Source organism: Staurois parvus, unplaced genomic scaffold (assembly GCF_062004578.1).
Source record: "Staurois parvus isolate SC_StPar_1 unplaced genomic scaffold, SC_StPar_1.0 ptg000299l, whole genome shotgun sequence".
Classification (NCBI taxonomy): Eukaryota; Metazoa; Chordata; class Amphibia; order Anura; family Ranidae; genus Staurois; species Staurois parvus.
In genome coordinates, this window is record NW_028318095.1 from 16,899,003 (window position 1) to 17,108,253 (window position 209,251).

The following is a 209,251-nucleotide window of genomic DNA, read 5'->3' on the forward strand; positions in this document are numbered from 1 at the left end:
ACAGAGAACATGGAAGTGCAATTATTTTAGTAACTATAAACTGCTAAATACCTTTTCTCATCAGCAGTTAGAGCAGTCTTGTGACTGAAGCAGAGCACTAGTTAAAGCTTGCAGGAGTAGTTTTCTTTCTGCTCCAGGAGATTGCAAAACCCCTGACCCTCTGTCTGGACAGTGTTTATTGGCCCTGTGCTGATCACATGCACTCTCCCAATAAAAAAAAACCTCTCTAGCAATGCACACCAAACTGAGCATGTGCATGTGGCTACGGGTTTAGTCTGTTTTATCAGGTGGACATTTGAACAAGAGGAGGGGCAGAGAAAACAGGATCAGATGGCATTTTCACACAATGCAGAGGATCAACCCCTTAGGTTCCATAGTAAGTATAATAAGCATGCTTTACTACATATGCAGACTGATTTTTCTGTTGTGGGTTTAGTAACAATTTAAGAGTTGAAACTTGTGGCTAAAGAAGACCCATTGGAAGAATATGACATTCTCTCACTAGAGTTAGCACAGCATTGTTTGTTTTTCCAACATCTCCCTGTAAATATAGTTTTATTACATGTTGATCCACTAATTTTCAGTTTTAACAGTGTGACTTTTTGTTCTGCAGTGAATTGCAGTGCAGTGTTGTCACCCTGTGGCCCAGGTAGTCTTACATTGTAGTTTTTAAATGGACTTTAAAGTGGAACTGCACTGCATTTGAGCTCCACAAACCAATAATGCTATTTAATTCATTTTTAATATTCAAAGATAACTCACCCATCCATCCATGTCTCCATGCTTTATTTTACTGAGAAATCATTTTGAAAAGCACCCCCTGGCATTTCTGATAGTGGCCAACTTGAGTAAGGGCAGATGATTCCTATATAATTTACTTCCTGGAATCCATCTGCCCTTAGTTTAGGCATGGGCTGAGCTGAGAACCCTCCCTCATCTCCGGAAGACTCCTGGGATGTATGACATATTTTGCCTAGGCATGGAAACCAGGAAGTAACTGAAGAAATGTAAAAACAGTTTAAAACAAGTAAATATGATGTGTCCCTATCTATTTACTAATGCTAGCAACATAAGTTTTAAAAGTAGTCCAGTAAGCAACACACAAATTAAAGCCCAAGTCCAACTAATACGGTATAATTTAAGGTAGTTACAGCAATATATTTTTTCTTTCAGTAAAGTGTTTAAATCATATGAATAAAAGTTGACTGTGGCCATGTTATATGGTTTGTGCCAACTGTTATTTTTACTGGACAGCTTGTTCCGCCTTAGGGATGCACCGATACCGAGTATTTTCATGAGCAGGGGTGGACTGACCATTTGGGTACTCGGGCACTGCCTGAGGGCCCGGGGTTGGAAGGGGGCCCCATGAGATGCCCCTGGTACCTTTCATAGGCTTTTTGGGTGTGGTTTGAGTGTGGGCGAGGACATAGGGGCCTCATGATCCCCAATAGCCCAGGGCCCCATGAGTTGTCAGTCCACCCTGTTCATGAGTACTCACACTCGTGAAAATACTCGGGATATCGTAACCAATACTTCGCAGTGCGGTTTGTGTTAATGGATGGAAATTGCACAGCAAAGAATAGCATGCGATTTGAACAGGAATGCGATTCCTGTCAGATCACATGTGGTTTCCCCACTGCTTCTGCGTGAACCCCAGCTTGTCATAGTCCGAGTTCACACAGGAGTGGTGCGGGAAGCCTTCCTGCAGGCATCCCATGTTCAGTCTCAGTGGTAGGAGAGGAAAGAAAGTGGCGGGGATGTAAAATCCCCGCCGCTTGCTTTCCTCCCCTTGCAGAAATGACAGTTCGGGCTCAAGGACTTCTGATTGGTCAGCACTGTCACATGGATTACTGTGGTGACAAGGACAAACCCTATTCTTAGTCCACCAAGGGACTGTTTCAATTTCTGCTCCAGGACCCAGGTGCCATATTTTCTTCATTTTGTATTGCTCCATCAGAGAAATGCAGTATCTTCACTCTTACCAAAGACATCACTTCTTATACATACTAAGCTAAGACTGTGAAACTCCCAAAGCATTCAGCAGCTTGAGCTGATCATTCTGACACAGTTTCAGACTGTTTCATTTGGGCTCTGTTCTCATATAATGAGATCTACCAGTATACAGCCAAGTACCTGCATATAACTTCTTACCGAGCCTAAATCCAGGTCATCTAGCCTGGTGTGAGCAACTAGATGTCTGGGGAATGTTTCCTTCAGTATAATAACATTACCTGAGATTTGCACTATTAACCTTCATGTCTTCTCACACCTAATAGGTTTTAAATTTGAGTGTCTCCTCGCGATAGATGCCTCGACTCTGATTTCAGGTCACGCATACAAGAACTGAGTCATGCACCAATTGCTCCCACCTGCTATGCTATTTCATCAAAGAGAACACGGCACAAATACTTGGCATTCTGCTGTCCATTTACTCAGCTGTTATTGGTATAGGTATTAGAACTTCTTATGGTGTAGACACAAGGGCAGGATACTGCTGATAACTCAACCATGCCATGCGTTACACAAGAATTTTTTCATGGCAGTTTTCCCCTATTAGAGTATGACATAAATACTGTATATATGTAGAACAAACACTGTACAATAGTGTTGGAATATTCTATTAGAGTATAAAACGTTTCATACGCAGCAAATACTTTACTCCTGTGCTGGGAAAGGACTCAGCAGAGGCTAGGATGACAATGTAAATGTTCTGGAATATGCACTGCTTGCTGCCCTCAACGGACCGGGGTAGTCCAAAGTCACTGAATGCAAAAGAAAAACAAAAAGAGGGTGCACCGGCCTAGTGCATTATTATTATTATTATTATTATTATACAGTATTTATAAAGCGCCAATAGTTCGCTCAGCGCTGTACATTACAAAGGGGGACAGAACATGTGACAGAACAATACCAATACAATGTGATACACGAGGGGTTCGAGGGCCCTGCTCTTTCGAGCTTACAATCTAGGAGTCATTTAAAATATTTGTTGAAAGAATAAAAAATTAGGTATCATACTCATAATGGACATATAAATCACAGGCACATCACAATGAACAAAGGTGTTCAATCCATAAAAAACTTTTCATATCTGTAAAATATTGCAACTTTTCAGACTAAAATACCTAATCACCAGCACAAACCTGGAGTCAAAACCAAACTTAACAGGAAACAACAATAGTCTTTGGTCCATTTTATTTAAACGTTTTAAAGTTTAACCCATATGGAAGAAAAATATATTTGAAATATATTTCAAAAATATTTCAAAAATATTCTTCCGAAATATATTGACATATATTTGAAATGCTACAATTTTGGCCATATTCAGTATATTTAAAAAAAAAAAAAAAAATTAATATATATATATATATCATAAAAAGTAGTGCAGCGCTGAGGGTAGTGTTTATAAAACAAATATGAGTCCACTGCAAGTCCAGTTCATGAAAACGTGTCAAGTGACAAGTGGGAATTCAATGTTGGTGATCCGTGAGGAAGTGGCTGAAAAATGCACTCACCAGAAAGAAGACATATAAATGCAGTATATATCCAAAGCTCATGGATCCTCAATCCGGAAGGAAATAAAGCTGGTCCGGTCACAGAAAAGTGGGTTCCTCCTTTATGAAGTCACAAGACTGCTCTAACTGCTGATGAGAAAAGGAGCACTTTGCTTACAGAACCGTGACTTTGGAATCCTACACCTAACTGGGAGGAGGAGGATCTGTTGCTGCATTCATAAAGGAGGAACCTTTGACACGTTTTCATGAACTGTTCTTTTCCTTTTTATATATATACACACACACACTGTATGCTGAAATATTTTTATTACAAAATATATGAAAAATATTTTTAAAAATGCATTTCAAATATACTGTATGTCTTAAAAAATATAGATCTACATTTTTTGTAATACATTTACAAATATATGTAAAAATATATGTTAAAATGACTTTTTTATATGTTAAAAAAAATCTGAGGAATATATTTAGAAAATATATATATTTAAAATGTATTTTAAAAAATATTTTGTAATAAAAATGCATTTAAACATACAGTGTGTGTGTGTGTGTGTGTGTGTATATATATATATCTATATACATCGCTATCTATCTTTCTATCTATCTATCTATCTATCTATCTATCTATCTATCTATCTATCTATCTTTCTATGATGAAATATATTTTGAAATATATTGAATATAGCCGAAATTGTAGCATTTCAAATATATGTCAATATATTTGTGAAGAATATTTTTAAAATATATTTCAAATATATTTTTCTTCCATGTGGGAAATTAAGTTACAATTTTATCTTTAATGTGTTTTTGTATCAATACTTGTATAAAATGTATTTTACTAGTAAACATTTATTACAAGCTGCTTCTATAATATGGTGATTGTAGAGCTGAGCTCTAAACTGGGTTTTCTAGTATGAAAGGCCAGCAGTTGCTTTCTTTCAGACTCTCTCTCTAACTGAAACTCCCTACAGACATATGAACTGGCAAGGAAGGGAATATTTCTCTCTTCTCAGCTGTGTATATTCTAAATAGCAGATTAAATGACGGATTATTCACAGCAAAGTAGAGGATTGATTTGGCAAACATGATAAGAGAACTGAATTAATTTTAGCACCTGCTAACTGCAGGTGGTAAATGTGAAATATTCAAATACAGTACTAAATATTTACCTGACTAAAATTAAACCTTAATTAACCTAGTATAAACTAGTTATTTTTATTCCTAAAACATAAAGAAAAAAAAATCTATACAAACAATGCTAAATGATAATTAAACTACATTAAAATAAGCATACAAGATAAATAAATTACATAGAAATAAACCTAAGCAATACATAAAATATTTAAAAAAATAAACCTAAAATATACATACAGACAAATAAAAATATATCAATATAAGAAAACATCATCTTTAAAATTCTTGTATTACAACCATATATTGTTAGTGATGCTTCTTTATACCAATCAGACAGATAATCCTCCTAATTCATCCTTTTTTACAATTGGTATAAATATAAAAAAAAAAACCTAAAAAACAAAAAAAAAACCCCACTAGAAACACATTAATCAAAGTGAACAGATCTGCACAGCGTTGCATTGGGGAAGGGGTGGTGGTGGTGGTGGTGGTGGTGGTGGGGGTGGGGGGGGTCAACAAGAAGCCTGACCTCATTATCTGTAATGTTTCAGTTAGTGTCTTTAGTAGTTAGCCTTGTTGGTAACCTTGTACCACTGAATATGTCTGGATGCACTATTAGCAAAGACCACAAGTGGTGCCCCCTTTCTTTATTATTCACAACCTGTTTCTGGTTTATAGAAGGCTATTTATCAACCCTTCCCAACCATTTTAGAATTCTATATTGAAATAAGAAATGTCTGTAGACCTTCCTGGACTCCCCAATGGTCAAGATGTCTGGAAGATAGAATCAGTTGGATGGTGGATACACAAATGCTATTGTTTTCCCTTGCAGTGCCCCATTTTCAAGGCAGAAACTTGTTTGTCTAATGTTTGTATGGTTGTTCATAATACTCATTGTTCAGTGGCCAGGTCTGGTCAATGTTTAATGTCTGTAGGCATCAACTAGGCACTTTATTATTATTATTCAACAACTTCAACAAACAACTGTCTGTGCTCTGGCTTCTTGTGGATTCTAGTATTATCTAACCCAGCCTTGATTCCAGCCTCATCTTGCCCATAGCCTTACCTTTATCCTTTAGATTTGCCTTGTATATAGTTAATTTCTAGACTGTGCTTTTAGTATGTACTGCTGGATTTTTGTCCAGCATCATTATACATTTACAAAGAGTGCATTGTAGTTTTTAAACTTTCAGCCTCTCATATGTTTCCTGTGTTATTTTCCATTTGTGTACAATACATAAAAAACAATGGATTTCATTTATTGCAATGCTTTAATGTCTTCTTTGAGTAGCCTTCACTTGATTTAATTTCCCTCAAAAGGAATTTTTTTGTGGTGCCTGCTACTGGAAAATAATGGTTATGGTAAAGACAGTGATATATTTCTTCAACATATATTCATGGCTGTGTTCATTGGCTGAATAATTTTTTTTATAATGTTCAATGTATATAATATGACTTTATCTTTAAAAAGTTTCTTAAATTAAAAGCAGGAGAAGTCAAGCGGAAAAGCTAACAGCTTGGACTTGCAGCCAGTGGAAAGTGCCATTCAAATGCTTTCACACCTAAAAGCTTTGATGCTTGATAATGCATAGCACTTGGGAACTGGCAAGGAAGCATCAACAAAAAAAATACAGAATATCATTTAATGCAAGCAAAAAGCAAATAATGAAATAAATGTAAGGCTGGTTAAAGTGGAAGATTGGTCAAAACATTATTTTGGATACAGTTATGAAAAGTTACAGCCCATATCAGATTTTTACCGGCATCTGCATCCCCCTTGGGGCATGTTTTCTTACTTGCTGTCTCAGGGACAGTGGTGACTGAGACTTGATATAAGAGAAAATATTTCCCATGAGGAAAAAATATCAATAAAAAGAAAAAAAATATTTTAGAGGCTATGTCAAATACAGTACACCAGTGGTTAAGAGTCTAAATATTTCTATGTTATCATATTGAACAAAAGAGACAAGCCAATCCTTTTTGGGAGTTTTAAGAAACCCCCTTCATCGTCATCAAAACTGGACTGGAGTGATGCCAGACTGAAAACGTTAAAGCAGTAGTAAACTATCTAGGTTTATTTTTACCTACAGGTATGTTTATAATAAATCTTACCTGTAGGTAAAATAAATCTCTTCTAAGCGTGCAGTATTTAGGAGATATTCCAGTGAGCAGCAACCGGAGACTTCACCAATGCATGTGCTCTAATGGTACGGTATACCCATAGCGTTCCTTCATAGCGCTCTGCTGTGCCCAGGGCTCCTGCATGCATGTTCGAGAGTGACATCATCGCAGCTCAGCCAATCAGATGGCTGGAGCCTGCAAAAGAAGACTTGGTGAAGATGGAAGCCCTATCAGTGGTGGCAGCGTGCTGCTGGAGGGCTTCACTTTAAGGTAAGACTTTCCTAATGTGCTAGTATGAGATGCATACTAGGACATTATGATATTACCTTGCTGGGGAATTTTTTTTTTAACCAGTTCCGTGCTGCCGTATAGCAGAAATATTGCTACATGGAGGCACGGGTGCGCAAAAATTTGCGTCCTCAGCTGTCATTCACCAGGTCCCGGCCAGTGATTACTCGCTGGCACCCAATGATCTCTAAGTATCTCCAATGGGGGAGAGGCCTGTGTGTAAACAACACAGATCTCTCCCCTGTCAGCTACTGCACACTGCTTTGTATGGCTCTGCATAGCGGACCCATACAAAGCAGTGTGCTTGCAGTGTAAAGCACACACACAGCCAGCATAGTGAAACAGCACACAGTTAACCCTTTGATCACCCCAGATGTTAACTCCTTCCTGCTCAGTGCCATTAGTACAGTGTTAGTGCTTTTTATTAGCACTGATCACTGTATTGGTGTCATTGAGGATGTCAGTGACACCAAGTCAGTTCCCCCCAGTGTCAGAATTCCTGCTGCAGTCCCGTTATAAGTCGCCACCATTACTAGTAACAAAATAAAAGAATTCCAGTATCTATAACCCCATTTGTAAAGCTATAACTTTCACGTAAACCAATTAATTTACATGTATTGGGATTTTTTTTTAGCAAAGACATGTAGCAGAATACATTTTGGCCTAAATTTATGATGAAATTAGATTTTTTAAATTTTTTTACTGGACATGTTTAATAGCAAAAAGTCAAAAATATTGTTTTTTTCTCAAAATTGCCAGTCTTTTTTTGTTTATAGTGCAAAAAATAAAAAATGCAGAGGCAATAAAATACCACTGAAAGAAAGCTCTATTTGTGGAAAAATATGTAAATATGTAAAGGATGTAAATTTCATTTGGGTGTAGCATTGCATGACTGTGCAATTGTCAGTTAAAGTAACGCAGCGCTGTATTGGCCTGGTCAGGGGGGTAAATCCTCTGGAGGGCAAGTGGTTAAGAAACTTCAAGCTTACCACTTTAAAAAATAGAGCATGTTAAGACACTCAAAGATGATCTTTGCCGTTGGGCGGACTATTCCTTATCATGGTTTGGCAGAGTCAACTCAATCAAAATTATGTTTTTGCCCCGATTGCCATACTATTTCCTTACTATATCCTTACCTGTGTTGATTCCAAGACGAGAATTACAACATCTACATATATATAATAGCTGGCCTCCGATGAACAAGAAGACATTGTATGCTTCCAGACCGCAAGGGGGTATTAGCCTTCTTAATCTCCATGCGTACTTCCAGGCTGCACAAATCACCCAGTTGGCTTACACCACTTCTGGGGGAAATACTCCCCTCTGGGTTTCTATCGAAGCTCTCTCCTGTCACCCTCTAGCTATTGGGGCCTTACTTTGGCTTCCAAATCAATTGCGCCCCCCTATATTGTGCCACACTCTGTCATTTCTTTGGCAGTTTGGGACAGGGTACACCATCGTAAGTCGTTGGCATCTCCACATACACCTGTAGCTCTGTTTTTTTTCAACCTTGAATTTGTGCCTGGATTAACACTGGCCCCTTTTGCGATGGTGGATCAATAAAGGCTTGCTGCAGATAGGAGACTCTCTAAATGGTGCTTGCATACATCCTTTACAATATTTTAACCACTAGCCTACAGGGCACTTATACCCTCTTCCTGCCCAGGCCAATTTCCAGCTTTCAGCGCTGTCACACTTTGAATGACAATTGCACGGTCATGCAACACTGTACCCATATGACATTTTTATCATTTTTTTTGTGACAGATAGAGCTTTATTTTGGTGGTATGTAATCACCTCTGGGATTTTTATTATTTCTTAATCAAAACAGTTTTTTCTTAGTTTTGTGTTAGAAAATTTTGTAAATAAGTGATTTTTATCGTTCACTGATGTGCACTAATGAGGCTGCAGTGATGGGCACTGATAGGCTGCACTGATGGACACTGATAGGTGGCACTGATGGGCACTGATTGATGAGGAAGCACTGGTAGGTGGCACTGATGGGCATTGACAGGCATCACTGACGAGCACTGATAGGCGGCACTGATAGGCGGCACTGACTGGCACTGATAGGCGGCACTGATATGCAGCACTGACGGGCACTGATATGCGGCACTGACTGGCACTGATAGGCGGCACTGATAGGTGGCACTGATTGGCAGCACTGATAGGTGGCACTGATTGTAATTGATAGGTGGCACTGACTGGCACTGATGGGTGACACTGAAAGGCAGCTCAGATGGGCACTGATATGTGGCATTGATGTACACTGGTAGGCACTGGTATGTGGCATTGATGTGGCACTGATGGGCACTGGCTGGTGGCATGGATGAGCACTGACAGCTGGCATTGATGGACACTGACAGGTGGCACTGCTGGGGCTATACTGATCATCAGGGCACACTGATTATCAGTACCCTGATTATCAGTGCACATGTCCCCTTCGAAGAATGACGATTACCGGCTCTCCTCTCCTCACGAGCTGTCACCATGACAGCTCGTGAGGAGAGAAATGCCGATAACCGGCATTTCCCTGTTTACATGCGATCAGCTGTGATTGGACACAGCTGATCACATGACCAAGCCAACATCTTTGGCTCTTTCCGTGGGTCGGTGATCCGCTGTGTCCGAGGGACACAGCACACCGCCGATTGCCGTGCTGCAAGCTCCCGGAGCCGTGTATGCGCGGTGAGAATGGGAGGACGTCATATGACGTCCTCCCAGAACGAGAGAACCGCCTTGCATCCGTCATTGGACTCTATGGCGAGCGGGAGGCGGTTAAAGACAAACTGCATATGCCTACCTCTGAAATTTTCAGATATAACCAGATTGTCTTATTTCTCTGCTCGAATCTTACTTTATTGGATGAGTCACCTTTGCTCACTATGTATCACATCTTGTGGCAATGTCCGATCACAAATAGATTTTGGATTCGCATGTTTAATTTTGTAAATTCAATGAAGGGAGTAAATATTCGCAGATCCCCGGAGAAGGCGCTCTTTCATAAATTTCCAGATAATGTCCTTAAGAAATCTCTTAAGTTGATCACCTACAGTTGTATTCAAAATAATAGCAGTGTGTTGAAAAAAGTGAATAAAGCTCAAAATCCTTCTAATAGCTTTTATTTCCATACACACAAATGCATTGGGAACACTACACATTCTATTCCAAATCAAAATATGAAGAATATGTCAAATTTGTGTTGTTCCTCTAAAAAAATTGAAGAAAAGTGAATATTAGACTGTTCAAAAAATAGCAGTGTTTGTATTCTTCTTTACAAACTCAAACATTCACTATATAAACTGAAAAATGTTTGAAGATTTTGCTTTCCTTTGAATCACTTAATGAATATTTAGTTGTATAAGCACTGTTTCTGAGAACTGCTGGACATCTGTGTTGCATGGAGCCAACCAACTTCTGGCACCTGTGAACAGGTATTCCAGCCCAGGATGATTGGACTGCATTCCACAGTTCTTTTCTATTTCTTGGTTTTGCCTCAGAAACTGCATTTTTGATGTCACCCCACAAGTTTCCTATTGGATTAAGATCCGGGGATTGGGCTGGCCACTCCAGAACGTCAATCTTGTTGGTCTGGAACCAAGATGTTGCACGTTTACTGGTGTGTTTGGGGTCGATGTCTTGTTGGAACACCCATTTCAAGGGTATTTCCTCTTCAGCATAAGGCAGCATGACCTCTTCAAGTATTCTGATGCATTCAAACTGATCCATGATCCCTGGTATGCGATAAATAGGCCCAACACCGTAGTATGAGAAACATCCCCATATCATGATGCTTGCGCAACCATGCTTCACTGTCTTCACAGTGTACTGTGGCTTGAATTCAGTGTTTGGGGGTCGTCTGACAAACTGTCTCCGGCCACTAGACTCAAAAAGAACAATCTTGCTTTCATCAGTCCACTAAATGTTTCATTTCTCTTTAGGCCAGTCAATGTGCTCTTTGGCAAATTGCAACCTCTTCAGCACATGTCTTTTTTTCAACAGTGGGACTTTGCGGGGGCTTCTTGCAGATAGCTTGGCTTCACATAGGCGTCTTCTAATTGTAACAGTACTCACAGGTAACTTTACACCTTCTTTGATCTTCCTGGAGCTGATTGTTGGCTAAGTCCTTGCCATTTTGGCTATTCTTCTATCCATTTGAATGGTAGTTTTTCGCTTTCTTCCACGTCTTTCAGGTTTTGGTTGCTATTTTAAAGCATTTGCTATCATTTTAGCTGAGCAGCCTATCATTTTCTGCACGTCTTTATATGTTTTCCCCTCTCCAATCAACTTTTTAATCAAAGTACGCTGTTCTTCTGAACAATGTCTGGAATGACCCATTTTCCTCAGAATTTCAGAGAGAAATGCACTGTAACCAGCATGCACAACATTTGCTGCCTTCCTTCCTTAAATAAGGGCAATAATTGCCACCTGTTTTTCAAAAAATGAATGACCTCACTAATAGAACTTCACACTGCTATTATTTTGAACATGCCCCTTTCAATTAGTGATTCAATTACACAGAATCAGCAGCATGCATGTCATGACTGTTGGGTCTATTGGATTTCTATTACTCTACTACACCTGCTAGTAAATTATTTGCTATGTAGAAATATCATTTCTACCAAAAACAGTGATTGATCAGGTTAGTGATGTCTGACTGCTATTATTTTGAACACAACTGTACATGTTTCTGGCAGCGAGAATTACTATAGCTATACATTGGAAGCAATCGGCCATTCCACTTGAGTATGTTAAAAAGAAACTAAACTGTATTATGGTTAATGACAAGCTCACCTGTATCCTGCACAATAATTCGATGCAGTTCAGAAGCTGCATTTGACCTGCTTTGGGTTGAACTGCACTTCATTGGAGGCATCATGTTCTCTTGACGTACATTTGAAGTGCAGGGAAAGCATGTCCAATGTATGCTCTACCTGTCAAATGCTGTGTTTTACTTTCAAATGTAGCTGGAATGGAAAACACAGCATTTGACAAGCGTGCCTATTGACATGGACTCTATGAGCATCTGTAATGAGGCAGGCTTTACTAGCTGCTAAATCATTCCCAGAGATGCTCATACTCATTTTTTTGCTATTTTAGATAGTTTTTGTTAGTATAATAAAAACAAATCATATGCATTTCTAGGTAAATACCTTTCTCTCTATTTTGCCTTTAAAAGCTGCGATCCAGGCATTGCTCAAATTAGAATTAAAACATGTTTTTTGCATATCCTTTTATTTTATGTTTCCGCCACTTAGGCGCATGCAAGCTGCCCAGTAAAAGTTGTGGGTGATGGTGCTTGGTACAATAAATTACACTGTGAGAGCTTTTGTTTTGAAACCCCAGGCTTCAACCTTTTACTAAGAAAAAAAAAAGCTGTTGCTGAAATTACCAGAGTCTTTGATTAATTAAAATACCTGCATGGCACCATTATAATAGGCTTATAATTAGTCTTTGTAATGTCTTACAGGCTGTTTAATATTATCATGAGTTTCACATCTCTACATGCACCTTCTGCAGCCTGCTGACATAATTCTACCGCCATAGGTCAGTGTCTCTCACCTCCTTAGGAAGAAGAGCTGCGGTGATCCATAAATACCTGACACTTTGCGGCCTTCAGCACCAGCCCTCATGCCTCGCTAAACAGAAAGTACTGAGAGCAGATTAGATTTAATTTAATCCACAACCAGTTATGAACAGTCCATTTATAGCTGAAGATACACACACTCATTCACTGGAACTCATTCAACGGATTCTGCTCTCAGTGAAGTACAATTACAAGCAAATAAGGAACATACATTCTTAAAAGATTAATTCACCTTTTCAGAAAACATGAAAAAGTGAACTAACACCTCCCTCCGGTCTTCACTGCACTTACCCCCAGTGGTGAGTGGTAGAGTTTCACTACTTGTGCAGCCGGGTGCAATGGTCCTGGGGTTTGAAACCTGTGCTGTTCTTCCTCTTCTTTCCCTAGGAACAGATTAGAGCGGTTTTGATTAGTCAGCGCCAATCAAAGGCACTTCAGATACCGCTGCAGTCGAAAGGAGGCAGTATTTATTTGTTTAATACCATAAGTTTCAGATACCAGTAGAGTATTTAAACAAAAAAAAATATATATAAAAAAACCTTTAAAATTTTTGTTCATTTATTAGTATTTTATAAACAAGCAAAACAGGGTTTATTTTTGTTAAAACAGTGCACCAAATAAAAGGCTTATATATCTGTAAAATTATACTAAACTAATTTTTTTTAGGTAAGCAGATTAGTTATAGAATTACTTTCAATTTAACTGACACATGTCTGGGCATCTAGGCACCAATGGCCTTGGGCCAAAATATTGTAGGTTAAGCTTCACATTTAATATTCTGCCAGTTTCCAGGTTGTTGGAATACAGTGTTTGTATATTTTTGCACAACTACATCAGTTAGGGTAACTTGTTTATCTATCTATTAGATAAACAAGTTACCCTTTGAAGAATGCTATTTACCATAAGCCATTAATATACTCAATAAATACTTAAAATTATATTAGACCTTACTTTTTTTTTTTTTTTTATTAAAATACCTAACATATGTGTACTTGGGCAATGCTTTTGCACAGAGCAGCTCCGACCTTCCTCCTCTGGGGCCCCCTGCCAGAGCCCCTTCTCTTTTGGTGGGTGTCCCCATCGAGAGCAACTTTCCATGGGGGCACCCATATGGGCTCGTTGCTGAGCTGCACTGTCTGCATCCATTAAAACAGAGTGGGTGGCTCCTCTCCGCTCCCGCTCCTGTGTCACGGTATTTGATTGACACCAGTGGGAGCCAGTGGCTCTCGCTGCTGTCAATCTGCCCAATGAGGAGGGAGACAGACGCTAGAACCGCTGCTCTTGTGCACATCACTGGATTGGATCAAGCTCAGGTAAGAAAAAGGGGGAGGCTGGGGGGGGGGGCGGGGGAGGTGCAGCACAAAAGGTATATATATAGCTATATCAGGGGCGGACTGACAACTCATAGGGCCCCTGTGTCCTTGCCCAAACTCAAACAAGTCTGTGAAAAAGGTACCTGTCAGGATGGACTCGCCAATGGTGGTGGGACTCACCTGCCTTGTGGGCTGCAATACCAAGGCTGGCCAGCGGGTGCTCTCAGCAGCCAGAATCTCACTCCTGCAATCAGGCCATCACCTGAGGCTGATTGCAGGAGGTGTATTTAAGCAGGACCAGGCCTGTGATCAGTGCCTTGGTGTTGTTTCCCATGAGCCCCTGTACCTTGTATCCTGTGTTCCTGTTCCTCTGCCTATCTGATTTGTTGCCGACCCTGCCTGATCCTGACCTCTGCTGACTTCTCCTGCTCTGACTCCTGGCTCGTCCCTGACTATTCTTCTGCCTACTCCTATGCTGTTTGACCTCCTGTTGCTGTACCTTGGCTTGTGACCCGTTTACTCTTTGCCTGCTGCTTTGTACTGATCTGCCTCCACCGTTACTGACCCGGCTTGTCTGACTACGCTACACTCCATACTGTCATCCATCCATCCCGCACGGATCCAGTCACTACTGTCCGAACCTGCCAGCCCCTTCACATCAGGTTTTCCGCCGGTACATATCCTCAGCGGACCCCTCTACCACAGTTGGGTGCACTCAGGGGCCGTGACCTGGTCTCAGTCCTGCGCCAAGTCCATACCCACCATCAGGGGCTCTGGTGAAAAGGCAAACTGGGGATTAGACTCCGCACCCTGTGGAATCCCGTTCTGTGGGTCACTAGAGATCCCGCCGGGCGGTGCCTGACAGTGTCTTACACCCTGCCTGACCATTCCACCTGTCAGGAATCTAGGAATGACCAGAAAGGTGTGGACTGACACAGGGAAACGCAGGTTTCAGGTATAGTATAATAATACAGTTTATTATTAGCCACCCAGATACATATATATATATATATATATATATATATGCAGTTGCAAGAAAAAGTATGTGAACCCCTTGGGATTACGTGGAGTTTTGCATGAATTGGGCATACAATGAGCTCTGAACGTCATCTAAGTCACAACAATAGAAGAACACAGTCTGCTGAACATAATACTACACAAACATTAGATGTTGCCATGGTTTAATTGCACATAACATGTAAACATTCACAGTGCAGGGAGGAAAAAGTATGTGAACCTTTGGACTTCATAACTGGTTGACCCTCCTTTGGCAGCAATAACCTCAACCAAACATTTCCTGTAGTTGCAGATCAGACCTGCACAATGATCTGGAGTAATTTTGGATCACTCCTCTTCACAAAATTGTTTCAGTGTAGCAATATTCTTGGGGTGTCTGGTGTGAATCGCTCTCTTAAGGTCATGCCACAGCATTTCAATCAGGTTGAGGTCAGGACTCTGACTGGGCCACTCCAGAAGGCGTATTCTGTGCTGTTGCAGCCATTGTTTTGTTGAATTACTGGTATGCTTTGGGTCATTGTCCTGTTGCATCACCCATCCTCTGCGGAGCTTCAGTTGGCGGACAGATGGTCGTACGTTTTCCTGCAAAATGTCTTGATAAACTCTGGAATTCATTTTCCCATCAATGACAACAATCCGTCCAGGCCCTGAGGCAGCAAAGCAGCCCCAAACCATGATGCTCCCTCCACCATGTTTTACAGTGGGGATGAGGTTTTGATGTTGCTGTACTGTGCCTTTTTTTCCACACATAGTGTTGTGTGTTCTTCCCAAACAACTCAATCTTGGTTTCATCTGTCCACAGTATATTTTGCCAGTAGTGCTGTGGAACATCCAGGTGCTCTTTTGCAAACTTCAAACGTGATGCAATATTCTTTTTGGACAGCAATGGCTTCCTCTGTGGTGTCCTCCCATGTACTCCATTCTTGTTTAATGTTTTCCTTATTGTAGATGTGTCAACAAAAATGTTAGCATGTGCCAGAGATTTCTGTAGGTCTTTAGCTGACACTCTGGGATTCTTCTTTACCTCGTGCAGCATTCTGCGCTGTGCTCTTGCAGTCATTTTTACAGGACGACCACGCCTAGGGAGAGTAGCAACAGTGCTAAACTTTCTCCATTTGTAGACAGTCTGTCTTACCGTGGACACATGAACATCAAGGCCTTTGGAGATACTTTTGCAACCCTTTCCAGCTTCATGCAAGTCAACAATTCTTGATCGTAGGTCTTCTGAGAGCTCTTTTCTGCGAGGCATGGTTCACATCAGACAGTGCTTCTTGAAACCAGTAAACCCAAAACAGGTGTGTGTTTTTTAAGGGCAGGACAGCTGTCAGCAACACATCCAATATCATCACACTGATTGGAGTCAAGGTTGGCTCACTCCTGACTCCAATTAGCTCTGGGAGAAGTCATTAAGCTAGGGCCTCACATACTTTTTCCTCCCTGCACTGTGAATGTTTACATGTTATGTGCAATTAAACCATGGCAACATCTAATGTTTGTGTAGTATTATGTTCAGCAGACTGTGTTCTTCTATTGTTGTGACTTAGATGACGTTCAGAGCACATTTTATGCCCAATTCATGCAAAACTCCACGTAATCCCAAGGGGTTCACATACTTTTTCTTGCAACTGTATATAAACGCACAGTGAACAAACCAACCTACCACTAATCTTAGTAGGTGCAGGAACACAGGCGTAGTCAGGGCTGGAGAGTTGGAATGGTCAGGCCGGCCGTAGGGTTCTGTAATGACCGTTTGGTGGTACCTCTAGCGGTCCTCAGGACAGGATTCCCCAGGGCGCGGAGTCTAAGTCCCAGTCTGCTTATTCACCAGGGCCCCTGATGGTGGGGATGGACTTGGAGCAGACAGGAACCAGGTTGCGGCCCCTGAGTACACCTGCTAGTGGTAGAAGGATCCGCCAGAGGTATGTGCAGGTAGAAAGCCTGATGTGAAGAGGCAGAAGGTGTGAGCAGGGACGGCTGGATCCGTGCAGGATGGATGGATGGCAGAGTAGTTAGCGTGGTCAGACGGGCCAGGTCAGCAACGTGCGGGCAGCAAGGTACCAAAGGAGCAGGCAGAGAATGGTCAGGGTCACAAGCTGGGTTCAGTAACTCATGGGCAGCGTGGTACAGGGGATCAGGCGGAAGGATGGTCAGGCAAGCCAGGGGTTCAACAGGAGACGGTCAGCAGAGGTCAGGATCAAGCAGGGACAGCAATGAAGCAGGAACACAGGATACCAGGTACAGGGGCTCATGGGAAAACATACACCAAGGCCCAGATCACAGGCCTGGTCATGCCTTAAATACACCTTCTGCAATCAGCCCCAGGTTTGGCTGATTGCAGGAGTTATCTTCTGGCTGCTGAGAGGACCCGCTGGTCAGCCCTGGTACTGCAGCCCACACGGCAGTTGAGTCCCACCACCAGTGCTGAGTCCATTCCTGACACCACCTCTCCAGCCTGACTACATTTAGTGTTGTATGTATGGTTGTTTGTTGAAGGTTTGGTTTGTTACACTGTGTTATGTTTTGCACTGCGTTTATGTATTGTTAGGCTTTAATAAATTGTATTGTTATACTATACCTGAAGCCTGCATTTCCCTGTGTCAGTCCACACACTTCTGGTCATACCAAGATTCCTGACAGTACCAGGGGCATCTCATGGGGCCCCCTACTGGCCCCCTATATATATGTTACACTTACAATACCCTAAAACTGGAGGGGAGGCAATTATCTCCAAAATTGACTACCAGGAAAATCAGCTGAGAGAACTCTGTATGAACTGTGGAATGCAAAAACCCTGAATTTAAACCAACTAATAAATTTTGGAAGCAAAGGCAGTGCTTGTGCAAATGAAAGTGTACTTGTGGGTCACAGTGAATCTCAAAACGAATACAAAATTTTACACAAATATGGTAACCAGCAGTAGAAATGTAACCAACCATGATACTTCAGTGTGTTCAAAATTTCATGAACCAACACAAAGTCATTTTCACATAAAGATATGCAACACAGTGACACAGAGATAGAAATTAACGTAGATGGTCCAAATACTATAAAAGAAGAAACCAGGCCACAAGAGGCTTTAATCAAGAAATCCACCAGAAGAAATAAAGGCATCCCAGTCAAACGTCTTTTCTATTTGGCTCGTGTAGCATTAAAACCATAGCCAGATTCATGAGATGAGATGCAAAGACATCCATCCCATGTGAAACGAAAGTGGATTTGAACTGCCTACAAGAAACATATTTATAGAACTGGATCTGAAATGGGACTAATATATGGGGGGTGTTGGAATACACTGTTCATATATTTCTGTACCACAACTATATCAGTATAAGTATTCAGTAGAGATATATTCTTCAACCAGTAGATGGCAGTGTTTATAATTTTGTAGCTGCATCTATGGTTAAACACTATGGTTTTCTCTATAATAAAGTTCATGTTTCCTGTCTGCAGAGATGCAGCAGATAAACAAATGTGGACTGTGCACTGTCAGTTCTCTAGGGCTTTATACAGAATCTCTAACACAGGTCCTGCCAGTTTCCGGGGGCAGGAGGTTTATATGAAGATATAATAAATCTGTTTTTCTTTACATTAAACTGGAACTACACTTTGAATGGAAAAATTCACATTTGTGGTTCCATTCTTTGAAAATGATTTTGTTTCACAGAAATGGTGAAATAATTTTTACAGGAATATGGAACATGCCACACTTCTTTTCTTAATAAGAATAAATACACAAAAGTTCCAGCTGAAAGCATAACTTGAGCTTAATGAGTCTCAGCGGTGTACAAATACAGGCTCACCAGGAACAGCAACCATAAGTAAGAAAATTGTCCGCTGCTCACTTGCTATTCATTGTCTTCAAAGACACGCTCCCGGACATCAGCACATACACTGCAACATCAATACTTTTTACAACATAATTAAAAGATACAAGCTCTACATCTAAATATGTATATTTATGTTAAATCAAAATAAAAAAGTTGAGTAATCTGTTATATTATCTTGTGAGTTACTCTACAAAATAATTCACTATATGAATGTAATGTCAGCCTTGTTAAAAGCACACATTCAGAATCCGTCTACAGCACATGTGTCAAACACAAGGCCTGTGGGCCGAATCCATCCCTCCAGGCCATTTCACGTGGCCCTTGCACCCCTCCTGCAGCGCAGCACCCCCCTTGTTTCTGTCCCACCTTGTTTCATCAGTCAACAGCACAGAAGGGAACAGAACTCCTCTTACAGTATCCTCTCTGGATACCTTCAACACCCCCGCAACTCCTCTTCACCTATCTAAGCATTGATCAGACTCCAGCAGCTGTCTCCAGCCTTCTTTTGGTCCTCCTCCAGACTATGCACTTTCTGCTAACCAGCTTCTTCCCGGCAGCAGCACAAGGTAAGGGGCGTACACATGTATAGGAGGAGGGGGATAATTGACTTCTGATGGTGGGGGGGCTCTTGACGATGTAATTGTGGGTGGGGTGTTCTGGACATTTGGTCTTGTCTACAATTGGCCGTTTGAGGGAAACTATAACGCTGATGCAGCTTGTGATGTAATTGAGTTTGACACCCCTGTTCTACAATTTGGTTTTTCACATAGGCCATGGGTGGTAGAATTTTTGTAGTAAGTTTACCAATAGATAAAACAAATTTTAAAAAGGCCCAGCTGAAGTATTTTCTGCATCTGACAATTTCACTCTGTGGTTCCTTCTACTGGCCCATAATGCTAAATACACACGATGAGAAAATTGAATGAAAAATACTGCTTTCAAAGCTTTCATCCAAAAATCTGATTGTTAGAACACAGCTTTCAAGAGCCGATCAGGCCAGTTTATGGGAAATTATCCAAAGGGACAAGCAAGAAAAACATTTTTGTACAATAACAGAACGAACAATTTTTGTTTAATCAGCACAGTATTCATCCATAAAAAATTAAGTGACAAAGACCATGCATGCTCAAAAATGAAAGAGTTCATTACAATTCAATACATTATATTACATCACTTCTGAAGTTGTGTTGTAACTTTAGTAACTTCTTCATTTTCAATATGAGTCTGGCATGCAACAAAAAAAAAATGGACAATCATTCGTTCGATATTATCATTGTGTATACTAGGCTTAAATCAGGATAGGACACAGTAATGAGGACACAGTAATGAGACCACTGGGAGGAGCCACAGTATGCAGCAGAGGAAAAGTCATTTGACACTACCAGAAGTGTGTCTGATACAGATTGTTTAAGCAAACATAGCTTTTTAAAAGAACAAAAATTGGTAGAGCACATTGACTACCTACAAAAGCTGAACTCCAGTTGTGTTACACTATTTGATTTATTATTATTTCTCTGTGACCATCACTTGTTTATTATTGCTCTGTGTCTTTAAGCTGTCTCCTCCTGTCTAAGCTGAGCTCTTTCTCTCACCATACTTGTGTATACCCCTCCCCCCTGCCTCTCTCTGATAGTCATTCCACAGTATCCAGTCTTCCTGTTTGCATCTTTCTATGAGGCTAGCAAAAGTAACGTTTTTCTACCTATGATTATCCTCCATTAAACAGAACAGTCGAATGGTTTTGTTTTCCTCATCTGACATCCTCAACATGTAAGTTTATTCATTGAGTTAAACTGTCTGACCCGATGCAAGAGATAGATTCAACACCACATCCTATAGCTGTATACATCGCTGGAGATAAAGTTTATGGTCTTGTAGTTGAGTCAGAACAGAAGAAAAAACTAAGTTTACAGCCTAATTACAAGATTAATAAAAGGAGAAAGATAGGTGCAGCGCTTGAATCAGAGTGCAAAAGGAATGCTCTGTAAAGGTATATATGCATATGAATATAAATGCTCAAGAAAGTAGGTACAATGGTAAACAGTGCGCTAATCAATAAGAAATCTTAAAGCACACACACAGTCCACATCCCAAGTCAATGGTTGTAGGAGGGGTGAAAAAATCCTAGGAGCGAATAGAGTGCGCACTCACCTGAAGTGCGTATAAAATACGCATGTAGAGAGGTATACTCTTCAGAATGTCTCTGGCATCAAAGCTCTGGTCAGATCGCACTCCACACCATCCTCTGTCTCACCACGGAGAGCAGTAACCAGGATTCATCAAACAGTATGGGCGTCAAAGGTACTCCTTAGTCCAGATAGGCACTGTGGGAGATGGTGCTCTCAAGGAGAGCCCAATAAAGGACGCCACATAGTGTAATGCTGTTTGACTTAGGTTTATTAGTCAAAGCAAATAAAACACAAAAAATTACTGACCATAGAATGTTGGCCACATGTAGTGGCTAGATGTCCATGTGCTGTAGCCCCCACTGACGCGTTTCGTGTGATGCACGTTCTCAAAGGGCGCAGTCCATGTGCTGTAGCCCCCACTGACGCGTTTCGTGCGATGCATGTTCTCAAAGGGCGCAGGGCTGCCCTGCGCCCTTTGAGAACGTGCATCGCATGAAACGCGTCAGAGGGGGCTACAGCACATGGACATCTAGCCACTACATGTGGCCGTCATTCTATGGTCAGTAATTTTTTGTGTTTTATTTGCTTTGACTAATAAACCTAAGTCAAACAGCATTACACTATGTGGCGTCCTTTATTGGGCTCTCCTTGAGAGCACCATCTCCCACAGTGCCTATCTGGACTAAGGAGTACCTTTGACGCCCATACTGTTTGATGAATCCTGGTTACTGCTCTCCGTGGTGAGACAGAGGATGGTGTGGAGTGCGATCTGACCAGAGCTTTGATGCCAGAGACATTCTGAAGAGTATACCTCTCTACATGCGTATTTTATACGCACTTCTGGTGAGTGCGCACTCTATTCGCTCCTAGGATTTTTTTCACCCCTCCTACAACCATTGACTTGGGATGTGGACTGTGTGTGTGCTTTAAGATTTCTTATTGATTAGCGCACTGTTTACCATTGTACCTACTTCTTGAGCATTTATATTCATATGCATATATACCTTTACAGAGCATTCCTTTTGCACTCTGATTCAAGCGCTGCACCTATCTTTCTCCTTTTATTGATTATTGTAAGGTTGTTTGGTTACCTTTTTTGGTGTTCTAGCTGCTTACACAAACCTGTTTGTAGCGCTCGCTATACCTTTGTTACACCTAATTACAAGATTCCTGGGTGACAGTACTAATACAGACAAGATTTATCACACTCATTGCAAAGGAAGAACATGGCAGGAACACGTGTAAGCCTCCATAACTAAGGCCAGGCCGTCTGGTTTCATATTACAGCACACAGGAACACTGCACAACTTTCCTGCTTGCTTATCTCTCAGTCATTATCTGCTTGTGTCAACATGAGTTACAAGGTCTCTGTCTGTGAAGAGATGCCCCAAACAGCAGACCAAGCACAAGACCCTGATCCAGCTGTGTTACCCAAACGCTCAGCTAGACCAACTTGGAAAATGATAGAAAATGATGAAACTTTAAGAACTGAACTAACAACGGGCCTGAAGTTATTATGGGAAAAGGTTGTTACTCAATCTAACACACTGTCTGTTGAACACGAGGTATGGCCACTAGAGGGCGACATCCAACATCAGTTTACCAGCAACAAGTGCAATAATGTTTGTAGTGCCTTTTGAGATTTATCAAAAACATAACTTCATCCCGACAGCAAACCAGCCTATCCATCTGTTAAGGGTTAATTTTTCTTGGTTGAAATTCAAAGGACCCTCTAGTGAAGACATGCAGATAATGGGTGAAGGGAGCTTTTTCCAGAGACAATAGACTGTTTGACTATCTACAGGTGGCCTAAGACTGACAATTCTGAGAAGTTTAAATTGGCGACTATGAGACTAGCTAAAATGTGTATATGTCAACAAATACTGTTTGTATATTGGGGTTGAGGAGAGTACATCTACAAAAGTTAATCAGACAGTCAAATAAGACGTTGGACCTCTAAACATTGAGTCACCACACCAACAAGTGAACAATATATGAGACATACTTGCAAGTCTGAGAAGAGTAAACAAAGCCTTGAAAAGAGTGATGAGTCAACAGTCTTTTCAAACAGTTTTTCTTTAAACTACAAGGACAACTGGGGGTTTCCCTATTATCATTACAATGGACATAAACATCAGTATTGTGTCATTCTTAAGACTAAAAGTTAAAGCTTGGAACTTATATTTTTACTCACAAAGACATTAACAGAAAGATACATTATTCCCACTCTTTCTAAAACAAAAATACATCCAGCAATGGGGATTGTATATCACTAACTTGAGTATTGAAATGATGAAAAGTAAGATATATTGTGAATTAGTATCAGTTGTATGTTTTATCAGAAAACAAATGCTTTCACACAAGTTTGTATCTCAGGGAAATGAATAACTGAATACACATGTATCTTCTATAGTTCCTATCCAGGACATTATAGGTATAATCAAATACATATATCTGGATGAGACATATATTTAATACCTAAAATCACCTTGAATTCCACCGGAGGTGTGAGTCATCATCAATACTCAAATTGTTCTATGGTACCTGACTGCCACCTGGAGGACAGGTGAGAGATAGCTTAGGTACATACACTTCTCGACCGGCCAATCAAAAGCCTGTTGGGAGGATCTCTTAGAACAATAGTTTAGATGGTATAAAAAGCCATGCACCGCATTTAGAAAAAAAAACCCTGGAGAAAAAAAAAAAACCTGAAGGACTCACTGAAAAATCTTACTGGAGCCAAAGGAAGAAGCTGAAGAAATCTGAAGAGGCTGAAATCCATCCCTGCTAAATAACCACTCTTTCATCCTTTCAAACTTTTAAAAACTTTTTACTAAACCTCTAAACTCTCTGAGTCTATACCATACTACATTTTCCAACCCTACCTATCTATCACTTGCCCTGTGGCCATTATTCTGAAGGTGTTTCCATTGCCAGCTGAATCCACTGGGAAGGTGTCATAGTCCAAGTTCTGGGTGTGGTGAGACTGTCTATCTAATGTTGTATTGCATATTTCCTCTGTTGTTTAGTATGATAAGAATTACCTTAGAGTGATAACAACTGCATTGGGTGTTCATATATACAGTATATAGAGAGATCCTGTATTACTGCTAAAATTGTTTGGTGTCAAATTGCAAATTTACATATTTCATAAATTATTAATTTTTATTAGTTAGAGTATAATTTATCAGGGAATATTTTCTCCCATTCCTATGGCCACGTTATGTGAGAAAATGACCTCTGAGATACTCTAAATTATCAGTTATTACTAAATTTAAATTTTAATCTTTATCATCATTAGAAATATTGTAATCTTGTTTATCATTATTTAGAAATACTGTATTGTGTATGATATTGGTATAGTATATCTTTGATCGTGTGTATCAATATCCATTCATCACCAGTCTTTTGCGTTTTGTGTTAATATATATATAATTTTTGTACATAAATAAATTTATATATTTATCTATTATAAGGCAGATTTTGTGTGTATGGTACGAAATCATACTGGCTAAAAGGATTCAAGGTATAATAATAAGTGGTGATCAAAATATCAAGGTGTCCAAATTATTGGTTCACTAAATATTTGCCGTATTTTAACGGCTGGAGACACTGTAATATTTCATCTAAGGGAAAGGGACACCGCCCTTTATAAGTAGAATAAATCCTTACATAAACCACCACATGTTTTAGGAAGTATTTACATGGAAGATTCGTTAAAGGAATTAAACAGCTTCCAGGTTCTTAATCTAGAAAGAGACAGTTTTATCCAGCAAACCAAATTAAAGGCAGAAGCAAAGATAAAGCTGCTACAAGACACTGCATCTAACAGATCCGTTTCTACAAGACTTTCTAAAAAATCCTCAAAATCCCATAGTTCAAGACGCTCTACACTCAGTGAGTGACTTATTAGTGCTTGCGCTGAAGTGGAAGCCACCAAGGTGCAGGCTGCATATGCAAAAAAGAGAGCAGAGTTAGTAACTTAGACAGCAGAGTTGGAAATTCAGGCAGCACGCCAAAGAGCAGAGTTGGAAACTGAGTCAGCACACCAAAGAGCAGCTATAGAAATCTTAAACGAACAGTGTAAGCATGATACAGCTATGGCAAAACTAAGGGTCCTAGAACTATCAGTGCAGATGGAGGTGCAAGTGAGAAAGACAGCATTAACCTAAACATAGCAGAAATGGAAGATCCCCTCAAATGCACTACAGACTATGTTATAAGCCACTGCAGTGTACACTCTATAGTCTTCAATGCTCCTGACAACAAAGAGACTTCTTTTCAGTATCAAGTTAAAGAGGTTCCAGCAACTTCCTGCATGCAAAATCACTCCAACACCTTTCCTGCCTATCTACCTAACCTTCCTTCATACGTCACAGAACATCAGAGCAAGCTGCAAGCAAGTCATCAATCTCCTGTCATCAGTACAGCCTCAAATAAATGTACCATTGGAGCAACTGACTTCAAGCAAGAAACTTGCCTGAATGCATCTGCTGCACCACATTTCCCTGTGTCTTATACCAACGATGTCAAAGACAGCACAATCAGCACCGTTCAGCAAACAACATCTGCATAAAGTTGGAGACAACTGAGACAGCAGAGTTTGTGAGGTACATATTTCACAGAGAGCTCACAAAAACTGGTCATACAAGTTTTATGACCAACCTGAAAACTCCAGAAGTTGGAAATGTTCTTTCAAAACTGCAAACAATGATGTTGGTATTACAGCCGCTGAAGAATTGGATCTGCTGATCAGATGGTTTGGTCCTCTATCTGCTGCACATGTTAAGCCATTAAGATCAGCTTTCATGGACAATCCTACAGCAGGCCTCACAGCTGCATGGGATCGGTTAGAGCAAAGTTACGGCACTCCAGAAGCTATAGAAAATGCTCTGTTCATGAGTCTGGAAACTTTCCCAAAGATAGCTGGTAAGGACAACAAGGAGTTCCAGAGACTGAGTGACCTTCTCCTTGAGCTTCAGCTAGCTAAGGCAGACCCAAAACTACCTGGACTCAGTTACCTGGACACTGCTAGAGGGGTAAACCCAATTGTCTCCAAGCTTCCATATGGTTGAAAGAAAAACACTAGGGTCACCATAGAAAAAAAAAGAACAATGTTTCCTTCCCTCCATTCTCTTTCTTCTGCAAATTCATCGGGAACATTGCAGAGACCAAGAACGACCCAAGTTTTTCCTTGAGTGAGTACAGTCAATATTCATCCTTTCCTAAGAGTACCAGTTTTCAGGCCAACTATAGGAACCTTAGAGACCCAGTATCAGTGAGAAAGACTGATATCCTCCCCACTCCCACCACAGTTGTGGCTGTAAATAAACAGAGTAGGAAGATTGAAAACCCTAACCGAGAGTGTCCCATTCACAAGAAGCCGCACACCCTCAAAAAATGCATTGGCTTTAGGAAAAGGCCTCTTGAAGAGCGTAAGGAGCTTTTAAAGACATTTGGGGTATGTTTCAAGTATTGTGCTTCTACCGAACATTTTGCTAAGGACTGTAATATGTCCATCAAGTGCATAGAGTGTGGCTCAGAAGAGCATGTTCAAGCCCTTCATCCACTTGAGTCCAGCTCTGCACAACTTGTTAAATCTCCTCCCAGGTCAAGTCAATGTGGGGAGAATACAGATCAAATACCTGATTCCACCATAATTTCTTCTTCCTGCACTGAAGTTTGTGGGGAAGGACACTGTAATAGGTTGTGTGCTAAGATATGAACATATACCACGAACCTAAAAAATACTACCGTCAAAAACGGGATGAGTAGACACCTCAATAGGGACCTCAATAACCTCTCTCCATATACCCCAATCCACAAATAACAATCAGTATACCAAAATAAATTAATATACTATAAGTGATATGAAATTATTAGACCATACAAATAATACAATAGATCATAAACAGTATTTGAGTCCATATCCAAGAATAAAAAGTCCCATAGTGAAAGGAAATGGTGCTCAAAAAACTTCTTTCTGTGCTCTTAGTGTATCCCCCATTTGGGTGTACACTCACCAAATAGATGATATAAGCAAGCAGGTAAGATAAATTTCCAAACCAGGTAACTCAGCAGATTATCCAGATATACTCCTCAATGATTATGCTCATGCGATGTAATCCTCCATACAAATCATAGATCTCTCTCAATCATATCATGTGGAAGAAGCAAAAACAAAACCACTCCAATAGTGCATTACCCAATACATATGGTGTTTATTGCTTAAATAATTGCACTTACAATGTGTAATTAAAAACCAAGCCCATATCAATATAGTGAAGGAGTTAGTTGGAACCACATGGTGCTCTCACTACCATCTGATACTCCAGCGAACGCCGCCACGTCACTTCCGATCTACGTCACTTCTGATACACGGACACGTCCAGGGGCGGACTGACCATTTGGAAACTCGGGCACTGCCCGAGGGCCCTGGTCAGTAGGGGACCCCATGAGGTGCCCCTGATACCTTTTTTATAGGATTTTTTGAGTATAGGACACAGGGGCCCAATGATCCCCTATTGCCTGGGGGCCCCATGAGTTGTCAGTCCGCCCCTGGACACGTCACTTCCGGTCAGCCGCACCGTCACACCCTGACGCTTTTTGTCACTTCCTGACTTAATCATAGGAATGACGGTGCAGTGCGGCTAGGAACATTTAAAGGGAGCCACTAATTGCAATCAGCAGATGCCTAATTAACGCTGATCTATCTGCCTCCGAACAACCGGAAGTGAAGCAAACTGCTGGCAACCATTTAGTTCCATGTATTAAGATCAAAATGGGCAAATAAGATCTTAAAATAGCAAATAATAACAAATGATAAAATAATTATTACACTAAAATAGGACAGGGAACATAGAGAGTACTAAGCATACTACATATAAACAGTATATGTATGAATGACAAGTGCACATCAGATCAATGTCCACGTGTCATCATCTTAAACGCATCTTATATAAATGCACAACAAAAATTGGCAAAGTATAACAAGCTTCGCCAACCTTACTACATTAGAATATTAACCATCAGAGTACATGATACACGTGCTATACGTAAATACATGAACACACAGCAGATACAACTTATATATCTCTATATGTACAGTGGGGATCGAAATTTTTAGCTGGCACCCCAGCTAAAAATTTGTATTAATGTGCATAAAGAAGCCAAGGAAAGATGGAAAAATCTTCAAAAGGCATCAAATGACAGATTAGACATTCTTATAATATGTCAACAAAAGTTAGATTTTATTTCCATCATTTACACTTTCAAAATAACAGAAAACAAAAAAATGGCGTCTGCAAACGTTTGGACACCCTGCAGAATTTATAGCATGCACTGCCCCCTTTGCAAAGCTGAGACCTGCCAGTGTCATGGATTGTTCTCAATCATCGTCTGGGAAGACCAGGTGATGTCAATCTCAAAGGTTTTAAATGCCCAGACTCATCTGACCTTGCCCCAACAATCAGCACCATGGGTTCTTCTAAGCAGTTGTCTAGAAAACTGAAACTGAAAATAATTGACGCTCACAAAGCTGGAGAAGGCTATAAGAAGATAGCAAAGCATTTTCAGATGTCAATATCCTCTGTTCGGAATGTAATTAAGAAATGGCAGTCATCAGGAACAGTGGAAGTTAAAGCAAGATCTGGAAGACCAAGAAAAATATCAGACAGAACAGCTCGCAGGATTGTGAGAAAAACAATTCAAAACCCACGTTTGACTGCACGATCCCTCCAGAAAGATCTGGCAGACAAAGGAGTTGTGGTACACTATTCCACTATAAAGAGATACTTGTACAAATATGGTCTTCATGGAAGAGTCATCAGAAGAAAACCTCTTCTACGTCCTCACCACAAAAATCATCGTTTGAACTTTGCAAATGAACATATAGACAAGCCTGATGCATTTTGGAAACAAGTTCTGTGGACCGATGAGGTTAAAATTGAACTTTTTGGCCGGAATGAGCAAAGGTATGTTTGGAGAAGAAGGGGCACAGAATTTATTGAAAAGAACCTCTGTCCAACTGTTAAGCATGGGGTTGGATCAATCATGCTTTGGGGTTGTGTTGCAGCCAGTGGCACAGGGAACATCTCACGAGTAGAAGGAAAAATGGATTCAATAAAATTTCAGCAAATTTTGGATGGTAACGTGATGCCATCTGTGAAAAAGCTGAAGTTAAAGAGAGGATGGCTTCTACAAATGGATAATAATCCTAAACACACCTCGAAATCCACGGGGGATTACATCAAGAGGCGTAAACTGAAGGTTTTGCCATGGCCTTCACAATCTCCTGACCAACATAATTGAAAATCTATGGATGGACCTTAGAAGAGCAGTGCGTGACTGACAGCCCAGAAATCTCGAAGAACTGGAAGACTTTTGTAAGGAAGAATGGGCAAAGATACCTCAAACAAGAATTGAAAGACTCTTGGCTGGCTACAAAAAGCGTTTACAAGCTGTGATACTTGCCAAAGGGGGCAGTACAAGATATTAACTCTGCAGGGTGCCCAAACTTTTGCAGACGCCATTTTTTTGTTTTCTGTTATTTTGAAAGTGTAAATGATGAAAATAAAATCTAACTTTTGTTGACATATTATAAGAATGTCTAATCTGTAATTTGATGCCTTTTGGAGATTTTTCCATCTTTCCTTGGCTTCTTTATGCACATTAATACAAATTTTTAGCTGGGGTGCCCAAACTTTCGATCCCCACTGTACATATACATGACCGTACAGCATCACAATTTTAATCTGCAAATATCGCCAATGAAACAGTTAATATCCACTTCCACATTTACCCTCTGGGTGCTAGGGACTGTAAAAGATATATCCATTTAGTCTCTCTCTGAGAAAGAGCCCTGGCTCTATATGAACCCCAATTTTCAGCTTGCAGCGCTATCACACTTTGAATGACAATTGCGCGGTCATGCAACATTGTACCCATATGAATTTTTTAGCATTTTTTTTAGACAGATAATGATTTATTTTGGTGGTATTTATTCACCACTTTTTATTTTTTTTGCTATATAAATGAAAAAGTCCAAACATTTTGAAAAAAATTTTTTCTTATAAAATTTTGCAAATAAATAATATTTCATCATAAACCTTGGCCAAAATTTATTCAGTTATCTCAGTTTATTTCAGTTTTTAGTAAAAAAAAAATAACCCAAATTAGTTTATAACCGAAAATTATAATTTTTAATTTTTTTTTTAATTTTTACTTTATTTTTTTATTTTATTATTTATGTTTTTTTTTTACATACTGTCACCCTAGCAGTACAGTGTCACCATGGTGACACTGTACTACTTGTGGGGAGTGATGAAGATTTTTTTTTTTTACACTGATTGCTTTTACACCCATAAAGGCTGTAAAAGCAATCATTTCTCCTTCTCTCTGGCTGCATTCTTGCAGCCATTGAGAAATACTGTGTGAGCTGCAATTGGTCACAGCTTGTCATATGGTACAAGGCTGTTGTGAATAGCCTTGTGCCATGTGACATCTGTGATCATTCACAGATTTTGCAGAAGTGACATCTTGCTTACTACTCTGCATGTGATCACTGATTGGCCAATCAGTGATCACATGATCGGAACCTCGCACAGAGGTCCCATATGACAATCAGTGTTCCACTGTGTCTGGAGGACACAGCGGCACTGGATCGCGGTGCTGCGCACTCCCAGGGAGCGCGCACAAGCAGGGGGAGGGGAGGCAGTTTATAAACGGCCACCCGCCCCTGCACTGCCACCATCCGGCCGTTTATATACAACGGCCAGATGGGAAGTGGTTAAAATGAACAGCCACCATTGCTCTCCCTGTTGTGCATTGAACCAGTCATGCTACATTCCCAATATAGTCCTAATGGTCTGCTCTGGTGTCTTTACATCATCACAGTTTTTAGTGTATCTATTCTACAGATCTCCTGGTCCTGCCTTCCCATATCAAGAGATTGCCGTCAAGTATGTAGCTATGTGGGCAGTTGCAAAGTAACTCCCATGCACTGCCCACAGAACCGCACATCTACATCCTAAAGAATTATGTGACATGTAGTTCAGTAAGCCACTAGGAAATGCCATGCTGCAGCTCATTGCACCCACTTCCCAGTTACTGGCTATAGCACAAACCTTGGCTGTTTGGGAATGATACAAAAGATAACAAAATATGGTAAGTTTGGCCAATAAAATATTTTAATGATAAATGTGTGAGTCTACTATGCAATGGGAGAGAAAATGTCTGTGTAACACCCTGCTATAAATGTTTGATGCATGATGTTGAAGCTAACACAAGATGACAGTGTCTTGCAGAACAGTGGCATTCACATACTGTTCTATGGAACAGTTCTATAGAACTTGAATGCTGAATTGCAGGACTTTGCTGAGGAGCAGCGCACTTAGAAACTACATTTCCCAGAGGAGCTGGCGTGTGGGCATATACAGATACTCCTCGCTTAACGACCTACCTGTTTATCGACCGCTCGCACTTACGACCATCTCTTCACCGTTACGACCGCTCACACTTACGACCATCTCACCGACGGTACGTACTAAAACGTGGTTACGCGCTAAACGTGGTAGCGGACGTGGTAGCAGACGTGGTAGCGGTGGTAGCGGCCCTGCGTCTCAAAGTCATTCATGGCTGAAATTGTACACTATTCTGAGGTCCGGTACTGCTGGTTTCCTGGTCAGTATTCAGTACTGTAAATTACTGTATTTTTTTGCGATGCAAAGAAAAAAACTTTATAAACAGCTATACTGTACTGTACTGTATACAGTCCAGGATCTCTCTCAGGCCCACACAATACAGCACAGTAGTGTGACAATACTGTATACAGTACAGATATAGTACATTACAGTATGTACAGTACAGTGTAACTATTTATAAAGCTTTTTCTTCAAGCATACAAGTTGTGTGTGATCTGGGTGCCTTATTCTGTATTGTACTTTACCCCAGATGTCTCCAAAAAGGAAAAGCAAGGTTGCACCAGAAAATGCCAAGAAACAAAGGAAGGCTATTGATCTTGAGAAGAAAATAAAGATCATAAAGGATTATGAAGGTGGCAAAAAAGTCCATGAGATAGCACATGACTTGCATCTGGCACATTCAACCATTTCAACAATCCTTAAGGATAAAGATAGAGTAAAAGAGGCAGTGAAAGCATCAACAGGCTTTAAAGCCATAATAACTAGACAGCGGAAAGGCCTAATTCATGATATGGAGAAGTTACTGGCTATCTGGTTTGATGACCAGATTCAAAAAAGAATGCCATTGAACCTTTCAATAATTCAAGCCAAGGCACTCAATATCTTTGAGACTTTGCAAGCACGCAGCGGTTCAACCGAAACCTTTACAGCAAGTAACGGATGGTTTCAACGGTTTTCTCGAAGATTCAAGCTGCATAATCGGAGTGTCAGTCGTGAGGCAGCAAGTGCAGATGTAGAAGCAGCAGAAAAATTTGTTGACCAATTTGATAAAATCATAGAGCAAGGTGGCTACTGTCCAGAACAGATCTTCAATGTGGATGAAACTGGACTTTTTTGGAAGAAAATGCCTGAAAGATCCTATATACACAAAGAAGCTAAGACAATGCCTGGCTTTAAGGCATTTAAGGACAGGGTCACATTGTTGTTGGGAGGAAATGTTACCGGGTTTAAGTTGAAGCCTTTGCTTATCTATCGCTCTGAAAACCCACGTGCATTGAGCAGAGTTAGAAAGAACACACTGCCTGTTTACTACCGAGCAAATAACAAGGCATGGATGACTCAAGCTTTATTTGAGGATTGGTTCATCCACTGCTTCATACCCTCAGTGAAGCATTATTGTCAAGAAAAGGGCATTCCTTTTAAAATTATCCTCCTGCTTGATAATGCTCCAGGCCATCCCCAGTATCTTGATGACCTAAACACAGATGTAAAGATAGTATATCTACCTAAAAACACAACTTCAATCCTTCAGCCAATGGACCAGGGGGCCATAGCCACATTTAAAGCATACTATTTACGCACAACTTTTTCCAAAGCTGTAGCAGCAACAGAAAATGATGAAGTAACTCTCCGTGATTTCTGGAGATCTTACAACATTTTAGACTGCATAAACAACATTGAATCCGCTTGGAAGGGAGTGACAGAAAAGTGTATGCAAGGCATATGGAAAAAATGCCTAAAATGTTTTGTGAGCAATGTTACAGTTTTTGAGAAAGATGAACATGTTGATGCCATAAATAAAACAACTATGGAACTTGCTAAAGTGCTTAATTTAGAAGTTGAGGTGGAAGATATTGAGGAATTAGTGCAATACAGGGAGGGAGAGCTAACTACCGAAGATTTAATAGAGTTGGAAGCACAGCAGAACCTGGCGGAGGAGGAAGAAGAAAATGAAAACATGGAAGAAGTGCCAAAGAAGTTTACTGTGAAGGGATTAGCTGGTGTGTTCTCAAAAGTGAATGCAGCTATGTTCCAACTAGAGAGTATGGATCCGAATGTTGAACGATTCACAAAGGTGGAAAGACAAATAAGTCAAGTTTTACAGTGCTATCGTGAAATATATGAAGAAAAAAAGAAAATGACAAAGCAGACCACTCTAAGTGGATACTTTTGGAAAGTTACACCAAGCACTACCAATGCTTCAATTTCTACTCCATCGTCTCCCTTACCTGGGCCTTCAGCAGCTCCTGATAATAGCTCTGATGATGACAATTTTGAAGGATTCGTTGACTAAAATGATAGCCTGAATTTTTTTTTTTTGTTTGTTTTGTTTTTTTTGTTTACTGTGGAAGTTTTCAGTTTGATATTTCTTGTTATTTTACTTATTCAGAATACTGTATTGTATTGTCAAATACTATGCATATACTGTATTGTACTACTGTACTGTAATACATTCCAGTACTGTGTGTAAATTACACAACCTATGCAAATTAAAACAAGTGGAAGTTTTCAGTTTGATCTTTCTTGTTATTTTACTTATTCAGAATACTGTATTGTCAAATACTATGCATATATTGTACTACTGTATACAGTACATGCAGTTCCTCACTTAACGACCAATTCGCTTAACGACCAAGTCGTTGAAACGGAACTCGGTCGTTAAGCGAGGAGTACCTGTATATATATATATATAAAAGCCTAGGTGACTGGACAGGAAGTGAGAGGGGAGAGATGTAGAGAGAGGAGTGTGTTGGTTGATTGCCTGCGAACCGGACCAGGGCACAGGAGGAAAAAGAAAGGAGGCAAAGAGAATCTGGTGATCGCTGACCTTGCCACTTGATCCAGAGAGCTGATCTGCCAGCAGGTGACCAGATGTAATGCTGCAGGCAAGACCAGAGAGTTCGAGTGGCCCCCATTTGGAGGGAGGGAAAGACCACAAGGATCTGCCAGATGCCATTCCTTGGGTAAGAGAGTTCCAAGCCTTGCCTAGAGTAAAGAACACTGACACTTGCTGCATAGCTGCTCTTTCCTGCACACAGTTGCAGACATTGCACACAGTCACTATAAGGTGTGGCCTAGATCCTCCAGCTGCTGCTGCTTAATCACACTTGGCACAGCCTTGACACCAGCATTGATAGCAGGAAAGCCATCTCGCAGCCCAAACCATGGCCGTGTCACTATTATCATCAATTCACCGTTTTTAAGAGACCTTTTACTATTCTGCCAATAGTCTTGCAGCCAAGAGAGGAGCTACCCTGTATCAACAATCACTTCTGCCAGCTCAACATCCTTTTTCTGCAACTCTACTATTGACATTGCACCAGCCCACTGCCATTTTCAGGGGAAGTGCTGTTCCTCCTTTGTTTTATTGCATTGTCCTTCAAAGAATCACTATTCACACTTCTTCCCATTGTGCATCAACTGGGTGCCATCACTTGTGCAGAAGACTCTTCACTGCACTTAAAGGGACAGAACTCTTTTTTTTTCACCTGCCATCACCTGCCATCAGGTCCAAAGCGAGCTAGCCTTGCCTGGTTTGATAGTTCTTGCTGCTCACTGGGGACTATAAAGTCACCTCAGGTTGAAGGTATTGGGTTGAAAAGCAGGCCTGCTAACACTATCTGTGGCTCAGTCATAAGTGTTGTCTTTTCTTTATTTAAAGTCGACAGAAGTAAAAACTGCCTCTGCATATGCTGATTTTGTTTATGCTGTGGAACCAAGCTACATTTAAATCTCTTACCAGTTTGCTCCAATCAGTGGTCCTGGTGGTAATTTATTCTGGTTAAGAGTGTGCTGTGGTGTCAGCAGGGGTTGAGCTTTCAGAGAGGGGTACAGAGCAACAGGGAGCCCAAAAATAATCCAGCAAATCCTAAGGGGGTATTTCTACATCTGAAATTGAGGTTTGATTCTGGAGGTCAGCTTCAACTGTTTACTCTACAGGTTGGTCTTTTTTTCTAACAGCAGAGTCTCTTTATCACAAGTTTATTCAGTAATTGTGCAAGGCAATGGGCATTTACACAAATAAAAGACATAAAAGTTAATATTTTTACTGATCTGAAGAAAGAAAAGAAGTGTATATATATGTCATTTGTTAATAAAAACCTTTGTTAAAGAAGAAAGAAAATATGGCAATTACTAGGAAGTATGTCGTAAACATAGGTTATTAAATACTGTACAGGAAAAAATATAATGATGACCTGCATAAACTTTCAGTCATACAGAACTAGAAAAAAGCTAAAGAAAAATACCCTTTATAAATACCTAACAAAGTAATATTCACCCGCCCACTCAGTGAAAGAGTAGTTAACTTAATCAGAGACTTTGGTCAGTAGAAAGTTCTCATGGCTGATACATGGCTCCATTGATGCTTCGAATGGAGTCCTCACTTTTCCTCAAAGCACATGACCAGCTGTGTGTAAAGATTTATCCCAAAAAAGACAACTTGTGTGTACTAATTTTCTTCTACATCACCCTGCATCCCAACGTTCTGTTTATTCAGATTGGGGTATTTAAAACTCTTTTGTTTAAACCAGCTCAGCCTGGAAGAACCAGGGCAGTTGAAAACCCTATAAGCATTTAAAATGCAATCAACTAAACTCTCAAATTAATTGTTCTAATTTTTTCTTATGTTTGCAACTAAATTACTAACAAATATGGCCATAGCCATATGGGTAGGGCTGTCAAGGGTGGCACACAGTTGCTAAAGATAAAGGCAGTAATGATCCCTATGCAAGGTAGCAGATTTGTCCTCCCCACCTCTTTGATTCACATTTTTAAGGATTGCAATAAGCATAGGGAATCCCACACAGAATATAAAGAGCACAAGAGCACAAGAGGTTGATATCCAGACACTTTAAGGTACAGTACATATATTAGGTTTTTGTAAAAATAAATGTAATGGTCTATTTATCAATGTTTTACACAACATTCACCCAGCTTTCACCCATTTTTAATATAAGATGAAAAATAAGTGGGATGAAAAATGGGGGAATCTTAATTTTTACATTTATCTGGAGTTGAACTTTAACATGAATAAGGATTGCTGTTTGGGTTCATATAGACAATATAATTATAGCTCACGTCTATTGTAGAATGTGTTGGTTTTAATACACATGAACAATAAGTGTAAATAGGCACTTCTGCGCATGACATTATGACTCCTAACTGTGCTCAAGTTAAAGTTCACTAGTGTTTGATAAGTTATTACTTTAAAACATCACTTTTACCCAAAATAATTTTTGCATTTAAATGTATCCTTTTCATACCTCTCCTGCAATGATTTCTATGAAATATATACCAATATGACTGGTTAGTGCCCTTTTCTATAAATAATAAGCACAAGTGATGTCTTACTGCAATCTTCTTAAAGTGCCGACAAGGGTTACCAGAAGGATTCAGCTAAACATCTTGTATTACCTTGTAAGAGAAGCATATCCCTCACAAAAAAGACGTTCAGCTCTGCAGAGACATATTTGATTAGTTTTGTCTTAGCGGAAAATTCAACCGTAGGCTTCTGAGGTTTGAGACTGCCTATAAAGAGATCAGCAATGCAAGTGTTGCTTATTATCCTAGCTCCCTCGCAATGTCTCTAATGATGTTAATAACATGATAGAAATATTGCCACTTTAGTTTCAAGGTAAAGGAGTTTATGTAACTATCCTGCTACAAAGTGATTCATTTTTATCAAGTGTTCCCTGAGATTATATTCATAATTGTCAAAAGTGTGTCTTATGTGCTTATTTTTTGAGTTTTATGTCTCAGAACACATTTAGATAAGGATGTGCAAAGAGCAATGATGAACTGAAAATGCAATAACCCATAACAATCAATTATTACAAATCCCTAAATTGATCTGTAAGGGGGTCCTTAGGGCAATGCCATTAATCTTTCTTAAAGGGTTTTCTGTGTGTCCTGCTCTTCCTGTGATTGGTGGGATTCCCTAGCAAAGTGAGAGCATTCCAGTGTGCATAGCATGGTGTGATGTAGTATTACAGTGACCTGTACAGGGAGAGGTTCTGTTTATGATCTCCTATGAGTAGTTGGTGGATAGGAAGGTGCCATGTAGTCAGGTTCTGGGTACCCCCCGCCTTGGAGATTGCAGCATCATTGCATACCTCCCAACTTAGGAGGAAAAATACCTGCAGGCTGCTCTGCATGTCCAAAAAAATGGGCATGATTAAATTGCCTTAATATTGGCTGTGGCTTTAAGGAGCATGATTATAGAGTCTATACCCCTGGTGCCCAACACACCGTCCACTGGTTCTCTGCCTGCTGGCTGTTGGGCACCAAGTAAATTGGCAGCAGGGTGCACTCTGAGCAGGGAGCATTCTCTGTGTTCCAGATAACTATGCCCACAGTACAGGTAAAGCCCTGGTCTAGAGAGAGAGAGAGCTGCATGGCAGTCTGTGATCATGTACATAATCACCAATGATAGAGAGAGGAATGGTTGAAAGGTTAAATTTCAATGGCATGACCCACCAATAGGGGATTTGCTTTCACTGCGATTACCTCCAATGAGGAAGGGGGGATGGGGTAACTTTCACTGCCAAGACCACCAATGCAGGAAGAGGGGATGGGGGGTTAACTTTCACTGCCTGAACTTGTAGTCATGTTAATAAAACTTCATTCCTTCTCCCCCTGCATTGGTGGCAATGGGGGGCAATTTCACTGTCACCAATGCAGGGTGGATTACATTTCACTGCCTCTAACTATGTGCGGGGGGGTTAATAATGATGACACCAATGTTGGGGGTTATTATTGCATCCAATGACATCAGTGCTAGGAGCTATTACTGCCTCCAGTGACATCTATGCTATGGGTTATTATTGTGCCCACTGATACTAATGCTGAGGGGGAGTATTGTCTCCACTGACACCAATGTTGGGAGTTATTATTGCATCCACTGACAGTGCTGGGAGCTATTACTTTGTCCAGTGACACCAATATTGGTGGTTATTATTGCGCCCACTGACACCAGTATTGGGGTTATTACTGAGTACACTGACAACAATGTTGTGGGCTATTACTGCATCACCAACCTCAATGTTAGGGGTTATTATTACATCCACTGACATCAATGTTGGAGGCAGGGGCGGACTGACAACTCATGGGGCCCCCGGGCAATAGGGGATCATGGGGCCCCTGTGTCCTTGCCCAAACTCAAAAAAGCCTATGAAAAAGGTACCAAGGGCATCTCATGGGGCCCCCTACTGACCCCGAGCCCTTGGGCAGTGCCCGAGTTTCCAAATGGTCAGTCTGCCCCTGGTTGGAGGTTATTATTGCGTCCGCTGACATCAATGTTGTGGGTCATTATTGCGTCCGCTGACATCAATGTTTGAGGTTATTATAACGTCCACTGACATCAATGTTGGGGGTCATTATTGCGTCCGCTGATATCAATGTTGGGGGTCATTATTGCGTCCGCTGACATCAATGTTTGAGGTTATTATAGCATCCACTGACATCAATGTTGGGGGTCATTATAGCATCCACTGACATCAATGTTTGGGGTTATTATAGCGTCCACTGACATCAATGTTGGGGGTCATTATTGCGTCCGCTGATATCAATGTTGGGGGTCATTATTGCGTCCGCTGACATCAATGTTGGGGGCTATTATTGCATCCACTGACACCAACTTTGGGTGCTATTATTGCATCCCCTTACATCAATATTGGAGGTTATTATTGCGTCCACTGACACCAATGTTGGGGGTTATTATTATTGCCACTGATAGGGGTGCTGGGGTTACTGTACTCCAACTTCTTCAGTGTAAATTGCTATACACTGTAGAAAATGCAGCAAGGCCAAACCTTTTGGATATTGAGGTGAGTTATAGCCAATTCATTTTGAATAGTTTGCCTAGCTTGACACAATGCACCTCAATGTACAAAAACTCACTGTTATTGTGCAGCTCTCTAGATATGTTGGGGGCCACAATTGAGGCACTCTATAAGTTTGAAAATCACTAGTCTACCTACATACTGTATACACAGTTCACAGTCTGCAGTCCTTGTAACCACAAAATAATCAATTATTACTGATCTATGAGTGGAGGTCTCATATACTGTACATAAACCTAATGGATCAATACAAAAATAAATACAACTGGATATACATAGCTAACACTTTGTCTAAGCACCCTTAAAGAAGAATGCATTAAAAAAGTTGCAAACTACACAGAAACAACTATAACTATTGAGAAAAAGAAACAGTGCTGGTGTTGGTGATAATTGGGAGAAAAAAATACCTTTTGTCAATCAGAGAAAAGTGAAGTAGTTGGAGGGAGCAATAGGACATAGTGAGGGGAAAAATAGTGCCCAGTGGAGGGTTGGGAACAAAAGGGGGGAGAACTATAGTACTGGGGGGGGAGTTAGAATTATAGTGCTTGGTGGAGCTAAAAGTTTTTTTCATTGGAAAGCAGACTCTTTCTCCAGCAGGACATCACTCCAACATAGCCATTTGGGGTATGCCATTGGCTAAGCTCCTTTTAGGGGTCATCGAGTTAGCCTCCTTTGTGGAGTTGGTATTAGGAAGGAGAGTCATCTGTCTTCCATTCCGAGTGCTTGGCCAAAGAGAAAGTGCTCCTGTGGAAACTCTGAATAGGATGTGAGGCCATTATTGAACTTGGAAATTGATGTTGTTAACTCTACACATATTAACATTCAGTAAAGAAACGTTTACCCGTTAACTGGAGTTGTGTTGACATTGATCACCATTAATAGAACAGCCGGTTTGAAGGTAATGTGAACAGTTCTGTAAGGAACAGTATTGACTCTTGCTGCTGAGAAGTTGAAAGTGCAGAGATAGAGTTAGAAGGCCAAGATACATAGGGAGAGAGATATAGGTAATATGCCGTCACGCTGGAGAAGCAGAGTCCATGGCCTGCTGGGGTCCTGTCCCATCATGACAGAAAACACAAATAAAGTCAGGCACACGCAGAAGAGAGTGTGGTCCAAAGGTTTGGAAGACACAAAATCGTGCTTCCCTGTTGTCTCTGTGCAAACTTATGCTGCTGTAAAGTGATGCTACAACTAATACTTTCAGGAAAAAAAGAGGGTATCGTGGATACTGATGAGTCTGTACATAGCTTTGCTACTCTTCTACTGGTATTTATAGCTACAAATGAATTCCCAAATAATGGATTAGATTGAAAATATTTTTTTAAATAATTGCTGACTATTATATATTCTATTATATAATAAAGACTTTCAAGCACTTCCATATAAAACTAGAAACTACTTAAATCAAAGTTCTCTGATTGTGGCTCCTTTGCGTACCAATATGAACAGATTCTCATTTACCATAGCTAATGTGTCCTGTAGTGTCATAGGGTCCAGAGGATGGAACCACAGTTTGCAGGGGAGAGCCAGGCATCCAATCATCAGAAGGTTCTTAGTTTGCCATAACTTATGGGGAGCAAAGATCAGTGCCTGCTGTAGAACTAAGTGTAAGTCCTCATGCACACTGGACGTTCTTACAGCTGACATTTTTGGACTTTGGCATTTTTTTCTACAGCCAGTAACCTCCCCAGAATGTTATCCTATGTGTCCGTGTACACATAGGCTTTAATCAGCATTTTTTGGCAGCGGTGTTTTTTGGCTGGAACAAAAAACTAAACTACTGGGTTTCTAGAGTTTTTTAGCTGTAAAAATGCTGTAACACTGAAAATTGTGGTAAAACACGGCAAACCAGTGTTTTGGGGCTTTTTTTGTAGCAAGAATTTCTTTTTGTGTAAAAAACACAAATGTGGAAAAACGCAGAAAAGCACAGCTAAACGCGGATAAACGCTAACGCTAAAAAACACTGAAAAACTTGCATTTTTAAATTTACACAGCTGACACAGCATTATTAAAACACCCAGTGTGCTTGGAGCTTTAAGGTGTATGTTACACCAAAATCTTTTTTTTTAAATTTGAATAGTGTGTGGAAGGATAAGAATGCCTGCCAGGTTTTTCTGCCATTATCTGGGGCTCTATTAAAAGGATTTTCCCCCACTTGTCTGGTTTCACCAGACTGGAATTGAGAAATATCTGAGAAAAAAAAAAACAGACCAAAAAAAGTCTGGGGTTACAGACTCCCCCTACTTTACTAAGGAAAATCATTTTTATTTAGCGTCTCCTGGCTGGTAAACATTGTCAGAAAGGGAGAAGCAGAGATGAGCACTCATGGAGTAAGGCTTCTTTTACACAAGGGGTCAAATCAAATCCACTTGTTTTTCAGGCAGGACTGATCTGACCCTCCATTCACCCTCCATTCACCCCTATGGACCGGAAGATGTAAACGGACACAAGTCTGTTTACACCTGTCTATTTCCAATCCAATCCGGTTCGCTAAAAATCCCTCTGTCTTGGGGGATTGGATTGGAGGGCAGTCAGGTGTAAACGGACAGCAGAGTCTGTTTACACCCGTCGGTCCATAGAGCAAAGTAGGCTCTGTCGGTGTCTGCTCTGCAATAACTGAGCAGACATGGATCTGTCATCTGCTTGCTCTGCTCTGATCAGCAGGGAAATAGCGGACAGATTCCCTGCTGATCATAATGGAGTCCATCCTGTGTGAAAGGAGCTTAAAACACATGGTATGCAAGCTCCACAATCTATTATGTGAGACCAATCATTTAGCTGCTTTATTTACTATTTTTCACTGGAATTTCTCTATGTGTACTCCTGGACACTATCTGATCAACCATGTTCCCCCCCTAAGAAAGTTTCAGAGGAGCTAGGAAAGTTGAATCAATTTTGCCAGGAGGACCAAGATGATGCCACAGGCCTGCAGCCAGCTCACTTTCACTGTCAGGGGAGGAGACATCCGGCCTAGGTAATAGAAAAGTATAAAGACCACTTGGGATATTTTAGTCTTGGAAGGATTATTATTATATTATTTGGCCTGGAATCCAGCAGTTGTCAACCTCTATAAACCTTCTGTTTGCCATCTACGTCTATTGGTTAACTGTACCTAATGTATTCACTAAGTTGATTTGATTAGTGTATCAAGGGACTGTTTGCGGTTACACTAAATGTGTTGATACAGGTAACCACCATGTGCATAGTGCACTTCTCCCTAAATAATTGAGTAGGTCTAAATATAGTTTGTGGTTATGAGTCAATACAGAAAATACTTCATGGAGACACATTAATAAATAAGACCAGTTGTCAAGTGGTGCAGTTTGATGACACTATCACGCTATGTTGCACACAGTCTACTGGTCTTCTGGCATACCCTTGAGAAGAAATGTCCAGAACAATCTATCTATTCATTTTACTGCCAGCTCAGATATGAAAACAACCTGATTGGTTGTTACTGGCATCAGACAGTTACTTTCCGACATTTTATAAATAGGTCTGATGTTTCAAAAACACAGGGTCAGATATCAATACACATTTGGTAAAAAAAATGCACTTACCATGTCCACTTACTGTAGAATACCAAAGATAAGCAATTATTGAAAATGTTTCTCCATCTAGAGATTTTTGGGAGTTTTGCATCAAAGGCCTGTGCAAAGTTTAAGTTATGACTAAACATACCCCATGTGACTGCACATGCATGAGTATAATTTGTACACTTGGAGAATATAAATGGAAGTATGTCTTATCTGCCTTGTAAACCGTGTTCTCTTTCGAGATATGAAATGTAGTGCTAACCTCTCATCTCCCCCTTCTCCACAACCCCCCCCCCCCCAGCAGGAGCTGCTAGATAGAATTTGGGTCCACTTGCAGCTCCCAGTGATGGCCTGCCCTGAACTGTCCCAGAAATCACTGACATAACATTAACATAAAGTGAGCTTTATGTAAGAATGAAAGCCCTGTATAATAATATTTGTAGCAATAAAGACGAAAACTCATAAACAATTACAGCAACAAACACAAGTGTAAAGAACAACACTATGACCGGGGTAATAAGAGACCCTACTTACATCACTGGCCATTGGGAGTAAGTACAGTCTTCCAGGGCCCTGGATCCAGTTGGAGTGCTCTATCTTCATGATAACAGAGTGTAAGAAAAACACAATTATCACTTATCATCAATTATCACAATTATCAATTATCACTTATGTTCATTGATGGCCACAGCTTTTCTGATTCTGGACGATTGGGTTCATAGCGCCAATTACAAGAGTAGGTCACTAGGTAGAAAACAAACACAGCACCTCCTATGGTCTTAGTTGATATAACCCCCCCTCTCTGCTATAAGCAAGACAGTTATTTCTGCCTAGTGTTTCAGGAGTAAGGACCTAGTTCCCTACTGGGACCTGTGGTTCCATAGCTTTTTTTCCATTTTTCCTGGCATTTTTTCCTGTGGAGATCTTCAATCAACAGCTGCATTTGGCAATGGGCTGGATAATCTAGATCCAGTGGTCACCCTAGTCTGGCCAATGACCACATGCAGACATTTACCTACTTGCTGAGTCAGCTGCGATTGCCCCATTCTGGACCAGGGTGACCATTGAGTTAAACATCTTGCAAGGACACAAATGACCAGTCTGTGTCACAGTGTTATCCTGGCCAACAGTCCTCCACTTTGGTGGAGAGGAGCATCTGTCATGCGAGTCTTACTCAATCTGCTGGATCAGTAAGTAGATGTCTCCACCCTTCCCTGCCTGGACCCGGAGTGGGGTGTGGGTACTCCCTAGGGTAGTTGGTCCTGAGGGCTCCCCTCCTTTTCCCTGGCCTCTGGTATTTCCTCCTGTCCCCCCTGGCTGGGCTCCCCCACCTCCTCCTATCACCCATTTCTAGGTGCTTGGGCCAAATTCTCTTGACATCCCTAAGTGGGAGGGGGCCTTCTTAGTTGTTCCTGTGAGTTTTGCATGGTGGGGGACCCCTCCATGGGTTCAGGATGCCGCATTGCAGCTCCCGTGTGCTTTACTGTGACTGGTGGCCATATTGGAGTGGACAGGATGGGTGGCCATTTGAGGTGGAGCTTCCCATCGACTTGTATGGGAGCTGGCTGGGGAAGTGCATGGTGGCCATTTTCTTGTAGCAGCCTTCTTGCCAGTGATCCACCTCTCAGGCTGGATACAGAGGTGGTCCCTGGGACAGGAGGACTCACTTTCCAAGGCACAGTCAGCACAGCAACATCCACAGCTGGCTCACTGATCACATTCACAGGCAGCATCCATGTAGGCACCCACAGCGTTCCCCTGACAGTCAATTGGTGGTGAGTCCTCCTTGCGGTTACTTTCTGCTGTAGTTAGCCTGGAGGGAAAGTTTTGGATAGTGAAAAGTGAATGAGAACCCAACATGCCGCCTCTGAAAGACATTTTTTAAAGGAAGACTTGAAGAAAAATAAGTTAGGTGGAAGAGACAGCAGATACAAGTAACTACTTAAAAATGGGAGAGGGATAGCAAGGGGTCAATTGCTGCACCCCTTGAGGTCCATTTTGATGTATTATCTCATACTGAGGTGATGGTGAACTGAGGTATTTACCTTATATGACCACATGTGTATTGTGTAATAAAGCATAATTTTTTGAATTACTTTTCAGTATCGCATTCTGTCCATAATGTAACCGCTTTTTTGTGAATCTCTTTTCACGCTCCTTTTTCTCCTCAAGTCCCATACAGACCCCCAATCGATAGAAAGGTCTGAACTTTTATTTTTATTTACAAACTGTCTGGATTAGCACAATCACTTTTTCTTATGCAGTACTAATGTAATTATAAAGAGGAAAATATGTATTGATAACCAAGTGGCTTTGCTTGTTCATCTGATTGTAAGCTCCAAGGAGCAGGGCCCTCAATTCCTTCTTGTATTGAACTGTATTGTTACTGTATTGTCTCCCACTATAATGTAAAGTGCTGAGCAAACTGTTGGCGCTATATAAATCCTGTATAAACTAATAATAATAATTGTAGATTAATTACAAAAAATAAAGGAATCAATTAGTACAAAAGTTGCAGTTACCAAATTCACTGCTCATATGCCTATGTCACACTTTTTCTGGGCTCATGACTCGAGTAGTAAAGGATGACAGCCAGTAATATGCACCAAAGTCACCAATGGCAGATTCTATTTTGGACAGATCTTCATCAAACCTTGATGAATAATCCACTAACCATACTGCCATGTAAAAGAGCTAAACAATATCCAGAAGTGATAAATGTGGTGTAGGGTGTTGTTACACAAACACCCAATACAGGCTTTTGTACAAACATGTTGCTGGGTAAAAAACACCCAAACACCTCAATGTATTTTCTGAAAATTCCAGAGACCTCACACTATGCTACGCTTCATGGAGCAGGCCAGGGTTCTAATACAGTTGCAAGAAAAAGTATGTGAACCCCTTGGGATTACGTGGAGTTTTGCATGAATTGGGCATAAAATGTGCTCTGAACGTCATCTAAGTCACAATAGAAGAACACAGTCTGCTGAACATAATACTACACAAACATTACATGTTGCCATGGTTTAATTGCAAATAACATGTAAACATTCACAGTGCAGGAAGGAAAAAGTATGTGAGGCCCTAGCTTAATGACTTCCCCCAGAGCTAATTGGAGCCAGGAGTGAGCCAAGCTTGACTCCAATCAGTGTGATGATATTGGATGTGTTGCTGACAGCTGTCCTGCCCTTAAAAAACACACACCTGTTTTGGGTTTACTGGTTTCAAGAAGCACTGTCTGATGTCGCAGAAAAGAGCTCTCAGAAGACCTATGATCAAGAATTGTTGACTTGCATGAAGCTGGAAAGGGTTACAAAAGTATCTCCAAAAGCCTTGATGTTCATGTGTCCACGGTAAGACAGACTGTCTACAAATGGAGAAAGTTTAGCACTATTGCTACTCTCCCTAGGCGTGGTCGTCCTGTAAAAATGACTGCAAGAGCACAGGCAGAATGCTGCATGAGGTAAAGAAGAATCCCAGAGTGTCAGCTAAAGACCTACAGAAATCTCTGGCACATGCTAACATTTTTGTTGACACATCTACAATAAGGAAAACATTAAACAAGAATGGAGTACATGGGAGGACACCACGGAGAAAGCCATTGCTGTCCAAAAAGAATATTGCAGCACGTTTGAAGTTTGCAAAAGAGCACCTGGATGTTCCACAGCACTACTGGCAAAATATACTGTGGACAGATGAAACCAAGATTGAGTTGTTTGGGAAGAACACACAACACTATGTGTGGAGAAAAAAAGGCCCAGCACACCAACATCAAAACCTCATCCCCACTGTAAAACATGGCGGAGGGAGCATCATGGTTTGGGGCTGCTTTGCTGCCTCTGGCCTGGACGGATTGTTGTCATTGATGGGAAAATTAATTCCAGAGTTTATCGAGACATTTTGCAGGAAAACGTACGACCATCTGTCTGCCAACTGAAGCTCCGCAGAGGATGGGTAATGCAACAGGACAATGACCCAAAGCATACAAGTAATTCAACAAAACAATGGCTGCAACAGCACAGAATACGCCTTCTGGAGTGGCCCAGTCAGAGTCCTGACCTCAACCCGATTGAAATGCTGTGGCATGACCTTAAGAGAGCGATTCACACCAGACATCCCAAGAATATTGCTACACTGAAACAGTTTTGTGAAGAGGAGTGGTCCAAAATTACTCAAGTTCGTTGTGCAGGTCTGATCTGCAACTACAGGAAACGTTTGGTTGAGGTTATTGCTGCCAAAGGAGGGTCAACCAGTTATTAAGTTCAAAGGTTCACATACTTTTTCCTCTCTGCACTGTGAATGTTTACATATTATGTGCAATTAAACCATGGCAACATCTAATGTTTGTGTAGTTTTATGTTCAGCAGACTGTGTTCTTCTATTGTTGTGACTTAGATGACGTTCAGAGCACATTTTATGCCCAATTCATGCAAAATTCCACGTAATCCCAAGGGGTTCACATACTTTTTCTTGCAACTGTAAAGTCCAGCTTTTGTTCTCTAGTGACAGGAGGAAACAGATATTGGACAATAGAGGCATTGGGGAGGGGGCACCAGTACCATTCAACATCTCAGTTTCTCTTTGATGCATGTTCACAAAGAAAAATGTAGGACTATGAACTTTCTAAAAGCTTGTAGCTCATTCAGTGACCCACTGCAGTTCCCTAAGAGTCATAAAAGCTCTACGTTCCCAATTCTTCCTTGTAGAAGCCCATTAAGTATTTAAATGATATGGCATTGCCTTATTATTATTATTATACAGGATTTATATAGCGCGAACAGTTTGCTCAGTGCTTTACAATATACCATTAAATGCTCAGATAAATGGTGAAATGCTTAAGAACAGTGGGCAAGTCAAGTTGCATTTGCTTTGCTACCACTAAAATATCATATGACTTATTACTGGAAGGGATGAGACTCATATGGCCAGTCTGGATATCAATGCTGAGTCAGTATAATCCAGTGCATTCATGATGGAAATAGAACTGCCTCTATTTGCTGGATGCCACCAGTCATTAAGATAGTTTAGACATTGACATTTTTCCCACAGGAATTGTCACCAGAAGGGCTATGCAAACACATGCAAGAAGGCTACACCACTTCTTAATAAAATAGTTTATCTGAAGTCTAAAAAAAATCACATTTACTATGTAAAATACCAAAAAGTTAATTAATATGATAATAGAGCCAATCTCTATAAAAGAGACCCTTGAGACTCGGCAGCTTTGGATTCTTGAGAGGAAGAGCCCTTCATCTGCAGGAAACAAAGCCTGCCCAATCTGCAATGGTCACATCAAAAAACAGTTTGGCCAGTTCCTCATCATTCCTAGCAGCTAATTGGGTGTGCCTGGGCAAGATAAGCAATTGTTTGTTGTCTCTTGCTGCATTTCTTGAATGCTGCAGGGCAATAACACACAGATATTACAGAGTGGTTGCCAAATAGATGCTACTCCAGAGCCAATCCTATCTACATACTTTCCCTTCCTCAAAAAAAGTGGAGATGGCCTACTGGGAACTGGAGATATACCTTAGCTGACTTGGGGGCCACCTGCAGGTTTTTGGACTTTCTTTGCATGACCAGACAATCTGAAGGAAAAAAAACACCACATTTCCCAGAATATAAATATCGAATCAATTTGTTAATGTCTTAGAACTTTCTACAGGTCATGGTGGCAATTAGTGATGTGTGGGTTTGGTAGATGTGCTACTTTACTGCTAGGCAAGAATAGGCTCCATCTAACCTGTACAAATATTATACAATAGCATTTCTAATATTTAAAGTAAATGGTTGTGTGTGTTCCTCCTCCCACTCTTCTCCCTCCCTCCTGGCTATGCAGTGGTGGTGCGTCTGTGAGGGTTAAGGAGGCATGATTATGCAACTTCTCAATCCTGGTAAATGTAATCCAGGAGGACAACTGTTGGCAGTTCATTATTACCGGAGACTGCACATTTGCTTAATAATCCCAACGCCAACCACTACATAACAATTTAAAGGGATGGTAACCAAGTGCCCCACCATATACAGTACATTTGGGCCCACCATTAGCCAGTTTAAGGATGCATACCAGGCACCAGACACTATACAGCTGCCTCCCAAGGGTACCCCTTTCTGGAGCTAGTCATACATTCAGGGGGATATATACAGAACGCACGCTCTGTATTTTCTGATCATTTGTTGCAGAGGGGACGATGAGACTTTTTTTCCTTACTGTTTATGTTGTACATTGTTTAAATGGTTCAGTGTTTATTCTGCCCTTTACCTGTGCTGCAGAAAATAGGTTAGGTTGCAAAGTACCACAGTAATCCAGATAGATTTCTCGATTATAGCCTAGTATTCTCATCAGCTAATTTATTGCTTCTAAACAGACTCCTTTTTCTTTAGTTCCCAAGCATTGCCATTTATTTTGCTTGCTGATAATATACTTACTTTGTTTTTTACTGTTTAACCTGGTGTTTATTCCTATATTCTGTTACTGTTGTGGGTAATATACTAATAATGGTATTCATAGTTGTTTGCAGCATCTCTCTACCTAATCAGCTGTGTCCGAGGGAATGAAGCAGTTCTCAGAGTCCTGGCAAAGAACAAAGAACCTGTCTCACCAAGCGGCTCCCCTTCGAGTAAGCACAAAATAAGTATATAGATATGTAAACCATAGTTAAAATTACATTGGTATTTCATTGATTTAACAAATGTTTAAACACATAAATAATATTAAAAGAATTAGTGATGCTGTTCAAATTCTTTGTACATATCATACCATACACCGCTCTTGTAAATCCTCTACAACCACAAACCCAAAATTGTTATAGGTGCATAAAACATTTCCATTTTTCATCTTGGCTGAAGAGGGGACCTCTCAACACATTTCTCAGGTCAACAGATACACTTCATCAGAAGATATAAAGAGGTAAGTACAGTGCTCAGCATAAATAAGTACACCCCAACTGATTAATCAGAAAATCTTTCCTTTCCTTTCAGAATCAACATTTTCTATGGGACACTATACTACAATATACTCCCACAAATGTGGACCATTGATTGCAAACAAGATTTGTTCATTTGCACACACAAAAAATTATTTTTCCTAATAAAGTAATTCAAGACCATGTTGCAAAAATGAATATACCCCAATGAAAGTCTAATGCCGGCCATACATGGTTCGAAAATCGGCCGATTTTTCGTCCAAAAGAATAATCGGATGATTTTCGCACTGTTAGTGGGTCAATGGCACTGGTCACTTTTCACGGTTCCTCCTCTTTTCGGTGATCGGGCATGTTGGAAAATTCATAAAAAACGACCGATTTTTGACTCATTGATGGTCAAATTGTACGATTTTTTTCCAAAAAGAATATGCGAATGAGCCATGACCAGGAAGGAAAAGAAGTTTCACCTGTACGAAATTTCTGTTCCGGAACAAAGGACAAAGCTGTTTAATGTCAACAAAACGTTAGTAGATGGCTTCCTGTGTGTGAATAAATAAATGTACAGCACATGCATTTGCTATGGCAGGCACTCTGTGCTAAACTGCCTGAAGAATACCCCCCAAAGTCACATCAATTTATGTCCATTCTCACCGACCATGCAATGATGTGATAAAAGGCTCTATGCATTGACCCCCCAAAAAGGCCAGCCACATGCAAAAATGTAGAAACAGTTATGGGAATGTATTAAAAGTGGTCAACTCATAATGTACTGCAGAATGATGCGGTGCTGAATTTGCAGTGGTTTCTGTGCAATGTCCACACCGCATCCAAATCACACCTAATTAATGCAAACCGCTGTGGGGGTGTGTGTCAATTTAAGAACAACACAAAATTGGTTCACAAAATGATGTGAATTGTGTATAATCGGCTAACATGTATGAAACGCATGACATTTGCAGAACTTTACATATCACTTTGTTGTGAACGTAATATTTCTATATGCAGAATTGCCTGAGATATGGCACCATGCTTTAATATTAACCACTTCCCGTATACCCTATAGTAGAAGTCCTAAAACAGGTGTGCAAAATGACATATATATATATATATATATATATATATATATATATATATATATGATTTTTGTGCACACCCTACCTGTGCTGCCATTCATGGCTACAGCAGTCAATCACCAGGACGTGCACAGTGATTACTCAATGGCACACGCTGCTTGGCAAGCATCTCCAAAGGAGGGAAGAAATGGAAACAATACAGATCTCTCCTCTGTCAGCTCTTGCACACTGCTTTGCATGGCTCTGCATAGCAGTGTGCTTACAGTGAAGCACCAACAGAGCCACACAGTGTAAAACACACACCACACAGTTAATCCTTTGAGCACCTCTTGTGTTTACCTTCCTGCTCAGTGCCGTTAGCACAGTGACACCACCCCAGTGTCAGAATGTCCACTGCAGTCCCGCTTTAAGTCACTGATGACCGCCATTACTACTAAAACTTAGAAAACCCCCAAAATTAGTCTATATACCACCATTTGTAAACTTCTCTAACTTTCCCGTAAAACAATGAATGTTTCCTTTTTTGTGGGCCTAGCTCAAAAACACGAACACACAAGTGACCCAAAAAAGAAAAGAAAAGAAAGAAAGCTGTGCCCGTTTAAAAAAGAACGTAAACATCATTTGGATGCAGGGTTGCATATCCGTGCAATTGTCAGTTAAAGCAACAAAGTGTCAGAAGGCAAAAAATGGACTGGTCAGGATGGGGGGTAAAACTCCTAAGGAGGGCTGTTGTTTAGATCAGGGGTGTCAAACTGGTGGCCCTCCAGCTGTTGCAGAACTCCAAGTTCCATCATGCCTCTGCCTTTGGGAGTCATGCTTGTAACTGTCAGCCTTGCAATGCCTCATGTGACTTTGAGGTCCACCAGTTTGACACCCTTGGTTTACATTATCCATATATTCACCCCCAAAATAGTGAAATATAAAAAAAAAAAAAATGTCATTGGCATATAAAATAAATAGATCTTTTTAAGCAACACTGCTTTATTGAACTATTTTTTGAAACATAAAAAAATAGAATAATTTTTAAGATATTTTTTATCAAAAATATGAAATGTTTGTAGAAATATTAAAATATTCCGTTTTGTGTGATAAAATATAATAGTATACAAACTGTACATTGTTTATACAATATTGGACAAATATTTAGACAAATGTTACATAGATATGATGTGGCTGAAAGATTTGCACATTTTTGGATATTCCACTCATGCCATATATATTTGACAGTCAGTTAAGTAGACTGATGTTATTTTAAAGAAAAGGCGAAATAGCACTCGCCATACAGTGTATGATATACAGAGTGGAGGAAAGGCGGAAGATCACTCGCCATACAGTGTATGTACAGAGAGGAAGCATAGTTGCAATGTTAGGTTGGAGAACATTGACATGATACAATAATACCTGTACAGCATAGTGACACTCGGTGCACACTGTCCTTCATTCTTTGGAACATGAAGTGTGTTTAGGAGTATTAAATGCTCGGGCTGTCCTCTACAGGAGCATGTTTTGATTTTACTCTGTAATCTGTTGGATTATGCAAAGTGATAGTAGCCTGACATTGGAGTTGATGCATTTGGTGTCTGTTCAGAATGGTGTACGTTTTAAGCAGGGTTCACATGTCTTGGGTGCTTATGGATTCCTAATCCAGTTTCAAGCAGAAGTCCAGCTTTGGTTACACTTTACATAGTTTAGATTTGGCAAACTTGGCATAATGAATAAGCTCAATAAAAGACGTGAGGCCACTGGAATTGCTTTATAAAGTGTATGTAGGTTACATACAGGATATGGCATGGTTCTCTGGGAGTCAGGTGAGTGCTTCCCACCTCAGACATGGAACACAATATTCTCTCTGAGCAGCACTCATCCACACACATAAATGGAAGTATTCTATTCCTATTGCCTCAATCACATACAGTCAAGGGAATAAATATTTGATCCCCTGCTGATTTTGAATGTTTGCCCACTCACAAAAAAATGATCAATCTAAAAATCGAATGGTAGGTGTATTGTCACACTGAGAGACAGAACAGCAACAAACAATTCAAAAGAAATGCATGTCTAACAAATTATGCACTGATTTGCATGTTCATGAGGAAAATAAGTATTTGATCCCCTATTAGTTGGCAGAATTTCTGGCTACCAGGTGTCTTTCATACAGGTAAGAAGCTGAGATTAGAAGCAGTCTCTTAAAGTGCTGCTAATCTCATTTTGTTACCTGTATAAAAGACACCTGTCCACAGGAGCAATCAAACAATCAGATTCCAAACTCTCCACCATGGCAAAGACCAAAGAGCTGTCCAAGGATGTCAGGGACAAGATTGTAGACCTACACAAGGCTGGACTGGGCTATCAAACTATCGCCAAGCAGTTTGGTGAGAAGTTGACAACAGTTGGTGCAATCATTCGCAAATGGAAGAAACACAAAACAACTATCAGTCTCCCTAGGTCTGGTGGACCATGCAAGATCTCACCTCGTGGAGTATCAATGATCATGAGAACAGTGAGTAATCATCCCAGAACTACACGTGAGGATTTTGTCAATGATTTCCAGGCAGCTGGGACCAAAGTCACCAAGAAAACAATTGGTAACGCACTACGCCGACGAGGATTGAAATCCTGCAGTGCAGCAAGGTCCCTCTGCTCAAGAAAGCACATGTCCAGGCACATCTGAAGTTTGCCACTGAACATCTGAATAATGCAGAGGAGCACTGGTTGAAAGTGTTGTGGTCAGATGAGACCAAAATCGAGCTCTTTGGCATCAACTTAACTTGCCGTGTTTGGAGGAAGAGGAATGCTGCCTATGACTCCAAGAACACCATCCCAACTGTCAAACATGGTGGTGGAAACATTTTGATTTGGGGGTGTTTTTGTGCTAAGGGGACAGGTCAACTACACCGCATCAAAGGGACGATGGACGGGGCAATGTACCGTCAAATCTTGGGCGAGAACCTTCTTCCCTCAGCCAGGGCATTGAAAATGAGTCATGGATGGATGTTCCAGCATGACAGTGACCCAAAACACACTGACAAGGCAACAAAAGGAGTCTCCAGACCTTAATCCAATTGAAAATCTGTGGAGGAAGCTAAAAGTTTGAGTTGACAAACTTCAGCCACCAAACCTTAATGACTTGGAGAGGATCTGCCAAGAGAAGTGGGCCAAAATCCCTCCTGAGATGTGTGCACACCTGGTGGCCAACTACAGGAGATGTCAGACCTCTGTGATTGCCAACAAGGGATTTGCTACCAAGTATTAAGTCATGTTTTGTGAAGGGGATCAAATACTTATTTCCCTCGTGAACATGCAAATCAGTGCATAATTTGTTAGACATGCATTTCTTTTGAATTTTTTGTTGCTATTCTGTCTCTAAGTGTTATATTACACCTACCATTCGATTTTTAGACTGAACATTTCTTTGTGAGTGGGCAAACATTAAAAATCAGCAGGGGATCAAATACTTATTTCCTTCATTGTACAGCTTAGACAGCACATTCAGTGGCCTCGCATGTGAGTGAGGGACATCGCATGTTTGTGGCAGCTTGTTCAAAATGGACAATGAAAATTTGAAGGAAAGCTGGACTTCCCCTTTGCAGGTTATGGGACAATGTATTGATTCTGTTTACTCCTGTTAGGAATGGATCTTGTTAATATGTATGCTGTATAAGCATGAAAGCTAGTAATAATGACCAACTATAAGATGTCTGCTGCCATGTTGTCTGCTAAAGGTAGAGATAGGTGTGCAATCCAAAATAAAGACATAATTACATAAAGAACACAATACACATGTTTGTAGCAGCCTCCTGGTCAATACACATATTTATGGCCAACTGCTACTAACCTGTGGGGGTTATGTACTAAACATGCAGGCTGGCAAATCTGGGGCATCTAGAAAGAAAAACAAATCATCTTCCATGTTTGATATACAACACATAACTGAACAAGAAGATGATTGGATAGCATGTAAACCTTCATCAGCTTCTGAATTCACAAAATCTATTCCTGTGTATTTTCTTAAAAAATGTTGTAATTTTAAAAGTGACATACACTATACAATCTGCTGTTACAATTTTTGTACACTTGTATCATACAAGGACTGCATCTATTATTCTAATCACTCTGTATCCAATCAGGCTGTCCTTTGCACTATATATTTTATGATACATGATACAATGTGTACAATCACATTGTATAGTGTATGTTGAGATTTAGAGTTTAGAATCTTTTGCAGCTAACTCAAACATATGCAATCCTAAAATAGGAAATCAATTTGAGATATGGAGCTAGCACTGTACAATAACCCAAGCCCTGTCGTTACCCTGTTACCTAGGCAGGCTTCAGAGATGGGGTACAAAAGGCAGTGTTGCACATGGGAGATATGTTGCACTATAATAGTGAAATAGATGTCCTCCACCATATAGCCACCATGATTACAAACACCTGCAGATTTTCATATGCATACAATCCAATGAAAGTATAATAAAAAAATCTGTTTTTGGTTCACATGCTGCCAATTGTTGGAAGATCATCAACAAGACAACTTCCTTTGTACTGCAATGTAACGGGGTGATTTGCTGTCCTAAAAGACCTTGCCAGGATAGAAAATCACTTCATCACAATATCAACACAGAGTGGTTTATTTGTTAAAGATGAAGAAGAAAATTCAGGTTTATTGTGGACTTGAAACCAATCAGCTTCTAAACTCCTTAAGCAGAATTCAGCTTTGGCAATCAAACATGGAAGCTGATTGGTTTCACTTCAGACGTGAGTTTGATTTTGCACCGTACAGCTTTAGTAAATACATAGCAATGTTGGTGAGGTATTCTCTAACACAAATCCACTATGGAATTTGTGGGCAGCAGAGCGAATTACTAAAACTGGTACACTACTATTGCAGGTGCTCATGATAGCCAATCTGCTTTCTAGCTTTGGTAATAAAACCATGAAAATGATTGGTTACTATGCAGAGCACCTACAGATTTTGCAGTCTACATTTTAGTAAATAAAGATTACTGCTAATGCCTACAATAGCCAGTAGTATTAATCACCAGTAAATGCAACATTTGTCTTATATTTTCCAATCTGCACAAAACAGAGTTTAACATGAACACATATTGTCCAAAAATATGTGCATAGTAAAAAGGTAGAACATAACGATTTAAGAACCCAAAAAACACTGTTAACAAAAATAACTGACATGACTAAATTAAATTAGTTTACAAAGGGTATCCAACACTGTGTTAATCCTGACTTGTAAAGTGGTCAGAGTATCTCTTATATCTTCTATCTGTACATTGCATGCCATTAATTCAGCTGTCAGTTTTTGTGCTGTGAAACTGTTGAGTCCAGTTGACTCTGGATTTCCTATTAATAACATTTTGCAAATATTATTAACATACAGACATATATATTTACACAGATGAATGTAAATATATGAATAATTACCCAAACATGTGCTAATGACTGCCTTCTCATCTGTAACTGGTAGAAGGTCAATGATGATTTCATCTGCATGCTCATCAGGGCCTCTTGGGTCATCTATCCCCTTTGTTTCAGTCTTCTTGCAGACAGATTGCTCTGTATCCTGCTTCTTCATGCGTTCCCCTGTGTTAAAATATTTGGAATTATTCTTTAAAGCAAGACATTTCAAATGTGGGAACCCACAAATTAGTAAATATAGTGAAATATAGACAATGTGTTGGGTCTCCCCAGTAAAACACTCACAGCACACAGTTAACACTTTGATCACCCCTCCCTTTACCCCCTTCCTGCCCAGTGCCATTAGCACAGTGTCAGTGCTTTTATTTATCACTGATCACTGTATTGATGACACTGGGGATGTCAGTGACACCAATTATTTATCACAGTGTCAGAATGTCCGCCGCAGTTTTGCAATAAATCACTGATCGCCGCTATTGCTAGTATAAAAAAAAATTGTCTATACCGCCATTTGTAAGCGTTATAACTTTACATACATGGATACAAAACATACATGGAATAGACACACAACATCTAATAGATAGATGCATGGACAACGCACATATACAACACACAACACATATGTCTCATTAAATGCATCAGAAAAGCAGCACATAACAGATTCATGCTGACACATATAGTACATGTAGCATGAATAAAGCACATTGCAAACATTATGTACCCTATAAAACAAAAGAAATATGTATGGTATTCCATTGAAGAATAAACTCACTTTTTCAGAGAATTTTCCTTATTTTCTTGAATTGATCAACCTCCCTTAACTTGAGATCAGACCATCTTTTTCTCAGTTGATCCTTTGTTCGTTGAAATCCATGTTTACTCCAAAGGACTTTGAGGATTTTTCCCATAATTGCATCCTTCCTTTGATTTGTATTCTTGTATACTTGGAGCTTGCAATCATAATCCTTCCGGAGCAGGATTCTCACCATTTCAACCATCTCTTGTAATGACACATCGCTGGCCTTTTTCTTCTTTTTGGATCTGCCACTCTCCAGCTGCTACACTGAGCCAACATGATCGCTCTCACTGCCTGTGCTGTCTTCTTGTTCCTCCATCTTGTCCCCACAAAGGGCGCCAGAAAGAACAGGCGGAGCTTAGAGTGTACAAAGGCGCCAGCAAAGCACGTCATTTCTTCGGCGGGAACGACTTTTCATAAGAAAGAACGCTACTTGAGAGAACGAAATATCATTGATAATTGAAACAAAAGAACAAAATTTCTTCGGAAAAAAAACGACAAAACAAACACTATTGTCTGTCAGTATTTAATACAGGTAGTTCATGTCTCCAAATTTCTGTGCTTATACTACATTTTAGACAAAGGCCTTACCTTCCCATGTACAGTATGCTGTCTACCATTGCTAGTATTCCCAGCAACAGCATAATGTGTTAAGTTAACTTTTCTGGATTGTATTCTAAATATACTTTGTGTGCATTTTATAAATATGATTTCTGTTTATTTTCAGCTATGGCCCAGAAATTTACATCTCCTGCATTTTTGCCACAATTTATTGACATGCTCCGTGATATGCCATGCCTGTGGAAGGTTAAATCCAAAGAATATTCAAATCACTTGATGCGTGATGAGACATACAAAAAATTGGTACAATTATGTACTACAGTTTATCCACTTGCTGATGAGGTGTATGTAAAGCACGAGATTGCCAACCTGCGCACAATCTTTAAAAAGGAACTAAACATAATTGAGGATTCCAAGAAATCTGGTGCAGGGGTCGATGATGTTTATGTGCCACGGTTATGGTATTTTGATAGCCTGCTCTTCTTAGCTGACTCTGATGTTTCAAGAGAGTCACATTGCTCCTTGCAGCCAGGTCCCTCAAACGACACATCCAACGTGTCCTTGTCACCTCTATCACAGGTGGACCTTGATATACCAGAGGCACAGGAAATTGAAATAAAACATCTATATTTGCAATGTATATACATATGTACCCAGAAAATGAACAATTAAAGCACTGACAACAATCTCACAACTATATTTAATAGTTATATACACACATACACAGTATCATCAATTCAGATGTAGTATATATATTTACACCACATTATCCTGCCAAGACACTGCACCATTCCCCACAAAATAATGCTTATAATTCACACGGTTTTGACGTCCTGTCATTGTGGGCAAAACAAGTCGTACACTAGCCAAGTTTTCTAGGCCACCATTATCATATCTCCATTCTCCAAGCAGAAGTTCACCACTTAAGAGATCTTCTCTATCCAGTGATACTGGTGGCATATAGGCCATGGTAGTACACCTCAAAAAATTATGAAGCAAGCAGCAGCTCTCCACAATTGCATCAATTGTGTCTATGTCCACATTGATGGGGGTGTGGAAAATGCAGAACCGACTTGCCATTATACCAAATGCATTTTCAACCATGCGCCTTGTGACAGCTGGTAGTTGAACACTTTTTGTTCATGAGTCATATTTCTCCATGGGAATGGTTTCAACATATGATCATGCAAAGAAAACGCATCATCTCCAGCAAAGATGAAATTCAGTCCTTCAACTGTCTCAACTAATGTGGGAAGATTTGGAAGTCCACTCTTCATTTTTTGTAGGAATTCAGTATGATCCATAACACCTCCATCAGAATTCTGGCCATTTTTACCAATACCAAGGTAGAGGAATTCATATTTTGCATTTACAATGGCCAACAGGATGATGCTGAAGAAGCTTTTGTAATTATAGTAATATGATCCTGAATGTGCAGGTGGTGGGATGCGCACATGTTTTCCATGTATGGCATCGCCACAGTTTGGAAAGTTCCAAAGGTCATGAAATTCTTTGGCAGTCTGCAGCTATTCTTGAGAGCTACTTGGAAACTGTAAAAGATAAAGATAAAAAATGTTTAATGTGTGTTTCTTGAACATTAAACATATTTTCACTGCTTTTTTGGAATAGGAAAGTGAAGGTACACAGAAAAGAACAAGCCCAGCATTGAGAATAAACAGAGGAAAAAAGAGAAAATCTACTGAGTATGACACAGCAACGTTTTTGAGACAATCATCTGCTGCCCTGGCTCAAAAGGAGGATGAATGTGACATATTTGCAAAACATATTGCACACAAGCTGCGTAAGATGACCCAACAGCAATGGGAAATAATTGATCCACTCATCTACAAACTTTTAATAATAGGTCAAAGGGAACAAGCAACCTATAATACAAAAATTGTTGGATATAATGCACTCAGTTCTAGCCAGACACTAATGTCTGCACAGAACAGTGTAACTATTATGCCCCATCCATCACAGGGTATTACAAACCCCTATCAATGTATGCCCCCTCTTTTCCACAATAGGCCCACCTATTCTCAGGCTAGGGACCCACAATCCCAAATTACTCCCCCCAATCTAATACAACTGCAAACTGGCAAATGCATGACCAAATGCAGAGTTCCTGGTCTCATGATGTGCAATACACAAACCTTTGAGACATTTGTTCTTTAGATATATGCCTAATGTTATTGTGCACTGTACAAAGTTTTGAATTTATTATATTTTGTTTGTATTTCAATTAATAAACTTTTTGCTAATTTTTAAATAATTATTATATAATATTAATCCCTTACCCTCCAGAGGGTCCTTCCTGACCTGGCCATTTTTTGCGTTACGGCGCTGTGGTATTTGACTGGCAATTTTGCGTTCATGTAACACTGCACCAAAATTACATTTTAGGCCTTTTGTGACAGGAATAGAGCTTTCTTTCTGTGGTATTTGATCACTGGTGCTTATTTTTTTTCTGGGGGGGGAAGGGTTCTAAAAATATAAATACACCGACATTTGGATACAAAAAACAGATATTTTGCTATTACACATGTCCAGTAAAACCCACAAGATTTATTATAGTAAATGGTAAATTATACCTAAAAATAGTCAGCTTTCAGCACATTGGATATTGCTGCACACGTTTCTGAGATTATCCTGCCCAAGGACTGTGCTGATATACCAGTTGAAAACTTGAGGTCTTCATAGGATCTTCCCGTTGCTAGGTAAAGGACGGTTGCTATGAGCCTTTCCTCAGCGCTGGTGGATTTGCGCATGAAAGAGTCTGTCTTCTTGATGTGTGGTCCAACCATGTTAGGAGGAGCTCAAACGACTGCTGTGACATTCTTAAATAGTTTTTGTAATCGTTGGGATTGTTTTCTTATAAATTTGACAGCAGATTCATGTGGGAAAACATGGCCTTTGAAGAAGCCAGTCTTTGGACCATACTCTGCTCATCCTTTTTTTTTCTGTTTTTGCTCCTCCAGTGCTACCAAGCCAAGCACCATTATGGCAATTTTTCATTTGGAGATGTTGCTGGGCATTTTCGTGCAATATCGACGGATTTTACGTGGGTGCGAAACAATTGCGATGTTCGTTCAGTTAGCCTCTCTGTATAGTGGGGGAGGGTCTGAAAGGTCAAAAATTACATCATTTCCTGCTATATGTGATGAACTTTATGACTTGGTCGGCCAATTTTCAAAATCATTGCTGGCACCATCGGATTACAGAACGAACAACGTTTCGATTTTCGGATGAAAAAGCGCTCAAAATTCGAACCATGTATGGTCTGCATAAAGCTGGCCATACATTATACAATTTTCCTTTAGATTTACAAAAAAGTATATCATAGAGCAGGGCCCTTGATCCCCTCATGTTTTGCATTGTATTGGTATTGTTCTGTCACATGTTCTGTCCCCCTCTGTAATGTACTGCTCTGAGCGAACTATTGTCGCTTTATAAATACTGTATAATAATAATAATAATAATATGAGGTCAAACGCAAACAACACTTTCAGTTGTGTCCAATTAGGCAGGCCCTTGCACTACATAGTTAGTTGAAGGTAAATCTAAAGGAAATTGTAGAGAAAATTGTAAGAAAATTGTATAATGTATGGCCAGCCTTAGGAGCATAGCTAGATTTTAGACAACAAAATCCTAATTAAAAAGAATTAAACTACAGGTGAGTCTTATCATTCATTAAACAGGTGTCCAGCAGGCAGTTGATTATAAAAGGGTGTTACTTAACTACTTGCCAACCGCAGATAGCCGAATGACGGCTACACTGCAGCCGGCCAGTTCTGGGAGGGCGTCATATGACGTCTTCCCAGAACACGCTCTCCTGATCGCCCCCGGGGGCGCGCACCCAGCGATCTCCGTGATGTGGTAAAAGGCCAATCACAGCGGCCTTTTACCACGTGATCAGCTGTGTCCAATGAAACGCTGATCACCGGGAAATGCAATTGCCGGTTCTCGGCTGCACTTTCCTCACGCTGTCAGAGCAGGGATCAGCACCAATCATCAGGGCACTGATGATCAGTGCCCTGATGATCGGTGCCCAGCAGTGCCACCCACCAGTTCTGCCCACCTGTGCCCAGCAGTGCACCCACCTGTGCCCAGCAGTGCCACCCAGCAGTGCCACCTACCTGTGCCCAGAAGTGCCACCTACCTGTACCCAGCAGTGCCACCCACCTGTGCCCACCCACCTGTGCCCACCAGTCCCACCCACCAGTTCTGCCCACCTGTGCCCAGCAGTGCATCCACCTATGCCCAGCAGTGCCACCCAGCAGTGCCACCTACCTGTGCCCAGAAGTGCCAGCCGCCTGTGCCCACCAGTGCCACCCACCTGGGCCCACCAGTGCCACCCACCAGTGCCCATCAATTCAGTGCTGCCAGTCAGTGCCACCAGTCAGTGCCCATCGGTTGTGCCAGTCAGTGCCCAGCAGTTGCGCCAGTCAATGCCTAGCAGTGCCGCCAGTCAGTGCCGCCTATCCGTGACACCTCATTACTGCTGCCTATCAGTGCCGCCTAACCGTGCCACCTCATTAGTGCTGCCTATCAGTGCCTATCAGTGCTGCCTATCAATGCCGCCTATCAGTGCCCATCAGTGCTGCCTCATCAACTCACATCAGTGAAGGAGAAAGATTACCTGTTTGAAAAATTTTATAATGGAAACAAAGAAAAATTTTTTTTTCAAATATTTTGCCTTTTTTTGTTTATAGCGCAAAAAGTAAAGTGCCCAGCGGCAGTACCACCAAAAGAAAGCTCTATTAGTGAGAAAGAAATGATAAAAATTTCATATGGGTACAATCTTGCATGACCGCGCTATTGTCAATCAAAGTGCAACAGCGCTGAAAGCTGAAAATTGGCCTGGTAAAGAAGGGGGTATAAGTGTCCGGTAGGCAAGTGGTTAACAAAGAAAGCCCCTTCCCATTTCATGCTGTTAGTAATGGCACCACATGGAAGAGAAATGTCATGAGGCCTGAGAAAGATAATAATTTCTTTACACAAGAAAGGTAAAAGCTACAAGAAGATCAGCAAAGCTTTACTCATCAGTATGAATACCGTAGCAAAAGTGATACAAAAATTTAACAAAGGTGGAACTGCAACCATCTCAGAGATTTCCAGGCTGTCCACGGAAGTTAACATCTCGACAGGAGCATCTTCTGATGAGAAGGGTTCAAGAAAATCGCCATGCAGGTTCACTGCAGTTTAGCTAAAGAAGTAGAACCAAACTGGGGTAATTGTTTCCTGTGACATGATAAGGCGTACACTGCAGAGGAGTGACATGCATGGGTGTCGTGCATGAAGGAAGCCTCTCCTAAAGCCCATGCACAAAAAATGCCCCATATGACGCTCTGAGGAAGAGGCAAGTCCTTGAAACGCGTCAGCTATTGGATGTCTGCACTCCCCATTGCGGACTGTTACTCAGCGCGGTGTTGACTCAGCTGTTCTTTTATGATGTGCCTTGCCTTTATTCTCATTTGTGAGTACAACACCTATAATATTTCTTATTAAACATTTTTTATGGTAATGCACTAGGCCTGTGCACCCTCTCTTTGTTCTTTCCTCATACAAAAAATGCCCGCCTAGAATTTGCCAGGGCCCATGCTGAAAAAGAAGAAGACTACTGAGACTCTGTACGTTTACCGCTGCTCAAGGTAGAGAGACTCCTAATCTCCAAGCAAAGCTCCTCCTGTAGGTGCCAGCCCAGCTCGTGTGCTGTATAGATGAGAACAAACAATGTCCGATCGGCTACACTCCAAACAATCCACTTTATTGAACCAAGATAAAACCAATACAGACAGTGGAAATACAGTGGGGGACTGGAAGGTAAATGCATTTCATGCTAAAGACAGCGCTTATTCATTACCACACTACTTGGACTCTGTGATGAGACTAAGATACTGTAAATGTTTTTGAAACTGATGGCTTCAAAACTGTATAGCGTCGCAAAGGTGAGGAGTACACAGAAAAATGCATGGTGCCTACAGTGAAACATGGTGGTGGCAGTGTCCTTCTGTGGGGCTGCATGAGTGCGGCTGGTGCTCGGGAGCTTCATTTTATTGCTGGTATCTTACATTCTCAGATGTACTGCTCTATATTGAAAGAGAAGATGCTACCATCACTCGTGCCCTTGGTCATTGCGCACTTTTCCAACATGACAATGATCCAAAACAAACATCTAAGGCAACTGTTGCATTTCTGAAGAACAGGGTGAAAGTGATTCATTGGCCAAGTATGTCTCCTGATCTGAACCCAATTGAATACCTATGGGGAATTCAGAAGAGAGAAGTTGAGCATCACCCTCCATCCAGCATCCAGGCTCTGGAAAAAGAAGAATGGAAAAAGATAGATGTTGCAATATGTCACCAATTTGTTCATTCCATGCCTAGAAGACTTGGTGCTGTCCTTACAAATCATGGAGGTCATACAAAATACCAGATGTAGTAGTTTTTGTTGTGGGGTGTATTCATGTTTGCATCAACTAATTTGATTAAAACTGAAGATTTTGTAATCTAAGTTATATTATTAACCTTTCTTTCATGTAATGAGCTAAACAAATGTTCTATAAAACTCAGTTTTGTCAAAAGTTTGGAAATTGTTCTTGTGTTCATTGAGATATTGATTAAAATCTTACTTTTCAAAAGGGGTATATTCATTTACGTTGAGCACCATATATACAGTTGCAAGAAAAAGTATGTGAACCCCTTGGGATTACGTGGAGTTTTGCATGAATTGGGCATAAAATGTGCTCTGAACGTCATCTAGGTCACAACAATAGAAGAACACAGTCTGCTGAACATAATACTACACAAACATTAGATGTTGCCATGGTTTAATTGCACATAACATGTAAACATTCACAGTGCAGGGAGGAAAAAGTATGTGAACCTTTGGACTTAATAACTGGTTGACCCTCCTTTGGCAGCAATAACCTCAACCAAACGTTTCCTGTAGTTGCAGATCAGACCTGCACAACGATCTGGAGTCATTTTGGACCACTCCTCTTCACAAAACTGTTTCAGTGTAGCAATATTCTTGGGATGTCTGGTGTGAATCGCTCTCTTAAGGTCATGCCACAGCATTTCAATCGGGTTGAGGTCAGGACTCTGACTGGGCCACTCCAGAAGGCGTATTCTGTGCTGTTGCAGCCATTGTTTTGTTGAATGACTTGTATGCTTTGGGTCATTGTCCTGTTGCATCACCCATCCTCTGCGGAGCTTCAGTTGGCGGACAGACGGTCGTACGTACATTTTCCTGCAAAATGTCTTGATAAACTCTGGAATTCATTTTCCCATCAATGACAACAATCCGTCCAGGCCCTGAGGCAGCAAAGCAACCCCAAATCATGATGCTCCCTCCGCCATGTTTCACAGTGGGGATGAGGTTTTGATGTTGGTGTGCTGTGCCTTTTTTTCTCCACACATAGTGTTGTGTGTTCTTCCCAAACAACTCCATCTTGGTTTCATCTGTCCACAGTATATTTTGCCAGTAGTGCTGTGGAACATCCAGGTGCTCTTTTGCAAACTTCAAACGTGCTGCAATCTTCTTTTTGGCCAGCAATGGCTTCCTCCGTGGTGTCCTCCCATGTACTCCATTCTTGTTTAATGTTTTCCTTATTGTAGATGTGTCAACAAAAATGTTAGCATGTGCCAGAGATTTCTGTAGGTCTTTAGCTGACACTCTGGGATTCTTCTTTACCTCATGCAGCATTCTGCGCTGTGCTCTTGCAGTCATTTTTACAGGATGACCACGCCTAGGGAGAGTAGCAACAGTGCTAAACTTTCTCCATTTGTAGACAGTCTGTCTTACCATGGACACATGAACATCAAGGCTTTTGGAGATACTTTTGTAACCCTTTCCAGCTTCATGCAAGTCAACAATTCTTGATCGTAGGTCTTCTGAGAGCTCTTTTCTGCGAGGCATGGTTCACATCAGACAGTGCTTCTTGAAACCAGTAAACCCAAAACAGGTGTGTGTTTTCTAAGGGCAGGACAGCTGTCAGCAACAGATCCAATATCATCACACTGATTGGAGTCAAGGTTGGCTCACTCCTGGCTCCAATTAGCTCTGGGAGAAGTCATTAAGCTAGGGCCTCACATACTTTTCCTCCCTGCACTGTGAATGTTTACATGTTATGTGCAATTAAACCATGGCAACATCTAATGTTTGTGTAGTATTATGTTCAGCAGACTGTGTTCTTCTATTGGTGTGACTTAGATGACGTTCAGAGCACATTTTATGCCCAATTCATGCAAAACTCCACGTAATCCCAAGGGGTTCACATACTTTTTCTTGCAACTGTATAGAACAGCAACAAATATTAAAACAGATATACAAATTATTATCTCAATTCAAGCAAGATGGAAACCCAAGCGACAATCCCAGCCCTGCTACCATCTAGTCACCGTAGAGGTGAGGAAAAGCCAAGGAAGGGCATGGGTGGAAAGTTTCAAAAGGCAAACATACAATCTATGAAACCACGTGTATCTCTCATGAAATGTCCACCAAGCATCACTCAGGTAAAGGAAGGTATTAAAGGTAGCCTCATCCCCAGGAGGATGCCAGCTATGTGGGGGGAAGTTTCCTTTGTTACCTTACAGATTTTTTTATGGGAAAGGCTACTCTGCCCTGTTTTATTTGCTACATCCTACATCTACCTAGTTATACTGTTAGATGTGCCTCCACGCTCGTCCACAGGGAGGCCCCACACTGTGAACATAGCCCACTAGTCCTGTTTTTTTAGCTGTCCTGAAGAAGTGGATCTACCCACATGTAGAGGAATATTGTATCCCCTTAACAGTCCCCATTCTGACACCAGGACAGATGTTTATTGAGGCTTGTTAGCCCCACTAGAACATGGTATAAAATACTGATTAATGGGACTGATTTATGCAGAGGATTACATTTTTTTTTAATATATTTTCTATATTTAACAATGATGCTCCTATATGTTAGCTGTCAATAAAAATACTGATGTTTTGTGCTAAACAACCTATGTGTAATCCATGAGTACCTCAAAAGTCCATTTCTTTCTCTTATTTTGAATATTTTATGATACATGATAGGATGTGGTACCCATTTGTCTCACACATCCACTATTTATGTAACATATATATATATATATGTAATGTAAAAAAATACTCCAAGCTCAAAGGCATATCAATTAAACCTCTTATGCTAGGTTGTTGTATAAAAAAGTCAGTGTATGTACAGTATGTATTAGAGCTCATCATTGGAATCTGTTTCCCAAGCACAAGCATTATGGGATCTTGTATGATGACTAGCTCCTGAAGCTCAGCACAGACACACAAAGATCCATGCATGCACAGTTCAATACCCCAATGTCTACAGTCCACTTGATGTGGTTTTATTCCTTTAATTCTGCATATGCACATTAAGAAATGCTAACTAAAAGAACCCATAAAACAGCTGAAATAAAAATCTAATTTTTGCACATGGTGTGCTTTCAGACTCTAATGTGTACATTCAATAGAAATCAACCATTGTTGATAAACGTACGAGTGCGTGCTCGAGAATATTATATTCCTTGAGCTCAGGAGTCTCTTGTTCAGATGGATCAATGCTTGATCTTATGCACCTACCTGTGATTCTGGCTCAATATGTTAATGCAAATAGCACACTGGTGCTTATTTATAAGAACTAGTGGAGTATAAGTACATCTTTACATATAATGTGTGTTGTGGTGCACTGCTTTAAAAAAAGGTGCAGGTAACGTTTAGTCCATTGATGTGTGTTGGCTGTTCATTCTAAATGAATGGGTTGTCTTAACACAACGCACATTAAACTAAAAAAGCTCCAATTTCTGGGGAAATTGTGTGAAGTGTTCTTGCCTCCACCAGTAGTCTACAACTGGAGTGGGCGGAGTAACTGGGTGGAGTGGCTTGAGTAACTGTTGTGTGATTGGAATGGCTGGAATAACTGTGAAAAGGTCATTGGGTGGCCTGCGTTGCAAACAAATGGTCATATTGTGAAAACTATCAGGACTATGGCTTAGCCGTGGACATTTTTAGTGGCAGCAGGGATAGCTGAACATTTTGATATAAGATTTGTGTAGGTGGGCTGGAAAATTAGGGAGTGATGGCAGTTTAGAAATCATGTCCTGATTTTTCAGCTCCCACTCTAGTTTTGAACATTCCGCCATTCATTCCTATAGGACCAATTTCACCACAAAACCGCCGACATTTCGTGAACCATTCGGCGAAACGTTCCACAAAGTAATAGCACACCAATCGGGAACAATCCGCACGTTTCGGTATATTACGGTCTATGTAGTGTAAAAACTGTGGGAGGAGTTAGGGTGGTAAATTTGGCTATAATAATAAGAATATATATGTGAGATAACAGTAAGTGGTCTTGCCATGGAAGAACACTTAATTTAAAAATACTGTACATATGCAGTAATGCACTGCAATAGACTGACCAAATGTGATAGGGACCAGGATTTAATTGGCTGTTATGTATTACAGTAATTAACACAATATCTGCATTTAACATTTTCTTATACAAGTATATCTAAAGCCAAAAGTTTGTATCATACATTTTTGGATAGAGTTGAGAAGGGTTACAATTCCTGTAAGGTTTTTTTTTGCCAGTAATATTTTGAAGCTGCCCTTGTTGACCTTTCCTTTTCAAAATGCTATTGAGCTGGCTACAGATAGAATGGCTTCAACATAATCACTGACTCCAAACAAATATACAGATCAGCTGCATATGTTTTCCAGGGCAGATAAAACACTAGTGGAAGAGAAAGCAAGAATATTAATATGTTTGGAAGCAGTTCAGCAATGGATAACCCCACAAATATAGATTTTCTTTAGAGCCTATTCACACCTGCAGCTGCATTGCAACACCGCCACTGGTGTACGGTGGGATGCAGTGGAATGACAGCAGTGCCGATGTGCTGATTGCAGTGCGCCACAGTTTCCTTTTTAAAAAAAAATTAACTTTATTGAAATGTCACCCAGTGACATTTCATTAAGTTCTATTGGCCTCTGCATGGTCTGCGGCAGTGGATTGCTTCGCATTGCACTGCGCTTGAAAAATGTATGGCTTACCGTACTTTTTTTCAGGGCAAACCACCTAGGTAGGAGACATTTTGCCTTGTCTTGCCGTGGGACTGTGATGGGACAGCGCTGGAATAGTCACCTAATGCTGTACTACCACGCCTGGTGTGAATACACCCTTAAGGTTGTTAAAGAATATGTCTATCCAACATTTCATACTCCTGATATGTGCCTGCTGTACCATGTACTTGTACGAAGAAGTATTGTTTTCTTTGTATTGCTTCTTTTGTGTGAAATCCCTGGTGTTCCCACTGGTCCCTCTGCATTCCTATTTAAAACTGACCACACTAGGCATGGGAGCACAGCATACTTGATATGCCAGGTAAGAGATGACCCTGGTGGTTGTGCAATTCCTGGCTGTGTTTACAAATGTCTGACACAGTTAAACCTCTGCTGCCATCAGCTCAACCTAGGCAAAACCCACTGCCTGGAGATCAGGAATTGCTTTTTAATAATAAAAGTTATAGCTTTTTGAAAAATGATCATTTGCCCTGAATGGGCAAAGTGGAAGTCTCTTTAAGTTGCAGATAGAACAGCTCTAATATTGTAATCTATGGCACATTTCCCTAGCTGCTTTACAGGTCTGCAAATTATTGCTACATGTAAGAAATGTTTTCCTTTTCCTCTCAAGATGTTTAGTCTGGAGAGCAGAGAAAGTTATTTTGTGATTTGTTTAGTTGACATGCATCTAAAATTCAGTGACATTTTCCTAATTGCAGATTTTTGTTGTATTTCTCCAAGACTGAGCAATTCGGCTGGTGCTGAATGATTTTCCCTGCACTCATGCAGAGTCAACATGCTGTGATTCTCCAGCTAAATATTGTGGCGACAACTTTGGGGGATAATTGCAGAGCTTTCACAAAAATGTTTCTTTCCAATTTTTGGGCAGAATTTATATAGATATATTACTTTAAGAGAAAATAATGAGATGAAATAACCTGGGTAGTTGTTAGCATTCGACATTGGCAACTTGTTCTTTTTTAACAAAGAACACTGTGACTTTTGGGGAAAATAAAATTAACGTAAAAGACATAAAAGTTATTTTTTTTTCTGCACTGTATTAACATGCATAGATGCTTTATATGAAAAGAGCAAAGGCGGGAATTGGATGTACATTGCTTGGCTCTATGAGCCTGCATCTTTAAAAACCAAGACAATGGCAGGTTATTTCTTAACTGCAGTACAATGCTGAGTGCATCACAGTTTACGATAGGATGAGCCTCAGTTTGTGGTTGGACATTTAGTTCACAATACATGTATTTCAGTTGCTTTTTTTTGCATCCAAAATGCACAGAAAGTAGGTTATATGGTTGTCAATGTACAGTCAGGTCCATAAATATTGGGACATCGACACAATTCTAATATTTTTGGCTCTATACACCGCCACAATGGATTTGAAATGAAACAAACAAGATGTGCTTTAACTGCAGACTGTCAGCTTTAATTTGAGGGTATTTACATCCAAATCAAATGAACGGTGTAGGAATTACAACAGTTTGCATATGTGCCTCCCACTTGTTAAGGGACCAAAAGTAATGGCACAGTTGGCTTCTCCGCTGTTCCATGGACAAGTGTGTGTTATTCCCTCATTATCCTAATTACAATGAGCAAATAAAAGGTCCAGAGTTCATTTCAAGTGTGCTATTTGCATTTGGAATCTGTTGCTGTCAACTCTCAAGATGAGATCCAAAGAGCTGTCCCTATCAGTGAAGCCATCATTAGGCTGAAAAAACAAATCAAACCCATCAGAGAGATAGCAAAAACATTAGGCGTGGCCAAAACAACTGTTTGGAACATTCTTAAAAAGAAAGAACGCACCGGTAAGCTCAGCAACACCAAAAGACCCGGAAGACCACGGAAAACAACTGTGGTGGATGAGCGAAGAATTCTTTCCCTGGTGAAGAAAACACCCTTCACAACAGTTGGCCAGATCAAGAACACTCATCAGGAGGTAGGTGTCAAAGTCACCAATCAAGAGAAGACTTCACCAGAGTGAATACAGAGGGTTCACCACAAGATGGAAACCATTGGTGAGCCTCAAAAACAGGAAGGCCAGATTAGAGTTTGCCAAACGACATGTAAAAAAGCCTTCACAGTTCTGGAACAACATCCTATGGACAGATGAGACCAAGATCAACTTGTACCAGAGTGATGGGAAGAGAAGAGTATGGAGAAGGAAAGGAACTGCTCATGATCCTAAGCATACCACCTCATCAGTGAAGCATGGTGGTGGTAGTGTCATGGCGTGGGCATGTATGGCTGCCAATGGAACTGCTTCTCTTGTATTTATTGATGATATGACTGCTGACAGAAGCAGCCGGATGAATTGGGAAGTGTTTCGGGAATATTATCTGCTCATATTCAGCCAAATGCTTCACAACTCATTGGACGCTTCACAGTGCAGATGGACAATGACCCAAAGCAGACTGCAAAAGCAACCAAAGAAGTGGAATGTTCTGCAATGGCCAAGTCAATCACCTGACCTGAATCCGATTGAGCATGCATTTCACTTGCTGAAGACAAAACTGAAGGGAAAATGCCCCAAGAACAAGCAGGAACTGAAGACAGTTGCAGTAGAGGCCTGGCAGAGCATCACCAGGGATGAAACCCAGCGTCTGGTGATGTCTATGCGTTCCAGACTTCAGGCTGTAATTGACTGCAAAGGATTTGCAACCAAGTATTAAAAAGGGAAAGTTTGATTTATGATTATTATTCTGCCCCATTACTTTTGGTCCCTTAACAAGTGGGAGGCACATATGCAAACTGTTGTAATTCCTACACCGTTCACCTGATTTGGATGTAAATGCCCTCAAATTAAAGCTGACAGTCTGCAGTTAAAGCACATCTTGTTCATTTCATTTCAAATCCATTGTGGCGGTGTATAGAGCCAAAAATGTTAGAATTGTGTCCATATCCCAATATTTATGGACCTGACTGTATAAGTTCACATCAGTGCTTGCAGTTCTAGTGTGTTCCAGTTGCAGAACAAAAAGTAGAACATGCTGCATTTTTTCTGCACAGTAATGTACTGAATATGGTAAAAAGCATCAAAACTGCATAAGAATGCACTAAAATGCACCAAAAATGCACTGGAACGCACATGTCCCTATTTAAATTGAGGAGAGGGAAAAAATAAACTGGAATGCATAAAAAATGCATAAAAATGCACTGGAATGCATAAAAAAAGTGCATGTGGGAACGCATCTGGACTGCATTTCTATAGTGTGAACTGACCCTTAAGGAGCAGCAGTATGAGGTCATCCCAATGCTCTCTTATCCTATAAGTGTGTCCCAAGACTTCACTGTGCAATGTTGTGGTTAACTGAGAGCTGGCCCTCCCTATCCAGTATGTGCTACTGTGCAGAGGACAATAAAAATTCAGGTGGTTATTCTCATAAAAACACAAAATCCAAGAACACATTTTAATCAGTATTATTTTGTCAGGGAAATACCAAATATTTATATTTATTTTATATCCTCATATCCTGCAGGTGGTGTTCTCAAATCAAGGTGGTGCTCTCAAAATAAGTCTATTGTTTACATAGGTCAATAGCTCAGGTTGAAATGTACAAGCTAAAAAGGTGAACTGTGCTGTGTCATTATAAAACCCATAGGGGAGGGGTTGATTTACTAAAACAGGTGAGTGCAAAATCTGGTGCAGTTGTGCATTGCAAGCAATCAGCTTCCAGTTTTTTTGTCAAAGCTTAATCGAACAAGCTGAAGTTAGAAGCTGATTGGCTGCCATGTTTGTTCTCCAGTTTTAGTAAATCAACCCCATAGTGTCAATAATTGTCATTTAAAACACATGAACCTGGATGATTCAATTAGAGAGAATGTTTGGAGCAGGGCCCTCCTATCCCTCTTGTATTGAACTGTATTGTTCCTGTATTGTCTCCCATTATATTGTGAGGCGCTGAGCAAACTGTTGGCGCTATATAAATCCTGTACAATGATATAATAATAATAATGTTTTCTGAATGACAAATTTCCTGTTTCATAAGTATGCCACTTATAGTGTATGTAAACTCCAATAATCAACTTCCATATTTTTGTACCTCTGGCCTGTTAATTAACCCCTTCCCTGCCTGACCATCTCCAGGCCCTTTAAGAGTTCTAAAAGGAAGAGGAGGTAGAGGTGGGCATTTGGGTTGTGTGACCACTGTGATTGGCTGTTACAGCAGTCACATGGTTGGACAGCTCCTGAACACAAGTATGAAATCGGGAGCTTACTGATCCCTGGCGGCTACCATCCTGGAAGTGTGTATGGAGTGTGCTCTCAGCACGGTAAGTTGTTTACACAGGGCTACATATATGCGGCCACTCAGCGTTAAGGCCCATTCGCTGAGCTGCCGCATATATGCGCATAGCCAGCGTGAAGAGGTTAAAACATTGAAAGTGTTCTGTTACATCTGTTCAATAAGTACAAAATAAATATCTTTTGATCCTGCCTGAAAATGTGTTTACTGGTAGTCAAAGTCATGGAAAACAAATGCCGCCACGGTGCTCCCTCAGGTAAGAAAGAATGCTGGAATATATTACTTTTTGCTCTTAGGTTTACATACCCATCACATACACCTGAAATTATATGGGGTGTGCTATCATAATCAACATGCTGAAATTTGCCCTGGGGTGTGCTATCATATTCCTGTTGTGTTTAACAAGGACTGTAGCAATAGGATTCCTCCTAACTTATCTTATCACCACACTAAAACTACATTCTGGAAACGAGGGATCCCTTTCATCCTATCTCCAAATTTGGAATGAGTGGATTGATTTTGGAGTTTTGCTGCAAAACTACTGATTTTGCCATCAGCAGTGTTTGCAGCAAAGTGGAAACTCTCCACTTCTATTGCAAAAACGTTCCTCTTTGTCTGAACTTTGTGGAATAAATAACCAACAACGTTTACAGGAACAACCCTTTTGGCTACACCATGCCCACCCGAACCTCAACCATCAATCCAGTAAGACCCACAACCCTTCCTCACTAAATTTACAGAACATCTTAACCCTTCTCTGACCTGCTCCTCCCTATAGTCATGCAAATCCTATTTCCATTTCTTCTCTTGGTTTCGCATCCATGGGCCGGTTTAGGTATTGTGTGCCTCCTCGGACTCTGCGTTGCCCACCGACTATGGGGAGTACCTGGACGTATTTGATAAGGTACGCGCTAGTGCCTTACCTCCGCATCGTCCTTACGACTGCGCCATATCCTTGCAACCCGGTGCCACTCCTCCACGTGGCAGGGTGTACCCTCTCTCGGTTGCGGAGAATAAGGCCATGGAGCAATACATTATGGATGCGCTTTCTCGGGGGTACATTCATAAGTCTACTTCTCCAGCAGGAGCAGGTTTTTTTTTTGTAAGGAAGAAAGGTGGGGAATTGAGGCCTTGCATCGATTATAGGGGTCTCAATCGGATCACCATCAAGAATGCCTACCCAATTCCTTTGATTTCTGAGTTGTTCGACCGCCTTAAGGGAGCAACAGTCTTTACCAAACTTGACCTTAGGGCGGCGTGCAACCTCGTACGGATCAAACAGGGGGATGAGTGGAAGACCTCGTTTAACACCAGAACCGGGCACTATGAATACCTGGTGATGCCCTTTGGGTTGTGTAATGCGCCCGCAGTTTTTCAGGAATTCATAAACGATGTCCTTCGTGACTTGTTGCAGCAGTGCGTGGTGGTTTACCTGGATGACATCCTGGTTTACTCTACCTCCATGGAGTCCCATATCCAGGATGTCAAGCGGGTGCTGCAACGATTACGTGAGAACGAACTCTTTTGTAAGCTTGAGAAGTGCGAGTTCCATCGATCCCAAGTTGCCTTTTTGGGCTACATCATTTCCGCGGAGGGATTCTCCATGGACCCTCAGAAGGTTGCGGTGGTTCAGCAGTGGCCTCGTCCCAATGGTCTTCGGCCCATTCAGCGCTTTCTGGGTTTTGCCAACTACTATCGGAACTTCATCAGGAACTTCTCCACGTTGGCAAAGCCTCTCTCTGATCTAACCAAGAAGGGGAGTAACCCTCACGAGTGGCCATCCGAGGCCATTGTAGCTTTCGAGGCTCTGAAATCTGCCTTCGCTTTGGCTCCCATTCTTTCTCATCCCAATCCTGGGTTGCCCTTCATCCTCGAGGTTGATGCTTCCGAGACGGGAGTAGGGGCTCTCCTGTCTCAGCGTCGGTCGCCCGATGGACCCCTACTTCCCTGCGGGTTCTACTCCAGGAAGCTTTCCTCTGCAGAGTGCAACTACCAGATTGGAGATAGGGAGTTGTTGGCCATCATTCTGGCTCTCAAGGATTGGAGGCACCTGCTCGAGGGTTCCGCGGTTCCGGTCCTCATTCTTACCGATCACAAGAACCTGACTTATCTTTCGAAGGCCAAGAGATTGACACCTCGCCAGGCCAGATGGGCGCTGTTCTTGTCACGCTTCAGCTATGTGGTTTCCTATTTGCCTGGTACTCTGAGTTGTCCAGGGAGGACTCTGAGCCAACCTCGGTTATACCTCCAGATCAGATCCTGGCTGCCATTCGCACCAGTCTGACTTGTCCTCTTGGGGAGCAGATTTTGGCGGCTCAAACTGACGCTCCTTCCGAGAGGCCGGAGGGTAGATGTTTCGTACCCGAGGGATTGCGCACCCGCCTTCTGCGTACCTACCATAACTCCAAGACTGCTGGGCATCCGGGGAGGAACCAGTTGTGCTGGGTCGTCTCTCGTTTATTCTGGTGGCCAACTCTCCGTGCCGACATTGCCTCTTATGTAGCGGCATGTTCGATCTGTGCCCAGAATAAGTCTCCATGGCATCTCCCATTGGGTCTCCTGCAACCCATTCCCTATGGGGAGCGTCCTTGGTCACACCTGGGTATGGACTTTATTGTAGACCTCCCGGTGTCTCGGGGTCATAGGTCATTCTCATGGTCGTCGATCGCTTTTCCAAGATGTGCCATTGTATTCCACTCAGGAAATTACCTACAGCGCAAGAACTGGCCACGGTCTTTTCCAGGGAGATTTTTCGCCTGCATGGGTTGCCCAAGGTGATTGTCTCGGACCGCGGGAGTCAGTTCGTGTCCGGATTCTGGTGCGCCTTCTGCTCCCAGTTGGGTATTAGTCCTTCGGTGTTATATCTCGGACCATCAGGACGATTGGGCCGATCTCCTGCCTTGGGCAGAGTTTGCCAGGAACTCGGCGGTAAACTCCTCCTCCGGGATGTCTCCCTTCATGGCCAACTATGGGTTCCAACCCGCGGTATTACCTGAGAGGTTCTCACCACAGGACATTCCAGCTGTGGAGAACCATCTTGCTGCCCTACGTTCTTCATGGGGGCAGATCCAGAGGGCCTTGAGGGACTCAGCTCAGCGCCAGAAGTTCCAGGCTGATCGCAGACGGTTGCCCGCTCCTTCATACCAGGTCGGCGATTGGGTGTGGTTGTCTACTCGCAACCTCAATCTTCGGGTGCCCACACCCAAACTAGCTCCCCGTTTTGTCGGTCCTTTTCGCATTCTCCGCAAGGTGAATCCGGTGGCCTATGCCCTTGCCCTTCCGCCTGGGATGCGGATCTCCAATATCTTTCATGTATCCCTGTTGAAACCTCTGATCTGCAATTGCTTCACTACCTCTCTGCCTCGGCCCCGTCCCATCCGGGTTGACGGTCATGAGGAGTATGAGGTGAGCCGGATCCTGGACTCTCAATTGGTGTGCGGTCGATTACAGTTCCTGGTTCATTGGCGCGGTTATGGTCCTGAGGAGCATTCCTGGGTTCCTTCCGCGGATGTCCATGCTCCTGCCCTCCTCCGTGCTTTTCATACCCGCTTTCCTCAGAAACCTTTTGTTGAGCCGCGGAGGGGGAGGAGTCCTTGAGGAGGAGGTACTGTCAAGGTCCTACCTTTTCCCAGAGGTTATGTTACTCCATGTGCTGGCATCCATCTTGGATTTCTGCTGAGCATGGTGGGAATCCTTTATGCCTTCAGGTCTCTGAGGTCCATCCCCCAGAGGGGTGTGGCTGATGACATATAAGCCTGTGATCCGCACATGCTCTTTGCACTTGTGTCTTTGTGTTGCTTCTACTCTGTTCTGACTCTCGTGACTCTCCTGGAATCTGACTCGGCTTGTGACTCGACTATTCTTTGTTTTCTCCTTTGATCTGACCCTCTGTTGCTGAACCCGGCTCGTGACCTGTGATTCTCGTCTGCTGTCCTGTACCGTTTTGTCCCGTTGTTGTCGACACGGCCTGCCTGACTACTCTATTGTCTTTTCCACCAGCTACACGCCATTGGCGGCGGCCATTACTGCAACTGAGGTGCCGCGACCTGGTTCCTGGCTGCGTCAAGTCCATCCCCACCATCAGGGGCCCTGGTGAAGGGCAGCCTGGGACTTAGACTCCGCGCCCTGAGGGACTTCGGTCTGTGGGTGGTGGCTGTCGTCAGCCAGTGCGTTACATTGTTATTAGGCCTGCCTGTCCATTCCTCAGCTCCTGCCCTGACAACCTGTCATTGTTGCCATTTTCTACTGCAGCCTAGAGAGGAATTAACCCATTTTTAACATATGCCTCTGCCCACCCCTTAAGACTTTTGCTCAAAACCTGCATTTCATCTTGTGCCTTAAAGGTCAAGTTACCAGTTACCAATACCACCTAAAGGCATAGTGCCTGTGGTCGCATAAATCCTTAGAAGGACTTCCACCTGTTGCAGTGTCAGGAATGGACTCGCCAATGGTGGTGGGACTCACCTGCCTTGTGGGCTGCAGTACCAGGGCTGGTCAGTGAGTGCTCTCAGCAGCCAGAAGCTCACTCCTGCAATCAAGCCATCACCTGAGGCTGATTGCAGGAGGTGTATTTAAGGAATGGCCAGGCCTGCAGTCAGGGCATTGGTGTATTGTTCCCATGAGCCCCTGTACCTGCATCCTGTCTGCTTCCTGCCTGATCCTGACTCTGCTTGATCCTGACTCTGCTTGAACTCTGCCTGCACCGACCTCGGCTACTCCTGACCAATCTTCTGCCTACTCCTTGTACCTTGTCTGCCCGTTAGCTACCGCCTGACTACGTTGTGCTCCATATTTATATATATATATCAGTTAAGGTTTGGGTTTGTTGCACCTTGTTGTACGTATTTGTGTTAGTTTTGGGTTTGGTTTGTTGCACTGCGTTTATGTTTGTGTTGCCCTTAATAAATTATATTGTTTTACACGCTATACCTGAAGTCTGTGTTTCCCTGTGTCGGTCCACACAACTCTGGTCATACTCGGAGCCCTGACATGCAACCAAGAAGATCTGAATTCTTGTAGTGCACCAACTGGGCCCAGCAAGCGTGCAGAAGACCTTTCACTGCAGTTAAAGTGACTTTAGCCTTCTTAATAAAGAGCTCTTTCTTCTTCTCAGATTTGAACCTTGTCATCAGCTTCTGAGGGCCTAAAGTGATCCAGTCTTATTCTTTAATAGTTCTCCTTTGCTCACTGGGGACAGAAACATCTCAGAGTTGAGGCATTTGGTTAAATTCTGATTTGCACGACGTCAAGAACTGATTGAGATTTTTGCTTTATATGTAATAACTGTTAATATTTACACACCTATAATTTTGTACTACTTTACTGGGCTCATACATGACTCAAATATAAACAGTTCACTCTATCCTGTGTGTGAGTCTCTTTTCCGGTAATATTGACTCCGCTTACTCTGGCCAGAGGTGTATGGTTGTGTCAGCAGGGATTGGACTTTCAGAGTGGGGTCAAGAGTGACAGGGAGCCCGAAAATAACTCAGCGACCCTTAAGGAGGTAGTGGTGCTATAAAAATAATATGATGAAACAGAGCAATAAAAAGAATAACATTTTGAGATTTCAACTAGGCTGTAAATACAATGATTCTGTATGGGTACCATTGTTCTAGAGCAGGCAGTGGGGTAGGGGAAAACCCAAGGCGTAGGCACCCAGAGGCACAGCACACATAGTGGTTGAGAATGCGAAGTTTTATTGTCAAACCATTCCAAACGTATTAACAATCTTTCCCACAATGGTAACACTCACAGAAGAGAGAGAGAGAGAGAGAGAAAGAGAGACAGAGAGACAGATGCATGCATGCAATCTGGCAGTACCTGGCACCAGATGCTGCTGGAAGGCAGATGCAGTAAGCATAAGTAGCGGAGAAGATCCCCAAGGAGCTCTGGCGACAATCTCTATGCTGTGCCTCCTCCTCTGGAACCTTTCCCTAAGCTGGAACACTCTCCCTGTCAAGTGGGTTCCTGTCCTTCTCCGAGCCGCATACAGAATGTGCTCCAACCCAGTGAGCCAGGGCTTTTTTGTAAGTTCTCCCTCATGGAGGTCTTAGAAGAGTGAATATTCCTCTTGTCCTAAATAGGGAGGTCAGTCTGCATCTGCCTACAGGTGTGGGAAGCAACATCCCTCTAGTTTGCTACATTGTGGAGATCCAAACAAAAATAAAGTTTTCATTGCCCTACAAAATCTTCCTAATTTTTTAATCCAGGCTGTGTACGTTTGGTGATAAAAGGAAATTCATTTCCCACTGGTTATAGTTCAACAGGCACATTTTTTATAACGTTAAAAAACATTACTTATACTGAATTTTAATAGACCCCCTTTTTTTACCCTACACACCTATATGGCCTTTTTATTTCTGCAATTCCTGAATCCTAGCACAAAATTACACAGATTGGTAAGAATTCTGACTCATGCAGTCTCTTGTCCATCACCAGCATCTGCTAACAACTCACTAATGTCAGCTTTATAATTTTTTTTGTTGTAAAACCTTCCACCAAAGTCTTATTTTCCTGACTGAGTGTCTCAATTCTGAAAAAAAAAAAATAAAGCGGAAAAGGTCAAGGATTATTAATATTTCTCCCTGTTTTGCTATCTAATCACAATTCTCAAATAGCAAGCTGTCATCACAAGCAGCACTGCTGAGGCCCACAGAGGCAAAATGTCTTCAGATGATTAATGACTCTGGAATGGCACATAAAACAGTTATTTGAAAGTAATAATTTACTTCCTTTACTACATTTATGGTTATTCGTATCAATGGAAGATTAGTGTAGGTGTATTGCAGTTAATATGTTTACATTCACAAAGATTTATTTCTGAAAATTGCTGGAAAATCGGTGCTGCTTTCCAAATGCTTATGTCCAAACAGTCAGATTAATGCTGCTGACTTTTCAAAACATGAATAAAAAGCTGTGTTGTTACCTGTAGCAACTAAGCAGGTTGAATTTTTGTAATAAAAGAAATTCTCCTTGCTTTCCACAATCAACAAACCCCTTTTTTTAGGTCTTATTAACCACTTCAATACCGGGCACTTTTACCCCCTTCCTGCCCAGGCCATTTTTCAGGTTTCAGCTCTCTCACACTTTGAATGACAATTGCGCGGTCATACAACATTGTACCCAAACTAAAATTTTATCATTTTCTTCACACAACTAGAGCTTTCTTTTGGTGGTATTTAATCACCACTGGGGTTTTTATTTTTTGCTAAATTACCAAAAAAAGAAAATTAAAAAAAAAACACGTTTTTCTTTGTTTCTGTTATAAAAGTTTGTATTTTTGAAGTTGTATTTTTTTTGTCATAATTTTTCGGAAAATGAAAAAAATTATTTTCACTATTTTTTTTTTACATACTGTCACCAGTGCAGTACAGCATCATCATATAACTGGCATGGCGGTGATCAGGGACACTGACTGGCGACAGTATGAAAAAAAAATATAGTGAAAATAATTTTTTAAAATAATTTTTAATTTTTTATTACATTTGTTTTCTTTTTTTTAAGATTTTCTTTTTCATATTTCACTATGACCAAAGTAGTACAATGTTACCATAGTAACATTGTACTACTTTGGGGAAGTGATCAGTATTTTTTTTTTTTTTTTACACAATTTGCTTATTGCAAAGAATTACTTTTAAAATACAGCCACTTACCTGTCCCTCAGTCCAGCAGTGTCCTCATCACCGCTGGTTTCACCGGCCGTCTTCTCTCCCTGGCGCCGGCATCTTCAGTGTGGGCACCCGGCTGTGAAAGCTTGCGGCTTCACAGCCGAGTGCCCACTGCGCATGCACAAGAAGTGCATTCTTTGTGAATGGCCCCGTAGTCTTCTGAGACCTGTCATGTGTCCCAGAAGACTACGGGCAGGGAGGCGGGGAGGACGACTTCCACTTCCAATTCGGGTACCCGCTCCCCCGCCACTCCCCAAAGGTGCAAATCCTTAATGGGGATCAGGGGACAAAGGCTTAAAGTGGAACTTCCCTTTTTGGTTGGAGCTCTGCTTTAAGATCTAAGCGGCAAAACATCAGTAGACCCTACTTTTATCCTATCACTTTAATTTAGTTTGAATAATAAAATAAACGCAACATTGTCTGCAGAATGGAGACAATCATATAAGTGTACTCTTCTGCAACCATACAGTAAGCCTTTATGGAATTGAATGACAGAGATAAGTAAGTAAAACAGATTAAGAAACATAGTTATAGTCTATCTATAACAATTTTTTTTAGGGTTTGGATTAGGATTAGGAAATGGTTAAACCCTGTCCCTCTCTTGTTTACTGTCAGAGAGATTTCCTTTTTTTTCCTGTCCCACTGGTAACAAATAAAGATTGGTGAATAAACAGCAAAAACCTATGGAGGTTCTAACTCTTCTTGCCTAAATTAGAAACTGGAAAAAAGTTGGGTCTAGAGATCCACTTTAAATATGAATGTTACGGTGACAGAAAAGCAGTAACTAATCAGCAACCATTCATTGCTTCATAAATGTGAACCCTATGTCTACAAGTGAAATAGAAAACAATAGAGAAATCAATAGTTTGCGGGGAGGATAAACCATATCAACAGCATAAATGATTTCCTATGCAAAAAAAATGGTATTTGCCCTCAGGAGTTCTATGCTTCAGTTGACTTTTTCTGAATAGTAAATGAAGTTTGCACATTCATCTTCACAGGTGAGTAGGTATGTGACATAGTGTGGATTCAGTGCTCTGACATGAGTCTAAATATTGGAGATATTTACTCACTGACACAGCCTGTTATTCTGCCTTTACTGCACTTTCATCATTACGAAGCAGACACAGATAATAATTTAGACTGTACATACAGTTAGGTCCATATATATTTGGACCCAGGCACAATTTGTTTCAGGTATTTACTAAAACATATTCAAGCTATAGTTATATAATGAATATGGGCTGAAAGTGCACACTCTCAGGTTTAATGTGAGGGTATATACATTCACATTGGAGGAAGGATTTAGGAATTACAGCTCTTAAGAGTAGCCACCCCCCCTTTTTCAAGGGACCAAAGGTAATCAAAAGCTGTTTCATGGCCAGGTGTGGGCTACTCCTTCCTTATTTATTCATCAATTAAGCAGGTAAAAGATCTGGAGTTGATTTTAAGTGTGGTATTTACATTTGATATTTTGAATCTATTGCTGTGAACCTACATCATGCGTTCAAAGGAGCTGTCCATGCAAGTGAAACAGGCCATTGTAAGGCTTCAAAAACAAAACAAATCAATCAAAGAGATAGCAGCAACATTAGGAGTGGCCAAATCAGTATGGTACATTCTGAGGAAAGAAGAACGCACTGGTAAGCTCCGCAACATAAAAAGGCATGGACGTCCATGGAAGACAACAGTGGTGGATGATCGCAGGATCCTCTCTATGGTAAAGAAAAACCCATTCATAACATCCAGACAAGTGAAAGACGCTCTCCAGGAGTTGAGCGTATCATTGTCAAAGTCTACAATCAGGAGACTTCACAAGAGCAAATACAAAGGGTTCACCACAAGGTGCAAACCATTCATAAGCCTGAAGAATAGAAAAGCCAGATTAGACTTTGCCAAAAAATGGCTAAAAAAGCCAGACCAGTTCTGAAATGGGCATGCATGGCTTCCAGTGGCACTGGGTCATTGGTTTTTATTGATGATGAGACAGAAAACAGAAGCAGCCGGATGAATTCTGCAGTGTTTAGAGATATACTGTCAGCCCAGATTCAGCCAAATGCAGCAAAGTTGATTGGACGGTGCTTTACAGAACAGATGGAGAATGATCTAAAACACACTGCAAAAGCAACCCAGGAGCTTTTGCAGGAAAATAAGTGGAATATTCTGCAATGGCCAAGTCAATCACCTGATCTCAACCCAATTGAGCATGCATTTCTCCTGCTGAAGGCAAAACTTAAGGCAGAAAGACCCACAAACAAAGAACAACTGAAGACAGCTGCAGTTAGAGCCTGGCAAAGCATCAGAAAGGAGGACACACAGTAAAGGATTCTCAATAAACTATTAAAAATGAACCATACCATTATGGGTATAAAAATGCATTATCATAAACAATATTGGATAAAATAGAGCATATTTTATTATGACATTATAAAAAATAACACACAGAGTGGTAAGCAAGACAAACGCCAATGTAGGCACATACATAATGAGTCAACAAAAATATAAAAGAGATAATAGTGGGCAAAGACTCTGGCTCAGGGCGTGAGAATGTCACGGGGAAGAGTCCTATTTTTTTTTTTCAGAGATGAGAGGGGCTTAAAAAAATTTTTTTTCAATCTCTAATCACTGGTTATTTTATGGACCCTTAGAGCAATGGCTTGGCGTTTGCTACCCAATTTGATCTGAGGTATTCTTGGATGCTCCCCATGCTCAGAAAATCTCCCCGATGCTCAGAAAATCTCCCTTCTAATCACTACTGATCTTCATGTACATCAGGTGCTGCTATTGAACAGAGTGCTATCATCAACTAGTAATTTGCTGTCTCTTTTTTCATTTATGTCTATTTTTGCTTTGTATAATTTTGTGTACATTGTTATGCTTTATCTGTATTTTCATTGTTAATTGGTTGTATATTTTTTATTCCACTGTAGGCATTGTTGCTCAGTTTTTCCATTTTCCCTGAAGAAGTGGGTCAGATTCCATGAAATGCGTTGGATCTTTTGATTGATTATCCAGTTTTGGATTCAATTTTATGGAAAAGCATTTTTGGTTTTTAGTGGAATTGCCACTCTTCCCAAATTACACCCAATGGTCCATCATTTGGGTAGTCTGTATGGTTTTAGGACTCTTGCCCATGATGTTCTCATGTCCTGAGCCAGAGTCTTCCAAATTTCCAAACTTTTGACAAAACTAAGTTTATAGAACATTTGTTTAGCTCATTACATGAAAGAAAGGTTAATAATATAACTTAGATTATAAAATCTTAAGTTTTACTCAAATTAGTTGATGCATGCAAAAATGAATACACCCCACAACAAAAACTACTACATCTGGTATTTTGTATAACCTCCATGATTTGTACAGACAGCACCAAGTCTTCTAGGCATGGAATGAACAAGTTGGCGACTTATTGCAACATCTATCTTTTTCCATTCTTCAAGAATTACCTCTTTTAGAGCCTAGATGCTGGATGGAGAGTGATGCTCAACTTGTCTCTTCAGAATTCCCCATAGGTGTTCGATTGGGTTCAGATCAGGAGACATACTTGGCCACTGAAAATTATAAAAGAATGTCCTACTGCGTTCCACAGAGTACCTAATGCTAATGCCAGCTGCTAACACCTATTCCCTATACCACAGGACAATGAAATATATAACACAATGGCAAACCAGAAAGCGCTCAGCGCTCTTCAGGATCCTGAAGAAGCCATGTGTCTGTGGTGTAACGCGTAGACGCATTTCCAGTATCGAGCGGTGATGTATTTCCGGTTCCGGTTTGAAGCCATCTTGGTACACCTTATCCCCTAGTACACCCATAGCATATGGGAAACCACTATTGTGTACTGGAAAGCATGTGAGTGTCCATCTTTGGCGTTTTTTAAAGCTGTAATAAACGGTGTTGCACTATGGAGGTCTGTTTTTTGTTTATACATGCCCTGTACACCTGAGTCCATATTGCGAGGAGAGTGGTTTGAGAGAATAATTACCCACAAGGGGGACCCTGATAGAGTCGGTGGATCCAGTGAAGTGATTGGAGCCAGGTTGAGATCTCTCCCAGGATTAATATACCAGAAAGCTTTGTGGCCCTTAGGGGTCGAATGTAGGAGGTGAGGAGGCACTTGAGCCATTCCAGGGAGGTCACGATAGAGTGTCACCAGGAGCACCCATTCAGCATGGAATGAATTTTCTTAAGCACTGTGTGTTGATTTGAGCACAAATGATTCTTGCACCATCAGATTGTCACATCAATGTGGATTATTATTGTTTTATTTTTTTATTTATTTATTTATATTTTGTATATACATTTTCTATATATATATATTTGAGCACTTGTCACTTTGAATTTCCTAGAAGGATACCACTCAATTTTTATATATATTTTAAATATATATTTGAGCACTTGTCACTTTGAATTGTTTGGAGTGATATCACTTATTATTTATCTGGCTAGCCACAGGGGGGGCAGATCAGGAGTTTGTTTTCTCACATGTATGTATTTATGATATATTTATTTATATATGTATTTGAGCACTTGTTGCTTTGAATTGCCTTGAGTTACTTATCATTTTTCACCTATCTGGTTTGCCACTGGGTGGCAGATAAGGAGCTCGTCCTTCACATTTATGATATTCCATTTATTTTGGTCATTATATATGAACACTTAGTTACTTTGACATTATTAGTTTGGCCTTATATATTGTATTTTTATTATTGATTATTTACTATTTTAATGGGTATTTTAGTGTAGATTTATTTTCATGCTGAGCGCTTCATCCAATTGTGTTATATACTTGGCCACTGAATCACTTTCACCCTTCTCTTCTTCAGAAATGCAACAGTGGCCTCAAATGTGTGCTTTGGATCACTGTCATGTTGGAAAAGTGCACTACGTGCAAGGGAACGAAGTGATGGCAGCATCTTATTTTTCAATATAGAGCAGTACATCTGTGAATTCATGATACTATCAATGCAATGCAGTCCCCTGACACCAGCAGCAGTCATGCAGCCCCACAGAAGGACACGGCCACCACCATGCTTCACTGTAGGCACCATGCATTCTTCTTTGTACTCCTCAACTCTGCGACACCATACAGGTTTGAAGCCATCAGTTCTAAAAACATTTATATTGGTCTCATCACTCCAGAGTACAGAGTCCCAGTAGTCTTCTTCTTTTTCATCATGAGCCCTGGCAAATTCTAGCTTTTTCGTGCAGGAGCTTTAGGAGAGGCTTCTTTTGTGGACGACACCCATGCATGCCATTCCTCTGCCATGTATGTCATATTGTGTCACGGGAAACAATCACCCCAGTTTGGCTTTCTACTTTTTTAGCTAACTGCAGTAAACTTGCACGGCAATTTTCTTCAACCCTTCTCATCAGAAGACGCCCCTGTCAAGGTGTTGCCTTCCGTGGATGGCCTGGATGTCTCTGTGTGATGGCTGCAGTTCCATCTTTGTTAAATTTTTGTATCACTTTTTTTACAGTATTCTGACTGATAAGTAAAGCTTTGCTGATCTTCTTGTAGCTTTAACCTTTCTTGTGTAAAGAAATTATTTTCTTTCTCAGCCCTTGTGACATTTCTCTTCTATGTGGTGCCATTGATGACAGCATGAAATGGGAAGGGGTTTTCTTTGTTAAGTAACACCATTTTTAATTAACTGTCTGCTGGACACCTGTTTAATGAATAATTAGACTCACCTGTAGTTGTATTTTTGTTAATTATGATTTTGTTGTCTAAAATTTTGCTTTGCTCCTAAGACTTTCATTGGGATGTATCCGTTTTTCGGTACTTGCCTGACTGCATTGTGCCAAGTGTAAAGTTTGGTGGAGGGGGGATTACAGTGTGGGGTTGTTTTTCAGGGGTTGGGCTTGGCCCCTTAGCCTACTGGTCTCCAATAAAATCTGGATCTAGGGTTAGAGGATTCTGCCCTCCCAAAACTCTTTGAAGCCTCTGGACTCTAAAACCCAATCCGGGCATTACAAAGACTGAATAATACTGAAAAGGCAATTTTCTCACCACAAAACTGACACTCTGTAGTCCCTAAACCTGCATCCATGAGAACCTGGTGTGAGCTTTATTCCCACTAACACACAAAAAAATGATACATTAGTTTTCCCTAGTTTCACTTTTACAGTTCCTGTTCTACTATATTGTTCAGCCACATGTTATTATTTTGCGTTGGATGTCATGGAAACAAACAAAAAGGTATAAGTGGAGGAGATTCGTTGAGGAGCTGGACTTTTTGAAAAGAACAAAACACAAAAACTTGTGTTATATTTGGCTTGAGTTAAAAAATGTGTTCTAAACACTATAAGTAGACCTTGAGGGGTCAAGTTCCAAGGATTCTCAATGTACGCAAGCTATCTGAATGGGAGGTTTTTGTAATTTTCAAGATGAACCATGGAATATAAACCTGTTTCTATACTAAGAATTCTGAAATCAACAAAGCATGGTTTGCTCAAAGAAAGTGCACCTTGAAAGATAGTCTCACAAAAATTGTATTTTATTGAGATTACTTTGAAAAATGGATGTTTCCTATTCATATATATTATATCTAATAAATTGCTATATAACCCTTGTTAATTAAAGCCATATTTCCTACATGCAATTTGTAGATGTCTCTTGTAAAACATACACTAATCATTTTTTCTCTTATACCTGTAATAGCTTTAACCTGATAACGTAAGAAGGACTCTATTTATTCTTTGACATATATTTAAAATATTTATGAACAGACTCTATAATGTACACCGAGAGCTGGTACAAAACGTAATTATCTTCTTGGAATTTTAATAAATATGGACAAAATAATTACTTTCACACTGTAATCAATTAAGCACAACGCTTTCTCATGTGTTCCTTGCTGGGAATAATTATAAATGTTAATGTGTTAATCAGTGTAAAGCAAGCAAGGAGCCCAGACAAAATGTTTACAGGAGACTACGGCATTCATTAGATGCCATCAACAATTATCAAATAATAATGCTAGTGCACAATAAGGAAAACAAGCTATAGAATAACAAGGACAGAAAAAACATTTTTCTATCAAGTGCACCTGTTTGTCATCTGAAATAATAAGCTAATTGTCATAATGGAGCACTCTGACACTTTACTATAAAACATCACAGAATTACATCCAAAGTGGACCTATACTGGAATGTTACTATAAAGCTACATCAACAGTCTTGGTGAGATGGATAAATAAGTACCTTTCTGTTAATTGCCTGCAAATTATCACAAGTCACTATTTGTTTTGTCACAATTGTCTATGTACTCATAAACTACTGTGTTTAATTAAAAAATTTTTTGCATCTCAATGCTGCTTATTTCTTCCAGCTCCTTGCAGCTACTTTTCCGTTGATTTGCATTTGCTTCATTTGTGGCTGCACGTCATTCCTCAGGACTGACTTCCTCACAGTGACAATGGTGGACCATGTCTGTGCAATGTTTGTATGCCTGCTTGTAGTCCTCCTTGAGAGCATATGTGATAGGCATTGGTGTATTTAGGTTTTGTGCTGCCCTAGGCAACACAAAAATTGCCCCCCCACAGGGAGAGACTGACAATGACCAACAACACCCCAGTTCCCCACCCGAGAGAGCCTTCCACTACCACTGCCCCCATACACCAGTCACCATCCCACCATGGCGAGAGAGAGAAAGACACTAACCTTCCTTCACAGCTCTGGACATCCCCGGGAACGTGAGTTGGCTTGTGCATACACTGCCATGAAACCCGCAGCATCTCTCGGAACCCACCAGGTCCCCATGCCATGTGTGTCCCTTCTTCCATCCCTTCTTCCAAGGGGCAGTGCTGCCCCCCCTGAAAAATGCCGCCCTAGGTAAATGCCTTGTGGTAAAAACACTCCTGGTGATAGGGTGACAACAGGGAACCACAAATGGGAAATAGTTGTCACCCCATAACAGGAAATGGCTGAATGTGGTCCTTAATGCAGGATCACCAGGTGTAATTTTTATAAAAGCAGCAGATATAAAAAGATGTAAAACATTGTTTGGAATTACATTAATATGTCATAGACTGTATGGGTTTACATTTACTTTTAGGGCTCACATTAGAATTTAGTTTCGGTTTGGGGTTGAGGGTGTTAAGTGTTCAATTTAGGGGTTAATAGCTTGTTTCAGGTGACATATACTATAAGGATTAACAGTTCAGGTAGGTGGGGTAAAATGTTGGGGATACTTGATAGATTATTGTACACATAACAAATTACTTTCTAAAACACTGGCCTGCTATAGTATGCACGGAAATATCACCCTTCCAGTCTGTCTTCATCAGTATCTCTATGCTTATTTCTCCACTCATTAGGTGTTACCTTGGTTTTGTTGTCTCGTAACTACTTTCTTGGATCATCCTCATCTCCTTTCTTGTATTCATTGCCCCTCAGCCCATCATTTCCACTGCTACATAAAATTTGGTTACTCAATGAACAGAAATAACTTTAAAGTGGTTGTAAACTTCAGGCATGAAATAAAAACAAAACATATCCCTCTACACTGTGTATTTGTCTCAATTAAGAGTACTAAGTGTCATTTCTGTCTGTTGCTTCGTTCCTCTGCTGTCAGCATGAATCACTTCTGACAAGTTTTCCTGACACCAAGAGAAAAATGGTGACAGGGGAGGGACCTCCAGCAGATTGACAGCCTCAGCTCTATTCCTGTGTACTTTGTGAAGTGGGTGCGCCTTTTTCCTCCAATCAGCTCTCAAATATCTCCTCACTGAGCTCTGCAATCTGTAATTTCCCCTTCCACTTTTTTCTGAACTCTCAGACAAGCTTTAAAATCCTGCACTTTGAAGTGATGTAGAGAAGAGAATACTACAAATAAAAAGGTACAACTTATGTAGGAGGATTTGTTTTATCTCTGTGTATGACCTGAGACCTGCCATTTCACTGGGTATATGTGAAGGTTTACTACCACTTTAAGATAAGATATTAAGATATTTGGGCAGATATCAAAGTTCATACTTTGTGTTTGTGTGCACTAATGAATTTTAGTGCACAAATACACAATATAAAGAGAACCCCCCATGCTCCAGGGACCCTGGAGCATACATACAGCTGCCAGGTGGAACAGGACGGCTGAGTGAAGGAGGTAGGTTACAAGCTGAGGGGAATGATAACTGCACAGTGCACAAAAGCTAGTGGATTGTCTCATTCCCAACTTCTCCCTGCTGCCTCCAAGCCCAGGTCCTCCCCGTCTCTGCCACTCTGCGAGCGGGTCCCTCCCCCTCCTCACTTATCTCCTCCACTCACCTACCCCTCTAAGTCCTTGCTGATCTCTCTTTACCTCCCTCTTCTTTTGTTGCCCCTCTGATTTGCATTCAGTCATGACAGGGGCCCGGCTGGAAATACATGCTCTCCAGCTGGAAATGGATCACATGAGAATAGGTGAGAGTGAAGCATGGGGGGAAGGGGGTGCGAGTACTCTACCGTCCAGGACACAGGGCTGGAGGACTCCTAAACATTAAAGGGGAATGAGACTTCCTCAGACTTCCCCTGTACTGGGTATGTCCCATGTGTGGGAAAGTGACAGGAGCCAGCATGGGGGAAGGGGGAGTCCTAGACATACTGGTACTTGTAGTGTGCAGGCAGAAGGTGACCTTGCTCATGCTCCAGGTGACCACCCTGACACATTTAGTTTTATAGTACAAAAAAATGGCTACTTCCTCAATCTATAACTGGCCTTCACAGCAAGGAGCACATGGAAGGGCAACACATGTCAAACAATAAAAGAGAAACATTCCCACCTTAACCAGCTTGCAAATATTGTCCTGTCTAACAGTATGCGTTAAAACAGGGCTTTAGTTAGCACACATTTTTTTAAATACATGTGTAAGCTGCAGAGCCTCTTCATGGCACCCCAGTATTCTGCAGTTCCCATCTCTAAATTTTGAGAGCCTTCATAGCTGAAGCATATGTATAAATGGATAGACTGGGGGCAGTGATCCTGAGGGAGCCCACCTCTCCTTAAAGGTACAGAGGTGCACTGGACACCCAGCATATAGCACAATGGCAGCCAAGGGTGTACAGTACACCCTCTCACCAGCATATCAACAGTACAAAAAATGGCCACTGCCCCACATTTGGTTTTATACCTAGATAGGAAAGGCAGCGTATAGAAGAACCAAGGCTCTCTATCTTCCTCCTTCAACCGCTGAAAGCTGGCTTTTCCTCCTCTCCCTCTCACTGGCATTCAGCAGCTGCAGGAGGAAAATGGAGATGATCAGTTGCTGTATATGCCTCAACGCCACCCCTCCTGTCCAGATTACTCTTAGTTCTGCCACCCCAGGGCCCCTGTATGCTCCCCTGCCCCTTCTCCCACCAGCTGCTACGGAGGTTTACTTTAGGATAGAGAGCGGGGGAAGGGGCCAGTAAATATGTCATGTTTACCAGCCCCTTCCTTTCCTGAATGAACACACTGAGTGATTGGTACCGATTCCTCCTGTGGCCATTCATAACTGAGGCATAGTAAACTGTTTCCTATGCTTCAGTTTGTGAATGAACAGGAAGCCTCAGAGCGCTTCCTATTCATTCTTCTGTGCAGCTGAGGCTGCAGGGATAGAGGTTGAGGACTGTGTACTCAATTTCCTTTCTCTGTCTCAAAAGTGAGGTATGTTTAGACCCCTGATAGTTCACCAAAACCCCCCAACAGGGCTGCTAAAAAATAATAAAAAATAAAATAACAAAAATAAAAAATTACTGACACCATCTACTGTCCTACTAACACCATCCACTGCCCTACTGACACCATCCACTGCTCTACTGACAGGTCCACTGCGCTACTGACTCCATCCACTGCTCTTCTCACAAAGTCCACTGCCCTACTGGCTGACACCGTGTACTGCTCTTGTCTGGTGAATGATGCTGTGCTGCTAATATCCTAATTGTGTGTGACGTTTTCACATAACTAAATAAACATATAATAAACAAATATAAATTGAATGTATTTCAACATATATAAATGTGCCAGTTCATAAAGTCCACATATAAGTGAGTGGTTATCCACCACCAAAATATATGTGCTCCCTGCTGACGGCTGACGTCATACAATACAGTGCCACCTCCCTGCTCACAAAACTCTCACCTCTAAATTGCCCATATATATATATTTATTATTTTTATTTATTTCAGGTACTTATATAGCGCCGTCAATTTACGCAACACTTTACATATATATATATATATATATATATATATATATATTGTACATTCACATCAGTCCCTAACCCTCAAGGGGTGTACAATCTAAGGTCCCTAACTCACATTCATACATACACATACTAGGGACAATTTATACAGGATCCAGTTAACCCACCTGCATGTCTTTGGAGTGTGGGAGGAAACCGAAGTACCCGGAGGAAACCCACGCAGGCACAGGGAGAACATGCAAACTCCAGGCAGGTGATGCCGTGGTTGGGATTCGAACCAACAACCCTAGTACTGCCAGGTTTAAGTGAGAGAGAGAGATAGAGAATAGTATAGTTAATTTTAGCATAATTAAAATTCCAGTATTTATTAAAATAAAGTATTGCACTTACATTTTACAAGATAAACAATCACTGCTATTGTTGAGATCTCAATAAGCGCTTCCACATACTGTCACTTCCGGTTCACGTCTGCTTCCATTGGCCCTACGCATTGCTTCATTGTCACATGAATTCATCAGGGGATAATGAATATATGAAGAAAGGAATACAAAATCAGATACTGTCTTTGTCAGCGACGGCAATGCAGGAGGTGAACAGGGGAAATTTCACAATGGAGGGAACACCGGGGTTGCAGTTAATAAATATCTGATTGTCCAACCTACTGACACCAGTTAGAAGACTCCTGTTATAATCTTCAGTTTTCCACTCCAATTTTTAACTCCACTTTATCGAATTCTACTTGCTCAAAAGTCCAGCAAGCAAAATACAGGCAGTTTGCCCTCCAAAAGATTTACTGCCCTTCCTGACCAGGCCATTTTTTGCAATACGGTGCTGCGTTACTTAAACTGACAATTGCTCAGTCATGCAACACTGTCCATAAATGAAGAGAGACCTGTGTTGTTTACACAAAGGTCTCTTCCCTGTCAGCTTTGCCAACAACGGCAGGGACCCAGTGACTGACATCCCCAGCCACCAATAGTGGCATGGGTATGGCGGTGCACGCGCCCCTTAAACGGAAATGCATATCACTTATATATACGTGATTTTTGATCAGCCATGCCGCCCTGTAGCAGTACTTCTGCTATAGGACGGATGGCAAGAGGTTAAAATTTGCTAATGTTGATTAAGAGAGTTTAGTTCTGCTTTCATTGGAAACAGGTCCTTTACTGGTTAAGGTACAGCCAAGATGCAATTTTATTAAGCCGTGGGCAAAATCTGTGTTAGGGGAATGGTGGTTTGGCCATTTACATATTTAATTACATATTGTACAGATAAGATTTTAAATATATTAAATACACCTAGCAATATTATTTATATTAAAGGCAACCAATACTTAGATAAAAATGAGAGCCGATCTCATTTTGATCATTTTAGCTGCCTGTGTTCAGTCACTGACCTGGAACAAGTGTACAGCAAGCAATGCCACAATAAATGCAAAACTCCTGCTTTGTATCCTTGTTCCAGAACCTTAACCCTCCAAAATAGTTTGCTTAGCATGACAGCCATACAGCTAGCATTTTAAAGTGGTAGTGAACTCTGATGTTAAACTTGTACCTATAGGTAAGCTTATAATAAGCCTTACCTGCAGGTACCATGAATATTGCCTAAAACCTGTGCTCAAGCCGATGATGTCATTGCGCATGCACAGTGCGCTCTGCATTCAGGGCACACTGAGATTGCGGTGAATGCAGAGAGCACTGCCCTACCATTGTGCCTCCAGTGTGCAGGTGCGCAAGTGACATCATCATGACTTGGCCATTCAAATGGCCAGAGAGCGTGAACCCAGAAGAAAGACAGGGTGATGATGGAAGTGCCAGGAGCAATGACAGAGCACTGCTGGAGGGCTCAATTTCAAAGGTGAGTCGTAATGTGCTAGTATGCGGTGCATACTAGCATACTGTGGCATGAGCATGTGGGGTTTACTACAGCTTTAACCATTTGACCTCCAGAAGTTTTTATCCCCTTCATGACCAGACTGTTTTTTGCTATTCAGCACTGTGATATTTTAACTGGCAATTGCTCAGTCATGCAACACTGTACCCAAATGAAATTGATATAATTTTTTCACACAAATAGAGCTTTCTTTCAGGTTTTTTTTTTATCACCAGTGGGTTTTTCTATTTTGTATTATATAAATAATAAAAAATCTAAAATAAAAAAAAATACTGTTTTTCAATTTCCGTTATAAAGCATATCCAATCAAATCTAATTTTTGTCAATAGCGGTGATCAGAGACTTATAGTGTGATTGTCATAGTGTGTTAGGAAGATAGGGACTTGTGCTGACACTGACTGGGAGAAACACTAACTCTAACTGACATTATATGATGTTGCTAGTGACACTAATACAGTGATCAGTCATAACGTTGTACACAGTTACTGTACTAATGACATTGGCTGGGTGACAGGGGTGATCGAGGAGGGGGGCAATCAAGGAGCTAACTGTGTGCCTAACAAGTGTATGTCTGCTGATTTTACTCACAGACTGGCTGGATTTTCTCCCTGATCTCAGCTCTGAGCAGTAAGTGAGATCAGGGAGAAGGACCAGCCAGATCTGTGGTCTGTGTTTACTAACACACTGATCTCTGTGCTATGATTGGCCATAGCTATCAGCAGGTTCACAGCCAAAACCATTGGTTGTGTGCCTGCTGACAAACTTGTGATGCAGGAGCAGCGGGGGCACGTACGTGCCTGTAAACCCAGAAGTTCCCCAGTGACGTCATGTACGGGTACGTTACGGGGGAACAACAGAGCCGCTGCCCAGCAGTAAAACTTACACTGCTGGTCGGCAAGTGGTTTTAAATAGATGTCAACAATGGTATTCTTTATATTTTCTCATTTCCTCAGTAGCTTTCATAATAAAAACATAACAACTAAATTGTTGATAAAAATGGCATTTGCTCCTTCTAGCTATATTTTCTGCACTCCATAAATGCATTCTTTTCAGCTAAACATAAATACGGATTTTGTGATATATATATATATATATATAAACTGCAAAAACAGCAAACATATAACCAATGATAAAAATCAGAAAATTAAACAGCTATTTTTCAATCATGTGTATTACATTTAATGTTTCCTGAAAGATTTGCTTTTTTTCCAAATGAAATGGCAAGCTTCTGCATTTATGTATGTATGGTGCCTGGGTGAACAGAATTAACATTTGTTAATTGGGGCATAAAATGACTCATAATCTGTAGTCCAAAATGGCCATTCTAAAAATGACAAACATATCTTAATTAGCAGAAGAGACATATTAATACTCAGATCAAGCGCCTGTCTAATGTTTTATGGGCTGGATAAAAATAGAAATTGCTGCCAGTGCTACCTCCTAATGTGCGAATGTTAAAATCATTAATTAGACTTACAGTGTGATTGTCTAACATTCATTGAAAGATACTGGGGTGATTTTTCAGCAATAAGTACTATTTTTGTCATATGTATAGCCTTTGAAGGAACTTGCATGTCAGATTTATTAAGGTACTGTAAATTGTAAATGCGGTGCAGAATAAATTATAACGAGTCCATTTCAGCTTTCGGTACTATCCTTGAGAAGGAGAGTGGAAGGAAACACATTTTAAAGCAATATATTTTTGGACAAGGTAGAGGCTTCATTGTAGTAGGAGAAATTCCACCAGAGTTGTGTAAGACACCAAATGATTATTATTGGACTGCAGCTTACAGTATATTACACTACAGAAGCAAAGACATACAATTAAATGTAAAATAAAGTAGCTTTCACTGTGAAATAGATCTTACATTATATAACTTAGAAAATTCAGTATAGCTGCCAACATACTGGTAGGAACTTCCCTCTCTTTCTGTACCGAGTATGGTGGTTACATGATATCCTTCCAATGGAACACTAAGAACCATGAAACAATTTGGTTTGGTATGGTTGTCTGAGTTTCAGTTGTGAATATTCCCTTTATTTCTTGTGCCAGTAACAGTGGTCATCATCAGTAAGGGGAATTTCATGCACAGAGACCCAGCAATAAATACCTGACAGGGTTTGTAATTCTCCACCATGCTATAAAAAGATAATGTAGGGAACACCAAAAGGTGGATCCGTTGCAATTTCCCCATTCTATCTAAACCTATAAAAAAGGTTTTCAGATGAAGTTACACTAAAATGTTGCACTTCAGATATGCAGCAAAATACTTTCTTGGAAGCTGTTTCTCCTGATAAAATATTTTTATTTCTGTTCAGCAAGTCATGACATCTAGACCATATTGCCAGGTATTCAACCATTGCACTGCAGCAATTTGGCATCTAGACCTTGAACTCTACTCTATCATCCTAAATCCAACTGTACAGAGTGCTGTTTTCCTCCAAAATGATGGCCACTGATCTTTAGCACAATGTATGCTGACTTGGCTTTAAGAAAATCTTTCTCTGTACATATGTGGCCACAATGCCACATGGCAGAACATATGTTCCTACTATCTATTGGGATGACACCTTTCACTGATCAGTAATGGACGAGGGTGAACAAAATAAATGTCCATCTCTGGTGTTGTAGAACAGCAATCGGGCTTATACCTATCAGCACTAGAGGTTCTTATTATTTCAAATTATTCTTGCCTTAACTGGAACGATGAAGACACATTTACAATTATTTCTTTAAAAAGAAAAGCCCAGCATGCTTAACATCTACAGTATGTAAGAACCAACAATGTGATTTTAAAAATGTTATTTCTAGAAAGTTAAGACTGTCATATTGATATTAATTCAACACATAAAATTATGCCCTGAACCTACTAGTTGCATGCCTGGAGGTGCCTTATACCACTTGTTGAGAAATGCTGATGAGTTAAAAGCAAAGTCTACCTTTTAAAAAAAGTAATAAATACATGTTTTTGCAAGAAAAAAAATGCAATTTATTATTTTTTATCACAGAAGCCTGGAAAGCATTGCATCCTCGATCAATGTAATGTAGGTGTAATGCCAGGCTCTTGTAGACTACCTGCCCATACAGGGGTATCAGCTTTCAGTTGGAGAGCTGGAGGAAGTGTCAATGTATTACAAGTGCGGTGAAGTCCAAATGGATGATCTACAAGTCCGTGGTGTCAAACTTGTAGTTCACTTATTTACAGATCTCAAATTTCAAAAGTGACAGTGACTGTGGGAGAGGGAAACCCCTGAGCGCTCTCCTAGGGGAGTTATGGGGGTGGGGAAGGGAGAACCTCTTGTTACACACTGAATATTGATGTAACATTTTAAGTCTTTAGCTTGTGGGGAGGTGCAGTGTGGGACGGGCAGTAAATACACAGAGTCATATACAGAGTCTGGATACAGCAAAACTTGAAACTTATATTAAACGGAATGCAAAAGTTACAAACACCCTCGTGGGAGGGCGCAGCTAAGGAAATAACTCACAGTTCCATGTAATCAGAAATAAAGTAGAAGAGGTGCTGACAGTGTCTGTGAAGTGCAGCCTGGCTGATCTGGTCCTTAGTAGGAAGCTCATTCCAGGATAAAAAGTCCTTAATCAATCCCTCCTCGTCAGGAACCTTTCCCTACCACTATTTGCTTTCTCTAACAAGCGGGGTCTCTCTCCCTACACTAGCCAAACGCTCAGGAGAACCAAAATCCAGGGGCTAGAGACTTAACTAGGCCCTGCTGACCCAAGATGGCCACTGTGGGTCACATGAGCGCAGCACAGCCAACTGGCACGCTGCTCCATTAACCCAGGAAACCACAGAGGATCTTTGTTTCTCCTGGACTTCCTCTTCAGGCTGGGGTGCCACTCGGTTGAGCACCACCTGCAGTAGAGAAAACAAACCGCACTTGCCTACAACTGAATTCATGATAGATTGTGGAGATTAAATCATGCTACGAAACAAAAGGACAGTAGGTGAATTCAGCCAGGGGCTGTAAGGATAAGGGTTAGTTCAAAAGTTATACCAAAGTAGAAATTTTACAAGGTAAATAAATGGTAACGCCATTCATGTTTAAATTTAAGAATATATGCCCTGGTTGATCTATTGAGTGCACTAGGTATTGTATTCTTTGCAATAATTGCTGCAGTCATTTTAAAGTGATACTAAACACACACTGTTTAATTTACATCATCCCTTCTCTTTCTGTACGTGAATGATGGCACTGTTTTTATCATAATAAAAAAATCTATGTAACTTTTTCCTAATCTATATGATGCAGCTCTTTCCCAGCCTGCCTGCAGGGAAACATAAGCAGGAGGAGCATCTAGTCCTCTGCTGCTGGTCACATGTTCAAAATAAAAAAAAAAATTGCCTTGGAAATATAGAGTAAAAATAAATATTTAACCACTTGCCCTCCAGAGGATTTACCCCCCTTCTTACCAGGCCATTTTTTGCGATACAGCGTTGCATTACTTTAACTGACAATTGTGCGGTAATGTAACGCTGCACCCAAATGAAATTTCAGTCCTTTTTTTCCCACAAATAGAGCTTTCTTTTGGTGGTATTTGATTGCCTCTGTGGTTTTAAATTTTTTTGTGCTATAAACAAAAAAAAAAACAATTTTGAAAAAAAACTATCTTTTTTACTTTTTCCTATTAAACATGTCCAGTAAAAACATTTAAAAAAATCAAATTTCGTCATAAATTTAGGCCAAAATGTATTCTGCTACATGTCTTTGCTAAAAAAATATCCCAATACGTGTAAATAAATTGGTTTATGTGAAAGTTATAGTGTTTACAAATGGAGGTATATATACTGGAATTTTTTTTTTTACTAGTAATGTTGGCGACCAGCGACTTATAGCAGGACTGTGGGACTGCAGTGGACATTCTGACACTGGGGGGAATTGACTTGGTGTCACTGACATCCCCAGTGACACCAACACAGTGATCAGTACTAACAGAAAGCACTGACACTGTACTTTTTTTTTTTTTTTTAATTAATCTTTATTATCATTTTCCAAAGTCTAACAAGCAGTTATAAACAAGATTCTCTTTTACGTTTCATAATTTCATTCTTAAAAACATCAAAATAGTACAACTATAACCACTTTTCTACCCCATGTTTATATTTCTCATGGAATAGCGCTACTGCATTACCTTCTAAACATTTCCAAACATAATAATAATTAAAAAAAAATACTAGTTACATTTTGCAATTAGACTATAAATATTTCGTAGAGAAAGAAAAAGAGGAAAAGAGGAGAAAAAAAAAACACTCCACAAATAACCACACTCACAAAAACATATACACTCCATAGAGTATCTCCTTTAATCACCATTTTATAAATTTAGCTTGAGATACCAACATGGTACTTATTCTATGAAAGATCTCAGAATATCAGAGTTCATAAATTCAACCCAAGGGAACCACACCGACAAATACTTATGATAACATTCATGTATGGTTGCTGTCACTTCCTCCATTCGCTTTATTCTATTTATTTAATCTATCCACTCCTTAATGGAGGGGAGAACGTGAGTATTCCAATATCTTGGTATTACTGTACGTGCCGCAGAAAATAAATAACACAACATTCTTCTTTTTAATGCTCTCTCAGACTCTGGAAAAATAGATAATAATGCTATTTCTGGGGACATCTGATAAGATGTGCCATTAATATGTGAGCAAATACGGAATACTAATTCCCAAAATGGTTTTATCCTACAACAGTACCACCATATATGTGTCATTGTGCCTACATCCTCCTCACAACGCCAACATTTTTCAGGATAGGTTGGAATTATCCACTGGGCATCTTTATCACTTTCTTAGTATTTATAGTATTTATAGTTTTTCTCTTGAATGGAAGTTGAAATACTAGATTTGAATGTTAGCCTGAAAGACTTTTTCCACTCCCTCTCAGTTACTATGTGGCCTAGTTTTCTCTTCCAGTCTCTGGTATAGTAAGGCTGATGTGGATATGCATGAGATAATAATATACCATATATTGTTGAAATAGCACATGAACCCATCAAGCTCCTCATACAGAGTGATTCAAAATGGGTTAGATCTCTATGTAATGAACCTTTTTTAGATAAATGTTTGTAAAAATGTTGAAGTTGAAAATAATGGAGCCAACGGTCAGTATACAAATTATCTACAGGTGACAATTCATTAAGTGGTAAAAGTCCCTCATAGCAAGAGCCCGTTTAATCGGAGAAGGGGCCACAGACGTTCTGCATAAATGTCTAGCTACCATTAGCCCCGGATCAAATTCTGGGTTCCCCATAATCGGGTAAGAGGGCCCAATTTTCGGACTGTCAAATCCCAGGTTTTCAACAGGACGCAACAAAGGCACGATCCATGGTAAGGAGGTCAATTGAATTGGAGACATTAGTTGTTCAAAAGATACCCACTGTTTTGAGTGGCTATGATATAACCAGTCAAGAATCCTAGTGTACTAATGGCACTGGGCAAGAAGTGGTTAACATGTGGGGCGATCAAAGGGCTAACTGTGTGCTGTTTTACTGTGTGCCGTGTGTGTGTTTTCCACTGTAAGGTAAGCACACTGCTTTGTATGGCTCTTCTATGCAGAACCATACAAAGCTGTGTGCAAGAGTTAACAGAGGAGAGATCTGTGTTGTTTATACACAGGTCTCTCATCTGTCGGTGATACTCAGAGATCGCCTGTGGGGAATCACTGGCACGCCCCTCCAGCCTGTGTCTTAGAACAGTGTTTCTCAACCTTTTTTCAGTCAAGGCACCCTTTAAAATTATGGACAGTTTTGAGGTACCCCATTCTAAATGGTAAAAAAACTATTCTAATAGTTTTATATAAACCAATGTTAGAGGTGATTTTTTCTTCCAAAGCAAATATACGTTTTCACACTGGTACCAACCAGTATTCCAATGTTTCTCTTCTCCCTCAGTTTTTCTCCCTCACTCAGTTAATGTGACCTCAGTGGTGATGGAGAGGGGCAGGGGAGGGTTAAACAAAGATGCTGTGCAGGCAACCGACATCCTCCATATCAACTGATGATGTCATTGATTGTCAGGACGCTGGCAGCTAGAAAGTTGTAATGGTGCATAATGTAAACCTGTGGTTTTGTGTAACTAAAAGACAGACTTGATCCAATTGGCTTTTATAGAAGTTTTGGGAAATTTTTAGACATTTTGCCAAGGCACCTCTGAAGAAAACTCAAGACACCCTGGTAGAAAAAGGCTGTTTTAGAATAACATGGAGATGAAGCCTCAATCAATCTACATGTAATATCCCGCCCCCATTGTGTTTAGCTGCTTAGTGGGCATGGAGCAGGAAGGAGGGTGTGGACTATCATTTACCACTTTATTTATACCCAACTGTGCAACTCTATAGTCACATGGGCTGCTCAGATGTGATAGGGAGGAAATGCTTAGCACAGAAAATCCCTGAAAATTGAACATGAGCAGAGTTGCCAACACTGTTCTGCAAAATCATTAGCTGAATTAGGGACTTAGACGGAAGGGGGAGATGGAGAACAGCCAGATCAACCATTTTTTTTTTTTTTTTGCAAAATACAGAAAACGAATGCCAAAGTGACTGAGTGAGTATGAACAGCATGTAATACAACATTTGTGGATTTAGTGAAGGTTCCTCGACTTTCCCCTCCTCCTAGGGAAAGGGAGCCTTGACTGTTTGAGGATTGACAGCTACGTGGACGTAAATCTAAAACAGGGAGGTTAAGTGGTTCCATTAGGACTGGACACCAAGACATGAGGTAACTGGGTGGAACCTGAACTATAGAAAAAGAGGCACAGCCCAATACTTTGAGAAGATTCAGTTGACCACCCCCCACCCTTTTTATTGGGGGCTAAGAATATGCATGCATCCAACATACTAGGGGGAGTACAACTGGGGGAATTAATGGTGGAAAAGGATCTGGGAGTTCTGGTAGATCACAAGCTTAATAATGGCATGCAATACCAAGCTGCGGTTTCTAAAGCGAGAAAAATCCTCTCTTGTATTAAAAGAAGTATAGACTTCAGAGAAAGAGATATAATTTTACCCCTGTACAAATCATTAGTAATACCTCATCTGGAATATACAGTTCAGTTTTGGACACCAATTCACAAAAAAAACATTGGAGAACTGGAGAAAGTACAGAGAAGGGCAACGAAACTGATGAGAGGCATGGAGGAGCTCAGCTATGAGGAAAGATTAGAGGAAATGAATGTATTCTCTCTTGAGAAGAGGATATTAAGGAGGGATATGATCAACATGTATAAATACATCAGTGGTTCATATAGTGAACTCGGTGTACAGCTATTCACCCTGAGGTCATCACAGAGGACAAGGGGGCACTCTTTACGTCTGTAAGAAAAGAAATTTAATCTTCAAATATGGAAAGGTTTCTTCACAGTGAGAGCTGTGAAAATGTGGAATAGACTCCCTCAAGAGTTGGTTCTGACCAGCTCAGTGGATTGCTTTGAAAAGACCTGGATTCTTTCTTGGATACACAGAATATAACTGGATACTAACATTTATAGGTAAAGTTGATCCAGGGAATATCCGATTGCCTCTCGGGGGATCAGGGAGGAATTTTTTACTCTGCAGGAGCAAATTGGATCATGCTTTGCTGGGGTTTTTGTCTTCCTCTGGATCAGCTGTGGGTATAGGATTATAACTTTTTTTTTTTGGTTGAACTGGATGCATTTTTGTCTTTTTTCAGCCAGACCAACTATGTAACTATGTATCCCTCTTCCTTCCTCTTCACTTAGTTTTGAGTACAGCCAGAAACAAAAATGAAACTTAGAAGTAGGTGGGATCAGAACATGAGAAACATTCTCACGCACTTTTTGTTGTGCTAGAAACCCAGCATTTTACTCCTGGTGCCTGTAGGTGTCCTTGTTGGGTCTTTTAGGACCCTAGTAAACCCATGGATTTATCAATGCAAAATAATTATCTCTGTTATTTCTAGGCCATGTTCATATACGCCTAAGGCCCCTTTCAAATGAGCGGACTGATGGGGACCGCCTGTCCGTTTTTCAGGTGGACCAGATTGGTCCTTCCATAGATTTCTATGGACCGGCGGGTGTCAGCGGACAATGTCCGCTGACATCTGCCGGCATCTGATCTGAAACTGTATGCCAAGAATAGATGGATGGGGATCCGTCTCCCATCTGTCCAGGATCGGATGACAATCGGTTGGAAACAGACAGGCAGTCTGTTTCCATCCAACTGTCCCATTGAAATGAGTGGGCAGTGTCTGTGACCACTCTGCAGAAGCTGAGCGGACAGAGACCTGTCATCTGCCTGCTCAGCGGGGATGAGTGGAGAGATCCCCACTGAGCAGGCAAATCACACTGATGGATCCGCCCCATCTGAAAGGGGCCTAAGACATCCAGGTGGAGATGACTGAAAAGAGAGTTTTAAATGATAGCTGGAAATACTAAAGGTTAAATAATATATCTAAGGGCCAGTTCACACCACAAAAACACACTCTTGATGTACTCCAGGGGCGTTTTTGCTTACAGTTCACACCGCACTCTGTTCTTGTGCACTTTTGATACTCTCTTCTGTGTTTCAGTACTGTTCTGTGCAGAAAAAATCCAACATGTTCTAACTTTTTCTGCATCGGAAATGACTGCACTGGTGTGAACTAGGGCCCAATGGAATACATTGAGAACACTGTGCGTGCTTTTTTCATACAGAAAAAAAGCACTGCATCTGGCGTGAACTGGCCCCTAAAGTCTAATGCATCTTTTCGGTTGGTTTCACACATATGCTATGCATTAGAGCACACGTGTTACATCTTGATTCAATTTGTTGTATGTTAAGGCAGGTCATTCATTCTGATTGACCAATTCATTTTGAATGGGTTTTTAATGCACTGGGTTGCAAAGCAGGTGCATTTAAATAAATAAATAAATTGGTGTAGCGCTAAATAAATACTAACATATACATCACAATTATAAACATAACTTATTACACAGTGTATAATATTACTAAATAAATCAGTGAATATAATAAAGTGCAAAACACTACAAAGATTACATTTGGATGATTCACTCAATTTGGGGAATCAAAAAATATATATGAACATAAAACACACAGTGCACGTGTACAAAAACACACTCAGTGAGAATAAAAGTCCACTCCAACTCTATACGCTGCACTTATAATATTAAATAGTGCTCCACAAATCATGTGTAAACTTAATCCAACGTGCTGTGAATCCAGTGCCAAACCATGAATCCAGAATTAGCCAAAAAGCCCCCTCACCTCCTTACAATGACCACAAGGGCCAGCTTGCTTTTTAAGGTTAAGCCACACTTTCACAGGGATATCCTCATCACCACCAGATGGACCATCCTGGAAATCCCCACAGATCCGCAATCCTCTTTTAGTACTCCAACTCAACTGGTCGTTCTCTCACAGAGGATCATAGCAGAAACAAACAGAGATCCTCCATAGTGTAAATCAGTAATTTAATATTCAAGTAACAAAGAAAAATCCCACTCACATGTAAAATAGCACAATCCAGCTTTTACCCATATCATGGGTGTATGTGCATGGTTCTGGGTGATCCTAGATGGCCCCCACGCCGGAACTGACGTCACCGCGCACTGGAAGTCCTGTCATGATACCCTGAGGAAGTCACGTGATTATTGTGACGCAACGCGTCGGTACGCAGTGACAGGACTTCCGGTGCGCGGTGATGTCAGTTCCAGCGTGGAGGCCATCTTGGATCACATAGAACCATGCATATAGAAGTGCAGCGTATAGAGTTGGAGTGGACATTTATTCTCACTGAGTGTGTTTTTGTACACGTGCACTGTGTGTTTTATGTTCATATATATTTTTTGATTTCCCCAAATTGAGTGAATCATCCAAATGTAATCTTTGTAGTGTTTTGCACTTTATTATATTCACTGATTTATTTAGTAATATTATACACGGTGTAATGAGTTATGTTTATAATTGTGATGTATATGTTAGTATTTATTTAGCGCTACACCAATTTATTTATTTATTTAATTTGCACTTTATGGTTGAAGTAAGGTGTTTAGCGGCTTAGGGTAGGGTTGATCCATTTAAGCGCAGGAGAATGTTCTTTATAAAGCAGGTACATTGTTGTGGTGGGATAAGGTGGCATTCAAAATGCATACGTGGTGCAGTAACGTGTGCTGCAGTAACACACAAGTTATTGCAGCCCAAAGGTTTAAAGTCAGTCTTTGTGTAGATGCATTTTTATTATCATTATTAAAGTTGTTGTAAAGGCTAAATGTTTTTTATACCTTAATGCATTCTCTGTCTATGTATTATATATATATATATATACATATACACACACACACACATATATATATATATATATATATATATATATATATATATATAGGACAAGTGTGCCATATCATGGAAAATTAGGATCCACTGACCTAGATAAAGATCTACTGTCATCTAAGCTGGAATAGAAAGATGACAGCTGTCACTTTGCAGTTCTCTCTATGTAAAATGCTCATACATGTTTCCCACCTGTCACTGAATTCCTGATACAGAATATGATTTTAAAAAGATGCTACAACTCAAATAAAGGAAAATATTTTATATTAACATTGTATTATTTCTGCTCTCCCATAATATTTTAATATACTTCAGGGTGTATTTTTATAGCTTCATGTGACTGTTTAGACTTTCACTATTGTTTTTAATGTTTTGTTTCCTCCTGATCTGTCTCACTTCCGGCTAGTTTAAGTAAGGAAAAATTAAATCAGAATATCTACAGTATATCTACACGGCATTCTGCTTGTTCTGAGTTATTTAGATACTTTTATATTATACACCTTTATGCTTTTATTATCCGTGGAAGCTTTGGCTACAAAATCACACAGTACTGAGACCGGTTTATGGAAATGCTGAAGAAGCACAAACTTTATGCTTCCCAGATCAAGTTCCCCCACTTTTAATTGTATTTTTGTTTATAAGTGTAGCACTACTCTTGAAAGGGCTGCTGGAATTGATTTGGTCCCCCTAAATTCTGCACAAACAGGCAACATGCATTTTCCACACTTGTGCTTTCAGAGTCAGTAAAACAGTCCTTGAGCTGGTTTTTAGTTGTTTTTATAAGAATTACCAGTGGGGAAAGGAAATAGAATTCTAGGATGCATCAATAGAGGGGTCACCTGCAAGAGAAAGGAGGTCCTGATTCCCCTTTATAGATCTTTATTTAGACCTCACTTAAAATACTGTGTCCAGTTCTGGAGACGTCACTTGCAAAAATATATTGATAAGACAGGACAAGTCCAGAGATGGGTAACAAAAATGGTGAAAGGTCTGGGGGATAAAACATATCAAGAGCGACTTGAGAAACGTAACATATACAGTCAGGAGGAAAGAAGGGAAAGAGGAGACATGATTGAAACCTTTAAATATATCAAGGGGGTGAATAAGGTTCAGGAGGGCAGTATTTTTAACACAAAATCAAAATCAAGAACACAGGGAGATAACCTTAAACTAACTGGAGGAAAGTTCAAAACTAATCTCAGAAAGTATTATTTTACTGAAAGTGTAGTTGTTGCTTGGAATAAACTTCCAGAAGAGGTAGTGAGGCAGTCAACAGTAAATAGCTTCAAACATGATTGGGACAAGCATTGATCTATACTTAGACAAAAAAGATAACAACCCCACCAAAGAAAAAAAAACAACAAAAAAACACACACACACACAAAAACGGGCATCACTTTTGCATGTTTCTATGTTTTTCTAACAACTTGGATGGGGTGTAGGGTATATGGGATGCTCAAGGAACAGTAGAAGTCGAGGACAAACTCAGCAACTATGTACAAAAAGGGCGGACTGGCAAAACAAAGCACTGTCCTGTTCTCAGACACCTCTTCAGACCCTGGATGAATCCTCCTCTTCTCCCAACTGTGCTGAGGGTATCCCTGAGCAAGGGGGCCCCAAGAACTTGCAATCAAGCAGTACCACGTGAAAACTGGTTGGGTATTGCACCTGACCGCCCTCTCCCCTTATCTGTCCCAGTGAGTGTAGGAGTACTCACTCTGTCCTATTCTGTCAGCATGGTGGGTTGGTAGCTGCTTTCAGGCCTTTCTCTGGGCTGGCTCCTTTCCTGCTAACAGGTTGTCCTCCCAAGGAGATGTTGAGGCAGTAGAGATCCTCCTGTCCAGCAACCATCCTGTAGGTAGTCTCCCCTTCCAGGCTCCACACTCCAGCCTTCTCTCAATCTGTCTTCCACCCGACTCCCCTCTCTCCTCAAGCTCTGTCATATTTGAGGGTTGCCCTGGTCACCATGCACAGCCTCCTGCCAGGGGACTGGCCAAGGTCCCTCAAACATGCAGATCTAGGCTTTCTCCCCTCCTTCTCCCCTGTTGCTGAAGCTTCTCAAGTTTCTGGAAAGGTGGAAGGGTTCCAGAAGCCCTGACCTGTAGAACCTCCCAGCCTGTCCTGAGGCGAACTCCTGCCTCACTCCCAGGTGGACTCATCCCAGGCTGACATTCAGCTGCTATCTATAAAAAGAAAACAACAAACCTCTCTAGCCAACCGAGAGGGTGTTACACACTTGTGCAGCATACCTGATCTACTCCAAGACATACACAGCTCTATTTTCTCTAAAGCAGGCCATGCATAGATCGAAATTCGGTCGGTTCAGCATAGACCAACCAAATTTCAATCCATGTATAGGCTAGCTGGTTGTACACAAGTCGACCTATCGATTGACTTGTGTGCAACCAGCCTATTGGATTTTTCTTGAATGATCAATGCCGCCTGCTATAGATGGCAACACTGATCATTGTATTCTGCTGGTGGGAATAGCATTACATGTATAGACTGCCTAAAGGCTGCTAAACTAACTGCACCTAAACAAAGATAAACACACAGGGGTTTATTTACTAAATCTGGAGAGTGCAAAATCAGGCTCACTGCATAGAAACCAATCAGCTTCCAGGTTTTATTGCCAAAGCTAAATTGAACAAACTGAGGTTAGAAGCTGATTGGTTTCTATGCAGAAATGAGCCTGATATACAGTGTGAATTCAGCCTTTTAAAATCATTCCATGCATTCTATGCCTTTAGAAATAGCCTTTAAACTCAAATAAATAGAGATATGTCATTGCCAGTGTGAGTGAGGCTTCAGATATTCATTCTTGTTTTTTATTTTGTTTCTTCAAGGTTCTTATACTTGCCTTAGTTTGCCCTCCCAGATCTGTTGAATACATGTTATATTTTCTCATGTTTATACTGGTTTGTCATCATCAGTCTTACCTTTAGGCTCCTGTAAAACAAAATGAACATGATTTCCCACACCGTTTACTTATTTACATTAGATTTGAAGTCCGTATATGCATTTTAAACCTCACCGATTTTGGAGGTAAAGGGGAGATATGGAAGACATTCAACTTGCATCAAGACACTAGAGGTTGATTGCTATTCAAACATATTTTAGCTACACGCTTTTTTGACTTGTTTACACTTGTGTTTGGGGGCAGAAAAAACACATAGCTAAGCTACGTTTTTACCGGCCCCCAACTGCTGAGGTCACAATGCTTCATGCTGTGGTTTGCATTATGGCGCAGCAAAAAAGATCCTTGCTGATGCATTCAGTGGGCAGTACTGAATGCAACCCATTCAATTAAATGGAGTGCACCACAACTGGCATGCAACCATGCTCTACTGCTGGGTTTAAGGGAATAAATCAATGGATGAGGAGGTAATACAACTCCTCCTCTGTCAAATGCTCTCTGGAGATTGATTCACGCAAAACTAATGCAAACTAGCCCATAGCAAATGGAAAGGGTGGCTTTAGCACAAAGAATACATCCCTGGCATCCTTTTAGATGTTCATGGTTTCTAGTCTAGCTAGTGATTGCCAGGTGTGAGCAGGGAGCATACACTTATTAAGGCCTGGTTCACTCACACCAATGTATTGTTCTTTTTGTTTGATTTGCAGTGCCTTCTGCAGTGTTTTGGCACTTTTTTGCTGCATTTTGTGTCTTTTCAGCTTTTTTTGTTAAAGGGGATTTTTTTTGTTACTGAGCAGATTAACAATGCAAAATGCGTCACAAACACACAGCAGCTCAAAAAAGCATAGATCTGAACATGACCCATGTGAAACTAATGATCTTTTCCGAACTGTATCTGTAAGGGGGTACTCTGCCCACTGATCCTAAATATATGGGGATTTCTTCCCACTAATCACCAGCGTTGGGGGGAACTTCTCTTGCTGACCACCAAGTAAGGGGCATTCTCCCACTGATCATCATCTAAAGGAGCCTTTCTCCAATTAAAAATAATGTATTGGGCACTACACTCACTACCAACATAAGGAAACACTACACTGAACACAAATGTAAGGTGGCACTTTTCCGTTGACCACCAATGTAAGGTGGCACTTTTCCATTGACCACCAATGTAAGGTGGCACTTTTCCATTGACCGACAATGTAAGGTGGCACTTTTCCATTGACCACCAATGTAAGGTGGCACTTTTCCATTGACCACCAATGTGCGGGGGTACTTTTCCACTAACAACCATTTGAGGAAGCAATGAAATTCTCAAAGTCTGTCTTTTTTACCTACCATTATTATTATCATCATAATTTGTTTCATTTTGGTATTATTACTGAAAATAACGTGTTTCTCCTCTTCCATTAACACGATTGACTGGGGCTTTTAATTGACAAAATATTATTAATTAACATATCAGTTACTTGTTGTTTTTAACAGCATGGTGTGCCTATTCTTTAATATATTAAAAAAGGGGGATATGTTCAGTCCTATATAGGTCCAGCTGAGACATAGACAGATGGTGGTCTTGCTCTTCGCCCTTTCTTGCCTGATGAAAGACATTACTGCTAGCCATCTTACATAAATCTGCTTGTAAGGAACAACCATTACACATACTCTATCCACTGTCAGGCTGACGATGCAACTTTAATTGTCAATAAATCCAAGGGTAGCAAACACGGGACCAATCTAAATGAATCAGACTGATTGATGCAGTAGAAAATTACTGCACCCCATCAATGTTGCAATATTGGCAACTTGATTTATACTTTCTGTTCACTGTCCATGTTATGCCATTAGCAGTTTAGCTTCCCTAACGTTTTACAAAAGTACTGTGCTTTTCAAGAATAATGAGGAAAGGGGGATGAAGAGAGCATGCTATGTCTGTTCAGCAGATTTGCATATAGAATGCAGCCCTGGTACCTACATATATAAACTCTCTAACTATACCCAGTATCCTAGCAAGCCTCTAACTACATTTACCCAAGTATGTAAACTAGAGGGCACTACACTAGTATCCCAACCTATCAATAAAACTTTGTTTTCAAGCTAATAATTAGTGTAATAGCCACTGCATATCATGTTTAAATTACGTAATATATGGCATGGTTGTGTTGGACATAGAAACTTTATGTGAGATAATGAAGAACATTTCCAACAGCTATGTTTGTCTATCCAAAATGTTCAAATTATATTTTAATATAAAGATCCACTGGGGGTTATTTACTAAAACTGGGGAATGCAAAATCTGGTGCAGCTCTGCAGAGAAACCTATCTATAGAGACAAACAATATGGTACGGTATCCCACCATAGACATGTAGTTGCCAGCATCCCAATATGCATAGATTAAAAAAGAAGCAATGTTACCCTGGGATTGTAGTGGCAAAGATCTTAGTAAAGTATGTAAGAATGGTATAAAAACAATAACATTTATTAGCACATGTAAATAAAATAAAACAAATCAAAACATTTTATGTAAGGGAATATGATACAATCAATGCTGTATTGAATGCAAATCATAACATACACAATGTGCATAAAGCCTGACAATCTGTGATACATCAACTGGCCAATGGGCACACAGCTCAACTAAGCTAGTACAGTGATGTTATTCAGACAAATACAAAGCGTTTCAAAACTTTCATTTCCTTCTTCAGGGACTAAATATATCAGGTCTAAAAGCATAACAATATATCAGAAAAAAATATATAAATAACACAATAACATAGTATCATCTTGCATAGATGAAGAAATCTGGTTACCCAAACACTGACAGATTGCACCACATAAAGTGATAAATAACAGATATTAATGAAGGATTGAGAGAGGATATTCTCCAATTTCTCTTGGAGAATCCCCTCACTCAATCCTTTATTAATATCTGTTATTTATCACTTTATGTGGTTCAATCTATAAGTGCAATACAGCATTGATTGTATCATATTCCCTCACATCGAATCTTTTGATTTGTTTCATTTTATTTATATGTCCTAATAAATGTTACTGTTTTGTATACCATTTCTGCATACTTTACTAAGGTCTTTGCCACTATAATCCCAGGGGAACATTTCTTCTTTTTTAGTCTATGCATAGAAATGTATCAGCTTCCAGGTTTTATTGTCAAAGCTGAATTGAAAAAGCTGATGTTAAAATCTGATTGGCTACCATGCACAACTGCACCAGATTTTGCACTCTTCAGTTTTTGTAAATCTCCACCACTGGGTAATCCAGACCTGCATCTCTCAGACACATCTTCCCTCGCTAGATCTTTTCAAAATAAATTACTTTAGACTTACACAGAGAAACTTTAGGTTACTTGATATTACTGAATTTGGTACATGGAATCCACTCAAAATTAAACTTTAGTCAGAAAATTTAGTCCTGCTAGATCACTTCATTCTGACCACTTCTGCAAGTATAGCTATGTAAAACATGCTCTGCACATGCTCAGTTGATCTCTCTTTTTGCCACTGTTGAAAATGCTGGTCTGCTGACAGCCTAAAGATTTACTGCTGCTCAGGGGCTCTGGGCTTCAGCAAAATGGCAGCCTCCAGCAAGAAGAAACAGGAGCAATGCTGGAGGCAATTTACAGCACACACTAATTTTGGTAGCATTTGGGTGGATCCCAACCATATGGTCGAGACATTTTCAGAATCTGCACCAGCTCTGTATACTTCTCATAGAAGAAGTATAGCAAAAACGGTTTTGGTTATACTTCTCTTTTAAAAAAAACCCAAAGAATTAACAGTCTTAGCTCTTTTCTTGTTAATTTCTATTGCAACAGAATATTGACAGGCTCCCCACCCTCTAACATAAGTACATAGCAGGTGTTTCAACTTTCAGACTAGGTTGATATGTATGCATTGCTGTAACACACACAAAATTGAATGTGTTCCCGAAATGTGCATCCCTTTTGCAAGTGTGCAGCGGTGCTATTTATTCTTAATGGCACCCCCTTGCACCTTGCTAACATACGCACACCAAAATGCATGGTAACTTACTATGCATTTTTGTGCAGCATGATTTTTAAAAATGTCATGCCCTTTTGTGTGACACTGTGCAGTGGGGAAAATAATTATTTGATCCCCTGCAGATTTTGCAAGTTTGCCCACTTACAAAGAAATGAAGGGCCTATAATTTTTATCATAGGTTTGTTTTAAATGATAGAGACAGAATGTCAGCCAAAATCCTGAAAAAACACATGATAAAAAAATTATAAAATGTTATAAATTGAGTTGCAGTTCAGTGAGTAAAATAAATATTTGATCCTCTACCAACCAACAGTAATTCTGGCTCCCACAGACTGGCTATGTGCTCATGTGGTACACAGATTAGTCCTGTCAATTCAAGAAGGTGCTCCTGACAATAACTCGTTATGTGTATAAAAGACACCTGTCCACAGAATCTCTTTCTGCAGTTCAAACTTCACCATCATGGGCAAATGACCAAAGAGCTGTTAAAGGATATTAACCTCCCTGGCGGTATTCCCGAGTGTAGCTCGGGGTAAAATTTCAGTACCAAGAGTGGTAACCCCGAGCTACACTCGGGAATACCATGCGGCGTTGCTCAGGGATTCCCTGCAGCGCTTACCTTGTCCTTCGCTCCCGCGATGTGTCCCCTGCAGCGTCCCCGTCCATCTCCTCCGGCCGATGTCATTTTTTTAAAAATGATTATTATATAGTAAAACATTGCTGTTTCAATGCATATCACATATAGTTTGTCCCTACTGCTTTGTCCTGTGCCCTGCCTGCATTTTGACTGTTCTTTCTGCCTGGAAACTGAGAAATGTCCATGGCGTCCAAAAAGCGTCCCTTTACATCAAAAGCGGTTTTAGACCAGCTAGAGAACAGCGATAGTAAATTAGAACCACTTGCAGAATTGAGTGATAATGATTCGTGGGGAAATTCATCATCAGACACTGAAAACGATTTTGCGACTTTGCTCAGCGATGTGCGATTTTGCCTCTGTATTTCAAATTTCAGTGTTTTTGGTTTGATTATATTATTGAATTAAATATATTATTATTATTTTTTATGATTATTTATTAAATTATAATTTATGATTTTGTGTTTCAAGTTTTATCATACCCGGGATGTTTACTAGACTCTTGTTCGGACAGATTTCAGTGAGTTATTCCTAAAAATTACAGCCTACAATAAAAAACTACATATTTCCATGCAAATAAATGGTACCGCTTTTAGCACCAAAAATCGGAAATAATTATACCGCCAGGGAGGTTAAGGACATGGAGTGGCCTAGCCAGTCTCCAGACCTTAATTCTATAGAAAATTCATGGAGAGAGCTGAAACTTTGAGTTGCCAAGCAACAGCCAAGAAACCTTAAGGATTTAGAGAAGATCTGTAAAGAAGAGTGGACTAAAATCCCTCCTGAGATGTGTGCAGACCTGGTAACTAACTACAAGAAACTTCTTACCTCGGTGATTGCCAACAAGGGTCTCTCTACCAAGTACTAAGTTATGTTTTGCTTGGGGATCAAATACTTATTCTACTCACTGAATTGCAACTCAATTTATAACATTTGTATCGTATATTTTTACTGGATTTTTGGTTGATATTCTGTCTCTATCATTTAACCACTTGCCAACTGTGCTATGGCCGAATGATGGTTTACCAGTTCTGGGAGGCCATCATACGTCATCCTCCCAGAACGCGTCCTCCTGCGCACCCCCAGCGGCGCGCCCCTGGCAATCTCTGTGATCAGCTGTGTCCAATGACACAGCAGATCACCAGGTAAATGCAGTTGCCAGTTATCGGCTGCACTTTCCTTACACTGTCACAGCATGAGGAAAGTACTGCTGATAACCGGCAATTGTCAGAGAACAGATCGGCACTGATCATCAGGGCGAGCAAAGGAAAGCTCTATTTGCGTGAAAAAAATTATAAAAATGTTATATGGGTACAATGTTGCATGACTGCACAATTGTCATTCAAAGTGCGACAGCGCTGAAAACTCAAAATTGGCCTGAAGGGGATATAAGTGCCCAGTTGGCAAGTGGTTAAAATACACCTATGATACAAAATATAGATCCTTCATTTCTTTGTAAGTGAGCAAACTTACAAAATCTTCAGGGGATCAAATCATTATTTTCCCCTGAGGAATAACGATTACCTGTCAGCGTGATAGCTCGTGAGGAGAGAAATGCCAATAACCGGCATTTCCCTATTTACATGTGATCAGCTGTGATTGGACACAGCTGATCACATGACTGAGCCGACATCTTTGGCTCTTTCCGTTGATCGGTGATCCGCTGTGTCCGAGGGACACAGCGCACCACCGATCGCCGCGCTGCACGCTCCCGATGAATGGTTGCACTAATATTATGTTATATATTTGCTTTTCGAAAATATATCATGTTTGGGGGGTTTTTAGGTAATCTTCAGGTCTAAAATGATTTTTTAAACGTGTGCAAAAATGCATAAACATCTCCTGCAGCAAAAAGGTTACACTAGAACTAAATGCAAAAAGGTTATCTATATAAATTTAGACCAGGAGTCTCCAAACTGTGGCCCATGCCAGATGTGACCTGTTGCTTGCCTTTATCTGGCCCTTGGGGCACAATTCCTTCCACTCATAAGAGGCATTATTCCTTCCACTGCCATTACAGATGGGGCACTTTCCTCACACTGCCACAAACAATGGGGTACTATTCCTTCCACTTACACCAATGATGGGGCACTATTCTTCTAATTGACACCAATGATGTAATTTTTTTTAACTCCCATTGACCACCAAGCTTATGTATTGTTTAATCCTAGTGACGCCGAGACATTTTCTACTCTTTTTATTTCTACATTTTCTAGTTTGAAGGGCAGTAAACTGGCCATTTATTTCAAAAGTTTGGAGACCCCTGATTTAGACTAAGCAAAGGTATAACTCCTGTAATTTTTTTGCCATCTGTGTCCCATTCCTGTCCCAGAGCCATAACAGGAAGTGAGAGGTAGTCGCTGGGTTCCCCAGAACAAGTGTCCTGATTGGAGGATTTCTTCTTCATTTCAGTTCTGGTGACCACTTACTTTTCTTTCACTCTCTGTGATAATGGTTAACAGGGCAAATAGAGAGGGTGAATCTCCTTAAAACGGAGTTCCACCTGAAAAAAAAAAATAAAAGTCAGCAGCTCCAAAAACTGTAGCTGCTGACTTTTAAAATACAGACACTTACCTGTCCCTCGGTCTAGCGGCGTCCTCACCACCGCTGGTTTCACCAGCTGTCTTCTCTCCCTGGCGCCGGCATCTTCAGTGTGGGCCAGGGGGGGCCTGACAACTCATGGGGCCCCCGGACAATAGGGGATCATGGGGCCCCTGTGTCCTTGCCCAAACTCAAAAAGACCTATGAAAAAGGTACCAGGGGCATCTCATGGGGCCCCCTACTGACCCCGGGCCCTCGGGCAGTGCCCGAGTTTCCAAATGGTCAGTCCGCCCCTGGTGTGGGCACCCGGCTGTGACAGCTTGCGGCTTCACAGCCAGGTGCCCACTGCGCATGCGCGAGACGTGCTGCGTTTTGTGAATGGCCCCGTAGTCTTCTGGGACCTGTCACTTGTCCCAGAAGACTATGGGGAGGGAGGGGGGAGGACAACTTCCGCTTCCAATCTCCTAGGTGATCGCAGCGGAAGTGGGAGCGGGTACCTGTCAAATTCGGGTACCCACTCCCCAAAGGTGCCAATCCTTAATGAGGACCGGGGGATAAAGGCTTAAAGCGGAACTTCCCCTTTTGGGTGGAGCTCCGCTTTAAGGCAGTAGTACACTGTGACTTAACCACTTCCAGACCAGACACTTTTACCCCCTTCCTGACCAGGGCAATTTTCAGCTTTCAGCGCTACACACTTTGAATGACAATTGCGCGATCATGCCACACTGTACCCAAATGTACCATTTTTTTGAGACAGATAAAGCTTTATTTTGGTGGTATTTATTCACTGCTGGGATTTTTATTTTTTTTGCTATGTAAATGATAAAGTCCAAAAATTTTGAAAAAAAGTGTTTTTTTTTTTTAAATTTTGCAAATAAATAATATTTCATCATAAATCTTGGCCAAAATTTATTCCGTTATCTTTTTAGTAAAAAAAATAATCCAAATTAGTTTATAAACAAAAATTATAATTTTTAAATATTTTTTTACATTTTTATTTTATTTATTTATTTATTTTTTTCTACATACTGTCACCCTAGCAGTACAGTGTCACTGTACTACTTGTGGGGGGTGATGAAGATTTTACACCCATATAGGATGTAAAAGCAATCATTTCTCTTTCTCTCTGTCTGCATTCTTGCAGTCATTGAGAAATACAGAGTGAGTTGTGATTGTTCACAGCTTGTCACATGGTACAAGGCTGTTGTGAGTAGCCTTGTACCATGTGACCTCTGTGATCATTCACAGAATTCACACGTAGTAAGCAATGATGTCACAAGTGACATCTTGCTTGCTACTTTGCATGTGATCACTGATTCGCCAATCAGTGATCACATGATCGGGACCTCGTACAGAGGTCCCGTCCGACGATCGGTGTTTCACTGTGTCCGGAGGACACAGCGGGCACCGGATTGCGGTGCTGCATGCTCCCAGCGTGCACAAGCAGGGTGCGGGAAGCGTTTATAAACGGCCACCCGACCCTGCACTGCCACCGTCCGGCCGTTTATATACAACGGCCGGTCGGGAAGTGGTTAAAAAAAAAATGCAAGACATTTTCATAATGTGCTAGTATGCATCACATACTAGCACATTATGTCAAACTTACCTTAAAACAAAGACCTGTGTGGTCTCGCTGCTGACAGGGCTTCCATTTTCCCCCGATCTTCCTTCTGGGTTTGTGAGCTCCAGCGGCTTAAATGGCCGAGCCATGATGACGTCACTTATTACGGCACACAGCTCTGAAGGAATGACATGGGCATGGCTGGTGCTGCATTGCAAGTAGATAACTCCTAAACAGTGCACATTTAGGAGATATTTACAGCACCTACAAGTAAGCCTTAATATAGGCTTACCTGTAGGTGCAAGTGAAAATAACAACTTTACTACCACTTTAACGGGGGCAGACAGCAATTAAAAACTTGACAGGTGTTCTAATCTATCTCCACTGTATCCAAAATGTAAAAAAAAAAAATCTTTTCCTTCATTTAACCCGTAACCCTTTACATCCGAGTTCCAAGCAATTCCAATGGCAGATTTCTCTGTGCTAACAGAGGTCCTGGCTTAGAAACACAGAGCAATATATAAGAACAGCAGCTGCAGGAAAGTGGGAACAGAACACATTTCATAGATTCAGGATGACAAATATGAAGCCATTTGTCAAATTCTTCTTGATAGGTCTGCAAGCCTGTATCATCCAGTCTGAAAATGCATACAACTGATGGATGTCAGTTTGTAGATGCTGGTTCAGTTCATGTCAGTAGTGCCTGGCTTCGGGACATGGAAACAGACAGAAGTAGGAATGTGAATCCTATACCACTGGTTACACATTTTTATTTGTCCTGTGGGCTCTTGTAATTTTCTTTCATGGCTTTCAGCATCACTTGAAATGTATCTGTTTTTTTTTACTTTATATCATGACATCTTGTGTGCATACATCAAGTAAATCTAAACACGTATTGCCAGTGTGCCACCATATTTTTGTAACATTTTCTTGTTGATGTTTTTTTTTATTCCTAAATAGACTGAGTGGATGTTTGCAAACTTTTGGTTGTTAATATTGACAGTAGGAGACTTTTTTGTCAGATTTATTGCACGCCAATCAAGAAGCTTGTGTGCCCCATACAAATGCATTGCAGCAGCATATATTAATGATTTTGTATTCAAACTTGGAGATGGACATATGATCTCAATGCTGCTTAGAGCCTACATCATCTATAATGCTGCTCATAGTTTCCTGATAAGTCCCGATATGGGACCTGGAATCCAGAGGCTCCAAGAGATTTTGAATGGGAAAGAGCCTCCAAGCCTGACTATGGGCATCTTGGTCCTGTAAGGGTTAAGGGCAGGAAGCCACCAGTAAGTGTCCATGAGATGTGGTGTGGAACAGGACACAGCTGTGAGAGGGCTGTTTATCTGCTGAGACACTGCTGTGACCTTTTTCTGAAACACGCAACAACTTTATACCTTGCTGGTAGGAGAGGTTTATGCTGGCTGTGAGCTGAATCTTTGTGTTCTATCATAAGTTTATGGACTGTTTTTGTTTGGTTTATGCTGAAGAAAACCATTTTTGATTGCCTGTTGTAAAGAAATAAAAGTTGTTTTCTTTTACAAAGATGGCTGGCTTGTGATCCAGAACCCCAAATATCATGGTTAGTACAGTGTTTCTAAACTAGGGTGCAGTGTGCATTGCCTTGGGGTGCCATGAGCATGTGACCCAGTTTGCCCCCTGTTGTGCTGCTGGAGCCAAAAAGTAGGTCTCTGAAAAGGCTCTACCATTGGAAGAGTTTGTGATGGGGGGCTCTATGATGGGAGGGTTTTGATATGATGAGATGGAATACAATGATTGATAGAATTTGTGGTGAAAGGGGCACTCTGTCATGGGGTACTCTTATGTATAGAGGGCTCTGATGAGGTGGATGGGGAACTTTGACATTAAGGGGGCTCTGATGTGAAGGAGGTAACTCTGATGTTATGGGAGGACCTCTGATGTGAAGGGGGGTAATGGTGTGAAGTTAATTTCATCAAGGTGGCTGTGTGCATCACCCCAGGCTCAGGTTTGTCATTTATAAGTAAAGTTTATGTTTTTTACATTTTAGACTGGGGTGCACATGGGTACATGGAGTACACATGGATATGTTGATCTTCTCACTTCTTTATGATGGGTTCAGGTTGTTGACCCACATTGCCACCCACAGAGATTAGCAGAATTAGGCAAAGTCACTTTTAAAATGACCTAACAAAAAACTGCCTGCACATACCTACAGCAGTCTCAAAAAGCTTGCAGTTATGGCGGAATGCTGGACCATTTTGACATTTAAACTTCCATTTTTTTCTTGCCTTGTGCACATCTGTAATCCAGTTGAAATAAATAGGGGATTGTTTTTTTGAATTTCCCCCTACTTATAATAAAATGATGTACTATCTTGTCGGTCCCTGTAATTAGCTAGTATATCTAAGTTCTGACAATATTGATGGTAGTAATATATTACAATATTAGCTTTAATAATAATAAACACAATGCTCAAAGAAGCAGGGTCGTATTTATTTACAAAGAAAGTAAAACACTAACAGAGCATAAAAAAAAAAGAGCAAAGATGATTTGTTACATACGTTCGTCCTCAAAGTTCAGGATCTGGCTGGTCTCTGAATAGAAAAGGACCGCAAGCATGGCTGGGCCTTGCATTCAAAGCACTCACAGACACCACCCACATAACCACCCGCCTTGACCCGCCCAGTGTATTCCTCTGTCCAATGAGTGACAATCCATAACTTATAAGGGGCCGTCCTCCCTAATCACTAGGAAGTATAGTATCACCCAAGCCATCCTCCCAGAACTATGTCACTGTCTCCACCCGGGGGCACTGCTATATTGCCAAAAAGGTTTTAACCCAGGTCAACATTCCAGTCCACTTCTGGTTTCTTCCTTCTGGCTACAAGCCATGTAATCTGTCATTTTATTCTTCTGTCACCAGGGAATCTGGGCTGAGGCTTTCTTATCTCCGTGCCCCAACTGCTAGGGGGTATGTGTGAACTCCCAGGACCAGGATTTTGGTATGTGATCTTTTGTTACACATGTCCAGTTGTATAATCTTGTTTTACTGACACTCCAAGATGACACCCAACAGGCCAAATGGTTCTTTGTTAACCAGGCAGTAAGAATCCATAAATGTCTTATATAAAAACATGTTGCCTTCCAACACCAGTCCCTGGGATAATGTCACGTCCACCCATGGCCCACAATTTAAATGGCCACCTCCCCACTACAATTGTACAAGCTAAATATAGCTAAAGTTGTAGTTTACACACTGCTATTGACTGTGTGACAGTTCTTCCACTGTCACATGGGGGGGGGGGGGGTTATTTACTAAAACTGCATGGTGAAAGATCTGGTGCAACTCTGCATAGAAACCAATCAGCTTCCAGGTTGTATTGCTAAAGCTTAACTGAACAAGCTGAAGATTCTGAGTACACCAGTTTTAGTAAATCTCCCCCACAGAGTAAGTCACATGTTCCTTCATACCTGAAAGTACTGGGCAATTTTTCTTCTGAAGTGAGTGGCTAAGAAGTGAAGGAAGTGTGAGCATATGGTGCTGTAGGGAGGGATTAAAGCAAATCTGTTGTATTCTCTAAAGCACAGGTTTGCTTTAAAGTATTTAAAACTAAGAAAACAACATATTTTGATTTTTAATCTGACTAAATCTCCTTAACAACTAAATCCTCAATTTTTCTAAGGAAAAGATAGCATGGATTTGGCTGTGCTTAGTGTTTCCTCATTCTCTAAGCCTACCACTTGGAAGACATAAAGAATAATGCTAAACAACATAACAAAGGCAAACCTGTTTTTTATGGAATTCATTTGAAAGTTTAATTATATTATATATTATTAAAGATGTCATAAGAATTTATAAATCTACAGCATTCTTAAAAGACTTTCTATGGAAATGCCTATATATTGACAGATGGTATTTTATGTACTAGCAAGTCTTTTTGAGTGTTACTGCTTTGCTAGCTTTTCTTCAGCTTTATGGAACATGAACAATAGGAGAAACACTAGAACATAAACAAATGAGTACATTAAAATTGATATAATAGTGTTGCTACAGAGATAAGCAAGTTACAAACACTTTCAAAAATTGATTTAATAAACCTCTAGTCCCTGACCATCTTCTGTAATTTGTCTGCAGTCTCTGGCCATCTCCTGTAATATGCCTTCAGTGTCTGACCATCTTCTTTGTCATGCCTGCAGTCTCTGTCTCCTAGAGTATGTCTGCAGTCTTTAACAGTCTCCTGTAGTAAGTCTGCAGTCTCTGATTGTCTCCTGTAGTATGTTTAGCATTAAATATTATGCACAATCCTTTGGTGTGTCAGGGGCTGCCATGCAGATGGGGCCCCCAAAAGCTCATCAGTTGGAAATGTACCATTCTTGCACATTCTTTAATGTATGTTTATTTTTCTTTTTTTTTTTTAACTTATTAATCATTTATTTTGAACATAATGTAGAGAAATTCTGTGACAAATGCATGTAATGTGGGCAGTGCAATATGTAGGTGGGGCTTTGTGTGGGTATGGTTTAAGTATGGACAAGGATACAGGGGGCCTCATGATCTACTGCCCGTGGGCCCCATGAGTTCTCAGTTTGCCCTTGGTTCTGACCTGTTGTTTTCTCTCCTGGTCCCTGTCTGTTCTCAGACTATACCAGGGTTTCTCAACCAGGGTTCCATGAAAGCCTAGGGTGCCTCCATAGATTGTTAGCTGTTTCTTAGGCAATGAGCAATGTCTGCCTCTCAGATAAGCTCACACTGACACCATTGATCTATTTAGCTATCCTTAAGGGGGTAATTCTTCTCTATGACCACAAGTGTAAGGAACATTCTACCCACTGGCTATTACACTAATGTATCATGAGTTGTAGATGTAGTCATTTTTAGCAGGGGTTCTCTGAGACCAGAAAGTTATTTAAAGATGTCTGGCTGGTCTAGACTTTGTTACCCCATGATAGTCACTTTGTCAGTCCTTGGCACAGTCCATGGCACAATCCTTATCTGGCTTTTACTTGGACATGGTATATTGTTAGGGTCAGATAATCCTAAACTTCCCATAATCTGGCATTTAAAGTGACACTAAACTCTGGTTTAAAAAACAAAATTCTGTTCAAGAATTATTCTTTATCCAAAAATGTACCTCCTTTTGCTCTCAGCCCTCTCCAGAACTCCAAATTCCTTTCTTTCTCCCATTGTGATCTGACTTCTTGTTAGAGGGTGGCTGCATTTGTTCTCCACAATCCCACTGTATTTAGGAATGTAGCCACCCTTTCATGCTCACTCCAAGATGCACTATGGACTGTGGGATGTTTAGTGTGCATAGAGCAGTACACATGACTGCAACTAACATTCACTGATTGTTCTAAGCAAACAGTGAGGGGAAGAGAGACTTTGGAGCTCACGAAGACGTTACAAGGATGTATAAAAACACAGTATTGAAAAACAGAATACAGGGCCATTAAGTAGTGATGTGTATGTATTATTTCTGGAGAATAGGGATGTTATTTAGCAAAACTTTCAGTTCCAAGTGCACCCAAATACAGGGCAAGCATATAAAGCGTCCTTTAACTGTGGTTGCTAAAGTTGAAGTGCACCCCAGCAGTGGTCTTTGGACCTTAACAGAGGCCCAACCTTTAAAGATGTGCTGCAGTCACCGTGCCATTAAGCCTTGCCTTCTCCCCGTAAACCTTATCCCATTTTCCCCAAGATTTCACAGCTGGTGCAATGCTGAAGTTGCACTAAAACCTACATTTGGAGGTAGTCTATCAGCCATCATTTCTGCTGAAGAACCCAGTGCAACAAGGATAGTCATTAAAGGTCCCAAGTGCAATAAATAAATTCGTCCAAGTGCGACAAGACAACATACAAAATTAAATTCCTGTATTCAACCACGTCTTTTCTCTCTTTGTGATGTTGTCCCTGGTCAGGAACAATTCATACCTGTGTTAGTCTTTGTGAGCTTTTAGATCTGAGAAGACTATTGTCTGCCAGGAAAGTAAAAAAAATAAAGTCACTGATGCTTGCAGCAATAGCTTGAATGAAGAACCAACATAGCTAATAAATCAGTATGCATAAGCAGAAATAACTCCTCTCAGCCAATCAGAACTCATTGTTTGCACTCTGAATAGTACACTGAAATTTGTTTAGTATAAGTTACTGCACTTTATCAGATACACCTGTTTATAACCAAAGTCTGAACCTGGGACTGAACTTTTAAAGTATACCAATTTAAAATGCATTCAGGATATTATCAACTCGTAGGATGATGAAACACATAAAACTTGAGCAGCAAGTTTACTTCAATAAAAATAGGGGAGATGCATTCCTCTGTAGCTAAACTATAATAATAAAAAGTGTAATAGCTTTTCAAATGTAGCTCTGACTCCAAGCACACATGCATAATACATATAATTTTTATTACAGGCTAGTTAAGGCTTCATGCATAATAAATGAACTGATTTGCACTAGCAATTAAAATGTATCTAGGGGCCCAGCCATAAAGACAGGAATCAGAATGAAAACATTTTTTTTCCGTATCTGAATATTTCCAGCAGATATGTTTATTGCAGTATCATTGTGATACACCCAACTGGGCTATGTGTTTTATATCATCCCTATAAATAGCCATCAACAGTGTTTATTAACCCTGTGTTTGAGAACTTATTCACAACATAGTTGATGTTCTAGGAAGGAGTGATTCTTGGGAAAAGGCAAACTGCTCACCATTTGGAGATAAACTCCAGCCAAAGAGGTGATTTTATAGATAAAATGGGAACTAATTTACCTGCCAATTTATATTGTGTCCAACCAGTCCTAAGATTTACACAACCATATCACACAGCACAGCGATCCAGGTAATCTAACTTTTCTCTGCAGCAGCGAAGGAATACAGTTCGCTGGCCCAGCCTATTACTGGACATTGAACAAGCAGCAAGAGACGATACATTTACTTCTCTGCTCGCTCTCCCTCTGTGTGTTCCGTGACACATAACTGTCCCCAATGTACTGCCCTTCCTTCTCCCAATCTGAGTGCTGCTGTACAAAGGATTGCAAGATGCTACATTAAAGCAGACCTTTCCCACCTTTCACTAAAATTCACATCAGCATGTATCTCTGCATCTTGACGTGTAGCCATCTAACAATGATTAAAAAAAAAATTGACCTTGCCTACCATTTTTGTACCCACTCCTTGTTCCCCTGAAGGCACTAATGACGTATCCCTGACCACCCAGATGCTTTCTGGGAAGGCAACGTCACTAGGGCTTTCAGGAAGATCCCAAACCTAAACTCCAAGAACTCACAGTATTCTCAAGCTGCGCATGCAAGAGATGAAGCCCCTGACATCATATGCTTCACCTCATGCATATACCTCATGGTAATAAACTCATTTGCTGTTAAAAAAATAAAACAATTATGTTTTTTAAACACATGTATGTAATGTCATACGGTTCATACACAGGAGGAGGTGCATGACTGCATGTGCATGTCCCACATGCACGGGGGGATAGACATTTTCAAAATGGCAGCGCTGGAGCAGAGATACTGGCTGCACAGAGGCAGCCTGAAAAGGGAACCAAAAGAAAGAAAGGCATCATCAACATAGATAAGTGTACTTGTTTATGTACACTGCACAACATATTATTGCCATTTTCTTGCAGGAAGGAGGGGGGGCAGGTCCTCTTTAAGCCATTTTTAGAAATATACAATAGTTGAATTTCATATAAATATATTTGTTTTTAAAATAAACACATAATTGCATTCACTGGTGTGTTAAAGCTGAAATCCAGCAAAGCTTTGTAAAATGAGCTGGCATACTATGAGTCAAGTTCAAGGAGATGCATGCCATCTGTGGACTTATTTCTTTAATTCCTCAGAGGGGACATTTACACTGATCATCAGGGCACTAATGATCAGTGCCCTGATGATCAGTGTAGCCCCATCAGTGCTGCTTTCCAGTGCCCATAATTGCCACCTGTCAGGTCCCATCAATACCACATACCACTGCCCACCAGTGCACATCAATGCACATATCAGTGCCCATCAGAGCTGCCTTTCAGTGCTGCCTATCAGTGCCAGTCAGTGCTGCCTATCAGTGAAAGTCAGTGACGCCTATCAGTGCTGCCTATCATTGCCCGTCAGTGCTGTCTATCAGTGCCACCTATCAGTGCTCGTCAATGCCGCCTATCGGTGCCCATCAGTGCCGCCTAACAGTTTCAGTCAGTGTCTCCTATCAGTGCCAGTTAGTATCTCCTATCAGAACCGCCTATCAGTGCCCATCAGTGCAGCCTATCAGTGCCCATTACTGCAGCCTCATTAGCACACATCAGTGAAGAAGAAAAATTACTTATTTACAAAATTTTATAACAGAAACTTTGAAAAAACTTTTTTTTTTCAAAATTTTCATTCTTTTTTAGTTTGTTTAGCATAAGACATGTAGCAGAATACATTTTGGCCTAAAGTTATGAAGACATTTTATTTTATTAATTTTTATATTAGATATGTTTTATAGCAAAAAGTCAAAAATATAGTTTGGGTTTTTTTTTTTCAAAATTGTCTGTCTTTTTTTGTTTTAAAAAACGCAGAGGTGATCAAATACTACCAGAAGAAAGCTCTATCTGTCTCAAAATAAGATAAACATTTTGTTTGGGTACAGTGTTGCATAACTGCAGCCAAAAAATCTGAGACCAGAGGGTTCAATGTCGGAGTGCTGGAAGCATAGCAATGGTTATGCTCCCGGCACTCAGGAAAAATGCAAACTGTAATTTAAAGAGATACATCCATGAGGTGGCATGCATCGCATTGGATTTAACCCCTGCTAATCCAGCACATTTTACAAAGTAGCTGAATTCCTGGAGTTCAGCTTTAAATATCAGGTTTGAGTTGAGCCTTAACCTTTTGATGTAATTAGAATTTGACATTTTACTAAAAGTAGGTGAGGTAGTTGCTGTATATTATATGACAAAAGTAGAAATGTGTGATTACATAACAAGAATAATTTGATGTAGACAGAGCTTGATGTGATCAAAAGCAGTTAAAACAGATATGGCATGTATTACTATATTTTATATTATGGGCACCATTGGCATAGCATCTGAAAACAATGTTCGCCTACCGTAAGCTCCGCATAAAATCAAGTGGGGGACTTTCTACTACCTATGAGAGGACAATGGAGCTTGCCAAAGAAACACATAGGGAGGAGCACTGATACGGTTTTGGCTTTGTGCAGGAAAAAAAATATTTACAGGTATGGTTCCTTTTTTAATCTAGTATACCCCCTTTCTTGATGCTGTCTAATTTTACATTGCTGCTCAATACTCTTGAAACTGCCCTTATGGAACTGAGATAGTTGGGCTGCTAAGCAAACATAGAAGATCTGATTGTATCACGTTGGGTGAATATCTTTGATGGTTCAAATCAGTAAACCTTACCTGTGAGATTGCAGCAGTGTTGGAGTAGACATTGCCATAGAGAAATAAAATTATCTCTGAAATCTTCTGCTGTTGTTTAGATATAAGCAATAACTTTAGTTTGTATAAAACTGATGCATAAAAACTTGCTGAGAAGGTAACACACTTTTCTATAAGTATTCCTCGAGCAGTACCAAGGGCAAAACTTGGAGTTGGGATATTGATTTAGACTTTTTCTTGCTTTCCAGATTTTGAATTTTGCTACCTCCGGATCTGTGAAGTTTACATTGAGATTCCATCTACATAGAGTTATTGCCAGGAGGCATTGTGTGAGGATCAGAAGGGGAGCCTGTGAGCGGACAAATACCTGGAACTACCAGTGCGTTACATGTCTTGGTGAAATTACAGTGCCTTTAAATACCTCTCGACTGCATGAGTGGGGAGCTTCCTCCATGAGCTATATCTAAAGAAATTACCATCTGAAGGAAAAGGCTTAGCATCTATCGATAGGGACAAGGAACATTTCTGAAAACAGCAGAAAGCAGGGGATTGCAAGTACTTTCTCTGGCTTGCAGACTTTATCCTGATGTTCCTCATCAGCTACTACAGTGAGATTAGGATGATCTTGTGCTGAACCTGACCCTGTATTGATTATAGAGCACAGAGCAAACAGTGGCATTGAATGAACTGCTTCAGTGTGCATTCTGCCAGTATGAAAATTTAGGAGCGTGGCAAGTTTTTTCAATAAAGTGTATGTAAACCCAGTCAGTAAAATCTCATATAGGCTTACAGTTTAGCCCCACCCCCCCTCGGGTGATCAATGTACATCTACAGCACATCTAGCAAGGTAGATTCCTACCTTTTGTTGCTCTGAATAAATAGATGTTTGTTTCAAACTGTCCCATGCAGACTGATTTTAATGGGAGGATCTGGTTTATTATAATCACTTGGTGCACTCTCAATGTTCTAATAAGAAAAATTGTAGGGTCTGCATCTCTGTAGAAGTTTTTAACCCGTGGGCAGTGTCTCACAAAACTTAAATTCTTATTACAGGGGGAGCCAAAAGTTTCAATTGCATCCTAGTGCAGACTTATGGGAAAATAGTGAGCCAATAAGACAAGCAGAAAAAAAATTCTGGGGGTACATATAGTTAGAACATATATAGCTCTCCCTTTCCCAATCTATGTAACGAATATCACATGCATAATACCAATATGATGCCAATTAAAATAAATAGGTGTGTATTTTTATAAGATATAGGTTTCAAGTTTTTCTACAATAGGTGAAAGAATTGAAAGCCAAAGACTTTAACACCCTCTTTTTTAGCACTGCAATCCCCCTGCTTACTTGTTATACAGCAAGCCTGTGGATTACATTACAGTCCAGTAATAAATAGGTTAAAATATCCTGAGTTGGACAGGTTTCTGTGGGCTACATAGAGAGGTATTAGATACTGTTGTACATAAGGCTGATTGTAAACTCTATAGGAAAGTTCAAATATGGATGTCACTCATAGTACCTGTTAAGTTTCATCTTTCTTGCTCACACATGTTCTGGAGGATTGAAACATGAATCGATATTGGAGGCAACAGATTAAGTTTTCTTTACTGCAGGAAATGTGAATTATCAAGAACACATAACTTAATATTATGAATTCACCAGAATTCCCCTTCAAAAGAAAATTAAGAAAATGTTTTTAGCTTTAAAACTATATCTTTAATGGTACTGATAGGAAATATAATACTGTGTTCAAAGCCCTCATGCTGCTTCTTTGTGAATATATTAATGTGTCGAGAGTATATAGAAATATTGCTTATAATGGCATGGTCTTCTTGTAGATGTTCAGATCTTGTCTGTGGTGATAACATGTTTCAAAGATATTGATTCTTGCTGACTTCTGTTCACGCTCTTCTGAGCAGATGTTCTGTTGCTTCTTAGTTTACATTTACCTCTTTTAATGCAAAAATCTGGGATAAAAAATTTAAGCTGTAACTTAAAATTCTGAATAAAATGTATAAACAATGGCTCCAACCAATCTACCTTAGATTATTTCAATTGGAGGCTAGGACCCACTTTGCACATGGGATCTTTAAAGTCAGCATGCATGTGCATTCATTGTTTTGGCCTATGTGTAGAGTGCTCATTTCCTTTAATCTATGGTTTGTTTGGGTCCAGGATGTTTTCTATATTGGGCTAACTTCAAGTTTGGGAATGTTGGCAAGAATGTCATGGAAACTCTTCAATGGATTAAGTCAAGAGTCAAGCCAAGATACTGTATAGGACATGAGAAAGAAAAACAATTTAACAATATTTTATTTTCATTAAACTAATATTTAAGATATTCAATGTTGTGTGAATACAGTTAAGATATTCTTTTAATTAAGATGTTTGCTCATCCAAAACAATCCTTTGTTGAAAATCTGTGAAAACTTTACTGTTGGCATTAGCAATATCTTTTACTGTTACGAGGTGACCTGTCAGGCTGAGCACCACAAATTGAACTTTATTGCACTTTATTAATAATGAGCACTTCATGATTTAATTTTTCGTTAATTTGCTGGCTAGCTGGTAAGTGTGCTAGCTGAGAAAACCTTACATTTGTTTGTTCTAATAAAATATTAGGCCCCAATTGTCTTTAAAAATAGTTTTGAAATTGCAGCCTAACTTTGGCTCTGTTATCCCTACCCAGTATTTTTGCCTCCTCCAGGAGACCCCCATGGATCCTCTTTGTCTCTTCTCCAGGTTAGGCAGTCCTTGAGGCAGAGAGTGGCTCTGACTCAATAATGTAAGAACAGTTCTCTCTTCCTTTAGAATAGAACATTTTGGGTGCCATGGTGACCTCCCCTCAGGCGGCAGGTCCATTATGCCCCACATTCACAGTGTTTCCTCAGTCTTCCACATTGAATGACACTGGGTGACATCTAAAGACATCTTGTGATACTGTAGGACACAGTTCTGGTTTGAAAATGAGTATTGCACATAACTCGCTCTAACATTTTTTTTTTAAATGGGCTTGTGAATATTTGTCTAAAGAAAGATAAAAACCCCATGAATTGAACTTAAAAGGTTTTATGAGATTCCAGTGAAGGACAGGTTGGTAATGAGTTTATACTTTTGTATATTCTCTCCTTGATTCTCTTAGGTTTCATCCATATGCTTCCTGTCACATCTAGTTTACATAGTTTGATTCACACCCAAATCCTAACGTATTAAAATATGTCTGCACCAATCATTATAATGTAGAAACTGACTTGGTTTTTGTTTTCCTTATTATTTTTTAATATCTGAAATGAGTAACTTGGATAGTTTTCATTTATTATCTGCTCAGTGTACAACAAGCAGACTGTATCTGACAATGCTAGTTAGTGAAGGAGGCTCAGTCGGCAGCGCAACAGCTGTAGAGTTAATTTAACAATGTGGAAATTAGATCCAAAGTCATTCAACAGAACTGTCATGACTATATTGCACAAAAGAGATTGTAATCTCAGGTTGGGGCTCAGGGATATGAGCCTACAGGTCATACGCTATCTGCACACATCTTGTCTCTTATGATCTGTGTCACTGTGAAGTGCCACCAACTGCTACGATTAAAAGTTGCTTGGATTCATGGATGGGCTCTCCAGAATTGGGAAATACATAATTGTTTCAGTGGCATGAAATTACCAAAAATTGTTTAAAGATAGTTAATTCAATATTTTTTAATGGAGAACTTGTAGTATTTAGTGGTTAGTCTTGTGGTAAACTTTGTGCAGTGTGTCAGAGTCTTACCTTTCTGATAATTAGAGCAAATGAACTGTTATTGGTGATTTAGTTACATGTGTCATATACTCTAGAACTACTGTGTATGAACTAACAGGATCTTTCCATATTGTGCTCCATGTGCAGTCATGATAAGATAAAGCTTAGTTCCTATTGACTCACATTGACTTTAAAGTGGACCTGAGCTTAAAAACATCAATGTTCATTCTTCCTAAACAGTGAGATGAACATGCACCTTTTTGTCTGGAATTCTTCTTAAACAAATTGCAGTTTAATTCCTTATAGGCAAGGGTACCTACACTGTATACAGTATGTGCAGTATTACATCATACTTCTGCTGCTTTTGAGCGCCAGTCTCAAAGAATCTGGTGATGCCTCACACTGTACTACTTACAGTTTTCCTTACTGGAGGCCTTTATATGAGGAAACAAAGCCTTATGGCTACCAAGATGGCCACCTCCACACAGCATGGTAATTTAGTAATGGAGAAAAGAACAACTGCAGGGAAATCACAGAAATACTGGTGACTAGTCATTTGCCCTATGCTTGCCTTTTTTTTTGGGACACAGCTTTCCGTTTTCGGAACCTGTTTAAGTTGTGAATCCAGAGAAAACAAGTTATTTTAGCTTGCTGGTTTATACAATCAGCTACTTGCATTTTATCAGCCCTCCCTGCTCCAGATACTGGGATTAAATTGATTAAAGGTACAGTGTATTTTTCCTACAGAGTAAAGCTGGCCATAGATGGTTCAAATCCCATCCTGTTCTGCAGGGACTGGTAAAGATTGGAACCAATCAGCCTGTTGGATTTTTCATGCGATTATTGCCAGCGACTATAGCGACTATAGCTGTGTTCTCCCAATAGGTCCAGCTACCCCCAGCTACCCTCGCCGCCGGGAGAACACAATAGCTCCATAGGAGGGATTCCCCTATCAACACTGACTCTCTTGATAGGGGAATCAAGCTATTTTCTTTCTTGCAACCTGTGGTTGTAAAAATAACATGTCATCATCTATGGCTGGATTATGGTAGGATGGCAAACTAAGTTATTCGTACAGGATGAAGTGTACACTTATCTCCGTGGAAAATTAAAATCTGAATGCTCGAGGCTACAATGATAAAATCTTCAGAGCCCCCTAAACAGAATAAAAGCATTTTCTGTAGGCAAAGGGTCTCTGAAAACAGGCATTCTGTACTCCAGTGGCAGCTACCCTAGCAGCACTTTATTACTCTTACTACTCTAACTCCTCTTCTAGCAGTTATATTCTTAGTACTTCCTGCAGTTAAAGTGCAATTCAGAGTGGGGAAAGGTTGGAGCAGGAAATAAATCTTCATGACTGCCAGGACTGAGGTTGGGGTTTGCCACTACAATGGATTTGAGGCGAATCTTGCAGGTTGGGGATCCCCCTCACCATAAATATGGGGGCACATTTTAGTCAATTTCTCTCCTTAAAAATGTTTATCTGCTGGCCAATTATACACTACTCTTTCATCTATGGTCTCTTAATTCTTAATGAGAGTTTGATAGAAATTGGCCAGTGGCAGAGTAGTTTAGCATTAGAGAAAATAGGGTCAGCCTGGCCAATTTCTATCTGTCAATCAAAATGTTCCTGTTACCACTGAATGAAAAATTAGCTGCAAAAACTACCTGAAAATAAACTTTTTTAAAACCTGTATTTACGCAAAGATAATTGTCAAATGAAAAAAATGTAAATTCCAAAGCCAAATGTGCAGTGTATCAGTTTCTGCTGTTTCTGCCCATGGAAACCATACTGTTCCGTAACATCATGCACAACCATAAGGCCTTCTCCAAGCAAGGTATATTTTATAAAAAAATACAAAGTACAAAACCTTGCACCTAAATTGCCAAGCAGAGCTTGGTGCAAAAATACAGTAGTAGAAAAATACAAACTTGAATTTAAATTTAAAAAAGAGCTGAGTTCAGCCACGCAGCACATCACCCAAGCAGGGTATTTAAAGGCTTTGTACATTTTTAATGTTGACCTTAAAGCTGTAGTAAACTTAGTGGTTAGAAAAGTTGCTGACAGGAAGGTTATGTAGGACAGAAGAGACCCTATCGGTCTCTTCCATCATAAATGCTTTCTCCTGCCTTTCAGCCGTAATGTACACTGAGCCATGTAGAACAGCAAACATTTATGGCCCCGATCTGTGCCTCTGCGATGTGACTCCCATGCAAATTTCGCGGAATGACGTCATCACGGCCCGCCATTCTGCCAAAGACGTAGAACCCAGAAGGGAGACTGGGTGAAGATGGAAGTGGCCAGGACCTGCTAGATCGATCACAGCACAGTGCTGGAGGGCTTGGTCTGACAGGTAAGTATGCCATAATATGCTAATATGCTGTGCATACTACTACATTATGGCATAACCCACATGGAGGACCCAAAATACTAGAATTTACAGCAGACTAACTACCATTTTGAAGTTGCATGAATAGACTCTCTCCTTACTGTTTGGTATTTAAAAACATATTTTTTTTAAATTAGTATAGGTCTACTGTGGTAGTCCTTGGTGCTTGACTTGCAAAGAGGATGGTTGGGTTTTTCCAAAGGAAAGAAGCTGTTAGAGGCTTTATTCCTTCTCCACTCTATTCAAAACTAAGAATAAAAATAACATAAAAAAAATTGCAATGCTTTATCCCATACATCTCCAGAGACCGAATAGGAGAGAGAAAAAATTAAAAAAGAAAGAAAGGACGCATGAGTACATTTTTACTTTTTTTTACAGTTGTGCTGAAATGAGAAACATATTTGCGTCATATACCACTAACCTACTGTAAATGTCATAAGATTTCTATTCCTCAAAGCTGGACCAGCTTTTTATCACCAGGCCTACACTGTGTCGGTAACACTTTAAGTGATGTACCACTCTTTTTTTTTATCTGCCAGAAGAAGACTAAATATTTGAACACAAAGCCAACATAAAGTGAGTTAAATGTACAGTAGAATTTTTTTTCCCAGTTGGTTTCATTGATGACTCATTGACTAACTTCTAAAGGCTGACAGCAAAAGCAAACATCTCTGAACTTAGGATATAAATCCCTCTAGGCATGCACTTTTGAACTACAGGCGAAAAACATGAAGAATGACAAGACAGGATCCAAGAGGGATTTGATACGTTTTCCAAGTCTGCCAAAAGCCAAAATCAAACTATGAAAAGGTTAAGGATAATTGTCAAATGAAGAGAATAAGGTATAAAGGGAGTTTGCAGCATTCCAAGCGATGTTCTAATATCTGGGTTAACTTGGTCCCCTAGAATTTTACCAGCCTTGCAATGAAAATGGGCAAACATGAGAGCTGACAAAATGTAGCTCTTCAACAAATATTCTGAAGATAATAACATGACTTTACTGCAACCTTTGCTTATATTAAATGTCATTTCCTAAAATGCAACTTTTTTATATTAGGAACTTTTTTAGCAGCAATGTAACTTGATACATTTATTTTCTAAATGTCATTCGTGAAAGCAGCCAAATGTTAAAAGCAAATTCCTTGTACTTTCAGCACTGTTCTTTGCAGTTAAACATGCCAGACTCATGAAAAGAGCAGAAAGGATTTAATGGAAATTCTACTGAAATTATCACCAACAATCCTTCAGTAGGGCAAATATGAGTCATTGTTTAGTGACTGTCCTTGAAAAGGAGAATGATCCTCCTACAGAATGTACTGCTTAAAATGTCAAAATCCCAGACAGACCTCTAAACTGCAAATATTCAAATTTCAACCATATTAGAGAGGCTATGAATTACCAACCATGTGTAAAAAGCTACTTTAAACAGGCTAACACGAAAAAAATATATATATTTGGAGTGTCATGTGATTTTACGAGATTTATACATGCATACACTTAGGCTCTACCACCCTAATGTGTTGAACTTTCGTCATCTGCACAGTTATTATACTGATAATATTGCACTACAAGTAGATCCAACAAGTGTATAGCAAATCTTCTATGATGACGCCTATATTTGTGGTTCCCAGTATTGGCGTTTTCAAGCAATATTTGATGATTCTGACAAGATATTACGCTTCATAACTAACCTGAAGAATCTGGGATTACATTAACCACTTTCCCTCCAGAAGATTTATCTCTCTTCCTGACAGGCCATTTTTTTTGCAATACGGCGCTGCACCCAAATTACATTTATGTCCTTTTTTTCCCCACAAATAGAGCTTTCTTTTGATGGTATTTGATCACATCTGTGTTTTATAAAACAAAAAATTACTGACAATTTTGAAAAAAAAAACCAATATTTTTTTACTTTTTGCTACAAAACATAGGTACATAATAAAACATATATACATAATATGAAAATTAATAAAATAAAACTTCATAAATTTAGGCCATAGTGTATTCTGCTACATGTCTGCTAAAAAAATCGTAATAAGTGTATATTAACCTCCTTAGCCGTTTTCCCGAGTGTAGCTCGGGGTAAAATTTGAGTACCAAGAGCTGTCCCCAAGCTACACTCGGGCTTACCATGCGGCATTGCTCAGGGAGTCCCTGCAGCACTTACCTTGTCCTTCGCTCCCGCAATGTGTTCCCTGCAGCGTCCCCGGCCATCTCCTCCGGCCGATGCCGGCATCCGGCTTCTGTGTTCCGGTCCCTGTGACGTTGGGACGTACGGGCGCCGGATCCGGCGGGACATTTGAAATTTTTAAAAAATGTCATTTTTGCTGTCATTGCTGTTTCAATGCATTTCACATATATTTTGTCCCTACTGCTTTGTCCTGTGCCCTGCCTGCATTTTGACTGTTCTTTCTGCCTGGAAACTTAGAAAAGTCCATGGCGTCCAAAAAGCGTCCCTTTACGTCAAAAGCGGTTTTCGACCAGCTAGAGAACAGCGATAGTAAATCAGAACCACTTGCAGAATTGAGTGATAATGATTCGTGGGGAAATTCGTCATCAGACACTGAAAACGATTTTGCGACTTTGCTCAGCGATGTGCGAATTTGCCTCTGTATTTCAAATTTCAGTGTTTTTGGTTTGATTATATTATTGAATTAAATTTATTATTATTATATTATTATTTTTTATGATTATTTATTAAATTATAATTTATGATTTTGTGTTTCAAGTTTTATCATATCCGGAATGTTTACTAGACTTTTGTTCGTACAGATTTCAGTGAGTTATTCCTAAAAATTACAGTCTACAATAAAAAACTACATATTTCCATGCAAAAAAATGGTACCGCTTTCAGCACAAAAAATCGGAAAGAATTATACCGCCGAGGAGGTTAATTGGTTTACGCTAAAGTTATATCGTCTACAAATAGTGGCATATGTACTGGAATTTTTTTTTAATACTAGTAATGGCGGCGATCAGCTACTGCGGGACTGTGGCTGGCAACTGACTAACTGCCTCTGACATCTCCAGTGACACTAATACAGTGATCACTGCTAATACAAAGCACTGACACTGTACTAATGACACTGGGCAGGAAGGGGTTAACATCTGGGGTGATCAAAGTGTTAACAGTGTGCTGTGTTGTGTTTTACTTGGGAGACATGATGCTTTGTCAGCATGTCCATGCTGACAGGAGAGAGGTCTGTGTTGTTTACACACAGATCTCTCCCCTCTCAGCCCTGCTGACGATCGCCAGTCGGGACCTGGTGATTGACATATTCAGCAGCCAATAGTGGTGCGGGTAGAGCAATGCATGTGCCCCCTACCTGGAAATACAAAATCACTTGTTTTTGCGCAGCGGAGCCGCTCTGTAGCAGTATATCTGCTATGGGGCAGCTCTGCAGTGATTAAGCTGGCACCTTGAAATCGATCCTGTGGATAACCTGGTTTGAATATTTACTGCATAAGTGGTCATGCAACTCTTTAAAAAAATAAACTGTATATGTTTTTTACACAAATAGAGCTCTCTTTTGGTGGTATTTGATCACCACTGGGTTTTTTTTTAGTATACAGGTGCATCTCAATAAATTAGAATATCAAAAAATGTTTTTATTTCAGTAATTCAATTTAAAAAAATAAACTCATATATTATATAAAGTGATATATTTCAAGCATTTCTTTCTTTTAATTTTGATGGTTATGGCTTACAGCTAGTGAAAACCTAAAATTCAGTACCTCAGAAAACTTGAATATTACATAAGACCATTAAAAAAAGGATTTTTAACACAGAAAAGTTGGCTTACTAAAAAGTATGTCCATGTACAGTATAGTATGGACTCAATACTTGGTCGGGGCTCCTATTGCATGAATTACTGCATCAATGCGGCATGGCATGGAGGCGATCAGCCTGTGGCCCTGCTGAGGTGTTATGGAAGTCCAGGATGCTTGATAGAGGCCTTCAGCTCGTCTGCATTGTTGGGTCTGGTGTATCTCATTATCCTCTGGACAATACAGCATAGGTTCTCTATGGGGTTTAACTCCAGCAAGTTTGCTGGCCTATCAAGCACAGTGATACCATGATCAATAAAACAGGTATTGGTACTTTTGGCAGTGTGGGCAGGTGTCAAGTCCTGCTGGAAAATGAAATCAGCATCTCCATAAAGCTGGTTAGCAGAGGGAAGCATGAAGTACTCTATAATTTCCTGGTAGAGGGCTGTGCAGATTTCGACTTGATAAAACACAATGGACCAATACCAGCAGATGACATGGCTCCTCCAAATCATCACTGACTGTGGAAACTTCACACTGCAGCTCACTGGATGCAACTTGGATTTAGTGCCTCTTCACTCTTCCTCCAAACTCTAGGACCTTGATTTCCAAATGAAATGCAAAATTTACTTTAGTTTGCAAAGAGGACTTTGGAACACTGAGCAACAGTCCAGTCCTTTTTCTCCTTAGCCCAGGTAAGACACCTCTGATGTTGTCTCTGGTTCAGGAGTGGCTTGACACAAGGAATGCGAAAGTTGAAGCCCAGGTCCTGGATACGTCTGTGTGTGGTGGCTCTTAAAGCACTGACAACAGCTGTAGTCCACTCCTTGCGAATCTCCCCAAATTCTTGAATGACTATTGATTCACAGTCCTCTCAAGGCGTTAGTTATCCCTGTTGTTTGTGAACCTTTTTCTACCACGCTTTTTCCTTCCACTTAACTTTATTAATATGCTTGGATACAGCACTCTGTGAACAGCCAACTTCTTTAGCAATGACCTTTGGTGACTTACCCTCCTTGTGGAGGGTGTCAATGACTGTCTTCTGGACAACTGTCATGTCAGCAGTCTTCCCCATGATTGTGTAACCTACTGAACCAGACTGAGAGACCAGTTAAGGGTTCAGGAAAAATTTATAGATGTTTTGAGTTAATTAGCTGATTAGAGTGTGACACCGTGAGTCTACAATATTGAACTTGTTTGCAATATTCTAACTTTCTGAAATATTGCATTTTGGATTTTCACTAGCTGTAAGCCATAATCACCAAAATTAAAAGAAAGAAATGCTTTAAATATATCACTTTGTGCGTAATGAATATATATAATATAAGAGTTTTACTTTCTGAATTGAATTACTGACATAAATTAACTTTTTGATGATGTTCTAATTTATTGAGATGCACCTGTATAAACAAAAAAAGACAGACAATTTTGAAAAAAAATATTTTTTACTTACTGCTATCAAACATATCCATTAAAAATAAATCTTCATAAATTTAGACCAAAATGTATTCTGTTACATGTCTTGTAAACAAAATTTATATAAATTGGTTTCTTTGTAAGTTATAGTGTCTTCAAACTATGGTAAATATATATATATATATATTGGATTATTTATTCATTTATTTATTTAAACTACTAGCCGCAGTGACCAGCAACTTACAGTGGGACTGTGATAGTGAGCCAGGAAATCTGACACTAACTGACACTGAGAACTGACTAACTGATACTGATATCATCAATGACACTAATACCGTGATCAGTGATAAAACTATACACAGTCACTGTACTAATGACACTGGCTGGGAAGGGATTAACATCACAGGGTAATCAAGGGGTTAAGTGTGTGCCTAACAAGTGTTAATGTGTGTATTATGTGCTGCTTTTTGATAAAATTCTTTTTGTTCCTTCTCCCTGCCTTGTAGGAAGAAGGAGCAAAGAGAGTGCTCCCTCTGTACAGAGCTCTGTGTTGATTTTCAACACAGGGCTCTGGGCTGTGACTGTACACAACCAATCAACAGGTCCTGGCCATGAATAATTGGTCAGGGCCTGCTGACAGAATCCTGTTGTGTCTGTACCCGGAAGAGGCTAGCGACGTACAGGTACATTCAGGGGCGGACTGACCATTCAAGCACTCGGGGACTGGTCAGTAGGGGGCCCCATGAAGTGCCCCTGGTACCTTTTATAGGCTTTTTTGGGTGTGCTTTGAGTGTGGGCAAGGACACAGGGGCCCCATGATCCCCTATTGCCCGGGGGCCCCATGAATTGTCAGTCCACCCCTGGGTACATTGCTGTGTCTGTACAGGCCACTGTCTGAAGTACATTGCAGGCAGACGGTCCTGAAGTGGATATATTTATTATTATTATTATTACATCGACTTTATATAGCGCCAAAGGGTTTGCTCAGCGCTGTACAATATAGGGGGGACAATACATGGCACAGTACAACAATAACAAACAACGTACGAGGGGTAAGAGGGCCCTACTCTTTCGAGCTTACAATCTAGGAGGGAGGGGGTAGTGGTATAGTAGGAAGTGGCTGAGGGGAATGAAGTGGTGGGAGGAATGAGGGAGAATGGCCGTTAGGTGAGGGTGGATTAGGCTTCCCTGAAGAGATGGGTTTTGAGGGAGCGCCTGAATGTGAGGAGGGAAGGCGACAGTCTGATGGATTGGGGCAGTGAGTTCCAGAGGATGGGGGAGGACCTGGAGAAGTCTTGCAGTCGTGCATGGGAGGAGGAGACCAGGGAGCAGGATATAAGGAGGTCCTGTGAGGAGCGAAGGGTACGGGTAGGGCGGTACTTGGGGATCAGGTTGGTGAGGTAGTCAGGGGCAGTGTTGTGAACGGCTTTGTAGGTCAGGGTTAGAAGTTTAAATTTGATGTGTTGAGCAATCGGGAGCCAGTGGAGGGAGAGGCAGAGGGGGGTGGCAGAGGTGAAACGGTTGGTGAGGTGGATGAGTCTAGCCACTGAGTTCAGGATGGTCTGAAGTGGCGAGAGCTTGCACTGGGGTAGGCCGGTGAGGAGGGAGTTGCAGTAGTCAAGGCGTGAGATAATCAGGGAGTGTACGAGTAGTTTAGTGGTGTCTGGGGTAAGGAAGGTACGTATCTTGGCAATGTTGCGGAGGTGGAGCCTGCATGTGTTTGTAAGTGATTTGACATGAGGTTGGAAGAAGAGGTTCGAGTCAAGAATGACGCCAAGGACTTTGGCTTGCGGGGCGGAAATGATAGTGGTGTTGTTGGTGATGATGGATAAGATGGGGGTGGGGGGGGGGGTGGGCAGGGGGAAAGACGAGGAGCTTGGCTTTGGAGAGGTTAAGCTTGAGGAAATGTAGCGACATCCAGTCTGAGATGTCGTTTAGGAGGTGAGTTACGTGGGCGGAGAAAGTGGGGGTGAGGAGAGGGGTGGAGAGGTAAATTTGAGTATTGTCAGCGTAGAGGTGATAGTTGAAACCGTGGGAGTGTATGAGTTTGTCCAGGGAGGAGGTGTAGATGGAGAAGAGAAGGGGTCCAAGGACAGAGCCTTGGGGGACCCCAACAGAGAGCGGGAGGGAGGGGGAGGAGGCACCGTTGTAGGTGACGGTGAAGGAGCATCAGAATAGGTAAGATGAGAACCAGGAGAGAGCGGTATCTCTGATGCCAAGGGAGAGTAGTTTATTAAGGAGGAGGGGGTGGTCAACTGTGTCGAAGGCCGCGGAGAGGTCCAGGAGAAGGAGGACAGAGTAGTCGCCCTTGGCTTTGGCGTTTAGTAGGTCGTTAGTGATTTTGAGGAGGGCAGTTTCAGTGGAGTGTAGGGGACGGAAGCCGGACTGGAGTGGGTCAAGGAGGTTATTGTCAGTAAGGGGGGCGCTTAGGCGATTGTAGACTATGTGCTCGAGGAGCTTGGAGGTGAGTGGCAGCAGGGAGATGGGTCTGAGGTTGTTAAGGTCCGAGGGATCCAGGGAGGGCTTTTTGAGGATGGGGGTGATATGCGCGTGCTTTAGGGGGGAGGGGAATACGCTGGTAGAGAGGGAGAGATTGAAGATGTGGGTGAGGGAGTGGATGAGGGAAGAGGGGGGTGTCCGGAGGAGTTGAGAGGGGATAGGGTCCAGGGGGCAGGTAGTGAGGCGGGCTTCTGAGAGGATCTTGGCGACTTCCTCAGTGGTGACAGGGCTGAGGGAGTGCAGTGCAGGGGGGGTTACGGTGGCTGGGGCCTTGGGAGAGGTGGGGGGCAGTGCGGTTGTGAGGGCAGAGGAGGGGGGAGATGAGGGGGTGATAGGGGTGGGGAGGCTAGGTGGGGAGGTGGATTGCGAGTTGACAATGTCCTTACGGATAGCGTCAATCTTGTTGTGGAAATGGGTGGCAATCACGTGGGCGGTGAGTGAGGTACTGAGGTGGAGGAGGGGGGGGGGGGAGAGAGCAGGGAGTTGAAGGTGGAGAAGAGTCGGCGAGGGCAGGAGGAGAGGGTGTTGATCAGGTTAACAAAGTAGGCCTGCTTGGTGGCATGGAGGGAGGAGGTGTAAGTGAGGAAGGCAGATTTGTAGAGGGAGAATGCATGAGGGGACCTGGTTTTGCGCCACAGTCTCTCCAGTGCGCGACTGCAACGTTTGAGGCATTTAGTGCTGTCGTTCTGCCATGGTTGAAGCGGCCTAGGTTTGATGATGCGTGTGGTTAGGGATGCCAGAGAGTCTAGGGCAGCTGACAGTGAGTCGTTGTACAAGGTGGTGGCTATGTCAGGACATGACAGTGAGAGGATGCTGTCGTGTAGGCAGTCGGCGGCCGAGTGGAGGGGGGCCGAGTTCAGGTTGCGGAGGTTGCGGCTGGTGATGGTACAGGCATACCGCGGTTTACGAATGCCTCGGTTAACGTAATGTTCGGTTTACGAATGAAAATCCGTTGAAAATAATGCCTTGATTTACTAATTTTTTTTTTGCAATACGAAGTAAGTTTCCCCACCTTGCACCTTACATTGCACCTGGGAGGTTTATAGCGCCGGCCTCGTGCCTTTAAAGTGCACTTTACAAAGACTTTTGAACAGATAAGACTTTTTTTTACTTTTTTCTGAACTCCGGAATGGATTAATTGGTTTTCAATGCATTCCTATGGGAAACCACATTTCAGTTTACAAATTGTTCGCAATATGAATGACCTGGAGAACGCATTAAATTCATAAACCGAGGTACACCTGTGCCGTGCTAAATATATAAAATTATAAAAACATGAACTGGTACAAGAGTGTACTTAAAGAAAAAATCAAACAGGGAAAATACTGCAGGTCGTTGGGGTCCTCAAGTGGCAGACTGGGCGCCAGGATACCATGAAATGGAAATCTGCTGACTGAAAAGGAATGCCAACCAGTGTATGTTGCATAACAATACACTACTCAGAGAACAAAAAGAATTTCATAAAAATATCTAACTAAAGGTGAGGGTGGAGAGCACCAATCAATCAATCAATCTCCTTAAATCTGCAGCCTTAATAATAGGATATCTAAACCCAAAAACAAAAATATAATATATTGTAGCGTACCAGATTTTAGCTGTGGTGGTTGTACTAGTTTTGCTTTTTAGGCTGGAAGTACAGAAAATGCTTGTTTATGCCAGTGATCGTGTAACTTTCGCTAAACTGAACTGAAATATCTGTCTTATTTTTAGTTTTCCAAGCTACTTTCGGTGAACTACAAAAGCACATCTCCCTATGCAATGGAGATAAGGAGTGGAGGAAGGGTTAGTAGTCTAAATCAAGAGAGCAGCCTAGTGACAACCAAAGCACTCTCCATGGATACAGTAAAATGAGTGAGCGTAACCACCCAGGAACTATGTTATTCATAGGATTACCGGAAGGAAACAAATTCAGCTATCACATATAAAAATTGATAAGCTGGTTTAGATACACTTTAAAATAAAACAGGACAGATGCAGCAGGAGGTCAGCAACACTGAGATTCCAAGAGGGATGGAAACAGGTGAAAACTGAATTTTATGAAAATATTATTTATGATAGAGAGCAAAATTTGCAGATTAAATGTCATCTAGGAACTAGAATTACTTTAATTCCTGTTGTCAAAGCATCAAATAATACCCTGAACTGATACACTGGGATCTTTTTTCACTTTTTGAAACTTGAAGTTCCCTCTAACTCAACCATAAATCTCTTGCCAGCATGACTGTGACCTGGGTGACAAAAGTGGTTTCAGACAGTTTAAATTTTTTTTTAGGCTGCATTCACACTTCAACTGAGCATCTATGATAATTTTGCAGACTTTTGTACAGGTGTTTTTGTGGGGGTTTTTTTATATTGTTATTTTTAGCCAATAGACAGCTAGTTGCTAGCAATATGTACATTTTGGCTTGATTTTTCATTTGCACATTTTTCAAGTGCTCCCATTGAAGTCTTTTGGGGCCAAACACTTGAATCAAAATGCTTGGAGCTTGTACCTCAAAAAAAGTTTATGTACTTTTTGAGCAACAAGCACTAAAGTGGTCCCAAAGGCTGAAGTTATTTTTTACCTTCATGCATTCTATACATGAAGGTAAAAAAACTTCTGTATCCAGCTCCCCTTTAAGTCTCCCCTCATACCCGAGCCCCAACGTGATTCAGCGCTGTGCATGAGAGCAGCGGCTTTCACTGCTCTGTCCCCCCTCACAAAGCAGATTTCATAGCCATTGGCTCCTGCTGCTGTCAATCAAACAGAGATGGGGCTATGCCCCGCTGTCTGTGTCTATGGATGCAGGCAGCGGGGCTTGGGTGCAAGCCTGTTTGAGTGCCCCTATAGGGAGTGGCTTCCTATGGGGGCATTGGATGATGATGAGGAGCCAGGAGCACCGGTGGGTGACCCGAAAAGAGGAGAATAGGGGCTGCTCTATGCAAAAAACATTGCACAGAGCAGGTAAGTATAACATGAATGATGAGGATGATGAGGAGGAGCCAGGAGCACTGGTGGGCGACCTGAAAAGAGGAGGATAGGGGCTGCTCTATGCAAAAACCATTGCATAGAGCAGGTAAGTATAACATTTTTGTTATTTTTGTAAAAAAAAAAATTATTACCTTTAGAAACACTTGAAGCGACAATATGTTTAAGTGTGAAGAGGCACAAATGGAAACCATGAGATTTTGGATGTTGAGCATTTGGAGCTTCTGCCTACAAACTGCTCAGGCGTGTGTTGCTCTGAGAGTTCTTTTTTGTCTTTACATTATGTTCTGTCTCTAATGGACTTAAAACAGAAATCTGCTTATCTATTTCCAACACAGAACTCCCAAGTATGACCTTTGCAGCACAATATCAAGTACACAATGTGTGATGTGGCACAAGTGAAGGTATTTTATGAACACATTAGCTGTTAAGGCTATTGTTTTTTCCCATAAGAAAATAAATTGTCAACTTTGGAAAGCAGAAGTTTAGCCATAATTGCATTATCTTTCACATGTGCTGGCTGTAAATAGAATAGGGACTGTGGGTAGTAGCAGCCAAAGCAAGGTGCCTGTCTTTTCTACCCCTGAGATGCAATGTTCGTTTATCATCTCTACTAAATCGAAACTGTTCACAGCAAGATGACTGGAAATTCTGACCAAACTTAAAGTATATCTGAAGCCCATTTTTGTTTTAAGTTTTGCATTAACAGGGGATGGATAAAACACCTTTAATGTATTTTTGTGTTACATTGGGGACATTTTTTTTCACTTGGAGATGCACCAGGATGTGAGTTGCAACCTTTCTAATGTAAAGACAATCTTCTCAAGAGTGGCCTTATTGGAAGGTTTCCTCTCTATTCCTGTTCTATTCCTGTTCTGGTGTCAACTAAAAATTTTGGATGTTCTCTTACAGTACTTTAACCACTTGCCCTCCAGAGGATTTACCCCCCCCCCCCTTCCTGTCCAGGCCATTTTCTACGTTATGAGACTGCGTTACTTTAACTGACAATTGTGCAGTCATGCAACACTGCACCCAAGTGAAATTTACATTCTTTTTTTCCCCATGAATTGAGCTTTCTTTTGGTGGTATTTGATCGCCTGCGCGGTTTTTATTTTTTGCGCTATAAAACAAATACCGACAATTTTGAGAAAAAAACAATATTTTTGACTTTTTACTATTAACCTCCCTAGCGGTATGATTATTTCAGATTTTTGGTGCTGAAAGCGGTACATTTTTTTGCATAGAAATATGTATTTTTTTTATTGTAGGCCTGTAATTTAGGAATAACTCACTGAAATCTGTCCGAACAAGAGTCTAGTAAACATTCCGGATATGATAAAACTTAAAACACAAAATCATAAATTATAATTTAATAAATAATCATAAAAAATAATAATATAATAATAATACATTTAATTAAATAATATAATAATAAATTTAATTCAATAATATAATCAAACCAAAAACACTGAAATTTGAAATATAGCGCCAAGTTCGCACATCGCTGAGCAAAGTCGCAGAATCGCTTTCAGTGTCTGATGATGAATTTCCCCAGAAATCATTATCACTCAATTCTGCTCAAGTGGTTCTGATTTACTAATTGCTGTTCTCTAGCTGGTCTAAAACCGCTTTTTAAATAAAGGGACGCTTTTTGGACGCCATGGACTTTTCTAAGTTTCCAGGCAGAAAAAACAGTCAAAATGCAGGCAGGGGACAGGACAAAGCAGTAGGGACAAAATGTATGTGAAATGTTTTGAAACAGCAATGATTTACTATGTAATAATAATTTTTAAAAAAATGCCATTTTTTTTTAAATTTCAAATTTGCCGCCGGTTCCGGCGCCCGTACGTCCCGATGTCACAGGGACCGAAACACGGAAGCCGGATGCCGACAGCGGCCGGAGGAGATGGCCGGGGACACTGCAGGGGACACATCGCGGGAGCGAAGGACAAAGTAAGCGCTGCAGGGACTCCCTATGCAACACTGCATGGTAAACCCGAGTGTAGCTCGGGGTTACCGCTTTTGGTACTGAAACTTTACCCCGAACTACACTCGGGAATACCGCTAGGGAGGTTAAACATGTCCAGTAAAAAAATGTAAAAAATCAAATTTCGTCATAAATTTAGGCCAAAATGTATTATGCTATATGTCTTTGCTAAAAAAAATCCCAATACGTGTAAATTAACTGGTTTACGTGAAAGTTATAGCGTTTACAAATGGCAGTATATATACTGGAAATTTTGTTTTTACTAGTAATGGCAGCGATCAGCGACTTATTGCTGGACTGCGGCGGGCATTCTGACACTGGGGAGAACTGACTTGGTCTCACTGACATTGTACTAATTAATATGAGGGGCAATCAAAGGGTAAACTGTGTGCTGTGTGATGTTTCTCATTATGTGATGTGTGCGTGCTTCACTGTAAGCATGCTGTTATGCAGAGCCTTAGAAAGCAGTGTGCAGGGGCTGACAGTAGAGATCTGTGTTGTTTATACACAGGTCTCTTCCCCGTCGTTAATACTTGGCAATCACCGGGTGATCACCGGCCAGGACCTGGTGATTGACAGCCGAGGCCACGAATGGCGGCACGGGTAGCGCACTCTCACGCGCCCCCTACCCGCAAATGCAAAATCAAGTATATATATATATATACACGTGATTTTGCGTAGCCCTGCCACCCTGTAGCAGTATTTCTGCTATAGGGCGGAGGGGAAGCGGTTAATCAGTACAAATGCAATAGAAGTTAAAGGCAACCGCTTCATGTTAATTTCTGTTAGGGAGGAGATACCAATTAACCATTTTGGAGCAGCAGTTAAACACCACAAACTAGATGTGGTTTTTGCCTGCTGCTCCTAAATGGTTAATTGTTTATTTAAGCATTGAATGTTTGGTTAACAAGTTAGCTCTGATAAAGAGGGTACAACCCTCAAAATGCAATAGCTCTTGTCATGCTGAAAAGTGTCTTCCAGGTATTGAAGACACCATCCATCCATCCAATTTAACATCTAGTTGAGGTTGTGGTGTTTATCCGCTGCTCCTAAACGATAATTTGTCTGTCTTTTCATGTCTCCTCCCTAATAGTAATTGGTATGAGGCAATTTGCTATTAACTATTTAAACATTGAATTTTTGGTTGACAAGTTAGCTCTGTTGAAGAGGGTATATCCAGGGCTGGTGATAAGGGAGTGACACCTGCCCTCCTATACGGGGCCCAGGCTCCATAAGTTCTACAGGGGGGCCCAGAGTAGCAGGAGTGGGCACAGTTACTGGAACCAATCTCCCTGTGGTCCTTCCTATGTTTAAAAATGTGTTTATGAATGAACAGGGTGCCTCTGTATAAGGTGCTTCCTGTTCATTCACTCTGCAGCTAGTGCTACAGAGAAAGGATTGAGGAATATGTGTCCTCAATCTCTTTCTCTGTCTCAAAAGTGAGATGTTGAGTGTCTGTTTGGACCCCAGGCCCACAGAGCTGTTCATAAAATGTAAAGAATAAAAAAAACATAATTAAGGGCTCACAGGTATACTGGTTGAATCAATGAGTGGTTTGTTCATGCCGCTGGAGCAACCTCTTAGACCTTGTTCACTGTTCCTGTCAGCTAGGCTGTACGGGGCCCCATGATTTCTAACAGCAGCCCTGGGTATATCCCTTGAAAAGCATTAGCTCTTGTCATGTTGAAGAGTGTCTTCCATGCCCTCTTATTCAACATCCAAGTTCTTAAGCCGTTCACAGGCCTGCTAGTTCAGAGAGGATATTTACTTGCTAATGCATTTCTTTTGTAAGTTTTATTTTATTATTTTTCTAATAAGTGGTGTCTAAAGTAGTACACAAGGCTTGTGCTCCCTTCTTGTTGCTTTGCTGTGTATAAATATTGTATACATTAAGGCCATGTTATAGTGGTCACTTGAAAAACACATTTGTTTGCTCTTATCTGAAAAGCAAAAGCATTTTGTTTTTTTTACTAGCTTTACCCTATGTGTTCTTTTCTCAAAGTAAAAAAATATATATATACATACATACACTGCTCAAAAAAATCTCAATGGAGAAAAATATAATGGACAGCTATACTGAATGGACTGGGTAATGTGTTAGGAACATAAGGATGTCCCATCATTGATTAAAATGAAAATTATCAACCCGCAGAGGACTGAATTCATAGACACCCTGAAAATCAAAGTGAAAAAATGATGCAGCAGGCTATTCAGTTTTGCTGAAATTTAATTGCAGCAACTTAAAATGGTACTCAGTAGTTTGTATGGCCCCCATATGCTTGTATGCATGCCTGACAATGTCAAGGCATGCTCCTAAGGAGATGACAGATGGTGTTCTGGGGTTTTTCCTCCCAGATCTAGACCAGGGCATCACTGAGCTCCTGGACAGTCTGAGGTGCAACCTGGCGGCCTCGGATGGACCAAAACATGATATCCCAGAGGTGTTCTATTGGATTTAGGTCAGGCAAGTGTGGGGGCCATTCAATGGTATCAATTCCTTCATCCTCCAGGAACTGCCTGCATACTCTCACCAAATGAGGCCGGGCATTGTCGTGCACCAGGAGGAACTCAGGACCCACTGTACCATGGATACAAAGATTTTATCCCAATATCTAATGGCAGTCAGGGTGCCATTGTCTAGCCTGTAGAGGTCTGTGCATCTCTCCATGGATATGCCTCCCCAGACCGTCACTGACCCATCACCAAAACAGTCATGCTGGATGGTCTTACAAGCAGCATAATGTTCTCCACAGCTTCTCCAGACCCCTTCACGTCTGTCACATGTGCTCAGGGTGAACCTGCTTTTATCTGTGAAAAGCACAGGGCGCCAGTGGCAGACCTGCGAATTCTGGTGTTCAATGGCAAATGCCAATCGAGCTCTATGGTACTGGGCAGTGAGCAGAGGGCCCACTAGAGAACGTCAGGCCTTCAGGCCACCCTTATGATGTCTGTTTCTGATTGTTTGGTCAGAGACATTCACACCAGTGGCCTGCTGTAGGTCATTTTATAGGGCTCTGGCAGTGCTCATCCTGTTCCTCCTTGCACAAAGGAAGAGATACCAGTCCTGCTGATGGGTTAAGGACCTTCTACGGCCCTGTCCAGCTCTCCTATAGTAATGGCCTGTCTCCTGGAATCTCCTCCATGCTCTTGAGGCTGTGCTGGGAGACACAGCAAACCTTCTGGCAATGGCATGTATTGATGTGCCATCCTGGAGGAGTTGGACTGCCTATGCAACCTTTGTAGGGTCCAGGTATCTCCTCATGCTACCACTAGTGGCACTGACCTTAGCCAAATGCAAAACTAGTGAAAAACTGTCAGAAAAGATGAGTAGGGAAAAAATTGTCATTGGCCTCCACCTGTAAAACCATTCCTGTTTTGGGGGTCGTCTCATTGTTGTCCATCTACTGGACCTGTTGTTAATTTCATTAACACCAAAGCAGCTGAAACTGATTAACAATCCCCTCTGCTATTTAACTGACCAGATCAATATCCCAGGAGTTTAATTGACTTGATGCTATACTCTGATTAAAAAGTGTTTCGTTACTTTTTTTTAGCAGTGCATATATATATATATATATATATATATATATATGTATATATCCACTGGCTTCGTGGAAAATAATATTCCCAATCTTTGTTTTCAATGATACAGAACAATTTGTAATTGTCTTTTGTGATGTAAACCAAGCACATTTCTCTGTTGTCCTTGGATATGACATGATGTAGATATTTCTACAAAAAATATCTACAGGTTATCTATATAAAATGCCCTGTTAGTTCATGTGAAATAAATAAAAATGATAAATAAAGATCAAACTTAGAGATAGAAACACATAATGGACTTTGAGAGTTCTATCCATCAAAGGTCAGAAATAATTCACAAGTGACATGAAAACACCTCTTATGTGTCATTTTGTACAGAGAATCCATCAAACAAATAAAAAATTGTTGACACTTTAATGCAGAAAGCTGAAATAACATTCTATGTTTAGATGTTACAATTGAAAAATGCCTTATTTTCAGAAATTTCATTAGCATCCACATAATCAGAACAATTTCCTATGAATTATAATGTAACAGTACAACCAAGAATTGTGGATAATACTTGTGAGCCACCAACTCTAATTAATATAGGTTCGCTGACATCCAACACATCCTCTATTTATGTGTCAATAAAACCAAAAAAATAAAAACAAATAATGTTGCGCTCCTTATTTGACAAATTAATACAATATATACCCTTTCAATAAAACTAAAATACTGAAAAAATCCAAAAAAACCTTGTGATCAAAAAAATATATAAAATAAAATTAAATCAATGTGATCAATGTGATCAAAATGCAAAATATAACATCCAGTGCATAACGTCGTAGCCCCTCCCTTACGCGTCACGTCGCCAGTCACGCGGTTTCATCGGGGGTTATGATTGCTCATAACCCCCTGATGAAGCCGGCGGCGTAACGCATAGGGGAGGGGCTACAATGTCACAAACCATTTGTGGACAGCAAGTACACACAATACATGCTGTGTTCGGCTTGTTGAAGGCATTCTATTGTTTCTGCAAAAGCGGTTTTTATGTATACTCAATGTGAGTGCATTTGGGCATTGAATAAAGTGTTTTACATATAAAAAGGATAAGGCACTATTGTTTGCACTTCTCTCCTACTGAGGATATGTCCAAAGGAGGATTTCAAGGGAGGAGCTGCAGGAGAGAGAGATCCCAGTAGGGATAAGAGACGGGGAGCCTGCCGAGGGGTATCCATCACACCTCATATGATGCAATACACATCTTTACAAAAGTTCCTTAAGAGAACGAAAGCGCATTAAGCCTATTATAGGCTATCAAGGAGGTGAGCGTACATCTTATATCATATTAAGGAAGTCACTGGATTTTATCATCACTGGGAGTTATCATCACTGTTAAAGAATTCACTGGATTTTATTATTTCACCTTAATCACTGGGAGTAGTCACTCCAATATAATGACAGACTTTTTTTGGCTTATGTTATGCACTGGATGTTATATTATGCATTTTGATCACATTGATTTTATTTTAGATATTTTTTGATCACAAGGTTTTTTTTGGATTTTTTCAGTAATTTAGTTTTATTGAAAGGGTATATATTGTATTAATTTGTCAAATAAGGAGCACAACATTATTTGTATTTATTTTTTTGGTTTTATTAGTACAACAAGAAGATACATAATAAGGCTTACAGCAAAAAAAAAAAAAAGAAAAGAAATAAAAAATCAAGTAACCGCCTGCCGTAAACATCTAAATTTAGTCTTGCTGGCTGGTAAACAACTAAAGCTAGTTAAAAGTGTTGCACTCATTTGGTCTACAAGAGGGGTGTCACCTGCGACCCACGATAGCTATGAACCCAAAATCATAAACTTACTTCAAAATGTTCATTTTTTAAAAATTCTTTGTAAACATTTGCATATACTTAGCAAACACATGCAGTCAAAGAACGATTTGACAGTGTCTCTTTACTGGACATTTGTAAGTCTTAGCTACCCAAAGAAAAATATTCCACTCCTCGCAATCACACTTATTCCTGTCATCAGCAGCAGCACCTATATTTGTGAGCAACTATTTTCATGGATGAAGTACATGAAGGGCATAATTAGAGCCAAAATATCTCATGAGTACCTTGAGAATTCATTGAGAATTGCTACTACATCCATCGAACCAGATATTGATGTGTTCATAATAAAAAATATTACAAAAACATGAACTCTTAATCCTCAAATAGGTACATTATCTATAGCAGTGATTGTTAACCTGTGATCTGCCTGACGTTTTCTGCTCATCAGCTATCCTTATTGTTAGTGTATTTTATATGTGACCCAAGACAATTCCTTATCTTCCAATGTGACCCAGGAAAGTCAAAAGGTTGGACACCCCTGGTCTACACCTAAGTCAGTGTTGCTGTTGATTCTGCCTGCTACCAGAAGGTGTAAATAGAATCTTTGGCAATAGAGTGAATAGTCACAGGAGCACAGGGTTATAAATATTTTTGTTCTCGCTTGCCAATTGCTAAAAGATGTATTACTAGTGGTGCATGCTGGGAGATGACTTAAATATTTGTAATCTGATCTTTTGAGCTTTCCCCCGGGGTGCTTCAGCATAGAGAGCCTATTGTCCATGATCCAATAAGGCCTTTGAATGTGCCCAGTTCAATGCTTGATGCAAATAGAATGCTGCTTGTCCAGGGTTGTCCTGCTACTGTGCTCACCACTCCCTGCTTTGTGCTTCTGTGAAAAAATTTTATATCAGAGTTTTACAAGGCTGTACAGGACAAATAGCTGCAGATAACTTGTTACAACTATAGGAGGATTTGTTTTTTCTCTGTGCATCATCTGATGCTAGTCACTTTGCTGGGTGTATGTAAGGGTTTACAACCAATTTACCTTGGGCATTTCAGGTTGAAGATAATAAAACAATGGAACAAGGAATGAACTCACTATAAGTGAAAACTTGCCATCTTTTTCCTGATAACCCAAATGACACCCACTGATCCAGAACCTTTGCAACAATTTGAACCGTTCACAGACCCTATCAATTGGAGTCATTTACGTCACTTTGTAAACAAGTTTAAATAAATAAATAATTGTATTTCTTTCTTTACAGAACAGGAAACGTGGAAAAATGGAAAATCCGATTGGTTCAGACACTTTCATATATAGGACTCATCAATTCTGCAGGCATCAATATCATAAGACCAATGATTATGTCAGTGAATTAGATGCAGTGACATCACTACAGTTAATGCACATGACAGTACATATGCTTGACTCCACAGCTGTCACCTTCGTCTTCATCTCTGCTTAATTAGAATAGATGTAAAAGTAAATCTACTGATTTCAGCAGAAAAACTAAACTTTATGTTTTGCAAGAATGCTTACATCACCACTTTTATTTAATCGTCTTAAAAATCAAGCCAGTAATTAGATTAAAACCACACAGGACATAATAAAATGTAATTAAGAAAAAAAAAAAAAAATTTGGCATAGTTTGGAAAAGTCTATTGCCTACATGAGTAATGTGTCTAATTAGCGTGTTATGCACACAAATGCCTTTGTAGCCTGCACAGGCTAAATGCAGATATATAGAACCTAAAGAGTAATTCTAGGTCACTAAAGAAAACAATCAGCAAACTGCCAATTCTTGGCAATGAAATATTTCTGCTGTGCTCAAGGCAACAAATCCATTAAGTATAGTTCTAAGTAATTGACTGCAGCCGTATTCCAGAGTTCTGCTCACATGTGAAGAGGGTGGGTCTGCTTCTGGAATCTGTGGTATACAGTTTACCCTTATTCTGCTTTATCACCAAATTTAAAGCGACTTTCTTTAAAATGAATATGAATTTGTGTAATCAACTGTCTCCTGCAAAGAAAACATTGAATGTTCACCTTTATTGCTGCCCACACCCCAGATCCCTGCAGTAGTGAAGAGAAACTGGAAGATGCAGATCTTGCAGAATCTGACTCTTCCAACAGTGTCAATTTTCCTGGTCACCTGCTGGGCACTTTCTTCAACTAGCCCTTATATCTGTTCAGCTGGGGTTCTTAACCTCTTGTCACCCACATAACACTATGTGCTGTGGCAAAGAGGCTGGGCTGTAACACCCATTTCATTCATGGACGTCAGAGGTTTTTGTACCAGGACCCAAGAAGATTGAGCTGTAAAAGTCAATTTCTGGTCTCTAGTAATGACCAAGAGCTGGTGACCACTATGACAGCCAATTGCAGTGGTCAGTTGATCTGCTAGTCCTTCCTGCCCCACCCCCCATATTATAGCTCAATGAAAAGGCTGGGACCCAAGAAGGGAATTGTCACAAAAATATCAGCAAAGCATAAACAAAGCAACAATGGATAATACATTCGGGTATTTACTAAAATTGGAGAGTGCAAAATTTGGTGCAGCTCTGCAGAGAAACCAATCAACTTCCATGTTTTTTTAGTCAAAGCTTAATTGAACCAGCTGAACTTAGAAGCTGACTGGCTACCATGCACAGTTGCACCACATTGTGCACTTCTCAGTTTTTGTAAATCAACCCCATTGTGGGAACTCATCGCCCTTTCTGTAAGCTTTAGTAAAACCAAGAGAAATACATTTTGTTACATTTTTCACTAGGATTGGGGCCACTACACTTTGCCTGTGTAAATCTCTCTGTACACACTCTAGTACTCCATTACCTTTTTACTCCATAGGAATGAACACTCTCTGTGATATATTAACTGTATTGTTTACAGCCTATGTCTCAGATTGCAATTATACACAGTTTAACTATTTAAGATATTGAAGATTTTACCCCGTTTATGAGCAGGCCATTTTTTGCTAATTAACACTGTGCTACTTTTTCTGGCGATTGTGTGGTCATGCGACACTGTACCCAAACGAAATTTAGATAATTTTTTCCCACAAATAGAGCTTTCTTTTTGGTGGTATGTAATTACTACTGTTTTTTTTTATTTTTTTGTGCTATAAACGAAAAAAGACCAAAAATTAAAAAAACAAAACAATATTTTTTACTTTCTGCTATAAATCCTATTTAATAAACAAATAGAAATAATCATTTTTTTCATAAATTTTGGTCAAAGTGTATTCTGCTATATGTTTTTGATAAAAAATTCCAATAAATGTATATTGATTGGTTTGTGTGAAAGTTATATCTTTTACAAACTATAGTATATATACTGGAATTTTTATTTTTTATTTAATCACTAATGGCGGCGATTAGCGACTTATAACGGGACTGCGATACTGCGGCGGATAATCTGACACTAACTGACACTGGGGAACTGACTAACTGACACTGACATCACCGGTGATCAGTGATAATACTATACACCAGCCTCTACCTCAACCTTTTTACCCCTGAGGAACCCTTGAAATATTTGACAGGTCTTTGGGGAAGCCCTGCTAAAAAAGAATGATGTCTACAGCTCATGATACATTAGCATGATTAACAAGCCAAAGAACATTTTAAATATAAGAATAAGTAACATGGCATACTTAGTGTCCATTCTAACATTAGTGGTCAGTTTAGAAGCAGTGGAAAATTACCCCCTTGGTGATCAGTAAATATGGAAGATCAATCCACCATTGCTCTAAGCTCAAGGAACCCCTAGCAACCATAGAAGGAACCCTGGGGTTCTACGGAACCCTGGTTCAGAAACACTGCTATACACTGTCACTATACTAATGAAAAATTACATTTCTTCATAAATGTTGGCCAAATTGTATTATGCTACATGTTTTTGATTAGAAAAAAAAAGTGTATATTGATTGGTTTGTGTGAAAGTTATAGCACCTACAAACTATGGCATGTATACTGGAATTTATATTTGTTTATACTACTAATCAGAAACTTATAACGGGACTGCGATATGGCAGAGGGCAATCTGACACTAACTGATGCTGGGGGGAACTGAATAACTGACACTGACATCACTAGTGACATTAATACAGTGATCAGTGATACTATATACTGTCACTGTACTAATGACATTGGCTGGGAAGGGGTTAACATCTAGAGCAATCAAGGGGTTAAAATATGTGCCTAACTATGTGTAATGTGTGTACAGTGTGCTGCTTTTACCAACTGACCTCTCGGTTTCTGAGAAACTGACAAATCGCTCCATTGGTTCAGAGCTTTGTGTTGTTTACCAACACAAGAGCTCTGGGCTGTGATTGTACACCACCAATCAGCAGGTCCCAGACGTAAATCATTGGCTGGGACTTGCTGACAGGCTCCCACTGTGTGCAATCACAGCAGGTGGCGGGCTGGGGGTGCGCATGCACGCACCCTAAACCTGGAATTGGGCAGCAATGTACCAGTACATCGCTTTGCCTATAGCTGATGCTCGCCCAGAGTATAGTGCGGGCGGGTGGTTGGCAAGTGGTTAAGCAAAGATAAAATATACTATATAATTTCCCACTCATTTTGTGCTTGGAAAAACGTAGCTACATTTACTAGTCATGTGACAACCCATCATGACATGTTTGTGATCTAGTACTGACCCATAGTTTAAAAAAACACTGAGCTACAGTATGCAGTAGTGACATAAGGACCACCAGATACAACCACTAAACAGAGTGCGAGGTCAGGAAGACTCCCAGAAGTGTTGGATACAGCAGAATCTTCAACATGCAATGTTTTCTTGAGAAGGAAAAGTTTATTGAACAGATTTAAAGAAGAAATCCAGGGAAAAAACTTTCTGCCCGTGCTGTGGGGCTGTTCTAGGGGAAAGGACACCGAAGGTATACAGTACCCACCAGACCCACTGATCCTCCCTGCACAAAACCGGTCCTTTTGGCTCCAGCCCCTGCTGGTTCAGCGGTCTTATCAATGGACTGTTCCTGACATCAGCATGCTCAATGCGTGTTCAACAGACAAGAGCAGTCCACCGCTGACTGTGGACCATAGAATCAGCAGGTCAGGTGAGTATGAACTTAGGCATTACCCCTGGAAAAAATAATCAGCCAATAAAAAAGAAAACATTAACTGGAGTTCTGCTTTAAGCTGGCCATAGACGGATCAAAAATTGTCCAGTTCAATAAGGACCAAATACATTTTGATCCATCCATGGCTGTTTCTGCTCGAGAGAAGTAAATCTAATGATTGGCTTTTCTCAAACAGGAACACTGGAAAATTTTAAATTGATTGGTGAATTGCACCTAATAAGCTGTATAGTTGATCAGTCTGTTCTGACAGTGGAGGAGTCTCTGATGTCAGAATACAATAGCACTGTAGGGAGGATTCCCCCATCCACTTTGCCTATGATGATGGGGGAATTTTTTTTTTTAGCCTGCTGGTTGATAAAACAAATTAACCACCTATGACCAACCTTACTTTACTAGCATAGCCACTTTCACCTTCCAAAGCAGATTTGATGGATGAAGGAATTCACAAAACCCAGCACTAATATTTGGATGCATCAAGTTCTCTGTATGTAATGGACAACAGGACAACTAGAGTGGGTGTGTTTAGAAATACCTCTCTATTGCAAAATGGTAAGTATATTATTTTCCCAAATCATCAGGTAACCTACAAATAGAGTTGGATGGATCATTGGACTACCACTGCATACATGAAAAAACTGAAACTCTAAACATTTAGTATGTATTTCCTGTGTTCTCCTCAGAGCTTCATTTTCAATTCTGACTGGAGAGTGTCTATAAGGGCCTTTTTCAGTGGTCTACCAAAGCCATCTTGTGACATTACTGAGAAGCTTTAAAAGGGCTCATGCTTTTGATTCCTATGTATCTTCCAAACAAATATACTGACTCATATAGTTTTATGATTGTGGTGCCGTGGTAATATGGATGCCTTCTCAATATTGTGTCACAGATAATTTTTCTAGAGCCCAGCTCCCTAATGCATCCATTATATGACTACGGTATGAGTACTGTGACATTGTAGTCAGCTTATTTATTGTTCTTGTCACTTTATGCAAAAGACATACCTTCTGAGCCCTAGTCTGTATGAACAATATGGCAACTTGCTGACTTGACAGGATCCACAGGCAGCATTAAATCAGCAAGAAGGTAAGAAAGTAAAATCCAGTGTAGTTACAAAGAAATTATTTATGGATATTTCTTGCAGATGAAAAGACTTCGCTATTACAAAGTTTGGATACCCTCTAAAACACACCTAACACAGCAAATGTAAGCTTGTTGACAGCAAAACTAATGTCAGGGAGCGAGGAGCCAGACACACAAGATAGGTTTATTTACACAGAAACAAGGCAAGAGTCTATGTAAGTCCGACAGCAACAGCGGATGACTTGGTAGGACAGAAGTTCTCCTGCCGAGATCGTCTTCCAGGATAATCAAGTTTAGAACCAGTGGGACTCGTAGCCAAAGCTGGGGTCAGAAGCCAGGAAGAATGGTCGCCAGAGCCGGGGTCAGAAGCCAGGAGGAGTCTTAGCCAAAGCCGAGTCGGTATCCAGGAGAGCAAAGAGTTAACTAAACAGGATCTTGCTGCTGTGCAAGCAACAGACAGGACACGAATGCAATGGACAGCTGCAAACAGCAGACTTAAATGTGATAAGCCGCCACCTCCTGGGAAGAGCCGCAGAGGGCTGAAAGTATAAAGGATCCCACAATGCTTTGCAGACCTAAGATGGATGCCAGCACATGGAGCAGCACAAGCCCTGAGGAAAGGTTGGACCTTGATAACTAACTGGAAAGCATGGGGAGGCTGGGAGCATGTAGCTAGGATCTATACTAACTGACAAACAGAAGGGAGTGCACAGGAACCTACCAAGTACAAAATATAACAAATAATGAACTGGCTGCTGTGGCAGTATATTTGTATATCTCTGTCCCACTACTATGATGTTTTCTACATTTTTTTATATTTTCCCTGCTGTGGAATTTCAATCAGACCAAACTCTTATGGTGAACAAAAGAAGTGTTTATTCACATCATACACGTGCATGGACCAGTGCAGAGGAGGACTTGCCAACAGTTGCTATTTATAGTGTGTTGGAGGCACAAATGTGGTTGGTCAACATTGTTAGATGTTAGTAGCATGTCACCATATCTAATTTATAATAAATGACCAAGTATGACATATCACATTATACCTAGACAATAAATGAGGTGCAGGACAACCTTTGACATATGTTCCCAAAGGGTCATGTCATAAAACATTCTTAGCTTCTTTGTTTTAGCTACGAAGAAGGTTCTGATGAGTTCATGACCCAAGTTTGAACCATAATGTTTAAAGTAGTAATTACAGTTTAGTTATGTATTTATTTGATATCTAAGGCCTTCTTCCTTGACACCATTTGTTTTAGTCACTTATGATTTTTTTTTGTGTTGTGTAACTTGATGGTCTCCTCCTCCCATGCCCGCCTCCAGGACTTCTCCAGGGTGTCACCCATCCTCTGGAACTTCCTGCCCCAACCCATCAGATTATCACCTACTCTCCTCTCCTTTAGGCGCACCCTGAAAACCCATCTCTTCAGGGAAGCCTACCCCCACCCTGCTAACTTGCCGACCTCCTCCACTCTTCCTACCACTCCATCTCCCACAGCTATCTCCTCCTGTGCCACCATCCCCTCCCTCCTAGATTGTAAGCTCGAAAGAGCAGGGCCCTCAATCCCCTCATGTTTTGCATTGTATTGGTATTGTTCTGTCACATGTTCTGTCCCCCTTTGTAATGTACAGCGCTGAGCGAACTATTGGCGCTTTATAAATACTGTATAATAATAATAATAATTTCTGATTGGTCCCACTAATATTTGTGTGTATTCATGCGCTTGTGTCATATGTAACCTACAGCTTAAGAAAACATTATATAAGTCCAAAACATTGATGGAAACCTATACTGATATTTGAAAGATAAAATTCAGTTTTAATTTAAAAAGTACTTCTCCCATGCTGGCTTCTGCTCTCTAGCCGTGTGTAGACAAAAGCAATATAATAAATCATTTTATCTCAACTTTTATGGGGCTTGCAGTGCTGAGTCTCTTGAGTGTAGGATGGGATATGCAGACTCAGCAGGACATTCCTCAGTAATTGAAGGGGGCATTCTAAATTCCCACCACTATTACATCACAAACAATGGAGAAACCTGCTTAGTAGGTTTGTACAATTTAAAATCAAGAGCCTATTACTAAGTGATACTACATGCCTGACATATGAAATGTCAGCTACAAAGTGTGTCCTGATATCTTATTTCCCCAGGATAGGACCTTCTTGCTCTGCTGAGCTTCACAAAATCTCCCATCTTCATATCCTACAGGCTCTTTATAGATGCATGAAGGAAGCCATTCTATATGGAATGGATGTACACTGCAGATGTGGTCAAAAATCTACTGCTTAAGGTTTCAAAACTGAAATGACTTGCATTTTAATTTGAGTTCAATGTACTGAAAAGCCTATTTACATTAATTGCATTTTTAGAGTACATTTAGCTGTATTTAAAACTTTGTAAACAGCTTTAATACATAAACCTTTATTATATTAGAGATGTGCACAATGAAAAAGACAACCATTTCATTTCATCATATTTGTTATGTTAGAATAATTTATTTTCAGAGTTTGTTTTGTATATTTGAATTCATTTCATATATTCATTGTTTCAAATAGATGTGTATTTTGGGAAGTTATTTTGGAAGATTGAAAATCATTCATTATGTCCATATTTTTTATACATACATCTGAATCTCCAAATACAAATTTTATTCGAGTTTTGATTTGTAATGAAGCAAATGTCTATTATTCATTATACTGTATTTTCTCTTTTGACCACAATGGGCAATTTTATTTAGTCTTCTACCTCCAACATGTTTCTAATAAACACACTCAAAAGGTCTTACTCACTTTGAAAATGGTGTTCTTTATTTTAGGTACTTATATAGCACTGTCAATATACGCAGCGCTTTACATATATATTATACATTCACATCAGTCCCTAACCCTCAAGGGGCGTACAATCTAAGGTCCCTAACTTACATTCAATCATACACATACTAGCATGTCTTTGCAGTATGGGAGGAAACCCACACAGGCACAGGGAGAACATGCAAACTCCAGGAAGATGATGCCGTGGTTGGGATTTGAATCAACAACCCTGGTCCTGCCCGGTGGAAGTGCTAACCATTTAGCCACTGTGCTGCACGCTGCTCAGATTTATATTTTGATAACCTCTGGAGATACCAAAAACTTACACCAGTGATTGTCTACTGTTCTCCATTTCATCGAAGTCTGCAAGTGTTACTACCTGAAAATTAATTTATTTATGCAAGCTGTAACATTATCTAAAGCTGGAGACAGATGGTTAGAAAATCAAAAGAAAAAAATCATTTAAAAATAGAAATGACCGTTTGATAGCAAATTCGATTCCATCACTGTATCAAAAATGTTCCACCTGTCATCTATATGTTTTTGTTTGTGTTCAGCATTAAATATGTATTTATTTTTTAACCACTTGCCCTCCAGAGAATTTACCCCCCTTCCTGACCAGGCGCTTTTTTGCGATATGGCGCTGCGTTACTTTAATTGACAACTGCGCGGTCATGCAACATTTTTTTTCTTTATTTGCTCTATAAACATAAAGGCCGACAATTTTGAGAAAAAACAATATTTTTTACTTTTTGCTATTAAACATGTCCAGTAAAAAAAATGTAAAAATTAAATTGCTCACTGCTCACTGTTCTAGTACAGCAAAGGGAAATTAGATTTGCCCCCCCCGTACATTTTATTTTTAGAGCCCCTTTAAACTAATAAAACTGTAGATGTCAGATGAGCCACCTTTGGTATTCTTTTGAATGGTTATAGTCCACTTGCTATATTTTTCTTTACTGCTTCTTTTGCATATAAACTACACCTCATAGTTTACATAAAGGAAGAAACCCATAAAATCTGCTATCAACCTCAGAACGACATGTCCTCCAGCGTTTTATCCAGGCAGTTTCTTGGAAATACAATAAAAAACCTATATAAAATAGAAATGACACTATTTTAATTACAATAGAGGAAGATTAAGAATCAAATCATAACCTTTAATTGAACTTATATTTCTTTAGGAAGCCTCTTTAAAATTACTCAGCCTTGCTTTCTTTGTTGATGACTCCTTTAATATTTTTAATTACAAAAATACAAACTTACCACCTGAACAAAGTTACAGCAACAATTACAAGCAAAAGCCTGCTGATGGCTGACAGGTCTAGTGTGCCATCACCCTGTGTGATGCGATGTTCTTCATTGTTATGGGCAGGTCAATAAAGCTGTAAGAAGTCAATATGCATAGACAGAGCTGTCAGAGCATCTTGGCGATTGTGCAGTGATTTAGAGGCTTTCTGAATGCTATCAGTGTGTGCCGACAGGTTCAGCATTGATTGGGCTTCATACAGATACATGGTGCCTCAAGGCTATTTTATTCCACATAAGTAATCTGCATGGGAGTCAGCTGCATAAAGAACTACACTAGAGGCTGTTATATATAATGTATTCACTTCAGGGAAACTACAAAATAAATACATAAAATAAATAAAACTAAAGTCATAGTTTAGTCTGGGCAAAGTCAATGACTGGAGCTCAAGGACTGATTCTTACTGATACAATTTAGTGTCACTGTATTTTATGACCTATTAGAAATGTCTGCATGCAGACTTGAAAAGTTACTGAAAGGCCCACTTTAAAATATACACTTTTTTATGTTGTCATACATAGACTTGTGATGAAAAATATAGATTTGATAACCTAATGCAACCAATATTTTTTTTAGCTTATTCAGTTGATTGGAAATTGTAGAAATAATTTTTTATGATGCATGCATGATATGTAACTGTAGACACATAGAAACATAGAATAGTGGCAGCAGAAAAAGACCAGATCCATCAAGTCTGCCCTTTTTTTTTTTTTTGTTTTTTAGATAACTTGTATAGTTTAGAGCGTAAATCTCTGTTTGTACCAAACATGTTTGAAGCCACTTACTGTTGACTGGCTCACTACCTCTGCTAGAAGTCTATTCCAAGCATCAACTACTCTTTCTGTAAAATAATACTTTCAAAGATTAGTTTTGAGCTTTCCTCCTGTTAGTTTGAGGTCATGTCTCTGTGTTCTTGATCTTGGTTTCATATTGAAAATCCTGCCCTCTTGCACCTTATTCACTCCCTTGATGTATTAAAAGGTTTAAATCATCTCTCCCCTTTCCCTTCTTTTCTCCAGATTGTACATATTAACCCTTTCCCGCCCAGCCTATTGTCAAATTACAGCCAGACGGGACTTTCATCTGCAGTGAGATCTGTTACCGGCTGTGTCCACTGGACACAACCGATAACAGATCACTGTACTGGACCACTGCTAGTACCATGTGATCTCTGTGACCAATCATAGCAGATCACATGACAATTGTAAACAATGAATGGCTTTTATTCATGCCATTCATTGTGTACAATTGTGTTGCTAACTGTGATTGGTCACAGTGATCACATGGTACAGGCAAGGCTAATTACAACCCATCTGTACCCTGTGATTAGCTGAGGCCAATCACAGCTAATTACACAAATACACAGTGAATTAATCCATTTCATCCAGTAAAAATGGTTGCTTATACCAGTGAAATTTACTGGTATAAGCAATCATAATGCATACAAAAAAAAAAAAAAATTATAAAATAAATGTAATTAAAAAAAATAAAAAAGTTTTTAAAAAAAGTTTTGATTTTTTTTACATACTGTCACCAGTCAGTGTCCCGGATCACTGTCACACAAGTTATATGATGAAGCTGTACTGCACTGGTGACTGTATGTAAGAAAAAAATTGTGAACATTTTTTTTAAATTTCTTAATTTTCCAAAAAATTATGACAAAAAAAATTCCAGCATCTAAAAACTCACCATGTCTCTTACTAAATAGGAAAACATATGTAAGGACACTTCTACCTTCCTTCATTACAGCTCCACCCGGTGCTCAGACCTGAAGGCTGCCACAGATCAAAATTAAGGCAGGGATGGCTGGCACTCAGGATGACACCCCGGTACATCAGGATTGATCGATTTTCATATATACAGTGCTCAGCATAAATTAGTACTCCCCAACAGATTTGTCCGAAAACCTTTACTTTCTTTTCAGAATCAGCATTTTCTATGGGACACTACTACAAAGTACTCCCATAAATGCGGGCCATTCATGGCAAACAAGATTTGCTAATTTGCACACACACAAAAAAAAGTATTTTTCCTAACAAATTCATTAAAGACCATGTTGCAAAAATGAACACACCCCAATGAAAGTCTTAGGAACAAAGCTAAATTTTAGACAACAAAATCCTAATTAACAAGCATTCAACTACAGATGAGTCTAATTTTACATTAAACAGGCATCCAGCAGACAGTTGATTATAAAAGGCACCACGTGGAAGAGAAAAGTCACAAGGCCCGAGAAAGAAAATAATTTATTTACACAAGAAAGGTGAAGGCTGCAAGAAGATCAGCAAAGCTTTACTTATTAGTCAGAATACTGTAGCAAAAGTGATACAAAAATTTTACAAAGATGGAACTGCAACCATCTCACAGAGACATCCAGGCCATCCACGGACGGTAACACCTCAACAGGAGCGTCTTCTGATGAGAAGGGTTGAAAAAAATCACAATGCAAGTTCACTGCAGTTAGCTAAAGAAAAAGAAAGCCAAATTGGGGTGATGTTCTCCCTTGACACAATACAGCATGCACTGCAGAGGAATGGCATGAATGAGTGTTGCTATTGAAGGAAGGTTTCCAAGAGACATAAGAAGGTCAAAGGTAAATTTTGGGCACACCAGTGCCCACCCAAAACAGAGAAAATAATTTAGCGTTATGGAAACCCTTAAAAAGCCCAACAATGGTTGCTCTAGGGAGTAACTCATAGCAAACAACTTGAATTCTAAAAATGAAATTTGATTAGTTACTATGGATAACTGTACTGTACACATCACCATCTTTGCTCATGACTGAAATAGCTTGTTGGTATGTTTGGATGAAGGTGAAAGCTTGGAGTATGGTGTTTTAATTTAAAATGCTTGCCCAAGAGAATTTAAAATTGTTTAGCTGGCTAAGTGTGGAATAGCCAATGAATGTAATTGCAATTCCAGGAGTTCTGGCCTCCTGTGCACTGCTGGAAGAGAGTCTGAGAAATAAAGCAGAGAGAAGGTCTTAAGACATTAATGAGGTTTATAGAGACGGAAGATTGGCTTAGACAAAGGAAAGGCATTACAATGAGATGTTCTTTTGTCAACAGCAATGACAGATTAAATTCAATGGTTCCACCAGTAGGGAAATTAAAATAAGCTAATTACTTGTTCACATTGCAGAAAAGCCCCTTTTACACACATGGTGAGTATGTCAATGAAAATATTAGCTAACTAAAGTAAAAGTGAGCAGTTCATACCTGTTGTTCATGAGGGACAGATTATACAGGTGAAACTCGAAAAATTAGAGTATCGTGCAAAAGTTCATTTATTTCAGTAATGAAACTTAAAAGGTGAAACTAATATACAGTCAGGTCCATATATATTGGGACATCGACACAATTCTAAAATTTTTGGCTCTATACACCACCACAATGGATTTGAAATGAAACAAACAAGATGTGCTTTAACTGCAGACTGTCAGCTTTAATTTGAGGGTATTTACATACAAATCAGGTGAACGGTGTAGGAATTACAACAATTTGCATATGTGCCTCCCACTTGTTAAGGGGCCAAAAGTAATGGGACAATTGGCTTCTCAGCTGTTCCATGGCCAGGTGTGTGTCATTCCCTCATTATCCCAATTACAATCAGCAGATAAAAGGTCCAGAGTTCATTTCAAGTGTGCTATTTGCATTTGGAATCTGTTGCTGTCAACTCTCAAGATGAGATCCAAAGAGCTGTCACTATCAGTGAAGCAAGCCATCTTTAGGCTGAAAAAACAAAACAAACCCATCATAAAGATAGCAAAAACATTAGGCATGGCCAAAACAACTGTTTGGAACATTCTTAAAAAGAAGGAACGCATCGGTGAGCTCAGCAACACCAAAAGACCCGGAAGACCACAGAAAACAACTGTGGTGGATGACCGAAGAATTCTTTCCCTGGTGAAGAAAACACCCTTCATAACAGTTGGCCAGATCAAGAACACTCTCCAGGAGGTAGGTGTATGTGTGTCAAAGTCAACAATCAAGAGAAGACTTCACCAGAGTGAATACAGAGGGTTCACTACAAGATGTAAACCAATGGTGAGCCTCAAAAACAGGAAGGCCAGATTAGAGTTTGCCAAACGACATGTAAAAAAGCCTTCACAGTTCTGGAACAACATCCTATGGACAGATGAGACCAAGATCAACTTGTACCAGAGTGATGGGAAGAGAAGAGTATGGAGAAGGAAAGGAACTGCTCATGATCCTAAGCATACCACCTCATCAGTGAAGCATGGTGGTGGTAGTGTCATGGCGTGGGCATGTATGGCTGCCAATAGAACTGGTTCTCTTGTATTTATTGATGATGTGACTGCTGACAAAAGCAGCAGGATGAATTTTGAAGTGTTTCGGGCAATATTTTCTGCTCATATTCAGTCAAAAGCTTCAGAACTCATTGGACGCCGCTTCACAGTGCAGATGGACAATGACCCAAAGCATACTGCAAAAGCAACCAAAGAGTTTTTTAAGGGAAAGAAGTGGAATGTTATGCAATGGCCAAGTCAATCACCTGACCTGAATCCGATTGAGCATGCATTTCACTTGCTGAAGACAAAACTGAAGGGAAAATGCCCCAAGAACAAGCAGGAACTGAAGACAGTTGCAGTAGAGGCCTAGCAGAGCATCTCCAGGGATGAAACCCAGCGTCTGGTGATGTCTATGCATTCCAGACTTCAGGCTGTAATTGACTGCAAAGGATTTGCAACCAAGTGTTAAAAAGTGAAAGTTTGATTTATGATTATTATTCTGTCCCATAACTTTTGGTCCCTTAAAAAGTGGGAGGCACATATACAAACTGTTGTAATTCCTACACCGTTCACCTGATTTGGATGTAAATACCCTCAACTTAAAGCTGACAGTCTGCAGTTAAAGCACATCTTGTTTGTTTCATTTCAAATCCATTGTGGTGGTGTATAGAGCCAAAAATGTTAGAATTGTGTCGATGTCCCAATATTTATGGACCTGACTGTATGAGATAGACTCATTACATGCAAAGCAAGATAGTTCAAGCCGTGATTTGTCATAATTGTGATGAAAAATCCCAATATTCCTAATGGGCCCATTCACACCTGAGCTTATCATCACTTGTCACTTGTAAAAGTACAGGAGCTTCTTTGGTGCAGAATCATCTCATAGACCTTAATGGGAGCCCTGGAAAACATGTTTATGCATGTTTTTCAGGTGCTCTCATTTAAATGTCTAGGGGGCCAAAAATGCATGATTGGGCTTTTATACTATACGTCTCACTTTTGAACTTGCACAAAATAGCCTTTAAGTAGCCTAGTTATGCTCACTTTAAGCTTTTTGCTTGCGACAAAAAAATCAGTCCAGAAAGCTAAACTAAAAGACAAACCAAGGGTGAAGTAGGACCACTACCGCTACAACTGAAGTGGGTGAAAGGCTGATGGGGCATGATGGAAGGGCTGGGATCTGAGCTGAATCCCTTTCATTTACCTTACATTATAGTTGAAAACAGTGCACATCAGTATCTGCATGCCATATTATATTTTGGAGCAAGATGTGCTCTATCTCTGCCAGCACCTAAATATAGAGTTTAAACCTGGGAGACTGATACTGCAGGCTTGAAGTGGCGCCAATCTGCTATGGTATTCAAGAGTGATGTGGGCTCACTTACCATACCCCCCAACTGTCCTAGTTTTTCCATAAGACTTTAGTGTAAACAGCAACCTGTAGATCATACAGTAAATAAAATAATTTGGAATATTTTAAGTTATATTTAAGATATCAGCATCCAGAGATACTCTATACAGCAACTTTATTTTTAGTAATGATATTGAAATAAAACAAGCAATAAAAATGATGCCAGAAAATAATCGTTGACAGTGGAAATTGTAGTGTTCGAAAAGTGACCCCTTAGATTGATGGACAGGGATTGTAAGGCCTTATTACAATAGTAGTCAGTGGGAAGAATGCCCCTTATGGACAGCTAAAGCTATCATTGGTATCAGTGGTAGCTTATCAGAGAGGAAGAAATTGCTTGCTGCTCAACAAACTCCTAGCAGCTTCTGGAGCAGGGGTGTCAACCTGGTGGCCCTCCAGCTGTTGCACAACTACAAGTCCCATCATGCCTCTACCTTTGGGAGTCATGCTTGTAAGTGTCCATCTTCATGGGACTTGTAGTTTGGCATCAGCTGGAGGGCCACCAGTTTGACACCTGTGCTCTGGAGGAACCCTAAGGTTACAATGATCGCTGGTTGAGAAAATTGGAGTTGGTCACATTCAGCTGGACTTGTGTATTACTGAAGATGTTTCTCCAAGCTACTTCTTCAGTTCCAATGAGCTTCAGGAAGATCAGAACATCATCCACTAACCTCTCCACCTCAGCCAATCAGAGCAAGCCTTGTATTCCATCATAAAAATACAAAACTTCCTGTGAATGGCTGAACAGTGCTCGCCCTGGCTCAGTTTTATTCTAGCAACAAGATGAGAAGTCCCCATCCTGATGCTGGACTGGAGCATAGCGCTGTATACTTTATATAGCAAACACTACATATAGTTTAAAAAACACTCTTAGCAGGAGTCAAAAAAATAGTTTGTTTGGGCCAAGCTAAAGTCATAGTAAACCTGGAGATCAACTTTAAGTTAGGAAAAATAACTCGAGTGGAGACCAGGATAGCACTAAATACTTAACTCAAGTTTCTCTACTTATTACTAAAAAAAAAGTTTTGGATGGACTTTACAAGAAAAGAAAAGTATTATTATTATACAGGATTTATATAGCGCCAACAGTTTGCTCAGCGCTTTACAATATAACAGCAGACAATACAGTTCAATACAAGAGGGTTAGGAGGTCCCTGCTCCTTGGAGCTTACAATCTAAGAGGGAGGGGCTAGTGGTACAAAAGGTAATAACTGTGGGGGATGGACTGGTAGGAGGAATAGAAGATTCCATTATTAGCTGAGGGCAGGATAGGCTTCCCTGAAGAGATAGGTTTTCGGACATCACCTAAAAGTGAGCAGAGTAGGCGATAGTCTGATACATTGGGGTAGAGAGTTCCAGAGGATGGGGAAGCTCTAGAGAAGTCCTGGAGACTAGCATGGGAGGAGGAGACAAGTGAGCTAGAGAGCAGGAGGTTGTGCAAGGAGTGGAGAGTACTGGTTGGGTGATATTTGGAGACAAGATTGTTGATGTATTATTTCCCGAATGGGTCATGTTGGGGCTCTGTAGCAACCAGTTAGTTCTTTATATAGTTTATACCTTCTAAGTAGCTGAAAGTCCTACAGCATTGTGATTGGCTGCTTTGGGGTTCTATATAATGCTGCTGCTGTTTGTACTGTTATTAATTATGCTCGGTCCTCCCTGTGCACACCAACAGCTGTGAACCATTGTGTGTGCAGACACAGACGTACAGTATAAACTACAAATACCCCCGGTAATTTGTGTCTTTTGTACGTTTCCATGGAAACTATGTGTATGACTTTGCTGTGTCCTGGGGAAATGGTTTATAAATAAATAAGAGGGTAATGTGGTTTCCCTTGGTTGTGCTGAATTGCTTCAGGCACCAAGAGAGATGAATACGTTAGTAATGTGAGGCAGCAGTCATAATAGGACAGTTTATACAAGCCTTTATGATTGCAGAGCATATATTATAAGTCCTATCTTACAATGTGAATTTGCCAGATTACCTTGCAATAAACATTTTAACAGGAGAGCTCTGACCTTCTGCGAAAAAGATAATTGGCTCAGCAGTTTAATACTTTTTGGAGTGGAATTCGCATCTACAACGCTGAAAATATGGTAGTATTTTAATAATATTTGATTCCTTAAAAATGACAGTAATCACAGGATACAAATGTATGCAGAAACTGAATGTGCTCGTTAATGGCTCATTATACACGCCTCTTTGGTTGATCTACAGAGTAAAATTACAGGTAAAATCTCCTGTTTTCACTAATGAAAAAAAATCAATATTAGACGCAAGATATGCTATCTAGGGGCTAGAAAAACTGCAAGGAAGAAAAAGAAAATGATTGATGTAGACCAATAATGATTTTTGCAATGTTTTTTTAAAAAAAAAATGAACTCCAAGAAGATGTCAAAAACCCCCCACAATTTAAAGAAGACCTGACCTCTGCACTTCGAAACGGCAGAGGGCAAAGGACTACTCCCCACTATGGCCATCTGTGGTCTTCCCATTTTTACCTATGCCTTGCTGACAAGTGCTTATCACTAGTCATTACATATCTATATTAAAGTGTTACTAAACCCACAACAGTAAAATCAGCCTGTATATGCAGTACAGCATGCTTGTTATACTCACTGTGGAACCTAAAGGGTTAATCCTCTGCATTGTGTACAAAGGCTGTTTGATTTTTTTCTACTGTCCCTCTTCTTGTTCAAATGCCCACGCTGATAAGACAGACTGAACCATGCCTTTCTGCACATGCTCAGTTTAGTGTATACTGCTAGAGAGGTTTTTTTTTCCTTGGGAGAGTGCATGTGATCAGCACAGGGCCAATCAGCACTGTCCAGACAGAGATCAGGGGATTTCCATCCTCCTACAGAAAACTCCTCCTACAAGCTTTAACTAGTGCTCTGCTGAAGTCATAAGACAACTCTGTTGATGAGAAAAGGTTGCTATTTACTAAAATAATTGCATTTCCATGTTCTGTGTACTGTGGGAGAATATATATAGTGAATGCAGGGTCCTGGGTGTAGCAACACTTTAATATTTCATACGAACGAGCACATGTCTGGTAATTGAGTACTATAGATTGTGATCATGTGTTTTCGTTAGAGGGGAGATTCACAACAGGAAATGTGTACTGCCGCAATAAAAAGCTTCTGCTAGTAAATATATTAAACTTCTATGTACAAATATTGATTTAGATACAGTTATAGTTCCTATAAGCTCACAGTGGAGGGTAAACCTAGTGGAATACAGAATCAGGACAAAGCAATCTGACTATATATTGAGTTTTTAGTATAGGAGATAATGCAGCATATTACTATTATGTTTCTTGTACTTAAAGTGATTGTAAACCCTCAACTTGTAAAACAACCCATTCAGTTTGAAATAGAAATGAAAGGTAAGACATTTGTAGCACTACCCCTTTAAGGGTTGCTTAGTAACTTTTGGGTTTCCTGTCAATCTGGGCCTCTTTCTGAAAGCCCAACCTCTGATGACACCACAGTACTCTTGTGTCCAGAATATGTCACAACTGTAAAATGGACTCACACACAAGTTTATGTAAATCAATATGAAGTTGATATCAAATTTGAATGTAGCTTGATCAAAAACACAAAATTGCATTGGTATATGTGTAAGCCGTGTACCGGGGTGGGCTCCCCAGAATGCAGCGAAGTCACGAACGAGGAAAGCAACCCCAACACCAGCTTTTGCCACAACAGAATTTTACTTAGATGTGGCAAATAAGCACAACCACAAATGCTGGAAACATACAATAAATTTACATACACCCAGCCCAAAGGCTGAGTCCCTTGTGCTGCACAGCACGGCGCCTTCTGATGGATGAAGGTAGAAAGTGAAGTAATTTACCTACTGGCGGGCACAAATAAGCTGCCACACCTTACCTGTTATTACCCTAAAAGAGCAGGAATCAGTGTATGGGTGTACGGTATGGGCTAGCCTGCGGTGCAGCACAACAGCTTACAATCTTACACTAATCTACAGTATTCCCCCTCCCATAACTGGTCCTGTTGCACGTTGCACAGAGACCCTAACTAACTAACTATAGGCCTGGACTCAGTCTCAAGGCGCCAACACTGAAATAAGGTGCGTGCACAATCTTACCGACCCGGGTCTGCTTTGTATCCACTGGTGACTCTGAACAGAACAAATGTCTCTCCAACAAGCATGAAGTCTTGCCGTATATGTTGCTTAGTTCCTCTGCTCTCATCAGCCTTCCTGACAGCAATCTCATCAGCATTCCTGGCAGCAATCTCATCAGCTTCCTGGCAGCAATCTCAACAGCATTCCTGGCAGCAATCTCTGGTTACTGAGGGACGCTTTCACACCTGGATGTCATTAGATTCTCAGCTCACACAGCCCCTTATTCATCATGCTCCAAAACATGGCTTCTCTCTCTCCTTCCTGTTCTCTCCAACTCTGTGTGCAAAACCCCACCTCTTCATGAATATACAAATATCTATGCAGTCTGAGGCTGTGTTAGAAAAACAGTGACATCTTGTGGCTAAACCGCAGAATGTCAGTCAAAACATTAATTTACTTCCACACAAACAGTGTTCAAACAATGAGAGCTGTTTCCCCATCTCACATATGGAGCAGTTATAATAACTCTTGTGGTCTTTAGGGAAAAGTAACAGCGTCCACAGTAAAGTACCAATAACTGTTAGGAGGACTGTTTTCAGAAATAATCCACTGTCTCCAATCTGAGTGAGTGAGAACCACTATCAATAAACAGGTAAGCTCACTGCGGGTCCTCAGAACCTGATGGCAGGGATTAGATTTGAAATAGAGAGAGCTCTTGTATATAATCAACCAATGTCCCTTTAAGAACGATATGGAGTCTTCTGCGCGCTAGTCGGGGCCCAATTGTTGTGAAGATGATCTAAGGTCTAGATCAGGAGTCCTCAAACATTTTAAACTGGGCCAGTTCACGGACCTTCACACTGTTGGGGGGCCGGATTATAGTTTCAATAAAATATGAACAAATTCCTGTGCACACCGCACATATCTTATTTGTAGTGCAAAAAAAACAGGAAAAAACAATACAATATTTACAATGCACTGTGTTCTGTATCGCACTGGACACCATAATGCACTGGATACTGCAATGCACTGTACACTGTAACGCACTTTGCACCACCATGCACTGTACACTGTAACGCACTGGACACCATAATGCATTGCACACTGTAGTGCACTGTACTCTGATACACTGGACACCGCAATGCACTGTACACTGTAAAACACTGGACACCGCAATACACTGTACTCTGTAACGCACTGCAATACACTGTACATTGTTACGCACTGGGCACCAGAATGCACTGTACACTAATACACTGGACACCGCAGTGCACTGTACCTGGTGTCTGGTGTGCTCTCCTCCTCTTCTGTTGCTCCTCTGGCTGCAGCAGGTGAAATCAGGGGCTTCCAAGCTGCCGCTCACTGGGTTCTCGCGGCCGAGGACCAAGCGAGCAGCCTAGCTATTTGCCAACCAGCGCCTTTTCTTTTCTCCAGCTGACCAGGTGGTCCGGATAAATGGCTTTGGCAGGCTGTCGTTTAAGGACCCCTGGTCTAGATGATAGTTAATAAGTACTTCTCCTCTTGTTGGTAGTGAACTGATGTAAGGCACTAAACAAGGACAGATTTGAAGTTGTAAAGTGTAACAGTTGGCATAAGTGTTCCTGGAAGTTCACAGTGGAGGGTAAACCCAATGATATACAGACTCAAGTCTGACTATATATTGACTTTTTAGTATAGGAGATAATGCAGCATATTACTCTCTGGGTGACAAGGGACAAAAGCAACAGTAGTAAAAATCCTGTACAGCTGGGTAGGGTAAATTGTTGTTTCAATTGGCGCTGCTGTATTCTGGCCTGCAGTGGTGTGTCCTTCGTTAAGCTTGGAAGATGAGACTGTAATGCAAATGTGTTCTTATTGCGGCTGGGAGAACTATATACAGGTAGATAACAGATGTGATGAAGTTGTCAATGTTCTCCTAGTTAGTTGGTGTATAGGACTCTCTCATCCAATTAATAATGTCCAACAGGTCTTAGCAGTCTCTCTTTCCCTGCAAATGTGGGCCCCCACAGACTGTCCGGTCCTGATTCGGCACCCCGTCTGATCTCCTGCTTGCAGATTGGCTTGCTGGGAAGTGCGGCAAGACTGAGGATTATTAGACTCTTTCCACTCCTCCTCCCTTCCTGACTCCGCAGCCTGGTCCAACACTCCAGCCGTCAGCACACTTCCTCCTCTCTCGATCTCTCCCTTCTCATGTCCTGCTCAGTGTCCCGGGCTTTGAGTTATATATGCCCTCACCCACTCGTAAGCTCCTCTGGGAAATGTAGTTTCCAGATGCATTGTTCTTCAGTAAAGTCCTGTAGCAGCATACAAATTCCACTTGGCTATTCTTGAACATGTGGATGCTGCTGTTCTGCAGGATACTGCCATCTTGTGTTGGCTTCAACATCCTACATTAGACATGGATAGCAGGGTGTTATACATTTGTGTATAGGTATAAAAAAAACTTTATAATCACATGTTTTCCCTTTTCTATAAGTGATCTTATTCCCTCTGTTCTCAGCTGCATAAGAGCTAGGATAGGAGAAACAGCAGCACACTGAAGCCCAGTGAAAGACTGTGCGGGGGGGAGGTGTCAGGACAAGACTGGTTATTGGAGGAGAGCAGGCTGAGTTCCTGGTATAGTCAGAAAATTGACCATGGTGTATTCTTCTGCTTTGTGTGGTCATTTTTTAATAGGAAAGCAGAGGAACTGGCAGAACAGGATACTTTTTCATACATGTACATGGTAGAGCAGGCACATATCAGGAATATGAAATGTTGGGTTTACATATTTTTTAAATTGATTCTAAAGGCTGTCAATAAAACTAATATAACAATCATGTTATACTTACATGCTGTAATGGTTTTGCACAGAGGTTATCCTTTTCTTTTTGGGTCCCCTGCTGGTTGGCTCCTCCCCCTAGCCGAGTGCCCCCAATTACAAGTCTCCTGCGTCTGAGCAGTGCTCTTGAATGAACATTATCCATTCACACACAGTGCGTGTCTTGGCTCTGCCCCCACTCTCTCCTCATTGGCTCTTTGACTGTGATTGATGGGAGAGCTGCGCCTCTAATGCATATCGCTTGATCAAGATGGGGCTCAGGTAAGTATGAGGGGGGTTGAGGGGGGAGCTGCACTCTGAATGCTTGTTATCTTAATACATTAGGGCAGAAAAACCTTCTGCCTTTAGAACCACGTTAACCACTTGTCCTCCAGAGGATTTACCCCTCTTCCTGACCAGGCCATTTTTTGCAATGCGGCGCTACGTTATTTTAACTGACAATTGCGCAGTCATACAGTGCTGCACCCAACTGAAATTTACGTCCTTTTTTCCCACAAGTAGGGCTTTTTTTTGGTGGTATTTTATCACCTGTGGAATTTTTATTTTTGCGCTATAAACAAATTTACAAAATTTTAAAAATCTAATTTCGTCATAAATTTAGGACAAAATGTATTCTGCTAAATGTCTTTGCTAAAAAAAATCCTAATATGTGTAAATTAATTGGTTTATGTGAAAGTTATAGCATTTACAAATGGCGGTATATATACTGAAATTTTTTTTTTCTACTAGTACTAGGCGGCGATCAGCGACTTATAGCGGGACTGCAGCTGGCATTCTGACACTGGGGGGAACTGACTTTGTGTCACTGATATCCCCAGTGACACTAACACAGTGATCAGTGCTAATAAAAAGCACTGACACTGTACTAATGGTACTGGGCAGGAAGGGGTTAACATGTGGGGCGATCAAAGGGTTAACTGTGCTGTGTGTGTGTTTCACTGTAAGCACACTGCTTTGTATGGCTGTGCTATGCAGAGCCATACAAAGCAGTGTGCAGGAGCTGACAGGAGAGAGATCTGTATTGTTTACATACAGGTCTCTCCCTCATTGGAAATCCTTGGAGATCGCAGGGTGCTGGCAGGGAATTACTGGCTGGGACCCGGTGATTGACAGCCGAGGCCACGAATGGCACCCTGCATACACCCCCTACCCGGAACTGAAAAATCACGTATATATACGTTATTTTGCACACCAGTGCCACACTGTAGCAGTATTTCTGCTATAGGGTGGTGTGGAAGTGGTTAGTGCACGTTACCCCAACATTTCATATTGCTGATGTGTGTCTGCTGTACTATGTACTTGTGTAAACAGTTATCCTGTTCTCTTTGTATTTCTCTGTGTGAAATCCCTGGTGATTCTACCATTCCCTCTTTCCTATTTCAAGCTGACCACGCTAGGCATGAGAGCACATCCATCCCAGCATGGTCAGTGTTCTGGCTGTGCTAGGAGAACAACCTGCCTGTCCTCCAATAGTCAGATCTGTGTTGATACACCCCCCCTGCACAGCAGTTCACTGGGAAACTCAGTGTACTGCAGTTTTTCCCCCCCCCTAGCTCTCCAAGGACCTTATGCAGCTGAGAACAGAGGTCTTGTGATCACTTAGAAAGAAAAGAAAAAACAAGAATATATATTATATATATACACACACACAACTGTGTTGTCTTTCATTTCTATTTTAAACTGAAAGGGTTGTTTTATAAGGTAGGGGTCAGGGGCGGACTGACCATTTGGAAACTCGGCACTGCCCGAGGGCCCGGGGTCAGTAAGGGGCCCCATGAGATGTCCCTGGTACCTTTTTCATAGGCTTTTTTGAGTTTGGGCAAGGACACAGGGGCCCCATGATCCCCTATTGCCTGGGGGCCCCATGAGTTGTCAGTCCGCCCCTGGTAGGGGTTCACATATACTTTAATGTCTTTATTTACTAATGTTGAGGCCCATGTAGTTTTATTCGGTTAGATACATGACTATACTTTGTTAAAATAATATTTATTTTATAAAGGTGATTTCTCCAATTTTAATAATTTTTATACTGGCAATTGATGTTGATATTGTTTCTTCTGTTTGATCAGGCCTGGCTTTACCATTCTGATTCGTGGAACAGTCTATACTAAACATTATCAATACAACTATATAACACCATATCATTTTATAACATTTGCAGCATTTGTTGTTGTTAAAGCTAAACTTCAGACACAAAAAAACTTTCATTAAATATTTTTTTCTAACAGATATGTCTTTAAATTGTGGATTGGTGGCTCATTATTATATATGTATATATATATGTATATATAGCAATCGGGCAGCTGTTCTACCTGGTGATTGCTGTGTACCAAGCATTAGACAGCTTGGTGCACAGTGACACTGTACTGAGCCGTTCTGTCATCCATGATTAGTCATTACGTTGATCACATACTATCGTTTACATTGTTGTGTTGGTAAACTGGTGACCTGGTGAACCCTTATGAATGACTGTGATATGGAAGAGGTATTCCCAAATGTACCTATAGCCAACCTGCTCTAAGGAGGGGTGACTACCCAGATTTAGTTTGCTCAGTAGTTCACAACCCATGCTGATTTCTACTCTGTTCTCATTTGGTCTCCCCCTAACCTCTGTGCTGGTGCTTGTGTGGTACCACTGGCCACAGTAATACTGAGTTATGAATATTTATGTTCCCTCTAGCAGGTTTATTTGCAGTGGTGCATGCTCAGGGGTGCATACATATGTATGGTTTGTCTTGAGAGATTTCCTTCCCCCTGGGCTTCAACCTGGGTGTGTTATGTGCAGCTTTCTCAGCTAGACCCGGAATCTAGGAGGCCTTTGCGTGTGCTCAGTGCAAACGTTGGGGAGCAGAAGAAGCCTGCCTGTCCTGTGTGATACTGCTGCTGGAGGTTTTGGATATGAGCGGCCTTGGTGAGGAGAGGAGTTTGGAATGCAGAGCGATTCCTGGGATGGATCCACTGAGGACATGTGTGTGTACAAAACGCGCTGGGAGGAGCCTTATATACTGACATCATACCGCCATTTATGGTTTACAGAATGGCGGCCATCTTAGTAAGTCTGGCTGTGACTGTTTTTATTGGAGGATTAATGTATGCTGCAGCTTTTTTTCAAGCTATATATGTATATATTTTAATGGTAAATTAAGTGCAATAAATACTACAGTATATATAGTATTTCTGGCTCTGTGTGGTGAGCTTTTTCTACTTAGCACCTTGACCATTCTGAGACATTCTACATTGTGAAGTGTGGAAACTTGATGGACCATTCAAGTGCAAATTGGCTATGACATGCACGTACATTATGTATCGCTGGTAAGCGCAGAAATGATGGAGGAGGAATACCTTCACGTGGTAAGTGCATAAGGGTTTGCGGAGCAACATCACCTTTTCTTTAGCACACAGTGAACATTTCTCCCATTTTAGATGATCTTTAAATTTTGTTTGCTCTGAACTTTTGAAAGACTTTTAATGTTATTGATAAAACACTGTATATTTTGAGCGCTGTACTTTGTTGTATGATGTGTGAAAATGTCAGGGTTTTGTTTTAGATTCTTAAAGTCTTGGAGGTTTGACCTAAATTGGTGAAACTGCAAACAGAACCAGAGATTCTTTTTTTTTTTTTTCCATAAAGTTTATTAGGAAAGTACATAACATAATATACAATTGCTACAAAAAAAAAGGGTAAAAAAGGAGGGGGAAAAAGCGCATTGAAAAACAATTAACAAAAGCGATACATAGAGAGATGGTCATGTAAACATACATAGACATTGATCGCATGTCATGTATAATAACAAAGAAATTGGTGATAGGCAGTTAGAAGAGGCGACAAACAGTCACATCAAGGGTGAACGCAGTTAGTACCAAAAAGCCATATTAAGGCATGGAAAAGCCACAAAACGGGTAAGTTCAGGCATTTATTCCTCCATGTGTCTAATATCATATAAAGGCAAGGTGAGGGGGCAGAGGAAGTGCATAAGGATTAAATGCAATGCATCCCAAAGAGGAGAACGGGTGCTGAGAGCACTAAATGGACCCTGAGATAAAAGGGGGAGCTGCGAAGGGGGTTGCGAGTAGTGGTTACCCGTGTGAGGGAGGAGGTCGTAGATCAAGAGGCACGTATATTGGTATTTATGTATGGGTATGAGTGTGTGTCGTCTATGGGCAGGAAAAAAGTGAAAGGGCAGGAGGAGGAAAAGAAAGACAAAAAAAAAAGGGGGGGGGGGGGAGGGAGGGGAGAGAGGATCAGAGGGGAGGGGAGAAAGCTATGGAGGGGGCAGTATAGGCAGGCATATTACCGGTGTATAGGCTATGAAGGCACGACAATTACAGGCAACCCAGAGGAGGGTAAAAAACGTGTGTCAGGCAATCGGGTGCATTGGACTTGAAGGTATCATGCTCCGATCAGCATAAAGGGAAGAGAGGAATGTCAAGACATCCTAAGGAAAGAAAAAAAAAAGAAGTAGAGGGGGGGATATGGTTAAAAAGGTATCGGCACATTGTCAAGTGGAAAGACCCATAAGGGAGCGGAATTCAGGGGTCGTTTGAAAGTAAGTACAACAAGCCCAGGTATGGGAGAATTTGGTTGGATTATCTTGTGATGAAGCAATCAGCTCTTCCATACGAGACTGGCTCACACTTTTCCCAAACATGTGAGCCAGTCTCGTATTGAGGGAGGGTGGGTGGATCCCCATAGAACAGGTAGACAGAGTCTAGCCGCGTTGAGCATATGCATGGCAAGTGATTTAGAATAAAGGCGTCTGGGAAGGGAGGAATAGTGGAGGAGGAATCGGGCCAGAGAAAAATCGAGGGGTAAAGTGGATACAGATGAGGTAATCCCATGAACCGCTTGCCAGAAGGGCTGGATAATCAGGCAAGACCACCAGATATGGAGAAATGACCCATCAGGTGCCCCACATCTCCAACATTTGTTGGGCAGAGAAGGATTGTAGCGATGGATTCGAGAGGGGGTACGGTACCAACGGGAGGCCAATTTGTAGCCATTTTCTTGCGTTGAAACATTGAGCGAGCATTTGTGGGAGTATGTAAATATTTGGTCCCAATCCGAGGAGGAGAAGTCTGTTTCCAGGTCCCTGCTCCATGCTTGGCATGCGGGGAGGGATTCATGGTTCCCACCGCCAACTAGGAGGAGGTAAACTACTGAAATCAGGTGCCTCTGGGGTTCGGCTTTAGAGCATATAGATTCAAAGGGGGTAAGAGGACGGGTCCATTTTTGACAGTGTTCATGCGCTTGCAGAAAATGCCTGATTTGGAGATAAGCCCAAAAGGGGAAAGTGCTGTCTCTCATGCTGCCCACCAACGAGGAGTATGGTTTCAGTTGGCCATTATGGAAAATGTGTTTCATTTTCATCTGGCAATGGGGTCAATGTTTGGACAGAAAGGCTTTATGCATTCCTGGGGGGAAGTCGGGATTTAGGCAAAGAGAGGTTAAAGGGTTAGGAGCGTCCGAAATAGAGGCCGATTTGCAGGCCAGACAGAAGATTTTCAGGGTAGGTCCCAACAATGGATGTGTGAGGAGGGCCTGAAGTGTATGCTTTGCCAGAAGCCAAGGGATCGATGCTATGGGGGAGGGTGAAAATGAGTTCTCTAAATGTACCCATGCTTTGGTGGATGAATGAACATGCCAATCAAAATTCGGGAAAGGTGGCAGGCCCAATAATAACGTTGTAGGTCAGAGAGCTCTATCCCTCCTTTAAATTTAGGGAGAACCAGTTGGGAATACGAAATTCATGGACGCTTGTGATTCCAGAGAAACAATGAGCACATTCTTCTGCACGAGGTAAAAAAGGCAGGTGGAAGTTGAATAGGTAGGGTTTGAAAAAGATAGAGGAGGCGGGGGAGTACGTTTATTTTGAGTATAGCAACCCTCCCAAACCAGGAGAAGCAAGGACAGTGCCACTTAGTAAGGTCTTCCTGAATGGATCGGAGGGCTGGGACAAAGTTTTTGGCATATAGGTCATTTAGATTACGAGTGAGCTGGATGCCTAGATAAGTGAGGACTTCAGTTTCCCAATGAAATGGGAATCGAGATTGGCAAAAAGATACCATGTCAGAAGAAAGAGTGATGTTAAGGGCATAGGACTTAGAGTAGTTAATTTTGAGGTTTGAAAGAAATTGAAAGAGTGAAAAATATTTCAGCAGATTGGGCAAGGTGGTTCAGGGATCCACTAGAAACAATAGGATGTAATCAGCGTAAGCAGCAATTTTATATTCTTGAGCTGCTGCTTTAATGCCTTTGATGTCGGGGTTCGAACGGATTTTGCATAGCAGTGCTTCCAATGATAAGACAAAAAGGAGCGGGGAGAGGGGACATCCTTGACGCGTCCCATTCCCAAGAGGGAAGGGGTTCGACAAATGGCTGTTCACTCAAACCCGTGCCATTGGGCCAGAATAGAGGGCCACGATGAAATTAAGCATATGTTCTCTCAAACCGATCACCTACAGGGACGCCTTCAGATAGTCCCAAGCCACTCTGTCGAAGGCCTTCTCTGCATCCAAAGAGAGGAAGAACCCAGGGGTGTTGGATTTGCGGAGGCAGTGGAGGAGATTAAGGGCCTTAGTGGTATTGTCTCTTGCTTCCCTGCCGGGAATGAAACCCACTTGATCGAGATTGATCAAGGAGGGGAGTAAAGGAAGGAGACGAATGGCAAGAATTTTTCGCAAATATTTTGACATCTACATTCAGGAGGGAGAGGGGCCTATAATTGGATATCAAAGTAGCATCCTTGCTACCTTTGGGTATGACTGTGATGTGCACTTCTAAGAAACGATGTCTTGGCAGGGGGATGAGGAGAAGGTATTAAAGGCAGAGAGAAAAGGGTCGCTCATGATGTCTAGAAATGATTTATAGTAAACTAACGAAAAACCGCCAGGACCCAGGCTCTTACCAGGTTTCATTTGTTTGACAGCTCGCTCAAGCTCATTGGACGTAATATTTTGTTCCAAAGTCTGTGCCGTATCCCCAGGAAGGGCAGCGGGGCTATAAAGATGAAGGAAGTCAGAGATCAGAGTAGCTCTGTGTTTATCGGTTTCAGATGGGGGAAGTTCAGGAGGGGGGTTGTATAGGATGCTGTAAAACTGTTCGAAATGAGAAGCGATGTCGGTATTTGAGGTAGAGACAGCCCCGTCCGGACGTCTGATTTTGTGGACTGTCATATTCGACTTTATTGCACGAAGGGCTCTGGCTAGGAATCTCCCACTTTTATTCGCAAATTCATAAAATAGCTTCTGAGACATAATATATCTACGTTTGGCTGCCTTGCCCAGTTCGGATAGGAGCTATGAGTGAGCGTTCGTGAGTTCAGTCAGTGTCAACGTGGCTTGAATGTGTTTGTGGGCTTTTTATAAGAATTGGTTTCTATCTGTAAGATGTTGTAGACGCTCATGTCTGTCCCGTTTACGTTTCGTGGCTATAGCTATGAGGACGCCACGTATGACACATTTATGAACCTCCCATTGCGTTAGAGAGGAGCTGTCTGGAGTTTGGTTTGTGGAGAAGTAATCAGTCAATTAGGAATGAATCTCTGCTTCAGTTGCTAGGTCAGATAGAAGGGAGGCGTGTAATCACCAGACTTTAGAGCGGGAGTGTCTTTCGGGGAAACGCAGCGTCATCGTTATGGGGTGGTGATCTGATAGAACCATCGGTTCTATAGAGGCGGCATGGAGGAGTGGGAGATCCACTTGCAATAAAAAGATGTAATCTATTCTGGAATATTTGTTGTGCGGTGGAGAAAAGAATGTGTAATCTTTGACATTAGGGTTAAGGACTCACCAGGAGTCATGGAGTTGTAGGTCCTGTAATTGCATGCGAATCTGCCTAAGAGATTTGTATGGAAAAAAGGAGCTACCCGAAGAGGAGTCCAGCAATGGACATAAGGGGACATTCAGGTCTCCACCCAAGATCAGCATGCCTGTCTGAAAGCAGGAGAGAGAAGCAGTGATCGAGCAGACAATGGAAACCTGCTTGGTATTGGGAGTGTAGAGGTTCATGAGCGTGATGGGCCTGTTAGAAAGAGCGCCTTTTAGAAACAGGTATCTACCTTCGGGATCCGGAAGTAAGTCCGTCACTGTCAAGAGGAGATGTCTTGCAATCAGAATGGCCACGCCCTCCAATTTAGCTAAAGGGTTAGGGGCGTGATATACTGTTGGAAAGCGCGAGTTAAAGAGCTTGGGTATGGAGTCTTGACGAAAATGTGTCTCTTGGAGAAAGACGACATATGCGCTTTGTTTGTACAAGTAGGAAAGCAGGAGGGAGCGTTTCTCAGGTGTGTTCAAACCTTTTACGTTTAGCGAAAGGACTTTTAAGGACAGCTGTCCTGACAGAGAGTTGGAGGAGGTCATGTCCAAAGTGTTGTGTGTAATAAGCCTGGTGGGACGGAGCCCTGGAAATTAGGAAAACGGGGAGGGGTTGGGGAGAGGAAGGAAGAAAAAAAAAAAAAAAGGGGTGGGGGGGAGGAAAGGGAAAAGAGAATGTGATTAGATAAGAGAAAGTAATAACCGGCGTGAGGAATAGACCAGCTAGTCCACTTGTGAGTGGGAGAGACAAAGAAAGAGAGGAAAAGAAAGAAGAAAAAAAAGGGGGGGGAGTAAAAGGGGATATAAGGAGAGAGAGGGAGAAGGAGAGAAAATGGAGGTAGCCGGCTGAAATCAGTAAAAGCTCCCTGCGCCTACTGTGTGGGGAACGAGGTGGGCGTAGATCCAAAATGTGGGAGACCGCCGTCCGGTAGACTCTGAGAAGAAAAAAAAAATGTTGGGACGGGAGAGGAAAGGCAAAGGCAGGGCAATCATTACGGGGAGCTACTATGGTCATTCAGATGAGGTGGTATAGCAGCCCTCCCCCCGGTAGAACAGGTGACTTGGGATTCCTTGGGGAATTGGAGAAAAGTGTATGAGGAGTAACAGCGGAGAGGGGGATAGATATCTGACTACTATACACAGCGGTTTAGTGTGGGTAGATAACACCTATGTGAGAGTGAGTGGAGTATAGACAGAATCGTGACCTAGGAGATCAGAAATAGAAGTATTGTAGTAAGTGCGTTCAGTGGCAAACCAGGTATTAAGATCTCTCTGTGTAGGGCTACAGGTAAGGCCAAGGAAGGTACCCCAAGTTCTCCCCAGGAGGAGGGCAAACAGTACTACAACCTACCTAAAGCATTGAGAGTTGGGTACATAACAGTAACAATAACAATAACGTGCCGGCCATCCTGTGTACGATGACCAATTAGGATGCTAGTATACATGGAAGGAAGAGAGAACCGGAAAATTTACCGGCTTGGGCTCAAAAGGCATCAGGGGAGTCGAGCAGCACCTCATGTAGGTTGGGGGGGAGGGAAGGGAGGGGGCGGTCAATGTCATGGAACCTACGATGGAGCAATGGAGGCCTTACTCCGAGCGTGAGAATGGGATGGATGGAGATGCAAAAGGGGGAGAGGAATTACCAAACACAGCAGGGGACTGACATCCAGGGGGCCCATTGAGGTGATGCTCGCTCACATGTATAGAACAACAATGCAATAACAAAAAAGAACAAACACTAAATCCAATCCCACTGACCCCCACCGCCCAACCCGGTCACCGCCCGCTACCCCAACCATGCACACATAAATGGTAAAGGATATCTGATGGCAAGATCTTCTCGGAGTGTACTCTGCAGGAGGTCTTTGGTGGACAGTTCAAAGTGAGTTGGGTGTGGTGCAAAAAGGAGGGGCATAGAATCCCTCAAATAGACAATCGAATAGCCTCCGAAGCTTCATGAGTTCTGAATTGAGTGGATGGGGAGTGTGAAGGAGCAAGGATCTTCCAGAAGTCTTTCACTGACTCGAGGTGTGTGAGAGTGTAGAGAAGGGAGGCAAAGCAAAATAGACTGTGTCAGACGGGCAGCCATGTGGATGGCGAGGGTTGCAGAATGAGACCCTGGTGGCCTCTAAAGGCGTGTAAATGGTCATATGCCAGTGTGTCCGGAACTCCAGGTTGGATCAGTTGTGGGGAGGACTTCAGGGTGGGAATTCCGAGGCCCACAATGGTGGGATCAAAGAAACGAGGGGTTCTCTCAAAGTACTGCGGAGGTGAGATGTGAGGATCTGGAGCCGGTGGTAAGCTGGTAATGCATTGTGGATGAAAGGCCAGGAGCGAATGAAGGTGCAGGGCTCCTAAGCAGGGGCCTTCGGTGCGCAGGAGAGGCCGTCGGGCTGGAGATGATAGTAGAGCCTCTTCCAGGAGGTCTCGGAGGGGTCGTGGGAACAGAGCGGTGTTGGCGAGAAAGGGGGCCTTGCCACTCCATTGCACTGGTTTCCGGTCTGGTTTCTGGGGCAGACGGGATCCGCATGGTTCTGTACCAATCGGGAAGGCCGATTAATGGAATATCCAGAGAGGCGCAGAAACTGGGCAAATCTTCAGGGACTCGCAGATTGGCAGTGCGCCCGTGTGCTTGTGCGGAAAGGCAGAAGGGGAATCGCCACCTGTAGGGTATGTTGTGTGACCGGAGGGAGTCCAATAGGGGGTGGAGTTCCCGTCTTTGCTGCAGGGTCATGTTGGAGAGATCTTGGAAGAGGTGTATTTCTGACCCCCGATACAAGAGGCCTCTTCTTTCTCTGGCGCATCTGAGGATATCCTCTTTAAAGTGGGAAACTAACTAGACACACATACTATGTCTCTGGGCGGGTCGGTATCTCTGCCCCTGGGACCTGTGTGCACATTCCAGGTCAAAAGGTGTCACAGGCGGACGACCCAGAAGGTCATTAAAGATGGCCACAACCGTTCTAGGAATGTCGTTCGGTTCCACAGATTCTGGCAAACCGCGGAGTCGGATATTATGTCTGCGTCCCCGGTTATCTAAATCCTCAATGTGTCTATAAAATTCATGGATACTTGAAGACTGGGATGCGGTCATCTGGTGTATTTCCACTATTGCATCAGTATTTTGTTTGGTAGAGAGTTCCACCCCCTCTAATCTGGTGCCCAGGGAGTAAAGGTCATCACGTAGGTCAGTAAGGGCAGTGGTAAATGTTATCTTGATGTCAACTGCCACAGCATGGAGATCTCTCAGTGATAAGGCATGGGATTCAGAGGATAGATCATGCTGGGGGACAGTGTCTGGCACTGTGTCAGAGGCTGTGCTCTGTGAGCTAGCTGCAGCTGAAGGGGGGGGGGAGAGGGAGAGGGGGATGCCTGCGGCCTGTCCCTCTGCTGGGAGCGGAATAGCTCCTTTATATGTCTCGCCTGCTGCTGACTAGGGGCCCGCAGGGAACGGGAACCGGACGTGTTCCAGTCCGTTTTCCCCTTCTTTTCCCCGATCCTCTGTGCAGGGAAGCAGGATGTCTCCGGCCGGCGCGAGCTCCTTGCTTAAGCGGCATCTCAGACCACGCCCCCATGCAGAGATTCTTATTGGATGAAAGTGTTGTGTAATATCTGGCTGCAGTGGATTGCAGGCAGATTAAGGAAGACTGGGTGGAGCTTCTGACTTTAGCTTTAGTTTCAATGCTTGCCAAATAGTCTAACCAGGGGTGTCAAACTGGCAGCCCTCCAGCTGTTGCCAAACTACAAGTCCCATGAGGCATAGCAAGGCTGTCAGTTACAAGCATGACTCCCAAAGGCAGAGGCATGATGGGACTTGTAGTTTCGCAACAGCTGAAGGGCTGCCAGTTTGACACCCCTGGTCTAAGCAATTAGCTATGAAAAGCAACTCTTCCTACAGAAGGAAATCTTACCTCTTTATGAAAAATGCATCCATTCAAATTCATAACAACCTTTGTTATGCAACACTTAAAAACAGGAACAGTATAATGCAGTTGTGTGCTCACAGGTTTAAGTGCTGAAGTTGCATCTCTGGGAATGAACAGAACACCAGTAATTTACCTCACATTCCGTTGCACCAAACAATTTGTTTACAAGACTCAAATGTCAGCTCAATTTTCTTTCATTATAAGAAGTACATAGGTAACAGTATGCTTTCTCTTCACTCTTGGTGGTGTGGAAAATATTTTGACACATATAACTGCACTAACAAAATTAATGTGTTGATTACATGACAAGCTTTAATCTTCTTCAGAATAACTAGATGCTATGATACACAGTGACAGCCGTAAAGGTAAGACATCAACAGAAGCTGGAAGTTGATGGAGGTTCTTTATCCACAATTTGAACAATCCTTCATTGCAATCTTTGAACAAATTTTCCCTTTCGTCCACGTCCAGGGAGATTAGCTACAGTGCCATGGACTGTAAACTTCTTGACAATGTTGCGCAGAGTGGACACAGGAACATTAAGATTTCCGGAGATGGACTTGTAACCTTGAGGTTGTCCATGCTCTTCCATACTCTTCCATAATGTTTTTGCAATTTGTTCTCAAATCCCCAGACAATTCTTTGCTGCTCTTCCTCTTCTCCATGCTCCATGTGGCACACAGAGACACACAACAGAAAGGTTGAGTCAATTTTTCATAATTTTACCTGGTTGCCGGAGTGAATTCTGTATTGTTGGAACCTGTTAATTGATACAGGTGAGTTTAATTACAAATTACAGGAGCATCACAAACTTGGAATGCAATTATTTCTTACAATTTTGAGAAGGTGCTAATAATTTTGTCCAGTCCATTTTTGGAGTTTTGCGTGGAATGTGTCAGATTTGGCTTTTTGTTTCTCCACTTTTTTGTGTCATACCAATACAAACAAAAGAAATACACATGAGAATGCCTAAACATTTGTAATTGCAACAATTTTATGGGTGAAGTGGTGCATTATCTTGCAGAGATGCAGGGGTGACAATATTTTTGATTGTATGTAGTCTAACAGTGGCCCTATATAGTTCACTGGCTAGCAGGGTCTTAATTATAGTCTGCCAGCATTGAGGCTCTGAGCACTCCCTACAGAGTGTTTGCAAACCAAGTTGGAAAGGTAGCTAACCAACAAAATATATACACCATAAGCTGATCCTCATGCACCATGCATACTGGTATTAAGAGTACATGAGTGCCACAATGGTTAATTTCACTTGGTCAGCACAGCTCTCAGATAGTTCCTCCAGGGGGCAGGAGCACATATAGATTAGCACAAAAGAAAAAGAGAGAGAATGCAGGATCCCTCTCTCTCTTTTTATTTTGTGATAAATTGGAAAGGTAGATGCCCCAAAAGATGGGTGTCACGATCTGTCCCTTGGTGGCAATAAAAGTCTTCAAAAAGAAGATAAATCAAAGAATGTTGGTGGCCTATAGCCACAAACTGTTGGTCTCTGCCATCCCCCAGAGGCTAGGCAGGAGGTCCCCACCAGTCACACAGGACTGCCCCTCTCAAACCAGCATTTGTTCATCAGCAGCGCCGCTTAGTCCTCTCAGGTAACCTAGGAAGTCCTGGACATTGATCCACAGCTCTGGTCACTGTTCTTTTACTCTTGGTCCTCAACAGAATAGCTCCTACCCCTCCTGTATTTAGACCATTTCCTGGCACCAATGGGCAAGACTAAAAGTCCAAGATTGGTGTGGCCAAACAAATGCTTCCTTCCACCTCCCTTTAAACTGTTCATCAAAGCCAGGGAAGGAGAAACAAGCTGCTTCCAGGGTGCAATCTTCTGCCGAGTGGCTTAAAGAGGCCACCAGCCAGCAATACAAGTATAACAATAGATTTTTGGACGATTATTCTCTAATTGTCACAGACACTTCAAAATATTGTTGATAACCTTCCGAGAAGGGTACTTCTGGATATGGGGTATATGTGACTCACCCCCTTTTTCTTCCAAGTGACAGCACTGGTGTTCAGACAGTCCTCAGCCCTGTGTAAGCTTCAAGCCATGCCTTCCATCTTAAACAGAGCTCCCAGGGGATGGACAAGTATATGCAGCTGGGAAGGGCAGCAGGTAAATTAAACTGTTGCATTTCTCATTCTAAAGTTATGATGAAATTTCAATATCTGTTATTCTGATTTTAATCCTCCCCCCCTCCGCCCCAAACAAAAAGCTGCCATATCCTGTGAAACTCGCTGGGAAGTTGACTTCAAGTTTTGCAGCTTACAATATTGTTTGGTAAATTTCCAGACCAACAACCTACTGGTTTCATTAGACTTCTTTTGAACTTGAATGATTTGAAAGCAAACCATATTGAATGTGTAGCCATGAATATGCACATTTTTCACATTACTGATAAAACTGAGCAGAGCCATGTTGGATTTTATTTTAACATTCAATCAGTAAATAAACACATGTCAAAGGGGAAGTAACCCACTTTTGTATCTTTTTTTATGCTGGTCTTCAGAGCACATACACCAGCTGTCATGAATAGCTAATATCTCCTAAATGGTGCACGTTTAGAAGATATTAATTTTACCTACAGATAAGCTTACCTGTATGTAAAATGAATATCTCTTAAACGTGCACCATTTAGGAGATATTAGCTATTTATGACAGCTGGAGTATGTGCTCTGAAGACCAGCATACCATTGCCATTCCTTCGCAGCACTGTGCCATGGCCCGAGAAACGTCTTTGTGGCTCAGTCAAACAGACGGCTGGAGCTCGCAAACCTGGAAGGAAGACCAGGTGAAAATGGAAGCCCTGTCAGCGGTAAAAGCGCACCATTTGAGTGATTCATTTTAAGGTAAATCTTTCATAATGTGTTAGTTATGCTATGCATACTAGCACATTATGACATTACCTTGTAGGGGATTTTTTTTTCCAAGTTGCGGTTTACTACCACTTTAAAAGCCTGCATACAGGGAACAATCATTAATTATAACTTTAAATGGTCAAAGGTTGTTGTTGTGCCTCTCAAAGCTTAGTTTTTAAACAACATATAGTTTGCAATTAAAAGTAACATTATTTTATTTACAAATGATACCAAGCTACTTAGTGTAATGCTGTCCTTGCATATGGTCTAATTCACAAGCCCAGGTGAATGCACCTATTTATTGGGTACCTACAGGACAAATAGGAATTTATGTTATTAGTTATGCCTTTAGGGCTAAAATATGCATACATCAACCATGGTAGGGTGAGTGAAAGTGGTGGAATTAAAGATGGAGAATTATCTTGTTGTCCTGGTAGATATAATAACAGCATGCAATGCCAATCTACAGCTTCTAGAGCACGCAATATACTTTATTTTAAAGAGGTATAGACCCATGAATATTCACTTTGCTAAATTAACTTTCTCTATTCCATCAGAAAATCAACTCCAGTGAGTCAGGTGTTCCATTCAAAATAATGTCATTATTTTGGTTACCAGCCCTTCACAACAGATTTTTACTGTAGAACCCTCCTAGTTTAGCTAGGGAGATATAGATTCAAATGGTTAAACAGGAGCTGAGTAGCAGCTCAGGTGTAATAGCCAGAAGGGTCAAATTGTGGTCAGGGCTGAGAGGCTCTGCAGGCCAGCCCCTCTGGACTTTCCCCCTGCTCTGAGGTTTTTGGAGGAAGGCCTTGGAGACAGTGTGTGGATCTGAGGAGTGGCTAGCTGCAATATTGAGGGACCTCAGCCAATCCCCAACAGAAGGCTTGGCAATGGGCTGGAACGCCCTTAAAAATGTTGGATCCTGATCAGTAGCTAGTGTGTGGTGGGAGAGGTGTACTGTAGAGAGTTGGAGGAAGATGTGAGGCTGTGAGGAAGGAGGCTGCCAGGAGGCGAGGACCACCTACATGGCAGGGAAGGAACAGCTAAGCTGATAGGCCAGGTAGCAGCATCCAACCTGCAAATGGTACAGGAGAGGGTCTGAGTGAGTAAACCTGCACCCCCTGGGTGGATAGGAGAAGGAGCAGTCTGGTGGGAAACCAGATTAGCCCCCTGCTAGTGACTGTTCATCCCTTTGAAGGGACAGGAACCAGATCCCCTACTCAGGAAAATGTCCAGATTTCTGGGTGAAGAGGAGCATTTTATCTAGAGTCTGGGGTGGTACATCAAGGAGATGCTGGCTAGCTCTCCAACACAGACTGTGTTGCAGAAGAGAAGCTTGTGAATAATTCCAGGAAGTTTGTCCTCAGTTATTGGTTCCCTTGGGCAGCCTATAACCCCCTTACCCTACCCCAGTTCTAAATCCCCTCAATAAACAACAAAACAAAAGCTCAAGGGCTGATTTCTGACTTTGAATGCAAGCTTGTGTGGAGGATGCAGATTGTCTGGCTGTGCAGAACTATAGGGGGACCCAAATCAACAGAAATCCCCAAGGGGGTAGTACTACATACTGAAAAGAAACATTTTTTGAGGGATTATAAGACTTGCCAGGTCACAATTTGGAACTAAAAAGGACTAATTCACCATGGCCTTATCTGAAGTAGGCCACTCGAAAATGTATCTAAATATAGTATGTGCATGAACCAATCTATTTTTTAATACAAGAATAAGTGAAAAAAATAATTTGCAGGTATACTTTGATTGCTTCTATTTACGCAACATTTTATTAAAGCGATACTAAAGATTCTCTTCTTTTTGTAAAATAACAAACATGTTATACTTACCTGCTGTATGCAGTGGTTTTGCACAGAGCAGCCTGGATCCTGCTCTTCTTGGGTCCCCCACAGGCTCTCCTAGTTCCTCCTTTCAAGCAGCTTGCTATGGGGGCACCCGCTGTTCCACGTGTCCATGCACATCCCTTGATCTCCATGGGGATCAGGTAAGTATTGAGGGGCCTGGGGGCACTGCTGTACACAGAAGGTTTTTTCTACCTTCATGCATAGAATGCATAAAGGTAAAAAACCTTGAGCCTTTACAACCACTTTAAAGATTCAGAATCATTTGAACCATTTTTTTGTAAACTGGAAACATCATTCTACACCTTTATCGCAGAGACTGACGGATCCTTCATGAACCAATTACATTAAAGTATGTTATCTTGTAAAGGGCTCACCTGGAATTCAAATTTGACACAGGAAAGGCAAAGAACAATTGATGATCTATATGAGAAATGCTTAGGCACGAACCTCTGATACTCTTGAAATAACCTGATATTCCAAGAAAAGGAGACAGTTACAGCTGATGGACCTTAGGAAGGCTACAAATTATATCGACAGGAGTGATTCAACATAGCAGAGGATATGAATGTTAATTAGGCCTGATCAATAGGGAACAATCTGCAAACCATGTATCTGGTTCAATACAATTGTTCAAATAAATGTATTGAAATGAATTAAATGAAAACTACAGATAATCCACTGTATTGAGGGTAGGTTCACACCATAGAAACGCAGTCCAGATGTGTTCCAGATGCGTTTCTGCATGCAGGTTTTTTACATGTTTTTGGTGCATTCTAGTGCAGTTTTGATTTGTTTTTGATGAGTTCCGGTGTGTTTTTGATGCATTCGGGTTAATTTTTTTCCCCTCTTTTTTTCTTAAATTTAAATAGGGACATGTGCGTTTTTGTTGCATTTTACTGCTTTCCAGTACAGTTCTATGCAGGAAAAATGCAGTCTGCTTCACTTTGTTTTCTACAACCCAAATGCACTGGAACTGCAAGCAGTGATGTGAACTATGACATTGACAACCGTATAAACCAACTTTCTGTGTATTTTGGATGGAGAAAAAAAACAACTGAACTGCATGTAGTGTGAACTGGCCCTAAATACTAAATACGTTTTTGGATAGTCACATATCTGTCTTCTTTTTTGCTTTTTAATGTACTACCCATAAAATAAATATCCCACACCAATTCTCAACTTCTAAAAACCCTGAAAGTTTCTCACTAACATGAACTTTCCCATGTAAGTTACAAATAATGCATATAATCCAATTGGATTCACATCTTAGATTGTAAACTGTAACGAGCAGGACCCTCTGTTTGTACCAAATTGGTTTCTAACTGTATTGTCTACCTTAAAGTGTTACCTAACTCAGGACCCTGCATTCACTATATCTGGGCTCCCACAGTACACAGAACATGGAAATGCAATTATTTTAGTAAATATAAATGGCAAAATACCTTTTCTCATCAGCAGTTAGAGCAGTCTTGTGACTTCTATCAGTGTCCAGCCGAGCACTGGTTAAAGCTAGTAGGAGGAATTTTCATTCTCCTCTAGGAGGATGCAGAACCCCTGACTTCTGTCTGGATAGTGCTGATTGGCCCTGTGCGGATCACATGCACTCTCCCAAGAAAAAAAAAACCTCTCTAGCAATACACACTAAACTGAGCATGTGAGGAATGGCTACGGGTCAGTCTGTCTTATCAGGAGATAAGACGTGGACATTTGAACAAGAGAAGAAGCAGAGAAGTCAGGATCAAACAGCTTTTTTTACAAAATGCAGAGGATTAACCCCTTAGGTTCAACAGTGAGTATAACAAGCATGCTTTACTGCCTATACAAGTAAGAAGAAATGAAGGGGGGTGATCAGCGCAAAAACAACTCAAAGTCCTGGGTTATCCTGGTGTAGGATGATGGTGGTGCTATAGCTGTATGAGGAAGATGAGCGTGGGGGGGCCCGTATGGCACTAAGGGCAAGGCTTCCAGAAAGTACTGTAGCAGACTCTGTAGGATGAGAGAAGGAGAAGAAGTGCCTCTAAGTGCAGTATGTAACTTCATTCAGGTTTAAAGGTAGGAACATTCACATAGTTGAGGTAAATAATAGCATAAAAACCGTGGTATGGTGTAAACATCGGTAGGTGGGTATCCAGGGTGAAGAGCTGTCATCGGTGTGGGGTATGGGGTAGTCAATCTGCCGCTGGAGGAGCGTGGTGGCTGGAGGGGAACAGCTGTGGAGCCGGCCGGCATGCATGTCCTCACTCAGAGCCAGGTGGAACGCACGCTGGAACACAGCGGCGGTGTGGCCATGATGACATCAGATACCCAAGATGCACTGTGACGCGTTTCGGAGCATGCGCTGGCCGGGAAAGGTGGAAGTGCACTCCTTTATCAAGCAGGGGGAGGTGGAAGCACGGGGTTGAATATATATGGAGTTGGGGGCTAATTACAAATCAATTAACCAATCGGATGAGTACACATGCAATGAATTGTTGTAAAGTGACAAGAGGATTAATGTGGATAGAAAGTCACGGCTATTGAGAAATGTCAAAAAAAGAAAAGTAAATTCAAAATGGATGAAAAAACGTGGAAAAATGGGAAAATGCAAAGAGTAGATGAAATAAATGAAAATCAAAAAAAAAAAAAAAAAAAAAAGCAAAATAAAAAAAAAGCAAAAAGCATAAATCAACTAACAATGTACATTAAAAGCAATTAAAAAAGGGGGCAGTGTATGAATCATGATTACAAATCATTATTGTGTGTGTACACACACAGAATGAAATCTAAGAAATGTGTAAATTGGAAAATAAAAAATAAAAAAATATATAAAAAATAAATGATAATGAAAAATATATTAAAAATAAGGGATCAATAAAAAATAGTTTTGAAAGGTAATAATAATGATAATTGATCCAAAAGTGAGAATATAATGATCTGGAATGATGATGTTGGAAAAAACTAATAAAACAGTTAAATATGCTAGACTTAAAAGCATGGTCAGAAGAACAGATTCAGAATAACGATCAAAATAAAAATCAAAATAAAATTAGGGTTAATATAAAAATAAAATAAAATTAAATTAAAAATTAAATGAAAATTAAAAATTAAAATTCAAAAATAAAAAATATACTGTATATAAAAAATAAAAAAAATATATATATATAAAAATATACATGAAAAAAAATAAAAATATTAAAATGGAGGGTGCTTGGTGAGTGGCATGGGATATGGGGATCACCTTGCAACAGTGGTACATCAATATTGGATAACAGTAGTACACAAATAATCCATATAGTGGTATGACAGATATGGTTGAAAATGGTATGATGATAATCGGATCATAGTGATGTAAGGACTTAATAAAAGTGGTAGTCATAGTAATAATTGGAATAACAAACATAGTTTTAATAATAATAATAATAATAATAATAATAATAATAATGGTCTATGCACAATCCTCCCTTAGGTGTGGTTCAAGGGGAATGATGTGGGTGTGATAAAATTAATACTAATAACGAAATGATAGTGATGGGATGGCAGGGGGATGATGCATAGATATAATGGGTTATCAAATAAAAGTAAAAAATTGTATAATACTAAAAAAGGATAAAAAATTAAATATAAAATATAAAAAATAAAGGATGATGGTAAAAAGTACAAGAATAAAAGTAAAATAAAATGTAAATCAACAATAAAAAATAAAATAAAAATAAACATAAAATAAAAATTACGGTACGGTAAAAAGGATAAAATAGTGTAAGATCAAAATGGTAAAAATGGCAAATGCAGTTGGAGGTTACATATGAGTCAAAAAAGTTGTGGGGTTTATAGTATGGTGTTAATGTCTAATTCCTCATTGAGTCCACCTGCGCACTTCCGCCTTTCCCAGCCAGCGCATGCTCCGAAACGCATCGCAGTGCACTTTGGGTATCTGATGTCATCACGGCCACACCGCCACTGCGTTCCACCCGGCTCTGAGTGAGGACGTGCACGCTGGCCGGCTCCACAGCCGTCTCCCTCCAGCCACCACGCTGCTCCAGCAACACGCTGACTACCCCATACCCCACACCGATGACAGCTCTTCACCCTGGATACCCACCTACTGATGTTTACACCATACCACAGTTTTTATGCTATTTACCTCAACTATGTGAGTGTTCCTACCTTTGAACCTGAATAAAGTGATATACTGCACTTAGAGGCACTTCTTCTCCTTCTTTTACTGCATATACAGACTGATTTTACTCTTGTGGATTTAGTAACACTTTAATTTTGTGAAGTGCTGCTCAAACTGTTGGCGCTATATAAATCTTGTATAATAATAATAATATCATGTTGTTGACTGCAATCCTGTTGATGTAGTGGGAAGTGATCTTTTCAAGCTGTATCAGATGATAGCTAATAGCCAGTTGAATATATCTTAGTATGATATTTGTGTGGACATGCCATTACAGAAGCACAGAACATTTTAGTAAAATGTTTGTAATTATTTAATGCTTATCAGTGAAGGCTTCTTTAAAGCCCATCTTCTAGAAAATGTTTTCAACACCTCATTCCCCCCCCCCCCCCACCTATTCACAACCATTGAACAACCTATCCAAAACTCACCTGAGTGCACCCTCTGAGATGCCATGTCTGGGAATGAAGGCGCTGAAGTCTAGGCTTGCCATTGACCGATGTTGTTACTGCTGCTCATCATTATGTTGTTATTTCACTGCCAGAGCCAGAGTTGGGCAAGAGGGTTTTGCATTTAAAAAAAATAAAATTAACCAAAAACAAAGTGCCAGAGGGGTGGAGAGGAGGCAACATCCTGTTGATGGTAAAGATGCACTTTAATGAGGTTTACCTTAAAAACACACATAGCATAGAGTTCAATGGTAAAACACACAGTGCACTGCACCCACAATATACAAAACAAAACACATAGGTGTGAATAGTGCCTAAAGCTCAATTTTCCTGTTATTTTACCCACATCCTGATCTATCTATCTATCTATCTATCTATCTATCTATTAGAATTTATGATTAAAGTAGTAACTGTGACAGCTGGGTACTTTTTTTTAGCTTGGACACCTTAAGCTTTCCAGTGACCTATTTTAAGGACATAGTATGCTTTTAGTCCAACGTCAGTTGCATTCTACAAAAACCATCTGTCATCAAAAGAATTTTCCTAACAGTCATAAAAGATGACTTAAGCAACAAATCCAAAATGATAAAATGCACACAATTTAGAGCAGAAAAAGAATGACTGTGCTTTATAAGAAAATCAGTAGAAACTTTTAAAAGTGATTTTAAATATTTATGCGAACTATGATACAACAAACACGTTACGTAAAAGCTTCATTATTTGTGCTCTAAATTTTTCTCTAAACTTTTATATAAAAATGTATTTATAGTATAGTACTATGTTCATTTGTATACGATATCACCTCTTGGTGGACAAGGTGTCTTTATACTTTTCTGAACTATAGAGGCAGGGGATAACCCTTGCTGGGTTCATGATTTTCGGGAGAGAATGCACAGAACCCAGCTTTCTTTGATAAACCACCAAAGCTTAATTGTTTGTACAATAAACTTTATAAAAATGTGAAGACATTGTTAATAACAAGTTTACAAGGATACATGACTGCTACATTCAGGGCCGTAGTACTTTTAAAAAACATAGGATTAGGAGAAATTGGAAAGAACGGACATATACAGTATGCATGTACAAATGTGCATGCTAGCAAACAAGTGGATAAAAAAAGTCTCTTATGGAGAGACACAAGAGTGTATATAATTATAAAGGAAATGATAAAGGAATATTATAAAAATTGTATATATATAAAATAAAAAATTGTATATAAAATAATTAATTAAGTATATTGGTTGGGGATCGCCCTGTGTAGGGATAATAATATGATATAGGGTGCCCTGCGTTGGGATGACATTTAGAGTATCAGAGGGCAACAAGTGAATAAATGATAGGTTGCATGATCTATGGTGGCCAAGACAATAGATATGTGGTAGCTATTAACAAGTAAGGGAAATGGCGATACCTAAATAGATATGCGACCCACCGTTAACAATAGATAATTAGTATACCGAGTGTATATATATATATATATATATATATATATATAGAGTGTATATGGGTAGGTCCAAAGGACTTGAACCGACATGTATTATCGTCAGGGAAAAAGTGACTGTGGGGCTCCCGTCCCGGTTCTGCACCTGAAAGGCTACATTAGCCTAGCTGCTTCACCAGTGACAGATGCTCTGGGGGGTTTTGACCCCCCTGATCTCCCCCTTATCTACGCCCCTGGCTACATTCTACATCTTCTATAAGGAGCAGATGAACTGAGGAGTGGCTCTAGATCACCCAATAGTTTAAGACTTTCAGGGCTTGACTGGCTCCCCATCCTCCTCAAAAGGATCCACATGGAATCTTTGTAGATGTAAATCTCTCTTTTTGATAGACTGGAAGTTGCTTGTCCTTTTTTCTTGCTAAAACCAATGCAGATTATGGGCATTTCGTGGGTTAATTGTAAAGTTATTAATGTTTGTTCTGCTTAATATTTTACGCACTTCACTGGCAAATGCTCTCTACAAGCGGAAGCTGCCAGGTCAATGGTGCACTGATGCCTGCACCTAGATAATTGGGAGGGGTTGATGGTATGCCATGTGCATCCAGCTTGCATGCGGTTTGCAAGCTATAATTTCAGAGTTTGGGAAAGCTAAAATAGAGAATGTGAATATTGTGTTTCTGGACCTGTTAATTTAAATATACTTTCCAAGTTGGTGATAAGCACATCCAGAATGTCCATCTGGAAATATGCTTGTACTTGCCATCAGCCACCATCCTACTGTCCTTATCAGAATTATTCCAACCAGACAGTTCCTACAAAAACATTATTAGTATATTATTCACAAAGGTAAGGTTAACAAGAGTATCCCTTGAAGGAAACTCTGCAGCTTTTCTCTTATATGAAACACCACTTTCAAACAAACTATACAAAAATTCACTATTGAAACATCTCTTCAATGCAACAAAAGCCGGCAAACACACTGGTTTACTCGAACCAATGAGATTCAAGAGATGGAACACCATGACCATGGTGCTCAGGGAGCAAGAGGAAAAATATTGGAATATTTGAACTTGCTATTTCTTTTATGAAGATCAAACTGGGCTAGCCTCCCAACCATAAACTGAGGGGAGATATCTCAGTATTCCTTTTGATTCCTGGAGACAAAAGGTCTATCAGGGTGTCAGGCCAGAAGGATGGGTGGGTTACCCTTTCCCCCTACCCTTCTCCTTTCCCATTCTGCATCTACCCCCTCAATCGCTACCCCCCCTGCTCTTTTTTTCTTTTCATCTATTCCCCTTTACACTTTGTGTTTTTTCTACTGGGGTTATAAGTTGACCTTTTCTCCTATAGCAAAACTGAAAAGCATACGAGAAAAACGGTTATTTCAGGAATGTAGATAAGCAGCTGACTGCATACTTCTAACACAGTTTACACCAAAGCTCAATGCCTTCAGTTTACTTGTATCTGCTTGTCTGTTTTTGGTGTACAATGTCTACTGCATTCCATCTTGATGTGTAAGTGTTAAAAAGATATGTTATACCGCTTCTTGAAAATAAAGAATTAAAAAAAAAAAAAAAGGTAAGATTGTGGGTCAATGCCCTGTGTTGGCATTAAAAAGGGTCCACAATTTTGTGGATATATTGGTACACTATGAGTACATTTCTTTCATATGTACAAAGTAGCTGGGAAAGAACTATTCTAGGGGTAAGTTCCATTGTGGTGAGGGCACAGTTTGTAGATTTGCCGATACGTCATACTTCCTTAGAGCAGTGATGTTTGATGACACAATGCTGTATCACATCAACTAACTCCTTTAATAATATAAATACCTTCAGCGTATTTATATCCATATGGAAGAAAAATATATTTTAAAAATATTCTTCCCAAATATATTGACATATATTTGAAATGCTACAATTTTGGCCATATCCAATATGGCCACACACACACACACATGTATACACACACACTGCATGTTGAAATGCATTTTTATTACAAAACATATGAAATATCTTTTTAGGAATACATTTCAAATATACTGTATGTCTCTAAAAATACAAGTTTACATTTTTGGAATGCACTTACAAATATATGTAAAAATATATGTTAAAATTACTTTTTTATATGTTATTTAAAAAAATATATATTCTACAAATATTTTTCATATATTTTGTAATATATAAAAATATTAAAAAACGCATTTCAACATGCAGTATATATATATATATGCACACACACACACTGCATGCTGAAATGCTTTTTTTTATATATTACAAAATATATGAAACATTTTTAAAAATATTTTTTTTTTAAATCTATTCTTCAGATTTTTTTGAACATATAAAAAAGTAATTTTAACATATATTTTTACATATACTTGTAAATGCATTTAAAAAGTGCAGATTTGTAATTTTAAAGACATACGGTGTATTTGAAATGTATTTTTAAAAATATTTTTCATATATTTTGTAATAAAAGCACATCAGCATGCAGGATATATATATATATATATATATATATATATATATATATAAATTTTGTTTTTAAGTATATTGAATATGGCCAAAATTGTAGCATTTCAAATATATGTTAATATATTTGGGAAGCATGTTTTTAAAATATATTTAAAATATATTTTTCTTCCATGTAGGTATATATATATACAGTTGCAAGAAAAAGTATGTGAACCCCTTGGGATTACGTGGAGTTTTGCATGAATTGGGCATAAAATGTGCTCTGAACGTCATCTAAGTCACAACAATAGAAGAACACAGTCTGCCCAACATAATACTGCACAAACATTAGATGTTGCCATGGTTTAATTGCACATAACATGTAAACATTCACAGTGCAGGGAGGAAAAAGTATGTGAGGCCCTAGCTTAATGACTTCTCCCAGAGCTAATTGGAGCCAGGAGTGAGCCAACCTTGACTCCAATCAGTGTGATGATATTGGATGTGTTGCTGACAGCTGTCCTGCCCTTAAAAAACACACACCTGTTTTGGGTTTACTGGTTTCAAGAAGCACTGTCTGATGTGAACCATGCCTCGCAGAAAAGAGCTCTCAGAAGACCTGCGATCAAGAATTGTTGACTTGCATGAAGCTGGAAAGGGTTACAAAAGTATCTCCAAAAGCCTTGATGTTCATGTGTCCACGGTAAGACAGACTGTCTACAAATGGAGAAAGTTTAGCACTGTTACTACTCTCCCTAGGAGGGGTCGTCCTGTAAAAATGACTGCAAGAGCACAGCGCAGAATGCTGCATGAGGTAAAGAAGAATCCCAGAGTGTCAGCTAAAGACCTACAGAAATCTCTGGCACATGCTAACATTTTTGTTGACACATCTACAATAAGGAAAACATTAAACAAGAATGGAGTACATGGGAGGACACCACGGAGGAAGCCATTGCTGTCCAAAAAGAATATTGCAGCACGTTTGAAGTTTGCAAAAGAGCACCTGGATGTTCCACAGCACTACTGGCAAAATATACTGTGGACAGATGAAACCAAGATTGAGTTGTTTGGGAAGAACACACAACACTATGTGTGGAGAAAAAAAGGCACAGCACACGAACATCAAAACCTCATCCCCACTGTAAAACATGGCGGAGGGAGCATCATGGTTTGGGGCTGCTTTGCTGCCTCAGGGCCTGGACGGATTGTTGTCATTGATGGGAAAATTAATTCCAGAGTTTATCAAGACATTTTGCAGGAAAACATATGACCATCTGTCCGCCAACTGAAGCTCCGCAGAGGATGGGTGATGCAACAGGACAATGACCCAAAGCATACAAGTAATTCAACAAAACAATGGCTGCAACAGCACAGAATACGCCTTCTGGAGTGGCCCAGTCAGAGTCCTGACCTCAACCCGATTGAAATGCTGTGGCATGACCTTAAGAGAGCGATTCACACCAGACATCCCAAGAATATTGCTACACTGAAACAGTTTTGTGAAGAGGAGTGGTCCAAAATTACTCCAGATCGTTGTGCAGGTCTGATCTGCAACTACAGGAAACGTTTGGTTGAGGTTATTGGTGCCAAAGGAGGGTCAACCAGTTATTAAGTCCAAAGGTTCACATACTTTTTCCTCCCTGCACTGTGAATTTTTACATGTTATGTGCAATTAAACCATGGCAACATCTAATGTTTGTGTAGTATTATGTTGGGCAGACTGTGTTCTTCTATTGTTGTGACTTAGATGACGTTCAGAGCACATTTTATGCCCAATTCATGCAAAACTCCACGTAATCCCAAGGGGTTCACATACTTTTTCTTGCAACTGTATATATATATATATATATATATATATACATAATAAGATGCCCATACCCCAAATGTTTTGTGGGTAAGATAAAATGTAGTATTGAGGGATGTATCCATTTGAAATATGCTGCAGATTTTAGCTCTTATATTCTGTCAGAACCTCTATGAAATAAAAATGATGACTTTTCAATCAATTATTGTGAATAAATTCTGAATGAATCCCATCATCACAGGTGTACAAGTCTGCAAACTAAAAGACCCTGAAAACTATCAGTGACAGGAGATTTTGTTTGAGATTCATGGTAAACAGGGTGCTTTTTTAAGCAATGACATATTGGTCATATATATCCATAAACATCTTCCAAAACCGAAACTATCTAATAAAAACACACTCTTCATTAAAGTGACTTTTCTATGATTACCAGGCCTCGTACACAGCAAACACTGACCAGTGGTATATGAGGAAAAACACAAGGTATCTTTCTTTCAATTACACAAAATAGCGAAAAACAAACCCAAACCTGTTTTTTCAGCTGCTTGCCTTTGTTCCCAGGTTGACGAAAGTACACATGAAACAACTAACAAGAATAATCTGTCTGCAAATTCTCTACAAACGAGATATGAACGCTCTATCTTTCAGTACTATTAGAACAACATAATTTAAATTTCATGGATTATATTACAAAAAACAACTTCAAAGCATTAGGACACCTTTCAATTTATATACTGTATATAAGGTAAAATAATATATGAAGCTTGATCATGTTAAGATCATATTGACATTTTTTTGTAATCTTTATCATAAGAACTACAGCATGTGTGTTGCATAATCTACACATTCCCAAACGTAAAATTGCAATAGTTGAAGTGTGTAAAAAATATTTTAGGAAGTGTTAATAATATTTCAATGTGGAACGCTGTATAAAAAGATTTACATCCCTTTAGCCAAAAGATCATGTTTAGATGGTAATATACCAAAAGATTAAAAATCACTATTAATGCCACCAAACCCTCAGAGGGATATATCTTTATACCCTCTAAATAACATGACATATAACGCAATCTAAGGATGAAATTGGGATTTAGTCTTTAAAGATTGAATCCAATAAATCAATTTTATTCCCAAAAATGTAATATAGGGATCTCCAGACTTAGAGTAACATCTAATGGTCAAGTTATGTCATAGATTATGCACACAAATAGTTAATAAATAGTAATGACCCTCCAATTAGAAGTGAGTCAATATTACCAACTTCACTCCCTCGGAGTGTCCCTAGGCGAGCTCAGAGAGAGACAGAATCAATCCTCACCACTCACCAGGACCTTTCACTACCATTGAGGGTCTCCATATTGAAGCTCATCTCTATCTAAGATCAATTCCATTTTGAAAGACAGGCTATACCTTGTTTGATCCAGCTCCATCCATTGGTAGACTTTGAGGATTTGGTCGACAGCCATTTTAAAGCCCTATTCATTCATCCCAAGTGGTCCATTTAATCTGCTTCTGAGAGTAACAAATGGTGTATTGTTCTCTAGATGAGTTTTGTTTGTTTACTTAATATTCTGACTGCTATGGTTTTTGCTGGTTAATCTGATATTCTGCTCACGATACCCGAACACCTAAGGATTATATTAGGGATTATATTATTATATGTTAGCCATATTGGAAACAGTCAGAGATGAAGTATGCCCCTTAATAAACAAAAAAATTGTGAGAATAATCCCCTGTGCTTAAATGAATAATCCCTACCCTAAACTGCTACCACCTTCCTTCAATCACAAAGTGTAAATAAATAAATAAAAATGGTGTAGCGCTAAATAAATACTACCATGTGCATCAAAAATCAAATAGAATGTATATAAATAGATAGATACATACCACTAATTATACCGTGTTAACATATAAAAAAGTCAACATATAAAAATGATATATAATACAGTGCAAACACAGCAATGAATGTAAAATGATTCCTCCAACCTGGGGGATCAAATAAATGTGAACAATATGATCCCTATTGAAAATCACAGTGCAAGTGTACAAAACCACACTCAGTGATAAAAATAAATGTCCAATCTAAATATAAGTCCACACGCTGCACAAATAATACTGAATAGTGCTCCACAAAAATATAACTCGCGTGTAAATTCAGCACAACATGAAGTGAATCCAGTGCCAAACAACTTGTGAATCCAAAAATAGCCAAAGTGCCCCCTAACCTCCTTACAGTGACCACAAGGGCCAGCCCGCTTTAAGGGTAAGCCACGCTTTCCCAGGAATAGCCTCATCACCACCAGATGGACCCTCCTGGCTACTCCCACAGACTAATGATCCTCCTGAGTTCTCCAATCCCCTGGTACTTTTACGTGGCCGTTCGACCACAAAGGATCATACCAGAAACAAACAGAGATCCTCCTCTGTTGCCACTTCTGGTAACGTCTCCTCTCTACTTCCCCTTAATGCCCCTTAATCCAACTGCAGGGATTGACAAGCATACTCTGTAAATGCAGACTATTTGTTTAGGTTTAGTTAAAATGAGGGTATCTATGAAAGGAAGTTAATTATTTGATATTATCTAGTATATATAGTACGTACATGTGTTTTAGCAGGGTAAATCGAGGTAATTCATTGTCAGCTGTGAGTTTTAACAGCTGTACGTTTGGTTGTTTTGGAGGGGTGTTTTTCATTTTTTAGGGGGTATCTTGATTTTTAATTTTGTGATAATAGGGACATTTTATTTTAAAGGACAACTGTTTGTCTGGTATAATTATCCTTTTAATACTTTTCCTCACTCCCCTAAATGTTGCTTACTCCATCAACGCTTACCTTGGCCTCTGTTTCAGGGATCTTCGCTGTGCTGCTCTGCCCAGGGCCATACAGATATTTAGCAAAAATCAAGCCTGCTGTGGCCTCTTCTTCCTGGCAATGTGCACCACAGCCCTATTGATGCCTCATGGCAGATGCAAGAAGTGCTGCAGAATATGGCTCTCTCCATAGAAATAAATAGGAGTTAGATGGGATCGATGGGAACTATGTAAAATAAAATTTTACCAAGGTACAGTTGGTCCTTTACACTAAAAAGTCATAATCATCACAAACCAAGATAATAAAAATATCACCCCCAAGCAAAATACAACTATTTACAAATATCACCCTTTAAAAACAAAAAAAAAATTATTAATTCAGTATATTATATTGTCTCAGTTCTTCTCTACTACTGATTCTCCCATGTCCATAATCATCTCTAGTGATAGTAGTACAAATAAATTTCTATATAGGCACATCTGGCAGATACAATAGATAATGGGCTGACTCTCTACAATTCTCCACCTAAAACCAAAATAGTTTTCAAGGTTTAATATGTAAAAAAAATTCTGAAATTGTTTCGGGAAACTATTGAGTACTGTCCGTGATACTTTTTTATTTGCACTAACATACAATTTTCAGGACAAGCTTTCGGGGTATGTCCCCATAAGCTAAAAGCGACAAAAGTTATAACTGAAACCCTTGTGCAGAAAGCAGTTTTAATAATAACACATAGAAATATCCTTTACCACATTCAATGCAATTATATCTCTTTTCTCTGTACAATAGGAAATACATTACTCTAATTTATTTCAGTATCCTAATAGATGGTTTCATAAACCTGCCATTGTTGCCAGCTCCCCTCTGCTGAGATTGTGATGGTATTAATGCAATAATTTCTAGGCTATTAACTCACATATTGTCTGGATCATGGAAAACAAATTCTGGGAGCTTCTATCATGCATATTATTTACTGTAAACAGTTCAGTGACTGTTTGGGTTAAGTTCTCATATGAAATCTCTAAAAGCATTTTTTCCAGCAAATTATTCCTTTCTCAAAACTGTAGGTAACAGCAGGTGCAATATAAATGAACACTTAAGTAATTTAAGAGAATTGTCCAAAAGGAATTGTGCTTTTTTTGTGATTTGCATTTGCATTTCATGGTATTTAAATCTCAACTTCTGTCTGGGTGCCTAGAAAAACTGTCAAACTTTAGGGTTTTGTATACACAGGAGCTGAATCCTGGTCCTGTAACATTAGTTAAGGCTTAGATTCTACAGGTAATGTTTTTGCAGGAACAATTTAAAAGAAAATCAAGAAAATAGTTTGCAAATCTATTTAGACCAATTGGCTTAATATAAAAAGTAATGGAATGCACTTTCATGGTGTCTTCTTATGCACAAATATAAGGTTTATTTCAAATTCCATAAATTTGTTTGTAGCTGTCTAAGAGCAGTCAAAAATAATTTCTGTTGATTACATTTTCATATCATTGTAGCAATTAAATTGTAACCGAGAAATGACATAACTTATATTACATAATGTGCACACATATTCAGGGTTTAAGTAATAAAATATGTTGAAAAAAAGTTGTTTGCAAGTTCCTAATACATTTTTTTGAATCAACACCCAGTTCTTCAAAGCAAAATTAGACCATACCATCAATCTCAGTGGAAAATATGCAGGGAAAATTGAATTGACTAAATCCTGGAGCTGGACTTTAGCTCCCCAGCCCATCATCCATTATCTTTGGCCACAGGGCAGCTGCTGATAATGTAACGCCTGTGAATTTGTGCTTGACATCTAGCTCCTTTCTCAGATCTTGTAGATGCCAGATATGGGTCGGAAGCTTACATTGTACTGTGCAAGCAGTTTGGTGGGAGAAAGAGGAAACATGCATTGGCAGAAGAGACTAGAGATGAGCGAATCGAACATGACGAAGTGGAATTCGTTCCGAAGATTTGGAAAAATTCTATTCGCGATGAATCCGAAGATTAGCAAACTTCGGATGCACGAATCGAATTTTCCCAAAAATGGCGGCGACATGTGTGGCGACGGAGAAAATGGACAGAGAAGATGGGGCGGGGATCTCTGGGAAGGCGCGCAGACAAGGCGCGCTGACCCATAATGCATTCATGACATGTGATCGCATTAGCCAATCAGCAGCCAGCCAGCACTGTGTAATGGTGGAGCTATAAATCGCGGCCATCTTAGAATTCTCCATTAGCCTCCGGTCATTCAAGAGAGACAGACCTGTGTGTATTAAGGGACAGAGTTAGGGCCACAGAGACTTTAGGGCCACAGAATCGTTACTCAGGGACACAGAATCGTTACTCAGGGACACAGAATCGTTACTCAGGGACACAGAATCGTTACTTAGGGCCACAGCTATCAAAGAATCGAAAATTTAAAGTGACATACACCCTTTTTTTTTTTGGTGGCTGTCGTGCACAGTTGGTGCTGCAGTTTGCCGATTGTGCAAAATAAACTGACTTTCTGCTTCACAACCACTATTGTACGTTCAAAGAGTTAAATCCATTTACACGTCGGCTGGCGGTAATATTTTTTGGGTGATTAGTGCATTCCAGTGACCTAAACGTACAGTTTCCAGCCAACGGCAAGCTGCAATTGACCGATTGTGTACAATAAACTGACTTTCTGCTTCACAACCACTATTGTACGTTCAAAGAGTTAGATCCATTTACACGCCGGGTGGCGGTAATATTTTTTGGGTGATTAGTGCATTCCAGTGACATAAACGTACAGTTTCCAGCCAGACGCACCGTGGCAGTATGCTGTGGAGATGGAGGCAGGGAGTCCCTCGCATTCCTTGGCACAAATGGCCCATAGCATGCTCGGTTGCTTGCGTAGCGACAGCCGAATAATAACCATCAGACAGAGGGATGACTTTTGGCTGTCCACCTTGTTGGACCCTCGCTACCGTTCAAAAATGGTGGCCTTTTTCACACCTGCTGAGAGGGAGGCCAAAATAAAGTACTATAAAAACCACCTATGTAGTCAGTTGGTCTCTGCCTTTCTGCGCCAACGTCCATCCTCAGACACTGTGGGCCCTGTGCACTCGCGTTCCGCTGCCATGGCAGCAGGGGAGGGGTGGGGTGGTAGGAGCAGTGGCAGCTCCACCAGCAGCGGCTGCCTCAGTCTGCAGTCGATGATGAGTAGCTTTCTTCACCAGCGCAGTGAGGAAACTACTAACCAGCCGCAGCAGCAGCAGCATCAGGTGGACCTGGAGCAGGACCTCAAACAACAGGCTTGGGCCTACTTGGACAGCACCCTGCCAACCGAGGTAGACAATCCCCTTGACTACTGGGCAACGAAACTTGACCTTTGGCCCCAACTAGCTGAATTTGCCCTTGAAAGGCTGTCATGCCCGGCCAGTAGCGTGGCATCGGAAGCGCGTGTTTAGTGCGGCAGGAGGTATTGTAACTCCGCGGAGGACACGACTGTCCACCCAAAGTGTGGAGAGACTCACGTTTGTGAAAATGAATCAGGCGTGGATTAGTCTGGATTTCAAACCACCAGTTCCTGACACAACTGACTAAATCCGCCATGAATCATGCCCCAAACATGTTATTAGGGACAAATGGAAGACCTCCACCTGATCCGTACATTTGTATATATATTTTATTGAGAGGCTGCTGGTCGGCCGACTCATGTTTTGCACATTTTTAATGACTTATACTCTGCAGGTCGGGCCCCTCATGAATTGGGGTTTTTAAATTATTTATACTTCGCTGGACGACCGTCACATGAATTGAACCTTTTTAATGACTTATACTCTGCTGGTCGGGCCCCTCATGAATTGGTGTTTTTAAATTATTTATACGTCGCTGGACGACTGTCACATGAATTTAAACTTTTTAATTATTTATAGTCGACCAGTTCCAGACCGATGGAATAGCAATTTTTTAAAATATTTATTTGACACGTGTTGTCCATCTCATCAATGAGGTGGACTGTTTATTTATTGGCCACGGTTTGGCCCCCTCCTGTTTCTTACATTGTTAACTTGTTGTATCGGTCACGGTTTGGCCACATGTTTGGTTGTCTTGTTAAGATTTTCTGTAATGTACACAGTTACGCTTGACTTGTCGACTTTCCACAATCTACTAAGGTATAGCATCGCATCAAAGTTTTTTTTTTTTTTTTTTGGTCTAAACCATTTCTTATAATGTCAATTTGTAGGATACGCCGCTGTAAGGCGACCTACTTTTTTGTCACTGTGTAGACATCTATTTATAGGCCGATGTTTGGCCAGAAAGATATATTTAGTAATAACCTAGCCGTTCAAGCCGCTCACTGAACACCTCGGGAATTGCTTTGTATATCTGTCGCCTTAGGGGCCGCTGTCTGGCGACATAATTTTTTGTCACTGTGTAGACATCTATTTATAGGCCGATGTTTGGCCACAAAAATATATTTAGTAATAACCTAGCCGTTCAGGCCGCTCCCTGAACACCTCGGGAATTGCTTTGTATATCTGTCGCCTTAGAGGCCGCTGTCTGAACAGCTCATGAATTGCTTTCTATATGTGTCGCCTTTGAGGCCGCTGGCTGGACAGCTGATGAATTGATTTGTATATATGTACTTATTGTCCGCTGTCCGGACAGCTCATGAATTACTTTTTGTATATAGCCTTCCAAACCACTCTCAGAATAAGTCATGATATTCATGCTGTGTATAGCCTTATAGGCCAATGGTCAATCAAGTCATGATTGTTATAGTGTGTATAGCCTTATAGGCCGGTGTCTTTACAACTTTATAATTCCATGCAGTATATAGCCCTATCGGCCACTTTCTGGCATCCAGTTGCTGTAGCCCCCATCACCACACTGTGCCACGGGCCCCTGTACCGCCTTCTCATACTGCTGCCAGATCCATCCTCTGCCATGTGCGTCTTTGTCGTCTGCTCACGCTGCTGGGTTCCAGTTTTAAACCTAGGCCTGTGTATGGCTTCCGAATACTTCTGCCTCCACCGCCACCCTGCGCCATGTGCCTCTGTCGTCTGCTCACGCTGCTGACGGCTTCCGCTTTTTAAACTAGTCCTGTGTATGTCTTCCGAATACTGCTGCCTCCACCGCCACCCTGCGCCATGTGCCACTTTCGGGTCTCCTCACACTGCTGCCAGGTCCATACTGATTCATGGCCCCCTGTACCGGCTCCTCATGAACGTGGTTCAGCGGGTTTGCATCACTTAACGGCAAATCGTTGACAAATGCTGGGACGTTCAGTGTTGTGCGCATTAAGCCAGACACCAAAGGGCAGCACAGACCTGTTATTACTCGCTCAAGCATGGCTGAACAAAACCAGTCTCTACCACAAATTGGACCCAGACCTGCCCAGGGTCTCGTAACTAGATTGCACGGAGGAGTAGAGTCCGTTACCGGAATTAAATAGACAAAACGCCACACCAAAAAGAGTGGCCATTTCCAACACTTATTCCAGAAAGAGGAACAACCCGTTTCATTTACGGCCCGTAGACGTTTCACGTCTGCCACATTCAGTCGATTTAAGACGCAAGCTCCCCTTCCTGTGGTCTCTGACCGTCGATATACCTTTAAGTGTCAGCTTTGAAGCTATATTCCCTCCGGAGCACTGACACTGGTGCCCTTCCGTCAACATGCCTTTAAGTTTCAGTTTTCAACCATATTCCCCACAGAAGCCAAACTCTTGGGTATCCCAGAAGCTGCTCAGCGGGTCAGGGCAATAAAGCTCCCGGTTCGCAGGTTGTTCCGTCTTATGGATGGAAGTACGACGGTATATGATCTTCTTCGCACCCACGGCATTACCTCATAAAATTTCTGCATTGCATCTGCAATCACAACGCTGACTTCCCGGATCGCCACTCAGCCATTGGACTCTTGATAGTCGTCTCCCCACACTGCTGCTGGGGGGACTTTTTAACCTAGGCCTGTGTATGGCCTTCAATTGAAGCTGCTTCCGCTCCGCCACTCTGCCATTGGACTCTTGATAGTCGTCTCCCCACGCTGCTGCTGGGGGGACTTTTTAACATAGGCCTCTGTATGGCCTTTAATTGAAGCTGCTTACGCTCCGCCACTCTGCCATGGGCCTCTTGGGTATCCCAGAAGCTGCTCAGCGGGTCAGGGCAATAAAGCTCCCGGTTCGCAGGTTGTTCCGTCTTATGGATGGAAGTACGACGGTATATGATCTTCTTCGCACCCACGGCATCACCTCATAGAATCTCTGCATTGCATCTGCAATCACAACGCTGACTTCCCGGATCGCCACTCAGCCATTGGACTCTTGATAGTCGTCTCCCCACACTGCTGCTGGGGGGACTTTTTAACCTAGGCCTGTGTATGGCCTTCAATTGAAGCTGCTTCCGCTCCGCCACTCTGCCATTGGACTCTTGATAGTCGTCTCCCCACGCTGCTGCTGGGGGGACTTTTTAACATAGGCCTCTGTATGGCCTTTAATTGAAGCTGCTTACGCTCCGCCACTCTGCCATGGGCCTCTTGAGTATCCCAGAAGCTGCTCAGCGGGTCAGGGCAATAAAGCTCCCGGTTCGCAGGTTGTTCCGTCTTATGGATGGAAGTACAACGGTATATGATCTTCTTCGCACCCACGGCATTACTTCATAGAATTTCTGCATTGCATCTGCAATCACAACGCTGACTTCCCGGATCGCCACTCAGCCATTGGACTCTTGATAGTCGTC

The 209,251-nt window shown here is 40.8% G+C and overlaps 1 pseudogene; it reads right to left on the minus strand.

Annotated features, from left to right (window-relative positions):
- Positions 1 to 58,271: 58,271 nt before the first annotated feature.
- LOC149457926 (uncharacterized) lies at positions 58,272 to 181,332 on the minus strand (annotated as a pseudogene).
- Between the last annotated feature and the right edge of the window lie 27,919 nt (positions 181,333 to 209,251).